At 47.6% G+C, this 241259-nt stretch overlaps 2 protein-coding genes across 5 annotated transcripts; one reads left to right on the top strand and one right to left on the bottom strand.

Moving 5' to 3' along the window:
* Nucleotides 1-25948: 25948 nt before the first annotated feature.
* Nucleotides 25949-45415, top strand: DNASE1L3 (deoxyribonuclease 1L3; the record flags this gene model as incomplete). Of its 2 annotated transcripts, XM_082664302.1 has the most annotated exons (8): nt 25949-26162; nt 28147-28235; nt 31624-31713; nt 32282-32394; nt 34968-35080; nt 37696-37853; nt 42992-43088; nt 43401-45415. In XM_082664302.1, exons 1-8 carry the CDS (start codon nt 26025-26027, stop codon nt 43515-43517), a joined length of 915 nt encoding a protein of 304 aa, XP_082520428.1. In that variant the 5' UTR covers nt 25949-26024. The 2 variants fall into 2 exon arrangements, with proteins under 2 accessions (XP_082520428.1, XP_082520427.1); XM_082664301.1 differs by lacking the exon at nt 43401-45415 and having other exon boundaries at nt 42992-43217.
* Nucleotides 45416-63741: 18326 nt separating this feature from the next.
* Nucleotides 63742-201827, bottom strand: FLNB (filamin B). 3 transcript variants are annotated; one of them, XM_082662603.1, is made up of 46 exons: nt 201407-201827; nt 145105-145353; nt 142756-142853; nt 140199-140346; nt 131306-131424; nt 130397-130474; nt 129329-129491; nt 128582-128779; nt 125663-125800; nt 123904-124030; nt 122817-122953; nt 121191-121384; nt 120066-120179; nt 119325-119468; nt 118948-119071; nt 118451-118611; nt 117373-117463; nt 116935-117104; nt 112185-112302; nt 109559-109821; nt 107704-108301; nt 106615-106788; nt 105443-105605; nt 104721-104881; nt 101525-101692; nt 99242-99365; nt 98058-98214; nt 96798-96987; nt 94552-94799; nt 91582-91653; nt 90752-90854; nt 89901-90041; nt 87438-87566; nt 86532-86705; nt 85663-85821; nt 85137-85340; nt 83946-84098; nt 83720-83842; nt 80962-81228; nt 80188-80325; nt 78721-78836; nt 75109-75241; nt 72141-72317; nt 67645-67863; nt 66303-66506; nt 63742-65366 (listed from the first exon to the last, which is right to left on the bottom strand). In XM_082662603.1, the coding sequence occupies exons 1-46, from the start codon at nt 201696-201698 to the stop codon at nt 65179-65181; spliced, it is 7809 nt and encodes a 2602-aa protein (XP_082518729.1). In that variant the 5' UTR covers nt 201699-201827; the 3' UTR covers nt 63742-65178. The 3 variants fall into 3 exon arrangements, with proteins under 3 accessions (XP_082518729.1, XP_082518730.1, XP_082518731.1); XM_082662604.1 differs by lacking the exon at nt 91582-91653; XM_082662605.1 differs by lacking the exons at nt 63742-65366; nt 66303-66506; nt 67645-67863; ... (3 more) ...; nt 80188-80325; nt 80962-81228 and adding an exon at nt 81296-82059.
* Between the last annotated feature and the right edge of the window lie 39432 nt (nt 201828-241259).

Here is a 241259-nt window from a genome sequence, read left to right as displayed (position 1 = left end):
CTGGGAATTCCAACCCTGGATCGTCTAGCTCCAAAGCTCTTGGGGACAAAAATAGCCATCTTATAAGGCTTTCAGCCACCACTGGTTAAATGCCCGCTATGGCCATTTCTTCATTTTAAGGACAATTAAACCTCACTAGGCCAAAAAAATAGGAAGGGGAGCATAAAGGTTATCACCCATTAAAATTCAAATACTGTTTTCTGTCTAACTTATCCGCCACAAAGCCTAGGTTTTTGAACATCTGGCCTCAGTTTACTACTCCAGCCTCATTTCCTAGCATTCCAAGGGCGCCTGGGCTGAAGTCTACCACCTCGGCCTTTGCCAAGAACTCTCATCCTTTCCTACTTGGCCTGGCTACTCCTTCCTCTCTTTTTTCCATACCTCAATTCAAATGTCACTTCCTCCAGGAAGCCTTCCTTAAGTTCCCTTTGGACCCACACTGTATTGCGGGCTTCTTCCACCAAAGTACTTATTCATTCATTTAACAAATATTTACTGAGCACTTGCTATGTGCTGAGCACCATGTGTGTGTGTGTGTGTTTGTGTGTGTGTGTGTGTGTGTGTGGTGGTGGTGGCTGCAACAGAGATGTCTTCCTCCTGCACTGAGTCCCTGGCTTGTCTGCTTCTCACTCCAGACCTAGGTGGGACCAGTACCCAGCAGGACTCTCTTGTCCATTTAAATCCACCACAAAGGCAGCCTCAGGCCTGCCAAGCCCTCCAGACTGGCAAAGCCTAGCTGAGTTGGGCAGGTCTTGGGTTTTAAGAATGGGATGTGGATGAGAAGCCCCAGAGATGTGGCAAAGGTGAATCTCTGAGGCCACTGGTGACCACCCTGTAAAATCTGCTTCTGTCAGGGCTGCTGGAATCCATCCAGAGTTTGGGACAATCTCCCTGGCTGGAGCTGGAGCATCTTCTTCTAAGATGTTAGCCACCTCATCATTCAGATTTCAAGGGCTTCATCTGACTTGCTTCATGGACTTGTTCTCAGAGCTTTGGGGACAATTTATTCATCAAAGGCCATGTTACCTTCTCTGGCCTTAACTCTCCTCAAACTAGCAGTCCTTCAACACCCCCGAGCAGGCCCAGAGAGGCAGCAGGGACTAAGACTGATCTTTAGTCCTCAGTTACAACTTATTAGCAATCTCAGGCTCAGGGAGCATTCACCAAACAGCGAGGGGGTGAATGAATAAATAAGGGAATGAAATGCATGGATGACTTCCTGGAAGACCCCACATTGGAAGCCATCAATAAGCTTTACCTGGTGTATTGGAACACTGGAAAACACCTGTCTTTTACATTTAATTTTTTTTTCCTCTCCAAAACCTTGAAAATGGGTAATTCATCTTTTCTTCGAATTCATAGTTGTGGCCCCAGAGGCCTCCTAGGGTCTGGAGTTTCTAAATCCAGAGAGGTTTTTTTTTCCCCCCAGAGTTTTTTATTTAGATACACTGAGCTCCAGGTGGGAGTCACCTTCCCTGTGACTCTTCTCCACCTGGTGACTGACAGTAGAGAAGCCTTAATTAGCTTCTGTTTCACGGTGAAGCTCAGAAGGCAGGAGAAGAGGAGGGGACGCACCTGTGGTCCCACCTCAAGTCAGCAATGCCCCATTCACTCTCTCTGAGGAATCAGCGGTGGGTGGGAGGCCAGGGAGCAGTCCCAGGGGCAATCCACATTCCTAATGGCACCTTCAGTCATTTTAAGTATAAACTCCTTATTACCTGACAGGTCTCACCCCAGCATTAGGAAAGAGTTTGGAAACCTCTCCTCTGCCAGCTGGTGCAGCAAAGGGCCCCAGACTTCACCCTGCCACACAGTCTATGGACATCTCCTAGACTCAGCAGCATACCAGTCAGAACTGAGTGGTGCCGATGGTCACCACCGTTTAATGCACACTTATTACTGATCGGGCACTGGACATCACCTCATTTAGTCCTCACAATAACCCTGTGAGATGTGCTAACCCACTTTACAGATGGGAGCACTGAGGGGTTAACTGACTCACTCAAGATCCCATAGCCAGTGGTGGGGCCAGCAGTCAAAGAAGTTCATTCATTCATTCATTCATTCATCGAATATTACCAAGGACCTACTGCATTCCAGGTACACTCTGGTGAACACATCTTGCCTCAAAGGACTTAGAGTCTTTTAATAATAAGAAAATATTAGTAACTATTGAATCAAGGATTATACACAAGCTCTGATGGAATTATGAGTAACAATAAGTACAAAGGCCAAGTACAAACGCAACATGGCTGAGAGTTAAATGCTATAGTATATGGAGGGCTTCCCTGGTGGCACAGTGGTTAAGAATCCGCCTACCAATGCGGGAGACACGGGTTTGAGCCCTGGTCCAGGAAGATCCCACATGCCGCGGAGCAAGTAAGCCCGTGTGCCACAACTACTGAGCCTGTGCTCTAGAGCCCGCGAGCCACAACTACTGAGCCTGCGTGCCACAACTACTGAAGCCTGTGCGCCTAGAGCCCATGCTCTGCAACAAGAGAAGCCACCGCAGTGAGAAGCCTGTGCACCACAACGAAGAGTAGCCCTCGCTCACCGCAACTTGAGAAAAGCCCACGTGCAACAACGAAGACCCAAGGCAGCCAAAATAAATAAATAAATAAAAATTTTAAAAAGTCAATAGTATACGGAAATATACATAGGAGAAAAATGAAAAATACATGATACCACATGTCCACAGATGCCAGCTGGGCAGCATCCCTGGGCCTATGAGCCATCCGCACAATCCATTCTCCAAAAATTTACTGAGTGGCAATTCTGAGCCAACCACTGAGCCCCCTGCCCAACAGGCTATTCAGATGTCACCACCTTGAAGCAGTCTTCCCTGATTACCTATGCAAAATTAACTGTTCTGGGGCTTCCCTGGTGGTGCAGCGGTTAAGAATCCGCCTGCCAACGCAGGGGACACGGGTTCAAGCCCTGGTCCAGGAAGATCCCACATGCCACGGAGCAACTAAGCCCGTGCACCACAACTACTGAGCCTGCGCTCTAAAGCCCACGAGCCTCAACTACTGAGCCTGCGTGCCACAACTACGGAAGCCTGCACACCTAGAGCCCGAGCTCTGCAACAAGAGAAGCCACCGCGATGAGAAGCCCACGCACCACAAGGAAGAGTAGCCCCTGCTCGCTGCGACTAGAGAAAGCCCATGCGCAGCAATGCAGCCAAAAATAAATAAATAAGATAAATTTATTTTAAAAACCACACTATTAAAAAAAAATTAACTGTTCCATCATCCATACCCTTGTAGCACGTTGTACATGAAGCTATATTTACTCATTTCAGTGACTCTTGACTCCACTGAGTTGTGAACTCCTTTTCCACCTCCGTCTCCCCAGGGGCCAACATGATGAGTGGCACAGAGCAGGCAAATATTAGCTACCATGTGTTGAGCTCTTCCTGTGTGTCTCACTTTGTGCTCAGTGCTTTACATATATTATCTGAATGAATCATCCCAACAACTCTATGAAGTGGGTACTATTATTAGCCCCATTTTACAGATGAGGAAACTGAGGCTCAAAGAGGTTAAGCTACCCAAGATCACACAGCTGATACTGCCAGAATCCAAACCAAGCTGTGTATGAACACAAAATCTCTGTTCTAACCACTGAGATGCCTACTGCCATAACTAGTAATGGAATTAATTATGAAAGATATGGCAAAGCTCACCTTGCAGCTTATATCTACAAATCTATGAAATACTAACATTTTTAGGCAAAAAAGCATCTTCTTTACAAAAAATTCAAAATACTGCTTATACATTTATTTGTGAATTAAATAATTGTCAAGCCTCTGTTTATGCGTAGGATCAAGTTGTGGGAGATACATTTTGACTCTAGTCTAAATTACAGGTTGAATTATTACACACCCCCAAAACAGAACATCAAAGCAAGAGTTAAGAAGTAAAAATATATCATGAGACAAGTCAACATATGTCAAAATGCAGCATATGATCATGGAAAGAAGGACTCAATAATCAGGAGGCTCTAAAACGACAGTTCTTCCACTATTGATTCATTTGTTGAAAATGCCGGTTGAGCACAGTCCTAGGTCAGAGAAGATCCTGGATGGGAAGGAAAGGGAAGCCTCTGAGAGAGCAATGTGACTGCTGCAGGGGAGCAAAATTTGCCACCTCAAAATACGTCTCTTTGGCATGAGGATTGATTTAGGCTCCTTACTTTTAAGAAACAGAAGACTCAGGAAATCTTTCTTTTTACCTCCCCCTTAGCTGCCTAAACAATTTAGATAAAGGGGCTGTTCCCAGGATAGAGTTATCATCAGACATATCTGCAAAGAATATGGAGTAGGCATGGTGGGGGAAACCCCAGCAGGGCCTAGAGAGCAGAGTTCACTCTGTGTCCACTGTCTCTGCCTGGCCCAGCAAACACTTATTTACCAAACATTTGCTTTTCCATCTTCATGTGACTTGCCTTCTCCCCTATAAAGTCCCAAACCACTACCTTCAAACATCCTTTTTTGTCTTTAGCCAAAGATGATATTTAAGGTGAGGGTTTGGGCCATGTTGGCAAGTTACTCAGTTCTCCTGGGTCTCTCCCTTATATACACATTATTAAACTTTTGTTTGATTTTCGTCTGTTAATGTGTCTCATGTCAGTTTAATTCTTAGACCAGCCAAAAGAATTTACAAGGGTAGAGGAAATTTTCTTCCTCCCCAACACTGTACAAGTATTTTCCAATCACCTGTGTATAAGTTAGAAGATAATGGAAATTTTCCAAAAGATTAACCTGAACTTTTAACAAGCAGCAAGAGAGACTAATACTCAGAATGGTTGAGACTGGAATGCCAAAGACAGAAAAAGTTTAATTTAAATTCAGATTTGGATCAAGAAGATGAATTTAAAAAAGGAACTGAGCATATGTAATGCTAACAGATGGCAAAGGGAAAGCAAAACCACCAGGTTCCTGTTTACTTCATCTTCATCACACAGAAAGAGCTTCCATTTGGTCAGGTTAGAACATCACGAAGAGGGAAAACAAGTCCAGGATAGGAAGAAAAGACATGGAAAGAACACCCACCAACCTAAAAAATTAGTCCCAGTTACCAGATCAAAAGAAATTATTGCCCAGGGAACCAAAAGGATATTTGGGTATGACCTCAGAGACGTATTCAGTGATCTTCGAGAAGTCATGCCACAAGACTCTAATTAGAGTTAGGGTCCCACTTCAAATAGGGAGAAAGATTGATATAGGAATCTAGAGACCAAGAGGGATGGTGTTGACTTCTAGCAAAGTTCTGCGCATGATTATTAAACCGAAACAAAATAGGTAACTACCAAGGGTTCAGCATGCATAATCACTCCAAAGGAAGGGTTTTTCAACAGTTACTATCATAAGTAGATCTGAAGACTGCTGTAGGAACTGTATACAGACTGTAGTAGGCTTTGGACAAAACATTTTATTACCTGTTTATGGGCAAGATGAAGCAATCTAGACTGTATAACATCACAGCTCAGTGGATTCGTAGAAGGTTAAACAACAGTGGCCCAACTTTCTTTAATCTGACAATATCAGACTGGAAGCCATTTTCTAATGGAAATTCTCCAATTCTATGTCCATGACATTAAAAAAAAAAGAGAATTTAGATAAACAGAAATCTGAACTTGTCATCAAATTTTAAATCAAGCTGGGAAGAAAATCAGGGTTCAAAATTGCTTCAATAATTTGGAATATGCCAAAAACATGGTGAAATTTAACAGTCTCATCTTTAGGCTTTTAAAATTCAAATGGTATCTCAGCATACCATGGACCAGATATTCTGAAACACCCTTCTTCTCAAAACACCTCTGTCTTGGATAAAATAGACTTTGTCGTGGGTTGCTTGGCTGAAATAAAATAAGAGTGTTAAAGTGTTAAAATAAGAGTAGGGGGCAGTGAGCAGTAAATAAATGTGAAATGCATGGTTGTCCCAGGACCAGATATGTATAGCAGACCCATAAGCAATATTGGGAGACCAAGCCTTCAGCTCTAAGTTGAAGAAGCTGCACGGGCGAGCCCCATAGTTATCAGGACCCTCAAATGGCTACAGCAGCCTCAGGTGGGTAGCGTTCCTTCACTCCAAGCACAAATAAGGATGTTCTCCATAAGAGAGCATCCAGTATTCTCGTAGATCATGATTAACCAAATATGGTGATTTGGAAGACATATCTGAGGAAATTACTCAGACATATTAGCACAGAGTGATATGAAAAACAGGAAAAAAGATATGGTATATGCAGGATAGACTGAGAAGATCTAAAAATCCATTTAAACAACATCAAAGAAGAAGGAAGGAGAGGCCAAATTTGAAGGAGTAATGGCTGAGAATTTCCAGAGCAGAAAAGAGACATGACTCCATAGATGTAGGAAATATAACATATAAAGCAGGATAAATAATAGGAAATCCACACCAAGAAACAAGGTAGTGAAACTGCAGAACACTAAAAACAAAAGATCTCAAAAGCAGCTAGTTATTAAAAAAACATTACTCACAAAAGAAGGAATCACATCGTTAGCAGATTTCTCAATGGCAACATTGGAAGCTAAAGGATAGTAGAATAATATCTTCAAAGACTTGGGAATTGGATACTCACCATCTTAAGAGGGACTTCCCTGGTGGTCCAGTGGTTAAGACTCCACATTTCCACTGCAGGGGGTGCGGTTCAATCCCTGGTCAGGGACGATCCCACAGGCTGCCGGGTGCAGAAAAAATGAGTCTGAGAGAAGTTTTTCATCTTGCAAACCTGGAACTCTATACCCCTAAACAATAATTCCCTATTTCCCCCTTACCTCCACCACTGGTAGCCAACATTTTACTTTCTGTCTCTACCTTTAGATACCTCCAATAAGTAAAACATATAATGTTTGTCAAAAAAAAAAGCAGATTCCTGGTTTTAAAAATAATTTAGATATGATCATGGTATTGTGTTTTGATATGTTTGCTATGTTATTATTGTTCTTTTCATTTATGTCTATCTTTGAGAGGTAAATACTGAAGCAAGTAAGGATGAAAAAGAAAAATTAGTCTGAGAATATACTCCAGGATGAGTGTGGGCTTGTAGAGATGATTCTACTGGTTCGAGAACAGTCTCAGTCCCTACGTACCTCTCACAGTGCAGGCATCTTGCCAGACTTTGAGATCTTGCTGTGTAAAGATTCATGTTGTCTTTGTAAGAACAGATTCTAACTACAAGCCAAATATTAAAAGGAAAAAAAAAAAGAATGAGGGTGAAATACGGATTAAAACAAAGTGATTTTACAACTGGAAGACTTGACTAACTGAACTTCTAAGATATACTTCAGAAAGAAGAAGCATGACTCAAGAACTGAAATGAAAACCGGAATAGTGAGTGAAGAAATTGGTAAATATGGTGAATCTAAACAAAACTGTCAGTAGAAAACAATCATGGTGACAATAATAATATAAAATTTATAGGTTTAATACAAGGTCAGAACTAAAATGCTGGGAACAATAAATTAGAAAAGAGGTGACTGGAGTTTAAGTGTCCTAATGCCTTTGCACTTGTGTGAGAAGTGAATTAGTATAATAATTTTGGCCTTTGTTAAATATGTGTGGTAAAAAGTCAATGGTATTCACTAAAATAATACAAATAAGACACATATATATGTACGTACAAACATACATGCATATATATCTTTTGAACCAATAGAAGGAGGGAAATGACATAAGCCAATAAAAAAACAAACACCAATCAACCCAAAAGAAGTATATTAAAAAGTGACACTTTCCCCCCACAAAAAGATAGTAAAAATAAGTCCAGATATACTATCACAATAAATGTAAATTAGCTAAACGCCTCAGTTAAAAATCAGAAGTTGTCAAATTGAATGTTAAAAAATCTGAGGCACTGTTTCAAGAAGTACTCCCAAAACACAGGAATCTGGAAAGGTTGAAAGTAAAAGTATGGAAAATTATACACCTGACAAATACTATCCGAAAGAAAGCTAGTGTAGCTAAATTAATATTAGATAACATAGACTAACAAAAAATATTATGAAGGATGGAGAGGATCGCTGCATAATGATAAAGAGTTCAGTTCATCAGCAAAATGTCAGTTCTAAACTATAGAAAACGTATCTTATAGTTACTAAAGATATTGATGAAATCTTTAATCAAAGGAAAACTTTTAAGTCCAGAAACATTAAGAAAGTTTAGAAGCACATCTAAACTTTCAAGGAATAGAAAATTCTACTCTCTCATAGGTTCCTCTGGAAAATAGAAAGAAAGGACATATTCCCAACTCACTCTACAATGCCAATGTAAATTCTGTACCAAAATCATCAGACCAGTATTACTCATAAATAAATCAAAAACAAAGAAGTAAAAATCCTAAGTAAAATATTAGTAAATCGAGTCCAGCAATAAATAAAAAGGCTGATACTTCGTAACCAAGATAAGAAAAATATTCTTGTAGTTAACCTCATCAATATATTAAAGAAAAACTATAATATCATCTAAATAGTTGCAAAATTTTAAGATAAAATTCAACGGTCCCTTACGGTAATAACTCTTAGGAAACTAAGAGAACTTCCTTAACCAGTTAAAAGGCATTTACCAAAGACCTACAGTTTGAGCAAGTATGATCCTCAATAATGAAAAGTTAGGAATACTTCCTTCAAAATCAGAAGCAATTCTGACCAAAATCTCAACAGGGCTTTTCAAGGAAGATGAACTGATTCTAAGATTCCTTGGAAGAGCAAAGGGTCAAGAAAAGCCAAAATACTTCCAATGAAGAAGGAAAGGTAGCATCAAGCTTATTAAAAATGTATAGTTATTAAGACAGTTATCTATTCATGTAGGGGTAGATAAAAACACTAATGAAACAGAAGTCACAGAAACAGACCCACGCACATAGGGAAACTTGGTTTATGACAAAGCTGACATTTCAGATCAGCAGGGAAAGGAGGACAATTCAGTAAAAAGTGCTAGAACAATTAATTATTTGTATAGAAGAATATGGAATTTAACGATTCTCACCCCCCTCCCCCATTAATTCAAGATAGATGAAAGACTTTAACATAAAAGGCAAAACTAAATTTTTAGAAGACAGTATAAGAGAATATTTTTAGGATCTTTCCAACACTTGGCAAAACAAGGCTTTTTCTTTTATCTAGTGGGTAAAATGGTATCTCATTGCGATCTTAATCTTCATGGCCATGATTAATGGGCTTGAGCAATTTTTCATGTATTTATTTGCCATTCCTGTTTCTGTGTCTGTGAAACACCTGTTCATATCATTTCCTCATTTTTCTGTCCATGCCTTAATGGTTTGTAGTTAACATGTGTTGCAAATATCTTCTCCCAGTTTGTGACTTATCTTTTCCCTTTCTTTAGTACTTTGGGATAAACAAACGTTAATTTTAATTTAGTTAAATTATCCTTTGTATTTGGTGCTTTTTATATCTTGTTTAAGAAATCCTTTCCTACCTCTCCTGAGCTACATGGCTAGATTAGAGGAGATATAGCATCCCAGGGAAACTAGGGATGTAGGTACTAAATTGTGACCAGCGGATGCTGAGCTGGCAAGAACACACAGATGGTGGTGCAGATGTGGAAACACAAGCTCCAGGTGTTTGAGTCACTTGAACGTAACTCAGGTGAAGATGGTGATCTCTGGCTTCATGAAGCCCAGCTCTACCACTCATTGGCTGTCTCTGTAAACCTGAGTTTCTTCACGTAGAGACAGGGGATGACGATGAAGAATTGATAATGGTACCAACCTCATGTGTCTACAGAGATGATCAAGCCAAACCAAGCATTCACGGGGCACATCCAGTCCTTAGAGGGGCCGGAAAACTGTCTTTGAATAGTCAAAGGTTAGTTATGGAAAAGAGAGCATGAAGACCCCAAACGCAGGCCAGGAATCAACGGGTGAAGGTTGCCAGCAGGTGTGTGCATGTGCGTGTGTGAATGTAGGGCAAGAGTTCTTCTTGCTAAGAGAACACATCTCTCCAAGGCTTCTTGCTGGGTGCCTCATAGGCTTCACTTTAGCATCCATTTCACCCAGGTCATTGTACCAAGACCTCTCCCTCTTAGCTGTCTCTGCTGGGGCCTTTAGGCCACTTAAACATGAACATCGTAATGAAACTTTCAAAGATGTGCATCACATTATGCCACCTAAATCAGGATGCTTCCTGATCTAATTTATCAACAGGCTAGTGCACCCTCATTTCTTCCCACGTTGTCTCTTCTCTGAGCTGCTGAGGTCATGCAGGGAGCCAGGTCACACATCTATATGGGTGGATCGTAGTCTGGTCACCCTTCAAGCAGTAGTTCTGGTGCCTGGGTTGGCGGTCTGGTAGTAGGGGGTACCCAACAGGGCCAGGAGCAGGAGGAATGAAGCAGCACGAGTGGCAGGAACAGGCCAAAGAGTCAGAAACGGGACGGACCCCGGGGGTGGGGCAGGCAAAGCCAGGAGGAGAAGGCAGTTGTAGGGGATGGCTTGTCATCCACTCCTTAGTGTTAGTTCTCAAAAGGATTGTTTTCATTTCAATCCATAGGGTGGGCAGATGGCAATTAGTGGCTAGTGGACATGTCTTCACTGCCTACACTCTGTCCTGGACATTGTGCTTTTCATGCATTAGCCCATTGGCTTTCATCTTCACAGCAGCCACGAGTGTGGGTGTTATTACTTCCACCATGTAACAGATGAGGAAACAGGCTTAGATGTTAGGTAACTTGCCCGAGATCACATAGCCAGCAATTGGTGGGGTAGACACTTGTCTCCTGAATCCATGCTCCTAACTGCTGTATCACATGGTGCTCAATGACTACCTCCTAGTACCTTGTTCAAGACTTACATTTTGCAGGCTGCCACGGAGATTCCCCAAAGTTCGGAACAACAGAATGGGCATTGGAGTCTTTTCCTTACGAAACGCACCTCATTTCTCTTCTCATAAGCGGTCTGAGGTGACCTCTGAAAATGGTTCGCTATTTACTTGACCCAGAAAACCCCATAAAATCATGCAAATCAAGAGGTTCAAACCTTTGTGTTCACTTTCAGAACATTCGTGAAACTGCTCAGGCCAATGAGGGTGTGCATATCCCCAAATCCACCAAGTATCTGAAGGATGTTCACTTTACAGAGCCTTAAGGGCCATTCTGTTGGTACAATGGTAGCGTTGGTAGGTGTGCCCGGGCGAAACAGAGGGGCTGGATGCAGGGTCAACGGCTCAAAAACAGTGGTGAATTTTTACTGCACGTGATTAAAAATGCAGAGTGTAACACTGAACTCAAGCGTTTAGATGTAGATTCTCTGGTCATTGAGAACATCAGGTGAACAAAGCCCCCAAGATACAGTACAGGACTTAGCAGTGGGCGGATTAACCTGTGCGTGAGCTCTCCCCAGCACACTGAGATGACCCTCACTGAAAAAGAACAGATTGGTCCTAAACCAGAAGAGGAGGCTGCCCAGAAGGAAAAGACATCCCAGAAGAAACCGAAGAAACAAAAACTCATGGCCTAGGAATTAATTCAGCATGAAATAAATGCAAATTAAAGTTAAAAAAAAAATGCACCTCATCTTAGTGATGGCAGCTCCCCATCATTGTGGCTACATGTGATCACAGCCTGGTTGCATGTGATTGGGTCTCCATGGAAACACAACTTCCACTGACTTCTGCTTCCAGAGAAGTCTGCTCCCAATCTGAGAATTAATTTCAAATATGGTTTCTTTTTTTTAAAAAAAAATTTAATGCCTTTAGGTTTCCCTGGTGGCGCAGTGGTTAAGAATCCGCATGCTAATGCAGGGGACACAGGTTCGAGCCCTGGTCCAGAAAGATCCCACATGCCGCAGAGCAACTAAGCCCGTGCACCACAACTACTGAGTCTGTGCTCAAGGGCCCGCGAGCCACAACTACTGAAGCCCACGTGCCACAACTACTGAAGCCCACGTGCCGCAACTACTGAAGCCCACGTGCCGCAACTACTGAAGCCCACGTGCCTAGAGTCTGTGCTCCACAACAAGAGAAGCCACCGCAATGAGAAGCCCAGGCGCTGCAACGAAGAGTAGCCTCCGCTCACTGCAACTAGAGAAAGCCTGCGTGCAGCAACGAAGACCCAATGCAGCCAAAACTAAATAAATTTTTGAAAAATTAAAAAACAAAATGTAATGCCCTTGGTGGGGACCTGAGCTGGAGCGCACCGACCTCGTCTGCCCAAGGGTTGTCCGCCAAAGCACCCGGAGCGGGTGCCGCACGGTCAAGAGCCAGGACCGAGCGCCTCTGGCTACAGATCTGGGAGCTGTCGGGTCCTGCCACCCACCGCAGGGCGCACAAAACTGGCCGTGAGGATGGCCACCAGGGTCCAGACAGCTGCCGTCTGGGTATTTATGGAGCACCCACTATGTGCCGGGCCCCCTTCAAGGTCCAGGCATGCGGTGGTGAACGAGACTGACAGGATCCATGCTTTGGGGAGTCTGCACTCTGGTGGAGGAAGGCAGATGCCACGTAAATGATGGAGAAACCACTTACAAGTGAACAGGAGACGTCGTTGTCGCGTCGTACATAGGATTAACATTGGTTGATGTGAAAGACTGGGTGTTTGGGGAAGTTCCCACGGAGGAGGTGACGTTTGCAGGTCTGAGTTACCAGAGTAGGCCAGCCGTGGGAAGGGCAGGTGCATGAGCCTGTGGGGGGGGGGCGGGGGAGCCATTGCCAAGGCCACGAGGTGGGGGAGGGTCGGTGCCTTTGTAGCAGGGAAGGAAGGCCTGTGCGGCCTGGCTTGTTGGGGAGGGGAGGGGAGCAGACAGACATGGAGGGGCCAGAGGTCCATCAGGCTGGGAAGCTGTTGTGTTAGGAAAGGGGGTTGGGTTTTTCAGAGACCCTCTGGCTGCTCAGTAGAGAATGGGCGACTGCAGGGGTACAGACGAGAGGCGGAGGAGGTTTTGTCTGGGGTAGTGGAAACGGAGAAACTAGACAGAATTGGGGGTGTTTGAAAGATGAGTCCTCTTCTCTGACAACCAGCTTATGCTTTTCACGTAGTCCACTGTCACTTTTTAGAGTGGTTTATTTTCTGTAAGTAGTCCTGTATTTCTTACCATTCCAACCCACCAAAGTGAATGCTCAGTGCTTACTGTGTGTGTGGAGTTCTGTGCTGCCTCTGGTGTAGGTATTCATCAGTGCCTCATCCTGGGACCAGGTTGCACTGCTGGTTGGTGCAGAGCCAGGATTTGAACCTGGGTGGGATGGCCCTACACCCATTTCCCTGGTCAGTGTACTCTAGTGCCTCAGGGTATAGCCTGAGAATTGCTCAAGAGACAGGGATTCTAGATTTCTGGGCACTAATAGTAGTTATTATTTACTCACAAAGGGTCACTTATCAGCTGCTCCTTGGACTCAGGAACAGTTAAGTCCCTTGCCGTGCCCTCGGTGCAGTGGGTGTGTGTGGCCCAGTCCCTGGGGAATGATTGATAGGATGTGGATGACCCCACTCAGGGATGCGCTGAAAGTGGAAAGGATATAACATGCAAGACATTTTAAAACTGTGCAACAGAGGGGTCCCTTTCCCATGGGTGGTGACATACTCAACCCATATTCTGGGTGTCCCCTCCTGGGTATCCAGGGTGATACCTCGTAATTAGAAGGCTGTAGATGAGTGTGAATTCAGAGCAGAGGGAGGAGGTGATGTTGCACTGAGGCCTGTGAGCTCCTAAGTCTCTGTTTCTTTCCTCGGAGGATGCTGGGCACTTACTGGCAGGTTTTGTTTTTTCAGTTTGGCTACTTTCTGCTGTTGACACTTCCCTCCCTTAAATGTGTCATTACAAATCCACTTCAGGGAGTCTCCATTCCTACCTAGGGGCTTGGACAGATTTTCCGTCTCCTCCTCTCGTTGTAGGAGTTGAGTTATTTTAAACCAGGGAAACTTGTTTCCCTTTTTCTCCAGCGTTGGGCAGGGCCTTTGCTCCCATGGACCACCGCCAAACACCGTCACCACGGTCACCACCACGACATGCTAATAGCATAGTTTGCGGTGCAGTGAGTTGGGGCTTCAAGACTGATGTGAGGGGTGCAGGGGGAGAGAAGGGAATTCTGCCTGGCGGGGCCTTTCTGAGGAAGGTTGGCCAGTGTTCCCGTGCATACCAGGCTGGATGTCTTCAGCTGTGCCCAGACTGACCCTCTTGGCGAATTAAAGGTTAAAATGATAATTTCCTGTTAAAATGTGGCAGTGTTCATGAATTACCCTTTCAAAACTAACAACCCTCACGCACCCTTGTTTATATATACCAGGTACCGGTTAGGCACCGAGGATACACGGGTCAAAGGCAGCCCTGGGAGTTGAGAGAGGGGACAGAGGGCAGGCCCGGCGGCCACGGGATTCGCCTGGGGCAGAGGGAAGCCCAAGAAGAGACCTTGGCAGCTCCTCTCAAAGGACCTGTGGGATTAGCCTTGCGAAGGCGAGGGAGAAGTAGGCTCCGGGCAGAGGGAGCCCCTGTGCGCTGCCAGCAGGGGGCGGGGGCATGGCCGGCCGCCAGCAGGGGGCGGGGGCGTGGCCGGCCGCCAGCAGGGGGCGGGGGCGTGGCCGGCCGCCATCAGGCCTCTGGAGCCTGCACAGTGCTCAGCCGGAGGTGTTGGGGAGGGGGTCAGGTAATGTGGCGGCCTGTCACCTCCCCGGCTGACTTGAGCAGGCTGCTCATCCCTTCCAGACAAGCTGAAAACTACATTTTCCTCGTGACTCGAGCCTTTGATGATTGTGGAGTCACCTTATTTCCAGGAATCCTTTTTTTGTCTTAAAGTCTGTTTTATATTCTTATAGCTGTAGGAGCCTCCTTTTGGTTAATCGCTCGTCATGTATTTTTCTCCAGCTTTTGACTTTTTTGTATCTTCATATTTTAGATGTGTCCTTTTTAAATAGCAGCATTTTTTTAAATCAGTCTGTCAATCTTTGTACTTAAATACTTTGTCCGTTATGATTAATGTAATTACTGTTATACTTGAGTTTAAATCTACCATCTTACTGTGTTTTCTCTGTACTGTGTTTGCTGTACCTGATCTGTTTTTTGTGTTGGTTGTTTTTTCTCCTCTCTTGGCTTTTTTTTTTTTTTGACTGATAATTTTTTATTCTTTTTCTTTCTGTAAAGATGTTTGGGAATTATACACATTATTTTTGCTCTAAAAAAAAAACTAGTGCTCTTTATTCCCCAGTAGGAACTTGTGATTTGAGCAGTAACTTACGGGCATTCAGACCTATATTGTCTTTTCTTGATCTTCACAGAACCTGCCAAGTCTTCAAATATAGTATTGAGACTTTATCTGCATCGTTTTCACATGAGACCTCTGAGGCAGTGCAGAGTAATGGCTGGGAACACAGACTGCTCTCTGGAAAGCCTGACTGCCATTTACTAAATATGCATTTCTGACACGTTACTTACTCTCTCTGGGTCCCAGTTTACACCTCTACAAAACAGGGGTAATAAAGTACTTAATTCATATATTTGTTCTCAGTGTTACTAAATTCTTAACAAAGTAAGTGTTGGCTACCATTATTCCTCTCCCACCTACCCCTTCCCCCCTGCCGCCCCTGTTCCCAACAGCAGGGTGACCAATCATCCTGATTTACTTGGGACTTTCCCTGCCTTTACACTGAACACCCACCCCCCCAAATCTTCGACAAACCAGGACCGTTGACCACCCTCCCTGACTCTGCAGTCAGAGAAGTCATGATAGGCCAGATAAAATGGCGGCCAGTGGGGCTCAAGAAGGTTTGAATCCCAGAGTTCCATTGGTAATTCAAAATCATGACATTCTGTGGCCACAGGATGTAGAATGATAGCTCAGAGGCACAGAAAACTCACTGAAACCAAAGGTAAGTCCAATTAACTCTCTATTTTTGAGTCCCCAAGGGCAGAAGCTGTCTTATTCATCGTTGTACCCTCTGCACACTTAGGCTGATTTCTTAAGATCATGTGTTATGAAGGACACTGGCCTGCATCTAAATCCCGTTTGGGGACGACTTTGGAGCAGGTTCTGTCTGTGGAGGGGAAATTCCATCCTGAAATGGGATTCCTGCCTTGAGACTCATTCATGAATCACAGTTTGGTTAAAGATTGACACCTTCTGCTCATAACTACCCTCCTCACCCTGTCTTTGGGACTGACGTGATTTTCAATGGTTTGTAAATAATTGCCCAATGCATGATGACCCAGAAGGGGTGGCGGCCCCTAGAGAACACCACACAACTTACTGAGGTCCCCTACTCACAGCGTGGGGTGTCTCCCAAGCTCTCATGTGCCTTCTGTGCGGGGTAAGAAGGAGGTTTCGGAATACAGGGAGAAAGCACCCCATTTGCAGGGAGTCTGGGGGATGGGGACATGGATTGTTCTCGGTGTTCTGAGATGGAACACTGATGGGGCCTTGTCGCTGCTACACGCCAGAGAAGACAGGGTACAGAAGACTGAGCAGGGGCTTGAACTCTTGTATCGAACAGTCTTGGTTGTGCCTCTTACTTGCTGGGAGACTTGTGGCAAGTGAATCACCTTCTCTGAGGCTCCATTTCCTCTTCCGTAAAATGAGGACAGTAGTAATACTTGATGGTAGGGAGGCTTTAAAAACCTAGTACATATGAACAGTATATATAATATGGGGCCTAATACAGCTTAATAGCCTCAATACCCTAACAGGGTCTGTAGCTGCTATTATTGTTGTGATCCGACATAAGTATCGCATACAACATTGTTCCAAGGGGAGAATAGCCCCAAATCAACAAATGCAGAGAGGAGTGTCAAACAGCGAGGACTCAATAAATGTTAGCTGTTATTAAGGGCTTTTAAATCAATCTGCTTCCTGTGTCTCAGAATTACCTGGCTGCCCTGTGAACACTCGAAAAAGCTCACTTAAGAAATTCCATGGTGGGACTTCCCTGGTGGCACAGTGGTTAAGAATCTGTCTGCCAATGCAGGGGACACGGGTTCGAGCCGTGGTCGGGGAAGATCCCACATGCTGCAGAGCAACTAAGCCCGTGCACTACAGCTAATAAGCCTGCACTCTAGAGCCCACAAGCCACAACTACTGAGCCCGTGTGCCACAACTACTGAAGTCCACGCGCCTAGAGCCTGTGCTCTGCCACAAGAGAAGCCACCACAATGAGAAGCCCACACACCCCAATGAAGAGCAGCCCCCGCTTGCTGTAAGTAGAGAAAGCCCACACGCAGCAACGAAGATCCAATGCAGCCAAAAATTAATTAATTAATTAATTTTTAAAAAAACAGAAAAAGAAATTCCATGTGACATATAAATTAGTATTCATGCCAAAAATGCATCATGTGAATGTAATCATGTGGAAACCTCAGACAAACTTAAATTGAGATAACTGGCCTGTACACTTCAAAAATGTCGAGGATAAGAAAGACAAAGAGTAGAGGAGACCGGGCTTCCCTGGGCGCAGTGGTTAAGAATCCTCCTGCCACTGCAGGGGACACGGGTTCCATCCCTGGTCCGGGAAGATCCCACGTGCCGCGAAGCAACTAAGCCCGTGCACCACAACTACTGAGCCTGTGCTCTAGGGCCCGCGAGCCACAACTACTGAGCCCACGTGCCACAACTACTGAAGCCCGCACACCTAGAGCCCGTGCTCCGCAACAAGAGAAGCCACTGCAATGAGAAGCCTGCGCACCGCAAGGAAGAGTAGCCCCCGCTCACCGCAACTAGAGAAAGCCCGCATGCAGCAATGAAGACCCAACGCAGCCATAAATAAATAAATAAATAAATAAATAATTAAATGAGTAGAGGAGACAAGACTGCTAAGAACAATGCATAATCTTGGATTGGCTTCTGAATCAGAAAGAAAATATTGCTATAAAGGACATTATTAGAATAACTGGTAAAATTTGAATAAGGTCTGTAGATTAGCTAATATATAATTGCTAAACTTTCTAGTTTTATAATTGCTATAATATTTTATAATTATAATTATCCTGTGCTTCATTGGTGAATCTGGATGAAGGATATGTGAGTTTGGGGGCTATTTTTGCAACTTTCATGCATGTTTGAAATTATTTCAAAATAAATAAAACGTAGCTAAGAGCTACCACACATTTAAAAGAAGAATAAGAGGGGACTTCCCTAGCGGTCCAGTGGTTAAGACTCCTCACTTCCACTGCAGGGGGTGCAGGTTCGATCCCTGGTGGGGGAACTAAGATCCCTCATGGGGCAGCCAAAAAAAAAAAAAAAAAAAGAAACTGTGCAGTTACAGAAGTAGCCAGCTCCCCGCTCGGTAGTCAGCAGCTGTGAGCAGCCTCTTGGCCCTGTTTCTTCACCGTCCCTTTACGTGGTGAGCCTGAAAGGCTTACTTTCTATTAATGGGCAGCTTTAGAATCTTCCCTAGAAATGGAGACAGGTCACTGGGCATGTCTGCACAGGTGGTAACGAGAAAGGCAACCGATCCAGCGCAGGGCAGAGGCCAGTGGGAAGTGGTGGGCCGGGGGGCCAACGGCGTCATTTGACCTGCCTGTAACCTTTTAATCTAGATGCCTCATTAAGGGGTCAGGGCGAAAAGCATTGTGGTACCCGAAGAGACTCTTCTACCATGGGGATGCTGCTTCAAGGGGCAAGAAAGGTGAACTTGGTGCCTCAGAAAAGGAGCAGTGTTCACTGCCAGTCAGAAGAGGGCGCTGTTTTCTCCAATGTCATCCTTCCCGCCAAGTGTGCCCACTGAGTGGTTGCACAGATCTGCAGATCCCAGGGGCAGAATTAGGGTGAGCTGAATGAGGCAGAGTCATGAAAGTGCACAGTTGAATCTTGTCTTTATTTAAGATTTTGTTACTTTGTTCATTATGGATGTTTCTGCATTCATTTGAATAATTATTCAAACTATTCAAAATATTTCATAAAGTATTATTTATCTTGATTACTGAGTTGTTTGGCACCCCTTTAAAGTTCACACCCAAGGCCAGTGTCTCATTTGCCTCACCCTAGTCCCACCCTGGCAGATCTAACCCATTAAATATGACACCACCAGCTCAGAGTTTGCAATTGGTCAGATGAGGTCTAGAGTTAATGGGCCATTTTGTACCCATGAAGATCTGGCAAAGGGAATTAATCCTGAGAACCCGAATTCCTGCCTTTGATGTCACTTCACAGTCAGCAACTGGGGCCTGACTTCTTTATCTCTCTCAATTTTCTCATCTGTAAAATGGGGATGGCAATCCCGTCTTTGCACAGTTTATTCTGAAGACAGAATATCACCCTAACTGAACATCCCTAAGGGCCACTAAATACCCCTAACTCACTAAATCTTCACAGCTCTACCATGTAAGAGCTCTTATTATCCCCATTTTCAAAAGCGAGGAAATGGGCACGGAGAAGTTTAGACACTTGCCCAAGGTTGAAGAGCCGTAAATGGAAGTGCATATACTTTAACCTCCACACCAACATTCTCAACATGGGGTGATCTCCACCCTCTCGGGGGCATTTGGCAATGTCTAGAGACATTTTTGGTGGTCATGACTAGGGGATTGCTACGGGCCTCTAGTGGGTAGAGGCTAAGAATGCTGCTGAACATCCTACAATGCATGGGGCAGTCCCCACAGCAAAGAATTACCTGGCCCCAAATGTCATCAGTGCCAAGAGTGAGAAGCCTGCTCCATGCTCCGCTCCCAAGGTCAGGGAGTTATGTGAGAACTTAGCACCTAGTGCTCCGAGAAAGGCAGATGGTGTGTAGTGGTTTCTGTTATTGTTTCTTTTGTCTCAGTGGCCTGGGGTCTCCCTTGGTTATCCAGGGACTTGCGTTCCCCTGGCTCAGCAACCTCTCAGGTGGTTGAGAAGCTAGGCTCTGGAGTCAGTCAGAGCATCACATCATGCATTCAACAATGATTTATTGAGCACCTGCTACATGCCCAGTCCTGTCCTGGGCAGCACAGACACACATAGATGTCCCTGCTGGTGTGAGCTGTCAGAGGTCGGGGGTGGATGGACATTAGACAGCACACAAGCTCGTAGACAATAATACATTGTCACACACGCCATGAAGCAAAGACCTGGGTTCCATGAATACAGAGTGAGAGGGAAGCCCCTGATGGGCTGAGGGGGGCCAGGGAGAGAGTTGTTTGGCACCCCCTTGAAGCTGAGACTTCATTGAAGTCTTTATTGAAGCTGAGACTTGGAGGTGGGAGGAAGGAAGAGCCCTGCAGGTGGAGGGAACAGCCATGCAAAGGCTCTGAGGCAGGAACTGAAAGCCAAGCAGTGCCAGGGGAGGCCAGCAGGGGAAGAAGAAGAGAATAGAGGATGTGACCTTGAAGGGGTGGGTAGGTAGAGGCCACAATAAGGAGTTTGGTCTTTATGCCAAATAAAGAGCCTTTGAAGGGCTCTAGTCAGAGCAGTGACTGCCTTCAGAGAGCAACCTGCTTGAGGTCCAGACACAGCCCCTTGCGGAAGATGCTGCTTGAGGTCAAACCAGAGCCTGCTTCATCAGTTGGAAACCATCATACAAAGGTGAGATCTGTCACAATTACACAACCTTAAATAATGCGCCTCCCCTGGTCCAAACCCCAAGCTGGTTGTGAAACTTAATGACTAGGGCAATTTGCATTTATTACAAGATTATTATTAGGGCTCACTCCTTATTACACACAGAATGGAATCCGCCACTGGAAACACCTGTTCTGAGTTATGCAGTTCATCCCCTGCCAATAATAGAAACTTCCCTACAGGTCCCTTGTTTCTTTTTCTTTTTTTTTTTTCAGGGAACTTCCCCGACCAGGGATCCAACCTGTGCCCACTGCAGCGGAAGGGCAGAGTCTTAACCACTGGACAGCCAGGGATGCCCCAGGCCCCTTGTTTCTTTTTGTTGCTTTTGGGTAACTCAGCCTGTGATACTTTTGCTCCCGCCAGAATCCCCATCTTGCCTTCCTCAAATTCTGAGGTACCCTTTCTCCCCCAGTGACTCTTGCCCCACCAGTGCCCATGGTGAATGGCTGTGGCTGCCTGTGGTGTCCGGGGCCATGCATCTCAACTGCTGATCCTCATGTCTGCCCACTCGTATGACACACATGGGACTCTTCAGTAGGGACTACTGACAAGGACTAGTGCTTAAGGCTTTAAGGGGATCAGACTGTCCCCGCTCAATCAGGATGGTGTTTCCCAAGGTGGACATAGCTCAAGATACTAAAAGGAATTATGTGAAGAAGAGTGTTCCATGGACAAGAAATTCAGGACATACTGTTCCAACATAGTTAAGCAGCTTTGTTTATGACAGGACTTTTCAGCAGTTAATATTAGCATTAATATGCTAATGTGCATTATAAATCTCCAATATACGTGTATCCTTTTTTTCAAGAGCATCTTACAGACTACTGTTTGGAAGTTCATGCCACAGGAAATGTCACCCATAGCCACTAAATGGCAGAAGGAAGGACACCTCAGAGTGTTCAATGTGGGTCAGGTGAGTGCCTGCCTTTCCTTCCAGGCTCCAGGCTGCTGGACGAGATGGCCTCAAACTCCCAATTCCCAAAGAAGCCCGACAGAAGGAGGAACAGAGGGTTTTTGCTGTCCCTGGGCCACCAGTGCAGCCTTGTCAGTCCAGCCACTCACATTATCAGTCACTCCTGGGGCTGGGTGAGAGCTGCCTGAGGCTAAGTTGGCACAGAAGGACGTGCTGGCATGGGCATTGTTTAATCAGCTTAAAAGAATAAAAAGCTTTTAGCACTTTATTTTTCTAATTACTGAACAAGTACATGTTTTTGTTAAAAAAAAAATTCAAACAACACCCAAGTGTATACAATACAAAGTGCAAGTTCTCTTTTATCTCCTCACTGCCTGGCTGCATTGGGTCTTCATGGCTGCACGCAGGCTTTCTCTAGTATAGTATGCGGGCTTCTCACTGCGGTGGCTTCTCTTGTGGAGCACGGGCTCTAGGCGTGAGGGCTTCAGTAGTTGCGGTGCGTGGGATCAGTAGCTGTGGCTCTCAGGCTCTAGAGCACAGGCGCAGTAGTTGCGGCATGTGGGCTTAGTTGCTCCGTGGCATGTGGGAACTTCCCGGACCAGGGCTCGAACCTGTGTCCCCTGCATTGGCAGGCGGATTCTTAACCACTGCGCCACCAGGGAAGTCCTGCAGATTTCTCATTGAGGTGTGGTGTGCCTGGTTTGGTGGGGGAGAAGGTTGACCCTGAGTCAGAGTGACTGGGATCGAATCCCAGCTCTGCAACATGCTAGCTGTGTATCCTTGGGCACAAGCCTCAGTTTACTCATCTGCAAAATGGAGGGACCAAAATAAGGACCTGGGGGAGTGTTAAGTGAGATGAAACAGAAAGCACAAAGCAAAGCCCCTGCACTTAGCTGGATTCAGTTAAATTTGACTCTTAGGATTTTACTTCCAGAATCCAGGCACTTTTTTAAAAAAAGTTCAAGTCCATGCAGTCAATGTGCTAATTACAGAATGGGGTCAATCTCTTCCGTCTGTTCATGTGATTTTTTTGAAGTCCTCAAGGGCAGTTTCTATATACAGAAACCACTAATCAGAGGTTCCTTTATTTTTCAAATTAATATTCAAATTATCAAATTTAAAAGATGTCCCCGGGGCTTCCCTGGTGGCGCAGTGCTTAAGAATCTGCCTGACAATGCAGGGGACACAGGTTCCAGCCCTGGTCCGGGAAGATCCCACATGCTGTGGAGCAGCTGAGCCTGTGAGCCACAACTACTGAAGCCTGCGCACCTAGAGCCCGCGCTCCACAAGAGAAGCCACCGCAGTGAGAAGCCCACGCACCGCAAGGAAGAGTAGCCCCTGCTCGCCACAACTAGAGAAAACCCGCGCACAGCAACAAAGACCCAACACAGCCAAAAATAAATAAATAAATTTATTTTTTAAAAAAAGTATCAAACTTAAAAATTCAAAACATTAATTGACTCACTCATCCTATAGTTTAGGTTTGTTTTTTTTTTTGTGTTTTTTTTTTGCGGTACGTGGGCCTCTCACTGTTGTGGCCTCTCCCATTGCGGAGCACAGGCTCTGGATGCGCAGGCTCAGCGGCCATGGCTCACGGGCCCAGCCGCTCCGCGGCATGTGGGATATTCCCGGACCGGGGTACGAACCCGTGTCCCCTGCATCAGCAGGCGGACTCTCAACCACTGCGCCACCAGGGAAGCCCTAGTTTAGGTTATTTTTGATGCTGGGAATTAAAACCTTTCCCAGGACACTGGTAGGGTGGTTATTGCCTTAGATACTGTCATGCTTTTAAGTTCAGCTTATAAAAGTTTTTATTCCTGGGACTTCCCTGGTGGTCCAGGGTAAAGAATCTGCTTTACACTGCAGGGGAGGCGCATTTCAACTAGAGAGCCTGCATGTTGCAAACTACAGAGCCCACGTGCTCTGAAACCCGTGCGCCACAACTACGGAGCCCACACGCCCTGGAGCCCATGTACTACAACTAGAGAAGAGAAAACCTGCAAGCCACGCCTAGAGAGAAGCCCGTGTGCCTCAACGAAGAGCCTGCGCGCTGCAACTAAGACCTGATGCAGACAAAAATAAATAAAATAAATAAATAATAAATAAACCTAAGAAAAAAGTGTTTATTCCTTTTTTAAGTCCAGTTGGTATTGCCAGATAAAATATAGGATGCCCAATTAAATTTGAATGATCTAAAATTCTAATTGATCTAGTGTTCTGTACTTTTATTTGCTAAATCTGGCAATTCTACATCCAACAAACTTAAATAATTACCCATAAAGCTTATGCACCCATTTACAAACATTTTAAACTTCTTTTATACACCTATTTCCTTGTAAAGTTCTTCAGTTTTCTGAACTAACAAAAAAGCCACCTTTTTTAATACTAAATAATTCTAAGTCTAAAAAAATTAAACTTATAAAACACTGTTAACCCAAAATTCTTATAAATGTTCCAGAACTGTACAGAAACTCAGTAAGGTTTCAACTTAAAGTTACAAATCTAAAAAGATTCTCTCAAGGGCTTCCCTGGTGGCACAGTGGTTGAGCGTCCGCCTGCCGATGCAGGGGACACGGGCTCGTGCCCTGGTCCGGGAAGATTCCTACATGCCACGGAGTGGCTGGGCCCGTGAGCCATGGTCGCTGAGCCTGCGCATCCGGAGCCTGTGCTCCGCAACGGGAGAGGCCACAGCAGTGAGAGGCCCGCGTACCGCAAAAAAAAAATATATATATATATATATATATATATATATAAAATAAAATAAAATAAAAAGATTCCCTCAATTGCACATTTTATGTTAGGATTACAAGATTGCCAATTTAATAAGTCAAAATCTCTCATATGTTACAAGATCATAAAAACCACATACGTACAAATTCCTTCCTGAAAGGCACAAAAATGTGTACCACACTGACTTCTAAATCTTCCTCTGGTCAGGAGATGCCCACTCGCCAGGGAGGACAGTCACCACCAGCTTTTCACCAGTAATTCAACCAGGCTTAAGGCCTGGGCTGTGGCCAAGAGGGAGATTCACATCTCCATGAGCTCAGGAAGCCATTACTTCCTTTCATGTACTACTTGGGATTATCTCCTGAGAATGCCTGGGTATACTTGGCCACAGACTTCCCCCAGGATGCTGACTGGATGTATGTTGGAGATACCTGCACGCTTTTCCCGGTGGCTGTGACCACATGCCCATCACTTCAGGGGGGGCAGTCCGGAGATACAAACGCTTGGTTTCAAGTTATTCTCATTACCTCCCCTCTTTGCAGAAGAATTTTCCTTGCCAAAGTCTGCAAATCCTACTTGGGTTTATAACTTGATTGGATTTTATCCATATAAAACAAACTTCTTTTGCTTTTCAGAACTTCCTATTTGCCTGCCCAAATCTCTAAAAGCTATTTTACTTGGACTGAAATCCTACAATTCTTGCAAAACCTTCCTTTCTTGGGGCCACACAACTCTCTCTCATAAACATTAAATAATACGGGTTGAATCATGGATCTCTCCAGGGGTTTAAGTGCAAGGGTATTAGACCCATCCCAGCAGACAAGCAACTGCTTTTCCTGGCAACACACTGCGAGTACTTGGTATGTTAAACCGTACACAACAAAACTTGCCTTAAAAATTATGTAATTCAAACCAGACTTGGACTTCCCTGGTGGCACAGTGGTTTAGAATCTGCCTGCCAGGGGCTTCCCTGGTGGAGCAGTGCTTAAGAATCCGCCTGCCAATGCAGGGGACATGGGTTCAAGCCCTGGTCTGGGAAGATCCCACATGCCACGGAGCAACTAAGCCCATGTGCCCCAACTACTGAGCCTGTGCTCTAGAGCCTGCGAGCCACAACTACTGAGCCCACGTGCCACAGCTACTGAAGCCTGTGCACCTAGAGCCTGTGCTCTGCAACAAGAGAAGCCACCACAATGAGAAGCCCATGTAACGCAATGAAGAATAGCCCCCGCTCACAGCAATGAAGATGCAATGCAGTTATAAATAAACAAATTAATTAATTTAATTAAATTAAATTAAATTTAAAAAGAAACAAACCAGACTCTATCTTAATTATGCCCATCAGGGTCATTGGTGAGCTGGAATCTGGGTGTGTCCAGGGATAGCCAGCTGCCAAATCCCAGTGATGGCAGAAAATCTGGCAGAATTTCCCACTGGCTCTGCCCCACCCCTTCCCCCTGCAGAAGGCTCCACACCCCAGGTGCCCTCTGGGGTGGACCATTTCCGAGTTCATCAATTTCCATGAGAAGGTACATGGTATGTGACCACAGTAGAGATGACCAGATGTCACAGCTGGCTTCCAGCAGGGTTAAGAGTGACTTTGCAGAGACTGGTGCCTAGATTCAACTGACCAGTTTCCTTACCCGAGTGACAAAAACAAGAGATCCCAAAAACTAGCTCATTTCCTTCATTTCCCTGCGGAATGAAACCCATGATCTTCAGTTCCTCAGAGAAGTGAAAACAGCAACAAGGAATCCAGTAATTCCTGTTATCTGCAGACTTAACAAGTCAGCCAAACAAGTCAGCCGAGCCTGAGGTGGTGGCCAGGAGCCTGCTCTCCAGACACTGCTGTCCTCTCTTCAAGCCCTGAAGCCAGGGGAGCCCGGGATGTCTCTGCTGCTGGCCACCCTGCTGCTCCTCCTCTCCACCCACAGCGTCCTGGCCCTAAGGATCTGCTCCTTTAATGTCAGGTCCTTTGGGAAATCCAAGAAGGCAAACTGTAATGCCATGGATGTCATTGTGAAGGTGAGCCCCCTTTCCTGTCAGAAGGATCGCTGGACACCCTTCACACTCTCTCTACAGCTTTCAGACTTTAAGAGACTCAGGAGGAATTTAACTGAAGTTAGTCCCTAGGGTGAAGGTAGCGTGTGTGTGTGTGTGTGTGTGTGTGTGTGTGTGCGCGCGTGTGCGTGTGTGCATGCACACGCGCGAGCTTCTTCCTCGTTCTCTCCCCCTCCAGCCATCCACCTTATCCCAACTTCCAATTCTAATCTTTCTCCCCACTTAGATAAGACTTTCCTTGGGTAATCTGACCAATGTCTTGGGACTGTGTTCACTTTCCTCTGGAGGCAGTTGACTCGCTTTATTTAGAGGTTAATCTATTTTTGATGCTGGAGTTAAAACCTTTCCCAGGACTCTGGGAAATCCCAGAGGCACCACATTGTGGTGGGAGCACCAGGAGCCCTGGGTTCAGCTTCCACCTGGCAGCCAGGTGCGCCGGCTCCAGAAGGCCTTTCTCCTCTCTGAGCCCCCCAGCCCCCCCACCCCGTGCCTTTCAGCAAGAAAGGGTTATTGTGAAATGTAAGTGCAGCACAGGGTTATTGTGAAAATGTAAAGAGTCCATGATAAGAGCTAACATTTATAAAGCCTTCGCTAAGCCCACTATATGCCAGGCACTGTAGACGCTTTATATAAGACAACTCATTTAACTTATGTTAAATAAGCTATGATCACACCTGTCATGTCTTCATAAATATCGGCCATCACTTCTTCACCCACAATTCCTTCCTCATAAAGCAACTTTCTTTCTTAATAACAGCTTAATTTTTTAAAATTATAGAGGTATAATTTTTCAATTATAAACTTATAATTTACAAATTAATTTTATTAAATTAAAAATAGTCATTATGGACTATTTTGAAAATACAGAAACATATCAAGAAGTATCTTATCACTTGAAGACAACAGTTGTTGGTACTTGGGTAACTGTCTACCCAAGACGTACAGATGGTCAATAGGCACATGAAAAGATGTTCAACATTGCTAATTATTAGAGAAATGCAAATCAAAACTACAATAAGGTATGACCTCACACCAGTCAGAATGACCGTCATTAAAAAGTTTACAAATAACAAATGCTAGAGAGGGTGTGGAGAAAAGGGAAGCCTCCTACACTGTTGTGGGAATGTAAATTGGTGCCGCCACTGTAGAAAACAGTATGGTAGTTCCTCAGAAAAGTAAAAATAGAATTACCATATGATCCAGCAATCCTACTCCTGGGCATATATCCAGACAAAACTATCATTCAAAAAGATACATGCACCCCTATGTTCATAGCAGCACTATTCACAATAGCCAGGACATGGAAACACCCTAAACATCCATCAACAGATGACTGGATAAAGAAGATGTGGTATTGAATACATATACACAATGGAATACTACTCAGCCATAAAAAAGAATGAAATAATGCCATTTGCTGTAACATGGGTGTAACTAGAGATTATCATATGAAGTGAAGTAAGTCAGAAAGAGAAAGACAAATACCATGTGGTATCACTTATATGTGGAATCTAAAATATGACACAAATGAACCTACCTATGAAGCAGAAACAGACTTACATACATAAAAAACAGACTTGTGGTTGCCAAGGGGGAGAGGGGAGGGGAGAAATGAGTGGGAGTTTGAGGTTAGTAGATGCAGACTATTACATATAGAATGGATGGACAACAAGGTCCTACTGTATAGCACAGGGAACTATAGTCAATGTCCTGGGACAAAGCATAATGGAAAAGAATATTAAAAAGAAAGTCTAAAAAAAAGAACGTATATATATGTATAATTGAGTCACTTTGCTGTACAGCAGAAATTAACACAACATTGTAAATCAACTATACTTCAATTAAAAAAAATAGTAACATAGTATGTTATGTTATAGTAAGTGCCCAATAGAAGATTTCATTATTTGTAGTAAATGGCCTCACAACCCCGGGAATTCTCTCTCTGCAGGTCATCAAACGCTGTGACATCATACTCCTGATGGAAATCAAGGACAGCAACAACACAATCGGTCCCACACTGCTGGAGAGACTGAACGGGTAAAGACAGGGCCCCTGGACACTGTCGGCTCAAAGCCAGGTGCAAGGGCATCTGAAAGTCCCTGGGAACTGAAACTAGCGTGAGAGCCAGCACTGGCCCAGACCACCAGGTCACGTGGCCAACACTGCCCAGGCTTTCAACTTTATTAACCGTGGTCCTGAGAACGTTCAACCAGCTAGTTTTTTTTTTTGCGGTACGCGGGCCTCTCACTGCTGTGGCCTCTCCCGCTGCGGAGCATAGGCTCCGGACGCGCAGGCTCAGCGGCCATGGCTCACGGGCCCAGCCGCCCCGCGGCATGTGGGATCCTCCCGGACCGGGGCACGAACCCGCGTCCCCTGCCTCGGCAGGCGGACTCCCAACCACTGCGCCACCAGGGAAGCCCCAACCAGCTAGTTTTAACATGATAAAGCAAAAGAGGGAAACGGGTGAGGAGTCAGGACCGAGAGAAATGAAAGAAACAGACTAGAGGCTGAGCTGAGAAGTACTGTTACAAAGAAAAGATTGAGCGCAAATATGTAATCATGATATACCCACAGGCTGGAATATTATGTAGCGATTAAACGTCATGGTTACCACAGAATAGGTTAGAGCTAAATATTCTAGCATGGAAAGATGGCTACCATACATGGAAAAAAGCAAGTTCAGAACTGTAGGTAGAAGAGCCCATTTTAGTAGTCACAATACATCATATATGAATGAGGATGTGTTTGAGTTTGCGTCAGCATAAAAGAAAGACAGGAAGGATGTGCTCAAGCTGTTATTAGTGGTTACTTCTGGGGCGGTGGTGGGTATGATCGGAGGACCATTGTGGAAGGGGTGTGAGAAGAAAATGGGGAACATTTGCTTTTTATTTTATATACTTCTGTATGATTTGAATATTTGACAAAAATTCTGAATTGACTCTATAAATTAAAATTTTATAAATGAATGTCCTCGAATAGCTTTCAATGCTATTGGGTTATATTTATGATTTATTTCTCGAAGAATAATCACCCCAGAGTGAGTTAAAAATGCATATTCAAGGGCCCCCGTCTATTACTTCTGAGACACACTAATTTCTTAAAACTTCTAATATAATGTTTCTTTTGTAGCTATAAGATTAAACAATAGAGTATACAATAGGTACCAAGTTCAATTATGTAAAAAAGCAAAACGAAATAAAAAACATATAAAAGATTCAAAGGCAATGAACCAAAATGTGGACAGCGGTACAAATTTACAAGGAATTTAATGTGATTTCTGCTTCTATGTATTTTCTGTATTTTCCGAATTTTCTACAATGAGCATGTTACACTCCCCCTTCCCTTTTCTTATGAAATATTTTAAACATAGTTAAAAGCACAGAGGAGATAACAAACAGCTATGTACCCCCCCATTCAGATTGAAAAAACAGTGATATCTGGCCATTATTATACTATTTTTATAACTAGGAAAACTCACGTTGTGTTTTCGAAATGAATGGTCAATCCAGCCTCATTAGGCTGGGGAGGAAGAGCCTTGGATTCTCTCCTTCACACACAGGGCTCTTTGGGCTGACCGCACCCACCCACTCTGGGCCTCAGTTTCTCATCTGAAACCTCAGCCTTGGAGCAGTGTGTCTCCTTTTTAGCCTCCCAGGCCTTCTGTTTCTCAGTCTGCTCTTGACAATGACAGAGGGAGTGTAGCCCAGGGGTTAGGCACCTACGCTCAGCTCGGACCACCTGGGTTTGGATTCTGGCTTTGCCACGAAGGGCAAGTTACTGAACCTCACTGTACCTCATTTTCCCCATCTGTAAATGGAGATAATAATAGAACCCACCATCTTCCTGGGGTGTGGCGATAATTGAATTTAATCATGCATGTAAGTGGTTGAGCTGTGCCTGGTATGGAGCAGTGGCGACTAAACATTGGGATGTTCATTACTCGTCAAAGTAAGGGAATTGTGATGGCAGGTGATGGTCCAAAGGGCCGTAAGAAACAGCTACCGTTAACACCCTAACCAGGGTATCACAGTTGCCAGGCATCCTGTTAATCAATTTACATGTGCTATTTCATTTCCTCCCCACAGCTGCCTGTAGAGTAGGTACTGTTACTGCTTCCCTTATAGCTGAGGGGCTGAGGCACAGAGAGCAGGGACCTGCCCAAGGTCACCCAGCCAGTAAATGGCCAAACCTACTTTTGAACCTGGGTCGTGTCTGTCTCCAAGGCCAATGCTCTATTCTGAGCCCCCTCAGCCGTCCTTGGAGTGGCTCTGGCCAGTTTTCAGAATTATGAGGGACGGAGGGGATGGGGGCTCCAGGCACCTGCCCGCAGTTGGTCTGGATTAAGTCCTGCCACCTCCAGTGGTCTCGGTTCTCCCCAACCTCCCTAGACTGTGCCATGGACTCCAGGCAGAGCCAGGCCTGTTTGTCTCCTAATTCCCTGTAAGCCAGGAGGGGCCCTTCTCCTCTCACAGCTGAGTCATTGCGAGTAGTTTGCCAACCCAGGACTTGGCAAGGCTAGATTCAGGACAGGGCCAGCCTTCCCAAACTGGAAGCCCAGCAGAATCCACTGTCTGCACTCCTGGGGCTCCCACGACCAGATCTGCCTTAGAATATTCATTCCCAGGAATTTCTGTCGGGTCTAAGTTGACCCCTAAACATTCTGCTTTTTTCCAACGGAACCTGAGAGTACGCCACAGCTTAGACATGCCCCAGATCTTCTCGTGGGAAGATGAAGTAGAACCGTCAGGCTCTGCCCAGGGTGGAGTTATCAGCAAATTTGGCAAACACATCTGAGAGTCAAGTTTCCCTGATAAGGGTGAGAGGTAGGATCAATGGGACTTCAGACAATATCCTCAGCCCCCAGGACAGAAACAATAGCTGATTTGGAATCATAGTTCCAGGACTTGTGAGAAAATGCCTGGGGGTTTTCAGAGCAGAAGAGAATGTCTAAAAAAAATGTTACTGGGAATCCTGCATGTGATAAATGCTCAGGAGTGGTGCATGGACAGGGTGACCTAGTGAGGTATACTCCACCAGGAAGTATGAGGTGCAGCCCAGCCATGGGCCAGAACAGTGTTTCATGGTCTCAGTGGTGTCCCACAGGTACAGGCCAAAGCAGGTGGATTTGGGGGTGAGTAGGATCTGAGTTCAAATCCCAGCTTTGTACTTGCAAATTATAAAAATGGAGTAACAATAGTACCCACCTTATAAGGACAAGAAATAATGGCTGTAAAGATCCTGGTAGATGTTACAGTCCCAGTCAATGGTGGTGGCCATTCTTATGAGACTCAAAGCTTATGATGAACAGAAGCCCTCCTACATGATGTCACAGGAGATACAGAGGCAGACTGGAAGGAGGGGAACCTAGGCAGTAGAGAAATATTTGTTCTTTAAGATGCAATGTAAACTCTTTTTTGTCTTCCAGAAACTCAAGAAGAGGCAAAACATATAACTATGTGATTAGCTCTCGTCTTGGAAGAAACACATACAAAGAACAGTATGCCTTTCTCTATAAGTAAGTATAAATTATGCTTGCTGGAACATGGTTCACTTATCAATTATGACTGTGAATAGAATCAAAATTTTTCCTTTCAAACCAAATTTGGATCTCTAACCAGTTCTCAATATTGATCAAAATAATTGCTGTCAAAATCAGGGCTGATGCAAAGTATTAACTCTTCTAAACTAATCTACTGGTTGACTCAGTGACCTGGTCAGGAGAGTGAAGAGTTCTTTTTTCTTCATGGCTAAGTCCTGGCTGGTGATGGAAACCTGAGTTGCCCAGCATGGCTGCTCTGGGACTTCATATTCTCATCTTCTTCCTACTAATAATTTGTTTTGAATCTGACCTTTAAGTTGTGAGTTCCCTAGATAACTAGTACTGCTCAGGTCTTCAGCTCCCAAAGGGCTCTGGTCCTTGAGAAGACTGGACTGAGCCTTGTTCTCAGGCAAAAGATCCCTTCCAGCGCTCAAGCCTGCAGGGGAGGCCAACAGAGCCGTGAGAACCTACGTCTCTGCTTCTTGAAAGAAGGAAGAAGACAACCAACTCATCTGGAAGGACTTTCTGTTTTTTCTTCTTCTAGGGAAAAGCTAGTGTCTGTGAAAGCAAGCTACCTCTACCATGACTACCAGGCTGGCGATGCAGATGTATTTTCCAGGGAACCCTTTGTGGTCTGGTTCCAGTCACCCCACACTGGTGAGACCCACAGGCCCCTCTCACCCCTGATGTCCCCAGCGATCCCATAAATGGGCAGCAGCCCTGAGTGTGGGCTGTGATCCCAGGGTTTATGCGGCACCTTTAGTGAGGCATCAGGCTTGAGATGACCGTTAAGAACTTCTAACACTTGAATGTAGAGGATGCAGTATAGTTTGATGACACTAGGCTGGGTTCTCAGAATGCCACGACTCAAGACTTCCTCAGCTAAGAAGCCACTTTCTTAAATCAATGATAACCTTACTCTCTTTGGAGCATTTAGGCTGATGGAAGTTATTTACAAAAATCCCTTAGTCCCAGTCAAGTACAGCTATTCCTTCATTTGAAAAATTCGAGCCATGGCCAGCAAAGATGATCTCCCAACCTAGAATCACACTGTCCCTCCAGTACCCACTGAGCAATCTCCCGCACAGACTGGGGATGGAGAGGAAATCCAAAAGATTGCACCCTGATCTCTGACAACAATAGTACTTGTATTAGTCACTAACAATTATTGATCCCTGATTAGCGTCAGCTTCCTGTAATCTTTGCAACACCCTGCAAGGTAGCAACTAGGATTATCTCCACTTTACATTGGAAGAGACTGAGGTTCAAATAGATGGGGTCACTTATTCAAGGTCACCCAGCAGTTATTGAAGTGGACGAGCCAGGGTTGCAACTCAAACTGGCATCTCGGGAGCCCACACTTTTTACCACCATGCAACCCTCAATGGACAGTCAAGAATTAATTTGGTTTATAGACTGGAACTATATAGAATCAAATATTTTTCAACACCCACTACATGTCAGGCTCTGTTCTGGGCACTGGACAAGACAGACGAAAGGTCCCTGCCCTTGTGAAGTTATGTTGCAGGGGGGGAGACAGATAATGACCAAATAAATATATGCAGAGCTGTACATATGAACACCTATATCTATACTACACAAATATTAACATCTTGAACTATGAAGTTCACTATTTTGGCAGAGGGTTAATTAGCTCAGGGGCAGAGTATTTCAGGAAAACAAACATGGGAGAATAGTAGGAAATTCCCAGTAGGAAAACAAAAAACAAAAAAAATGAGGAGATGGGGGCTATTGAGGGCAAGAAATGCCTTTCAGAGAGCATGTTCAATAATTGTCTTTGTCACGCACACAACTCACATTTAGCTCACCTGGCAGTGTTAGGAGAGGCCCTCCCCACCAAATTATTATTTCTTCTCTGAGAGCGTCCTCAGCCTTTGTGAACTGCTGAACAAACCTGTTTGTCTGGAGCTTCCACCCTTCCCTACCCCTCCCTCCCACACACCCATCCCCGGCTGGGATGGCACTACAGCTGTGTCATGTTTGTGTCTATCTTGCCCAAGGAAATGTCTTTATGTCCTGCCTGTTTGGGATTAAAGATGAAGGAGTTGGCCATTCATCTATCTTTTCTTTCCTCCATTTATTCTCTCATTCATTCATTCATGTATTCAATCAACAAACATTTCTGAGCACCTCCAATGTGCCGGGCACGGTGCTAAGTGCTGGGGCCAAGAGGGTGAACAAGACAGATAAGCCTGCTCTCACAGAGCTTAGGTTCCAGTGGGCCAAACTAAGGAGCTAAGCAGGTAATTTCAGAGCATGAAGGCAGTAAGCAGGGTTCACTGAATAGCGGGGTGAGGGGCCACCTTAGACAGGGCAATCAGGGATGGCCCCTTGGAGGTGACAGTGGCTGTGACCCGAAGAAGCCAGTCACAGAGAGGTGGTGGAAAGGCATTCTGGAGGGAGGAGGGCACAGTGAGCACACAAGCTCAGAGGTGGGAAAGGAGCTGGGGTGTTTAGGGGACCAAAAAGAGGTTGGGGAGTGGAGAGGAGGAGTGTGGGGGAGAGTGAGAGACAGGCTGCTGGACCAGGGTGTGGTCCTGGAGACAGGCTGCTGGTCTGAGTCCCGGCTCCCTGCTGTGGGACTTGAGCAGTGATCACTCAACAGCCCCCTGCTCCTGAGTAGGAGTGAGGACCCAGGCGCAGAACAAGGGAAAGCCCGAGGAGGAGGTATTCAGAACGACACAGATGGGCAAGACGCCCACCCCTCTCTCAGGCTCCCTCAGTCCCTCCTGGTGGGGGAGGTTTTCAGACACTCCACAAAGGACCACTTTGTGTTTTAAATAAACTTTTCCAGGCTTTTTTTTTTTTTTCTGATTACAAAAGGAGTATAAACTGACAAGCCTCAATTTTTTAAATTAGAGAAAACATTGTACAAAGCCAAACAGCCTTCGTATTTTAAAAAAATAGAAAATACAGGGTTTTTTAAAATGAGAAAATAAAAACACCCACAATGCCGGTGAGGAACACTGTCTACCAGCTTTCTCTTAGCCACGCAGGGCGAGTCGGAGAAAAGAGGCTTTCGTGTGCTGAGAATAGCTGCCTTATGACCCTAAGATCATTCAAATCTCAACCGCTGGACCCTCTGGAAATGGGGGGCCCCAGACGACACAGTCCGTGCCTTTTGGGGGCACAGCCTGTTTCCCTCAAGCAGTGTTCGTGGAATCTCACCAGAGGAAACGTGTGACCTCTGCCTCTTTCCTCTTCCTCAGCTGTCAAGGACTTCGTGATTGTTCCCCTGCACACCACCCCTGAGACATCCGTTAAAGAGATTGACAAGCTGGCTGATGTCTATACGGATGTGAAACGTCGCTGGAAGGCGGAGGTGATGACCCTCTGTGTCTGCTGAATGCCCATCTAGCAGGGGCAGAATCTGGTCCCTGAGAGGGAGGGCGAGGACGCAGGGCCTGTGCAGACCACCACCACTTTAGAGTCTCATTTTAGGCCTTTCCTCAGCCCTAAATATCTCTCTGCTGAATCTGCCTGGGTACCATCCATGTGGGCCTTGGGAATTCACACACTGCTCCACTGATAATGGCGGCCAACATTCACTGAGCGAATGAGTACCTGGTGCCGGGCACTGTGCCAAGACTGGACACGGACAAGTTTATTTAATCCTCCCAATAGCCTGATGAGATAACTATTTTGATCATTCCCACTTCACGACTGAGAATAGTAAGACAAAGAGAGGTCAGGAGTCTTTCAGCTACAAGGGACAGAATCTCAAAATGGCTCATGAAAAGGAAGAGCAATTTATTGGTTCAGGCATAGCTGGACCCAGGGCTCAGACAAGGTAATCAGGGCTTGTCTTGCCTCTCTCTCCATCTCTTGACCTTCCTTTCCCCTGGGTGGGCTCCATTCTCAGGCTGGCTCCACCCTTGGGATGGTAAGATAGTTGCCAGCAGCTTCCAGAGCAACTGACAAATTTTCTGCCCCACAATGCAACAAATACCCTGGGATTGAGTCTCATTGGCTATAATTGTGTCACATGTCCGTCCCTGAACCAATCACTGTGATCAGGTGGTTGAGATGCCCTGATTGGTTAAGTCTGTTTCAGCTTTACCCCAACCTCATGGACTAAGGTGGAGGAGGGAGATGGTTTCCCAAAGAAATTAGGGGTGCTATTCTCACAGAAGGGGAATACATCCACCATCTCTCTTGGTTTCAATTATTTCCTCATGTGGACAACAGGGATGCCACCTCCTGATCTGCGAGGCCTGTGAAAGCTCTTGGCAAATGTGGAAGTGCTTCAGAGGGCTCTTCCTCATTCCTCTTTTCTCCTTTTGAGATGTGACTCCAGTGACCCCCTTCCTCCTCCTCAGTTTTGCTGCTCTAAGTGCAAAATCAGTCAAATAAAGTGTGGACACAGAGCTGGGGCATGGCGCACACAAGGGGTATATTTCGTTACTTATTTGTAAAAAGCAGGGCAAGAGAAAGACTCATTTGTTCCTAAAATTATCAATTCCACTCATTCATTCAGCAAGAATTTATTGAGCATCTGTTAAGTGCCAGGCAGTGGGGAGCCATCAGTGGCACAAAAATGAACAAGAGGGGAAACTCTTGTGCTCTGAGGGAGGGGCCTTCAGTGAGGCTGATCAGGGTTCAATAGCCTAGAGCGGGTCACTTTACCCCTCTATCCTTTTTCCACAGGGCTGTCAAAGGTTCCTTCTACCTCCTGGTGTTTATTCTAAGATTTAAATTAAACTTTAGAAAATACTTAACGCTGAGCCTGGTACACAGTGAATGCTCAATAAATCATGCCTATATTAATAGAAGCTGGTTGACACTCGGGTTAAGGATGACATCCTGTCCTCAACTGCGCCCACCGACCTCAGAGAAAACCATGATACCCAAGGTCAAAATAAAATGTTTTTGACGAAAACTCTAAAGTTAGCAACAGTGCCAAACAATAGCACAAACAAGGAAATCTGTGTTTCCTCTTGAGGAATATTAAAATTCTGTTTCAAGAGTCCTGCAAGGAAAAACACTTTCAAGATAGAATGCTCTGATGGTGGCCTCGGGGCAGAGGCAGACAGCTCATTCTATCACCCCCCCTCCACCCCCCACTTAAGCCTCTTCTCATTTCCCCAATAGGCAAAATTTCCACAGGAGTAAGTTCCTAGCTTCAAAAGAGGAGAGAAAGAGCAGTGCCAGAGCTGTCAAATATACCACCCGAGTTCATCTTCCCTGCTTGCAAACAAAAGGCATCAAGTCATTCATATGTTTATACCTTACAGTAGTTTAAGCCAGAGACAAAAGAAGTGAGGGAATAACTGAGCTGGATTCTTCCATCCCCACCTACATCTGCACCCCAAATTCCAGAGATTTGGTGACTAAGAACAGGAGGGAGCAGATACAGCAAACAACCTTCTTCCCACTGAGGACACACTTCCTTGTCATACTCGCCTGTCAAATACTCAGCAGAACTGTGGCTCAATTTTAAACTGTGGCCTCTTCTTTTAAAAAGCAAAATGAAATTAAGACCCTTTATTATTTTGCTGGGGCTGCCGTAACAAAGTACCAAAGACTGGGTGGCTTAAACAACAGAAATTTATACCCTCACAGTTCTGGAAGGCTGGATGTCCAAGACCAAAGCGGCAACAGGGTTTGGTTCTTCTGAGGCTTCTCTCCTTGGTCTTCCCTCTGTGTCTATGTCCTAATCTCTTTTTATGAGGACACGAGTCACATCAGATTAGGGTCCACCCATATAACCTCATTTTACCTGAATTAGCTCTTTAAAGGTCATCTACAAATACAGTCACATTCTTAGGTACTGGGGGTTAGAACATATGAATTTTATGAATCTGGGGGGACACAATTCAGCTGATAATAGAACTCGTCGTTTATTGGGTGTGCGAGGTGGAGTCACTGCTACCAGTTCTGCCTGAAAGCATTAGACAACAATGCCTACAGGTGACAGTTTCGCATCTTGTCTTTCAGAATTTCATTTTCATGGGTGACTTCAATGCCGGCTGCAGCTACGTCCCCAGGAAGGCCTGGAAGAACATCCGCCTAAGGACCGACCCCAAGTTCATTTGGCTGATCGGGGACCAAGAGGATACCACGATCAAGAAGAGCACAAACTGTGCCTATGACAGGTAGGAGGCATCTGCCAGACCATCGCTAGCCCACACAGTGCTCGGTGTGCATTGGAAAAGGTGGCCCCCTCTGGGCAGATGAAGCTCTTGGCTTGGAGAGCTGAGCCTAAATAGACTTTAAGCTTCTCCACTGGGTACTTTGTGCAGTACGCAACCTGCGTGACCATCTATGATGGCCTTGGTCACTGTAGCTTAGCAGTGGCAAATGCAGGCTTTGCTGTCAGATGGGCCTGGGTTCAAATCCTGGCTCTACCACCTAATATGTCTGGACCAAGAGACTTAAGCGCTCTGTGTCTTTGTTCCCTTACCCGTAAAATGGAGATTGTAGTAGTGCCTCACTCATACATGAAGACTAAACAAAGTAACATATATAAATTTTCACGTACAATGTCTGGAATATGGTAAATGCTCAATATATTCATTGGCTGTCACTTATTCCATCACAAAGACATACCACAGTTTACTCACTCAGTCCTCTGTCACTGGGCATTAGGTTATTACCAAGGGTTTGCTATTAAAAGCATAGCTGAAATGAACATCCTATATATGATTTTTTTTTCTTTTTCCGGCACGCAGGCCTCTCACTGTTGTGGCCTCTCCCGTTGCGGAGCACAGGCTCCGGACGCGCAGGCTCAGCGGCCATGGCTCACGGGCCCAGCCGCTCTGCGGCATGTGGGATCTTCCTGGACCGGGGCACGAACCCGTGTCCCCTGCATCGGCAGGTGGACTCTCAACCACTGCGCCACCAGGGAATTTTGTGTTTATTTATGATTTCCTCAGGGTAAAAGTCTAAAAATGAGACTAGTTAGTGCAAGGAAATTTACACTTCTAATGCTTTTGCTGTACACTTTTTTTTTTTTTGGCTGTGCCTCATAGCTTGCGGGACTTTAGTTCCCTGACCAGGGACTGAACCCGGGCCATGGCAGTGAAAGCGCCGACTCCTAACCACTGGACTGCCAAGGAATTCCTACACATTTCTAAATGCAAATATATACATTTAAATAATAGCATTCTCTGGTATTTGTAAAGCCTCCCTGGAGATTTTCGATCAGCTTTCAGCTTTGCTCCTTAAGTCAGGAGGGAGGTGAGGGGGGGACCTGAAGCGTGTGAATGTTCATGACCGGCACATCCACAGCGGACATCACAGGCAGGAAAGTCCCTAGGAGCCCTGTTCCCAGGAGTGGTTGCTGTTCCCCAAGCTCAGTCTGCACGAGACAGCCATCTGCAAGCAGACAGTTTCCATTTCTCTAGTTTTGAGTTCTGAGTTTCCTTCCCATCCCGTGACCTCCTCTGCTCCTGTTAGAGCTTTCAGGGCTGGTGCACCCTCTGCAGACATCATCACTTCTGCTGCCCAAGGTGGAAACAGCCCTGGCCCTGGGGGAAGTAGAACCAAGGTGAGAAGTTACAGGAGACTGAGCTTCCTGGGTACCTGCCCCCTGGGTACCACATCCCATTGTGAGGGGCTGCAGCAAAGCTGGTTGGAGAGGGCCAGTCACCCACTCGCCCACTTGCACATGCCAGCTGTGTGTCCTTGGGCAGGTCAAGTCCCTTCTGTGGTCCCATTCTTTTTCCCTGGCAGAGGAGAGGGAGGTGATCGAAAGTAATGGAGCAGAAGAACAGTGAATCCCAGGGAAAGATGGATTAGATGGGGTGGCTGAACAGGTTAAAAAAGGTGTTTACTAAAGGACCCCCAGTATTACGCACTTGTATGCCAAAAGGTGGCAGGATTACAATGTGCCTTTTTAAACATTAATTTCTTGTTTTGCTGCTCTGAATTTTCTATGTTTTCCGTAACAGTATATATCTTTTATGGTTTGTAAAAAGGCATATGAGGGGAGAAGATGAAATGGCCTCAATTCCCGTCTTTGTTCTGTGTGCAAATATTTATTGAACACTTTCCATGTGCTGAGTGCTAGTGGACAGGCCGAGATGCCCAGAGCTGGCTGGGCACTGGAGCAGCCTCAGGGAGCTTAGTGTGATCTGCAGACTCACCGGCACACAGAACTAGCAGAAGTCTGAAATGGGGGAGCCTTAACTATGCTGTTCTTGACCCTCTGGGTCTGAAAGGATGGCTTCAAGAAATCTCCACCCAAGGGACTTCCCTGGCGGTCCAGTTGTTAAGACCTCTCCTTCCGATGCAGGGGGTTTGATCCCTGGTTGGGGAGCTAAGATCCTACATGCCTCGCGGCCAAAAAGCCAAAAGAAACATCAAACAGAAGCAATATTGTTAACAAATTCAATAGACTTTAAAAATGGTCCACATCAAAAGAAAAAAATCTTTTAAAAAAAAAGAAATCTCCACCCAAACGCGAAGAGTTTACTTACGGAGATTAGTTAAAAATTAACCCGGTGGTGCTGGTCGCAAACAAAGGAAACCAGGTCAGCTGGTCCGAATCGCGGAAAGCTCATTGGACAGTCATGGGCTGGCAGTTTAACCCAGCTTGTCATTCTTCAGCCAGTCAGCTGGGGCCATGTAGACCCCAACTGCGTCACCCCACTCGGGATACATTAGATTCCATTTAACCACTGTGTCCCCATTTTCTGTCATCACTGCAAAGCAACTGTACTATGGTTTTTCTCTATATTTGTCTTTAAATCTATTCATTTATTACTGAAATAAATATATTTTAAAAGGAAATTTCATAAAGCTAAGGTAAGAAAACAGCACCACTTGCCATAAATAAAATATAATTGTAAAAGTAAGCCCAGTGAAAACCGAACAATGTTACATTATACCTTAATTCTCTCATCTGCAGAATGCTCTCTCTTGGTCAAAATAGGAGCTTAGGGAGTCATTAAAGATAAACCAGAGGGCTTCCCTGGTGGCGCAGTGGTTGAGAGTCCACCTGCCGATGCAGGGGACACGGGTTCATGCCCCGGTCTGGGAAGATCTCACATGCCGCAGAGCGGCTGGGCCCATGAGGCATAGCCGCTGAGCCTGCGCGTCCGGAGCCTATGCTCCGCAACGGGAGAGGCCACAACAGTGAGAGGCCCGCGTACCGCAAAAAAAAAAAAAAAGATAAACCAGAACCTTTCTCCATAATTGAATCAGAAAATGTGAAAATAATTGCAAAGGGAACATCTTTTCAGGACGCAAGCCATTGCAATGTGCTGCCAGGGCTCCCTGCTCACACGAGAGACACTGCCCTGGTGCCCACAGATCACCACAGAGCTGACCCTGTTTCCCAACCATAGGCACTGTCCTGAGGGTCTCTGTCATGGAGGGGGAAATTTCTGCCTCAACCCCTCTTGAGTTCTTATGGCTGGACTATAATAAAATTGACACAAGACCAATTAATAGGAGAAAAAGAAACAAATCTTAATTTGTGCACATGGAGGTCTCATAGAAATAGGACCTAAGAATTGGTCAAATCGCAGCAATATCTTTTTTGATCCACCTCCTGGAGTAATGAAAATAAAAACAAAAATAAACAAATGGACCTAATTAAACTTAAAAGCTTCTGCACGGCAAAGGCAACCATAAACAAAACAAAAAGACAACCCACAGAATGGGGAGAAAATATTTGCAAATGGAACAACTGACAAGGGATTAATCTCTAAAATATACAAACAGCTCATGCAGCTCTATGTCAAAAAAACAATCAAAAAATGTGCAGGAGATCTAAATAGACATTTCTCCAAAGAAGACATACAGATGGCCAAAAGGCACAGGAAAAGATGCTCAACATCACTAATTATCAGAGAAATGAAAATCAAAACTACAATGAGGTATCACCTCACACCAGTCAGAATGGCCATCATCAAAAAGTCTACAAATAACAAATGCTGGAGAGGGTGTGGAGAAAAGTGAACCCTCCTACACTGTTGGTGGGAAAGTAAATTGGTACAACCACTACGGAGAACAGTATGGATGTTCCCTAAAAAACTAAAACTAGAACTATCATATGATATAGTAATCCCACTCCTGGGCATATATCCAGAGAAAACCATAATCCGAAAGGATACATGCACCCCAGTGTTCACTGCAGCACTATTTACAACAGCCAAGACATGGAAGCAAACTAAACGTCCATTGTTAGAGGAATGCATGAAGAAGATGTGGTACAATGGAATGTGGTACAATGGAATACAATGGAATATTACTCAGCCATAAAAAATAATGGAATAATGCCATTTGCAGCAACACGGGTGGACCTAGAGATTATCATATTAAGTGAAGTAAGCCAGACAGAGAAAGACAAATATCATATGATATCACTCCTATGTGGAATCTAATTTAAAAAAATAAAGATACAAATGAACTTATTTACAAAACAGAAACAGACTTACAGATATTGAGAACAAACTTATGGTTACCAAAGGGGGAATGTGGGATAAATCAGGAGCTTGGGATGAACACACACACACACACACACACACACACACACTACTATATATAAGACAGATAACCAAGAAGGACCTACTGTACAGCACAGGGAACTCTACTCAGTATTCTGTGATAACCTATATGAGAAAAGAATCTTAAAAAGAATGAATATATATATGTGTATAACTGAGTCACTTTGCTGTACACCTGAAACTAACACGACATTGTAAATCAACTATACTCCAATAAAATTAAAATAAAAAAAAGAAGTGGTCAAAGCAGGCAGCTTTTATACTTTTTAGACCAAAAAAAAATACATTTGTGAGGAATTGAGAGGACAAAGAAACTCAGGTTTTGGGTTCTCAATGAGTGAAGAATCTAAAGAGAATTTGGGCTTGGAGTAGTGAATTAAAGAAGTAACAAGGTTTGTTCACACAGGCTTCTTGGCCTGAATTCCCTTTCTCTGGGGATAAGGGTGCTGGTCCTTCCTTCTACCTCCAGATGCAGGGAGTGCATCTTTCACAGGGGAGATTTATTTCCTGCTTTCAGGGAGACTGACAGGAGGGTCAGTGTCCCTACTGCATTAGCCGTTTAAGTAACTTTAATTCAAAATAATCAATATGCCATTGTGGCATATTTTGGGGTGGCCCTCCCTGAGCTTCAACACAAGCTAAAGCCAGGGCTGGACTTTTGAACTCCATGTGAAAGCGCCAAGCGGTTCAGTCATTCTAGATGTCAAGCAGGAAGCCTGGTTTGATCTCAGAAATCAACAGGGTGGATTAACGTGACTATCTTCCCTCTTCTTCTCCAGGATCGTGCTTAGAGGACAAGAGATCGTCACCTCTGTTGTCCCTCAATCAAACAGCATCTTTGACTTCCAGAAAGCTTACGGGTTGACTGAAGAGAAGGTACAGCTGTCGTCTTGTTTTTCTGTGCCACCGTCCTGGGAGGATGGGTTGGTGTCACCCAGTGGTGGTTCAGGTCACCAATGGAGATCTGACATTGAGCCACTGGACCTTGAGTCTCAAAGTCTATGATTCTGTGACTTGAGGACCTGCCTCAATTTCTGACTGAACTGGTGCAGGGACAATGCTCTCAGTGCATGTCCTGTTGGGTGACTTGGGGCATTTCATCCTGGGCCTCCCTCAGCTTGAATTCGTTCATCACTGAAATGAAAGTGTCTCCTAATTCCCAAATTTATCTCTCCTTTCTCTTTACAGGCCCTGGATGTCAGCGACCACTTTCCAGTTGAATTTAAACTTCAGTCTTCAAAGGCCTTCACCAACAGCAAAGAATCTGTCTCTCCAAAGAAGAAAAAAAAGACCAGTCGCGCCTAGATACAAGGGTGCCATTTTATTCACCATTTCTTGCCTCTACATAAAGCAGCTCCAATAGGTATGAACTGTTCCCGGCACTCACGAAACAAGACTGGCCCAACTGCGTTCATTTTTCAACTTGTATCTAATTCATCTTGAGCCAAACTGGGAAGAGTGTCTTCTATTCTCCCTCTAGAGCTCGAGCTCATACCTCCCCTGAATTACTCAAAAGGAAACTAGGGTCTTTTGCAGTCCAAAACGATGGCCTTCATGTCGGGAGCTAGAGCCTCATCAGCTGTCACTGCTCTACCTGCCGAGAGAGGCCGCAGGAAGAGGAACATCAGCTTTCCGTCTTCTTGAGGGCGTCCTGTTCCATGCGAAATGACCAGAAATGCCAAGAACACCAAGGCCCCAACTGTAGCCCATGATTTGGGCAATGAACTGAGTCAGGATCTGGCCCTCCTGTCTGAGGTCAGGCCACAATCATATCTTGCAGGGATGAAGGGTGAAGGCCATTCCCACTGGTCTCCCTGCCTCCAAATAGTCCTCCAACTCAGCCAGCCCAGTAACCACCAGTGTCCTCCTTTGAAATTCCAATCTGACCACAGCACCCCCTCTTTCCCACCCCCTGCTTTAAAAGCCCCTGAAGGAGCTCCCATCACCACCTGGAGAGAGCCCAGGGCATTTGGACACCCATGAAGGTCTCTATTACCTGGCCTATCATGTCAGCCTTACCTTCGTCCCACCTTGCACTTTTGCCCAGCAGGACTGCCCCTTCCCCGCATGCCGCAAGCTCTCCCTCCTTCTGGGCTCTGGCTCAGCCCAGCCCAGAGCCTGGGCAACTAACCCCGGCCACCCCAACATATGCCATACCCCTATTATAACATTCACCACACTGCATGTCACCAAGACCACTATTTGGGCTCTTTGGGGGACGTGGTGGGACGAAGGCCCAGTTGGCTGGGAGGGACTGGAGGATTTTGTTATCTTTCTGCAACTAAAGACTTGCAGAGGAGTCCAGCAGCGAGGCACCATTTTACCTATATCCACGGTGACCATTTTTTTGGTTTGTTTTGCTTTGTTTTCCCTTATATTGTTTCTCTGTCCAAGTAGTACATGAACAGGGCTAAATCTGCAAGCAGTACCAAGGAATAAGCAAAGAGAAGGAACGCTGTGCCTTGGCCCCCCTGGTGTCCTGTCTCAGAAGCAGCCCCTCCTACCAGCTTACGCATCCACCAGAGAGTCTGCATAAATAAGCACCGTGTGTAACTTTGAGAAATACAGAGTATAGCATTCTATACACGTGGTCCCGCTCTGCTGATTTTCCTAAATATATCCAGGACGATGTGACTTTCGATATAAGAAAACGAGACTGTGAGCCTGATTTTTTTTCTATACATTTATTTGTTTGTTTGTTTTTTGGCTGTGTTGGGTCTTCGTTGCTGTGCGCGGGCTTTCTCTAGTTGTGGCGAGTGGAGCTACTCTTCATTGCGGTATGTGGGCTTCTCATTGTGGGGGTTTCTCTTGTCATGGACCATGGGCTCTAGGCATGTGGGCTCAGTAGTTGTGGCTCACGGGCTCTAGAGCACAGGCTCAGTAGTTGTGGCGCACGGGCTTAGTTGCTCCACGGCATGTGGGATCTTCCCGGACCAGGGCTCGAACCCATGTCCCCTGCATTGGCAGGAGGATTCTTAACCACTGTGCCACCAGGGAAGCCCAGAGGCTGTATTTTTATTAACAGAACTTGCTTCATTGAAGGGTAGGCCAGGTAAGCCTTTGGGTACATATGGCTCTCACTTAATTATTTAGAATGAATTTCTGCCATACAAGGAATCAGGAGAAGTTTCCATTTCTTTCTTTTTTTTTTTTGGTCGTGCCAGGTGGCTTGCAGGATCTTAGTTCTCCGACCACAGATTGAACCTGGGCCCTGGGCAGTGTAAGTTTGAAGTCCTAACCACTGAACCGCCAGGGAATTCCCTTTTTTTTTCTTTAATAAATTTATTTATTTATTTTTGTCTGTGCTGGGTCTTTGTTGCTGCGTGCAGGCTTTCTCTAGCTGCAGAGAGCAGGGGCTACTCTTCGTTGTGGTGCGCGGGCTTCACACTGCGGTGGCTTCTCTTGCTGCGGAGCACGGGCTCTAGGTGCACGGGTTTCCGTAGTTGTGGTGCACGGGCTTAGCTGCTTCGTGGCATGTGGGATCTTCCCAGACCAGGGCTCGAACCCGTGTCCCCTGCATTGGCAGGCGGATTCTTAACCACTATGCCACCAGGGAAGTCTTCCATTTCTTTATCATTCAACACAGCAAGTATTTTGGCAAGTCTTGAGAAATGGAGATGCCTCTATTTCCAGTCTTCGCTATTTTCTCGTCTTCATCAACATTCCTTTCCTGCCTCAAACAAACATGCTCCCCAGTGCCTTTCATCCTGTCCCTGTGAGTCAGTGGCGCGGGTGGGAAGGAGAGAAGGGAGCTTCTCCAGGTCAGCGACCCTGGCTCCCATCTCTCCCTCGGACTGAAGAAGGCCAGTGTAAAGGGCAGTTGCCAAACCGGGAGAGGAAAGAGTGACAAACTGGAGGCCACATCCCTCTTCCCTCCCAGAAGGAGAAAACGCACCCAGCCCAGGGATGTGTGGGTGAGAGAGGTTCACACCTGTGTCGGCCACCTAGGACCCCTATCGGGGCTTCCACCCAAATAGTCCTGAAGGCAGAGGCCACGCTGAGGAGCCAGTATTCCACGTCACTAACCCACAGGTCACATCTTGAAGGAGGAGTGGGTAACCGCGGTCCCACAGGACGCTGGCAGCAGTGTGTTCAAGCTTTAGGATTCAGGGAAACTACTGAAATTAAGTAAATCTAAAGGAATTTCAAGGAAACAAGGATGCGCACGCATACACACTCGATCCTTCTGGGAAAATGGGATGGGAAACAGTGAGGGCTCTGCATGAAACACTAGCTGAATGACTGCTTGGTTCCCCAGGCTTCATGGGGCCAAGGGCAAAGGGGGCGGCCCTAGTCCAAGCCACTGCCTCTTGTTTGATGACATCACAGCCTCCTTACTGGTCCCACCACCTCCCCACTACAATCTGTTCTCCTCCCACAAGCAGGGTGTGCACCCTAAAATGCAAATCTCATCCTATCTCTCCCCTGCCTTAAACCCTCAATGGCTCCCCATTTCTCTCCACATAAAGACCCAAGTCCTCACCACGGTCCACAAAGCTCTGTGGTGCTTGGCTTTCACTTACCTTTCCAGCTCCATTTTCAACCAGGTACATTCTGTAGCCACATCGCTTTGTTCCTCTGTTCTTCAGGCTCTCCTCAGCCCCTGGGCCTCTTCACGTACTGTTTCCCTCCTCCTGCATCACTCTTCTCCCCCTTCAGTTAGCAAACTTCTCATTCCTCGAAACTCAACTTAAACCTCACTCAATCAGAGAGGCCTCCCCTGACCAGCTCTCCCCAGTCTACTTTGGGACCCTCATTTACATCTTCCCACAGTGCCCTGTGTGTCCCCTTCCTAACCCTCATCACATGTGTAATCACCTGTCCAATGTCTGTTTCCCATCCCCAACCTACTACCTCTATGGGAGCAGAGCTATGTCTTCTTAGTCACTGCTCAATAAATTTTTGTCAGGTTAATTAAACTCAGGGGGCACAACTGTGCCACCTTGGAGTAAAAAGCAATAGCCTTTACACAGTTATCCTTTAAAAAAAATTATTTTGAGCAAAAGGTAGTAAACATTGGGTAGTAGAATCGTTGTAATTTTTCTTTTAGAAATCCTTCCGGATGGAAATACTTAATTTGCAAAGTCAGGGAATGATTTTTGCTGGTTCAAACTGGGGATTTAAAAAAATAACAGTACCCTCTAGTGTACTGTAGTTTCTCAAAGAACACCTGAAAGATATAAACTAGAATGGCAGGAATTCCCAGGTGGTCCAGTGGTTAGGACTCTGTGCTTCCACTACCATGGCCCTGCCGCTGAACTAAGAACCCACAAGCCTGCGTGGTGTGGCAAAAAAAAAATAATAAAATAAAATAGTGGGACTTCCCTGGTGGTGCAGTGGTTAAGAATCTGCCTGCTAATGCAGGGGACACAGGTTTGAGTCCTAGTCCAGGGAGATCCCACATGCCACGGAGCAACAAAGCCCGTGCACCACAACTACTGAGCCTGTGCTCTAGAGTCCCCGAGCCTCAACTACTGAGCCCGCGTGCCACAACCACTGAAGCCCGTGCACCTAGAGCCCGTGGTCAGCAACAAGAAGCCACTGCAATGAGAAGCCTGCGCACCACAACCAAGAGTAGCCCCCGCTCGCCGCAACTAGAGAAAGCCTGCGTGCAGAAATGAAGACCCAATGCAGTCAAAAAACAAACAAAAAACTAAACTTAAAACAGGAAGGGCTTCCCTGGTGGTGCAGTGGTTAAGAATCCGCCTGCCAGTGCCAGGGACATGGGTTTGAGCCCTGGTCCGGGAAGATCCCACGTGCCGCAGAGCAACTAAGCCCGTGCACCACAACTACTGAGCCTGCATGCCACAACTACTGAGCCTGCATTCTAGAGCCCACGTGCCACAACTACTGAAGCCTGTGCACCTAGAGCCCCATCTCCGCAACAAGAGGAGCCACCGCAATGAGAAGCCCACACACCGCAACAGAGTAGCCCCCGCTTGCCACGACTAGAGAAAGCCCGCACACAGCAACACGCAGCAAAAAATAAACAAACAAACAAATGAATAAAAAATAAAACAGGATGGCACCAGGACACAAGAACTAAAACCTTAAAATCCAGCTAAAGGTAAACCTCACCGTGGCTCCTTGAACTTGCCCTCCACCCTCCTACCTCAGGTATTTGCAGTGCTGTACCTTCTGCCTAAACTGCCCTCCCCTCTTTGCCCCTCTAACCTGCGAACACAATGTCCCTCTCTTTGTGGGTCTAGGGCTATCACAGCGTCCAAAACTCCATGCAAACGTCCCTTCTCTAAGACGAACGCTCCGGTTTCTCTCGCCCACACGCACACGCACACGCACACGCACACGCACGCATGCCCGCCCCTTACCCGAGGGTCAGCCCACCTGGCGTATAGTCCCCAGCTGGCCCAGGTTTCCACTGATTGTTAACAAGCCCGTGTTCTTACCTCCTATGAGTTCCCTGATGGCAGGAGAAAACGTGTTAGTTATTTGCAAAAAGTCCTTCTGCTGACCCTCTCTCCTCTAGGAAACTCTTTTACTTTCCCCATCAAATACCCTGGAAGTTTTATTTTATTTTTCCAACTTACTTATTTTGAGATTCCTGCTTGAGTTACTTTAATAGTTTCATAGAGGTTAAGCTGAAGATGTCTTTAAAGATAGTAGTAATAATAATAATGACAGCAGCTGTCATTTGCTAAAGCTTGTTCTGGGCCAGGCTGTGTTTTAAGAAGGAATGGTATACACTATCTACTAAATACCAACAATAGCACTAAAAAGGTGGGCTCTGTTGTCATCTCCATTTTAGAAATGAGGGAACTCAGGCCCAGAGAAGTTAAACAACTTGCCCATGGTCACACAGCTGGCGAGTAGTGGAGGTGGCACCTCCCTCCATGAGACAGAGTAGGCGCAGGGCCTAGGGCCACAACACTTTTAGGGGCCGCGGAAATGTTTTAATTTCTTTCAGGATAAGAAGGGAAAAAATAAAAATTTAGGTTGAAGACAGTTTTAGTATATAATATTAACATAACTGTCTTTATACCAGTGTTGTTGTAAAATATAATTTTTACTATTTTTTCATGGAAGAAGGGATTCGTGAAGGCAAAAGTGCACTAGGACCCACAAAAGTCATAATGTGGCCCTGGTGGAGTCAAAAGTCAAATCAAGTCAGTATGCCCCCAAAGTTAATGTTTTCACTAGTCTAGTGTAACCCCATATTACAGGTGAGGAAATTGAGATCCAAGGCCACACAACAAATGCATGGCAGAGCCAAGCCGAAAATGCAAGTTTCCAGTGGTCCAACCATGGTACCCTGTGGTCCAACACCACCACCTAGTGGTCTTGCCGGGAACTTCGCTTCAGTCAAAGGATGAACCTAGAGAGAGGGCACAGGTCCAGATACCCCAGGAAGCAGCTACCCGCCTGCCCTTGGACTCCATACTCAGCAGTGGGGAAGCCAGGCCAAGGCACCAACTCCACATGCTCTCTTTAGGTTGTCATCAGAATTCACACATCCCCCCTACACACACACACACACAAAGGCACCCCTCTCCCAGGGCAACAGAGCTATCCCTCCGAGTTAATACTTGTAAAACTCCTAGATTGGCCCTGTGCGATAGGAATAGCATGTGAGCCAATTTGTAATTTGAAATTTTCTAGTAGCCACATTAAAAAAGCAAAACAAGGGAACTTCCTGGCAGTCCAGTGGTTAGGACTTGGCGGTTTCACTGCCGTGGCCCACGTTAAGCAAGCCGTCCGGCACGGCCAAAAAATAAATTAATTAAAAAGCAAAAAGAAACAAGTAAAACTAATTTTAATAATGTATTTTATTTAACATAGGGGGTCAGCAAACTACAGGCAATGGGTCAAATCTAGCCCACCACCTGTGGGTTTGTTTTTTTTTTGCGGTACGCGGGCCTCTCACCGCTGTGGCCTCTCCCATTGCGGAGCACAGGCTCCGGACGCGCAGGCCCAGCGGCCATAGCTCACTGGCCCAGCTGCTGCGCGGCACGTGGGATCCTCCCGGACCGGGGCACGAACCCGTGTCCCCTGCGTCGGCAGGCGGACTCTCAACCACTGTGCCACCAGGGAAGCCCCCACCACCTGTTTTTTTAAATGAAGTTTTATTGGAACATATCCACACCCATTTGTTTATGTACCAGCCACGGCTGCTTTTACACTGCAACAGCAGAGTTGAGTATTTGCTTATTTGAGACTGCATGGCCCACAAAGCTGAAAATACCCACTACCTAGTCCTTTACAGAGAAAGTTTGTCGATCCTTGATTTAACCCAATATATCCAAGTTTGGTCATTTCAACATGTGATTCAATATAAAAATTATTAATGAGCTATTTTACATTTTTTATTATACTAAATTTCTGAAACCCGGTGTGTCTTTTATACTTACAGCACATCTCTATTTGGATGAGACACATTTCAAATGCTCAGTGGATACATGTAGCTCATGACTATGGAACTGGACAGTGTGGGTTTAGAATAAGGCCCTGCATGTAGCAAATATCATAGAGGTGCTCACTAAATATAAATAAATAAATTCCCCAGAAGTATTAAGCCCTAACAACCTGGAACATCCATTGCTTGTTATGAATCAACCCTTTTCCCATGCTTCTAGAATGGTGTTAGCAATGTGGTATCATCCTTCGAGAACTGAAAACATCATCACTCAAATCACGTTCCAAAAGACTTAATTTATTTGCAAAATTCCAGCTGTGAAAAGCTGCCCTGGTAGCAGCCTGTCCTCTTCTAAGCAGCTTTGCAGCCTTGCTGCCGATAGAGATAATCATAATAACAACTAGTATAATTCACATATAGAGAGCCAGCCATTTGCTAGGCATTTTCTGAGCATTGTTTCATTTAATAACAGAAATAATGATGATGTCCCTCAGGAGGCCTACCCTGACACCCCATGCTGGCTTAGGCGTCCCCTCTGCGCTCCAAAGGTGCCCGTCTTCCCCCATCACAGCCCTTCTCACTCTGTGCCATGAGCTCCAAGAAGATTTGCCCCCTCTGCCCCAGGGACCCAGCCTAGACCTGGCCCCTGGGAGCTATCAGATCAAGGTTTGTTGCATTCAAATGACCCCAAAGAACGCAGTGGGCTATCTGGTTGATTACATTCGGCAGGTATTTCTCAAGCACCTGCCCCTAGGGTGCAAGGCTGCGGTGCAAGTTCCCAAGGATCACATGCACACACAGCCTTGTTCACGCTCTCTGCCTCCTGCTCTTTCCCACTCAAGAACTTTCCCAAAGTTGATAAGGGAAAAGCAGGCAACTTAGTTCAATTTGCTGTTTTAAAACTACTAGCTCCTTTGTGGAGTTTCAGGCTAAGGGGAAAACTTGGAGACACCTGGAAAGTTCCTCTGGGGGTGGTCCTCACAGAGCTGTTGGTTTGCCTCGTTCTTTCTTCGGCCAGACTGAGGGGCTGCTCTTTGAACGAGCGGAGTAGAAGGGTACCACAGTGCCCTGATTAAGCAGGGTGGGCCCGTGAGCATTTTGGTTTCACAAAGGGCTGTGCGCAGGGCTGAGATAGGCTGGGACCTGGGGCCCTTTGCTGCAGTGCTGCAGTACTTGCACCTGGACACACCTCTCCTCCAGCAACAAAGTACAAAGAAACTGTATGTGACTAAAATAACTGCATGCATGCACAGTTGGGGCAAATTCTGGGCCCAAAAGATACAAAAGACCAAAAACCCCAACTGCCACTTTTGAAGAGCCTGGAGCAAAAGTAGGGGGTCAGGAGCAAAAGCAGGGTACTGCACATGCCCCCTGCACACAACAGCACCTAAGGGGTGGGCCAACCACCTAAGCCACCCCTCCCGCTCGACCCCCCGGACACACCCCTACCCTCACCCCATATAAGGAACAAGCTCGCCCCTGCCTCAGGGAGTGAGCCAGCAGGCAAGGAACATGTTGTTTGCTCTCACTCCCCCGCTGCAGCAGGTGCCCCAGTAAAGCATGCCTGAATTTCTTGTCTGGACTCTGATCAACTTCTATCGATTAAGGGGGCCAAGAACCCTGGTTGGTAACAGGGTGAATCCTTGGGTTCCCTCCATGCCAGAGGCCTTGTAAGCAATGAGGTGCTGTGTGCACCAATGCTGGGTAGGATGCCAGCCACAAACATTTGACATGTCTGGGATTCTGGGAGGGAATCCAAGGAAAGAGGAAGGTCCTTCAAGATGGCCCCAGTAACCAAGGTTTAGCTACCAGAAGGGAGGGGTTATGAGCTGAACTGTGTCCCCTCAAAAAAAATACGCTGACGTTCTAACCACCAGTTCCTCAGAATGTGACCTTATTTGGAAATAGGGTTATAGTAGATGTAATTAGCTAAAATGAGGACATACTGGAGTAGGGTAAGCCCCTAATCCGATATGACTGGTGTCCTTATAAGAAGATGGCCACATAGGCTTCCCTGGTGGCACAGTGGTTAAGAATCCACCTGCCAATGCAAGGGACACGGGTTCAAGCCCTGGTCCGGGAAGATCCCACATGCTGCAGAGGAACTAAGCCTGAGTGCCACAACTACTGAGCCTGTGCTCTAGAGCCCGCGAGCCACAACTACTGAGCCCACACACCACAACTACTAAAGCCCGCGCACCTAGATCCCGTGCTACACAACAAGAGAAGCCACCACAATAAGAAGCCCATGCACCACAACAAAGAGCAGCCCCTGCTCGCCACAACTAGAGAAAGCCCACGCGCAGCAATGAAGACCCAACGCAGCCAAAAATAAATAAATAAAATAAATAAATTAAAAAAAAAATAGATGGCCACATGAAGACAGAGACACAGGGGCCATGTGATGACCAAGACAGAGACTGAGTTATGCAGCTGCAAACCAGGGAATGCCAAGGACTGCCAGCAAACTCCCAGGAGCCAGGAAGAGGCCAGGAAGGGTTTCCCTGCAGGTTTCAGAGGCAGCATGATTTTTAGGCTTCTAATTTTTGGATCTGTGAGACAACTTTTTGTTATTTTAAGTCACCCAGTGTGTGGTCCTTTGTTATGGGAGTCCTAGCAAACTCATACAGGAAGGGACTTGTGAGTTTAGGGTGGTGGCCAAGCTCACATCCACCCCTAGAGCAGCCGCAGGGCACATCGGGCTCTGTGGCAGAGATGGGCTAGGTGTTTGGGGACCCTCTCCCTTCTTCTTCCTGGCCACCTGGTCACACAGCACTCCCAGCCTTCTCACATCTAGAAGTCGTGTGATTTGCTCTCACCCATAGGATGTGTCAGCTCCAGGCCAAGGTGGTCAAGGGTGGGCATGTTCTCTCCAGGCCCCTGTCTCTCCTCCCTCATCCCGCAGCCGGGTGTAGAGGACTCAGGGAAGGGCTCTGAGGCCCTAGAAGATGGCACAGCCACCAGATGGGAGGAGCCTGCGTCCCCAGATCAGCATGTGGCAGGTGGCCTGCTGAACACCAGATTGCACTGTGCTGTAAAAAATACATTTTTTTTTTAGTACGTTTGAGCAACTGGGATTTAGGGGCTGTTTGTTACAGCAGTGAGGCGACCCTGACCTGTGCAGGTTCTTGGAGGTGTGAGAAGCAGAAAGTAAACTTGGAAACGACTTCCTCCCTAAACTCTGGGAGACCCTGGGACTGAGCAATTCTGCTATGGGTCCCTTCAACAGGATGTAGAGAGTAAGGACAGGGAGATATCCCCCTCCTCTCCCCTTAGTACCTTAAGAACTTAGAGATGCCCCTCCCCTGCCCCAGGTCTGCTGCTGGAGCACTTGGAGGTTCCATTGCTTCCCCCAGGAGAGTGACCTGTGCTGGTGATGGTGATGGCAGGGGCGAGGAGCTCTGCAAGGAGCTGAGGTCCCTGAGGGCAGACAAGAGGCAGCAGGTGGGCCCCCCTGAATCCCAGACATGTGCCCACCTTAGAGTAGGACTCGTGCCTCTCCCCGCTTGGCAGAGCTGAACAGAACACAGGGAGGGTGGGGCTGGCAGTGTCTCTGCTCTTCAGGGTCCAGACAGACCACAGGAAAAGGAAGGAGCAGCTTCTGAACCCCCAGCAAATTCACATCCGCTGGTCTGTTCGCCGTGGGACATGGAAGATGCTCCTTTTGATGTAAAAGCTCTTTGTGATGGGCTGGAACCTGGCGTGAGCTGGAGCCCTGGTGTCCTTCATGGATTCCCCTGAACACAACAAGGGCCCGGTGCTGGGCCCACCACTCCTGCCAGCGCACCCACAGCCCAACAAAACACAGTGCCACAGCTGCTCCAGCTGCTAGAACAGTGAAATGCTTCTGCGCACTTAGCAACAGCGCTGCCCCTTGTGCCCCTTGACCCCTACCCTAGGCCCCCCATTCCTTCTCAGGATCCAGTAACTAAACGGTATGCCTGGCAAAGCATGGGCATCTCGAGACCCTGCTTTGGCTCCATGGCCAGGATCTGCCCTGATTGGGGGCACGCAGGTTATACTAATTGTTAACTATTTCGATCCCATCCCAACCCCAACCTCACTTACCCCTCATCACATTTCTCCCCTTGTCTAGTGATTCCCCAGCCATCCCAATGCTCCACGGTAAACACCTCCAGGGTGGCCCAAGGCTGAACTAGCTTCCCAAATGCCCGTTGGCTGCAAATCCTCCCTGTTGAATTAATAATAATAATAATAGTACCAGTTACCATTTCTTGAGCATTTACTATGTGCCAGGCACCAGACTGGTGCTTTCTATGTGTAAAAGGCACTTGGGGCTGACCTAGCTGGGGCCCAGACAATGCCTTCAACCCCTCTTCTGTGGCTATTTGCACCCACTGAGAAGACACAGCTCCTGTCTGTACCTGTTTGGGGAGGGGAGAAGTGGTCAGCGGAAGGTATGTCATCTGTTCCCCATCTGGCTTCTGAACCGGTTGGGTTAGGGGCATGAGGCCAGATGCTTACAGAATATTCCAGAGATTCTGGGAGCAACTGTGGGTTTAAACAGAACACTATGGGGAAAAACTGAACTTTGCCCTGAACCCAGCACTGCCCTTGTACCCAGGGGGCAGCCAGAATCAGCTCCCCTGACTCCAATGCTTGGGTTGCTGGATAAAACGTAGGATGCCCAATTACATTTGAATTTCAGATAAACCATGAGTAATTTTTTCAGCATACGTATGTCCCATGCCACATTTGGTACATACTTACACTGTTTATCTGAAATGCAAATGCAACTGGGCATTCTGTATTTTAATTTGCTCCATCTGGAGACCCTATGCCTGGCAGTGGTTTCACAGGCAGCAGGTATGGACCTGTGGGCCGAGCAGGAGAGGAGGAACAGGGAAGCCCCATGTGAGGCCTAAACTGAGTCTTGCACTGTGGGCACAGGGAGTCGGGCCCTTCTCAGAAGAATCCGATGGGGGAGATTCGACCTGGGACCCTGCTCAACGTCCCACCCCAGCAGGCCTTCCCTGACTACCCTGTCTACCATAGCAGCCCCTCAGCCTCCATCGCTTTCTCCTGATTTACCTCTTCTTATAGCCTTGATACTCAAGTGTGGTCCATGGACCAGCAGCATCAGCATCGTCAGGGAGCTTGTTAGAAATGCAGAATCTCACCCCACTCACGTCACTGAAGGATCAGAACCTACATTGTAACGCGATCCCCAGGTAATTCCTGTGATGGTAAAGATTGAAAAGTGCAGCTCTGTAGCACGGACCACAGCCTGACACTACTTCATCTATCTGTCATCGGCTCTCTGTGAGGGCCCATGTCTGTCTTGCTCTCTGCTATACACCCCAGGACAAAAAGAGGAGCACATATTAAGTGCTCAATAAACATCTGTTAATGAATGAATGAATGAATGAATGAGTGAATGAACAAACGAACCAGAATTCAAACCCAGCCTGGTAATTTCAACCTGAGTCGCTCTGTGCCTGTTGGTTCACTAACTCATTTTGGGGTAGAGCCGGGATTCAGTGGCTCCAGATCTCCCTCTACTGGCTGTTCTGAACGACAGGATTATATGCTGAATGAATGAATGTGTCCTACCCACCTCATGCAGCTTTCTGAGGATAACTCCTGTTCGGGGTGTTTTCCCGCCTGATTTCACCAAAACCCTGTGACAAAGGAAGGGAGGTACTCATTTGTTCCCAGTTTTCAGGTGTGGAAACTGAGGCCCAGAGAAGTTAAGTTTCTTGCGTGAGCTCACACAACATGAAAGTGGCGGAGCCAGGATTGAACTCACAACCTCTTGATTCCAATTCAAGGCCTCATTCCCTAGTCCATACTCATTTATCCCACAGTGACTGAGTGCCAGCCCCAACCTGGGAGCTGGGAGGGCGTTAATAAAATTAACTAAGAAGCCCTGGAAGCCCAAGGCCTCACCAGGCCAGATGGATCCTCAAGGAGTGGTGATAGTGCTGCGCAGACTCAAAAATTGCAGGAGCACAAAGGTGGGCTCAACTAGTCTCCTGGAGGACTCTTGGAAGACTTCCCAGAGGAGGTGACATCTGAAAGTTAGCCAGCAGAAGATGGGGCAGGAGGAACATTCTAGGTGGAAAGACCAGAACGTGCAAAGGCCTGGAGTCCTGCTCAGAGAATAGTGAGCCAGAGGAATATGATGAGGGACGAGGCTGGGCCTGCCTGCAAAGGCCTGGAATGGCAAGAGGGTGGTGGCCCTTACCCACAGGCCAGCTGTACTCCCAGGACGGAAACTTCTCCTCCGGCTTCTGCCAATGCCGATCCCGGAGGTAGGAGGCCTGGCCTTGGCCGTCGAGGGAGATGCCTTGGAAGAGCAGCTGCAGGGTGCGGGGGGACCTGCTTCATGCCTAAGCCCCCTGGTTTGGTCTGGCCTGCTAGCCCCCGAGTTGCTCTTCGGGTCTGCCTGACTCTGTCTCCCTTGGGTGGAGGGCCCTGGACACCTACTCCCCTGGACAGCTGATCCTGGAGCCCCCTGGTCTCTGGCCATCCAACAGGTAGCTGGTGGCCTGGGATGGCCCCACTCCCAGACTGACCTGAAGGGGGCCTTTTGGAGCCGCTTCCTGGGCAAGGGTCCCTCCTTCAGGTGCTTGTGGCCATAGCTGATGTTCCAGGCGACCTGGGCGGCAGTCTCCTTCCGGATGTGCTCCTGCCAGCAGGCTTGCTTCTGGGAGGTGAATAGATCCCTCGTGGCAGTGAGGGCAAGGGGGCGGGGGAGGGAGGAAACATTCTGCCGCCTATGTTTGCACTGCTGGTGCCTCATCTCCAAGGATACGTGCAGCCAATGAGGGCTGGGTTGCCAAGGCCCTGCCGGAGAGGAGAGGCTGGGCTGCTCAGGGCACTGCGAGCCACACACAGGCAGTGGGTGGGACAGACCAGACTGAAAAAAGGAGCAAAGGCCACACCTACCCAGGGTGCCTGGGAGGGGGCCCTGTTCTGCCCCAGAGGAACCCAGGGCCCAGGCCTTTCCTCCTCATACCCAGAGGATCCCAGGTGGCGCATGGGGTTCCACTGCCTCTAGTCCATTCAGCAAACCCCAGTGTACACCTACTGCATGCCAGGCACCCAAGGGGGTCTAAAGAGAGGTCGTCTCCACTCCAGGAAGCTCTGGTTACTCCTCACACACAGCTCTGCCACTTGACAGTGGTATGGCCTCATCTGTACAGCGAGATGATGGCGAGAACTACCCTTAGTGTTCAGAGAATGACGTTAGAACAGTGTTTAACAACGTGAGACAAACAGCACCTGGCACGGAGGAAGCCCTCTGTAAACGTCAGCTGATGATTAACAAGCACCTGCTAGGTGCCAGCTGCTAGGCTGCACTCCGTGTGCCTTAGGCCACCTGCGTGATTACTGGGGCTCGCAGAGCCTCCTTTTCAGGTGGGGAAATGGAGGCCTGGAGAAATGATGTGCCCCAGGGCACACTACTGGTGTATGGTGGTACCCACTCTGTGCCAGGCCCTGAGCTGGGGCTTCACTGAGTGACTTCACTCAACGACTAATAGGCTCTTTTTAAAAAAATATTTATTTATCTATTTATTTATTTGGCTGTGCCAGGTCTTAGTTGTGCCATGTGGGATCTAGTTCCCTGACCAGGGATTGAACCCCGGACCCACTGGACCACCAGGGAAGTCCCACTAGTAGGCTCTCTTACGTCACTTTTCCAGGTGAGAAAAGTGATGCTCAGCAACATTAAATGGTCGCACTGGGATTGACTCCAAAGCCCACATCTCTGTTAGACTCTCCCACGGAATGTGACAAGCATCGTGAGAGAGGTGCAGGCAGGGCGGGGCAGAGAAGGACCCACCAGTCACCCCAACAGCACCATGAAGTCAGCCTTCTGGATCCTCAGACCCTCTGCCTTCTTGACCAGGACCCTCTGGGTGAGTACCAATGAGAAAGAGGTTACCCACAATGCCCTGGGGCCACTTGCCTTTCCACTCTGCTGGGTATGCTCTTGTTTATTCATTCAACAAACATTCACTTGCTCTTGACCCTGTGTCAGACACACAGCCAGGTACTAAAGGGAGATGAGAAGGGACAGAGCCCACAGGCTTCCTGCCCTCAGGGCTTCTCAGTACAGGAGAGACAGATGCCCAACCAGGTGGATAGAGGGGCAGGCAGGGAATTTGGGGGATGGTCTGGGAAGTCTTTCTGGAGGAGGTGTCCTTTGATTAAGAACTGAACCATAAACACTGGTTCATGGCAACTCTCTTGCTGCAAGGTAGGTTGGGTAAGGACGGAGGGAGGAAAGTCAAGAGTTAGGGGGCTGGGGGTGGCAAGACCCTGGGGTGAAACGGTAGTGGGGTCTGGTGCCAGAACTCAAGAAAGTCTCCCTGGCCCAGACCGCCCCCACCCACAGACTGGTAAGCCCAGGTGTTCAGAGCACAAAGAGGGCAGAGGTGGGTGTCCCCCTCCTTGGGGCTTTGGAGACCCTGTGCCTTCCCCACCACCCGGGCTGCCCACGGTGCTTCAGTTTAAGGATCCAAAGCGGCCCCTGGTGGTCACTGCAGTGACAACAGCCCAGGCGGCTATCCTCCTGCCCAGTGGACAGGCTACCTCCGAAGGGAGGGGTGTGGGAGGGTGCAGAGAGGCAACCCCTGAAATGTTGCCTTCCAGTTGGCACAAGGACAGCCAACCGCCCACAAGGAGAGCCGCCTTCAGATTCTGTTCCCTTGTCTGCGGGCGCCCACCCTGTGCCAGGCCCTTGTGAGCAGCTTCAGGACCCCAGGTTTTAATTCAGGTTTCCCAGGTTTTAACACAACTTGATCATCGCTACCCTCTCTGAGCCCTGGCAAACTCCCCTGTAAAAATTTGGGGATAATCTTAAGAGTCAGTGCCTCATTGTTACTTAGGACATTTCTTACTGTAGATTTAAAAACTCATTTAAAAGCCACCAACAAGCCCTGGGAAGGTGTGGAGGCAGCCCCCAGGTCTGTCTCTGGCCTAGGCCTGCGCTAGGGGAAAAGAGGTCACTGCAGCTCAGAAACAAGGGGAGGCCAGGAGTCGAGCAGGGGCACAGGTGCCTCCCAGCTTTCTGGCCACGCTCCCAGGCCACCAAGGACCCACTCTATCCATTTCCACCGATGAGGCCCAACTCTAATCCCCAGCCTGGGGCTCTGTCCAAGACCAGGGCCTTTCCTAGGACTCAGTACTTGTGTCTTTAAAGTAGCCTCTCATGGAATTAAGCTCTCAGAGCACTTTACACGAGTCATAGTAATTCTGTGAACCCTTACCGTGTGCTGGATACAGTGATATTCTTTCTGTGCGTTTTGTTGGTTAATCCTAAGAGCACTGTATGGGGCAGGTCCCATTACCCTGTTTCACTGAAGAAAAAATGGAGGCAGTGTTTTCTGTGAGGGTAAACGGTCAGCGGAGGTCACAGCAGGACCAGGATTTGAACCAGCTGGCCCGTGCTAATGACCACCACGCTAAACGGCTTCCCTACAAACTACGCCTCCTTTTGTGAGGTATCCCTTCCACTCTGACTTGGGGAGCTGAGTCTCCCCAAAACTCAGGCATCCCCTCCCCCAGCAGCTCTGGGTGAAGGAAGGTTTGCCCAAGTCAGCTGGGAGATGGATGTGTTGTGGGATCTTTCTAGAGGTTAATCTTAGAATGGCTTTTCCCATTATCTTCCCATTTTATGGATGAAGCCACTGAGGCACAGAGACGAGAACTGCGTGAGCTGTCAGCTGAGACTGCAATCCAGACTTGCACCTGCAGCATCTGACCTGCTGCTTTCTGAGCGTTTTGCACACATTAGGTTCTTTTGCTGCTACTGGTGGGGCCTGAAGCAGGCATTTCCGGGGCTCGGTGCCTCTGCCAGGACTTGCCTCTCCTCTGAGATCATCCCACCAGCGTTCAGCGTCAGCTTTGCCTTAAGAATGTCCACACTGACAGGGAGGGGTGTCCTGGTGCCTAGGGAAGGCGGTGGTCACGGCAGAGGGAGTAAAGTGGGCAATAAAAGGCCTGCGGGATTCTTTCATCTTCGAGCTTTGTCCTGGGGAGATAAGCAGGGCCGTTGGATGCGAGCCACAAAATCAGGCTCGTAAACTCCCCATCTCCTGCCAGCCTGCTTTAGCGGAGAACTCTAGCGGAAGAAGGAAGGGGTGTGGGGTAGGCCACGCTAAATTCCTTGCACATGAGCCGGTCCCCTGCGGGCTCAGGGGCCCAGACAAATGCCTTATCACAAAGCAAAAAGGATCCCTTTGTTTAGAAAGATTCCTCCCACCATGTTTTTGGGCAGCATCCTGAGACCAAAGCCAGAGAGAAAAAATCAGATTCAGGCTTGCCTTGAGCGATGTGACATTTTCACTCCCTCTTGGAGTTATGAGTTGCTATTGTGAGGAAAAGAAAAAAATTAGCTAAACAAGCTGTTTCTGGGAGAGTTTTCATTAGTTGAAATACTCTGATTACAAAGCCCCTTCCCCCCACAAGGGAATGGAGACTTGGAAAGATTTCATTGCTTTGGCTGAGCACTAAGGCCAAAGGGCGCTTAAATGAACGATCTTGCTCCCCATTTCAAAATACAAACTGGACTCCCCTGGTGGCACAGTGGTTAAGAATCCACCTGCCAACACAGGGAACGAGGGTTCGAGCCCTGGTCTGGGAAGATCCCACATGCCACGGAGCAACTAAGCCCGTGCGCCACAACTACTAAGCCTGTGCTCTAGAGCCCACGAGCCACAACTACTGAAGCCCACATGCATAGAGCCCGTGCTCCGCAACAAGAGAAGCCACCGCAATGAGAAGCCCGTGCACCGCAACAAAGAGTAGGAGCCCCCACTCGCCGCAACTAGAGGAAGCCCGCGCGGAGCAACAAAGATCCAACGCAGCCAAAAATAATCTAAGAAAAAACAAACTTGGGGGGTTGACAAGGATTGAGCACTCATTTTGCCACTAACCTTTACTCTGCTAACTTTTTAAAATTAATTAATTAATTAATTTTGGGCTGTGTTGGGTCTTCGTTTCTGTGCGAGGGCTTTCTCTAGTTGCGGCAAGCGGGGGTCACTCTTCATCGCGGTACGCGGGCCTATCACTGTCGTGGCCTCTTTTGTTGCGGAGCACAGGCTCCAGACGCGCAGGCTCAGTAGTTGTGGCTCACGGGCCTAGTTGCTCCGCGGCATGTGGGATCTTCCCAGACCAGGGCTCGAACCCGTGTCCCCTGCATCGGCAGGCGGACTCTCAACCACTGCGCCACCAGGGAAGCTGATACTCTGCTAACTTTTAAGGCTGTGCAGTTTTCAAGGCAAATTAAATCCCTATGTGCCCAACTCATTTTGCACCAAACTCATCAAAATGTGGCTTTCAAGGCCCCTTTGAAGTCTTAAGACTAGACACATGGTCAAGGGCCCACGTGTTTACAAACGCACTGGAAACAAAGGGAAACGTTAATAAAATGTTTCCTTCTTGGCAGCACTGCTGATGAGTGCTTCACGGGGTTGCAGAGGGAAACTGGATGAGGAAGAGGAGGGCGTCTGGGCTTGGAAGGGGCCAGGCCTCCTCTGGCTTGGGGATCTCTGCAGGGCAGCTGGCAGCTGCGGTCTGCCTAATCTCCACCAGCCACCAAAAGAGCGATCGTCCAGCCAACCCTTGGTAGGAAAGGGGCAAAGTCAGCCAGTGAAAGTCAGAAAGGGCCTGGCACCGCTGGTGCAGGGTCAAGTTTCAGTTTTCAATGTGTCTGCACAAACAACAGCCGGTTCCCATAGCAGGAAGTCCAGGTGCAGATAACAGTTGCCCTGTGGTTCTAGCCACTGACCAGTAGAGAGATGCACAAATTTCACTCTGAGACGTCTTGGACGTAACTGTCGGGGGACCACCAAGTGCAGCCCCAGGTGCTAACAAGCGGCCCGTGGAGGAGGCGCATTACCTGGCTGGGTTTGATCATAGAGAGCAGTGGCCAACACTCTCACAGCTCCCAGTGGGATTCCATCTGACCCTCACAACCACCTCAAGGGGGGCACATTCTGAGAGGTGAAGCAAACTCCTCAAGGCCACACAGCCAGTGAGCACCCGAGCCAGGACTTAAGCCCTAGACTACCTGATGCCAAAGTCCAGCTGTTAACTTACAAATGCGGTCTCCCCAGAAACCACCTGGCTTCAAGCTGGGCCCCTGTTTTCTTCTTCGGGCAAACTCAGCCGACTGCTGCCTCTCCAGACCCACTGGGCAGAGCCTGCATTCCCCAAAGCCCACGGGCCTCCTGCGGTCCAGGACCAGACACTCACGGTGCAGGCCCACAGATAAGGGTGCTCCCTTCAGAAGGACGGGCAGGAGGAACCTCCTTGTCTCCAACCCTCCTCCCACCTCTCAGAGGGACACAAATTGCCATCCTTGATCAACAGCCAGGTGTCAGGAAGAAACACAGAAAGATCTAGAGTCTTCCTTCCCTGCCCTTCCGTCCACCGCTCACCCCCAATACAAGGCTGGGGGTCCAGAACAGACTTCCCATCATCATGGCAACTGCCAGAGGCTTGCCTGCGGGGGCGGCTCCTGTTCCCACAGTGGGATAAGCAGGGAGGCAGAGCTTCCACTCTGGGGACAAAAAGGCAGGGGGGCCCAGGGTCTGCCCCAAGTCAGCTTTGGGACTGCAAACATGTCAATGCAGCACCTGAGTTAGTGTCGTCACCATAAAATCATGTCACAGCACTGCTGTAGGGCAAGAGGAGGCAAGGGCTGAGTGTGTCCTAAACACACAGCAAGGAGAAGCTTCCCGAACAGAAAGGAGGAACAGAGGCAGAGAGGATGGAGGGAAGGCGGCACCACCAATTCCAAACCCTGCTGTCCAAGGGCGATGGGATGACAGGTGATACTGCTTCCCTATTTCAAGGGTTTCCCAGGTCATCAGGAAAGACTCTCTCTCACCTTTTTTTTTTTTTTTTAAACCATAGCCTTCCCCTCAGTGGGTTTCATATCTGGAACTCTTAACCAGGGCAAGCCCTAGCAAACCTCTCTGGGAGGCTGTGTTGGTGCCAGGACCCCTCACCCTGATAAATTCACACTGAGGCCTGCGGAGAAACAGAACGTCCCCCCGCAAAAAAGAGGCGAGGCTCCCTGTTACGACAAGTTGCTTAGCCTGCGTTCTTTCGGCCGGGGTTTGGGAGAACCGGTCAGAGACGCAAACCATTTACCAAAGGACACCATCCAAGAACACCTGGGGAGCTTATGGAGCAAACGCTGTATTTAATAAGTTATAAGATACAATTTACAGTTGGCATTTGGTTCCAGTTTTGCTTCCACATCCCGGTTTACGAAGCCTGTGGTCCTTTCACATCAGGCTTCGGGCCACTACAGTTCCTAACAGGTGGGCTTTGCCAACACTCACCCTCAGCTGCTACACCTCGGGGAGGGTCACCCACCTCACCCTGTCCCATCCATGGACACACTCGAGATGACAGTGGCCACCTCCTCAGGACGAAACAGCAAATCTGAAAGGGCTGCCGGCCCAGACCACACGACACATCTGGGCCCTGCGGTCAGGCAGTCCCCGAGTGCTTTCACTTTATTCCAAAGCAGGTCTGCAAGAAGGCATGCAAAATGCCCGATACCCCCCATTTTCGGAATTTTGCACCTGCTTACTATTGCTTTCCAAAGAGCCTTGGGTGACATGTGGCCAGGGCCAAATACGCTTTCATTATTTCTGCAAATGGTCAAGGACCACCAATGAGCTGCTGTCCTTCCCTCCCCTGTTATTCCCTGACTTTCAGGCCAACGGTTGGCAGGAGTTTCCTTCTACAATTATCTTCCAGAAAAAGTTCACGCTGGGGCTGCCTTGGGGTGAGTGTGGAGTGTTAGGTCACGTGACAGGCCTCTGCTAACACCTGGACCCACCTGCGGTGTCTCTGGACATGCTGGTGAGACTCATCAAACGGACAAATGGCTGGAGCGTATGTTAAGAACAGGGCTAGTGTTGGTTAAAAAAAAAGGGGGATCTTTGGCAAGTGGGGGGGCTGCTTGCCACTGCAGAGTTTCCTCAGACCCAGCGACTGAAACAGACTTTGAAAACAAAAGCAAAGACATGGCTGTCAAGATGGTCACATGCAATGACTCTGCAGGGAAATAAGTAGCGGGATGAGGGGAGAGGCACCAAGAAGCCACTTCGGCCAGTCTGTCACCTCGGACACTCTGCCCTTTGAGAGATGGGGGCGGGGTGGCAGTAGTGTTAAAACTGGTGTCACCCAGTGGCCTTTTCTTACGTGATAGGGTCATCTTCTTTTATAACGACAACATAAACTAGGCGTCCCCATTTTCCTTGCCCTTCCGTCCAGTCTTGTTTTGCAAACTGACTAGACAACTTCATGTCTTAAAAATATCAGCCTTGTCTGTTCTTGTTCTGTCTGCAGGGGGTGATCTGTGCCAAAAGAGGTCCAGTTTGCCGGGCCTATTGAACAAATTTGCATTTCCTGAGTCCCCAACATGACCCTGAAGAGTCAAGTTTAGGACTTCTTTCTGAAGGTACTTAAAAAAACATGGCAATGTTTTTGGGATGGGGTTTCAGACCCACAAACGGGCTGGAGGACTTTGTATAAAATGAGTTACAAACAAGCAACAAAAGCAACCACCAGAACGCCTCCCAGGACTTGATGAGAACTGTTTTAAGGCACCGTGACATGGAAGGGGCTGCCAGGGATGTGCTCCTCTCCCCACTTCACGGCCAGGACGTAATCCCCCTTCTCCTTGACGATGTATGTCACACTGTATTGTTGGTTGCCCACATGCTTCATGGAGACTTCTTCACAGGGGGTGGTGGGCCCGTGGACCCCGATCAGCAGCATGTTGGAACCTGGGAGGCAGAGGAAGGTGGTTACTCCATGAAGATGCATCCCAGAAGGCAGAGGAAGAGGGGGGGATATGGGAGCCAAGGGAAAGATACCAGTTACTGCCTGTTAAGCTTCTCTGATGATGCTGGGGACCTTTGAGAGGTGGGAGAGTGCAGCAATTACGAGCAGGACTCTTATGGCTTCAAATCTCTGCCCTGCCACTTCCTGGGTGGGTGACCTTGGATATGGTACTTCACCTCTCTCTGTCTTAGCTTCCCCACCTGTAAACAGGGGATGACACTAGCACCTACCTCATGGGCTTCTTGTGAGGTTTAGAGGAGTTATGGCATGTGAAGCCCTTAGCACACAGTAAAGGCTATGTAAGTGTTGGCTATTCTGATCTCATTTATTCTCATGAGAACCTTCAGGAAGGTCCTATGACTATTCCCATTTTAGAGCAGAGGAAACTGACTTTTAGAAAGAGATTTAGTAACTTTCCCAGGGTCACTCGGCTAATAAGCTTTGGAAATTAAGGAAGGAAGGAAGAAAGGGAGGGAGGGAGAGAGGAAGGGAGAAATAAGTAAGTGGTGAAGCCAGGTTTCCAGCCCAGATGTGCTAGATGCCAGAACCCAGGCAACTAACATTGACACCCAAATAAATACCCAAGTTCAAATTGCAATTACAGCAATTAGTGACAGAGGAGAGGCCAGGTTACTGATACAATGCAATGAGGATAACGCGACCTTTCCTATGTACCTTGAGGTCATTTGGAAAAAATCAAGAGGCAAATCATTTAAAAATATTAAGTGCAGAACAGGGCAATGAACACGGTTACTTGCAAATGTCTGGGTTACATGGGCGGGTGGGCACTGCAGACCAGAGCAGGAAAGACCAAAGTACACAGAACAGAGGGTGTCGCCCCATGCCCTCCATTCCCTGAGGAGGGCCAGGCTGCCTACCAGCTTTGCTGCAGTCCACCAGGAAGGAGCTCTTCTGGCCCACAAATGCCTTCGAGAGCCCCGCCCCCTTGGAGGTCACCTTGCTGGCATCTGAGGATGCCTTGGGGATGGCGCTATAGCAGGTCTCCGTGGAGGACCTGGTCACTGACTCCACCAGGATGGATGAGGTCTCGTTGGCCGAGCCGGGGCTGACCAGACGCTGGCCTAGGACATGGAAGGGAGAGAAGCAGGCATGACTGACCAGACAAGGCAAGTACCCCATGCAGAAGCCCCAGAAGAGCCCCGGCTCCCCAGCACCTGGATCCAACAGCCACCATACCCCTACCTCATGCCCCCCAACACCTGGATCTAAATGCCACAACTTTTCCATCTCACCCCCCATAATGTCTTCTGTGGGGTTCTGGAGTCCTGCCCCACACAACTAAGATCTGGCTTTCTGGGTATATGGGAGAGTCTGGCCTCGGCTGACTTGACCTGGAAGTCCTTCCAGGTCATAAGCATGGGCCCCAGGAATATAACCACGTGCCGCCCTACGGAATGGATATCTTTCCATTTATATAAAATACTCTACGTATAAGCAGTGTAAACATGTGGGACGACACCGACAAAATACCAAAAATGATTCGGCATATTTTTTTTTTTTTGGGTGGTGCGGCGGAGCTTGTGGGATCCTAGGTCCTTGACCGGGGACTGAAATTGCGCCCTCGGCTGTGAAAGCGCTGAGTCCTAACCACTGGACTGCCAAGGAGTTCCCCGCTCGGCATATTAGAAGATGATTTTTCTATCTGAATTTTAAATTTACTTAATTTTAATTAAATTTTCTGCAATGAACCTATGCTACTTATATGACAGTGAACCAAGCAGAAAGAGACACGTGGAAGGAATTCACCACGATATTTATGGTGGTTACCTTGGGGGGTGGGCGGTGAAGTGGTTTTTACTGTTTGGTATTTTTTCCAGTGCTCTGAAGGAGGCACATTTTTATAAATTTAATAAAAACTTTTGATTATTTTAAAAGTGAAGGTTAGAAATGAGGGGAATTTTCAGGCCCTGACCTAAACAAATACGTAAGATCTCAAATATGTAAACATTCCTTCTTTTCTGTTTGAGACAGAAAACCACCTAATGTGCTTTCTCAACTTCTACACCCCTACTCTGCCTGCAAGTTTTCGAACATGCAGTCACTCTGACATGTCCTACTATTTCTTTACATTCAAGATTCAAAGCAGATTCAACATCTCTAAAATCATCCAGTTTCTACTATCGAATAGCTCTGCTGATAATCTGACAAGATCACCTCCACAGGGGGAAGAATAACTTTAAAGGTGTCTGTGTTTGTTACCTGTCACCTTGGCCTTGAACGGGCTGCCCACGATGTGGTTGGGCCCGCCATATTTGACGCCAATTAGGTAGCTTCCAGGAGCCATGGGGGTGTACATGACTTTGTACCCTTCGGGGGTTTCCTGGCAATCCATTTTAACCTTGGACGGGCCTTCAATGGTGACGGACAATGTCCCTGGCCCTGCTCGGGTGGTGTTGATGAAAAATTCAGACTGGATACCTGGGAGAAAGGAAGTAGGAATAAAGATCACGTGGAAGGTTTGGAGGGATGGGGAGGGTGTGCTTTGGGGAGTGTTCTGGGGGCCCTGAAGCAGTGGCGGGGCACACGGAGGTTCCCTCTCAGAGGGGTCACCTTGGTGGCACGGGAACCCACCAGTACTAGCTCTGAGCTGCTGGCGCAGAGAACCTCAGGCCCTGGGGATGGTAACCCCTTTCCAAGGCCCAGGCAGGAGTGTGGCCAACATTCTGTCCACAAGCACGCACCGCCTTGTTTTCTCCTCTGGGCACGAGCTGTGGCTGAGGGCGAGAAGCCTGAGTCATCAATGAGAGCCTGAAATGTTGCTTCCGCCCCCAAGGGCCAGCTCTGCCCCCAAGGGTGGGGGAAGCGTGGGCCCCTCTGACCTTTCCTTTCTCCTCTGGTTGGACTTGGAGAAGCCCAGGCAGCCCAGCACTGCCTCCTTCCTCCTCAGGCTCCTAGCCCCAGACACCACGCTGAAGACCGGGGTAGCCGCTAGGATCTGCCAGCCCTGCCACTTTGCCTTGAACACAAGAACAGGACCAGAACAGCAGCTCCTGCTAATACCACTGGCACCACTCATTTTACATGCCCAGTGATTCGTCTTTAACAAACGACAATGTGGCTCAAGGAGGTTCAACCACATGCCAATCAGAGCTACAGGAGAAAGGGGCAGAGCTGGTACTGAAGCAAGTCTGAGGGGGTTCAGACCCCAGGCCCGTCTCCTGGCCTCTGGATGGGCAGCGGGGCTGCCTCAGATGCCCTAACTGCAGCTCCAGGACATCCTACTTCTTGCCTGCCTGGTCCATGAGGGCCTCCTGCACAGACATCCTCCCTCGTGACAGAAGGAAAGCTGGGCCCAAAGACAGTGCCAACCAATGACCACTGTGGCGTTTCTGCCTGAGCCCAAGGCCCTGAAAAAGGCCCCACTCCCCCAGGCCCCTTTCTAGTTCAGAAGGGGAAGAGGCGGTCAGTCACCAGCTGCACACCTGCTACAGTGCCCTCTACGGGGCATCCCCGGCATAGCATTCTGCGGGGCTGGGCTTCTTCTAGAGCCCTGGACGCGCCCCAGCTGGGAACTATTTTGGTTTAATTATAGCTCGGAGGCCGCCGGAGAAAGAATTACTGTTCTGGTTATCAATAAGACAAAGGAGCTGCTATCATGCAACCCGGAATACAACCCAGATGTTTCTGGAAAAGCTCCCGAGGCTCCTGTCCCAGCACCACCCCCTCACCCTGCCTCCACAACTGTCTCAACCTTGTCTCTATACTGTGCAGCCCAGGAGCCCTTCACTCAGCCGCTGCCCTGCTGAAGCAAGGGCGTTGGGGGAAAGGGAGGGGTATTCAAACAAGGGACAGCGTTTCCACGAAGCAGCTGCAAGTGACAGCAAGGAAAGATACTTTTAAAGTGAAGATGAAAAGACCTGGCTGCAGTAGAAAGGACAGGATTGCTCCATTCCTAAGAAACATCAGTTCATCCTGATTGTGAGGGTCCAGAAAGGAAGATGAGGTGAGAAAAGAGAAATAAGGAATTACAGGGCGAGAGCAACCTATCAGGTGGGCTCCTTTATTATTCCCATTTTACAGGAACAAAGTGGAGGCTCAGTGAGGTCAAATAACTCACCCTAAGACACACAGCTGGGGAATGGCTGAACTGGGGTTTACACATAAGGTCTGTCTAACCTGGAGCTAATGCACTCGTCTGAGAGCAGATGGGAGAAAGAAAATCCACATGCAGGAGTCCCTCTCATCACCACCTCCAGCCAGAATCAGTACCCCAGACATCTCTGGGCATGGCGGTGTTCCCCTGTACCCCCGTGTATATACAGATGAGTTCCTGTGAGTTTAATGCATGTTTAATGCAGCCCTACTCCATCTTCAAGGTGGGTGAGGGGTAACGGGAGGAAAGGAGGCTCTCCCCTTACATCTCGTGCACACTGGGGTTCCTGGGGCATTTCATCAGGAAAATGGCTCTTCCAGCCAGAGAGTCTGGAACTCCCTGGTCTAACTCCTGACCTTCTCAGTCCCTCTGCAGCAGACAGTCCCACCCCAAATTCTCCACATTCCCCTGCTCTAAAACCTGCAGAATTGACCATTTAAAGCGTGCACCAAGAGATACCGCCAGCCCACCCCTAAAAACACAGGGAAGCTTGCTTTGTTCCGAAGGTCAGGATGCAGGCCCTCCAGCAGCCGGGCAGAGACACCTTTTCATTCCACACACACTGCAGCTGTGTAATCCTGGGATGGATATTTGGGAAAAGGCCTGGGAGCGGGAGGGCTAGAAAAACAAGACGCCTTCCCCTCGACAAGAGCAATATTTACACAGGATTTGAAACAGGCTTGTTCTGTACCTCTCCCTCCTGGCTGGAAGTCTCCCTGCAAGACCAGCTCCTTCCCTCAGCAGCATCCAGTGCTGGCAAAGCACAGCCTGAAACCTGAGCTCCTGAGAAGGCTTGCGAACAGCCAACAGGAAGCACGAGAGGCCCTGGGCACAGCAGGTGTGACCCAGCAGGGGGGTGGGTGGCTGCTGGCAGCACAGGAGACCTCAGTGGCTGCTGCGGGGCCTGGACCAGGGCCTGCTGGGGCTCCAAGTGCCAGGAGGACCCCACCTGGGCTTCAAGGGTGGATGGCTTGTCAGGAGGCAAATGCCTGCACTACTGCCTGGGGACCTTCCAGGGCAGCTGGGAAGATAGGTGTCGTTGTGTAGGACACCCCACAAAGCAGGCCAGGGATGTAGCCACTGCCTTGGGGCGAGCCAGCCATTTAGGGAGGCAGCAAAACTCGGGGGTTAAGCGAGCAGGCCTTGAGGCTGTGGACTGGTTCTGGCTCTGCCCGCTCCAAGCTAAGTAAGCTCGGGGAGTGACTCGACCTTTCTGAGTTCTCACTTTGCTCATCTGTATAATGGACACTGCCTCGGGTGAAACAATACAGTGCCTTTTACAAAGGGCAAGATGCTGGCCCAGAGTTCAATGTGGAGCCAGACAGGATGGGCCTGGGGAGATGAGAAGTGCTCATGCAGACCCTGTGGGAGGTTCTGCTGAGGCCACTGCTGTGGCCAGAGTCGCAGGGTGGCACACCAGCCGGTCAGTCACTCCTGCACCCGGGCTGGGCCCCTCGTCCCCTTACGACACTCACTCCACAGGGCTGGATGCCGGGAAACCACGGCCACTCATCCCCTTGCCTGTGGGTCTGCTCTGTCCCACTCACCATGTGGGGTAGGGGGGAGACTAACAGCAAAATGTGCACACACAAGGAACTCAAGAATCCTTCCTAAGAGGCCCCAAAGTAACACTCAGACGCAAACTGCGTCCCAGTGAGTCCACGCCTGCAAAGAAACGTAAGTGGACAAGCTCCCCACCCTGGCATCTTCCGTAACAGTGACACACTAGACACCGCTGATGCCCACCTCTACATTCACTGTATGGACACTAACTACAGCCATTACGAGGCAGGTAGATCTGTAGGTTTTGACATGGAAAGTTCCTTAAGAGGTCAAGTGACAAAAGCAAGTTGTACTGAAATACAAATAGCACTAAGACTATTTCTATAAAATAAAACTCCATGTCTACCTTTTTAACAAACCGACTAGCCAAGCAACCAAGTGACCAAGAATGAAGCCCAACAAAGAGACAATTGGAAGGTCCTCCCCTGATCGGTTAAGCCGTGTTTCCTCCTGGACCCAGAGGGAGGGAGGGAGGAGAAGCAAGATGGAACTTTACATACTTCCTCACTGCCAGTATTTTTCACAATCAAACGTGTTCCATCTGTGGCAAAGACTAAAAAAGAATTTGACTGTTTTCGTCTTTTCTCCTCCCCCGTTAGGATTAGAATAAAAAGGAGCCAGGCTGTGACAGGTCTTACTGCCGACTGAATGTGTTTCTAGGAGGCCAGGGTCCACGAAAGGAGCTGGTGGGTAGGGGACCTCCCCAGAGGCCCGTTACCTGCATCATGAACTCTGTGCAGGCAAAGGAACCCTCAAAACAAAAGATGCTGTGCTGTATTCCCTATCAGTGTCCCGGTCCTAAAAGAACCTGGCAAAGGAAGACAGCTGCAGCACCACAAAGAGTAATGAGCTGTGAGAACGCAGCCATCAAGCCCTCACTCTGGATTTACCGCAGGTCAAGCGAGAGCCTCCCAAGGGTGCATTACTGAAGTTTCCCTGGGGAGAGAGGATGGCAGGCTTCCCGGGGGCTTGAAGAGTTCCACCTGCTCTTCCCCGGGGACAACTCCGTTAAAGACAAGAGGCAGAGGCAGTGTGTTACCTGTGGTGCCCCCCTCCAGCCCTGAGCCATAGGCGGACACCAGGGCAGGGTTCCCCGCTTGTCCGGGTTCCCCGACTCGTACTTTGAAGGGACTTCCAACCACGTGGCTCCCGTTGAACTTGACGTCGATCGTGTGGACACCATTCTCGTGGGGGATGAAGCGCACAGCATACTTATCTGGAAGAGTGAACAAAGGCACAGGGTAAAAGCGGGCCCGTGGACCCGACCAAGGTGGGTGGGGACAAAGGACAGGAGCCCAGCCTGAGGGCCGATCTTACATCACTGACAAGAAATGGCCCTGCTGCAAGCCTGGCACCCAATATGTTGGTGATCAAAACCAGATGGGCCTATTTGTCTGCACCTAGACAGCCCTTTGGGAAATGCATCCAAATCTCAAATTCTGTGTTTAATCCTCTGTGGCTTTGGCCTCAGAAAAACACTTCCTTTATGAAAAGCTCACTTCTGGCGCAGTTTCTCTGCTTGGCCAGGGGAAAAAATGGTTCCAATTGAGACTAATGCTCCTTAATTAAGCTCCAAGCTAGCAACGGCCCCACGGGGCAATGGCCAGGTTTCTCACTGTGTGTCTGGCTCACAGCATGTGGCAAGATGATCTATAAACTGAAATGGGCACCTAGAATATCCTTCCACCATGCACCACTTGACCACCCCTTCCTCCTTGAAGTGCTCCCAGCTGGGATGCAGAGTCTGTTCTCCTCCAGTCAGTCTCTCAGCCTCTCCCTGGCTCCTTGTACCCTCCATCCCCTTCAGAACTTTTGTTGCTCAAAGCTCCACCCAAATCCTCTTGTCTTCTCCTCTGGACTCTCTCCATATGGAGCTGCCACCCATATCCTTCAACACTGCACGTCCCCCATCAGTCCCCAGCTGGTACCCACCCCTCCTCTCTGAAAGCCAAAAGTGATCCCACCCCCATGTCCACGTATGGTCCTTGATTGGGTCAAATTAATGTGGGATAGCAAGGGGAGAAATCCCTCTTTCCCCAAGCCTAAGTCAATTAGCACATGGCACTTAGCCACACAGGAAGGGACTCAGGAACAGGCATGTATGTTCAGTGAGATAGGAGGGGAGGTTTGCTGGAGACTTCTGCAAAAGGAGCATCTAAGACTTCTGGAGAAAGAATCTTGAGGAGAGAATGTCTCTCTTGATTGGTGTCATGCGCTGCTGCAGCCACCTTACCACCGAGAGGAAGGCCACTTTCAGAATGAGGTCCACAAATCAGAAGAAAGAGCAGAGATGTTTGGGGCCTTGGAGAATATAGCTGAATGGCTGAATTAAATTGGTGCTGAAACCCATCTTAGATCTTGAACTTTCCACTTACGTGAATTAACAGACCCCCTTGTAATGGACCATGTGTGCAATGGACCCCCTTTATTATGTGAACTGGCTTGAGATGGGTGTTCTGTAATTTGTCACCAACGGCATCCTAACTGCGTCAGGCTGGTGGTCTCAGACACTGCTAGGGCTTCAAATACTGCCTGGGGCTGAGGACACCATATCTCACTTGGTGGTTAAATTCCAATGCAGTAGAGATCTATTAAATGTTCCCACTTGGATATCTCAGGGACACTTAAAAACCTCTCAGAAAATAAAGTATTCAACTCTGTAAGGCAGTGACCAGCCCTTGCTCACCCATGGCTGCTGTCCTGAGCTTTGTTAACTGCACCATCATTTTTCTACCCCATCACCAAGCTACACGTAACCTTTCTGAATTCACTTTCATTCCCTATGGCCAACCGGTCACCGAATGTTATAGTTCTCTGACCTCAAGTCCTTCCTCTGCATTTCTAACACTGCTGATTAATCCTGTTTTCTCAAACGGACCACTCTGCGAGCGTCGGCTTACCACCTTGCCTTTCAGATGTACCAACACATTCACTATAATGTGGTCAGACTTAAACCATTATCTGACCAGATATGGGTTTAGAGCCCACACATTTGTTCCTTCTGAGGCTCCCCACTGCCCTTTCTTTTTCCGCTCAGTGGGAGGAAGATGTCTAAATGCCAACCCAGGTCCCAGGTGTCTACCCTCACTGCACGCAGAGCAGGGTACGCAGTAAACACCCAATAAGGGCAGTGGTCACAGGGCTCTTCCTCATGTATCAGGGCCCATATTCAATGTTACCTCCTCCGAGAAGTCCTTCTGACCTTGTCAAAGCAGAAACCCTTTTCCTCTCATGCTCTGACCATCTTTACCATTTGGTTCTCAATTCTGCTGTGCTGTTGGTGATCAGCTGGGGTCCTCACCTGTGCACTGCACCTTTCTGGCTCACACTCTTTAGGTCCTCACTAGACTCTGTGCTCCTCCCTGAAGGCAGGAATCATGACTTCCTCAGCCTTACCTTCCTGTCAAGTCTCTGATACTTAATAAATGTTCACTAGAAAAATGGTCTCGTTCAAGTTGATTGACATCACAGAATTCCATACACCAAGGCAGCGAGCAAGAGAATCTCATGCTATTAAGTCCTACTGGGGACCCAGATTCTCTCTTTCCTTTTTTTAGCCGCACGGCTAGCAGGATGTTAGTTCCCCAACCAGGGATTGAACCCGGGCACTCAGCAGTGAAAGTGCAGAGTCCCTGGACCGCCAGGGAATTCCCCAGATTCTCTTTTCTTAATTTACAGCAATCAACCTTTTTCTCAGAGTAGAGAGAGATCAGAGTGTACTTATTCATTTCATAAGGTAAACAATAAAGATCTGTGATATTTTATTAAAATATGAGAGAACATCACAATGAATGTCATGTGAAAGAAATCTGAAAAACAACTGAAAATAAAGAAGTTTTTGTTTAAAAAAAAAAAAAAAAGCCTGCCCCTGGCAAATGTTTATACCCTAATTTATAAACAGTGTCTGGCAACAGCAAAGGGAATCCGAAGGCCTTGCAGAGGCTGATGACCCCTCCGTCAGGATACATGTTTGCAGAAACATTCCTGGTGCGGGCGCTGGTGCTTACCTGGCTCCAGCTCAGACACGTGGCATTCCTCCACGGCTCCAGAGGGGCTGTGCACCTTTGCATCGATCTTGCCTTTTGCCCCATTCAACCTTATAGCAAAGGAGGCTGGCTGGTTAACTTTTAATCCTGATTCCTGAGAATTTAATACATGAGATGCGTTACAGCCCTCGGCGTTCTTGCTCGACAGCATACACAGACCCAACCCAGGATTCCAGCGGGGGGACAGTTCTCATGCAAACAGGCCTGGAATATGTTTTTCTATATAACACCTGGCAACAAAAGAGCAGGTTGAGTAATTCCACGTTTCTAGCGTTAAATATAAGAAAGGAGAGACACACATCTGCACGGTCTTGTATCTAAACCATCTTGATTCAGAGATGGTTCCTAGGTGTGGGGACTTAAGACATCCTGGCCAGCAGGATTACAGTTTCAGCATCCCAGACAAGAGCTGTACAGGCCAGAAAATGCAGAATCTTCCAGATCTGCCCCCTCCCTCAAAAAAGAAGAAAGAAAGAAAGAAAAAAAAGACTTCCTCTCCCCACCGCCTTTTTAGGAGGAGGCTGGCAGCCGATAAAACCCTGCACTCACTAACATGAACGAAGGCTTTGTATCTCAAGGGTGGAGATGCAAAGAACTTTTAATAAACTTGTAAAGGGCCACACATGATTTTTCTTTCATGCAGTACTGCACAGTGGCTAAAAACCAGCAGAACCTGGATTTACTGCCATTTCCTAGCTACATAACTAAACTGTTGAACCTGTTTGAGTCTCAGTTTCCTCCTCTGTAAAAACAGGCATAATAACCAAATCTACCTCAGAGAGCTGCTGTGAAGATTAAACGAAGTTATGCATTCAAGGCACTCAGCACAGGGCCTGGTCCATACATAGGAAAGTTTAAAAATGTCAGCTCCTATTAACATGCATTTAGAAGTTGTTAGTCCCCCCCAAAAAAGCCATGGGAGAAGTGTAGCTTTTGCTCTTGAGTAGATCAGTTTCACTCTCCATGCTTTGTCTTGGAAACTACATCCTCTGCTGGGAGAAGGGGATTGGAAGTTCAGATGCTTAAGATATCTTAAGATTGGCCAATCCTGAATAGCAAAATTTTACAAGCCAGCAGTTTTGATGTAAACATGGTTGGACAGCTACTCAGATGATAACTCTAAAGCAGCAGGGCTCACACGTAATGTGCAACCGAGGGTCTTGTTGAAATGCAGATTCTGATTCAGTGGGTCTGAAACGGACCCTGGGACTCCATGTTTCTAAGAAGTTCCCAGGGGATGCTGAGGCTGCTGGTCCAAGGATCATATCTTAGCTTCAAGGTGCTATAAGCACTGCTGCCTCGTTCAGTAGTCACTAGCCACATGTGGTTATATACAGTTAAATTTAAATCCATTAAAATTAAAAACTCAGTTCTGGACTTCCCTGGTGGTCCAGGGGTTAAGAATCCGCCTGCCGACGCAGAGGACATGAGTTTGAGCCCTGGTCCGGGAAGATCCCACATGCTGCGGAGCAACTAAGCCTGTGAGCCACAATTACTGAAGCCCATGTGCCAAAATTAACTGAAGCCCAGGCGCCTAGAGCCCGTGCTCTGCAACAAGAGAAGTCACTGCAACGAGAAGCCCGCGCACCGCAATGAAGAGTAGCCCCCGACTCGCGGCAACTAGCGCAGCAACGAAGACACAACACAGCCATAAATTAAAACAAACAAACAAACAAAAAAACTCAGTCCCTCAGTTACACTAGCCACATTTCAAGGGCTCAAGAGCCACATGTGGCTCATGGCTACCATACTGCTCATTGGAGATGTGGGACATTCCCACTGCTGCAGAACATTCTACTAGACTGAGCTGCCCTAGAGGTTACAGATGACGGAGGACTGAACACAAAATTAAGGAGTCTTTGATGGCCAGACCACCCCCATGCCACACCCTCCCCTACAGAATGCCAGCCAACTCCAATTTTCTAAGAAGTCTCAAAAGCAAGACAAAACAATACATGCCTCTCTTTCCTAACCAGCACCAGATGTTGCCGTGCAGCCTTGCCAATAAATCTCCAGTAAATAATTTACATATCACTTGCCATCAGGTGACGTGGGGAGAACAGGGGACAAAGTTGACACACAGGTCCCTCCTGTTGTAGTAGCTGGTTACACAAGCTTGACGGACATACCAGCCTGAGGCATACTTGTTTAAATATTTTATGACCAAACTGTTATAAGAGGACTCTATGGAAGTTTCTTGGAGCCGATTTCTCCACATCAGCTCCTTTTGGACAGAAGCGTTTACGTTACCTGAATTCACTTGCCACTAAATCCTCAAGAGGGAGATAAACGCCTCACAAGATCCCAAAAAAATCTTCCAGATGCGTGAAGGCAGCTCTTTGCCCTCAGCAAATGCCAGCTTTATCTCCCTCCGTAGGTTTTAGTTAAGTTGGCCACAGAAGGAACTTCTGTTAAGAAGTCTTTAAATGAAACACAAGAAAAACATCTGCACCACAGTGACCAGTCAGTATCCTTGGTACTCTCCAGATGAGGCCGCTTCAATCTGTAGACCGTGACCTTGGTCTGGGTTCTGTTTGGGTTCCCTAATGTTTGAGACAACTAGCAGTACCAGTCCCCCTCAGGGGAAAGTTAGACTCTCAAATGTACACCAAGTACATGGAACCAATCTGAGACATGAGGTTGAGTTTTCATCAATCCAATATGTTCAAGAACTGGGGGGCAGCTGAAGGCTATTTAGAAACCCCTCTACCCAGAAATCACATTCTGGGATTTTGGTGTTATTCCGCAGCCAAACTGCTACATCTGATTCAGTGTCCTAAGACCCAAGGGCGTCCCCAGTACTTCTTAGTTTGGCTGAAGGCTCTAATGCAACCCCGAATTAAGTGCCCTGTTTAAGCCAGGGTGAAAAGTTGCATTTCCTGCCATTCTAAGAGGCTGGGCTATGTAACCACCTGCCACAATGCCAGGGTTGGGATTAAGGTGGCCGCTGTTAAGAGCATGGCTCTGGAACCCCCGAGACCTCACTCTGCCTCATTCTAGCTGGTGCCCATAGCTGGATCCTCTCTGCATCTCAGTTGTTCTATCTTTAAACGGGGGGTGGGGGTCAAGAAAAGCTACTCACCAGACTGTGGCAAGGATTTAGGGAAATAACACTGATACAGTTCTTAACACAGTGTTTTGCACGCTTACTATAAATAAATCAGCATCATAAAATAAATCACAATTGACTTTCTTGAGGAAAAGGAAGCCAATAATAGCAAGCTGGACATCACTGGACTGTTCATTTTGTGTTTGTTTTGTTTTGAAAGCCCTCCTTAACCCCTGACCAATTATTAACAGGCCTTCTTTGTTTCTCTGGAGTGAAGATTTAGAAAACAAACTCGTCTGCAAATGTTGAGGAGTTTTGCTGACCGTGGCTGCTTTCTGCTCGCCCCAACGGTCTCATGTCCTGAATGTGACTCTGCTGCAGGAAAGGTCCCCTACGCCTGGCAGCATCCGTGGTCAAAATGTGCTGGGGTCCCTGGCACAGTCGGAGATTGAAGGAGCCTTGGGAGTCCAGGGCCTCACTGGCTGGGCTGTGGCCAAGGAGACGGATGTTTCCTTGTGTCTCACCTGAAGGCTCAGAACAGTGAGGCGGCGGGCATCGTCAGAGGGCGCGATCACCGGCACCAGGTAGGGACTTTCTGGGATGTGCTCATCATTGAACTTGATAGACACCTCGTAGTTACCTGTGGGGACAGGAAAGACCCATCATGTCAGAGATTCTGGGAAGGTGGTTCCAGAGTGGCCTCTTGTTTCTCCAGCTAGGGCCAAAGTGCCTTCTGAGAGACCCTGGCCCGCTCCATGGCTGTGGCTGACTAGGTCAGAGAGGGTCACCTGGCTCACACCAGGCCAACGCAATTTTCTTAGTTGGAAAGGGCAGGGATTCTTTTTTTTTTTTTTTAATCTTAGATATTCTGTTTAATAATTTCAAAGAGCATTGAAGCACTTAAGTGTTTGTTCTGTGTTTTGCCAGTGTATATGTGAATCCCCACACCAATCACGTATCAACATCTGGTGTGTATCCCCAATTTCTCTCCAAAGGAGAGGCTTATGACAGAGCATTTTATTAAAAATTATAGACTTAAGAATAAGAAGGGCTTTGTGTAACTAGGATCCCATTACGGATCCTGAACTATGAAGTGTAAGACATAAACTTTGAGAACGGGGGTAGAAGCAGAGTGATAACTAGGAAAGAAAATCTAGTCAAGGAAGAAGGTCAGGGATTCTTAGCCTGGGCCCACACAAAGGGTCTGTGTACAGTACTCAGGAGATCCAACTCGAATGGGAAAAACGCACATCTTTATTTTTCCTAACCTCGAACTGAAATTTAGCATTTCCTTCCTTTAGAAAAGTTGACAAGAAATCACAGCACATTAAGACTTATGATTTTGTCAACAAAAACCATCATTTTCCAGCTTTATATATATATCTTGACATACCATTTACACTCACTGCCACTTAGAAATTAAGGTAGGTAATAGACCATCACCAAATCGTATGATTTAACGTATTAATGAAAACGTGTATACGTTGCTATGTTGCATATTTGTTCCTTTAAAAAGATTTTGATAACAATATTTTATTAAAATTGATTTCTTTTATAATCTGAAGTAGTTTATTTCATGTGTTTAAAAATATTTTCTGAGATGGTCCCCATGGGCCTCACCAGATGCCAAAAGGATTCATGGCGCACAAAAGGTTGAGAACCCCTGATCGAGGAGCTCAGATGCTGAGGCCACTCTTCTGGGGCAGCCACACCAGCCACTGGCCACAGGTGGGCAGAGAGAGGCCGGTCAGTGGGAAGAATGACACAGTTGAACAAGAGCATAAAGCAGTGAGGCCAAGAGACAAGGAGAACAAGAATTCCTACCCCTCTGAGGCGTGGCTGGATATCCTGCAACTGGATTTCCAGGACGCATTCCCATGGGCCCATACAAATTCCTCTTCCACTGGAGCTAGCCTGATGAGTTTCTGTTCCTTACAACCCAACCATCCCTACACAAGGAAAACGTCCTCCCTTGGCCCCCGAGTACCTACCAGGCTCTTGGGCAATATAAGACACACCACATGATCCGTTTTTATGGTCATCAAACGTAATCTCGGCCTTACTGGGGCCCTCAACAGCGATGGAGAGGCCCCCGGCACCTGCCTCCCGGGTCCAGATGCTGAATTCAGCTGAGACAAAGAAACACCTCGTCAGTGACTGAGCCCGGTATAGGCCCCTCTTCTGGCTCAAACATGGGGTGCTGGGTTCTGTTTGCTGCCAGCCCTTTCCTCTTTCTCTAACCCCAAGCAGAACCCAAGCAAGGGCATTGGTGATGTTTGCTAAGCCCCATCCATGACTGCACTAAGCTCATGGGTGATCAGACATCTTTGGAATACATGCAAACCAAGTCAGAACAAGATGAGAACATTCAGTTTCATCCCCAGAGACTTTCCCACTCAGCAACCACCACTGCAAGGGACCGTCACAATCAGTTTTATAGAATTCTAGCATGTTTCGAAGAACATTAGCCTGCAAGATGCCCTGGAAACGGTTTTATGACCCTGATGCTCTCTTAGAGACTCACAACACACACCCATAAATTACAGGCTCCGAGAAGTCCTTCAGGAAGACACTTGTTTAGCTTTGGGTAAGCAATTCCCAAATGTCTTTAGCCACGGAAGCCTTGTTTTAAAGAATGCCCCTTCACACCATCCATCAGTAACACACAAAGTCTTCCTTTCAGAACAGGGTGAAGAGTGCAGGATGCTCACTCTGCCAGGCTGAACTCAATCTTCTCAAGTAAAAAGCCTGCCCAGAACGCTCACCTGGGACTCCTGCTTCTCCTCGCTCTAGGCCAGGGCCTCCTGCCCGGACCTTCTGGGCGCCCCCCTCACCCAGAGGCCCCACAGTGAACTGGAAGGGGCTGCCGGTGACGTGCTGGCCGCGGTACTTGACGCTGACGGTGTGAACCCCCATCTCCTGGGGCACAAACCGGACACAGTGCGAGTTCTTTCCCACAGGCACAATCTCTGCCTCGGTCACGCGGCCTGAGGGGCTGGTGACGTGGGCCGACATGTCACTGCTGTCGATTTCTGAAAGGGGGCAGGGAGAAAAAGAGGAGGGTCAGGGCGAGGGCCTGAGGGGGAACAGGACATGCAGGGCAAGCAGCAGACGGCAAAGCGAGTGTAGGCCAGGGGTGCGGGGTGCTCAGGCTTCCTCCCATCCTGGCTGGACGCCTGCCCTCCTGTCTCCCTCAAATCCCTGGGTGGTCGTGGCCAGCATGGAGAGTGCAGGGCCCTTCCAGCCACCCGGTGCAGAGAATATTCTGGGGGCACTGACACATCTTGCCTCGCCGAGCACTTTGCCAGCCTTCCTGGCTGGAGCTGAGTTAATTCCACACAGCAGTGTCAAACCAGAGCTTGGGCTGATAGTTATAGCATGTAAACAGCAACAACAATGATGGCTCAGATGTTTCTAAGCAAATGTGACATGGGGCCATCAGTCATGCTTACAGGGGCTCTTTTCCATAGGTAAGGACAGAAAACACAAGAGCCCTCATCCCTCATTGTCAAGAAGCCTTGGCATTTCTTTCAGGCAACAAGACAAAATGCGTTTAGAGGAAAAGGTGAACCCAGGTTGGTCCCAGTGGCAAAGGGGAAACCATGCGTGAGCAAAGCTTTGAGCAAACCGAAAACAAGAGGCCACACTTCCAGAAACATGACGCCTCGGGTCCCCAACACCAGGAAGCAGACGCGTCTGCTCCACCCAAGGTGCTCTGCCATGCCAGCGACCGTGCCTGCACTGACGAGGTGGAGACAGGCACGCTGCATGCTGGGTGACCAAGTAACGCCATCACCTACAGCAGCACGAGACCGCACCCTCCAGCCCTACAGGATCTGGGCAGCAGCTCATGACTCTGAGCCCTGAGGACAGAGAAAGGAAGGAGGTTGAGGGGAGGGTCACCCCACATGGCCTGGGTCTGGAGGATATCTGGAGGCTGGAGGGCCATCCTCCCCTCTGATTGACAAGAGAGGGTGTTTTAGGTAATGATGGAAAAAGTTAGTCTCAGCCAGAGTCATCTAGTACCACTGAAAAGAGTAAGAAGGAGTCAAGAGCTAGACAAGACTTGAGGGAAAGGGTGACTGACCACATCACACAAAGATAAGAGACAAACAGGCAAAGGGAACAGGAGAGAGAATTCCCCAAATGAGAAATGTGAAGGAAACGAAAGCACAGTCCACTCGTGTAGTGACCAGAGAAATGCAGCTGAAAACTGGATACCGTAGCTTTCCATCAGATTGATCAAAGTGAGAACCAAAGACAGTGGCCAGTGCTGGTGGGGAAACAGAGAAACAGGCATCAGTTCGTTTTCTGGAGGACAGGCTGCCAAGGCACAGCAGCAACTGAAACGTACTGGCCCAGCAATCCCACTCCCGGGCACCCATCCGAAGTGATGACAGATGTCACAGAGCACTGATTAAGGGGTCAAGGGATGGAGATGAGCATACATGAAATGAGAAAACCCAATGAGGACATGCACCTAGACGTGAATTGGAATCTTATACAGTCATGAAAAGGATGACGGGGAAGTATACTTTGGTGTGGAAAGATGCCCACGATACAGTGAGTGAGAAGTGCACCAGAGGGATCTGAGACCGAGCCCGTGTGTCTAGGAGGCTGGAGGCATCCAGGCTCCAGCTCTGGGCCTGAAACGTGAACCACAATCTCCCTGGACGGTGGGATATGAGGTTAGACTTACTTCCCCTGTTTTTGAGCACCTGAACTTTTTATGATCACAATCAACACGGTGCGTTTTAAGTGATCCTTAGTCTGGACGCTACACTAATGAGGTTTTTACCAACGGTGTGTCTAGAAAGGAAGAACCCATCAGGTAATGCTGAGAAGGCAGAGCAAGAGATATACCACAAGTCAGGAAAGACGGGAGATGCAGTGTGGACCTTCCTCTGGAAGCTAGAAGCTCATCACAACATGAGCTTCATCGATGACGATTTAGATTTTCTGTCTCCATAGAACCTGCAACTCCATAGCACATGCCAGAGGAGCCTCAAGCCTTCGCTTACACAGTCACTTCTTAATAGAAAGAACCTGGGCCACATTTCAGACAGACGATGGCTGTGTTGGGCAAAGGGCTAGATGTGGTCCACCCACCCAGCCTTGCTTCGCAGGCCCCACTCCAATTTTAGGAATGAAAGATACGAACGGGAATTAGAAGGATGTCACTGGGCTGACACCTCCTTCCAGATATAAGCATCAGCAGGGTCAGTTCTCTCACTATTAGTCTAGTCGACAGACAGTAAATGAAAGTCTAAAAGCTTATCTATTTGTCCCCCATGTGGTACGATAAAGCTATTTTCATCTGGAAGAAGGAAAAGTGAATAGATTTACTTTTCTTGGATGGGCCTCTGTGAAAATAAGTATTAAAAATATTAATGAATAAATTAAAAAAAATTAAATTCAAAAACAGTCCCCCCCCAGCAGACTCAGATGGTACATTCTGGGCCAAGCCCAGACTTGGTTTCCGGTGGTGCCCACTGCCCTGACCCACGAGCCCCTCGTGCTCACCTGGGATCTTGAGGTTCAGGTCACAGATGCTCCCAACAGTGGCCACAGATGGGGCTCGACTGGTACGGGTAATGCTCTCCTTGACTCTTCCCTCCCCGCTGATCTTCACGGTAAAGGGGCTCCCTGCAAAAACCGAGCAGGCCCTTGAGAGCAGCCCAGAGGCCACGCGTGGCATTTACAGAAAACCCAAGCACGGGACAGGGAGAGCAGATGGGGCCACACATACCAGGCACGTGCTCATCGGCGAATTTGGTGGAGACGATGTAAACGCCAGGCACGGTGGGGAAGTAGGAGACCTTGCAAGTGCCGTCCTCCAGGTCCTCTGTCTGGATGTCCACTTTGCTGGGGCCTTCCACTGCCAAGGAGATGCCGCCATAACCTGCAACACAGTAGCCCATGGCTGCTATGACAGCAGCTCATCAGGAAGGGGGAGCCTGATGAATGCAGAAAGGACCTCCACCCCTGGAAATGCTCCAGAAAGCAGAAAGACAGTAACGGTGGCCCCTGCTGGACAGCGCTGGGCACAGGAGTCAGTTAAACGCTCTGAGAAATCCTGGAGTGAAACATCCTGGCTGAAGGTGGCCTTGACCACACTCTCTTCTCAAGGGTATCCACTAATATCCCACCGACCCTCTGTCTTGCAGAACCCGCTGCGGGGGACACTTGGACCACCTGCTTCCAGGAATGGCATGTGCTGTCTGGGGGTTTACTACCAGCTGCAGGCCTGAGAATTTGACATTTTTAACTGCTCCTAGCTGCCTCGGATGCCCAGCCAGGGAACCACTAAGACAGCAGATCTAAAGCTTTAATAACCTGAGGAATCAACAGAGAACATAAGCCCATCAGGACCACAAATTCTCCAGCTCCTTGCCTTGGGAAGGTCACTTTATCCAGAAATCACCAATGCAAGCCCATCACTCAAAATGGCAGAAGGTGAAGACTCTGGGACGCGGAGTAGCTTGGAGTGGCCCAACCTAATTCGGACCATCTCTAAGAGGAAGCAGGAAGAAACTCCTCATTTGTACGAAAGCAATGCTCAGCTGAACATGACTTTGACCCGCTGGCCCAACATTCTTAGTTTGAGATGAGTCAAGGAGACCCTGGGGAGCTGAGACAATGGTGGGAATATTGATCATGAAACAGATCTGCGAGTTGTTGCGGCTCTGGGCTCAAATGCCAGAAGCAGATGGGGCTGCTAACCCTGCGAGCCTCAATTTTTTCATCTAGAAAACAAAGATAATACCTACTTTGCCACTGCTCTTGGGGTTTAAATGATAATCATGTAAAAGGGTCTGTAGCTTGAAGGATGCTCACAAAGAAAAGAAGGTTGGCAGGATGAAAAGATGGAGTAACGTGAGCAGGAAGAAGCCAGTTCCAAAGCTCCGGGCCTCTTCCCCTGGGACCACCCCCCACAGACCTGCATCCCTCGTGTCCACGATGAAGTCAGACATCTCGAAAGTCCGGCCTTCTGACAGGCCACGGCCATAGACTTTGGCTCTGCGGGCATCCCCGATCTCTGACTGGACCACCATGATGGACACGGGGCTGTTGGCCACGTGGTTGCCGTTCTTCTTGATGCTGACCAGGTGTTCACCCACCTCCCGGGGGATGAAGGAGATGCCTGGACCAGAGCACAGATTGGGGGTTATGAGGTGGGAGGGAGGGGTGAAGGGGAGGAAGCAGGAGGGAGACACACTGGCAAGAACAGAAACAGGACTTCCTTCCTGACTTTCTGGCAACCCAGGGTGTCCAAGAGGCTTGTGAGCATCGTAAGGCAGAGATGCCTGGACTCTGACCACGCATGTGACCCAGCAGGTTTATCACATCACACTCCAAGGTGCTACCAATTTCCCAGGCAAGGACTGGGATCCCGGGCAAGGAGGGAACCCCCATCTCCCACTCAAGACGTCCCGGCTCCTGCCGGGAGGGCAGTCTGAGCTCACCGATGTGATTGTTGGGCAGCCTCTTCAGGAGACAGGGCTCGTCGCGGCCGGACGGGGCCTTGATGCTGGCCGTCAGGGTGCTGAGGTCAGTCTCACTGATGTCGAGCAGGAAGTCGGCGGCAGAGCCCAGCTTCACCTGAGAGCACCGTCTGCTGTCGTCTGGGAAACACCAGCCCCAACACAGCTCCATTACACGTGGTCACCCTGGCTCTCCAGAGCTCTCACACCACATGCCATTTATAGATGAACAGGCAAGAATTAATCACACAAACTTAAGTGACAAAAACACTCCCCAGACAATAAGCAGACCTAACCAACGAAGAATGACTGCTACTTATGTCTGGTTACAGGGAAGACCTGAGTCCACACAGACCACATTTATAACCCACTGAGAGCATGATCTGAACAGAGAGCACAACAGGGGTCAGAAGCAGGGCTTTGAGTCAGATAATCTCCACCTGAATCCCAGAATACCCACATGAACTTGGCTAAGCCAGTCTCTCCAACCCTCAGTTTTCCCATCTGTAAAAGGGACACAAAAATCTATCCAGAAGCGATGCCGACGAGCATCTCTGAGCTCACTCATGCAATAAGTATTATTTGAATGCCTCTATCTGAGGGCCTCCTTATTTGGACGCTGGAGTCAGACTGGCACAAATAAGTGCCCTCCAAGTGATGTGCTTGCTTTTCCCGGGATTACCAGCTGAAGGAGGAATTTAGCCTATCTAATGTTGGCCTTGCACCCCTAGTTTGTTCCCAAGGAGACACTGTGAAACCTAAATCTCAGACGTGCCTAGCCTGCTGCCCCAGGTCTGATGGGAGGGGGGCTTATTGGGGCAGGGAGCCTCCAGCCAGTTGGGCAACTCTACCTGTGATCTTGGCTGTGAAGGGGCTGCCAGGGATGTGTTTGTCATTGTACTTGACCAGAATGCTGTAGTCGCCTGGCAGGGTGGGCAGGTAGGTCACCGTGCATGTCCCATCTTTGTTGTCAATGCAGCTGATTTCCGCCTTTGAGGGTCCCTCAATAGCCAAGTCCAGGCCACCTGTGAATGAGAGGAGGGAAGGAGAGCCATCAGGGAGGGTGTTTCTGTGTTTCAAAAGGGATCACCGCTCATCCGGGACAGCCCTGCTGCCAGGAACGTCAGACTGACACAAGCCACGGACAAGGGGCGTAGGTCAGAACAAAGCTATTTACATGGTGAAAGTGTCACTGGGAAGACACTCCACCATCTGAATTCTTCCTGCAAGTGACCCTGAAGTTCAATTCTTCCATATGTGTGGGATGAGGAAGGGATGGAACCCCGCGCGCCAATCACACGCACGGGAGAGAGTGTCACACACGGACTATCACTGCTGCTTGGGGGCTGGATGCCATCATGAAAATCCCATTAGAATCGCAAATTTAGAAATTCCTGTGATGACAATGCCCATGGGCACAGAGCTAGAATAAGCCACTAAATGATTCATGTGGCCCTGTGGATACATGTACAGGTGCAAAAAGAACAAAACCAAAAATGTTATCTATCAAAACACATGTAAATTTCAGGAAAGTCACATAAAACATTTCATAGTATGAATGTGATTTTAATCAGAACACGAAGGACTTTAAAATTTCTGTTTTGGGTAGAAGACAGAGGAGCTCTACATAAGAGATTTATATGAGAGAAAAGACAAGACAGATACTACCATTCAAGAGCCTTATTTTTAAAGGCTTCCCTGGAATTGCATCCCCTTAACTTTCCAAATGACAGCTGAGACCCACAGAACCACAGTACCTTCTCCTGCGTCCTCGGTGACAATGGTGAAGGTGGCGGTTTTGTTGGCCACTCCATACACCAGGCCCGGGCCATATGCAGAAACACTCCCGCTGTTGGGGTAGTTCACGTAGAACTGGAGCGGGCTCTCTGGGTTTGCAAAGAACACACACAAAGTTGGGACTCAGAGGGGGTTGGGGGGATTCACCTAACAGCAGCGGGTGTGGCATCTCCTGGGCAGAGCAGAATGCAAGAGGAGACTCTGTGGGGCTCCCCATCCTAGGATACCCAAGGGGGTCTACTCACTATCGACCCTTCAGTGATCACATGAGAAAAACAGTCCCCAGGGTGCTCCAGACTGGAGGGGGGCTGAGGCAGGGGAATCTGGCTCAAATGGACAAGTAAGGAGGGAACAGCTACACCGGGGCTGGGTGATGGGGGGAGCAGTGGAGAAGAGAAATGACCCACTATAGATGGAATGTGACTGGAAAGGTCCTTTGGGAAAGCCGTTTGCCCATGACTTTCAAAGTCTGTGAGCCCAGCCAGAGGAATCTATCCCACTGTGGTCCTCTCCACTCAGGCCCACTCCCAGCCCTAGGCAAGTACTTCCATTTCCACAGAATTCAGGTGCAAATTAGGAAAAGAACCCAGGGTCCAACAACAGGGGGGTGGTTAAATCAACATTAGTCTACTTGCAGGTCACTAAAAATAATGAGGGAGATCTATGTATACTAACTTGAGAGATTAGCCATATGTGTTGCATTAAAGAGAAAAAGGCAAATTGCTACATAAATGTCAATATCCCATTATATTAATACCCTATATAATATTAACACCTATTATAATACCTATATAATAATATATACCCATCATAATATATTCCTATGTAATATTAATACCATTATCCCGGTCCAAAATAGAACAAAATTGCATGCATATTTGTAGGTACAGAGAGAGACATTTGAAAAGATACACACACCAGCATTGGAAGCAGAAGGAAAATGGTAGGACATTTTTACTTTTTCTGTATCTGCATCTTTAGAACATTTAAATAGAAACAGATAAATACATGTTTGCTTTAAACACATAGTATCCGTACACATACACATAAACTAAAGCAAATATCAAACTGGGAGAAGTATGTGCAACTCTTATCACAAAGGGCTTATCTCTCCAATATTTAGCCTGCTCTCAGAAACTGATATGACAAAGGCCAATCGTCCAAGAGAAAAACTGAGCCAAGGATACACACGTCCAGTTCAGAGAAAAAGAAATACAAATAACATTGATACTTAGCCATATAGAAAGTTGCTCAATTTCATTCACAGGAGAAATACAAACAAAGCAATACTGGTTTTTAACTATCAGTCTGGCAAAGATCCAAAAAATTGAGAGCCTATTCCACTGGCAAATTGGCGGAAAAGCAGGTGCTCTCCTGCATGGCGGGTGGGTATGTGAACGGGAAGAGATTGCGTGAAGGGCGCTTTGGTGAGATCTGTCAGAATTGCAGGGCTGTTGCCTGTGCCCTGCAATTCCTGCCCCGGGAACCAAATATCTCAGATACACCCTGGCAGGTGTGAGATGATGGGTGTGCAAGGCTATTATTCACTGCAGCATGACTAGTAATCACAAAAGGTGGGGAAGAACCCAATTGTCCTCCAGTGGGAGAAATGGTTCACGTGTAACGTTCACCCAAATGGCCGGACACCATGAACACTCTCTACTATTCAGATGCGCAAAGTTCTCCAAGATATACTATTAGATGAAAAGGGCAAGGTCAGAATAACGTGTAGCGTAGGCTACTGTTTATGTAACAAAGGGAGAGGGATTAAACATCTGTATTCCCATCTGTTGTAGAGTCTTAAAAATATTCTGAAATCTAGCATAAAACATCAACAACAGTCAGGTTCAAGGAGAGGGCAGATGGGGGATATGGGTGGGAAGGAAATCCTTCTCCACATCATTTTTAAACTACGTAGATAGGTTATGTACTCAAAAAAAAAGAAAAAGAGTAACACTGCTGGTTGATGGACATGAAACTTGAGCTGGCTTTCCTTGTTAAGGGCAGTGTGACAATAAGGCAGCTTGTCCTCTTCTCACAACCTCTTCTCCCATCCCACGCTGCTCTGGGCTCTGCAGGCCCGGCTGGAAAGTCCCTTGACGTGCCTCACATTTTTCTCCCAGCTCACCCTTTGGCCATGCTTGGCATAGTGACAAAGACAAACAATCGCGGACCAAAGGGCCTGCACTGTGACCCAGGACACTTAGCTGTGTCATCCCTGATGGAAATTAGCTGGATCTGCTGGGGTCATAGCCTGTTTGGTTTTGCAGGGACGCCTACACTGCATTCCCAAATCTGCCACTGAAAACCACACAGCAGGTGACTCAACGACTGACTACAACCTCCCAGATGTTCACGTCCTGAATCTTGGAGTCCTGCAGGGCCAGGCGCTGCAGTCAGCCAGGGCGCTGAGCCCGACTTACCAGGGATGTGGCTGCCCATGTATTTGATGTGCATCTCGTGGAGCCCGACCTCAGTGGGAGCGTATCTGACAGTGACCGTGCCATCCTTGTTGTCCACAATCTCAGGTGTGGCTGTCTTCCCAGAAGGCATGTGGACCTCTCCTGTTGGAGCACATGGAGACAGGGCAGTGAGCCCACCAAGACTTCTCCCGAGAAGCTGAGCACAGAGGCACACGTGGCCTTCACAATGAAGGTTTTCAGATACAAGAACACTTGACACCATTGCCTAAAACACCACGTTCCACAACCGGAAGCAGAGACGTACCTGCCTTTATTTTGTTCTATTTTATTTCCACAAAATGCAGCAGGCAACTCACAAGTAAAGGGTCTTCTACTTTTGTACTGACAAATGAGAAGCTCAAACAGGACTTGAGAAGACCATGAGACCAATTGGATTGGTAAAGCATCAACTCAAAGAGAAGCAGGCATTGAAAGGAGGCTAGGAGAGGAAGTAACTCTTGTACAACAGACCTCAGTGTCAATGTCACATCTGGAAAAGTGGAAGAATAAGAGAAGGCAAGAAAAGGGGGGAATAGGAACGTGATGGTCGAGAGAGATCTAAACACAGTGGTTCTCCCCTTACAGAGCATCTCTGGCCCTCTCTCCAGGATGCAAGTTATAAATGAACCACCTCTTCTGAGATACACATATACACCCAGGACATTCTGCAATCCCATGGGCTCATGGACTGACTCAGGGATGCCGGGTTCCGGACCCCAGGTCTGGGGGACAGGTGGAACCAGCTCCTGCGCACTGTTTGGAGAGCTAGTGCAAGTGAGTGAGAACAAGACAGCTTTCACGACAGTGCTTACCGGTGATTTCTCCTTTCCTGACTGCAAACGGAATGACCAAGTCGAAAGGCTTAAACCCCAGGCCGTTCATGTCACTCACTGGGACATAGGCCTCTTCAGTTACCTAAAAACAGGAAGCAGTGGTCACTGGGTAAAGTGGACAACAGTGTGAGCTGGGGAAGCTACAGGGGGCAGAGCAACTGGGAATTTTGCAAGCTTGTACAGCCAGGATTTGGGGATGCGGCTGCCCATGCGTTGCGGGCTTTGGCTAACGGGCTCTGGGGCCAGAGCAGAACCTGGAGAATTGGAGGAATCATGCTGACCAATTACTAAAAATCCCTAGGCTGTTTGCTTGTGAAATTCCCAGTAGTGCCCATGGGAAAGCGGAAAAGTGAGAGACAGCAATGTCTGTGAGTCCCAAGAGGTTCCACCTGGAAAGGTTTAGTTGCCTGTGGCCTGGAAAAGAAGGTGCGTTTTAAGTGGCAGAAAGTAGCAGCGGTGGCTTTCCCCCTGAACAGAAACCAAATGTGCAAGTGGTGGCTTTTAGAGTCTGCAGGAGGGCTGAGACAGCTGTCCATCTTTCTCTTTAAACGTGGAGACAAACTGCACCGAGCGTGATCACAGACATGGTGGCGGGCGATTCGTGGAGTGCGAACGATGACACAGGTGGGTCTCATTACAGAGAAAGCCGGAATCATTGTGATGCACTGATCAGTGGGGACAAACCAATGACCAGGACACCCAGAGGGCTTAAGCAATCCCCAAAAGCAGGCTGCAGCTTTTCTGCAATGAAGGCTGAGTAAACAAAGACATGGAAAAGGGAAAAATAAAAACAAAAACAAAAAGTGTACCCAGGGCCTGAATCCGGGGGGACATGCATTTACCGGTGCTTCCTCCACAGCTGCGACTTTCCCATCTGTGGCCTGGTCAGTGGCAAATGGAAATTAGTTGGGAATCACATTGAGGGACATTGCGACTCAGTAGATTCTACAACCCGAGGGCTGCTTCCTCCCCTTCTGTCTTGCCTAGCAGAGAGCTACTCCCTGTAGCGGGAGCCTACCTTCTTCCCACCATTGTGGAGAGCAAGTTGGCATCTCCTCTTCCAATGTCAAATCCATATGCCCTCTGAACCCATGACCCACTTCTAGGAAGCAAGCCTATAGAAATACTGGCAGGAAAGTCTATAGGTAAGTCATGTGTGCAAAGGATTTTACTGGAGCCATTCATTGTTGGGAAAGGCTGAAGTAACCTAAATGTCCATCTGTAAGGGAGTCGGTTAAGTAAATTATGTAAGTCTGTACAGTGGACCCCGGTGCAGCCATTCTGAAGAAGCGATCAAGTCAGATCAATTAATATGGAAGGGTATTTACAGCATATTGAGGGAAGGAAGCAAGTTGCAAAGCAATGTGCATGGTTAATCTCATGCACAAAACTGACATGTTTCTTGTATAAGCAGGAGAAAACCTAATGCTGGTCACCCCTGGAGCATGAAATTGGGAAAGGGGTCTCTTGTTACTTGGTATGTGTCTATAGTTATGTTCTAAAAGTTTTTATAAATTCATTTTTTAAAAACCACAGACTTTGTGTTCCTGATCCAATCACCCTGGTAAGGGATGGGTCCCCTCTCAGTTCCTTCTTCTCCCACAATAAAAGAATTGGAAAGCCTCCCTTCTGGAGGAAAACTTCCGTGCTCATGTTTAGCCCCTTTTGTGTATTCTGGCATCTCAGAAAGGGGGCTTCACTTACAAAGGCAGCTTTGTAAGCTTCAACGTTTGCAACAGCCCTATCCCCCACCCCCTGGACCATCTCAGGTTGGGCGACTCCGGGACACATCAGCCGGGAAGATCTTTCAGTGGCTACGCTATAGCCTTTGATTAGTGACTTCTTTTTTTTTTTTCCCTTGGCGGTACGCGGGCCTCTCACTGCTGTGGTCTCTCCCGTCGCAGAGCACAGGCTCCGGACGTGCAGGCTCAGTGGCCATGGCTCACGGGCCCAGCCGCTCCGCGGCATGTGGGATCTTCCAGGACCGGGGCACGAACCCGTGTCCCCTGCATCGGCAGGCGGACTCTCAACCACTGCGCCACCAGGGAAGCCCTGATCAGTGACTTAACAGTGACAGGCAGAGAAGCTGCTAGACCCGTGACTTGCTGTGCACGTCTGTGAGATGTATTTAACTGAACCAGCCTGCTGGGGCTCCTGCAGACATTTGCTGCAAAGGCAGTACAGGGTGTTCATGTCCTTTTGGCCCCAAGCCTGCAGGGGAAGACAGCGAACCTAGCCCCAAGAGGCCAATGAATAGAAAGTGAGCCCATCTAGGTAAGGCTGGAGGAAGCTAGGAACGGGAGAATGAAGACCTAAAGCATGTGCCCCGAGTGTCATCCCTTCCTGCCTTCAGCAGTTGTTAGGGGGCTAGTGCGTTTTACACAAAGGATCCTTGCTCTGTGTGCATTCCAGGGCTGAATGGACTTTCATTCCTAACGAGTTTGGTGGCCTCCACTGCAGGTTTCTGACTCATCTGCTAAAATGGTCCTTGGTATTTTCTTCCTGATTTCCTCACTCACACCCTGCAAATGTGGTCTCTTATCTCCAGCCCATCCCACCAGCAGGGCTGTGACCTCTGCCCAATTCTAACCAACCAGATAAAAACTCCTGTGGGCTAAAAACAGATTCTTACAACTACAACTGGGACTTCTCTGTAAATAAGAAGGACATACACTTTCTAGCTGCATCTTTTTCTTCCCTGAGGAGAAAAACACTCCCAAATTAACAGCGTCAAAAGTGTTTACATCCTCGAGACATAAAAAGGCTCCAGGTCTCTGGCACAACGTTTATAGATAAACAAACATCTATGGAAAAGAATAAAGGTTCAGCAGATTATAGAGTGGGAGACAGACACGGGCTTCTGTCTGGAATGGAGTCTTCGTGTCCTTCTCTGCTGCTGCATAAAGTGAAATCATTAGATGGAGCTTTGTAGGCTGTGCGTGGGGCCAGGCCACTGAGTTCTGTAAACTTTGTGGTCTGCTGCCCATGGCATCAAAGGACACAGGTGAGGACGGTGCTCAGCAGCTGTCCAGAGCAGGCAGTCTGGGTTCAGTGGACTTGAGTCTGATCCCCGCTCCTACACAGCATTTGTAAAAGGGCCAACAATGCTTAGTTTTAAGGGTTAAATGAAGGACTGCTCCTGAGGTTTCTAACCCCTTTCCTGGTTGAAGAACCTCAATAATCAAAGGAGGATCTAAAAGTCACTCAGATTTGAAAATTAAAGGGCCGAGCCATTCGCTGGCTCAGAGGTTTTGCATAATGGTTTTCTTTTATTCCAGATGTTCCTAGCTTCAAAAAGACAAGTTATTTCCCCCTCATCATCAAAGTCTGAATCTTTCCAAAACACAACTGGAGGTACTTTGAGTCCTGGGATATCAGAGTCAAGTCTCCAGACATAACAGCCTCGGGAACCTCTCTCCTCCAGGGGAGGAGAGAGGAGGAAGAACAAGCAGGATGAAAAATTGTAATGTTTTACTCATAGACGTTTTTGTCAAAGCGTATCTTTCTGAGCTGGGCTTAGGCCAGGACATTGCCTAAGATCCTTAAGAATGATGGACACTCTGGTTGCCAGTGATTTCCTAAAACCCCTTAGAGCCAAAGGGTCCCTGGGTTTCTAGAGATTACACAGGATTCTTCAAGGTCATGACTGCTTAAGACAATTTTTTTTTACAGAAAAGAAAAAAAAAGTGGCCGGGGATGTCTCAGCCAGGGTGTAACCAACAGCAGTCATTACTGTTCCTGCTAACAACAGCATGCTCTAGAGAAGGAATTTTCCTTACCATGACAGTGAAGGGGCTGTTGGGAATATCAACGCCACCAAAGCGCACGTAGATGACATAGGTGCCCGGCTTGGCGGCCGTGTAGAAAATGTCATAGGTGCCATCCTCATTCTCGATGACATCAGCCTCAGCCTCAGTGCCGTCTGGGGTCAGAACCGTGCAGGTCACTTTGCCTTTCCCGGCGGTCTTGGCGTCTACCACAAAGCCCACTTCCTCGCCAGTTTTCACAGTGGAGGCAATTCCAGGACCTGCAGAAAAGTTTAGGAGGAGAGAGTGGAAGCTTCAGCCATGGACAGCAGCCGAAGGCCCAAGAACAAATCACACACGTTCGTGTTGTATCTGTGAATGTTAGACCTTCAACTACCGCCGTGCAGAGGGATGTCCCAGAGATGCCCTGGGGAAGATGCTGCTCCAGGGAGCATTCTATCCATTACTTATTAAATAAGGTGTATCTGCAAGTTCTGAGTGATAACCATGTGTTAAACCGGCTTTGCCAGCATTCAAGTGTATGGGGATGAAGGTCAACTTTCATCAGCAAACACATATTGGGCATTTTCTTAAGTGCCAGATACACACAAAGGTGAGCAAACCACAGCCTCAGCTCTCAATATGCTCAAAATCTAACAGGGCAGATGCATGCAGGCTGGACACTAAGAATGACAGCTCAATCTGTGTTGGAAACACCGAGGGGGGACTAAGTTATCAAAAAAATAATCAATGGTTCTTCAAAGAAGCATCCTGCAGCACATCTGTGGAAAGTTCTATGAATTTATATCCCAGGGTTGCCACATTGACAGAGGGCTTCCTGAGAAAGGGGAAATGGCTGAATTCTGAAGCCTGGGTACCCTTGGCTAGGGAAGACTTACAACCTCTGTCTCCAAATGATGACCCATCTATCTGTCTGTCTCTCTGGCTTGTGGCACCCCTTTACTGAGGATCCACAGATCAGGGAGTGCAAAAAACTATGAATTAAAAGCACCCTGGCAGAAAAAAAAAAGCAAAGTGTGTAGAAGCGACAGGGACTGATAAGAACATGCTGAGACAGTGAGTAGTAAGGGAAGACTGAAGTTTGGCGCTGAATGACAGACTGAGAGGTAGGGCCAAAGAAGCCCCCAGGCTGAGCAGAGTATCCTGCCTGAGCTGCGGGAAGGAGGAGAGCCTGGAAAGCCAGGAGGAAGTTCCCACCCAGTATTCACATGCCCTCAGGTTGGCAAAGACAATCCAGTTGTCTCTGGAACAGCACAGACCTAGGAGGTGGCAGACTGGCCATCGTTACAAAATTGCTCAGTCTTGTGGTGGATGAGCCAAAAAGCGCCAAGCTGAGCAATTTACAGCCTCACCCTGAAAGCCAAAAGATTTTCTCCTTTCAGAACAAGACGAGAGGGCTTCCCTGGTGACGCCTGCCGAGATGCAGGGGACACGGGTTCGTGCCCCGGTCCGGGAAGATCCCACATGCCGCGGAGCGGCTGGGCCCGAGAGCCATGGCCGCTGAGCCTGCGCGTCCGGAGCCTGTGTTCCGCAACGGGAGAGGCCACAACAGTGAGAGGCCCGCGTATCACACACACACACACAAAAGAACAAGACGAGATATGAGAGAAATAGGACACATCCAGGGTGGACCTCTGTTTAGTTTTATTTAAAGAGAAGCAAATCAGTTTCACTTCAGAGATGGGGATTCATGGTTTGAAATCTGCTTGAAGCAACATCAGGGTTGCCCATGATATTCAATTGGTCATGTCTTAGAAATGGAAGGAACTGTTATGCTCTAATATTCCTGGAGAATTCCCGAGAGACTCAGACGTGAGTCCTGAGTGTTGAGGAAAAACCTAGATCCTTTCATGTGCTTCTCTAGCCCTGGCCTGAAATGCTCTTGAATATATCTCAAATAACTAAACCATCTACTCATGAAAGGCATAAATTTGATGCTTTTCATGGGAGCCACAGTTGAAATCGCAACAACTGAAATCTCCACAATCACCCACTTCAAAAGTAGCTGTAATAGTTTCCATGTGCCTGGCCCTGTGCTAAGCACTTTTCATGTCTGACCTCATCTAATCTCTGCAATAACAGTCTCTGATCCTTGGAAGAGCTTCTTGAACTTAAATGTTTTCCAAAAAGATCTTCCAGCTAAGTCTGCCTGAGGCTAAGAGTGGTGGAGCATCTTGCCCTGATCACACAGCTATTAAGTGGCAGACGCTGGCTTTCTGATGCCAAAACACACGCTCCTGTCCTTGAGCTGCACTCACCTGTGGCCAGGCACTTGCTGGCATCGCCCGTCTGTGTGGCCCGGATGCGGTAGGGAGACAACGGGATGTCGTCCCCACCGTAGGTGACACCAATCATATAACGTCCAGTCTTGTCGGGGATGTAGGTAACAGCGTATGTGCCGTCTTTATTGTCATGGACAATGGCTCTTTTGGGTTTTCCCTCTTGGTCCTGTGGATCACAGAGAAATGCTAGTTACGATGTTGTCATCAAGATGTAGAAACCATTCAAAGAAAACCTTGACAGATTTTGCTCATTAATGAATGCCTCTAGCGGGAGGAAAAAAGAATTACTGGCTTAATACATTTGGGGAGGTGGTGGGAGCAGAGGGTCATAGATCCCTTTAACACTGTGATGGACATGGTCAATTTTTAGCGAATTTTCTGTCAAGGGAACGAACAGTTTTAGCTCCAAATCCATCGAAATGTAGGGAGACGAGGGGGCAGAGGCTCCTGCTTCTGCACCAGCACCTTCACTCTCCCTTCCGTCTTTACTAATAGGAACCTAATTCTTAGCTAGGTATGCTGCTTCCAGAATACGAGACGCCACTTCCTAGTATCCTGGGCCACTAGGTACAGCCATGGGACTTATGACAAACGAGCAGAGAGTGGAAGTCTCATGAGGGACTTCTGACAGAGCTGCTTAAGAGAGCTGATTGAGTTGGAAGGTCCCATTGTCCCTTCTGCTCTCTTCCTCTTTCTGGCGTGCCATGTGGATTGGATGGCCAGAGCACCAGCAGGCTCATGGTCCATGAGGAGACCTTAGGGACAGAAGCCACACGTTAGGACACAGGAGCGGAGAGGTGGAATGGAGCCTGCTTCCTTGATAAGCACATAGCACCCAGGCGCCTTGCCCGGCCTCTGGGCCTGTCTAACAAGAGAGAACTATCCCATGTGTTTAAGCCACTCTTATTTGAGGGTTGACTGTGATATGCAGCAGAACTTAGTCTTAACTAATCCAAAGGGTAATTTTAAACATTCAAACAACAAAAGATAGGAATAGATATGACAGAGAGCAAAATATATGAGATTCACCAAAATGTGGTACTTGAAGCTATACTCTCAGACTTCTCAGGCAAGCCTGTCTGTTGTCCTGTACAATTACCGACTCTCTAGTGAGGAAATCAGACAAACATTTGTGTGAGGCTAGAAATTAGTTGTTAAAATCCTGGTTCTTATCCCTGGCTGCGAAATTAGGTCTTATTAATGAAGTTTGGCTCCAGAAAAATCATTCAAGGTTACCGTTATCTGAACAGCAAGCAGGCCTTCCCCGGCATCTCTGGCATCGATGGCAAACTCCACAGGCAGGCTGGCAGGCACACCATAGGTACTGAGGCCAGGGCCACTGGCGGTCACTTTGCTGGCATCGTATGTGGGAAGGACCTTGACCTTAAAGGGACTTGACAGACATACACACCCCAGTTCAGTATGGATACACTTCAACCCAGCTACATCTGACCTCTCTTACACAAGAGACTGGGATTGAGAGGGAGGATTTCTACAGCATATAAGACTTAAGTGCCAAATCCAGCAGAAATTTACAACCGTGTAACCATCATACAACAGACCAGCTTTCCATAAGTGCATTCCATGGGTTACAAACTAATTTCCAAATTAGTTTGGCAAACATGGGGTTAAACACATTTAACCCACTTTTGTTTTACTAACACAATGATCACCAAAATGGAAAGAAAAAATATTAAAACTGATGTTTCAATATTATCTTGTCCTCTTATTTTCTATTTTTAGTATGTTTTAGATGATACAAGACCTATTAGTCAAATACCACATAAATGTAATTTATAAAGTTTACCTTTCCACAGAGCTAGAGCTATATGTATACCTTCATGTAAAAATATGCACATTTGGGGTACAGGTGAAAATTTTAAATTCTAAGTATGATAAAAAAAATCTTTGGAGACTCTTCTGAGAGGTAAAGAACTTTAAGCAACATTTTTTCTATTAATAGGAATGAGGAACAGGTTTTTATTCAACACCTTCTGGGAATGCTATGGCCAACCAAATTCTCAATTAAGAAGTAAAAATTTTTGCCCTAATCAGAAAACAAGTTGCATGGTCACCAGAAAGAAGACCTTGATGAACTAACGCACTCCTTACTGTCAGCTCACCTTTACATTAAAGATGGCTGAAAGGAACAAATGCGGGGGGGGTACGAAGAGAGCAGGAGGCACAAACATCAAGGCTAGTGTATTTTAACACCTGTGCAGAGCACGCCGGTTCTCAGTGATGCTGATCAGATGGATGGCTGGGTAAACGAGTGGACGGATACGTGGATGGATGGATGTGTGGGTGGGTGCACAGATGGATGGATACATGGATAGATGAACGGATGGGTGGGCCACCAGAGCAGTGCTGGTCACCAGAGGGGTGGGCTTGAACCCCTTCCCTAAGTGACAGAAGCTTACCTACGAGGGATCTCTTCATCAGCATATTTAACAGAGACCATGTAAGGCCCCTCCTGGGACGGGGTGTAGGTCACTGTGTGTGTGCCATCCCCATTGTCCACCACGTTCACGGGCTCCACCAGACCTGAGAACAGAGACGAGAGGGCTGAGGAACTGCCTGGCTTCCCCTTCACTCCACCTGGGCTGAGTTCATGAAGGATCACATTCATCCATGAGAGCTATTGGTTTCCACTGATAACACAAAGGCAAGCAGGCCATAATCAGAGGCCTAAGAAATCACAGGAGAAAGATTCCCCAATTCACAGCTGCAGAAATGACCCTGAGAGACACCTTTAGCTTTCTGTTGGCTGAACTACACTCCGTCGGACCTAGAGTAGGATTAAGGAGACTGCCTGCACTTGTTGCTGGAGGGCATATGGTGAAGATGCTTGTTGCAGACATGCTATCCTTTCAAGCTGGTTAGGCATGCTTGGGATGAGGTAATTTTACTCTACAGCCAAGAAAGGGTCAAAGAGTCCAGAACTCTGAACAGCAAAATTTAACCAATGGGCCAGCCAGTTAAAACTTGTATCCAGGGGCTTCCCTGGTGGTGCAGTGGTTGAGAGTCTGCCTGTCGATGCAGGGGACATGGGTTCGTGCCCCAGTCCAGGAAGATCCCACATGCCACGGAGAGGCTGGGCCCGTGAGCCATGGCCGCTGAGCCTGCACGTCCGGAGCCTGTGCTCCACAACGGGATAGGCCACAGCAGTGAGAGGCCCGCGTACCGCAAAAAAAGAAAAAACCAAAAAAAACTTGTATCCACCTCTGAGCAAAGACCATCATGGCAGCAGCATGCTGGGTGTAGGGTGCAGGGCAGGTGAGGTGCTGATCTCATGAGGGTGAGAGGGCTCTCAATGTGACATCTGCAGGGGATGGTTAGAGGTCACTTTAAAGCATAATCAAGGCATGCATTAGGTTGGTAGATTCTAGATCCCAGTTCTGAACCTGAGTGTCAGGATGCATCAGCTGAAGGGTAGGTAGATTAATCAAAGTGTGGCATACTCATTAAGCAACGCACATGAGGCAGGTACGAGGCAATTTCAGAGTTAAGGCCAGCAAGAGACATTCGGGTTACGTAAATCAGAGCAGCAGCTAATAGGAAAATGCAAACCTGTCTCCATAAAGTCACCCTTCAGGTCCCGTTTAAAGAACTCTGACATGGCTTTCAAGGGGCTGAGCCTTGACTGGGAATCCGTCTCATCAGCTAAAATTAAAAGGCTGTTATTTCAGAGTCCTCTGTAATAGACGTAGATATCTCAGCAAAGCTTTTCTCTCTTTCTCCCCTCTGCCCTGCTCTGTCTCTCTCTCTCTCTCTCTCTCTCTGTCCCTCTACCCCGCCCCCACCACACACACACACACAGGTCTTGAAGCTCAGTAACTTTGTGGAATCAGATTCCAGCCCTATGACTTCATTTCCCCCAAAACCATTTCTGCTCTGAGCTTCAAAGGGCATAACCTCCTGCTGAAACCCATTAAGGAGAAAGTTCCTCTTCAAAGAAGGAAGCCCTCATTTGCCACTTCTGTGAAGCCAAGAACACATCACTGAGTAAAAATCCAGATAAGTTAAGATATTAGGCAGAGAATGGCACATTTTAAATGCTGGAAGAGGAAGTGTGATCACCTACTGAAAAAGGTAAATTTCAACACACATCAGGGCTTGTCCCAAAATGGCCTGCTAGCCTCACCCAACCCAAATTCCAGGCTGCAAAAGGGGAGGCCAAGTTGCCAGCAAAGCCCATTCCCTAAGAGACCACCTCTCTCCAGGGAGCTGGGACAATGACAAAGCTACGTGTCACATGGGCTGAGTATTGCTCATTTCCAGAAATCTGGGGTGTGTTCCCACATGAGCACCAAATCCAACACCCACGCAAATCCAGACCCACCCCAGTCACCTCACAAATGCTGAAACACATCATTAAGCAGTTGCGATAATTTTACATGTGAGAGCCCAGATACTACTTGCTTCATCTTTCTACTTTCAAAAAATAAAACAAAATTTTAAAAAGACATTTAGGGTCATATTATTAAATGACAGAAAAGACAGGCCGCCGGAAAAATAACAGGCCTGCCAATTTTTTAAGCATAAACTTCTACAATTTAGCTAGAACATGGAGCAATAAAGTAATTTAAGAAATTTAACCTAAAGTTCATGACTAAACTCAAAAGCAAAGTGCCTGCTCTGGGTCATGGCTGCCCCAGTCCAGGGCAGGTGAGTGTCGGCAGGAAGGCAGGATGTGTACTTACCTCGTGGGCCCATGACCCTCACTTCCAGTGGGGCCAGGCCGGCCTTGCTGCTGTCCACCGTGAAGGACTGCAAGACACGAGCTCGGACACCCGAGCCCACCCCAGGGCCAGCGATCTTGACCTTGCTGGGGTCCACAACATCCTTCACAGGAACCCTGAAGGGGCTGCCTAGAAAAGAGGTCACAGGATTCTAAGTACAGCCCCCCCTAGTGCCTGGAGACCCTCCTTGTGTGCACCCAGAATTGCACCATTGCTCTACCCAGGCCTTCACTTACACCAGCCCCAGTCAGTTTCTCCTGCCTTGCTGTGTTGTGCACCCAAGTGCACCTACTGTGTACAGACATGGCGCCAGGTTCTGGGCCCAGAGTGCTTAACAGCTCTCCAGGAACCCCATGCAGGAGAAGGATGAGGTAAGCAAGTCACTGTAACATCATACACAACCCATGTTGGGGACTTGTATAAGGTGCTGGTGGAGCACTCAGAAGACAATGAATCTGGTCTCTGGGAGACCAGAGGACGCTTTCCAATAACATATGAGACATATGGGTGAGCAGATGTCACTGAGAAGGGTTTCAAGCAGAGAGACTGGCATGTGCAAAGGCCTGGAGGTGAGGGAGAAGACAGGCTGTTGAGGGAACTGAAGGAACTGAGTGGTGGAAGGAAGGCATGGAGAGGACTGCAGGCTGTGCAGTCCACATTCAACATCCTCTCCCATAAAAGGCTCCTCAGGGGCCCCTGGACTCCTGGCCCTGCAACGTAGCTAGCACCGCCCTCCCACCACCACTCATGGCTTTCTTGGTTCCCTGGCCATTTGGGTGAAGCCTTGCTTTCTCCCTGAGTGTAAGCTGTGGTCCCCCTGCATGGCTGACCCCACCGCTGACACTGGGGCCCTCTGACTCTTTGAGGGTATTGATTTTAAAAAAGCACCACGCTCCATGCTGGAGTTTAGTGATACAAAAGGGAGTTTTATTTTAAAGAGAGATCGTTGAGGATTTCCGTATCAAGAAGTGATGGCAATGAACTAACTTTGAAGCCAGTCTCCAAGGTGGCCTCCAATGGAAGTGGTCTGAACTCAGCATGAAGTAGCCAAGAACCAACAAGGTAACTTTAGGTCTAGAGTGGCAGATACCAGGCAATCTATGCCACTCTCCCATTCTGTGCTCCAGGCAGACATGATCAATCAATCACAGCAGCCTTTCTTCCTGACGCAGTCATCCCACTTAATCCAGTGGTCAAAACAGCCATCACCAACAGACCACAGCTGACCCACCAGAGGAAACCTGGATATGCCATCGCGGGTAAGACAGGATACTTGGTTAAAAATAACCCTACTATGGGTTTGTGTCAGGCCAGGAAAAACCAGGCTAATATTTAACCAACCAGAATTTCTATGAAAGCAAATTAGAAGCTACCAGGTTGTTGCATGTTTCACAGCAGAACCTCATGCGCTACCTTTGCTATGAAGCCTGACACTAAGACAATCAACCAACGCTTTACTGAATGACTCTGACTGGGAAAATTCTGGGGTCCAGGAGAAGTTGGCATTTGGCTCTGGAAGGCAAAGAGCCTGAAAAATAAAAAAGAGGCACCATCTACATCTGATGAAAAAAACCCTAAATGGGTCTCTTTCTGTTGTTATGCTCCAAGTTGGCCATTTGCTTCAAGCTTGTGCATCAGCCACAGGGGCCCAACCTCTCACCCCCTTCTGCAAGGGGAATTCCAAAGCTGATGGCATCCACCAGATTTTCTCAATAAAGTCAAAATAGTTTTGTTGCCTCCACTACCAGGAAATGCTCATCCCACTACTGCCTGCCTGGTGGGAGCCACCAGTTCATCTGCCCTGGCAACAGCCTTCTCCAAGCTCTATTCTCCCATCCCATGAAGTGCACAGTTGCAAAACTCCAAAAGGTCCTCTTGGCTCTGTATGGTCCCTGAGCCCCGCTCTCTTTCTTTGTAAACACTTGGCAGGAAACTCACAGACGGCAGGAGCTTTGTCTTGTCTGTGGCTGAATTCTCCCTGACTAGTGATTATAGGAATTTAAAAATCAATATTGGAAGAGCTGCAAGGACAAGTTGGAGGAGAAATGTCATTTTAAATGAATTATGGCTTCAATGAACATCTGAGTAGAATGAGTTTCAGCTGAATTTCAATGCTTTCTGATCAATGTGAAAAAGGAGGAGCGAGCGTGAGTGCGAGTGTGTGTACACATCTGCACATGATACGGGGAAAAAGCAGACAGAGTCAGGAAAGCATGTGGTCAGTGGACACTCCAGCTTCCTGGAAGTCAATCCATAAACCTGAAAGTAGGGCCCTCAGCCTGCCCCTTCCTCTCTCTGTCTCATCCTGGCTTATGGCCTTCAGAACAACACTGCCCCACCCGAGGTTTCTCCTGCTGTCACCACACATGAGACAAGGCATAAGGTGACTCAGGAGCAGCCCTGGAGTCCTTAGACTTCCGTCCACACCTTACCACACACTCACCTACCCTTCTAGACGTGTGTTGGGTGGCAATCATTTCACTATATAAACAGAACTAGAATCTATGGAGAGTCCCCTGCTGGAGCATGAAAGTTGGAGGGCCCTTCACTATTTAAGTCATATTTTTTTAATGTTTGAATAATTTATAGCAGTGGTTCTCAACTACAGGTGATTTTGTCCCCTAGTGGATATCTGACAATATCTGGACACATTTTTGGTTGTCACAAAATGGGCTAAAAAAATACCATACAATGAACAGGAAATTATTATTAGTATTCCTATTTTACAGTAAGTGTACATACTACATCATTAAACAGAAATTAATATGTAAGACCCTGAATTTGTGTGTCATTATCAGCTACCAGGACTGTCAATGGAAAACAGAAAACAAGATGTGTATAGGACGAATAAGAACTAACCACAAAATAAAGTGAAGATTTTCAACTTTGTAAAGAATCAGCTTTCCTTTAAGATCTAGGTCCTTCAACATGCGAACAACCATTTTCAGTTAAAACTCCAAGCCAATGGTTTTTGGCATAATACTGGTCTTCTTAGGAGTTGGGATATACTTGGAGATGCAGCCCTAAGGAAAATTCTCACTTTGCAGCTACTACAAATATCAGACAGTTTTTCCCATTCAGTGAGACAAGCAAAATCAAACCCACTTTCATGCAAAAATCAATAATTCTTTGGGTGCCCTTCAGAAGGATAGCTTACCAGGGATGTGGGCTCCTCCATATGTGATATTCACGTCGTAATCCCCTGGAGCAAAGGGGATGTACTCAGCACTGCAACTGCCATCTTTGTTGTCTCTGCAGTTTATCTTTGACTCCGATGGTCCCTCGACAGTTATGCCAAGACCCCCAATTCCTGCCCCTCTGGAAAGTGTGAGTAAAAAGGCCAAGTTGTACTAGTGGTTCATGCCAGTCTGCTTATTTCCAAAATTCCTTTAAAATCCCTCTATAAACTATCCCATTTCGCCAACCAGAAACAGTGTAATATAAATAAAAACAGCTTCGACCCTTCCTTTCCAATGCTTATCCTTCATTGTTGCATTGGCTGGGTCTGAAAGTACAATTCAGGTATGAGACTTGTGACCAGTTTTAATAGGAATACTTCTAATATTTCACTTAAATATGAAATTGGTTCTATATTTTTGAATTATCACGTTAAGTAGCTTCCATCTAGTCCTGGTTTGTTCAGCAGTTTTATGACTATTATCAAGTGCTTTTTGGTACTTTTAAAAGCATACTTGGTCTTTCTCTGTAATATATGTCTCTATGGAAGAAGACGCCTCACATATGAAATACAAAGCCTCCCAAACGTTGGGAGACCATGATACATATGTAGGATACACCTATAAAACTTCCTGAAAGCAGTTAAACTACTTAGGGCTACTCCTTTTACAGAGTCAACACAGATCCCAGGACCTTGCTTACCTGGTAACCACAGTAAAGACATTGGGTTTGTTGGTAAAGGCCTCTTTCAATCCCGGTCCTTGAGCTTGAACCCGAGATGGCTGGCAGCCTTCGGTTACAGCCACTTTAAAGGGACTGTTTGGGATGGGCACATCATCATATGTCACCTCCACTACATGGAGGCCTGTTCAAAACAACATATAGAAACATATTTGCACAGGAGTCACTTACTTGTGGCAAATAATACTCTAGCAGTCAAGTCTATGTGTTATCCCATGTTATTCGAAAAGAACAGGTTGAACAAACAGCAAAGTTGGTATGATGTGATTTTTTTAAAAAACACAAACTGTTTGCGCTTTCGTTCACTTGGCAGTCACATACCACCCCCCATCCCCAACACACACGCAAGGCCTCTCCTCCCAGCAAATATCACTAAGTCTATTTTGAAGACAGTCATCTTAAACACACCATCCTGATTTGAGAAAACTCCACCTAGCCACTAACCGAAAGACAAAGAGAAACCCATGAAATAGAATAGACAAGCATCCACGAAAAGAAAGTGAGAATATCTATACCATAAAGTTTAGGGATTATATATCCAGATAATGAGGACATATGGTGCTTTTATTTTTTTTATGCTTTATCAAAATTTTAAATTAAAAAATTTAATTTTAAAATTTAAATTCTTAATATTCAAGAAAGAAATGAATTATGTTAAAAAAATCGCACAGGGAATTCCTTGGTGGTCCAGTGGTTAGTACTCCATCCTTCCACTGCTGGGGGTTGGGGTTTTGATCCCTGGTCGGGGAACTAAGATCCCACAAGCCACGGGGCACGGCCAAAAATAAATAAATAAACAAAATAGGAGGTAAAAATTAAGGGAGAATTTTCCCCCTTCAGGAAAAAAAACTGCACAAACGAGCAACATGCCATGACATCACCCCATAACCTGCTCAGATGAGGCTGAGGCTAACCACAGCCCAACTGCTACACAACAGGGCCAGCACGCCCGGCACTGAGCAAGCAGGTGGCTCTGTTCGGGAGAGAGGTTTCCACATTTCCGAGTCACTGTGCACGTGCTTCTGCTGAGACGGTCAAAGCACGTGGGGCCGGAGTTAGCTACCAGCCACCGGGAGGAAGCAGCCCCGCAGAGCTCTGAACGAGGGTCCTGTTCCAAGGAGAAGTCAACTCACCCTTCTCGAAGGGCGTGTATTCCACCTGGTAGGTGCCATCAGCATTGTCTGTGACGAAACACTCGGTGGAGGCCCCTGAGGGGTTGGCAATATGGGCCTTGATGTGGTCGCCTCCGACCTGCGTCAGGGGCCGTGAGTCGACCGTGAAGTCGGTGGTGGCTTCCCGAAACACATCTGCGGAGCAATCACCCAGATAAGAATGTCGCTGTCACCTCAGTGTCAGGAGCAAACCCAAGAGCCAAGGTTCTCGGCACTTCAGAACACACTCGTTTAGGTGATCGCAGACAACTGGTTTCTCCGACTCAGAATCAGGAATATTAATGCCTCCCCACCTTCAATCTCCTTGGCAAAAGAAGCTTCTTCCTAAGCCAAGTAACAACACAACTGCCTGCACACTTCTTAGGACAAAGGTGGGATCTAGGACAGGTTAAAGGCTGAAGACAGCAAGTGTGGTATTAGCCAGCAGTACATTTGAAACCTTTTTCAGATAAGTGCCAAAAATGCAATATGTTGTGTTTCCACCTTTAAAGAGAAAAAAAAACAGGGGCTTCCCTGGTGGCGCAGGGGACACGGGTTCGAGCCCTGGTCTGGGAGGATCCCACATGCCGCGGAGCAACTAAGCCCGTGCGCCACAGCTACTGAGCCTGCGCTCCGCAACAAGAGAGGCCGCGACAGTGAGAGGCCCGCGCACCACAATGAAGAGTGGTCCCAGCTCGCCCCAACTAGAGAAAGCCCTCGCATAGAAATGAAGACCCAACACAGCCAAAAATAAAAATTAATTAATTAATTAATTAAAACAAAAAACACAGACAAGATTTCTGGCTTTGCCAGGAAAAAAAAAAAAAGGGAAAATCTGCTGACAGTGCTGGGAGTGTGAAGAAACAGAAAGCTGGGGTTGGGCAGCAGAAACACCACATGCTCACCCCTTCACTCTGCTCCCCTCTACTGCTCCCTGATGCAGAGACCACAGGTGAGTTATCTTCTACCTGGCCCGACCCCTATAGTCATTTGAGTTTGCAGCCCTGACTCTCTGAGCTTCCAGTGAGCCCCTGTTACTTTGGCAGCCACCCTCTTTTTCATGAAACCCACCTTTTCCTTCTATTCCTGGCCCAAAGACTTTGACCCTGCTGGTGTCCACGGCAGGCTCCACCTTGACCCTGGCGGGGAAGTGCGGTACAAGCTCACCGCCGTACTTCATAGTCAGCGTGTACATGCCGGCGGTCAGGGGCACGTAGGTCACCGCATAGGTGCCGTCTTTGTTGTTCTCGATACAGACTTCAGCTTTCGCCCCCGAGTCCGAGACGGCTTCCAGGCCCAGGGCCCCCGGGCCTGCTTCTGAACAGTCCACGCTAAGCAGCCCTGCCTCGCCCACTTTCCCACGCTCCAGCCCTGGGCCCGATGCCACAACTTTGGAGGGATCAAACGGCATTTCAATGTCAGCTTTGAAGGGAGAACCAGGTATGTGGACTTCTTCAAAGAGGATGTTGACGAAGTACTCCCCGGGCTTTGTTGGGAGGTAGGAGACGGAGCAGGTCCCGTCGCCATTGTCCGAGCATTCAATTTTGGCCTCACAAGGACCTTCCACGGTTAAGCCCAAACCTCCAGTTCCAGCTCCTTTGGTGTCGATGATGAACTCGGCAGGTTTGCCCACAAGACCGCCTTCAAGGCCAGGACCGTGGGCCTTCACCTATTTGGACAAAGAATAAAAATCAGACTCTGCCCGAAACTGGTATCGCTGCTCAGCCAGCACCGCTTTCAACAGCCAAGCCTGCCATCGGCAGTGAACTGCCCCTCGATGAAGTGGTCCTTCTCCCTGGGGCCTAATGTGTCACACACACTCACCCACAGCACTGAGTTACAGCCACAAGCAGTGGATGCTGCAAACGGCTGAGAAAGGGAGACCTGGTGGTGAACTCATTCAACACGGAAGGGCATGTCAGAGGCATGGCTTTCCCTCTCCTGCCAGGCTTGGCTCGAGGGCTGGAGCTGGACACCTAACATCTAGTCCAACAAACACACTCGGGTTTCCTGGGTTGAACACTCACTGAATGGCTTTCATGGACCTCACTGTTGCTTTGGCTGCTATACCTCCCTCAACAAATTCTGAATAATAAAAAACTGAACTATAATGGTGAATACATGTCATTATATGTTTGTCCCAACCCATAGACTGTGTAACACCAAGAGTGAACCCTAATGTAAACTATGAACTTTGGGTGACAACGATGTTGACATAGGTTCATCCATTATAACGGGTGCACACCACTCTGGTGGGTGATGGTGATAATGGAGAGGTTATGCATGAGTGGGGGAGGCGGGATCTGGGAAGTCTCTGTGCCTTCCTCTCAATTTTACTATAAACCTAAAATTGCTCTAAAGAATAAAGTCTAATGAAAAAATTAAAAAACGAACAAACATTAAAAAAAAAACCACTTGCTTTTAAAAGAGGGAGGGGATGAGGCTTTCATCTCTTATTCAACAAATAACACGGTTTTATAGGATTCATGCCATTCAAAACACCGGAAATAGTCTCAAACCCTTGACTCAGGGCTACTAGGAAGAAATGATAATAAGTAGAACATATTTTTATATTTCATTATAATAGCTCACCGTGTGTGCCAGATGCCAGACTGAGGCCTCCACACCCGCCATCTGACCTCACCCTTACAGGCTCACTTTGAAGCAAGTACCGTTACCATGCTGACAAATGAAGGACAGGAGTCCCTCACCAAAGCCTCACAGCCAGAGTGAGAGAGGAATAGGGCTGGGGCCCAGCTGCCGAGGGGACCCTTCATGCTGGATTGTAGGAGAGAGAACTACGGAGAACGGGCTGTCATCACAAAACAATTATCTAAAAGGTCTTTGCTGGGCAGAACCAGAGGACTAACTATATGTTATTATCTGCCAACAGAGGACAAGTTCTGGAACAAAAACGAAAGCTGACCTTGGTGGGATCAGGCGGCAGTGAGGCCTCCACCGTGTAAGGGCTCCCGGGCACGGGGTGTCCATCGTAGGTCACGTCAACAGCATACAGCCCCTCCTCCCGGGGAATGTACTTGGCCGTGCTGCTCTCCCGGCCCGTCACGGGCGCCACCAGGCATGGCACAACCTTCCTCGAGGGGCTCAGGATCGTCACGTCCAGCTTCCCCTGACCTCCCGCTCCCCTGCTGTCAATGGCGAACTCCTGATCCTTCCCAACTTCGACCCCTGGAAAAAAGGAAACAAGCCAAAGGGATGAGCTGACCCTGCAGCAAAAACACAGCTGAGGGCAGAGATGGTTCCTTGGACACAGGACGTCTTCTCAGCCTCTACAACAGACCCTGGCTGATGCAGGACAAGAGGCAAGACCGAGTAAGAATAATCACCATTCTGGCCTCAATAACAACCAGTACGAGAACATTAATTAATTCCTTATGATAATAATAACGCATTTTACATACCAGGCGTGAGGACGGCATATCACCTCCTTTCATTTTCAACACAACGCTACAGGGTACTTATTAGTAACCAAGGAATTTAACAGAAGGGGAAACTGAGGCTCACAGGGGTTAACTGACTTGCCTGGGGTACATACATGTCCACCAGACCACAAAGCTGGGACTCAGATCTAAATTTACTTGACCCCATAATCTGCAGTAAGTTATAACCTGATACTGTTGTCTCTTCTTTAATTACTTTTGGTGTTAACTTTATATCAAAACACTCCCAGAAGCCAATGTTTTATTTACTAATTCTTGGCAGCAAATTCAGTCCTACAGCCAAGAACGCAAAAGTCACAGGGTTGGCCAATGCAGAGGCACTGAAGCAAGCCCTGAGAATTGACTCTCCGTATTGTGCTGATACATGAAAGGTCTTTGCAAAGCAGGGCCACAGAAAACCCATGTGTTACATTTGACAAAAACAAGGAAAGGACTCTGAACCCAAACAAAAGCACTGGGAGCCTAGGGTCCCCACCACAACCCAGGCAAGTCCTGACTTGGGCAATACAGGGCCTGCCAAGATGAACAGTTTCAAGCCACAAGCAAAGAGGTCAAGGAGCTCCACATCCCAAAGACTTTTCCTAATTGGCATCATACTTTTCCTAGTTTGGAGTCAAAACCCTCGGTGTCTTGGAGAAAGGAGTAACAAGGAGACATGTTAACGATTAGACAGTGACTATTCTTATGCTTAGAGCTGGCTGCTGCCAAGGAACAAAAACCAACATCGGGCTCTCGCTTCAGAGCCCCCGGAGCTGGGAGCTGGCCTCACTCACAACTCGTACATTTGGGTCACAGGGCACCGAAGGTGCTCACCGAGGGTCCCGCTGAGACCTGGAGAAACCCACAGAACAAGAGGCCTGCCCTGAGGGTGTGCACAGAGCCCCACGTGACCCTGAAACCAGGAGACCATGTACCACTGAGGTGCAGCCAGGCTGTGGCCGTGCCAACAAGAGGATGGAGGTGTGAACGTTCTCTAACGTAACACTGACGCAAAAAGGCAGGCTGAAGACCTATGGGTATTGCAGGGTAACTTTAGTGCAAAGTAAGCGTTGCCAAACATTTTCTGCTGGCACTAAGTATGTGCAGACGCAGAAAGAAGATGTGCGAGGACAGAAACTAAACTGGTAACTTTGGTTAACCCTATAGGGAGTGGGAAAGGTAATGCTTCAAGTAGAACATATTCTTGTCTGTGATGTCTTTTTTTTTTTTTTTTTGCGGTACGCGGGCCTCTCACTGTTGTGGCCTCTCCCGCTGCGGAGCACAGGCTCCAGACGCGCAGGCTCAGCGGCCATGGCTCACGGGCCCAGCCGCTCCGCGGCACGGGGGATCCTCCCAGACTGGGGCACGAACCTGTGTCCCCTGCATCGGCAGGCGGACCCCCAACCACTGCGCCACCAGGGAAGCCCCTTGTGATGTCTTTTAGATGAAAAATGGATTTTTGTATGACCTGTGTAAAAAATACTTTTATGATCACGTGTTAAACTTGACAAGCTGAGTGACAAGTACATGAGTGTGCATATTGTACTATTCTATTCACTTTTTCATTTATTCATTCAGTTATTTCATCTATTTAAATGAGCTTGTACTAATAAGATACCTGACAAGCTAAAGGAATATCCAGACTGGGGTGGGGAGATGCACTGTAGTTGTGGTTTCTGAGAGCCCGGAAGTTGGCTTTTACGCTTGACCCTAAGGTGGATTCAGTGGCCAAGGAGTGTTGGCACAATAGAAATCTGTCAGAGGGCCACATGCCCCAAATTCTCTGTCATAAAAACTTTCTGCTGTGATGCCAGCAGTTACCGAGGACTGACTATGACCCAGCTCCTGAATTATTAGCTCATTTAATTCTCACAATATTCCCTTGAGTATTCTTCCCCCACCTCCACGGAACAAATGAGAAAACGGAGGCTTGGTGAGGTGAAGGGGCAGGTAGGGTCACAGAGCTACTCCACGGGATAGCCCTAATTCAAACCTGTCTGTCTGACTGCAAAATCTCATATGGCAGAATTTGCTTCCCTGCAAATTGTCTTTGAAGGGGATGTAACTGCTCTTCAATGACCCATCTCCCCCCACCATTCATGACGCACTTACTGTTTTCCAGCCCATTAATTTTTATCCTGCTCAGATCCAGCGGAGCGGCCACGCCCACCGTGAAAGGGCTTTTAGGGATGGGATCGCCACCGTATGTAACCAGAACCTGCATGCTGCCCTGGAATGAGAGAGGAAACCGAGGACACGTTTGGGTACCAACATCCTACCTTGCCGTTTCAACCTGCCTTCCAGGTCTTTCATTCTTCCCAGAGACACAGGGTATAAGACTCCAGCTGATTCAGAAAGCATCTCAGATATATTTCTCTAAGTTTTTGGGCTCCATGGCAAGAATGACAGAGAAATCAGATGAAAAAGAGCAACTAATGACGACAGGGACAGCTTAATGAGCATACCATGCTCATCCTTTTAAGCATTTCCTTAATTCAATCTCAAAACGGTCCTAAGAGGGCGTTCCCGTTGTTCTTACCATTTTTCCAGGAGATGAAACTACAGCTCAGGAAGGTAAAATCACTTGTCCCAGGGCAAGTGCGGGGCCCCATGCCCACGGTACCCAAACCTGTGTCAGTCCTAGACGCTCTGCCATGTCACCTCCCCACCCAGCTAAACAACCAGCCCTGGCCATAGGCAAAGCAGGGAGGCCACGGGGCCTCTAACCGAACAAAATCTTTTGTCTCCACGTCCTGGGACTGCAGGCCACTAGGCTGCGAAATGAATTTGCAAGAGTTTGCCTGGGGCTGTTCTGAGACCACTGCACAGTATCGAAACTCGCGCATCTGTGGCAATGAAAGAAAAGTTGCCAGTGTGAAGGCAGACTGAGCCTGTGGGACTGGCAGTCCCCTCGCCAGCAGCCCCGAGGCCATGGAGGCACAGCGTGGCCAGTCCTGGCCCACTCGCTGCTGGCTTCCTCTCTCCACGGTCGGCTGAGTCCCCTCCCTCCAAACCAAGCCTCCATGAAAGCCCACAGCTGCCTCAGTAGATTAAGGCCCTCCTCACCTCAAATGTCTGGGCATCACGTAAGAGGATGTGGGAAGGGAAGGAGCAAGGGGGAGGGAGGGATGATTCCTTGCAGGAATACAGAGGACTCGCTAACATTCAGTCCCTGCTGAAAGCTGTCACGGACCAAGTGTTAAAAGGGTGCAGCTTTTGGCCTATGAATATTTTCTCACATTCCTTGTGTAATAAAGAAGGAGGGAAAAGACAAGACAAAAATTAGTGGCATCAATGAAGGAGGGAGGACTGACTTTCCAGGATGTATTAGCACTGCACACAAAACCAATGAGCCCACTATCTGAAGAGTATAATATCTCATGGTAAGATGTACGTGGTCACATTCAACAGAGCGGGGGCTGGTTTGTTGCTTCAGCCCTCAAGGCATTGCCAACATGCCAGCTCTTCCCGAGGGTATGCCCCCAAACCCCGAAGTCCTCGAGGGCTAGGCCTCCCAGCTAACCAAGGGTCCCGGAAAAACCTTCTCCACCACCCACTAGAATTCAGGAGACCACTTCTCTGGAGTGCCAAAGGAGTGAGGGGAAAATCCTCTTTCAGTTAAGCCCATCTGTCCCATGAAAGAAAGCATATTCTCATTACCAGTTATACAAAACACAACAAAACCGAGACAGGAAATTAACTGTACCTTAAATAACTTAATGAGGGGGAGAAAGAAAGCTTAAGAGATTTACACCTGCGATGGCCTGTAGCATTTCAAGATTTCCTCTGAGGCCCCAGCCAAGGAACGGCCTATGCATTTTACCCAGGAGGCTAGGAAGTGAGGAAGATCTGAGCAGTGACCACCAGTGCCTTTCAGAGACTTTGCTGATGGCCACACAGTTGTATTTTATTTATTTTGGGGCCACGCCACACGGCACGCGGAACTTCCCCGATCAGGCATTGAACCCGCGCCTCCTGCAGTGAAAGCGCGGAGTCTGAACCACTGGGAAGTCCTGCCAGATGGGTTTATCCTCTCCCTTCCAGGCTTCTGAGACCTTCATCTCATTCTGCACGAGACCCACGAGAAAAGGACCGACAAAGCTACCCACAGCCCCCTCCTCCAGAGACCTCTGTGACAGCTATGGCTACCAACAGTAATAACCTTTCAAGGGAGGGACTGTTCTCCTGTGAGGCCCAGTGAGCTCCGGGGGCTTCCTAAAGGCGCCACAGCAGCATGTGGAGTTCTCAGTTCCCAGTGGCTCCTGACTCGGCATGTCGGGGAGCTGTTGCCACCGGCTCCTCAAACCACTCTGTTCAGGGAAGCTTGGGGTGAGAAACTGAAGTCATTGAGGCCACAGACAACGAAAAGCACAGAAGGCAAAATCCTCCAGGGAAACTGTCATTGTATAATGGCCCTTCTACCTTTGACCTCTGGGCGGGTCTTCAAGCCCCAGCCCAAGAAGTCCACTCCCCGCTAAGGCAAAAACTCTGACCACTGTCTTCCAACACGAACAGGATCAACCAGCAACGTCCATCACTGGTCCACGGCAGGCAGGTGAGCTGTGGACTGGGGCCCTGCAGGGGACAGCAGCCGCCTGCAGGTGTCACGGAGCAAAGAGCCAGCAGTCGGGTGGGGGCCGCAGTGCCTCACACAGCAGCCCAAAATCTGAGGGTTAAGCATTCACCCTAAGCCAGGATCCACCCTTGTCTCTCCACACACACTCAACAGCTGCATTTCTGGAAAGTTCCAGCCTCTTAATCCCTAAAACCACCACAAGAAGGTGCGCCTGTGGGCAGCGACCTGAAAAGTAACCCCGTGCGGCTTTCTGGGCTGACCCAAGTCTCTTAACCACATCCAAGAGCAGAGCTCAAAGGCACGCTTATTTCACCCAATCTTGAGCTGTTAGCTGTCAGCTCTTCAGAAAAGAGAGTTCAAAGTAGAATGAGGATGTGTCAGCTCCACTCTCCTACCAGATTACAAAGTTCTCATGTTGTTTCTGCTTGTGAGTTGAGGCTCCACTTCGTTTATTCACCCATTCGGCCATAAATCATACAAAGCAGTTACAGCACCAGACCCTGTGCTTGGGGCTGAGAATGGAAAGATATATATAACATGATACCCTAACCTTGGAAACTCACAATCTAAGAGTAGAGATTTAATCTGTTTTCTTTGCCATAGAGAAACAGGCAGAATTGCAATCTGCCCAAATAATAAAACAGTAAACCTCACTCTAAACAACAAACGAGAGGGATGGGAGAGGCACCGTGGAGTCATCGCAGTAAAGGCAGGGACTGACAGCATTTGCACAAATAGCCCCAAGAGGCCACCAAGCATGCCAACAGCCCTCAGACCTGCTACGATCAGACATATGGATGAACTTGACCTTGGGGTGACTCTAGAGTAAGGCGCTTCCCACTCTAGCTACATTTCAAATGTGATAAAACAGGACTGGGCTCCCGACCTCCACCTCCACCTTGACTGGCAGCTGGGAGCATCCAGGGCATCAGGTTCTAAAGTCCTTTCTGGGGGTGCAGGTCAAAACCTGAGGCTGTCCTGATGTCTGCAACTTACTTTCTAGCAACTCAGCCGAAACACAAAAAGGTATATAGGATCGAGAGTCTCAAAATGTTTTCACAAGAGTCTTGTGATCTTGACCAGCGATCATGGCCATGCTTTCTTGTACCTTCTTCTAAGGAATGTGGAGAATTGGCAACAAAGATGCTATCAAGCTGGTGTTGCCAGTGGTAAGGCTCCCATCAGCCCTGATAAGCATCCCTAGGAAAATAATTACCTAAATAATTAGCACAGAGCAGCCTGATGAGAAAACCGTATTCATCTACAAAAGATTTCGTTTTACCATTACTCATAATGAACCCTCATTAGGGTAAAGAGAAACCACAGGAAGAAGCACATGTGGAGATAAAGGGCCACGTAGAACCTGCCCTAGAGAACCTCGCACTGCCAGGCAAGTTCTCATAGCAAAGATTCCATCTCCAAGCATGTGTAGCCCCCAGTGCAGGGGGGACACCCACACCACTCCCTCATCCTCACTGTACCCCTCATTCTTTCCCACTACACTCTGGCCAGGTCCTCACTGAGAGGGCCCAGGGCAGAAGTGATGCTTTTCAAACCGTGCTTCTACAGAAAGCATCGCCCTTCCTCTCTTAAAAATGGCATTTCTCACATAGGGGGACTCTTCTTCAAGAATGAAGGAATCTCAGAGGTTTGGAGTGACTGTTTAGAACGCTATGCATAAGTGGGAGAATCCAGGCTTTTCTATAGGAGCTCCCCAGACCCTAGCCGTGTAGCCACGAATCAAAATAAAATTTTAAATAAGTAAACATGAATTCATACAGAGAGGTAGATTTTTAGGCCCTTATTGCCTAAAACAACCGGAGCAAAGCAGCCGGGATGACAAAATCCTGTCTGTATTCCTGTATTTTGTAAAAGGGAATAATTTAGTGCTTGAAGTACCATTTCGGGCTTGAGGGACTAAAGGCTCTTTGAGAAAGACCCCACTGCACCACCTCGTAAAAAGGGTAAACTAAGGCAAAAGGGCCAGCAAGGACAAAGGCACGGCAATTCTTTCCCCGTGAGTAATTAGTAAAACACTAAAACCAAGAACGGAGGTGGGAAATGGGGGTGGGAAAAAACAACTAGCTTCCTGCTTGTTCTTGGGGAATCCTCCAGGCCCTCCTGGTAGAACCCATCAGGCTTTTCGTCAGCATTCCCAGAGGGGCTCGGAAGGAAAGGGGGAATCTCCTCCTGCCACAGAGCAGCACAGCTCAGAGCACAGATTGCCGCCCCGCCTCCCCGTGTCCAGAGTGACCCAGCCCAGCACCGAGTGGGGAGGGGCCCTACCTGCTGGGTGGGCGTGTATTTAACGGTGTGGGAATAGTCATAATTATCAATGACGTCCAAATCCTTCACGGTGTCGCCAGGAAGGGGGCTGCTGAACTGCACGTTGAGGGGGGCTTTTCCGGCCCCTTTGGTGTAGACGGTGAAGTGGGTCGGTTTCCCGTTTTCCACACCTGGGAGGGGACAGTGAAGTGAGGAGACAGGCCCAGCTGGAGGGGTTTCACTTTTAGCACCAGTCTGACAGGTTCATCAGCACAGGCTTCCGCAAGGCAGTAGGTGGAGACAGGGGCTGGCGTTTGGCCAGCGGCTCAGCTGAGCAGGGCCCCTGCTGAACTGGAGCCCCAACAGAGCCCCTGCTCCAGGGGAGGTAAGTCACTCACGGCCCTGGACCAACCATGCCCACTGCCTCCAGGGTGACCTCATGCACACATGCCACCTTACCTGCTTTGCTGAGCCCCGGGCCTTCTGCCTTCACTTTGCTGGCGTCGTGGGAAGGGTCGACTTTGACTCTGAAAGGGCTGGCGGGAATTTCCTGTAGCAGAGACACTGTCTCAGTAGGAAAGTCCCTGAAGCCACTGCCTGAGCTTAGCCTTCTGCCCAAAGCAAAGGAGGAGACCTCAGCATGACTTCCACTCTAGCAGATGGTGAGCAACTTCCGTCACCATTAGTCAAGTCTTCAGGCGCTAGCATCAGGTAAGGACCATCAGTGGTCACTCATGAATACCTGGATCCCTGACATCACAGCTAAAGGATGGGTTTCCACAAACCACTCGGACAACTCTCAGCCTTTGACACCAAATGCTGAGTACTTAGGATACAAAATACTGCCAAAAATAAAACCCCAAACAACAATAATACACGGGGTCGGAGGAAGGAAAGGGGCATTCCTCCAGGGACAACAGAGAGTTAGGGTTTGAGGAATGCAAGGAATTGATTATAAATGCAATGACTGCAATTCTTCAAAAAGAATCTTTCAGAATAAAGGCAGAACAGGTTAAGTGGATGAAGCCAACTCAAGACCAATACCTTTAAGGCACAGACCTTTCTCCTGAGGTCCCTATCTTTACGTAAGATGAATCTGAATCACCAGAATTCCACTATTCCCTGTTTCAGGGTACTGCGCCTTCTTGTCTTCATTATCACATATAAATATGAATTCTATCTGAAATTCAAAACCCCTCTCCCTAGAAAAGTTTAAAGCCTGAGGCCAAGGTCATCATTGCAGAGAAAGTATGGCACACATCTAGAAACGAATTACGTTTCATTCAAAAACCGGATGAAAGTTTGTAATGATCCAATTTCTTTCCAGAGTCTGGCTTTTAACCACTGACTACACGGCCCCACTTTTGTTAGAAAGTGGTACAATTTTAGTTCTGGGTGTTTGTTCCTTCTTGGTTTTAAGGAAGCAGAGAGGAAAACTATTGGGCAGAGTTCTCAAGACACCTTCCCTGTTGCTGAAAAAAGCAAAAAGGAAATATGAACACAGGTGGCCAGAAAGAACCCAAGTCCAAACACACACCTGAGAGGCAAAGAGAACTTTGATAGTGTATCGCCCGGCGGCAGGAGGCACATATTTGACAGTAAACGTGTCATTGGCGTTGTGAATAATGTCAAAATCCACGTCTTCCTCATCGTCACTTAACACCCGGGCATCACATTTAATGCCAACGCTGACATCACCTGGAACAGACCAGCTTATTAGCACCGGTTTACGAGAAACAGCACGTCCCATGCAATCACTTCCAGCTCAGGCTCACACCCCAGAAAAGCAACTGGGAAGTTTCCAGTAAGAAACCTGAGAAAGGGATGGTACTTAAATAATGGTTTTGCAGACAGAACGGAGGATTAGCAAAGATATCACCACAGAACTGACACACAGGCTCATCAGATGAACAATCACCTATTCAGGTGGGTTACTATCTCCTGGTTCAAAGTTCATTACCCATGAAAGGTTACAAAGAGAACTTCCTTCCCCAAGAAACAACGAGCACTGAGTCGGGTGAAGCCCCCTCTCACCTTCGCCAGCCTCGGTACAGTCCACTGTGAAGTGAGTAGGCTCGTGCGCCTTCAGTCCACTTCTCTCCACTCCTGGCCCAAACACTTTGACCTTCTGGGGATGGCTACCCTGCCTGATGTTGACCTAGAGAGGACGGGGAAAAAAGCTGTAATCAAGTTCTTCTCCCCGTGGATCCAGTAAAGACACTCTCAGTTGTTAGAATGTTACACTTCTGGGCAATCTACGGCACTCGGCCCTTTGGGCCACTCCATCTTCCAAGGCCCACCAAGCATGGGTCTTTCCATATGTTTGCCTTGGCCATCAAGCATGGACTCCAGACTGGCCTCAGGGCTGGGCTTTTTCATTACCACGACCAAGGTTTCACCTCACAACCTACCCTGTAAGGGCTGTGCGGGATGTTGACACCTCCCCAGACCACGGCGATGGTGTGCTTGATGGGCTTCACCGGGGTGTACGAGCAAGCGTAGGTGCCATCCATCCGGCTCTGCATCTGGATGTCAATGGGCTGGCCGTCCCCGTCCTGCAGAAGGGCAGAGGCTAAGAACAGAGCTGACCCTCACACTGTCTCCATCCACTGTGGCCTCCCAAGACAACCAAGTCACTGCTCACTCATCCCACAAAATCTCATGGAACACCTATGACAGCACCTATGAACACAAGTGATAAAACACTACATGCATGTACGCACGCATTTTTACTTACTAAGAGAAAACGGTCCCAAAAGAAAGCCATGGCCACTCAGTGCTTCTTAATTTTAATTCCTGCATTTAAATCCTTGGGCCAAATTCAATTAAATTAGATAGATATATTTGATAAACCCTTGTTTACAAACCCTCCCATCACAGTGTGAGTAGCTTCAGCCACACTGAAGGACATTTACAGGGAAATCTGAAACAATCAAGCCTCATTTCCACGGAGCACAAATCATAAAAATTTGCCCCTTGCTTTACATGTTAGAATCTCATTCAGTCCTCACACAAACCCTACAAAATAAACATTGTTATTCGCAGTGTGTGGATGAGGAAACCGAGGATCAGATGGACTGAGCGACTTTCCATTACGTGGATGGATCCTGTTACCTGACAATCACCTGCACAGGTCGTCCCTAGAAACTTACCTGAGCAAATATCTTTAAGGGAGCTTTGCCGGCAGCCTTAGGATCCACGGTGAACTCGGCCAGATTGTTGACGATGCAGCCAGATTTCTCCAAACCTGGCCCGTATGCTTGCACCTGGGGCAAAGGGCCAATAGTGATTCTCTTTCTGTGTAATGCCCTAACTGTGCTCCTATCAGAAGACTGGTAACCAGGAAATGGGAGAAAAGGAAAACAACTGTGTCTGGCTTCACAGTACCTACATAATAGGATGGTTATGGGAAGGAAAATGCTAAAGTAGGCTGGGACTTAAAAATAAAAACATGCAGGAGAAAAAGTCTGTAAAACCAGGCCCCAAACTGGCCTGTGCTCCCTGTCTTAATCTGTGCAGTAACCGGGGCAGGGACCTCCAGCCATGCCCACCTCCAGTTTCAATGCTCCTGCTTTGTGAGGGCTCAGAACCTCTCCCACTGACAACACTCCAAAAGTTTGCAGCCCCAGAGAGTAAAGGACCAGCAGTTGGCCAAAGACGAGCAGCTGCCAGCCTGGACTGATGTCACCCTACGGTCAGCTGTCCAGGTGGGCCAACGGCAGCACACAGGGCGGGGGCAAGGGCTTCCTCCTGTCAGCCAGGCTGGCTCAGACTTGATGCTAATCAGCTTGCTAAATGTTTGAGAGAAGCTCTTGCAAACACTGCTCCAATTTAAGAGAGGGGGAGCTGGGGAGGAAAATTTTAAAACCTTTATCTATGGATCACCGTGAAATAATAACTACAGCAAGTGGCAAGACTGAAATATGATGCTCGGGGTTGCGAGAAAATAGCAGCTTACAGAGCCCCCTCTGCGGGCCAGGCACCGTTCTAAGGGCTGTCTTCATTCACATTACCTCCTTGAATCATGACAGAAACTCTAAGAGGCAGACACTCGTATCATTCCCATTTGATAGAGTCAGAGAGGTAAGTTACGTGCCCCATGTTACAAAGGTACTAAGAGGTACTACCAGGCTTCTAATTCAGGCCTTTTTCCTTCCTAAGCTCTCAAAGGCTCTGCTCTGCGATTTCTCCACATGCTGCTCAAGGAAACTCTGTGGGCACTGGGAGGAGTGCCAGGAGCCAGAGAAGAGAGCACAGAACATGACAAGTTGATTCACCAGATCCGGGTTGTAGTCTCCCGAGGCGGGGTGGATGTAGGCCATGTAGGGACTGTCTTTGATGTCCTCATCGTCACACATGATGTGAACGGCATATTCACCGGGCTCCTTGGGCCAGTACTTGACATCACACGATCCGTCGTTCTGGTCATCATACTCAATCTTTGCCTGGGAGGGGCCTTCAATGGCAAACCCTGGGGGATAGGGTGGGAGGATCCCCCTGGTTACATGGCGGAAGGTATCTAGTCTGGGTTACTACTAACCCACTCCCTCCACCTCCCTGAAAACCAAGTGTTAGCCAGAAGACTGAAATCTGTTTAGGTCCCTTTCTCACAAAACCAAGCCTACTGAGTCTTCACTAGAGACAGAAGGTTGGATTTTATACTTTTTTTTTTTTAAACATCGTCAAAGAGGAAGGTCAACCAGCAAATCTTTCTGTTGGCAATATGGCAACACAAGCCAAAAGCCTTAAAACAATGCCCATCCTTTGTCCCACCAAATCCACTGCTGGGCTTTTATCTGAAGGAAGTAACCAAGGATGTGTGTAAACAGTTAGATACAAGGATATATATACAGCATTGTTTTTATAGCAAAAGTCTGGAAATAACTAGAGAGCCTAACAGTAGCTATATCGATGCACTGTAATTCCACAGAAGCCATGGGAAATCAAGACATATCCTATATTTGCCTGAGGCAGAAAGATATAAAGGCCACCCCCAGGTATTTTTGCAGCAGATCAATATTTGTATGCCTATGTACAGGGAAAAAGTCTGCAAGGATATACCTAAAGGCTTAATATTACCTCTAGTCTACAAGGATATACTGGATTGGCCAAAAAACTTCGTTCGGGTTTTTCCATAACATCTTACGGAAAACCGAAAGAACTTTTTGGCCAGCCCAATATTAAGATGTTTATTATTTCTCTAAAAGGAAAAGTTCCATGTGATTTCCTCTTTTCCCCTCTTTGCTTATTTCTATTAGCTAACAAAGAGGTCCTCAAACTTTGGCCGCTGGGCCAAATCTGACCCACTGCCTGTTTTTGCAGATAAGGAACACAGCCAGTACCCTCACCTACGGATTTTCTATGGCTGCTTTCACACTACAAGGCAGTCATATAGTTGTGACAGAGAGAATATGACCCGCAGTACTGATAGATTTGCTATCTGGTCCTTTACAGAGAGAGAGGTGCTGACCATTGTTCTAAAATGATCATATATACATCAGACGTTTACTTAAAATATACTCAGTTATGCTCCAAAGAGTATTTACTCCCCAAATTTCTAGTTTGAGCAAAATTCATTCACTGATCTAAACTCAGGATCAGTCAGTAATATCTGCCGTGTGCCTACTGTGTTCCTGGCGCTGTTTTAGACACAACGTCCATAAAAGGCCTCTGCCCTCAAGGTGTAGTGGATGAATGAATGCTGGTGCCAGAGGCAGAGGGCAACTGGAAGGTCAGGGGGAGAGGGGAACTGCAATTCCACAGCAGTACCCAGAGGTGGACTCAGATGGTCAGGCGGCCAGGAAGCCCCGGGGAGTGAGGCTGAGAGGAGGCCTCAATACACAGCCTGACACGTAATCCAGGGACCCTGCAATCTCCGCTCACCAAAAGCTGCTTCCACTCACCCAGAGACCCCACCTCAGAACCAACGGACTCCACCACGAAGTCCGCCGACCGCCCAACAACCCCGCCATGGAGGCCAGGGCCCCATGCACGGACTTTCTGCATGCCTGCTTCAGGGCCAACTTGAACTTCAAAGGGGCTAGAAGAAAAGGAACAGAGGAACCATTAAAGAGGAACAAAGAAGGGGCTACGTACAGCTATAAGCTCTTTACACATATTCTTTCCACTGGCCTGATACTTTTCCCTGCAGCCCCAATCTCCAGCCAAGCAGGTTCCCCCACCACTGTTATGTCAACAATATCATGTAATGGGGCTGCTTCAAGCCACACTGCCTTAAACTATCCTGGTCATTTACCTTTTGTGTGCAGGGCTTACCAGACTGTGAGCCCGGGAAGGCTAAGAGAATGCATACTTTTCTATCTGCTGCTTATGCTATAACAAGAAAACTAGGCTGACTAGGCTTTATCTCATACGTGAATGAATGTGCTTTAACTTTGGCACAGGAGATTCTTAAAAGTTTGCTTAGATTCTCAGAAACTTATAATATGCCCAGATATTTCTCAAAGTAAACTGAATTTATTCAGAGTTTAAAGTTGCCCCCAGGAAAGCTGGAAAGTATGTGAATGCAGGGAAGGCAACTGAAGCCCACAGGCAAAGCTGTAGACTGTGTCCCTCGGCTCCTGACCACACTCACGCAGAGGATTTTAATGTAAACCATAGCAGATTTTGACATTTCATCCATGGCATTCCCGAACAGAGGCACACAGTGAAAGGAGAATCGCAGTATATATAAGGGATATAGACACTCAGCCCATTTGCTCTGTATTACTGTTCCTTCTGGCCTTCTGCCTCCCACCAGCCCCAAACCGACAGCATTTGATTTAAAGCAAGGCAGCTGAAACCACAGCGACTTTCTGCTGCTTTTGAGAACAGGCCAAATGTCTGTGTGCTGCTCTGAAAAAAGAAAAAAAAGAAAGCTTTCAACAAAGCAGCTCTCTTTCCCTCCTGCAGCCCAGGAAGCCGCCACCATGAGTCTGCCCTGGGCCAAGCATGCCTCTGGAGAAGACGCAACTCCAGCTGGAGACTCACCTCTTCGGAATGTGGTGTCCCCCCCATGTGATGGCGATGCTATATTTCCCCGGGGTGCTGGGGTAATACTCAAATGCATACACTCCATCCAGAAAGCCTTTCTGCTTCACCAGCTCCTCCAGACCCTCTGTGGGAAGGAAGCACACCATCTTTCCAATGCAATCCTAGGCTCAGAACGAGAATCCACAAGACAAGGACAGAAAGACAGCGATATCCAGGGGGCTTCCCTGGTGGCACAGTGGTTAAGAATCCACCTGCCAGTGCAGGGGGCACAGGTTCGAGCCCCGGTCTGTGAAGATCCCACATGCTGCGGAGCAACTAAGCCCATGCACCATAACTATTGAGCCTGTGCTCTACAGCCTGCAAGCCACAACTACTGAGCCCACACGCCACAAGTACTGAAGCCCACGTGCCACAACTGATCCCACATGCCGCAACTACTGAAGCCCACACACCTAGTGTCTGTGCTCTGCAACGAGAAGCCACTGCAATGAGAAGCCCACGCCCCACAACGAAAAGTAGACCCCACTCGCCGCAACTAGAGAAAGCCCGCACGCAGCTTCACGCAGCCAAAAAAGAAAGAAGCCACCCATTTTAGCCGCCCACAAAAACTGGAGAGGGAGCAAACCCTTACGAGGCTGAGGTTAGTATCCTGGTATATCCTTTTCAACTAAAGCCAGATAATGAAAGCGAGAAAGCTCTTATATGCTGTCTCCAAGAGGACAGGTTTTAGAGGCTACCCCACAAACTCCAGACTGAGCCATTAGGCAGGAACTTGTTTTATGTTGAGCCCTGAGGTTTGGCTGGGAAAGCCATTTAGTAAAGCAAGAATCCAAGGTCAGAAAAAACACGCCTCCTCAGTCCCTGTAACAACAAGCCAAGGGGGGCGGGCAGTCCCAGAGCAGCCTGACACCAGGTCCGGGCAGTCTAGAGCCTCGGCTGCCCTCAGGGCACTGCCTGCCCCAAAGCTCGGTGCTCTGAGATCAAACATTAACTTTCTGGAGCTCAGAACACTCCTGCCCCAGCCTGTTAGGAACACAAAGAGTGAGAGCAGTCCTGGAGCAGGAAGCTGAAGATTCCACGAAGCTTGGAAGTGAAACGGCCAAGGCTGCTGCACCTGCAACTAGAAATGCCGAGCTGCTTCTCTGATCTGGGGAAAAACTAGAGGATGGAGCAGATACCCGTCTTCCTGCTCTCTGTCTCCTTTCCCAAGACAGAGCAATAATGAGCTGTAGGGTGTAAGGCACTCTTCCACAAATGGCATTAATCTACAAAGAAAACTTAATCTTAGGGAATTATCCTCCTTCTATAAGCAATGATCATAGTAATTAAGTACCTGACATCATTTCATCCTTTATAAAATGTAACCTGTAGAGGGAAAATTACTGGCTTTGGAAACTGGGCTTGAATTCCAGCTCAGATGCTTACTTACAAGCTATGTGACCTTGGGCAAGACCCTTCCTCTCTGAGCCTAGGTTTCCTCAAAGAAAAGAAAAGGGGCCACTTCATATTGCTGTTCTAACTCCATTCTATTCCCAGAAGCCTTAAAATAACATGAGGCTGTCAAGCCACCACTGTTCCCATATCCAGGGCAGACATTATTAAATGATCACTGTTTCCTTCTGCATGGAGCCCTGAGAGCTTCAAATCTTTGACATAGCTCTCTGGGATAAACTGATCAGAACTGGCTGTGCAATGATCCATGGCTGCAAAGCTGGCCGAAATCACACCTGAGATGGGGAAACAAAGGAGCACTTACTAGGACCCTTTACGGTTACGCCGAGCTCTCCACTTCCAGCAGCTTTGGTGTCAACCTTGAAGTCTGCAGTTTCTCGGATGCGAATGCCTTTTGGCTGTAGGCCTCGGCCACTGGCCCGGCAGGCATTTGGATTACAGGCTGCAAGCACAGTTTCAACATCAATTCAACCTTTCATTCTTTAGTCCGAGTTGAGCAAGCCAAGGTAACTTTGAGCCACCCGCCAAGAAAATGTTTGCTTTACACAAAGAGTATGCAGCAGCTGTCTGAGACCAGGGGTCCCGTTCAGGGAGCACACCAGGCTAGCAAATAAAGACACAACATAACTTTGTCCGGGCACACTGCACAGGGACTGGGGAAAAATTACTTTGGCAAAGAAAGCAGGAGAGCACAGCGTGGATTTGCTGGGCTCCTGGTAGTGGCTGAATTCTGGCGTTTATCCTCTTGGTGGTGAAAGAGAGTTAAGACCTAGGGCTGGACATTGTTCAAACCTCATTGCCATACTCAAGGGCCCAGTAATTGGGAAGACTGGGTCTACTTGGAAAATGGAGCACTTGAAAACATCTGACCTTGTTCCAAACTTTAGATCAGCCATTTCTAAGTCTAAATGTTGCTGTCTTCCGCAGGAAGAGCCAGAGGATAGCTCAAAAAAAGACCAGGTCAACCCCACCTCTGCCAAGGCAGACAAACATTTCAGTGCTGTCTGTTACAAGGTCCTCAGAATGTGGGCAGCTATAAATGCAACAATTAGGAATAAACACCACTCTCAATTTGAATTCTAGCTCTAGTTAAAAAACCCAAAGTTGTAAGTCTAAAAATTAAGTACAAAGGTAGCTTCTAACATTCCTTACATAAGAGTTCCACAAAACTGTTCCATGGGGTTTGTCAGAAGGTTGACAAAAGACATTCTTGGGGCTTCCCTGGTGGCGCAGTGGTTGAGAGTCCGCCTGCCGATGCAGGGGACATGGGTTCGTGCCCCGGTCTGGGAAGATCCCACATGCCGCGGAGCGGCTGGGCCCGTGAGCCATGGCCACTGAGCCTGCGCGTCCGGAGCCTGTGCTCCGCAACGGGAGAGGCCACAACAGTGAGAGGCCCGCGTACCGCAAAAAAAAAAGAAAAAGACATCCTTGTGCCCTAGGATTTTTTTGACAACATGAGCTACCTTCTCATCGAGTATAGAAACAGGAGATTAATGGGTAAAATGTCACATTGCTCCTTTCCAAACATGACACTGCGTATCTGACAGCTCTCTATACGCTAGGGGGGGTCACAAACTCCAGAAGACAAGACTCTTTACAGAAGGAAGATAGTTCCTCCTCTGGCTCCTCCTCCCTGCAATGTCCTCAGGTGGACATTCCCAAAGAGACATACACACACCCTTGGAGTAGAGATGCTTTTATGTGGTTCATGGATGAGCATAAGGTTATTGGTTTTCCATTGTAAAAGTGACATAAAGCTTCTTTTTTCTTAAAATCATTTAAGTGGAGGAAGGTATAGTACATCAAAAGAAAAACTATTAATTAAATATTAACTAATACAAGTGACAGATGGATATGCCAGAAATGAAAAAGGTCGTCCATGAGTGAGAGGAAGTCAGAAAACACCACTGGAACTAGGAAAGCTGTTCAAAATTCTTTCTTGCATTATGTCAAAGGGAATTCTGCTCCTGAATACATTGGCTTTTTTTTTTTCTTTGTCAAGGGGAGAAAAGTTGGTCATACCAGAAATAAGTCACAACAGGATGACAGGACTTCCCTTGGAGGGTTTAAATGTGTCTTTAAAAACAACAACAACAACTACTCATGGAAATTCTGAACATGGGCAACAGTCTCAACATCAAAAGGATAACCGCTCAGTTCATATAAACACTAAATGGAACTAAAGAGCTTGAAGGCAACCACCTGATTTTCCACTATCTTGAGATGTCTTAGTGATGTTTAAATGTAATTAGAGAGTGGGTTTGGGGTCTGGCTGGACAAGTGGTACTAACACCTGCACTATAATTTCCCGAAGTCACAAACAGCACAGGTCCGGTTGACAACTGCAGGCAGCACAAAGAACTGGCAATGGAAGCCCCACCAACCAGCCCTTACCAAGCGAGATGCCTCTGGCCCAGTGCTTTCAACTAGGAAGCCAACAGCTTCGGGGTCCAGGCTGGCCCAGAGGCAGGATTCAGAAGAGGAAGCCAGGTCTGCAGGTGCAGATGCAGAGGACAGAACAGGGAGAGGCAAGTATTGGTTAGAAAAGGTAGCAGAGTTGGGGAAAAAAAAAAAAAAAGAGTAACAAAGTCAGAAGGAAACAGTCTAACATTAGAGAAAAATGCATGCTTCTGGCTGCAGAGGAAGTTTAACAGCATGGTTAAGGGGTTGACAGAGACCATGGTTCTATTCCTACTGAGGCCTACTCCATAGTCACGGATACCTTATGATACCTAAGCCTTCTGTCTCCGCCTGCAAACTGGGGATAACAATAGCCCCTGCAACACACTGGCTGGTGTCATGATTAGATGCAAGTGTGCTCAGTGCCTAACAGCCAGTAAAGGAGGCTGCAGGGCACCAGCAATGCCACTGCTGTTAACATCAGCCACAAACGCCACCTCCTCAAACAGCTTCAGTCCTGTATCTCTCAGTGAGGATCATGAATCCTAATATGAGTGTTTTGGCACAGATTAAATAAGTTAATACATAAAGCACTTAGGTCACTGCATGGCTCATAGGAAAATATTAGTATTAATATCTTGAGGACAAAGTAGATACTAGTATTAATGTTTTGAGGATACTTCCTGCCAAAGGGACCCTGGCAGCAAAGGGACAGGCCTGAGTTCAGTGCTGGGCCCTGACCATTCTCGTGGCCTCACAGCCCAGTCATGCACAGCTAGCCTGAATGACAGAAGCAGATGTGGTCAGCTCCCCTGGCACTCACCTTCCCCGACCTGTACAACGAAGGGACTCTTGGGAATGGTGTCCCCAGCAAAGGAGACCTTGACCACATGGGGGCCAGGCTGCACTGGTTTGTACACACATCGATACACCTGGTTTCCTCTGTCTTCCACGAGCAACTCCACGGTGTTCTTCCCCTGGGGATCTTCCACCACCACACCAATGTCACCCACGCCAGCACCTAGCAGACAGAGAACATTCCACGAGCCCAAGTCACCCTCTAGAAAGCTCCCTGCTGATGAGGGCAAAAGTAGGTAGAAAATGCAAACTGCAGGAGACAGAGAGGTACGCAGAAGGTTCACACCTGGACCTGTTTCCCGGTGGAGGGGAGGAGGGTCATAGCCAACTTTCCTTTTCTCCCATTCTCTATTTTCTACATTGAAAAGAAAACTGACAATTCAAGAATTGTGGTTTATTCATCCCCTTTCTTACCAGCCCCCACCCAGGACCTTGCGTGGAATTTGGTCCAGTAGATGATTCATAAACCTTAGTTCTTTGGAATATTTATTTAGCCAAGTCAGAAATGTATACAGAAATTATTAATAATAATCAAAGTTAAGCTTGAGTATGAGATTTTAGAGATGAAAAGCTGATTTTGAAAAATCTAAGAATATAACCAACACATTTGAAAAAGCTGTTTTTGTTGTTGGTTCTTCAATTTAAAAGACGAAATGTCAGGCATCCCAATTCCTGAGGATTATCTCAGGCTTTGCAAGAGGAGAGGTGTTACCTGCTGTGTAGATGTCAAAGTAGGTGGGCTTATTGGCGATGTTCCCAGCAGCTTCCAAGCCCGGACCTTTCGCAGTGACTTTACTGGCGTCTCCCTGGGCCTTGTCGACATTTACTTCGAATGGGCTCTTGGAGATGTGCTGTCCTGCAAAGAGGACTGTGACCTACAAGTGACAGGCAGGTGAGACATCATCACTTCTTCCTGCTCAGCGAGAACACTGCATCAAGCCACATACACTGACAGCCTTTTCGTTCATCCTCCCAATCATACACACAAAGGTGAGGGAACCAGGAGCCCTGGGGAAGTGGCCTCAATGGGACTCCCATCTGGCTCCACCAGTCACACAGCTGGGCCTGGGACATCACGCCTTTAGCAAACTAAAACACATCAGACATGCCTAAATTAGCCTCTATAGTAGGATATACACAAATACTTATACTTCAATCTCTAGACAACGGACTCTTAAGGCAGCTGCAAGTGAGACCACTGTCTCCCTAATATAATGCACAGTTCTAGAATATCAAACCTAAGAGTCAAAGTATTTCTCAAGGGACCAAGATCATTTTCAGATACATGGATGTGAGACACAGTACAGATTTCCATCTAAACTTTGAGTCAAAGTTCTCATCTTTTAAATTTTAAGGGTTATCAGGTTGGGTGGGCCACTGGCCTCCACTATAGTCATTTGGCCTTCTGTGCACCCAGGCTTCGATGCTGACAGAGGCTGCAGAGCACCGTGAAGAAGGATACTTAAGCATTAAAGACAAAGAACCCACAGCTTAGCATTTACACTCCAGTCTTGCAGCTACAATTATTAGTTACCTAGGTGAAGTCACAAAAATCTTATGACATTGCAAAGGACTTAGTGAAATTCAACCAATCTGCACTTAGTAACTAACGTGTTAAGTCTGACTCGGAGGGATCCCAAATTTTCTACAATGAACGTGGATACTTTTATAAACAGAAAGGAAAATCAGAAGTGAACTTAAGAAAACCACTCTTCTTCCACATATAACGAAGCAGGCTCAGAAGGGCAGTCCAAGCAAAGGTCATGACGTCTTATCTTACTTTGTGCAGTCCGGTGACCTTGGGCAGATACTCCACAGAGTATGTCTTGTTCTTATCGCTGTCAGGGGTCACTTGTGCCTAGGACGGAAGATGAGCAACAGTTAGAGAAGGTGCCGGCTGTGAGTGAAAGCATGCTATGCCAGCCAAGGTCCTGCAGCAAGGTGCCAGGCCAGGAATCTGCCTTGGCTATTTTCTGCCCCACCACTCCTGCAGGATGCCCCAGGAGGGAAGCAGCCTGAAGTCACAGAAACAAAATCACACAGCACAAAGGAATAACCCGGTCAGGATTCTCCACTGTCTCCTGGCTGTCACTCTCCAGATGAGAGAGACTATGAAGCAATTAATTTAAACCTTTATTGGCCCACTAGTTATTAAGACCTTATGAAATGCCAGGCCCCGTGTCAGGTACCAAAAATAAAACAAATCAGGCACAATTCCTACCCAGTGGGAGAAACAGACAATATGGCAGTAAGCTTAGAACTTCAGATGGTGCTAAGTACTGGGAATAAAATATAGTCTTAAGAAGGTGAGTAGACAAAAGAAACAGTTATGTGCAAAGGCCCTGAGGGAGGAACCAGAGGATGGTCAGCATGGGAAAAGAGTAGAGACTCAGTATTTTTACTGTATTGTATTTTATCAGTAACAATAGCTAAATCCTTTATAAAATAAAGGATACTTTATTTCATTATATTAAAAATTGTGTCCCTAGGTATGAATTTATATGATTTTTCAAGGCACAATCCTTGGGCAAGTTACTCTAACCTCTGTTAAGACTCAGGATCCTTTTGGTAAAAAACAGCTTTTGTGGTGAGCTTTCATGAGGCAAATGGAGGCACAGTCCCTGGGCCTCTTACAAACTCCAAGAGCTCCATGGGATGCTGACAGGGAAGGCAGCATCCTCCAACATACCTCCTCTTTGTTCCCTTCTGGGTCCTCGACAAACACCATCACGTCTCCTTGCCCGGCGCTGATGGTGTCCACAGTGAACTTGGCCGGCTGTTTCACCATGTTTCCAGTGAGCTCGATTCCTGTCACAGGTTTACACAAGCACATTACAAGCTGGGCCAGGCCCCAACACAGGCTATCACCCATCATGTCTCCTTCTGGGATCTGAGAGATGGGATCCAGCTCTGCCACTGTCACATGGGAGACGGCGACAAACTGTGATGAGGATAATCAAACAGGTCAAAACCCCTAATTTTGTCCTGGTTCTTTAAGCAACATCCAATTCTGAAATATTCAGCACACTTAGGTCAAAAGGCTATACAACTGTGAAAATGACGTGGTAACTAGTAGCAGTGGGGCTTGCCTTGAGGGGGAATACGAATGAAGTGCAGAGAATGGCTCTTTTTTTTTTTTCTTTATTTCTGCAGTACGCGGGCCTCTCACTGTGGTGGCCTCTCCCGTTGCGGAGCACAGGCTCCAGACATGCAGGCTCAGCGGCCATGGCTCACCGGCCCAACCGCTCTGCGGCATGTGGGATCTTCCGGGACTGGGGCACGAACCCGTGTCCCCTGCATCGGCAGGCAGACTCTCAATCACTGCACCACCAGGGAAGCCCGCTCATTTCTTATTAAAGAGCATTTTTTGTTTTTTGTCTTGGCCATACCACGCAGCTTTCAGGATCTTAGTTCCCTGACCAGGGACTGAACCCGGGCCACCACAGTGAAAGCACCAGAGTCCTAACCACTGGACCACCAGGGAATTCTATAAAGACTTTTTTATTACTTGAAATGTTTTTAAATTGGTTTATTATTTTTTAATTAAACTTTTAATTAAGATGATTGAGCAAATTAATTTGAGATAGATTCACATACAGGTGTAAGAGATAATAATGCCCATTACCCAGTTCCCCAAATGGATACATCCTACAAAACTCGAGTACAACATCACTACAAGGGAACTAACCTTGACAAAGTCAACATACAGAACATTTCCATCCCATAGGGAACCCTTGTGTTGCCCTTTCATAGCTACCCCCTCAGAGTGCTACTCTGTAACCTCTCAGGGTACCAATCTGTTCTTCATCTCTATAATTTTATCATTTCTAAAATGTCATATAAATGGAATCACACATTACGTAAACTTGGGGGATTAGCTTTTTTCCACGAAGCATAATTCTCTGCAATTTCATCCAGGTTTTTGCGTGTATCAGTAGTTTGTTCTTTTTATCACTGAGTAATATTCCATGATATGAATGCACTACTGTTTAACCATTCACCAAGTGAAGGACATCTGGGTTGTTTCCAGCTGTCTATTACTGATAAAGCTGCTATAAACATTCATGCACAGGGTTGTGTGTGTGGACATAAGTTTTCATCCCTCTGGATAAATGCCAAGGAGTGCAATTGCTAGGTCATATAGTAGTTGCATGTTTAGTTCTTTTTAACACTGTCAAACTGTGCTCTAGAGTGGCTGTAGCATTTTACATTCCCATCAGCAACGTATAAGTATCTTGTCTTTCATCCTCTTAACTGCAAAAAAGTTTCAAATTGTTTAAAAAAAATTTTTTTAAGTAAAATCCAGTCCTCAGGCCCTTTGTCTACGCAACATTTTGAGTTCTGTTTGAGATGGTGTCCAGGTAGCCTGTAGGACGTAAGCTAAGGAAGCTTATCTTGCAACAGAGTGGGGTGATCCAGGAGTGCACCCTTCATTGACAGAAAACCCTCACACAGTCCAATGCTCATGTACCATGCCAAGACCTCAGCAGATCATACTTTTACAAATGTTTTAAGCTTTTTAACTTTGATGGGGTCCAACTGATCATTTTTTTTTCCCTTTATGGATCATGCTTTCGGTGTCAAGTCTAGGAATTCTTTGCCCAGTCCTAGATCCCAAAGATTCTCTTCTATACTTTTTTTCTGAAAGTTTTATAGTTATATGTTTTACATTTAAGTCTGTGATCCACTTTGAGTTAATTTTTATACCAAGTGCGAGACTTAGGCCAAGGTTCATTTTCTCTGCCTCTGGATGTCCAACTGCTATTGAATCCTGTGCGGAAAAGGCTCTCTTCCCTCCACTGAGCTCCCCCTGTGCCTTTGTCAAGAATCAATTGTGCTTATTTGTGTAGGTCTCTTTCTGGGTTCTCGATTCTGTTCCATTGATCAATGTGTCTATCCCTCCACCAATATCACATAATCCTGATTTCTGTAGCTTTATAATAAGTCTTGAGAGCAGGTAGACTGAATCCTCCCACTCATTTTTTCAAAATTGCTTTCCCTACTATAGTTCTTTTGTCTTTCCATATGTTTTAGAATAATAGTCTTTTCTATATTTATAGAAAAAAAATCTCGTTGGGATTTTAATATCAATTGTGTTAAACTTATATGACAATTTGGGGAGAAATGACATCTTTACTTTTTCAACCCATGAAAACAGTGTATCTCCCCATTTATTTAGATTTTTTTGACTTCTTCATCAGTGTTTTTGTAGTTTTCAGCATATAACTCCTATAATGTTTTAGTACATTTCCACCTATTTCTCAGGGTTTTTTTGAGCAACTGTAAATGGCGAGGTACTTTTAATTTCAGTATCCTCATGTTCATTCTGGTAGACAGAAGTACAATGGATTTTTACATGCCGATCTTAACATCCTGTGACCCTGCTGAACTTATTTGTTCAAGGAGATTTTTTTTTTCTGGGGGTAGATTTTTTATGGTTTTCTACATAGACAATCATGTCATCTACAAATAGGGACATTTTATTTATTGCTCTCCAATACGTACATCTTTTATTTCCTTTTCTTGCCTGACTAGACTGGCTAAAATCATTACGTTGAAAAACAGTGGTGAAAATGGACATCCTTGCCTTGTTCCCAATCTTAGGGAACATGTTCAGTCTTTCACTGTTATAATGTTAGCTGTAGGTTTTTTGGGGTGGCTACTCAAATTTCAAACTGAGGAAGTTCTTCTCTATTCCTCTTTTTTCTGAGTTCTTATCATGGATGGCTACTGAATTTTGTCAAATGTTTTTTCTGTCAGTTGATATGATCACGTGATTTTTCTTCTTTAGCCTGTTAATATATGTTGACTGATTCTCTAATAATGAGCCAGCCTTGCACCCCTGGAATAAACCCTACTTGGTCATGATGTATATAATTCTTTCTAAATATTGCTGAATTTTATTTGCTCACATTTTATTGAGGACTTTTACGTCTATACTCATGAGTGATACTGGTCTGCAGTTTCTTTTTTGGCACTGCCATTGTCTGATTTTGTTATTAGAGCAAAACTAGCTTGATAAAATGAATTGGGAAGTCATTCCCTTCTCATATTTTCTGGAAGACATTGTGTAGATTTGGTGTTAATGCTTCTTTACATGTATGGTAGAATTCTCCAGTGAAATCATTTGGGCCGAGATTTCTTTCCAAAGATCTTTCAAATTACAAATTCAGTTTATTTAATGGATATAGGACCATGCAGGTTATCTATCTCATCTTGGCTGAGTTTTGGCAGTTTGTGGTTTTTGAGGAAAGTCTATTATAGTTATCCATATTTTTGCTTATCACGTTCTCTCTTCCTGTTATTCCAAAATTCCTTCTTTCATTGTTTCCTTTCTGTCCAGAGAATTTCCTTTCCCAATCCTTTTAGGGGATGTGCCCATAACAAATGGTATAGGATTCTGGGTTGACAATCCTTTTCCTTCAGCACGTGAAAAATGTTGTGTCACTTCCTTCTGGCCTCTGTGATTTTTGATGAGAAATCTGTCATTCTATGTTTCCACCACACATAAGATGTCATTTCTCTCCTGCTGCTTTCAAGCTTGTCTAGTTTCTTGAAGTCTGTCTAAGATGTGGCTTGGTGTGTGTGTGTGTGTGTGTGTGTGTGTGTGTGTGTGTGTGTGTGTGTGTGTGTGTGTGTGTGTGTGTGTGTGTGTGTATCTTGCTTGGGTTTAGCTCAGCTTCTTGAATCTGTAGGTTTATGTTTTTTGGCAAATTTGGGAAGTTTTCAGCCATTGATCTGTTGAAGACATTGGGTCATTTGTTACTATACCTGGATTTACATTAGGTTTCCAATAAATAGCCTAGTTTAAGAAAAATTGATGATAGATTGTTATATAACAAGATAATGTTCATACCCTGTTAGGTAAGAAATGCAAATTGAAGAAAATATAGAGTCTGAACTCATTTCGGCATATGGCTGGAAAGAAATACCTCCAATATTTTTTTTTAATTTATTTAATTAATTTATTTTTGGTTGTGGTGTACGGGCTTCTCATTGCACTGGCTTCTCTTGTTGCAGAGGACGGGCTCTAGGCGCACGGGCTTCAGTAGTTGTGGCACACGGGCTTAGTTGCTCCGTGGCATGTGGGATCTTCCTGGACCAGGGCTCAAACCCATGTCCCCTGCACTGGCAGGTGGATTCTTAACCACTGCACTCCCAGGAAGTCCCTAAAGAGTTATTTATTATTTATTTAATTTATTTTTGGCTGCATCGGGTCTTAGTTGAGGCACGCGGGATCTTTGTTGCGGCACACAGGTTTCTCTCTAGTTGTGGTGCGTGGGCTTAGTTGCCTTGCGGCATGTGGGATCCTAGTTCCCTGACCAGGGATCGAACCTGCAGCCCCTGCATTGGAAGGAAGGTTCTTTACCAGTGGACCACCAGAGAAGTCTCTCTACATTTTTCTTTTGCTTAAAATTTACATAATGATTGGGTCATTTAACAAAAAGATTTAAATATTTATAAATACCCGCTCCATCTGACTCTGACAGCCTGAGGAACGACCTACTCTGCACACTGTCCAAAGCCGGGGACTGGGCTTGTCTACCCTGGTTAACCATGGTTGGTTAGAGGCTGAACCACGTTCCACACTCTGTAAACTCCTTTGGAGCTAATGCTTACCGTGCAGAGAAAAAACTCTTCCCTAGGATTATTCAGAACGAAGTGTGCTGAGGGCTCACTATACAGCAACTGCTCCATACAGAACACAGGTTTCATTAAAGGTTTCTGCTTAGCTCATGCATTCACGCTTTCAACATACCGAACTCCACAAGGGATCCCACCACAAAGACCTGTTTGTGGCTGTAGATTAACCTCACCCTGGCCCTCTCTCCTTTCAGTTAATGGGTCTCAATGAATGGATCTGCAAATGCTAACCGGCTGGTAATTGCAACCTGATCAACATCCAAAATAAAATAAAACAGGGACTTCCCGGGCTTCCCTGGTGGCGCAGTGGTTGAGAGTCTGCCTGCTGATGCAGGGGACATGGGTTCGTGCCCCGATCCGGGAAGAGCCCACATGCCACGGAGCGGCTGGGCCCGTGAGCCATGGCCGCTGAGCCTGCGCATCCGGAGCCTGTGCTCCACAACAGGAGAGGCCACAACAGTGAGAGGCCCGCGTACCGCAAAAAAAAAAACAAAAAAAATCAGGGACTTCCCTGGTGGTCCAGTGGTTAAGAATCTGCCTGCCAATGCAGGGGACGCAGGTTCGATCCCTGGTCCAGGAAGATCCCACGTGCCATGGAACAACTAAGCCCATGGCCACAACTACTGAGCCTGCGACCCACAACTACTGAGGCCTGTGCACCTAGAGCACGTGTTCTGCAACAAGAGAAGCCACCACAATGCGAAGCCTGCGCACCGCAACAAAGAGTAGCCGCCACTCGCTGCAACTAGAGAAAGCCCGCACGCACCAATGAAGACTCAGCGCAGCCAAAAATAGATAACTAAATTAATTAATTAAGAGTATATACTGTATATAAACAAACAAACAAACAAATAAATAAAACCAAACCTACCAACCGTTTTAGAAACTAGAAGATGAAATGTTCTCTATGCCTTGGTTCTGTTGGCAGAAATAAAACAATGTGGCCACACAGGAGAGAACAAATTGTCCCTCCCCTTGTCTCATCATGGACAACGTAATATCTAAGGTGCTGCCCATGTGGCCTCACATGTGGCCCTGCTGCCTAAAATGACCATTTTGTCTTCCTACTTAAAAAGAAAAAAAATTAAACACAGAATTACCATATGATCCAGCAACCCACTTCTAGGTATATCCCCTCAAAACCGCAAGTACGGACTCAGATACTTATATACCCACGTTCACAGCAGTATTATTCACAATAGCTAAAAGGTAGAAACAACCCAAATGTCCATTGACAGAAAAATGGATAAACAAAATGTGGAATATGTATACAATGGAGTATTACTTAGCTTTAAAAAGGAATGAAATTTTGATACATGTAACAACATGGATGAACCTTGAAAACACCATGCTACATGAAGTAAGCCTAACACAAAAAGACAAATACTGTAGGAGTCCACTTATGACTATCTAGAGTTGGCAAATTCATAGAAACAGAAAGTAGAAAGGTGCCTGCCAGGGCCTGGAGGGAGGTGGGGATGGGGAGTTACTGTTTAATGGATACAGAGTTTCAGTTTGGGAAGATGCAAAAACTCTGGAGATGAAGAGTGGTGATGGTCTCACAACACAGTGAATGTATGAATGTACTTAATGACACTGAATGGTACCTCTAAAAATAGTTAAATTAGTGAATGTTGTGTTATACGTATTTTACCACAACAAAAAAATGCAAAGAATACACACATATGCATACATATGTGTGTGTATATGTTTCCTACCTAAGTGCATACAACTTATAAAGAGGCAGATGAAGGAAATGGCAATGACTAGCCACATTCCTTGACTGCAGCAAGAGGTCATTTTCTAGAAAACAGCACCATGAAAGGAAACCGTTTCATATTAACAATGGGGAAACATGACAGCCAGTGATAAGGTTATTGCAAACAAGCACTTTATGCCTTGATTAGATTCAATCCATTTGACCAATTTTGTTGACAGGAGATTTGGCTGTTTGCAGCTTTTTTGCCTTTAAGGAAGAATAACCTTTCAAATCAGATTCCTTATTCCAGTCACCGTCTTTGGTTATAGCTTAGAGAAGCACTTTTAAAGCAAGTGTGGACATGCCAACCTTCAACTGACTGCACTGCGGGGAGGGCTTCAAACAAAGTCCCCAGTCTCCATATAACACAAATGATTGCACAGACCCCACCTCATTGCCAAAAAGACTTCAAACGGTAAGTGGGTCTCTTCCAGAACTATCTGTCCTCTGGTCTAAATCACGCTAAAAAGACAGATGAGAAGGACTTGGATACTGAGGCTGAGAACAGCACACGGTCAGCACCACTGCCCTGGTCGTGTGTCATCTCAAGACTAAGCTGATGCTGGGACTTCCTTGGCAGTGCAGTGGTTAAGACTCCGTGTTTCCACTGCAGGGGGCATGGGTTCTATCCCTGGTTGGGGAACTAAGATCCTGCATGCCTCATGGCATGCCAAAAAAAAAAAGAAAGAAAGAGAGACTAAGCTGATGCCAAGTAGGGCAAGGCTATCTTCAAAGGGAATGAGTACATAGACAAGAGCTCTGGATGTTTACAAAGTCAATGTCATTTTAAGAAAAACAAGAAAGCGGAAATTATCCTAGATTAAGAGTCTAAGGTAAAATAACAAGCAAATGTAGAAAGTGAATCTTAATCAGATCTTGGTTTGTAAAACGAGAAAAACTATAAAAGACAATCGTAGGACAAGAGAGAAACTTGAATATAAACTGGATATTAGTTGTTATGAAATGATTGTTCATTTTCTTATGTGTGATAATGAATACTGTGGTTACAAAAGAGGATGTCCTATTCTTACGAGAGACTTGGCTGACGCACTGAGGAGTGAATTGTTACCATGCCAGCAAATTATTTTCAAATAATTCAACAATCACACACATGCACACACACATACACACATGGGGCGAGAGACCACATTAGAATGTTAAGAACTGTAGATTCTAGGAGAGGACATACAAAATACTTTGTGTGTGTAAATGTTATCCTAACTGTAATTATGAAAATGAAGAAATAGAATGCACTTTTCCCCCTTGCCACAGAAAAGGGAACAAATTGTATCTTGCTGTACTTATCTTTACCAGAATCCACACTGGGCTGAAATGCAACTGTTCTCTTTAAGTCAGGTGCCAACCAGAAAACCAAATTCCTCAAAATGCCTTTGACCCACTCTAACGGTCTGAGCAGAACACTCCGTGGCAGCTGGCTAGGAGAGCATAAACAGGATGTCTTAGCAAGGAAGTATCTGCCAGGGGTTAACAATAGCTCCCACTGCATCTGGAAACCTGCAGCAGCTTTAGCATAACTGAAGGAGAAATGAATCAGCAGCCAGAAGACACAGGCTCCTGCCCCACCCCACCATGGTAATCTGGGGGACCTCCCCCACCCCCTCTTCCCTCCACCCCAACCTCCCCTTTCCTCTGTGGATTGGGCCTCTGATTCCTCATCTGAAAAATGGGAACAATAGTCCTTTCTTCATCCCAGGGTTACTGCACCCAAGTCACAAAGCAACAAACTCATCAGCCTCCATCACATTAAAGCAGCAGCGTTTCTGAAAGCCTAAATTCACAAGGCAGAAAAAGATGGTCATAAACAAATGGACCTTTAGGTAGAAAACATCTGACACAGGAGGCCTGGGGTGTCTTTAAGTATGAAGCCTATACATTCTTTTTTTTTTTTTGCTGTACGCGGGCCTCTCACTGTTGCGGCCTCTCCCATTGTGGAGCACAGGCTCCGGACGCGCAGGCTCAGCGGCCATGGCTCACGGGCCCAGCCGCTCCGCGGCATGTGGGATCCTCCTGGACCAGGGCACGAACCCGTGTCCCCTGCATCGGCAGGCGGACTCTCAACCACTGTGTCACCAGGGAAGCCCGTGAAGCCTATACATTCTTGATTCTCAATAATCAAGACTAGAGGACAAGCCTCAAATCCAACACGACCGGTGCTTACCTCTGCCATAGGCCCTGGCTTTCTTGGGGTTGAGTTTCGGTTTAAGAGGAGCCCCTGGCTTGAGCTTGGCTTTGGGGAACTGGGACAGGTAAGTCATCACCGAGTGCTCATCCACATCCGGGTGAATAATTTCTTCAGGAGTGATGACCTAGAATAACGACATGGTAGATGAACACCCAGAACATATCACTTTGCAACTATAGAAGTTTTTGCAAAATCTCTTAAAGCAAACACTACTCTCAATAAAGTGAAACTACATCAAACTGGCATGGCAAAATCGGTTGTTTTTTTTTAACCTTTTAGAAGTGTCACCATCCCCTTTGGAAGCTGAGGACCCTCTCCAGACAATTCTATATGTAATTTCCAGAGGTTCATACCTCCCCACCCTGAAAAAAAAAAAAAGGCCACTCACTCCTTTTTCCAGAAAAGATAAGCTATATCAAGTAAGGAAGAAGAAATAAGAACACATGGGATTAAAGCATATTACCAAAAAGTGCATAGATAAACTGGCCTTTTTCTTTGCTCTTTTATCCATTATCTGCATTTCTATTGGCTCAGCTACTAATAAAAAAATAAAACCAAAAAGATAACACAATGACATATTAGATATGTGCTCTTGTAATATACACCGAATGTTTTTGTCCTCCCCAAATTCATATGTTAAAACCCTAATCCCTGGTGTGATGGTATTAAGAAGTAGGGCCTTTGGGGGTAAGTAGGTCTAGATGAGATGAGATCATGAGGGTGGAGCTCCCACGATGGGATTAGTGCCCTTATAAGAAGAGGAAGAAAGACCAGAGCTCACTCTCTCTCCACCTCAATGTAAGAACACAGCCAGAAGGCAGTTTGCAGCTGTCTGCAAGCCAGGAAGAGAGCCCTCACCAAGAAGTGTATTTCCTGGCACCTTGATCTTGGAATTCCCAAGCTCTAGAACTGAGAAATAAATGTCTGTTGTTTAAGCCACCCAGTCAATGGTACTGTTATAGCAGCCTGACTTAAGACAGGTCTCAATACATTAAAAGCCATTTAAAAAATAGGAAAGGGGAAATTTTCTCCTGACATTCAGCTTAGGAGCAAGATTTGACCTGTGCTGGACAGGTGGCCTCCCTGAAGGTGTCACAGTCCCAGTTCCACCAGCTGACCCAGCCCTAAACAGCACAAAAACTTCTCCTGCCACCAAGAGGTAAGCCACACCTCCTCAGAAGACTCTGTCTCATGAACAGGTCAACCAAATGCAGATAAACAACATATGTACCCAGCTTCCCCCACTCCATGGTAAAAAAGAAAAGAGGAAACATTCTGATAATTAGCCTGCAGCAACAAAACAGCTATTTGGGTTGGTACAGTCGCCTCCAATACGTTTTGTAAAATGTAGGATGTACATTGATTTGGCATTTCTCCTAGGCAGCTCCTTCAACAACTTTACACACTGCCAACATCACATGAATGCCAAAAGGAGATGGGTTTTGGTTTAAGGGGAGACGAAAAACATATCATACCACTTCCTGAGGGTGGAAGAGCCAAGGAATGGGCCTTGGAGAAGAGACATGATGCCAAAACCAAACCAAAGAAATATAGGCAAGATTTTCTACCTCCCAAGGGATCCTGTTACAAATACACTGAACTCAGCTCTGAATACCAACTCAAGACCTTAATGGAGCCTGTAATGAGGTCATCCATCCCCTGGCACTGGCTACCCACAACTTTTCTTGATTGAGTCTTTGAACATGGGAGTCACAGTGTCAGGGGGTGCTATTTAAACTCCTTGGAAGGGCTTAGAAGATTGGACCTCAACTAAGCAACGTGGCTACTGTAGACGGTATCCAAGACATATTCAATTTCCAAGTTCTGTTGTTATATTCCTTTGTTAGGATTATGAGCAATATGAATTCTTAAACACTTTCCATTAATGGCGAGTTATCCTGGTTTAAACTTCTTAAAAAGTTCTGAGTGACTTTCTTGAAGATATTGGATTTAAAAAAATGTTTAATAGGTTAAAAATGGTCAAATACTGGCAATTTCTTATGGTTAAGGTCCACATTTGCAGTCTGGCATCCAGACATGGCCTTTGTGATCTTTGGAACAGAAATACTAGAAAATTCAGGACTTCCCTGGTGGCACAGTGGTTAAGACTCTGCACTCCCAATGCAGGGGGCCAGGTTCAATCCCTGGTCAGGGAACTAGATCCCACACGCATGCCGCAACTAAGAGTTCACATGCCACAACTGAGGAGCCAGTGAGCCACAACTAAGGAGCTCGCCTGCTGCAACCAAGACCAGGCACAACCAAATAAATAAATAAATGAATAAAATAAATATTAAAAAAAAATACTAGAAAATCTGTCACATGTGACAGTGAAGATCTTTAGGGGATCTACAAGCACCTAAGTCAATGAGAACCTATTAATATGGGTAAACTGAGGAAGATGGGAGACAGCCACAGACAATGCTCATTGAAAGCTGACCACTAAGGAGGTCAGACTGCCTGCCAGACCCAAAGGCATCCACAGAGCATCAGGGGAAACAGCTTCGTGGGACACGCATGCTTCTACACATACCTGTGGGACACCCAGCCAGTCGTCTGCCTGCTGCATGGCTTCTCGTGCATTATCCACAGGCTTTCGTGGATCCCAGGATTCCCAGTCTGGGCACAGACCTGTTAACATCACACAAAAGATGCTGTTAGTATTAACTGACTGAAGAGGTTAAAGGAAACCAGGTGCCTAAACTAAACTCACTCAGTCTCTTGAGAGAACAGTTTCTTCCAAAAATCTTAATGAACTGCATGCTTTATGGGCCAAAAGTATCACAGATATGAGTGGGCCAAAAGTATCACAGATATGAGTATGCCAAGGTAGAAACTATTCTGCCTGAGCTGAGACTTCTTCTTCAGGCTGTTATCTTCTTGCATTCAGAGAGGAATTTATCCATTCCTTAAGGGTGTGGTGTAAATAAATGAATAAACAAAGCCTGTAAAACCATTTGGGCCTGGTACCTTTTTGCAGCAGAGATTTTTTGTACACATCACACTCACACTTCTGTGCTCTGGTCACCAAATGTGTGGGGTTGACATCAGCTGTGTGTCCTATGATTTAACTTAATTCTGACAGTATCTACCTGGAAACAGCATCAGAACCCACAGGCTAAGGGCTCAGTCCCACAAGACTCCTCCAACCCCAACTTCAGAGCCCAATCACAAGTCCAGATTTGTCACCTGGGCTTCTGACCAACCAGCTACTAATCAGAGGTTCCTACAACCCCCTCCTCAGGTTGGATTGTTTCCTAGAGTGGCTCACAGATCTCAGGAAAACAGTTTACTTACTGGGTCACTGGTTTATTATAAAAGGATTTTACTAAATGGAAGAGATGCATAGGGCAAGGTGGGAGAAGGGGCAAGGAGCTTCCATGTCCTTTCAGGCACACCATCACCCCAGGACCACCACATGTTCACCAGCCGGAAGCTCCCCAACCCCTGTAGCTCAGGGATTTTTATGGAGGCTTCATTACACAGGCTGGAGTGATTAAATCACCTGCCATTAGTGCTTAACTCAACCTCTATCCCCTTTCCCCTTCCTGAAGGTCAGGGGACAGGGGAGAAAGTTCCAACCCTCTAATCACTGGTTGGTTCCCCCAACATCCAGTCCCCATCCTTTGGGGCATTCCAAAAGTCACCTCATTAACAAACTCAGGCATGGCTGAACGACACCACTACCACAGCCCTTTTCGCTTAGTAAATTCCAAGGGTTTTAGGAGCTCTGTGCCAGGAAAGGGGACAAAGACCAAACATATATTTCGTATTATAAGTTACAAGATCACAATCACAATCCTGGATGTACCTAGAAGACTGAACTAACATCCTGTGTACTTACAACATTCACTTGCTCAAAGGCCTACACCTAGAATTATCTCAAAAACCTTTGTAACCACAAGAAGTATAGGGCTGGAGTAAAAATCCCCAGGTTTAAACTGGAAAGAGGCACCCTAAAATGTGTCTTTGCATGGAAGCAAGAAAGAGGGCCCTGGGAAATGAACTAATGCTGAGCTTTGAGTTACTTCTGGATGACACCAGCTTACAGGCTCTCAAGGAAGACTGGGGCCTAGGGCCAGCCCTCCTTCCCCATCCAGTTGACACCAGCTAGTTGAGCGTGTTGAGAACGACTAGCTTACTTAATACCAACGTGCTCAGCATATACAGAGCAATCAGTAAATGGAAAATATGATTATTTGGGCAGATTTTTTATTAAAAACAAGTTTGGACGTGCACATAAACACAGGCTCTGGTTTTTCTATTGAGAGTGTATCAGCAAACTCTACCCATCAATCTAAACCCTCCAGTGAGGATAATTACTACCTTGGTGTACATTCAACCACTCAGAAAGGAGGAGCCCATCAAGGGTGGAAAAGGCTCCAACTGGATCCTTACCAAGCACTATTTCACAGCAATGCAGAAAGAAAAGGTCAGAGAAAGCCATATATAGTCAACCCAGTGGTTGACAAAGACGGGTACTTTCCACTCAATAAAAGTTTTTAGATTTTCATGCCAAACCACCTAATAGGGCACGTGTTAAAGCCAATGGGAAACTAGGCACCAACTGTGGAAAGAGGGAGAAGCAGCAGGACTTGGGGTCTGGAAGCCGAACTCAAGTTCTGCTCCGAGCATGAAGGCAAATTCATTCAGAATTTGCGTAAATAATTCAACAAGTCTATGGATAGACCTATAAGACCTGCCATCAGAAAGGCAAATGGAGCCATTTTTAGTTCCTTTAGTTATCTTACAATGGGCTAAAAACCAGGAGAAATAGACCAATCACAGCAAACCTAGCTTTCCCACCAAAAACCAAGAGGTTTAGGGGTCCACATACCCCACCCCTCCAGAAGGGATGCCTCAGGCAGCCATTGACACTTACCTGGAGCACAGCTGTCTACCAGGGCTCCCAGGGCTTTGCCATCTTGCCAGTTCTGGTTAAAGTTGGTGATGGGCAAGTAGGGGATCTTGTTCTGAATCCACCCCAGCAGCCTCTGCTTTGGCGTCTGCTTCTTGGCATCGTCGTCCCCTTCATCCTCCCACACAGGCATGGAGATGGAGTAGTGGAGGATCAGCGTCCACACCAGGCCCAAGATGAGCTTCAGGTTCCCATCCACGATGGCTTTGCTGTCTGAGCAGAGAGACACAGGCCTGGTCAAGCCTCTGGGTTGCACAGGTATGAATCACATTCTTTGTAAGAAAGTAAATGGAGTCCTCAACTGTTAGAGAACCACACTGAGCTATATGAGAGTGAAGGGATGCAATGCTGGCATTTGCTTCAAAATACTTAAGGATGCGAAGAGATGAAATAAGATTCCAAAACGTTGTTAACCAGTGTCATTGGATTATACGTCCATGAAAACGCATTATTCCACTGTCTCTATTTTTACATGCATTTGAAATTTTCCATAATAAGAGTTTTTTTTTAATTTCAAGAAATCATTTCAGAAATATAGACAATAACAAGAGGTGGCTGCATTCCAGAGATAACCACCTGTTAACCTGGCAGTATACTGTCTACCAGATCGTGTGCACACATGTGTATGTGTTTGCTGCCGGAATTTATATTATACTATAAATTATAGTATATTATACTATAATATAATTTATATTATACTATATGATAGTCTTGAAATCTTTCTTTTCACTAATCACTATGTCCTAGATATCTTTTCCCTATAAAAAGTTGTTTCTGTTTACACCCCCATCTACATGTTTAAGAGGTCATTTTCCCTCAGATCTCACAAATACTGGGTGTTATCAATCATTTTCATCTCATTTCTCTGACAAGTTAGTCATTCATAAAAGAAGACTGTTAGTTAGCTTAACTAACAGTTAAGCTAATCTAATTGGGCAAAGTGTTGCCAGGAGGATAAGTGACTGGCCAAAGGCATGGCCCCTTTTCTAGTCATCCCCCAGCTTAACAGGACATGCCCTGCCACTGGCCAGCCCCTTCTGGAACTCTCACTGCCACTGGTTTCTACTTCCCACTCCCCTTGGCTTCCCTGTGGCTCTCTGTCCTCTTTCCAATCTCCATCTACACCCATCAAAATTCAAACATTATCTCCAAGATATCTGTCTTTCTGCCTGTCTCTCCATTTCCTACATCCTAAACAACCTTTGTTACAACCCCCCATTCTGCCAGGACCCCAAGGTGAAAATGTCCGAATCATCTTAGACTCCTCCTCCAAAGCCCTGGAGCAGTTCCCACAACAATTCTCTCCCTACCTGTTGGCAAATCCTTTTCTACACTCTCCCCCAAAATATGTGGCCCCTCCTCCCCTCTCTGCTTCCTCAACAGCCATGAAGCTCCATCATTGTTCACATAACCTGAGAACCATCCTTCTAGTCAGGTATCCCTGTGCTTCCCCATTCACCAATGGTCCCTGCTGCCCAGGGTTAAACTCTCTAGACATGTAGCACCTTGAGAGACCTACACAACCTCCACCCGGCCTGCTTTTCCACCCTTGTCACTGCCACCCACCACATTTCACATTCCAGACTCCTCACTCCTGGAGCACATCTTGCTGTGAACCCCCTGGACTTCTCCACCTCTTCTGTATTCCCTACGATGACAAGGCCCTTCACCCCATCCTCCTGCAGGACAAACCCCAGATAATCATTCAAGGGCCAGATCTAACAGATGGTGCACTTCACTCCCACCAGCCTCTGTGTAACCACACCAGGGTCCTCTCATGACAACAACCATTCATTCCTCAGCCTCCCCCCCACCCCCACTCCAGGGATGCGAGCTCCTGACGGGGAGTAACTAAGCCTTCTTCATCTTGCAGCTCCCCACGCCCTGTCCCTCCCTCCCACCCACCCACCGCAAGCCACCTGAATGTTGGTTAAACACACGTCAAAACTGCACTTAATGAAACCCAGCTACAACCACATGAAAAATAAACTCACATGCTGTTAAGGAGTAAATGGCATGCCATTCAATACTGAAAGGGTGGGGCTTTTTTTAAATCAACCTGTTTATTGTTATGTCCTCTTATAAGAAAAAAAAACCCTCCTAAAAGCCCACACCCAAACCCACAGAAATCAAAGGTAATTTCACAGTTGCAGGTCAGTCATAACAAAACTTGATCACGTAAAACTGGATAGCATAAAGATTATCATGAACTGGTTGGTCAGACACACTAACTTCGAGAAATCCTCATTCAAAGTTAAGGTGCCCAGGGATTTTCTACATAATGAACTGCATAACTAACTATTAAGCAGGACTGTCTGCATAACTCACGGGGCCCAGTGACAAATGAAAATACAGGATTCCTTGTCCAAAAAGTATTAAGAATTTCAAGATGGCAACAGCAGAGCATTAAACCAAGCACACAGAACCCCCCTGAGCACAGGGCTCTGTATAGCTGCCCGGGTCGTGCAACCATGAAGCCAGCACTGCTCCTGAGGTCCTGTGGTCAAAGGAGTGGTGATGCACACGAAACACTGAACCCCTGCACAGAATACAGGTATCCAAGGAATTCATTCTGCTAGACCAGCTGACAGTCGTTGACTGTGCCTGAAATTTTAGGATTAGATGTCCTGTTACGAGTGTGTCTTTAAAGTGCTATTGATTACTGAGTTACTACCTACCGATGGTAAAAAAAATTCCACGTCAAACCATTTTCCATGCCAGTTTCCTTTATTCAGCCTAAGGGGAGAAGAGCAGTCTTCAGAAGGGTGAGGGGAGATGGGGGAGAAGCAGAGCGTGTGCATGCTTATTGCTAATCCGGGTAAGGGGTGGACCTGGCCACGTCTGGTCTTGCACCAGGCAGAATCTGAACAGGTCAGAGTTTCATCCAGCCACAGGCATCCGTCTGCAAAGCTCAAACTTCCCCGAGTTATGTTTTAAATGCTTTTCGAAGGCAAACTTGGAGATTTCGTCCATAAATCAAAACGTGAAACCAGTTTGCTCTATTTTTACCCAGCTTACACATGTTGGTTTAAAGGAAGGAGACATGAGTCTTTTTCAAAAAGATTTGGGGGAAATATGACCCAGTAAAAGTCTGAGCCAAATTCATGAAACATACAAGGCCCAGAACTTCTGTTTCCAATGAATTCAAGGTGGGCGTCCAAATGGGAAAGCCCCCATTAAGGTCTCATCGGGATAAATGATACTTTCATTCTGCTATTCTCAGAAGCTGTCCTCATTCCAAAAGTGATTTTGACAGGTGAAAGTTCAAATGCTTCACCAAGCTCTTGGGACAATAAAAAGATGGCGACTTGCCCAAAATGCCTCCCCATTCCCACCCATATGAAGTAGGAGGCTCCCCAAGCCTTGAAAATGAAATGCTACACAGCATCACAATGTCCATGTGTAACCATCACAGCAGACTACAGAACTTTCAGCCGTGAGCGTGCTCTGTGATGTTTATGTCAAGTGTAAACATGCAGCAGAGGCGGAAGGAGGAAAAGGCCAGGTCAGCTGGAAGCCTCTCAGGCAGGATTCCACCTTCCTGAGTTACTGAGGGCCTCTTTCAGGAATAAAATAAGCCAACGCCCACCATGCCTGCCCGACCTCCTAGAATCTGCTTAGATTGTCAGTGGGTTGGAATCTGGCCACAAGCTTCTCCTCCCCAAATTCAACCAATCACAATCCCCATGTAACTGGTCCTGGCTCTGGACAACACTGGCCCTCCAACCACACACACCTTCTGGAACTACTTAAAATTAGCCCAAGTTGCATACAAGTGAGGGCAATGGCTTTCCCCCCCGACCCCAATAGCTAGAAAGTTAACTCAAGCTATTACAAGTTCTAGGATGGGGTGTTTTCACATCATTTCAGCACATGAGTTTCCCAGTCCTGTTAAGCAGCATTCTGGAATGGGTGCAAGTATGGGGGTGGAAACCAGCTGCTTTTAGGCAATCTTCAGCAGCATCTTAGAAACATCTCCTTTGTAGACAAGTTCCCCACCAGGTAAGAGAGATGGTGATCTTCTATCTCTCTCTACTTTTACCAGGAGGGCTGGACCCAGGCAATCATCGGCGCTCCTACTCCGTTCACGGGGTCAACCCTCTCTCCTGGCTGTTGCCAGGGTGTCAGGGGTTGGGGGTCTGGGAGAAGGGACCTGGGGGGACACCATCCCTCATTTTTGCTCTCCTGGCTAAGGACAGCAGATCATATTGCAGCTGGCTGCTGGGTCAGAAGCAGCCAACATGTGGCTGTAGGAATCCAGGAGAGGCAGGAGTATCAGGAAACCTCCTTCCAGTGTGCTTGGGGACAAGTCACCAAGGCCATACTCTGCACTATGACTTGGCCGCCTGGGGAACAGGCTGCCAAACACCCTGCTCCCTGTCCTCTCACTCTGTTACCCTCTGAGAGGCAGCGTGGCAGACTGGTCGCAAGAACGGACTCTGAAACCGGCAGCTCAACTAGGCATGCCACTTGACAACCTGCTCATCCTCACTGAGCCTCATTTTTCCTTGTTTCCCAAATGGGAATATTCACAGTCACCACCTTCACAGGGCTGCTGTAAGGAGTAGGTGGGTTAGGAAATTTTAATAGCCAAGCACACTGCCTGGCACACAGCAGGCGCTTAATTACCCCCTTCCCTCCCTTTCTCATTCACCTAATATCTGAGTACCTGCCATGTGCCACTCTTTCCTAGAACCAGAAGCCCAGAGGCTTTATTCCCAGTTTGTACGCAAGCAGGAAACAAAAGGTAAGAAAGTACCTTGTGAATTAATGGGAGGATAAAATGTTCAATATGTCACTTCTCTGAATCAAGCAATTCATCCAGAGGTTAGGCCTGAGACCCCCAGAGAGGAACAAAGAACTGCCCAGGAGCAAAACTACTGATAGGGCTTCCCTGGTGGCGCAGTGGTTGAGAGTCCGCCTGCCGATGCAGGGGACACGGGTTCGTGCCCCGGTCCGGGAAGATCCCACATGCCGCGGAGCGGCTGGGCCTGTGAGCCATGGCTGCTGGAGCCTGTGCTCCACAACGGGAGAGGCCACAACAGTGAGAGGCCCGTGTACTGCATACCGCAAAAAAAAAAAAAAAAAAAAAAACTACTGATAATTTATCAGGACCCTCCTGAAAGAGAATATGGTACAAAGAGCAGCCCACGTGAGCCAAGGGTCTGGCCCTCCTTGACTTCCAAGCTTCACCTTGCCACAGGTTCATCCTTGATCCCTGGCCTCAGCCCACTTGGTCCAGAACTCTCTCCCCAGCTAGCTAATGCCTCTTCTACATCCAACTCTGCAGAACTAGAACAGGTCCCCTATTAAGTGCCCCTTCGAGGCTGTGTGCCCTCCTTTCAGTGTAACTACAGCTGTGCTTAAATAATCACCTATCGGGAATTCCCTGGTGGCCCAGCGGTTAGGACTCGGTGCTTTCACTGCCGTAGCCTGGGTTCAGTCCCCGGTCCAGGAACTAGGATCCCGGATCCCACAAGACAAGTGGCACGTCCAGAAAAAAAAATTTTAATAAGCACCTGTCACGTCTGCCTCCTCTGCTCAAGGTGTCAGCTGCGCAAAGGCAGAAACGGACCATTGAGCTTCCCGCTGATCCCGCAGCCTGGACACCTGGCTGTTTGGGGGACAGGCTGGCACAGGCACACGTCCCTGCCTGCTGAGCTCCAGTGCTCTATGAGGGGCGGTGCTGCCTGTGTAGAGTGTATGCAAAAAGTACACGCACAGCCCTTTCCGGCAGGGTTTAAACTGCTCCAGACTGTGGCCACCTCCGCACCCCCAGCAGGCAACACAGCACGTGGCACAGAGGGCAGGCGGGAGAGGTGAGGTCCTTAAGGTGTAGGCTCTGCAGGTATGGGCTCCGCGCCACCACACTGGTTGTAGGACCCTGGCCAAGCCATCCAACCCCTGGGCACCTATAAGTCGAGGATAATGTTGCAACAGGAGCACAGGGCTGCTGGGAAGACTAAGTACGATAAGACACCTCCAGCACTCAGACCCCCACTCAGTCAGTTTTTGTTAAATGCTGGTATTGTTACTATTATTCTTACCACCAGTGACTTCAACATGCTTCTGTCCACATTGAGACAACAAGGCAAAGGCAGAAGGTAAAAGGAAAGCTTAGCAGTGACAGGTGGTGACCTGCAAGTTTGCGCTGGGGCTTCCTGTCAGCATCGGTTGTTTGCAGCGTCCCTGCAGAGCTGCCCCAAGGTAACCCCGCACTGCAGCGCTCACATCACCTGGCCCAGCACCACACAGCAGCCCGGTGCTCACTGACATCCCAGGTCGGCTTGGCAGTTTCCCTCCGTCCTGCCTCCTTTCCCAAGCTGAACAAACTATGGCTGAATTGTCAGCCAGGAGGGCACCCTGAACTGAAAGGAGACAGTTGACCACTTTCCTCGGTTTCTCAGTCAAAACCAAGCCCAGGGACTTCCCTGGTGGCGTAGTGGTTAAGAATCCACCTGCCAATGCAGGGGACACAGGATTGAGCCCTGATCCGGGAAGATCCCACATGCCGCAGAGCAGCTAAGCCCGTGTACCACAACTACGGAGCCCGCGTGCCACAACTACTGAAGCTCACGTGCCTAGAGCCCGTGCTCTGCAACAAGAGAAGCCACTGCAATGAGAAGCCCGTGCACTGCAACGAAGAGTAGCCCCTGCTCGCAGCACCTAGAGAAAGCCTGTGCACAGCAATGAGGACCCAATGCAGCCCAAAATAAGTAAATAAATAAATAAGTTTTATTTAAACAAAAAACCAAGCCCAGGGGCTTCCCTGGTGGCGCAGTGGTTGAGAATCCGCCTACCAATGAGGGGGACACAGGTTCGAGCCCTGGTCCGGGAAGATCCCACATGCCGCAGAGCAACTAAGCCCATGCACCACAACTACTGAGCCTGCGCTCTAGAGCCCACAAGCTACAACTACTGACCCCGCATGCCGCAACTACTGAAGCCCGCGCGCCTAGAGCCTGTGCTCCACAACGAAGAGAAGCCACCGCAACGAGAAGCCCGTGCACTGCAATGAAGAGTATCCCCCGCTCGCCGCAACTAGAAAGCCCGCACACAGCAGCAAAGACCCAACACAGCCAAAAGTAAATAAATAAATTTATTAAAAAAAAAAAAAAAAGAAACAAGCCCAGATGCCACTTGTTCTCGAGGTCATGCAGAAGACCATCTCAGTCGGCTGCCCAGAACGGGAGTCACATTTCTGGGGGTGCAACAGTCCTTGCATCCACACAACAGAGAATGAACGGTGCACTTTGACCCCCTGGCAGGATGAAGGGGGCCAGGCTGACTTCTCCACACATACCCCTGCCCCTACCCCTCCGGCTCAAGGCTTCTCTCCAGGGCCTGGAACCAACAAAGGGCTAAAGAGGACAAGACAGACTTTTCTAACCAGGTGACGCACACCTCTAATGACTAAAGGATACCATGGCAAAGTCTACTCTCTAGCCACTAAAACCCTCCCTCCCCTTCTCCCAGGCATGTGGCTTCCTGCTACATGGCCCCGCAGTCTCCCCAGTTCGGTGATGCGGTTGCCTCACCAGTGGACAGCAGAAGGAAATGTGCCACCACGTGGCCTTGGGCAGTGGGTGGGCCTCCTCTGAGCACTCTCCCCACAACAGCCAGCCAGAGTACCTGGCACTGCAGTCACTGAGCTGTGACCTGTCCCAAAAGAGGCCAGGCAAGGTGATGGAAGGAACCTGGGTCCCAGAATAGGGTGCCCCGCCAACCTGAAGCCTGAAAAAAGCCACTGTATTTTTCTAAAAATCTCTTCGTTACGCCAGTTTAACCATAATAAGAGGATGTTCTGGGCCTTGAAGACCTTAAATCACATGGGCCTATTCTTATTTCTGTCAGTAAGATAAAATACAGACCACAATAAAATAAGGGTGGATCGGGGCACTGGGGTCAGCTGGATTTCCGATTCTTTTCCTTGCTCATGAACTACTCAAGGATGAAAAAAGAACTGTTTGAATTAACAAATTTTACATATTGCTATGTCAGGGTTCAGTTAAGAGAGTTCATTTGGAAGGCCTTTTCATGTTAGTAATTTTTCAAGAGTTGATACAATAGACCAAGGGTGGCAAGTGGTGTTGGCACATGAGGTGAAACTCTTTCACTGTGTTGAGAAAGATTCTGAGGCCCTGTCTTGTTTCAGTGAGGAAGACTGCTGAAATGGATTACCAATGCCTGCCATAAACAAGGAAGGGGGAATAGAGAGGCTCAAATTACTGTGCAGATTAGCAATGCCTGCCCTGGGCACAGCTTGAGGAATGGTGGCTGGGATTTCTTTGCAAGAGAATGGAGTAAGCATTCCCAAATCCCTGATTTGAGATTTCGTTTATAGGTCCATAACACGTTACTTATGCATAACCCCAGACTTCAAATTTTTTGCTTTGCCAGCTATTGCTTCTGTTCTCTCTCATTTGCCGGACTTCTGCCAAGAATAATTAGAACAAATTACTTCATAAATATCTTATTTTTATTTTGGTACAGAGATTTTGGTGGACTTTCAGACCACAGATACTGTGATGGTGCCCTGTTTCGTAATTTATCCCAAACACCTACTTTCTGGTTAAGAGGTATCCTTTATTTAAAAGTTGCATTTATGGGAATTCCCTGGCAATCCAGTGGTTAAGACTCCACGCTTCCATTGTGTGTGTGTGTTGGGGGGCGGGGGGGCAAGTTCGATCCCTGGTTGGGGAACTAAGATCCCACAAGCTGCACAGTGTGGCCAAAAAGTTGCATTTGCATCACCCAGTAGGCTTTCTTTTCAATGCCACTTTTGAAAAGTTACCACTTTTGAGAATTCCTTTATATTCAGCAACGAAGTCCGCTGAACTAAATGAGACGAGTATAATAAAAGGCCTAGGAAATAGTCTCTTCCCACTTACTATTAGTGGGAAATCCCTGAAAACTTAGAAAAAGGAATCTAACCTTGTTAGATAGGTTAAAGAAAGAAGGAAAAAAGAGGGACTTCCCTGGTGGCGCAGTGGTTGAGAATACGCCTGCCAATGCAGGGGACACGGGTTCTATCTCTGATCTGGGAAGATCCCACATGCCGCGGAGCAACTAAGCCCGTGCGCCACAACTACTGAGCCTGTGCTCTAGAGCCTGCGAGCCACAACTACTGGAGCCTGGACACCTAGAGCCCGTGCTCCGCAACAAAGAGAAGCCACCGCAACGAGAAGCCCCCGCACCGCAATGAAGGGTAGCCCCCGCTCGCCACAACTAGAGAAAGCCCACGCACAGCAACAAAGACCCAGCGCAGCAACGAAGACCCAGTGAAGCCAAAAAGTAATTAATTAATTAGTTAATTAATTAAATAGAAGGAAAAAAGAAAGGTGCACCAAAATGTATCTAAACTAGTTTTTTTGACCCCAAAGCTGCAGGTCCCTGCACTAACTGGTTGCATTGCTGCCTCACGGTTCTCCTGGGCGACCAGCAGGCCAAGGGCCCCAGGGATTCCGGAGCTTGACCTGTGAGTCAAGGAGCCCAGAGTCCAGCCACTGGGAGGTGCGGGTAAACCCCAGCATGAGCTCCCGAGGCCTCAGCATGGAGGCGTCTGTCCCTCACTCACAGCTTCCAGCCACAACGCTCTGAGAACACGTACAGCTGAAATAATAAACGCTAGCTGTGAATGGAGGGCCTCGTCACCTTTTAACTCCAGCTCAGTCTGTCATGTGGCGAGGCCACCCCATCTGAAACACAGCTCACCGTCCATGCTGTGCACACATGCACAGCCCACTGGGAAGCCCACAAGGAAAGGAGTAAGGGCAGGAGGAACCACGACTGGGAAAGACTCCTCAGCACCTCCTCTCCTGACATCAACAGCAGCCAAAATACGACAGCAGCTCTCTCTTCCAGGCCTCTCCTCTGGGTCACATGCATCACCGCATGCAACCCTCACAGCAAGCCTATAAGGATGGCTTTTGTGGTTAGTCCCGTTTTACAGATGAGAAAACAGAGGCTCACAGAGGTGAAGGCATCTGCCAAAAGTGACATAGGGGAGCCTAGATTTAAACCCAGTTCTCGCTGTTGCCAGAGCCCAAACTCTTATCCTCCCTACTTTTCTGAATACTCACTACGTCATGGCAGCTCCACGAGGCAAGTACAGTTACGACTCACATTTTACAGATGAGGAGACTGTGCACAGGGACAGGACCCACCCCCGGGCAACACGGCCAGTAAGCATCTGTGTATGGGATGGGAACCCGACAGGGCTTCTGCACTTCTAACGGCCCCAGTCATTCCCAGGATCCCTAAACGGCCATGGTTCTAGAAGAAAAACACGGTAAATGGACAGCATGGAAAGTGACAGCACAAGACCTGGGAGGTACAAGCGGGAGTCAGAGCTGGATCATTTTAGTCTCCTTTAGTCTCCTTTGTCTCAACCATGACTTGCTCAGCCTCTACTGCACCCTAGGAGCTGGGGATTCTGAAGATCACGGCCCTGGCCCTGCATCTGGGAGGTCCTCCTAGCATGTACCGCTGCTCGGCAGGGGAAACTGAGAAAGATGGGAGAAGACCCAGCTCTGCTCTTATTCACCCAAACCTATTAACATGTGTTTTCCCTGGAAAACAGAAATTAGGACATTCACGTACTTGAAAGCTCACTTTATTCATCTGTTCTTGCATCCAACAAATAACTTCCTAGCTGCCTACTGGGTGCCAGGCCCTGTGCCTAATACAAATTACAGTTTCAAGTAAGAAAATAAGCTAAATTGGCTTTAAAATATTCCACAAAGAGATACAGCATTATTATAATGTAAACCGGCATTATCCCACAAGGCAAGACACTGAAGATCGCTTAAAGAAAGAGAAGGAAAAAAACACACAACTTTATGCCTTTTGTCTCTCATGCTAGGCTATGTCCCTTGAGGGTTCTTTTTTCCTTTTATAATTAAGAATAAAAGTTAAAAAATAATAACGATGATGAATAGGATAGGTATTCATCCTTCTACCGCAAACTTGTAAAAGTTGAGCCTTGTTACAAAAATCACATCAAGGTGACTTCCTCAGTCTGAAAGGGGAGAAATCAGTTTGCATTTTTCCCCCCCGGTACCTCACCTCATGTTACAAGTCATATGAGCCTGTTATAGAAATGGCAGGCTGCCCAAAGATTGTGAAGTCATAAAAGGAACAAAACTCCCAATTTAAAGTCTTGAATGGGAACCAAGCTGAGAGAAATTCCAAATAATTTATAACTGCTGGCTCTCACCATTACCAACAGCAAGAGGAGGAGGTTGGAGAAAAGGAAATTCTCAAGGGATAGATACTGGGGCACGGTCTCCGCTTTACCTATATTGCCATTTTCCCGACAGTTCCTCTCTGTACGAGGTCTTTAGCTCCGTTGAAGGCTCAAATTTGTACCCCTGAATTTGGACCTTCAAACCACGATTCTATGAGGAGGCCTCCGGACACACGTGCTACCCGACCACAACAGAGCCCAAACATCGGGCTCCTTCTTGTAAATTAATTCCACACCACCAACCCCCCCGTGTAAAGAACATGGGCTCGGGGGGCAGGACTGAACCTACTCAAACAAAGGGGAGCTCACTTGCTGAAATAACTGGTAGCCAAGTAACCCAGAGGTCAGGGACACTAAGTCACTCAGTGAGCCTGGTTTCCCTCCCAAGCGCAGCCATGAACTGGCCGTGGGACTGGGGTGGGTCACTGCCCTGCTCTGACACATCTGTAAGCTAAGCATTATAACTAGACTCACCTCACTGAAACATTGCGAGATAATGTAGTCAAGCAGGTAGCATTCTGCCTGACGAGGGTGCCACCACTTCAGCAAGGACTATTGCAACTACCATGATGTCACTGTAATATTACAAACACACACCCATGTGGGGACTTCACGGTGCCCCGTTAGCACTGTGAAAGGTTCAACGCCATTCAACTCTGATTCAAGACTGCTCAGAGCCGAGTACCCCAGAACTCAGCCTTCTAACACAGCATTCCATTTGCTAATGACCACAAGAGCCAGCCCATCAGGGACCCGGGATTAAGCCTGATAGAATCAAGATGTTCTTTTGCTCAGCGAGCTGCTGAATGAACTGGCAGCTTGCTAAAATCTGCAGGCCACCCCGACTCCTCCAGCAGATTCCTGAGAAGTCTGCAGGGGCCAGGCTGGGCCACTGCTGACAGAAAATTAAATGCAAGGTCAAAAAATTCAGTTTGAAGCACAAAGTATTCAAGAAAGTTCCCTAACGTGATTCCTTTTTCTAATGGGGGGAGGAAGAGGGGTTTGGGTATTACAGTGACCTTTAACCGTTAAAGCAGTTCATTACTATAATATAATGGGGGGGGGAGGGGACTGAAGACGATTTAAATGCCTTCCCACAAATAACTGGTTAAATAAACGTTACAGAACATCCATGCTAGAGAATAACAGGCTGCTGTGAAAAGAATGAGAAAGATACGTGGGCTCCAGCAGAGACAGGCCTCCATGATATATTAAGGGAACAGGACGATTTGTAGAAGAGCATTGTTCATGCAATCCTGTTTGTGACAAGGCATGACTCTGCGTCTGAAAAGCAAGATCTGGAAGCACGCACAACAAACTGTGCCCATTGGCTCTCTCTAGAAAAGACTCGGGCTGATAGCAAAGATGGGCTTTCTTTTTGTTGTTGTTGTTACATGCATGCTCCTGTGTTGTTTGAATTTTTTTTAATTTAAACTATACACCTTACTTTTATAATAAATTTTGACAAACATTCCCCAAAAGAAAGAGGGATAGTAATGTATATGTTAAATAACTCTTCATTTGGACAAAATTGCTTGTCGGGATCTATAGGCACTGATGTGAGAAAATTGACAAATTTTATCAAATGATGAAAGGGTGGAATTGGAGTAAAGGGGCGGCCAGGGTAATGACATAATTGGGCTCAAATATGCATGGAAGATCTCTTGAAGAGATAAATTGTTCACCAATAGTGCAATTGCTTCTGGGTAGAGGAGCAGGGAATGGGGGTGGGGGAAGCAGGAGGGAGCCAGTTTCTCATCTTTTTACACCACATGTGATCTTCACAATGGGCCATGATACCCATCAACAAATACGTGAGGCTTTTCAGGCGTGTATGGCTGTCTTTGTGGTGATTTCCTCTGCTCATCTTTCACACCGTGGCCATTCAAACACATTCCCATCCTCAGCGAGATACACCCATCCCAGACAAGCAAGCTCCCTGCCTCCGATGGCCTCTGCCACTTCCAAACAGCTGGCCCTCTAGAGGAGTGGAAGATGTTGACGAAGAGGGAGTCATCTGGTTGCCTTTGGGCATGTCTTTCAAGCCAACCAAAAGAAAAAAAGAAAAAAAAAAAAAATCAACCACCCACCTTCCTGATCCCTTCACGTCCCCTTCCCTGGTACCCTGAGAGTGTTCCTCCCATGATACAGAGGCCCAGCCTCTTATTTATACATGAAGACCTGGGACCGGCCCAGTGCAATCCCCCCGACTGACTTCTCACTACTGCCTATGAGATACCACTGTTAGCCCCATTTTCCAGATGGAAAAACTGATAAGATGATAAGTTAAGCCCAGAGTTACAGAGCTGATAAGTGGTGGAGCTGGGATTTGAATCCAGGCCATCCAACTCCAGAATCTGCATTGACCATTCTGCCTGGAGACCAGACTGGGGCTGCAGAGAAGGAGACCCAGACATGGATGTGATGGTATTGCAAAGGCTTTCAAAACGGGCAAAAGTCAAGGAGGAAATAAATGCTGAGGGTTATTACATCATCCTCCTAAAAGAGATTTATCACTGTGCCCCTGAACTCTGTCCCATAATAAATGGCCCTGGCAGTAAGATAAACAGACCAAGCACACAGCAGGTCAGCTTTGCTGCTAAAATGGGAACACATCCTAACATTCCTGAGGTACAGTGTCCAAGTGCAGGGCCAGCAAGTGACACACACTAAATACCCAACACCTCACCCCAACCACAGCTGCCACCGTTGCTGAAGGCACACAGCCCACAGACAAATGTCTTCCTCACCAGTTCATCTAACGAGTCCTGTGCTTGGTTCAGTAGCTACTTCCTGCCTAAGCAAGAACACCAGCTCTGCCTAAACTTGGCTCTGAGGAGTATCTGTCCCTCAACCCACACTCAGAAACCTGGCCCTATCCTCTGACCACTTGCGCCATTTACTAGGAGTCTTTTTCCTTAAATCAACTCACTTTTCCCTTTTCCCTTAGCCAAATGAATGAATGAATGATGCACTATTTTTTTTAACTACTTGTGAAAACATAACTGTTACAACTTTTAAACATAGGTTATGTAACACCTAATATATCATCTTGAGTACCCACAAGTACCACATCTTAGAAAAGACTGCACTAGATGTTAACTGGTTTTCCAAGACAAAAGGCTTGCTGTGGTCAAATAAGCTGGGGACAAACGGAACTGAACAATTTTAAACTGCTGCAGGACTTCTCAGAGCCTTTAATAGGCAAATGTACATTGACAATCTCCAAGAGAACACTAGGGTGCCACACAGTACTTCCCAGCTTTACTGGACTAGAGACCTTTTTTTTTTCTGAATCACGATATTATCTAATAGTTTTCTTTCTTTTTTTTTTAAATTTATTTTTATTTTATTTATTTATTTTTGGCTGTGTTGGGTCTTCATTGCTGCATACGGGCTTTCTCTAGCTACAGAGAGCGGGGCTACTCTTTGTTGTGGTGTGTGGGCTTCTCATTGCGGTGGCTTCTCTTGTTGAGGAGCGCGGGCTCTAGGCGCGCGGGCTTCAGTAGTTGTGGCTCGCGGGCTCTAGAGCGCAGGCTCAGTAGCTGTGGCGCAAGGGCTTTGTTGCTCCGCGGCATGTGGTATCTTCCCAGACCAGAGCTCGAACCCATGTCCCCTGCATTGGCAGGCAGATTCTTATCCACCGCGCCCCCAGGGAAGCCCCTAGAGGACTTTTTTAATACTATCTCAAAGGGCACTAGTAGTCTCCAGAAGACACTTTGGTAATTCTTCCTTAAATTGCCCTTCAGATCTCTACAAACACTTCTCCTGAACACTCCCATAGGCTGCGAGATTATGTTTTATAAAACCAGTAGGTGTGGAGTGAAGGAGACAGACAAGAGACACAAAAGGACAACAGGAAATAAGTTACTAAGGCTTTCTCTAATCTACAACTGTTTCAGTGGCAGTAATTAAGAAACTAGAACCTTGAGACTTGAAAGCAACCAGTTTTACAGATAAAGGGAGATAAAGCAGGTTCTCAAAGGTCAGTTCTAGTTGAGAGTCTCAAAGGGGTGCACACCCCTTAACCACAGTGTTTATGAAATTCTGGTGCTAACCAACTCACTTAAAAACCACACTAAGAAATATCTTACTGTTCTTGTGAAAACTGTAATTCTTAAACACGGGCAATGATTTAGAGGAATCCAGGCTGAAACTGGCCTCCTCCTTCCTAGGTTTGCTTTATTTTTTATTTATTTTTAAAAATTTATTTATTTTATTTATTTATTTCAGGCTGCGTTGGGTCTTCATTGCTGCGTGTGGGCTTTCTCTAGTTGCAGTGAGCGGGGGCTACTCTTCGTTCCGGTGCGTGGGCTTCTCATTGCAGTGGCTTCTCTTGTTGAGGAACACGGGCTCTCGGCGCAGGGGCTTCAGTAGTTGTGGCACGCGGGATCCGTAATTGTGGCTTGCGGGCTCTAGAGCACAGGCTCAGTAGTTGTGGAGCACGGGCTTAGCTGCTCCGCAGCATGTAGGCTCTTCCAGGGCTCGAACCTGTGTCCCCTGCATTGGCAGGCGGATTCTTAACCACTGCACCACCAGGAAAGCCCCTGGGTTTGCTTTAGAGCTTCTAATGTCAAAATGTTCTTCAAACAACGCATTGCCAAGTAGGAAGAGTCAGAGACAGAACCCAGCAATTTGGACCACTGGTAGAAAGAGGGGGGAATCATCCTGATGTGGGCAAGTGGAATGTCAAATTATGTGAGCTGGGGAAACCTCCAGAACTTCCACCCAATTGCCACTTAGCTCTAAACTGCCTACGCAGGAGAGGGGAGAGCTTAGTAAAAGTTAGCAAAAAATATTTGTGTAGTAACTGAAACAAACCCAAGTAGCATTCCTAGTGCTATTTAGGAATGAAATACTCATAAGCATAACAATAATAGCAATGAACCACACAGCGTGGGTGCTAATTAAATCCACTCTCTGTGTAGTCCTGGATCCAAATCCGAGGTTTACTCAACTGTAATGTAAGTGTCCTAGGGGCAGGGCCCAGGCTCTGTCTGCAGCATCAATGGGATCCTGGTACCTAGTATGATGCTTGTCACATAGGAAAAAGAAGAAAAGGAAAGGGGGGAGGGGGAAGTAAGACACTACTACCATCCACTATCTAACCAACAACCACCCACTCATTAATAAACCAACCGATCAACAACCAACCAGCCAACTTAACCAGACAACCACTGATCAACAAATCTACCAAATAGATGACCAATTACCAAACCCAATTAGACTCCCCTGACCACCCTCCTTCACCAAATCCCACCTCTCCCCAAATCCTGCTGGCCACCTCTGAATGGATCCCCAGCCCAGGAGCCATCAGCTAATGTCAGGCCCACTTGACTGCCTACTCAATCTAAAAGCACACAGATCAAAGCTCTACCCAAATTTTCCCACTAGCCCCAGCAGGGCTGCCTCATACCCCTCAGGCACAGCTCCTTCTCAGGGACCTGCAAAATAATTTGACAGCTGGGTAGGGGCAGATGGGGAAATTGGTCCCCCAAAATAAGAAAATCAAAAGAAACTGAAGCTAATAAATGTTTTATTAAGTTCCTGCATTTAACATTATATCTTCCTTATTAATGGCTAACTTTGATATTCACAGAAATTTCATTCCTTTTTTTTTTTGGCCGTACCACGTGGCATGCGAGATCTTGGTTCTCCGACCAGGGATCAAACTCATGCCCCATGCAGTGGAAATGTAGAGTCTTAACCACTGGACTGCCAGCAAAGTCCTAAATTTCATTACACTTTTAAAATGACTTACGGGTTAGTTTTCTCACATCCCAAGAATTCCCAAATAGGCATCATGACGGCAGAGGAATCAGTCAACAGTAAAATAAAGGAACAGTCACAGCCAAATAATATAACAAAACACAAATATAAACAAAGGCAAAACTATTTTTAAAAAAGTTTCAAATTATTATGTAGCAATACACACAAATACATTCTTTTTGTAAAGTGAGAGATGGGTGTGTTTTACTGTATTTGATATGATAGGCTCGGGGCCAAAAGTCTTAAAATATTCCAGCAATTCCAAAGTCCAAACCCCTTAGCAGGGTCCCAAGGCCCCTCACGGTGGGTCCCTGCCTGTCTCCCCACTTGCCCTCATCCCTCGCCTCCACGCGCCCTCTCCTCTGCTCCAGAGGGAGCACCCACCCACCTGCACATCCTTCCAGGTCTTTGCACAGGCTGCTCCCTCTACTCGGAATGCCCTCCTCTCCCACCTTTCACTCTGTAGCTCTTTCTTAGCCAATGCTGTTCAAGATTCAGCCTCCTGTGACACATTCCTTTCCCCTTTGGCATCATGATTTATGATATCTATAAAGAATATCTCACAAAGTAGAGAAAAGTGGAACTTCTCCTATGACCTACGATGAAGCTAAATGTCCAAGACATTTAGCAAGACAAGCCACCATCCTCAACTGCCCTACAGCTTCCCATGACCGATGGCCTAAGTCAGGGACTCTTGCAGGGGAGGATGGGGCGGCCGGGGTTGGGGGGAGGCTATGAACTGGATAAGGGGAAAAAGTTTAATCTTTGTTTGCAGTAACCTCTGACTAAAATGTAGCAAATCTTTGCATTATGAATGTAGACCACAAAACACAGGTGTATTAGCAACACCTGTGGTTTTGTCACCAACAAAATCTTTTCTCATCATATTACAGTGTCAGCAATATCTCAAAATATCCTCTAAACTCATCACTACGTCAAAATTATGGTAGCTATTAGACTTGCTGCTAGATTTTGTTACTAAACATTTTAATACAGATGTGCATTTATTGCCATTGATATATCCAAAAATTTATTTCTGGTAACTGTATTTCAATATAACTTGTTGCCTTTGTAACCCCATGTATATTATTTTATGCATAAAGAAACAGTGCAGTCTTCAGAGAGCAAAGGGGTCTAAGACACACTAAGTCAAGAACCCTGGCTCCAATTAATAATTTTTAGAACCAAGAAGTTGAAGGACTTCACTGATGGGTGTTTTGTTAAATGGACCACAGATGGGTGGAACCATACCCGCCAGGGCAAGGCCTCAATCATCTCTCATGAGAACCCTTGGAGGTCACTGTGAATGGGTCTCCCCACCAATCTGGCCCACCTACCACCACCCGAGTTATCCTCTTAGGGCCATAAATACAATCATCTACCTTACTTTCAGCCTGGACATCTTCCATTGTTCCCCAGGGTCTATAGCAGGGATCAGCAAACTTTTTCTGTATAGGGCCAGACAGTAAATATTTTAGGTTTTCCTGGCCATAAGGTCTCTGTTGGAACTATTCAAATCTACTGCTGTAGTGAGAAAGTGGCTATAGACAATATGCCAATGAATGGGTGTGGCCTGTGTTCCAATGAAACTTTAGAACAGGCAGAGGGCCGGATCTGGCTCCACAAGCCATAGTTCAAACTACAACACCACTAATAGCATCACTGTTCAACAGAACTTTCTGTGATGATGGAAATGTTTTATGTGTGCACCGTCCAATACAGTAGCCACAAACCACACAGGACTGTTGAGCACTTAAAATGTGGTTAGTGTGACTGAGGTGCTAAACTGTACATTTTACTTAATTCTTTAATTAATTTACATTTAGCCAGCCACAAGTGGCTGGCAGATAGCACAGGTCTAGACAGTCAAGTCCAAGCCCTTTTACACGCCTTTTGAGGCTCTTCACAACCTGGCCAACAGCACAACTGACGGTCCATCCAGCCTCAGCAAGTCCTAAGCCCTGAGGCCAGAAGGTGATTACAGACGCTCTGGAGTTCCACACTTCCCACATTCTTTGCCCAAGCAGTTCTGCAGCCCAGAACATCCTGTCTCGTGACTCTGCCCCTTCCAACGCCACCCTGGCCTTGGGCCTCCCCTGACACCCCAGATGCAACTTACCGCTCTTCACGCCTCTCTGGGAGACACGGTGAGAAGTCCTGTCCTACAAATCCTGCTACAGCAACTTGGGCACACATTCTCTGGCTGTTTTACTTCTAAGATATTTGAAGGTAAGGCCATGTCCCTAGCACAGGGCCTTTAAAATTAGTAAGGAGGCACTAAGTTTGTGAAATGAACAAAATTTAATTATAGCTGAGTACCTAATACAAGCTGCCTTTTTAAAACTTCTTTCTGGGGAATTCCCTGGGAGGCCAGTGCTTAGGACTCCATGCTTTCACTGCTGGGGGCCTGGGTTCGATCCCTGGTTGGAGGACTAAGATCCCACAAGCCGCAGGGTGTGACCAAAAAAACAAACAAACAACAACAAAAACCTCCACTTCTTTCTGAAATTAACAGATTTACCAGACGGATTTCAGATCTACAAGCACAGAGGGATATGACCACTTGGGTTAACATCCCGTTCCACCACCACCACAAGATCTCACCCTCCCCCGTCCTCAATTTTCCTCATCTGTAAAATGGGTTGACAGTTTCTTCACCTGGCAGGAATGGAGAACACTTAGCTCCCATTCATTCTTGGCATCAGTGCCAAGAGACATACATGGCAGCTTCCTGGTAGATACAAATGCCCCCATGAACACAGGGAGTTGAGGAGGCATACAAACTAGACTTGGCAGGAGCAGAAGTGCAAAACCAGCAGGGTGACCATAGGATTCCTGCACCAGCCTTCTGTATGGTCTATCTCAGGGCCGGCAGGGAGGGCATGACCTTTACAAGACAGTTGTGCTTCCTCACATCCTCTGAGCACGCTGGTCACACCAGCAATGAAGTCACTTAGGGTGGGTCATTGCACACAGCAGACATCCACCAGCCCAAGAGCCACAAAGCTGAGTGTTGCTACTCCAACTGCTCAGATGACATCCTGCCATCCCCATAAATGTCATGGCCACTGCCCACAAAACACTCCGGAGGCTGCAGTTTTTGCAGCTTCTGGGGCCCCTCTGAACAGATAAGAAAATCTGATCACTTGTTATCCTGGTTTTTCTGACCCAAGGCCCTGTTTCCCCCTCTTACTCAGCTGTCTTACTCACCAGGCTGGGTGCCAAGTAGCTGGGCCACTGTTAACAATTAAATCCACCCTCAGAGGGAGGAAGAGAGACCAGCCACCTCTGAGGGAATTCAAAAGAGTGGACTGGGGCAGTTTTAAGTCTAGGTACAAAGAAAGGCTTTGAACTCCAGTAGCCCTGTTGGAACAAGTTCTTAATCTGAAGGAATCCGAGTCACCTCATATGTTGGTACCGATATATATGGAGTGTTTTTTCCTAATCATCCTCAGGTTTTCCTAGTTCTAAAATACCCCATTATAGTCAATTCACATTATATTCAAAGCGTGAGAAAAGTAGAATGAGTCTCTCCTGGTGATTCCATCCATCCAGGCGGCCCCCAAACAGATCAGGGCTGCTCTGCTATTAACGCTGGTCATGACCATGATCCCACCTCAGGCTTGCCTTGTCCAACGTCTTAAGCCTCTGTACTTCTGCTGCTCACAGAAATCACTTGAGTCTCAACCCAGAAAGATGATGACGATGATGATAATATAAAAGTACACTGCCCTTCCCCAAAAGAAAATAAAATGAGCATTTCTTGGGGGTGGGGCCAGGGTACCAGTAATTGTTAAAGCTTTCCAGTTGGTTCTAAGGTTGCAGGCAGGGTTCAGAACCACACAGCAACCCCACGGCACATGACTCTGATCGCACCAAAATCCCCACCCAGGAGGTCATCCCTTTCCTTGACAGCGAATGAGCCTGAGACAGACTCACCCAAGAGGGGTGAACAAGGAAAGAGAAAGGAAAACAAGTGTGCCCTAGAGCCCAGTGCAGCCCTAGGGTACTGGGTCAAGCCTCCTTTCTCACAGGCTTGTCTTAAAGCAATGAAACCACATCCTAAACAAAGAGAGAATGATTCTGCCAGTTCCTTGCAATAACGATGCTGCAACAGTGAACAGAGTACCGGAAGGGTCCTCTTAGAACTGTGCTTCAATTTTTCTTTTTGAGAGAATACCCGCTAATAATAAACTCTTACACAGGGGAGTAGAAGGGTGTTGCAGAAATGAGGGGCAAGCCAGTCACTCACTGGAGAGGCCTTGCTCTCATTGGTTCTCTGGGCACCTCATTTTATAGAGGGGTCAGAGAAATGGAGAGGGACCGAAGTGATAAATGGCCAGGCTGTGACAAGGTACATTCAAAGGTAAAAGTGTGACCAGGCCCAACTCTTTCGATGACATCCTCTAAAATACCCAGTCAATATCAGCCACCCACAAAGTACTGAGCATCTTGACTGTAGTACTTCACCCACAATAGGCACAAACATCCTATTTTACAGATGCCAAGACAGAGGCTCCAAGAGGCTGTGCTATTTGCTCAGCACACAGGGACACTGTACCAGCGAGTGGTGGGGCCCCAGGGGGATGATGTGGAAGAAAACAGGGCTTGGGAGGATCTGTCTCAGCCTCCCCATTACGTGAGCCAACCTGGAGACTCAGGGTCAATGCTTCCAAATTCTAATTTGACAAGAAAGCCAGAGGCGATGCAGGCCAGACCTTCAGAAGCCACACTCTGAGCCTCCCATCTGCTCACCAGAGTCTCCACGCCTGCCCTCAGCACTTCCGAGGGCACTGCCGTGGGTAACTGCTTAAGTGGAACCTCCAACAGGACAGAGAGAACTCTGAACTGCAAAACCCAGCCCATGATCAGAAAGAACTCCCACCCGTCTTTTTCCAGAATGTTTTATAGGAGATTTCAGATAACATTAAACGGCTATAGTTACCACATTCAGCACTTGATTTAAATCGGGTTCCCCTTCTAGTCTGACAGCCCACTCATGCACAACAAATCACCCTTTAAAAAAGAAACATTTAAAGCTCGCTCTATTTCAAGGTAAAAGAGGGCTTTGTGAGTGTCTCAATCCAGAGGACTTGCCCCAGCTGCCCAAGGGGCCCCCCATAGTAGAGGGCAAGATGACAGAGATGGTGAGGGCCTAGGTGGTACCAAGTATGCATTTTCTAGAACCACTCTGAGCAGCTTAATGAACAATTTCCACATCGGCCTCCTTTTCTCCCCAATTTATGGGCCTACTCAGAGCTGCAAAACAGTCCCGACACCACCTTTGTAGCTCCTGGAGCGTTCGCCGAGAGCAAGCCAATTTTTCCAGGGCATTGGGCCAACGGTGTAATCGCACGCCGTGTCAGAAGCTTCTGGCTGTTCATCGGAACTCAGAAACCTGGCTGGGGGCTGCACGCAAGCGGGAGACTCCGTCAGCCTTCCTGTCCTAATAAATTCCTCCACACCCCACCTGTGAAACTCCATTTCCATTTATTACCAAAACCGGAGCCCTGGCTTTTCCAGCTGATGACATCACTGACAGGCTTCTGACAATGGCTCTGAGAGCTTAAACCTCGCGCTAATACCTAGCAAGAGCACATTCCTCATGAGTGAGATCAGGGTTAGCTAATTACTAATCTGGCCTCTACCCCAGCGCCCAAAGCCACAGCCTATTGAGATGCCACTGCAGTTCTCTCCTAGGACACTCCTGAAGCTGCAAATACCACCCCGAAACAAACGTGAAAACCCTGGGCATTTCTGAGCAGGCAGTGGTACCTAGGGTTGCCAGATTTTGCAAATAAAATAAAGAACATCCAGTTACATATGAATTTGGACAAATAATAAATAATTGTTTAGTGTAAGTATGTCCCATTCAATAACTTGTAACGTGAGAGAATTGCTGGCTGTATTTGGAACATACTTCTACTAAAAAGTTAGTCATTGTTTATCTGAACTTCAAATTTAATTGTTTTCTCTGGCAATCCTGGGGGACCACCACAGGGGTCTCATAACCCCTTTGTTTGGCTTATGTGATTTCCTAAACTGTCAATTACACATTACAACAAATGTATAAGTTGCTCTACCCCCCAAAATATAAAATATAAATAGTGTGGGGGAAAAAAAAAAAGCCACACATACCAAGTTGCTTTTAGGGGAAAAAAAAAACTGGGGGCGGGATGGGGACTCCTGAATTACGTGTAGGTAAAAATCACTGTAAGAAATTGAGTTGGCAGGGGAGAGGGAACAAAAAGCCAGAAGGGTTCTGCACTCACACTGCTTCACAGGTCCTTACTCCACCTTAAGGAGGCCACCACTAGAAGTTAGATGATGCACTTTGAATGTGGTTTATGCAAGAAAACCCACGGGCCTCCAACCGATGCACTGACTGTGAGAAAATATCCTGGTCCTACACGAAAAGATGGGTGATCTGCCACCACACATAGGTTCCACGGGGCCAGGATCCAGACCCCGGCACTGGAGTAGTGATTAACAGAGTAAGAAGCTCAGGTAATATCTGTGGAATGAATCTCCCTGATTAGGACTTTATTTCTAGAATAATAATGATTCTGAAAGTGGCCCGTGGTAATCCATTTACTTACCACTCCATCACCTTAGGCATACCAGGCATAGAATAGCATAAATATATATAACCTGGAGATCCCGTTTCTTAAATTAGCTCAGTTAACCAAAACTTTATATACAGAATCTCTAATAATATGGGCCAATACTCGTTTGCTGAACAAACAGTGAAATAAAATCAAGAACATGTGTGCTTAAAAACAGTGGGCAAATGAACGTATATGTATAGGTTTTAAATTAAAATATATTTTACTTTTTTTTTAAGGACTAGAAATTCATTCAATCAATATGTACCATGCACCCACTGTGTACCAGGCCCTGTGTTAAGCATTCCACACCGTCATCTCCCTTCATGCTTCCAACAACCCAATGAGGCTAAGACCCATCATTATCCCCATTTCACAGATAAGGAAACTGGGGCTCAGAAACTTGCCCAAGGTCATACTGCTGGTGAGAGGTGGGGCTGGGATGTAGAACCAGGTCTTTCTGACAGTCTGGGGGTTCAAACGCTCTCCAACCCTCTTCTTTCTACCTCCAGACCACACAGTGAAGTAGCTGATCACGGTTCTGGACCGATTTAGAAGACTGTCATGTACCTCAACCCTTAGAGGTAAAGAGCCCTCATGTGGAAATCTCTCCTCTGCAGCTTCTTAGGGGCTGGGGAGTCAGGGAAGGGGGAGCACACCCTCGAACGCCAGATCCACCTGAGGCACTTTTCCAGTGGCTCCTACTCAAACACTCCCTTCTTGGCCACCCAACTCTTTATTTCAATTAAAAAAAAACCCTTGGGTCTTCCCTGGTGGCGCAGTGGTTGAGAGTCCGCCTGCCAATGCAGGGGATGCGGGTTCGTGCCCCGGTCCGGGAAGATCCCACATGCCACGGAGCGGCTAGGCCCGTGAGCCATGGCCGCTGGGCCTGCGCATCCGGAGCCTGTGCTCCGCAACGGGAGAGGCCACAACAGTGAGAGGTCCGCGTACCGCAAAAAAAAAAAAAAAAAAAAAAAAGCCCAGCTTGTAACATGTGTGAATTGCCTGCCCAGTATAGAAAAGTGACTTTCTGAATACTGCGGGATATTTAAGAGTCCCAATTACAGTCCTAGCAAGCAACTGCAGGAGGTGCTAAAAAAAATTTTAGTGATTTTTTTAAATACGCCATACTCCCCCTGGCTGTGGGATATAAATACTTCTCAAGGGAATCATATGAAATAGGACTGTAAAGCTTCCAAATTTGGGAAACTGTAAAAGCCAATGTTTACAGTACAAATGGGAATCAACCTGCCACTAGCTACATTTAAAAAATAAAAATTACACATACACACACATAAATTAATTACTAATTACATAAGAGGCAGTGTCGCCAGCTGAAGATTATAACTCAAGATGTTATTTTTTCCCCAGGAAATTGATTAATGGCTGAAAAACGTTGAGAACCAAGATATTCATGCAGTCTCAAAGATCACTTATTAATTACAACAGGAGAAAGGTACCATTTCAGTGGAGAGTGGCAAACACCATTCTAATCAAGAGATGGCACTTAGCATCACTAATCAAAGGACAAACTGACATGATGTGCCTCTCGGTGTGATGCAATGGGAAGCGTCCAAGACCTTTGGAAACGCACTTGTCAAAAATGTGTTCTAGATTAAAGGAAAGGTTGAAGTAACTTTGAAACCAAATTCAACTATCTTTAATTGGTTCCTGGATTTTTAAAAATGACCATAAAGGACACTTGGGAGCATCTGAGGACATTTTATATGAGATATTATTGTATCAGCGCTAACTTCCTGGGTATGCAGTGACATTGTGGTTAGGAAAATGACCTTTATCTTAGAGAGACCTGCTGAAGCATGCGGAGGTGAAGGGTCATGATCTAGGTACTTTCAAAGAGTTCCATAAAAGATAGCTCTGTGATGTGTATCCTTAGAGAGAGTGACAAAGTTGTCAAATGTGGCAAGACATTAACAAGTGGAGACTAGGGGGAACTTATATGGGAGTGTGCTATACTGTTCTTTCATATTGTCTGCAGGGTTGAAAGTTTCCAGTGAATTTGGGAAGGGCAAGAAAAATTACATTATTGCTAAAATTAAAATTTTTTAAACAAGTCAAGCATTTGGAAAATAACTATAAGGGAAAAATTCGCTACAGCTGTGGCTCTTGAGCATCTGTGTTAATTAACATGTATTAATTTTCTTGGCAATTCAAGAAAGAACACACTTTCTTCCAGAGACCAACTTTTCTCCCAGGTGTCAAAACGTCTAAGAAAAGTAGCAACTGCTTAGATCCAGGGAGGCTCAGAAAGTGTCCCATTTCATCTCCAGATATCGAGACTGGCTTCTTAGGAAAAGCTTACCAGGCAAAGGAAAAGTAAATCAGAAAACTTTCTAGCTTTGTTTTCAAATTCAATCCCTATACATTCCATCATTGGGCCATAGAAGGGAATGAAGTATAGATACAACATGGATGAACCTTGAAAACATTCTGCTCAAAGAAGTCAATCACAACAGACCATATGTTGTATGATTACACTATATGAACGTACAGAATCGGCAAAGCCATAGAGAGAAACAAATTAGTGACTGCCAGGGCCTGGGGCAGGGAAAGGGGGCATGGGGACTGACTGCTAATGGGTACAGGGTTTCTTGCAGGGGGATAAAAATGTTCTAAAATTATATAGTGGTTATGGTAGTACAATTCTGTGAACATACTAAAAAGTATACAGTTTAAAGGGGTGAATTTTATGGTGTGTGAATTATATCTCAGTAAAGCTGTTTTTTTAAAAAAAATCCTACCCATTCCTCCAGGCTATAAGTTCTGCCTTATTCTTCCTAGCAGAAGGCAGTTACAGGCAGGACGAAGACAAGCCAAATCTCAGAGGCCTGGGACCCAGTGGTCTGGTATTTAACCTAGCCACAACTCCCTGTGTGACCTTGAGCACATCCTGTCCCTCTCTGAGCTTTTATTTTCCAGACTGTAAACTCGGGGCCTGACTAGGAAGCATTTCAAGGTTCTCCAAGACATTCTATGAGAACCAACTACAAGTTTTTTACCACTATTTAAAATAGCATAGTTATGAGCTTCCATGGACTTAATAATAAAACTTCATTCAGTTCATCCAAGCTCAAGTTTCAGGTTCACAGAACTGAGTTACTTCCTTTAGATGACCTTGCGATTGGATAACATGGCATCTCTACTCATACTTAGCTTTTGGACTCAGTTCAAAAGACATAAAAACAGGGGAGAAAAGTCATTTTCAACCATGAGCAAGGATTTTATAGACGTTTTCCCCAGCACATTTTCAGGATTTCATTTCAGCAAGCAACATCATGACCCCCACCCCCAAGTGTTAATGCTGGAGGACCAATGACCTATGAATTTGGTAATTAGGGTTTTTCACACCTAGTAAAGGTTGGTTTGGTGAAGAGAGAGCCCTTCACCCAGGATCATCCCTACAAACTCATTTCTCATCTTCTGGGCAGCAGAAGCCAGACACTGCAGCCACAATGGACAAAACTCTCTGCAGAGCCAAAGGCAACACGCTGGAAGTAATCAGTGCTGATTAGTGTTTGGGGAAATCCTTGGCCCAAGTACACACTTTGATTCAGTTTTTCCAGTCGAAGCCATCCCAAGTCATGCTGACTTGGGCCTGGAAGGAGGAAATTCCCATTCATGCCTCTCAGACGGTGCTGTCTCCTCTGCAGGAAGGGCCCACATTGGAGCAGAAAGGAGAGCTCAGAGAGGTCCCAAGGTGCTGATCCTGGGCATGGCTTTCAGGCACGAAGCCGGCGTCCACGTGGCTGGGCTGGAACTTCGTCCAACGTTTTCTAGCTTGGGAGAGAGGCCCTTGACACTATTTATTATCAACAACTTGAACTTAGAGAAGGTTTTTCAACCAGACAAGGAGAAGCACCTATCTGTCCCTTCTGGACCGTCAGCCTACGTCACATCTTCTCCAAGAACAGACTCCACCCACCCGTCTGTCTTAAGGGGCCCAGCCTTAGGCTCCACAGCTGACGGGATTGGGGTGGGGCCTCCAAATGTGAGCTGAATCACATTCTCCCTTGAGCTCTCTGCATGTGACTAAACTGAGTGAAACGGAAACAGCCAGAGGCCATGGGGCAGCCGTGCTGTGTGGGGTGCTAGCAGCGATCATCTATAGACAGATGGAAACAAAACAGACTCCGGGGAAACAAATCAGAGGCAGTCTCTGTGGCTTCCTGATTCTTGGTTCCAAGTCTTCCTGAGCCCCACCACAGGACTGCCCCAGGTTTGTGAACCCACAGTTGTCTGTAGGAGTCATTGGCTGTTTCTGATGCTAGGTATGGGGTGGGGTACATGTGACAGGTGCCCCTAAGTGCAGGAATTGGTTCAGAGCTAGGCATACGACTGAAGGGGTCTAATCATCGAATCCTGGGACTTGGATGGGAGTTATAGGAAACAAATTTTGTGTTTGCCACTCTCGTTCTCTCTCTCTTTTCTGGCTGGGCTTGGATCTGGAAGGTCAAAGGTCCAGAGATGCAGCAGCCATTCTGCCAACACATGGAGCCCAAGTGGACATAGTAGAGATGAGAAGATCAAACCCTGGTGACCCATGTGAGCCTGGGGACACAGCCATGCTTGGTAGGGGCTCTACTATGGGACTTCTCAGTTACCGGGCCAAGTGGCTCCCTCTTTTAAGTACGTTCATATGGGTTTCTACCACATGCCATTAAAAAAAAAAAAAAAACCTTGATAAAACCCTCCTAACAAAAAAACAATTTTTGTCACTTAAAACTTGGCTCAAGTGAGTTTCTCTCACTTGCACTTAAAAGAATGCTGCCTAATAAATCACCAAAATGACTTATCCAGTCTACATAGCTAGAGTGTAAGGCATATTTTCTCAAAATTACTCAACACTGAAGAGAAAATTCCATGAAATTTCCCAATTCCTTCCCAGTCCATCAGAAGAATTGAAAAGAAGTCTAATGACCTTAGTCAACAGTACGACATGGTCCAATCCTGGGCTTCTGGAATGAATTCCCTCCCAGCACCATGCTAACTGCCATAAACACTCCCGGCATAAAATCACCAGTAAGATAAGAATCTGAGAACTGTTTTGTGGCATAAGATGAAAGAGAGGATACATTTATAGACGGGAAAGCTCCTACGAGGTGAAGAAACCACAACAAAAACTAATGAGACCCTCTAATCAAGCAGAGCTAATGCAAATCTGCAGTTCAAGCGGTGGGAATGAGAAGAACAAGTTCTCTCACGGCTGCGTTTCCAGGCCAAGTGTGGAGGCCACGCTGGTATGGATCAGGAATTGTTCGGGAGTCTCAAAGACTTGTTCAACCTCAGTTGCAGAAAACCCACACAAACCAAACACAGGAAGCTTTTGCCAAGAATGCAAAACTGGCCTGCACCTAAGACAGTCCCTTGAAGGGCAAAGGAAAGAATGGGGTCAACTGGGAAACTGAAGAAATGAAATGGTTTACCAAACTGACCACAAAAAGAATCTCAAGAATGCTAAAATCTCTAACCTCTCTAATGAGATTCCCTAGAAAGAAAGCAGTGAGGGCACCCAGGGCAACACAACTGGAGGAGCCCCTTATGGGCTGCCTGACAGTTGTGTGGCTGGGACCACCCAGCCGGTGACACTTAAGACAGGCTGTAAGGCCTCCTAAGGGAAGCCCACAAAGACAGCCATGCCAGGATTTGTGAAGCAGGTTTGTAGCGCATGGCCCAGATGACTCCACACAATCACAGAACTGCTCTAGCCTCAGCTCGCTACGACAACGGTCTGGGGATCCCAAGGCTGCAATCGGGCTGTTTGGCTCAAGGCACAGATTCAAGGCAGGTATGTTTGTTTTCCAGCTGATAAACTGCCTGATATACCAAAGCCATGGGAGTGGAGAAGTTACCCATTATTTGGAAGCTAGTTAGGAATGAAAAGGTTGGCTTAGAGCTCATGAGCTTGCCCCACTGGTGGTGTGAGTTGGGGATGGTGAGGCTTGTTCAGGAAAGGCAAAGAGCCCTCCCAGCCCAGCCACAACTCCCAGAGACCTGCAAGCATCCTAGCCTAAGTATGCTTTGGTTCAGAGACTAACCAGCACACCAGGGGCACTCAGCTGCCCAAGATGGATGCACACACCTGACAGTTCATCTTGGGAGATCTTTGCTCACACGTCTTCTTGTTTTATAAATGAGAGTAATCTGTATGGCTTTTCTTCTGAAAATAAACAACACAAGCTCATTCTAATATAAGTAAAATGATACTGAATCAAGCTAAATCCTTCTGTCTGGAAAGACAACACACACAGCTCTGCTCTCCACAGCTCCACGGACTTGGTGCTACTAGTCCAGGTTCAGCCACTTGCTCACCAGCTGGGTGATCTTAATTGGAGCCTCAGTTTTCCTCACCTGTAAAATGGGGATTAACTCTATTCCTCAGACCTCGTGTAAGGATTAACTAAGATGAGGCATAAAAAGCAACCTAGTACATACTTGGCACTCAACCACTATGGTTAGCACTCAGATGACAACCTAATTCAGTTATGACGCTCAAGCTTTTTTTTTTTAACAAGCATGCATCTATTTTGTGATCTAAAAAACCAATAAAGATTTAGAGAAAAAAAAATCAAATACACTCAACGTTCACATATGAATGTGATGGAGGGGGAATATGTTTTGTGGGTTTTTTTAATATGTATTTATTTGGCTGCGTCAGGTCTTAGTTGCGGCATGCGGGATCTTTCATTGCGGCGCATGGGCTGCAGAGAACGCAGGCTCAGTAGTTGCAGCGCATGGGCTTGCCCCGCGGCATGTGGGATCTTAGTTCCCAGACCAGGGATCGAACCCGTGTCCCCTGCGTTGGAAGGTGGACTCTTAGCCACTGAACCACCAGGGAGGGCCCAAGAGGGAATATGTTTTAAGGAAACTGTCCTCAGATCTAAGCCCCTACCCATCAGGACTTGCATCCATAGGCCAGGAGGCTGCCCACCTCCCCTTAAGGAGAAGGCCAAAGGCTACATAAGAGTGAAATGTAAACAGCCATCAGGTTTCTGGCCAGAGGCCAGATCCATGGGGGTGGAATGTAGCTGTTTACACACACCACCCTGCAGTTTCAGTGACTTCCTATTTGCTTTTGCTCCCTGGGTCGGGGTGTACTATTATTCAACAAACACTAATCCTGCAGGAGAGCTGACGAGGTCAGACACTTCAGCACAGCACTGCGGATTTGCTGTGGCAGCGCCCCAAGGATCTGGCTTGCTTCTGGTGCATCTCTTCACAATGTGAGATTCCACCTCCTTGCTGGGAACATGTACAAGTGTTGAACAACTGAGGCCAAATCCTGAAGCTCCCCACCCACCAATAAAATGTGGTACCATTCTGGGCAAAAAGGAGAATAGTCAGTAAAGTGACTGGGATTCTTCCAAGGGCAAATCAGAGTACTTCTGAATCCTCTGCAAGGAAAAGAAGTCCCACTAAGTTTCCAAGAAGGCTAGTACTGTTCAGTCTGGCCATTGCGGTTCTTGTTTGTCACTCAGCAACTTCAATTACAGTAGAGCAAAGTCTGATAGGAAATACACTAGATGGGAAAGCAAGGTGTGGGGGTGGTAACCTAGTTTCACCCCAGTCAGACAAGCTCCAGGTCATCAGGCCTCTGGGCATCAGTTTTCCCACCTATGAAATGGGGTATCTGCATCAGCAGGCCTTCCCTAGATGTAAACTGCAAAGAACAGAGACCCGAGGGACTTCCCTGGTGGCGCAGTGGTTAAGAATCCGCCTGCCAATGCGGGGGACACGGGTTCGATCCTTGGTCCAAGAAGATCCCACATGCCACGGAGCAACTAAGCCCGTGCGCCACAACTAGTGAGCCTGCGCTCTAGAGCCCGCAAGCCACAACTACTGAGCCCTCGTGCCACAACTACTGAAGCCTGCGTGCCTAGAGCCTGTGTTCTGCAACAAGAGAAGCCACCGCAATGAGAAGCCCACTCACTGCAACTAGAGAAAGCCCGTGTGCAGCAACGAAGACCCAACACAGCCATAAATAAATGAATGAATGAATGAATGAACAGAGACCCAAGACACCATTTTTCCATAAGAATTTGCTCAAAGGTGGATCACTTTTCTATCGATTTTTTTAATCTATCAAATCCTACTCTGGCAAAGAAATGAGTCCTTCCCATCAGTCAGAGGCAGTGAACTACCAAAGCCACATGTATCTAATTTTCCACTCACTGGTTCTGATGATCCTTAAGCAATTCTTACTTTGGACAGTAAACAAAGGCACTACATGGGAGGCTGGGATTAGAATATCAAATCGTTCAGCATCTCCGGAGATCTGCCTCTTCCAGGCGCTGGGCCCCTGCTGAGACTCAGCACAGCCTTTCCCAAGAAGGGGCGGAACAGACAAAGCAGATGATTGAGGTGAAAACTGCTCCAGTTGGGGTGGTTCACGGAGAATCACATCCCAATTCTAGGCAGGCCTCAGGCTCAGAGTATTCAACAAGCTTTTCAAGAATGTAGTAACACTGTTGTTCAGGGATTTTTTTTTTCTAGTGACCTACCCTTTATGGCAAGTGATAGTGGTTTTCTATTTATGATTGTATTCTGTAGTTTCCTTTTGAAACGAAAGAATATAAAAATGAGTAGATGTAGGGAACTCCCCGGAGGTCCAGTGGGTAGGAATCTGCACTTCCACTGCAGGGGGCACGGGTTCAATCCCTGGTCAGGGAACTAAGATCCCACATGCTGCTCGGCGTGGCGTGGCGTGGCGTGGTGCGGCCACAAAAAAAAAAAAAAAGTAGATGTAAACAAAAAATCTGTAGAAAATAATCCTGGCACTCCTAGCAGGCAGAAATCATGATGGTGATATAAGAAGGTCAAAGGGCTTCGAGGCTGGTCTGGTGGAGGGCTATGGTCACAAACAGCATCGTGGCCATTTTATAAGGCTTATAGTCTGTGTGGTCAGTGCGGTGGGAACACATGAAGAAATGATGAACTCTACAGGGGGCATTTAAAGAGGGCTTCTCCAACAGAAGAGGCATCTGAATTGGTTCTTAAACCACAAGAAAAAATAAATGAGTGGTCGAGCAGAGCGAAGAGCAAGGGTCAAGGTTTCCGCTGTGAAGGACAGCAGGACTGTCAGCAGTAACGGGCTCAGTGTAGCTGACGTGAAAACTGAGGCCAGCACCAACAGCCCACTGGGCACAACGTGCTGTGTAGGCTATTCACAGGGTAAAATTCACGCCATTATAGATGAAGTGGAGGTCTAGTTCACGTAGTTTCAAGGAGACAATAAATGGGTTTCAGCAACGACTGAAGGGCTACCTGGAGCACCACACTGAAGAGGACTCAAAAGTCAAGTCTGGGCTCAACAAGAAAGAACATCATGACTGCCCAGCAATGTCTGCCATGGAGAGAAAAGTGCAGCACGGGTGCCAGCTAATTGCTGACCCTGATTCTGGATCAATGCTCAAAGCTTACAGATGAGGAAACAGAGGCCCAAGGGCAGACCTGACAAAGAGCTCAGTCAGAATAAGAACTAGGTGTGCCAACTCCACGTTCTTCTCATTCTGTGCTCTGCAATCCCCTCTCATCTGAGTCAGAGTATGGTAAAGCCACGGGCTCATTATAAAGAAAAGCAAATCTGCTCTTAGGTCTTGAGTCAATTGATTAAGAGGCTTAAATGTATGGGTCCAAAACAATTACGCTTTGTGGAATAAGGGCCCTGGGGAGATCACTCGTGAGAAAAGGATGGTCTCATTCGAAAGTGCATCGCTGTAGAAAGTTAATCCCCATAAAAATCTTTCCCATGTTGCCGCCCCAGGACCCATATGTTGTGCTGGGCCAGACTTCACACGTGATCAACTCTGTCCAGTGAATAAGGTAGTCTCCTCTGGCTGGGGCTTTGATGAGGAACCCACTCTGTCCAACGAAGAATTCTCAAAGCTTCCACTTTCCTCCTAACAGAATCTTCAATCTGGAAGAACATTCGAAATGACTGAGGCTGCTGGTCTGTCAGAAGTCCAAGCCCCATAACTGCAATGTATTTTTAGTTTTTAATTGGGGAGAGTCACTGAGACTGAGCTACATTTTCCTCTCCTTCATTGAGGACTCTGGAAGGCAATCAAACGCCCTATTCCTTACTCACTCCTTTCAACTCTTCCTCCTAGAAAGGGGAGTGGGATGCCTGCTGCTGCCATTTTGTGCCCTCTTGAGATGGGAATCCAACAAATCTGCAAGACTGAGGGTCACAAACAAAGTTACCTGGTATTTTTAAAGGCATGGAAATTATGCCGTTTAAATTTGAAGTCAAATTTTATTTTATATCCAAGACTAACACCTTTTAATTATATTAGACGGTTTAAAAGAAACCTCAAGCATGCTACAACTTACTTTTTTTTTTTTTCTGTTTGATCTGCTTGTGAGGTGAAGAGGTAGTCTTACTTTAAGACAGGACAGAAGTGATTACTCTAAGTCACAGGCCATATAATACCACAGCCAATGACACCAGAGTTTCACGAAGTGAAGGGGGTGTCTAAATAACAAACAGCAACCTAGTGTAGCAGTGATCCACTGTGAGAAGCCCCTCTGAGGTCCTTTCTCCCAGATGTGGGGGAAGACAGGACCTGTGATCTAGGTTAAGCCTATCCCAACAACCGCCTGGCCAGTGATTGGTTGGGGAGAGGGCAGGTGACACAGGCTGATCCAATCACAGTGAACCTCAGGGCTTTCCTGAGACTTCCGGGACCAGGAAGCGTGGGTATGGCTGTGGGGCCTGGAACTGCTACACCAGCCTGTCCATGAGCAGAGAGACCAGAATCTTAGAGAAACGGAGCCAAGGTTCTGACAACCTGGAAACCTCTAGGCCAAAGTGCACCAGTGGCCTGCCCTAGCTGGACTTTCCAGCTGCAGGAGCCAGGGAGCATCCTTTTTGGATGAGCCAGGATTAGTTGAGTTTCCTGTGACATGGAACCACACACATCCTCGTTGATACATTAACTTTCAAAGTCTGTTTCTTCTGCTTCCTAGCTATGTTGCAAGTCACTAAACGGCTCAGTGCCTCAGTTCCCCCAACTGAAGAGTAGAGATAATACCTACTTCATAGGGTTAAAATTAATGAGATACTTGATGTAAAGCACCACTTAGCAGTCTCTAGCACATGATGTTACCTCACCTACCTATCCTTGAATGATGACTGAGAGATTCTATCCTGTCCTCAAGCAGCACCCACCGCTCTACTAGTTAGCAATGGTGTACGGACTGCAGGGACTTTTTCCTTTAAGTAAACTAGTTACAGAATATGTTGACAGTAAGAATGAAACTCTTTGTGGTGGAGGACAGAGAAATAAAAAGTGACTAAAGCCACAGTGGCTTTTACCAACTGGCTTAAAAAATACTTTTTTTTTTTTTGCTGTATCTTTTTTTTTTAACATCTTTATTAGAGCATAATTGCTTTACAGTGTTGTGTTAGTTTCTGCTGTATAACAAAGTGAATCAGCTATATGCATATGTATATCCCCCATCCCCTCCCTCTTGCGTCTCCCTCCCACCCTTCTTATCCCACCCCTCTAGGTCGTCACAGAGCACAGAGCTGATCTCCCTGTGCCATGCAGCTGCTTCCCACTAGCTATCTATTTTACATTTGGTAGTGTATATATGTCAAAGCTACTCTCTCACTTCATCCCAGCTTACCCTTCCCCCTCCCCATGTCCTGAAGTTCATTCTCTGAATCTGCATCTTTATTTCTGTCCTGCCCCACGTTCATCAAAACCATTTTTTTTAAGATTCCATACATGTGTGTTAGCATACAGTATTTGTTTTTCTCTTCTCTTTTTAAAAATAAATTTATTTATCTATATTTTTTATTTTTGGCTGTGTTGGGTCTTCGTTGCTGCACGAGGGCTTTCTCTAGTTGCGGTGAGTGGGGGCTGCTCTTTATCGTGGTGCGCAGGCTTCTCGTTGCAGTTGAGGAGCACGGGCTCTAGGTGCACGGGCTTCAGTAGTTGTGGCTCACAGCCTCTAGAGTGCAGGCTCAGTAGCTGTGGCGCATGGGCTTAGTTGCTCCGTGGCATGTGGGATCTTCCCGGACCAGGGCTCAAACCCATGTTCTCTGCATTGGCAGGCAGATTCTTAACCACTGTGCCACAAGGGAAGTCCTGTTTTTCTCTTTCTGACTTACTTCACTCTGTATGACAGTCTCTAGATCAATCCACGTCTCAACAAATGACTCAATTTCATTCCTTTTTATGGCTGAGTAATATTCCATTGTATATATGTACCACAACTTCTTTATCCATTCGTCTGTCGATGGGCATTTAGGTTGCTTCCATGACCTGGCTATTGTAAATAGTGCTGCAATGAACATTGGGGTGCATGTGTCTTCTTTTTTTTGCGGTACGCGGGCCTCTCACTGTTGTGGCCTCTCCCGTTGTGGAGCACAGGCTCCGGACGCGCAGGCTCAGCGGCCATGGATCACGGGCCCATCCGCTCTGCGGCATGTGGGATCTTCCCAGACTGGGGCATGAACCTGTGTCCCCTGCATCGGCAGGCGGACTCTCAACCACTGCGCCACCAGGGAAGCCCCTCATTGTAGTTTTGATTTGCATTTCTCTAATCATTAGTGATGTTGAGCAGCTTTTCACGTGCTTCTTGGCCATCTTTATGTCTTCTTTGGAGAAATGTCTATTTAGGTCTTCTGCCCATTTTTGGATTGGGCTGTTTGTTTTTTTTGATATTGAGCTGCATGCATGAGCTGCTTGTATATTTTGGAGATTAATCCTTTGTCAGTTGCTTCGTTTATTAAAAAAAAAAAAATTTTTTTTTTTTTTTTTTTTTTTTGCAGTACGCAGGCCTCTCACTGTTGTGGCCTCTCCCGTTGAGGAGCACAGGCTCCGGATGCGCAGGCCCAGCGGCCATGGCTCACGGGCCCAGCCGCTCTGCGACATGTGGGATCCTCCTAGACCGGGGCATGAACCCGCCTCCCCTGCATCAGCAGGCGGACTCTCAACCACTGCGTCACCAGGGAAGCCCAAAAATAATACTCTTTTAAGAAAAAAAAAATCACTCCCTGTGGCTAGGATGTGCAAGAACTGGAACTCTCATACACTGTTGGTAGAAATGGAAAATGGAAAAACTGGAAAACAGTTTGGCAGTTTCTTAAAAAGTTAAACATATCCCTACCATACGATCCAACCATTCACTCAGAATAAAAGGAAATATCTGTCCACACACAGACTTGTACAACAATGTTCATAATAGCTTTATTTGGAAACAACCCAAATATCATCAACAGAATTACGGTATACGCATACAGTGAAATACTGCTCAGGAAAAAAAAAAATGAATTATTGATACATGCAATATCAAGCATCAATCTCAGAATAATTATGCTGGGTGAAATGAGATTTTTTTTTAAGTACATACTGTAAGATTCCATTTATATAGAATCCTAAAAATTGTAAACTGACCTACTGACAGAAGGCAGATCAGTGATCGTTTGGGGATGGGAGGGAGGAATTCCACAAAGGCACAAGAAACTTTGGGGACTGGATAGACATGTTTCCTGCCTTGGTTATGGCGATAGTCTCCCAAGGTTTCTGTGTGTGTGTGTGTATACACACACATATCTCAACACTTATCAAACTGTACACTTTTTTTTAGATAATTCTTTTTTTTTTAAATTTTCAAACTGTACACTTTTTCTTTAAAGTCACTCTGATAGAGACTCAGCAAGATTTCTTTCAGAGCAAAATACAGAAAACATGGCACGTGACTGATTTTTTTTTTTTTTAATTTTTGGCTGCGTTGGGTCTCCGTTGCGGTGTGCGGGCTTCTCATTGCGGTGGCTTCTCTTGTTGCGGAGCACGGGCTCTAGGCACGTAGGCTTCAGTAGTTGTGGCATGTGGGGTCAGTAGTTGTGGCTCGTGGGCTCTAGAGCGCAGGCTCACTAGTTGTGGCGCACAGGCTTAGATGCTCCGTGGCACGTGGGATCTTCCTGGACCAGGGCTCGAACCCATGTCCCCTGCATTGGCAGGCGGATTCTTAACCACTGTGCCACCACGGAAGCCCCATGACTGATGTTTAGAACTTGAGATTTTGCCCTCAGTTCAGTAGATGCAATCAGTTCTATCTCTTTTTTAAAATATTTGTATATACTGCAAAATGATCACCACAATAATTCTAGTTACCATCTAGTTACCATACATAGAGACTCATTTTTTTTCTTATGAAAACTTTAAGATCTACTCTCTTAGCAACTTTCAAATATGCAACACACTATCATTAACCATAGTCACCATGCTATACATTACATCCCCATGACTTTTTTATAACTGGAAGTGTAACTTTTGATCCACTTCACCCATGTTGCCCACCCCCCAACCTCTGCCTCTGGCAACTATCGATCTGTTCTCTGCATCTATGAGTTTGGTTTTTGTGTGTGTGTGTGTGTGTGTGTGTGTGTGTGTGTGTGTGTGTGTGTTTTCTTTTAAGATTCCACATATAAATGAGATCAGATGGTATTTGTCTTTCTCTGACTTATTTCACTTAGCATAATGCCCTCGAGGTTCATCCATGTTGTTGAAAATGGCAAGAATTATTTTTTATCGCTGAATATGTAATACACATACGTTACATTTGCTTTATCTACTTATCCACTAATGGACATCTAGATTGTTTCCTTATCTTAGCTATTGTAAATAATGCTGCAGTGAACATCGGGTGTATATACCTTTTCTGAGTTAGTGTTTTTGTTTTCTTCAGATAAATACCCAGAAGTGGAACTGCTGGATGACAGTTCTATTTTTAATTTTTTGAGGAAACTTCATACTGTTTTCTATAGTGGCTGTACCAATTTACATTTCCAGCAACAGTGCACAAGGGTTCCCTTTTCTCCGCATCCTCACCAATACTTGTTATTTCTTGTTTTTTTGGATAATGGACATTCTAACAGTTGTGAGGTGATAGCTCATTGTGGTTTTGATTTGCATTTCTGATGAGTGATGTCAAGCATGTTTTCATGTACATGTTGGCCATCTGTATGTCTTCTTTGGAAAAATGTCCATTCAAATCCTCTGCCCATTGTATGGGGTTTTTTGCTTTTGAGTTGTATGAGTTCTTTATATATTTTGGATATTAATCCCGTATGAGATATATAATTTGCAAACATTTTCTCCTATTTGGTAGGTTGCCTTTCCATTTTGTTGATAGTTTTCTTTGCTGTGCAGAGACTTATCAGTTTGATGTATTCCCACTTGTTCATTTTTGCTTTTGTTGCCTTTGAATGGTATACTCTTAAATGTGTCATTTGCTATATGTCAGTTATACCCGCAATAAAGTAGTTTTTTCAAAGTTAAACATTTCTGAGCTCATATGTTCAGCTGCCTGGGACACCAAGACCACAGCCCCCCCTAGATAGGAACCACCAAACCACAAAATGGATGAGGTTGATTTTGGCCAAAGGTGTTTTTAGAAAGCAACAATCTCATAACATTCATTCTACTGTCAAACCATCCCTAACTCTGGACTTTCCCCCCAATTTAAAGGACAATGCAAACATTCCAGCAATCCCTTGAGATATCTCCTTGAGAAATATCTCCTTCACTTAGACAAAAAGCCATTGACTAGAAGCTCCCAGAGGCAAATGTTAGAAGTTCTCTTTGCCTTTGAGAAACCTAAGCCTGCAGTGTTCACAAACAATAGAGGGGCCTTACATTCTAAGGTTATTAACTCAGGAGTTTCAACACACACTTGGGGAGTGGGAGGGAGAAATCCTGATAAGTGTAAATATCTTTTGTTTTAATATCATCCTGACATCTTGAGGATGTTTTGTTTTCTTTTTAACAAGCTGGGCCCAAACAAACAAAATAAAACTAGGGTACCTTTTAACTTCCCTTGTCCATTTTCAATAATGCACTGTACTAGCATTAAGAGTATAAAAGGGAAATATTTCACACACACACACACACACACACACACACACACACACACACACACACACACACGGGGAAGCATAATAAAATACAACCACCATGCAACTGACGAAATAAAATGTTACAAAGAGTTAAAAGCCCCTGCACACCCCTTCATGTCTGTACACCCTTCATCCTTACCCTAGGCAACCACTGTCCAAAGCAGTAATGATCATTCCCGTGAACACAGCTGTATTTCTATTACCTATGTAAAACTTCATAGAAACAGTATCACAGAGTATCTGTCTTTCTGCAATTTGCTTTTTCTTCTCGACATTGTAAAACTGATCCAAGGCGATATGCTTGGAGATGCTGCTGCTGATGCCTGCATCTATCCCCTTGGCCCATGTCTGATTTCAGCCACAGATATGGTGCGCAGTTCTGTGCCAGCTCAAATCTCCTCCCCAGGACCACCTACCTATGCAAGCACATGCCTTTTCTTTTCCCTTTCCGCCCCCGCCCCCCCAGAGCTGGCATGCAATGGGCACCCCGCCTGGAAGTTCGAGGGAGTTCATGTCTCCATCATGAATGATGAGATGGAGAGAAGAGGAGCTGGTGGGTCTCCAGCTTCCTGTCCTTCTCCAGGTGGACAATTCTAGAGGCATTCTGTACACTTCTCAGGAGGTTCCAGCAGAACTGAGCCCCTGCCGCCCACAGCAGTGACCTTGATAATTCACCTTAATATTGGTTTCTACTTCTGTCTCACACACCATCCCTCCTTCCTACTTCCTGGGATCACCCCACCCCAAAAAGGCACCTCTACTTGGGTGCAGGTCCTTGTATCCAGACCACTCTCAGGAGAACCCAAACTAAGCAGAGTTCTAGCTTATTTTTATTGCTTTGTAATCCATGTTTATTGACATAATTTATTTTAAAAGGATATGCCCTTTATGATGGAGTGTTATAAGAAATCAAGTTTTTAAGTGATACTTGATGACAAAGAAATTATCATCAAATGATGAAATACAAAACTACATCCAGTTTGGCTCCTAAGCTATTTATAATGTGTTATATACATACTTGTAGAGAAAAACCGGAAGGTAATATTAACAATTCCTTGTTACCTATGGACAGTGAAATTATAAGCTTTTTTTCCTCTTTTACTATTTTTATGCATTTTCCCATTTCTATGCAAAAACATATATTACTCTTAACTAGGAAAAAACAATAAATGCTTCACAAATTATTTCTATTTTACAAATGATACACAATCAGCTGGATTCCTACAATAAATCAGCATGGAGGAGGAGGTCTTGTAGAAGCAGGAAGGCGTACCAAAGGTATCTGGGAGGGAGAAGAGGGTGTGGGCATGGCCCCTGGGTATAAAACAAAGGCGTTGGGAGAGGCAGAGAGATGGAGGAAGAAGCCTATGGAATAAGACACACATCTTCCCCATCACACTCCTCCTTTCCCCCAAGCAAGTCCAACCCCTTTTCTGATACTACCCACTACAACAGGCTCACCCAGCATCCAGCCCCCTTTGCCCTTCCTGGAAGAGTTCTGATAGGAGTCTGGATCTACCCCTGCCAACAGGACCTGTGTACCTTCAAGAAGTGACTCTACCCTCAACTCTAGAAAAGGCCTCATGGTCTGAGGGCAATCTATCCCCCCTGCCAGATACTGGTTCAAAAGTATCCATGTGATCTAATTTGGGCCTATGAGACATAAGTAGGATCTGTTGCCAGCTTCTGGGAACTGTCTCTCAGCCTCACAGGAAGAAGTCTCTGCTAATCTCTGCTATGGGAAACCACAAGGGGAATCAGCCTTAGGATCCTTTTTTTTTTTTTTTTTTAAATGTTTTGACCGTGAGGCATATGGGGATCTTAGTTCCCCGACCAGGGATCAAACCTGCACCCCCTGCATTGGAAGTGTGGAGTCTTAACCACTGGACTGCCAGGGAAGTCCCAGCCTTAGGATCAATGAAACCAAGAGAGCAGAAACCCAAAGAACCTAGGTCCTTGGGACTTCCCTGGCGGTCCAGTGGTTAAGAATCCGCCTTCTAATGCAGAGGACGTGGGTTCGATCCCTGGTCGGGGAACTAAGATCCCATACGCTGCGGGGCAACGAAGCCCACACGCCGCAGCAGCTACTGAGCCCGCGCATAAAACTACTGAGCCTGCGTGCTCTGGAGCCCGCACACGCCACAACTAGAGAGAAGGCCGCGTACCGCAACGAAAAGATTCCGCATGCCACTACTAAGACCCAACGCAGCAAAATGAATAAATATTAAAACAAAAAACAACCTAGGTCCTTGATGACATCACTGAGTCACTGGATCTCACAAACCTATAACCCACACTGTCCAGGCTCAGTGACACGAGTCAATCAATTCTGATGTAAGCGAGCCACTTCGGGGTCCCATTCCTTGCAGCTGAAAGGATTTTTACTGCCCCACTTCCGCCTTGGGGGCTGTTCTTGCTGTCCATTTCATCCGGATTCGACCCATACACAATGTCTTAGGGGTCATGACACCATTTGTCCCAAATCTAAGCCAATCAGCATGAACTAACCAAACCCCAAATCTGACATCTCCCTTCAACCTCACTCATCACCTGCCTGGAGTAGTAAAGCCCTGACCCTTTCAATCAGAAAAGTAAGGGACTTCAGCACTTCCTGAATATTTCCCATGTGGCAAGTACTTTACAAAATTTAGCTCATTAAATCTTCACACCCACTCTTGCAGGTAGAAACTATGCTTATCCCCGCTTTATAGGTGAGAACACTGAGCACTTGTAAACCCAGAGAAATCATGTAACTCAATCCTACATCATGCACTAAATCCCAGATTCAACTCCAGAGCTGCCTGACTCCCAAGTCCTCACTCTTAAATATGACCTCCCTCCTCCCAGAAACCCAAGGGAGGCAGGTGGTGTCCTCGGCTAGCACATGGACAGGAAAATCAGACTCAGTCTCATACCCCACTACTTCAGAGAATCCATCCATTCCTGGAGACTAGCCTGAGGTAATTCAGAGATCCAATCTTGGTGTCTATCTTGCTTTGCAGAAACTACAGGACATGCTAATGGAAGGGTGGGGGGATGGTTTGCAAAGAGTATAACAGGCCATTTTGTTTTATCTTATCTACTTACAATTGACATGGGCTCCAAGGGAGCTCTAACTCAAACCAGGCTTTAGGGAGGTAAAATTGGTTATCATTACATAAAAGGTTAAGATCGATCATTATCTTAATACTATAAGAACAATGATACAATTTCAATATATTTAGTTTCTCTAGAATCATTCTGGACTGAAATAGGTTTACTGCTCATTCAAAAAACTCAAATTATAAAAAAATCGTTTTCTTAACAACTCTTCCAAGTCCCAATTCCCTCTGTGCTCCTAGCCTCCAGCACAGCTCCTGGTGCACGGTAAAGGCTCCACAAGTATTTGTTGAACAAAGCATCTATACATTACTACTCTGAGCTCCCGGTGGTGCTCTGTCAGAGTGCCTCTGCATCACAGAGAAAACTTTATTCCCCTTCCAATTCTGTCTCAACCCTTCAGAGTATGTCAAGGACAAAGGCTCAGTGTGCGGGTAGGTTACTCTGAACGCCTCTCCATCTTTGGCTAATTTTCCTTTTAACCGAAAGAGTAGGCCTCCCACTGAGAACAGGCAACATCACCAGCTGGGATTTAATAACACTGTTTTGGGTTTATTTATGGTTACCTTCGATTTACCTAGTGACACTGCTTTTCCATTATGATAGTGACACCAAGTCTCCTTTTCAAATACATTTGTTTTAAAAATGAGTCAACTGCAGGGTTGGGGAGGCGGGTGGTGATGAGTGAAAATGAAATAGAGATACGGGCCATGGCAAAAATAACAAAGGTGGTTCCTCTACAAATGACTGAATTTGGGGGAACACTGAAATGGGACAGATCTCCCATTTTACAGATGGGGAAACACGCTGAGAGGTAGGGCCTCTCCAAGGCCCCAGCGATGACAGAAGCAGGCCTGGGACTAGGATCCAGTGTCTAGGTCCTGCCATCTGCCTAGGACCCGAAATCCTGCCAAATCCAACTTGCTCTGGGCCGTTTCCAAGACCAGAAACTGGTCTCCAGAAGCACAGCGGGTTAACTAACACTTGCTGATCTTATTGATAACGCCTGATGGTCAACTTCAATAGCTGGTGAAACAAAAGCCATTGCGTAATGGTTTAAATTTTTGCTCTGTCATGTGGAAACAGTACCCAGGTTGACTAATATCTTCCCAGTATTAAAACATGAAAATCTGCATTCGTCACTCACTCAGGTAAAACCCCCGCAAACTCTACCTTTGGGGAAGGTGTTGGGTGCTCCCTTGCCCCCACGAAAGATGACCTAAAACTGACACTCCCCTAAAAGGCCACAGTATCAGAAATATCGCCCAGCCAACGACAGAGCAGACAGCTTGTACTCAAGGGCCAACTGGGGGAAGCACGCGGTTACACAAGACACAGATCCCTTCGGCCTGTCTGGGCAAAGACCAGCGTATCCCTGACAAGAACAGAGAATGATGCCCGCCCCCCAACCTCCCACATCGTCTGGTCTCAGGAGCCACAGAATTTGCTGTTGCCAGCCACCTTCGCTCACCCCGACCCAGCAACCTTGATACAGGCCGGTGTGACCCCAGCAGTACAGTTTCCAAGCACTACTGTAAAATTATTGTCGCCAGCTCCACGACAAGAGGTTAGACAGTGCTAGGTTTAAGACCACACCCAGGGCAGCACAAATCCTGGCAGGTGGTGCAGGCAGCCCCACCATGGTCCCAGATGTCAAAGGGCCAAGACTAGAAGAAAGAGAAGGCGGTGCCCAGGGCCAGGGCAGGAGGCTGGGGGAGTGGGATTGGGGGTGGAGGAGCACCTGGGTTAACCTGCTTGGTTTCAGGTTGAAAGTGCCCAAGGCAGTCAGCACAGCCTCCCCTCCAGCATGGCTGCCCCCTCTTCATCCTCCTCCACTAAGGCCTGAAAAGGGTAAGTGGGAGGGGGTAGGGCTACACAGTAATAATGCAATGCTAACACCACCACAGCAGCAGCTGCCATTGACTAAGGGCTAGAGATGCACATTCTCTTTATACCCGAGAACTCAGTAAAGCAGAGCACTCTATTATCACAGTTTGCACACAAAAGACGGGCTCCTAGAGACAGAACAGGAAGCTGGGGTCAGACGGCTCTCAAGGGGCAGAGCCAAGACTCAGACGCATGAGCAAGCACATCCCCTGGACCCCGGACGGCGTTACAGCCACTTCCGCGAGAGCAACACCAGAAAAGAAAAAAATGGGAGCAAACGACATGCTAAGAGACAAAAAGGAAGGATTAAAGAAAGAAAGGAGGGTAAATGAGCTAGCTAAAAAACAGCTCCATTAGCCAAGTAGGAAGAAAGGGAAAGTGGGGGAAGATGTCAAGAATAGTTGGCACCTGTTTTCTATCCTTAAAGGAAGCTTGGCCGGAAGACCAGACAATGCCACTGGCCCATGGCTCCTGCCCTCAAAATCTGAGGCCACCTCCTCGTCTAAAAACAGCCTATTAGGTATGAGGTATCTTTGACCAATGTATTGGTGTATTCCCACCCACCTACCCTTTACAAAACAGTTAGGCCACGTCTTCTTCCAGTCAGAAGGGGCCACCAGAGGCCCAGGAATTAGGAGGAGAGGGAGGGGGGAGGAAGGCAATGACCACCATTTATGGGGCCCTTACTGTCCGCCAAGGGCTGCATCAAATGCTTTACAGGGAACATATCATTTATCTTCAATAATACCAAGAGTGGGGTACTAATATAGCTTGGGGCTTAGAACCTCAGAGAGGTCAAGCATCTTGCCCCAAGTCTCCCAGCAGGGTCTAATGGACCCATACTCTTAAGCACCCTCAGGAAATGGCTCGATCTGTACTAAAAGGGGTTTACATTCTATCTCCTTTGCCTCAAACGAGACCAAGACAGGATGATTCCCTGGGCCTGGTGTCCTGAGGGCTGTTGAGAAAATGAGGTCTCCAAAAAACCAATGAAGACCTCAGGGCTGCAGATAATCTTCAGACATCTAAAAGTTCCCAGGCAGACAAGGGTGAACCAAGTTGCCCGACTGCATTGTTATGGCGCATAATTGAGACATATCTGAACAGCTAATGGAGCCTAGCAACTAAAAGGTAAAAGACTTTCTGTGCTGGGCTAATCGTGAGACAAGGTCACAATGTATCCAAAGATAATAACTATTATTAAGAGACCCTGGCAGTCCCACTAAAAGTTGGTCCTAAAAGCTTTTAAGAGACAGAAGTGGCTGGCACACCCCCACTCCGTGGTTGACCAAAACATATTTCTAGATGAAGGGAGATTTGCAAACCAGGATGAGCCTCAACCAAGACCTCCAATTTTAATGCTGGCCACAGCTCAGCAATAACTCAAGGATGAATCTTATTACAACCATCCGTGTGACCAAAATGATTTCACAGAACGTTTCCAGTCCACAGCCTCTTTTTTCCTGAGAAAATGCATCTCCCTCTTCCCCATTCTGACCAAAAGGCCGCTGAAAGCAAAACTCCCTAAAAACAGAAAAAGATTGGTTAAGATTTTTCACAAATGATGTTTTTTCTTTATATTTCTCCAAGTTCTTGCAATTTTTTTTTTTTTACAAAGAACTACAAATGCAACTGTTCAATATTAAATAACTTGTTAGAAGTTAATTTCGAAGACATGCTGAGCTGATGGCTTTCCTTTGGGGACTGAAATCTCAGGTGAGGGCTTGAGTCATAGTCTGCCACATACTCACTAGCTGATCTGGGCGTGCCTCAGTTTCCTTGTCTGTATAGTGGGGGTTACCACAATAACTACCGCTCCGGGTTGCGATGAGGTTTCATTTAGCTATTACTGAGAAACATTTATCCCAATGCCTGGTACTATAGGTGCTTGATATATATTCACTTTTTTTTTTTTTTTTTTTTTGCGGTACGTGGGCCTCTCACTGCTGTGGCCTCTCCCGTCACGGAGCACAGGCTCCGGACGCGCAGGCTCAGCGGCCATGGCTCATGGGCCCAGCCGCTCCGCGGCATGTGGGATCTTCCCGGACCGGGGCACGAACCCGTGTCCCCTGCATCGGCAGGCGGACTCTCAACCACTGTGCCACCAGGGAAGCCCTATATTCACTATTATTAACAAAACTATTACTGTGATCATAGTGACTCTCAGTGGCTTCCTTTTATAAATTCATATTTATAAGCCTCACATGTCAACCCGGAAAAGGCCTTGTTCTCTACCAGCTGACGTAAATCATAGATGTTCTAAGTCGAGAATGACTGTGAAGTGCTGAGTTCTTTAAATTCAGCATCACTGTCCCAAAAAACGAGGTGTTCTACTGGGATCCCAGACCCGGTTGTCCACTTCACATAATTCCCATTTCTTTATAAGCTGCGAAGGACTATGATTTTGCATTTTTTGAAAGCAAATATATTGCAAACAAGTCAAAGTACCAGCCTTATTCTTCAAACCATCTATGCTAGAGGCTGTTTATTTATTTGATAAGTTATTTATTATATTCCTACTAAGAGCCAAGCTCAGAGCCCCAGAGGTAAACAAGAGATACAGCGCCTGCTCTTGGAGCAGTCGTGACCCAGTGGGAGAACAACACAGGCAAGTCAGGAGATCAATACAGTTTAGTAAGCCATGAAATGGAATGGCACTGGGGGAGGGGGGAGCTGTGGGTGTCCAGGAGAGGGTCTCACGCCCTCCAACCTCGGGTGTGACTCCCCACACCTGTCAAACAAAAGTGCCAAGAAAAAGGGACAATTATGGCGAGAGATGCGCGCCCCACAGGAAGCGTAACGTGACACCAAGATCATTTCCTGTAAAGGACTCCCCAGCAGGAGAGGCATTCCCCAGGTGCCAGCTTGCCTCTTTTAGTGGAGATGAGGAATGTGACAAGCCATTGCCCAGGTGCTTGCAAGCCAGGATCCACCAAGGCTCCTTCTCCCAGAACACTTTCTGGGTTCTGCCCCCCGGATGGCTTGGGAGCTGCACTGAGGGGCTCCCGGTCCCACAAGCAGCATACCCTCGGCCTTCCAGCCTCTGCCCCTTCTGACAAGGAATCTTATAAACAGAACCCAGACCTCTGTTCAATTAACAGAACTGCCAAGTCACAAAGGCCTTGTAGGGCCTGAGCCCCAAGGCCTCAGCACCTGAGGTTCCCTAGGATGGCAGGGCCTGGTCCGCCACCTCTGGCCTGCTTTACCCCACCAAGGGAACAATAGCTTTGTTCTTGAGCAAGAAGCACCAGGCTGAGCCATGCTCCCAGCAGGCTGCAGAAGGCCAAATAATTCTTGTTTCCCCGGAATATCTGATAAAGCACTTCAGGGAGGTACACACAAGCAGTGCAGTACCAGCATGATAAGAACTTGATTATTTTCTTGGGGGGTGCAGGGGAGATTGGAGGAATCTGATGTTAGCCACTGAGAATCCTTTCATCCCCCAGGCTATGCGGGAGGCCTGCCGCTGCCTGGGTCACAAGCAGCACGAGGCAGAAAGCAACACCACTCCTGTTTGTCAGAGGAAAGCTGACTGCTGCCTGCCTCTTCTAATCTCAAAATCTTAATTTATGGGACGCAGCGAATTTACACTGTCTCTGCCACAATCCCCACCCATTTCCCTGTAGCTCGAAAGCCAAAATTCCACAGTGTTCCAAATAATCCAACCTCTTTGGTTGCCTGTATATCTGAACGGAAATTCCAGAAAAGTTGTCTGGCATGGCAAAAGCTGACCAGCCTTATGAAAATACCCAGAAAGGTGACCCATTTAGTCAAAAGAGCTTTCAGATCTCCATGAGAAAAGGAATTCATGCCAGCATAAAGGGCCTTCAGAGAGGGAGAACAGGAGTGTTGTGTTAACGCCCAGACCTTTCAACAAGCCAGCCCTGCAATTTCTGGGGAGGCTGAGCACCGAGACGGCCGGCCAGACCAGCTTGCTCTCTCAGGAGCTGCGCTGCAGGAGAAGCCCTTGGGGATACAAGTGCAGCCCTAGAGCACACAGCTCGGTGCCGCGGTGCACAGCAACGGACCTGCCCACAAGTCTCCCTGAACGTGAGTGGGAGCCGCTGGCTTGGACTGGAAGCAGGCAGCCATTTGTAACAGGGCTGCCAGACTGATAAAAGTCGAGTGCCAGCCGGGAAAGAAAGCTTCTGCTCAGCGGCAAGCACAACCCAACACACCCTCCTGCCGGTTAATGTTTACAGGTAGCAGAAGGAAACGATGTGGGGTGGGGTCACTGCTGACTGAGCACAGCTGTGCCAATGTCGACTGTCACCAAGGATCTCCCAGCATAGCTGGACCTCAACAAACTCCACCCATCCACACCCATAAGTGGTGGGCACTGCAAACCCCACAGGACTGCAGCCAGGAGGCACCTCCTCACCTCTGGCTTCCAGGCCTCTCAAAGAAAGCCCTGCCTGGCTCCCCAAAGCAGACCTTCAGCTGGTCCCTGCTGTCCAGACCTGCAGTGAAATCACTGCCCCTGGAAACCAAACAAAGGCAGGGAAGGAACAAGAGAGCTGTCTCCAGAACTGGGAAGAAGACCCCCATTAAAGCTCTATGATACCGGAAACAGTGAAGCAAATCGGCCCGCAAAAGTTTTGTTTTGTAGAAGGAAATTTCAGTTTCACATTAATCAAGTTCAAATGATTAGTTTCAAGCAAAATAAAAATGAACAGGACTAAAGCAGTAGAAAATCTCTCACTACAATATATCTATTTTACTTTACAAGTGTGAAACCCAACTTTAACATTAAAAATAAAATTTTTAAAGGCACTGTACCGTTTAATGCAGGCAAGCATCATGCCTGGCACGTGAAGTGAGGCATATTTGAGCCTCAGTTTTCTCACCTATAAAATGGAAATAGAGGGCTTCCCTGGTGGCGCAGTGGTTGCGAGTCCACCTGCCGATGCAGGGGACACGGGTTCGTGGCCCGGGCCAGGAAGATCCCACATGCCGCGGAGCGGCTGGGTCCGTAAGCCATGGCCGCTGAGCCTGCGCATCCGGAGCCTGTGCTCCGCAACAGGAGAGGCCACAACAGTGAGAGGCCCGCATACCGCAGAAAAAAAACAAAAACAAAAACAGTAAAATGGAAGTAGATATAAAGCCACTCATTTTGCAGGGTTCATAATAAGGATTGGAAGTAATAAAGGTATGGCACTCAGGACAATGCTTAGCACACAGTAGGCATGGGGAAACGCTAGATACTATTGAATATGTTAGAGGATGCGTGTGCACACACTGCCATTTGGTACACAAATGGCATCATTGTGTGCATTCTTGGTACCAAGGATAGCCAAGGAATATGCAGAGGAGCACAGGTGTCCTCCTTGCCAAGCTGTCCACCTGTGCCAGGTTTTGATGATGGGGGAAAGGAGGAAGTCAACACTGTCAAAATAAACTCTCTTCCTACAACACAGACTCAATTTCCCAAGAAAAGTAGCTAGGCACCTTATAAAAGTAGCTAGGCCACTTTTCAAGCCCAAAAAGAAGAAAGTACTGCTGTTTACCATCCAATAACCTGAGTCAATCTGGTGATTATCGAACATGTTTAATGAAGAACTAGATTTACAACAGTAATGTAAAATGGCTTCTAGTAGAACACCATGAAAGGCAGTTTTAATCTTTTTTAAGAGCAGGAAATAGCATGCATTTAGATGGAAATGGCTCATTCCACTGGATTTATTCATTTGGTTCAACTTGTTGGGGGAAGGGGTTATAATTTTAGATCTACCTCTTTAACAGAGGACAATTAAAGATGAAACCTAAATGCAGAATAATAACAATGTGGAAAAAAAGAAAATGTAGACATGCAGGCCCTCATAGGGCCTCCACATAGTGTATATGTACCCCAAGGGTGCACAAGATAATCCCTCGGAGCACAGGAAGAACTTCTGTTTGGACTTGTTATCTAAAAAGAAACTAAGCTCTACTGCAGTAACATTTAATATACAGACTGACGGGTGGCATATGTATACAGCTTATAAACGTACATGTATGAGGACAGGGCTCAATTTTTTTTCTTGGCAGGAATGACTTGAGCAACAGTGGAGAGATCCCCAGATTAGATGATCCATTTCAGCTGGGTTCACCTACCTTACCCCCAAGCCCCCTCAAGGAAGATGCTTGATTGGCAGCCTCCAGCCTCAAAAGGCCCTTTGTGAGTCAGCCCCTACCTACCTCTCCACCACCCCTCCAACCTCCACCTGACACACTCTTCTACTCCTGTGCTCGCCTAACTGTCTGCTCACCTGCCTTATTCTAGTAAAGCTTTAAGTCTCAGCTTAACAGCCCCTTCCTCCAGGAAGCCCTCCAGACAGCCCAGTTCAGCCTGAGGGAAGGTGCTCTTCCTCCCCAGAGGGCTTGTCATTTCAATCCTTGCTACTCACAGGGTGGTCCACAAACAGCAACTAGGAGCTCCCTGGAAGAGCAGAATCCAGGCTTCACTCCCCCTAATCTAGTGAATCAGACCTACCAGACCAACATTTTAAAGTTCCCAGATGATTCATGTGTGCCTGAAGGTTTGAGAAGGACACTCCCTGGTGACTTGTCTCTCCTCTGTGTTCAGCAGTGTGTAAGGCAAGCCGGGGACATGACTCGCATTATTCCTGTGGCCCTAGCACTGAGCCTGGCTCAGAGTTTATCTTTCATATTCTTGTTGAATGAGGAAAGAAAGAAAAAAAGGATCTTGGGGGTCACCTTCATTAGAGGTTCCAAGCTGGGGGAAGGGAATAGGTAACACACCATACGACAGTGTCAGGACTGGCCAGAGGATAGATGGAAGACAGAGTCCATTATACTAATAATGACAACACCAGCATTACGCTGTAACTTAAACAAATCAAATATAATGCTCTCAGCAACGCTAAGATAGGAACTATTATTCTCCTCCATTTTACAGATGGGGAAACTGAGGGTCAGAAAGGTTAATGCACTGGATCAGAGTTGCACAGCTGTTAGAGGGCAGAGTGGGGATTAGAATCCTGGCAGTCTAGCTTCAGGCTATACTAGCTTCAGGCATGTGCTGACCCGAAGGCTGCTTATAGAGAAAGCAGGATGACGAGGTACCCTGGCCACACAGCCACTACAAGCAGGGCCCAAAGGTTCCGAACCTGAGCATCCGCTGCCCAAGGAGCAAGGCAGCCATCCTTAACTAACCCATGACACGGCCTCACAGCACAGAACGAGGACCCTCCTCCCCGGGTGGAGGGTGAAGGGGGAGTGCCCAGGAGACATAGTTTGGCTCCAAATCAAAGCTCTCCTTCAGCACAGACTCTCCAAGAATGAAGGCAGCTGCTGACTGGCATGCTGGCCCCACCGGTGCTGGAGGAGCCTGCAGAGGCCCAGCTGCCATCTGGAAATGATTTGGCCCAGAGATTCCTGAACGGGTGGGAGGCTGGAATGACCAGCCGCTCCGAGCTCCCATCCACCTCTCAGAAACAAAGCTGGTGTGAATGGGCCCTGGAGGCAGCCACAACATAACCAGGGGTCACCCCCTTCCAAAGAGGGGACAGCCTCTGGGCAGTCCATAACCCTATTACAGCAACAGGAATCAACATTAGCCAACCAAGCTGGTCTCCCCCGTGTGGTGCCGATTTTAAATGTCCTTTCAGCGTGCAAACCCTCCAGCGTGACTTTTTAGACTATTACTGGACAGCACCTTACTTATTTAACAAACACACAGCACCAACTATGTGCCACGAACTGTTCAGAGCACTTTAAAAAATGTTAGCTTGTTTAGTTTTTATAACAACTTTTAAAGGAGGTAGTTATTATCCCCATTTAAGTTATAAGGAGACCAGTGCACAGAAATTTCTTAATAGCTACTTCGAGGCAAGTAGGATTTGAACCAAGAATCAGAGCTCTTAATTAGCTCACACCAATGTGTTACTTTGTTCCAAATGGCCCAGAACTTGTTAATTCTGACAAAGCATGCTACGTTGCTACCTTTCAAGCATTCTCTGGATATGAACTACATTGCCTGAAAGACACACTGGCATTTGCTAAGTAGTTACAGAAAAGAGCAGAATTTAGGATTATTTGTGCATTATTTTGGTCGGGGTGGGACACAAGGAAGGAAAACAGGGTGAGTGGTTGGGTGACCCACCACCCTGGAAACTCCACCCAGTGACCCGAGGTCTTGGGAACATACACCCCGCCCGCTCTGCGGTGCTGGCCTGGCACAGGTACCTTAAGCAAACATCAGGGTCGGACCACATCCTTTAAAAAGGAAAGAATTCCTTTTCGTAAAGGATCAAGCCAAAACACACCACCCAAACTTCTAGCCTGCCTTGATTGTCATTCTTGGGCTGGGAGACCCCTTCTTCTCCAAGTTGGCTGTGCTGCAGAAAGGCTTTTGGAAAAACAAGTAAATAAACCTGCCAGCTCCTGGCAGACAACTAGAATTAAAATATGCTGAGGCCTCACTATGAACTGCCCAGGATATAAGAAGGAACTTTAACTTGGGGATGGAGCCTAGGATGGGCCCACCTTACAAGGAATCACAAACGTGAACAGCCAGGGCTGTCTTTCAGGGAGTTGTAGGCAGAAAAGCCACAGTGCTCTGGCGACGTTTGACCACCTCATGTCACACAGCTGGCGCCTATAACCCAACTCTAATGATTCCCACAATGAAATACTGCTGGGAGTTATCCAGAGTATACAAAACCCTGTATTAGTTCAAAGATATCTTCCCAGATTATGGAAGTGAAATGCTATCCTGTGAGTAGCAGGAAATCTCAAAAAAAACAGACCAAAAAAACCAGTGAAGACAAGGCGGCCATTCCCCCAGCAAATTCACCTCAACACAAGATGCAATATGCAACCTGAGTCTGCGCACCTCCCGACACAACACTCGTCTCACGGGCCCTCATCACAGTTCAGAGGACCAACCTCATCCCTCACCTAAGGCCTTGCTTTGTTCGAGGCCAGACGCTCAACGTGTGGATGTCCAGCCACAACCCCAACACCCCGGACTTGCAAAACTTGGTGTTAACATGAGCTTTCTGAGGCGGGAAACTGGTTGTATTTTACTCATTTCTGACACTGAAAGGTAGGTCAGTTAAGGCTCAATTTCAACAACTCGGCAGACCTGGTTTACCAGCTGGGTGACCTCCACAAGTGACTTCCCTCCCGTATCCCCAACTTTAAATGGACGTACTAACACTAACAACCAGCGCAGTAATAACAACAAACATTTTCTAAGCACTTGGCCAGGACTGGGGCAAGCCCTTAACCCTCCCAGGGACTTGCTAAAAGCAGATCATCATATAACAAGGAAACCAGAACTCAAGGATTCAAGGTGGTGATCAATGGGGTGGGTGAGGAACAGAACACGCTTAACACCGAGTGGGTGCCCCCAAATTGGAGCACGTGTCACTGTCAGCACAAGGTAACACAGCGTAGGCAGTGAAAGCTTGAACTGAAGTCCACGCTGGATGTGAATTTTTTCTGAAGGGCCTTTACCCAGCATAGCCTCAGGAGCAGAGGGAAGAGGCCTCAGGCATTACCTGCTCAGGAGTCCTGGCACTTGGCAAGTTTCCCTCCAGCCTCCAGAGGCTGGAAAACCTGTTTGTTGTAAGGTCCTTCTGGAGAACACTTAGGCAGCCAATGACGGGAGTCATAAATGTGGTCACAACCTTTGACCCATGAATGCCACCCTGGAGAATATGATCCAAGAAGTTATTTAAAAGGAAAAAATAAAATAAAATGATGTAAATCATGGTGGGAAGAGGTCCATAGGCCACAACCAGGGAAGGGGAGGCGAACCCTGGCACGTCAGGACGATGGAAGACGCTAGGGCCTGGTTGGGTTCAGGAATGAAAAGCATGAGGATCAAGGAGGAAAAGTAAGGGACCAGAAAAAGTCTAGAATGAGACCCCCAGTTTCGGGGCACTGATGGGGAACCATGCTGGAGGCAGCTGCAGCCTCCATAAACAGTTGCTAAATTAGGCAGTCCAGGGTTTTCTGGTGCTGTGGTTTGGGTTTTGTTTGTTTTGTTTTGCTTTTTAAAGAGATTTCATGTCATGTTTGGATACTCCTGCTTTACTTTAAGTTTCTTTGTTCAGTTAATTAAATAAATATACAGTTTTAAAGCAAAGAAGAGATCCGAGTTGAGCCCAGCCAGCCCTTGAGATTCCTCCGAGGGAAAGCTGGTTTCTGCAAAGGAAAGAATTCCAACAGAAATCTGAGGTTCTCCTTCCCTCGTTACACGAGATGGGCCCACAAAATAAGACAGCGTGCCACCCGGCTTCCCTCTGCAGAGAAGCTGCCCTCGTTGGGGAGGCTGACTGGGCCGTGGCAGCTGCCTGGACCCAGGAAGCAGCCCTACCTGCCAGGACAGGTGTGGGGGAGGACGGGAGAGAGGACGGAGGAGGCTCAGCCTAAAGGGAACCCGTCCTAGGCAGGAGAAAGTCCCAGCAGCCACACCCATGGCCCTTTCTTCCTGTCAGGGGGTCACTCTAAGGCCTGGTTTCCTCAGGAACAGACCTGAGACCCAGCCCTTGCTCCTCCCTGGCAAGAGGCTCACCTAGCAGAACACACACACACAACATAGGTGCACACACATTCTCTGCACACTTACATGCTCTGCACACACACTCTACACACTCGCACACTACACACCCCCTGCCCCTCCCATCACGGCCTCCACCCTCAGCAGCCTTGTGACCTTTCCCGAAGCCCTCAACCAGCCCAGGTCATAGTGGGACCTCACTCTCATTCTTCCTCCCCAGTTCCAGGGGGAGAGGAACCCGACACCAACTCCCTCCCTCCTCTCAGGAAGATCTTGGTGCGGGGAGGGCGGGGAGAGGAAGGCAAAGTCTCCTTTAATTGTCACCCACTTCCTTCAATTCTCCGCTAGACCCTCGCTAGCTTGGGCAAGCCCATTAACCCTCTGGACCTCCTTGTCTGTAAAATGGGTCTAATGACGCCCCAGCTCGCAGCATGTGTAAGGACCGAAATAAGGCTGTTGGAAGCCTGTTAGAAGGCTGCGCACTAGCTGGAACTCCCTACAAGGCGGCAGTTACTGTGACCACCACCATCTCTAAATTATACCTTCAGCGGCGGAGCAGCCGCGGCGCAGAGCCAGAGCTGAGCTGGGAGCAGAGGGAGCGGGGAAGACACCCCCCCCCGAGGCTCCCCTTCCCACCTCGGGGCCCCCACGCCTTTCGGCGACGGCGAGGTCCCCATCTCCACCTGGCGGGAGGGCCCCAAGTTCAGAGAACAGTCCCTCCCCAGGCCTCCCTACCTGGCCTCCGAGCCAACGCCCATTCCGCGGCCGCCGAGCGCAGCGGCCTGGGCGCAGCTGGGCGAGCACTCCGGGGAGCGTCTGACTAGGGCCCCAGCCCCAGGGACGGCGGACCAGAGGTCTCCAGTCCCCCAGCTCCCGCAGAGGCACCCCAGGTGCAGAGAAGTGCCACAGCTCCACTTCTCCCCGTGCGGCCCCAGCCCGAACCTTCAACCCACCGCCCCCCAGAGACGCACTGCCGGGGCGCACGGCGCGGAACTCTCACACGACAGCAGCACCCCAGGGGATGGCTCCCAGGAGGGGGCCTAGGGTCCCTTTGTCCTCATCCCTCGGGGACGACGTCCCCCGGCCTCGGAGCCCACACTCAGCCCGCGGCTGCTGGGCGCCGTGGGGTCGCGCGACAGGGAGCTTCAGCCCCCGCGGGGTCGCACGCGCGGGGGCGCGAGGTGTACATCGCCGGCGCCTGGCCCAGCCAGGGCACTCACCGATGGACACGAGCTTGATGTTCTCACGGTCCAGGAACTCGAGCGCCACGGACACGTTCTCGAGCTGCATCTGGCGGAAGGTGGGCCGCTGGTGGTACTTGCGGTACATGTGCTTTTGGCTGAGCACCTCCAGAAGCGCGATGAGCCGCAGCCCGTCGCTCAGGTCGGTCTGCAGGTTCCCTATGCGTTTGTTCACACACTTGAGGTGCTCGTTGCACCAACGCGTGAACGTGTTCTGCTGGATCTTCTTCCACGGCGCGTCCTCCGCCAGGTCCTTCTCAGTCACCGGCATCCTGGCGGCGGAGAGAGCAATATGCACAGCGAGCTGCCGGGGACAGGCGTAGGGAGGCCCAGGGGCCGGGGAAGCGAAAAACCGAAGCGGAGCGGGAGCGGGAGCGGGGCTCGAACTCGGTGCTTCCGAAGCCGCGGCCGGGGCTGCTCTGCGCTCGCCTGCCCGTGGCCGCGCGAGGCGTCTGGCCCCGCGCCTGCGCATTGAGCCGACCCGCCCCTGAAGCCCCGCCCCGTCCCAACCCTCTGGCGGGAGTTCCCGGGCCACGCTCTCCCCCTGCCGCTCAAAGAGGGCACTGCGTCCCGCGAACTGCAAGGCGTCCCGGGACGCCGCGCTCTGTGCTCACAGCCTCCGCTAAAGGAAGCTAGGCGGGAGACCCGCCAGGAGAGGGTCACCCGGACCCAGAGTGAGGGGACGTGCAGAGGTAGGAACCTGGACAGAATGGGCAGGGACGGCCGTCTGGTTCACGCGGGAGGGGTTGGCGGGGAGGGGTATTTCATCCACCTACAGGTTCAGTAAGGTTTAATAAGGGCTTTATTGAGCTCCTGCTGTGTGCCAGCCTCTGTGTTAGGCGCTGGGGACACCGTGAAGGAAATGGACAACTTACATTTCATCTTAACTAAACTCATATGAATTATAATATCATTCATAGCATTTATTGAGTGCCTACTCTATGCCAGCCTTCTTAGCGCCTGCCAACCAATGGTAAATAAGAAAAATTTATAACTTAACCTTGAGGAGCTCATAGACTAATAGGAGAGAAAAGTATAAATCAACTATCACAGACAGCTTAATGGTACTGATAGAAATGAACAACAATTTGCTGTGTATATTAGTTTCCTAATGCTGCTGTAACAAATTACCAAAACTTTGTCTTTGAAAAAACCACACATTGTTGGCACTTCCCTGGTGGCGCAGTGGTTAAGAATCCGCCTGCCAATGCAGGGGACACGGGTTTGAGTCCTGGTCGGGAAGGATCCCACAGGCTGCAGAGCAACTAAGCCCGTGTGCCACACCTACTGAATCCCTTGCACCTAGAGCCCATGCTCTGCAATGGGAGAGGCCCGCAGAGAAAGCCTGCGTGCAGCAACGAAGACCCAACGCAGCCAAAAATAAACAAACTTCAAAAAAAACATACATTATTATCTGTAGTTTAGAGTCCCTCACAGGTCTCACTGAGCTAAAATCAAAGCAGTTGGCAGGATGCATTCCTTTCTGGAGGCTCTAGGGAAGAACCCGTTTCTTTGCCTTTTCCAACTTCTAGAAGCTTCCCAAATTCCTTGTCTGAGGCCTATTCCTCCAACTTCAAAACCAGCAACACCAGGCAGAGTCTTTCTCATGCTGTCATCTCAGGTTATCCACAGACACATCTTCCTCTAATTCTTTTTTTTTTTTTTTTTTTGCAGTACGCAGGCCTCTCACTGCTGTGGCCTCCCCCGCTGCAGAGCACAGGCTCCAGACGCGCAGGCCCAGCGGCCATGGCTCACGGGCCCAGCCGCTCCGCGGCATGTGGGATCCTCCCGGACCGGGGCACGAACCCGCGTCCCTTGCATCAGCAGGTGGACCCCCAACCACCGTGCCACCAGGGAAGCCCCCTCTAATCCTTTTAAGGACCCAGCTGGGAAGAGGGGTTGGGCAGGATGAATACATATCAAGGGCTTCCAGCCCTAGGAGAAGTCAGCAGATTTGTGGTGACATTCTGTAACAGGTCATTTGTATACAAGGTGAAGTGCTTTCTTCAGACAGATTGCCGCACTGGAAATGCTCAAAACCACCTTGGGGGAAAGACAGTATTGCCTGGCCCTGGCCCATTGTTGGGATCAGTAAGTATCTGAAGTCTCATTCCCCTCCTTAGTGGTTAAGTGAAGACACGTGCTGGAGGTCAGCTGATAAGCACTAGACAAAGCTGGACTTGTACCTGGGTTTAACGCCAAAGTCTGTACTATGCCTCAAAGACCCCATGCTGTTCCCAGCCTGGGCCTTGCCTTTGTCCACACAATCTGACCAACAGATTCACTAGAGGCAGTTTAGGTAATCTTACTTACCCCATGCCCAAGGCTTCTGGTTCCTCATGCTTTCCTCCATCCAAAGGCATCCATCAAAACTTATCAGCCAGCGTCTCACTCCGAAGGGGACCTCCTCCCTGCTAGGTGAGACTGGAGCTAATGTGATCAACTCAGCTCACTCAGCAGCTGATAATGTACTAAGGTTCTCCTTTCTTATGAGATATTTCTGTTTTCACCAGGTCTTGACACACATAACTAAATAAGTTCTGCATCTAAATATCCAGTCCACTTCACTCTGAGCTGAGACATCCCTGTCTTAGGATGAAGCTGGTGATTCTCTCCAGTCAATCAGAAGACACTTAAGAGTTCCCTAGGAAGCAGTTTATGGGGAGTGAAGGGGATTCAGCAACCTTGGTGGAGGGGGGTGGTCAGTGGCTTTGGTGACAAGGAGAGGAAGCAGACAAGGTCTTCAAATGGCTCTTTATCAATATGTGATAAAAGATGAGGGCTGAACAACTCAGGGCAGACATTTCTGCAGGGAGCGTTTTAGCCAATGCATTCCACAGTTTTGCTGACAAGGCCTTCACTTCAAACACCCAATCTGTTTTCTAAATTTTTTTCCTAGGCTTCTTTGATCTCTTCTTGGTGGAACCATCCAGAATGGAAGAGTATAGGGAAGCAAAAGGCTCAGGCTTTCGGTGTGAATTCTGGCTATCCTGGCTCGATGACCTCGAACAAATAACCTCAGCAAGCGTGTTTTCTCATCCGGGAAATGGAGCCAACACATCAACTCCTGGGGTTATTAAATAATGCAAGCAAAACTCTTAGCAGAGTGCCTGGAATACCATCAGCGCTCAATAAATGTAACTGAAAACTGGGCAAAATTAACAGAGACTTCTCAACCAGACGCTGAAAAATCTAGAATTAGCTGCATTTTCCCAGACTCCAGTCTGTCTCTGTAAGAAGCCAAGGCTCCTCTCCATGTCTGTTACCCACAGATGTTGACACCAATCTGTTCCAGCCCCGCGAGATCCCAGTCAGAAGGAACTGACAAAGAAAACATAAGTCAAGCAGTAACCCCTACATGTCAGGATGGACCTGACAAGACAACAGCAAATTCACAGACATCCACAAGGAAGAGTCTACCTGTACCTGAAGATGAACATCGGGTGGAAGGTTGGAGCACTGTGAGCCTGCTTCTCAAAGTTGTGCGATTTGCCAGGTCAGCCCATGGGAGTAGGATTGGAGGGAGCTCTTCTACCCAGGCAAGCGTGCAGAAGTTCCTCCAATCCCACCTCCAGGCCTTTGCTCAGGCAGTGCTCTCATCTCTCCCCTCCAACTTGGAAAAAGCATGCCCATCCCCCAGTCCCCTCACCCTCACAGCTTGTGTGGTCCCAATGCTTGTTTTATGCTGAAGTTTACTTGCTGTTTTCACTTGCTGAAGGAGGGCAACTGTCATCTCTGTCCCCTTGCAAGATGCAAGGGTTTTAAGACCTAACAGAGCCTGCACTGTCCAACATAAGTATGATGAGAGCCACACTGTAACTTTAAATGTTCTAATGACACCAAAGAGTTATTAAGTACCCTTTAAAAAGTAAAAGGGAGCTTCCCAGTTTCCATCCCTGGTCTGGGAGCTAGATCCCACGTGCACACCGTACGTAACAAGGAGTTCACGTACCACAACTAAGGAGCCGGTGAGCCACAACTAAGGAGTCTGCCTGCCACAACTAAGACCAAATGCAACCAAATAAATTAAAAAAAAAAAAGAGGTGTAATAATAATAGTGGTAGTATAGTTGTAATAGTAATAATAATAACAGAAGCTTCTGCTTCTTAAGTAGTGTTATTCTCATTTAATCATCACAACAACTCCAGGAGGTGTTGTTATTATCCCCATTTTACAGGTAAGGAAACTGAGGCTGAGAGGAGTAGTCATATGCCTAAGGTCACAGAGTGACAGAGACTGGATACTAAGTAAAGACTAAGAAAGGCAATAGTCATGATTAAGAGCAGAGACCTGCAGCTGCCCCTGACTTTATTTCCTTACCTGTAATCTACATTAACAATGTACCTCCTAGGAGTTTCTGACAAATGGGAAGCTAGATGTATAGCACTTAGCATGTACATGTCAGCTGAGAGAGCTGATACTCCTATTATTGTCATGATTATGTGACAATGTGAGTGGACATCAAAGAGGAAGACTGAAAGTTCCAGGTTTAGAAGCCTGCTTTCCAAAGGGAACAGAGGCGAAGATGAAGAACCAGGACTTGCAAAATAAATTTCTGTTCTCCCCAGATGCATCTTTCCCCCAGGGCAGGGTCCTTCTCAGCTGTAATTTTACACCAATGTCCACACCCTGCCAGAAAGAAAGAGAGCAAAATGTAAACGAGAATATTTGCTCTGTCTCCACCCCCTAGAGAAAGAGGAACTGGTTCTCTTCGCAGCTCCCTGGAGAAGTGGGAGGGTTCACGCTCCACTGCCAGCCCCGACTGCAAAGGTCCTGGGACCATGTGAGTGGGGTGCTGGAAGGAAGCCCACTCTGGTGGGGAGAGCGGGGAGGGCTGCTGGGAGATCTGGCCTTCCCCAAAAAAGGTGGCAAAAGGCAGCTGCAGTGTTCCGGGGCCCCACTAGCCAGCCCTGCCCTGAGATTAGGTGAGGCGGCTGCTGGGAGAAGGCACAGATCTTCACCCCACTCACCCACCTCCTAAGGTGGAAATCAAAATGGGCAGAGCAGTGATCACGACAGCCATTCTTTACTGGATTCACACAATGGGCTACGTGACTGTGGTTTTAGCTCTATTCTCTCCTTTGATCCTACAGCTGTAGTAACTGGCCACTTCCTAGTGCTAGATACTAAGCTAAGCACGTCCGTGAGTTATCTTTTTTAATCGTCTCAAAAACACTGTGAGCTTGGTGCTATTGTTATCAGCCCAATATTACAAGTAGGGAAATTGAGGCTGCAAAAAAAAAAAATCAGTTCACTTTCTCAGAGTCCCTTGGGAATGAGGTGTCAGATTCTGGATTCAAACCCTGGTCTCACCAACTCCAGAGGCCAGCTCTGAGTCTCTAAGCTCATCAGGCTCTCAGAGCCCACAGCCCTGACTTCCAGGAGCACAGTTTGTCCAGCGATGGCAAAGGAATGAAGGCAGTGGCCACTATCCGCTGGACATCTGTGTTGTTCATTCAGCAGGTGCGGGAGTCAGGGTCTGCTGAGGACCTTGGCTTCCTCGCTCGAGGCCTTCCCTTCCCAGCCCAAGGTGGAACTCACTGCCCCATACTGCACCCCAGACTTGCTGGAATCACCAAAAAAAAAGAAAAAAGAAAAATTAGTTTGCAAATGACTGGGCCCTCTTCCCCACACAGTCTGGCTTTGGCTTCTTTGGCAGATTTATGTGTAGGTCTGGTTTGTTTTTTTAAAGTGCAGACAAATGCCACAGGGCACTTTTCAGCTAAAGAAAACCCTGTCTAGCCGCTGCTCACCTGGCAAGCCCAGTCTGTCTTCCAACTGGAACAGAACTGCCCCTTTGTGGATGGCTGGACAGCTGACAAAGCCCTTTTCCATCCTTATCTCATCCACTCCCTCCGCCCCCACTGCTCCGCGGGCCAGGATTAGTAGTATTACTCTCAGAGCACTCAAGGACAGGGACTGTTTATCCCTAGGGTCTAAGAGAGTGGAGGCACTGAATTGCCGGGAAGGAGGCTCCAGGCCACGTGGTTAGCTAGAGGGTCAGAGCTCAACGTTGTGTCTTCTGACTCTAAAGCCTTCTCTAGGGCTCCTTTTGGATATTCAAGGGTGTTTACTGCACTGTCTGTAACAGCTACATGCCCCTTACTGGTGGGTCCCTCATATGCACTGTAGCCTTGCTCCTCCGTGTGGTCCCGCCAGCAGCTCGGGCAGTACCGGGGGGTGTGCAGAACCTCAGGTACCACCCTGAACCTGCTGAATCCAAAGCTGCAGTTTAACAAGATCCCCAAGGCGATTCCTGTGCTCATGAAAGTTGCCAAGTCCCACATTACAGTACATCCATCTGGTGGACCGCCTTGCCACATTTTACAAAAGGATGGGATGGAGCTACATAGGCTGATGTAAAAGGATCTCAGAACTTATTGTTACGTGGGGAAAAAGAAAAGCAAGTTACAGATCAAAATGAATTTGTATGATTCAATTTGTACACACATTAAAAAAAAAAAACACTAGTACACGTTAATATATGCACAGAGTTGATCAGCCAGGCAGCCTATTAGGGTGCTAGTCTAGAAGGGGAACCCCAACAGCACTGAACTAGATCAAAACACAGTGCCAGTTAACTCAGGTTTCCACGCGGGACAGACCTGTGGTAACCAGTGCTCAGAGGGAAATAGCCTCCTCTGGGGGAAACTAGAACATTCCCTTCTTCGGCACTAGGAGCAACTCTAGGCTGTGCCACTGTGCCAGAGTCCAGCTCAGCTAGGCGACGGTCCTCTCAGGTCCGTGGTCTGTCAGCTTAATCCTTGGTCAGAGATGTGTGCCTCCCCAAGACCTAGTGATCTGTTAGTGCGTCACCTGAATCTTAGCCCATAATACAGCCCCCAAGAAACTGACTGCTTAGACTTCCCTGGTGGTCCAGTGGTTAAGACTCCGTGCTTGCAATGCAGGGGACACAGGTTCGATCCCTGGTCAGGGAAGTAAGATCCCACGTGCCACGTGGCGCGGCCAAAAAAAAAAGAAACTGACTGCTTGGACGACTGCAATTCCAGGACAATTCCAAGTAAGTTAAAAGGTCAGATTTCATTCTGTGTACGTAATAAATTCTTTGTTTCAAAAAGAAAGAGGAATGATCTATTTTATTAACAGAAAATCAGTTTCTCCACATCCTGCCTAAGTAAATTTTGAACCACTGTTTTTAAAATATCAAGTTGAGGGGATGCCAAATTATAAGCCTGCCCAGGGCACCTCTGTGTCTCAGTCTGGCTCTGTATGTGCATAAAAAAAACAACAACAAAGAAACCTTGGAAGGATTTATAGGAAACAGTTAAGCAGGCCAATCACTAGGAGGTAGAATTATAAGAAGTTTTACTTTTTACCTTAACGACTTTCTTTCTTCCTTAAATGTTCTGAAACATGCACTGTTGGTGGGAATGTAAAAGAGTAAAGCCATTTTGGAGAGCGGTTTCTTCAAAAGTTAAACGTATGATCCAGCCATTCCACTCCTAGGTAATTTACCCAAAGGAAATAAAAGCATGTGTCTATAAAAGGACTTGTACTTGGATGTTTGTACCAGCTTTATTTGTAATTACCCAAAACTGGAAACATCCAAAGGTCCATTTAACAGGTGAATGGATGAACATACTGTGGTGCATCCGTAAAATGAACTAGTCAGTACTCAGCAACAAAAAGTAAGGACCTACTGCCACACACAGCAACACAGACGAATCTCAAAATTATTATGCTCAGTGAAAGGAGCCAGGCAAAAAAAGAATACATACTGTGTGATTTCATTTGTGTAAAACTCTAAAAAATGCAAGCTATTTATAGTGACTGGACAGCAGATCAGTGAGTGTCTGGGGATGTAGGGGGTAAGTGGGGAGGGATGGGAGGGAGAGATTACAAAAAAGTATGAGGAAACTTTGTGGAGTGATGGATATATTCCTCATTTTGATCATAATAATGGTATCATGAATATATATTTGTGTGTGTGTTTATGTATACGTGTGGGTGGGTGTGTAAAAACATCACATTATGCACTTCAAATATGTGCCGTTTACTGTAAGTATATCATGACAAAGAAGAGAAGAGAGAAAAGAAAAGAGGTAGGGAGAGAGGAAGGGAAGGGAGGGAGGGAGGGAGGGAAGAAGGGAGGAAGGAAGGAAGAAAGGAAAGAAAAAAAACAAGTCTTTTTTAAGTTTATGAGTAGAAAAAAGCAAAGGCACACCCACATTAAAATGTGTGCTTTTTCACTTGTCAATCTCCTGGTCTCCTCTACCTATCATTGCAGAAAATGCATCAAATGTGATCTTTAATTCAGCTCATTTTAAGACTATCTGTTCCTTTCTCTCCCCCATGTCCCCCACCAAGTGAAGCGGAATCCTGCTGAAATGGAATCAGATAAGGTTTCCTCGCTCCACTATGGCCCCCAGCTTCTCCCCATGGAGGTTACAGGCTGCGAGGAATGTGATGGCATGTTTAGTTTGGAGCAGACTTTGGCCAGTAAATACACTCTCAGCTCAGACCAGAATCAGCCCTGATAGAAGATAGGCCCTTCCAAAATAGCTGGAGGTCAGTCCTCTGTCCAAAAGCTCCATGTAGATCTTTAACAGTGAGGAGAGGGGAGGGGAGGGGAAGGCGGTATCCACAGCATTCTCCTCAGTATCACTGGAGCCTAACTGGGAAAGCTCTTGGCTACAGAAACTCACTGAGAAGTAACAAGAGAACAATCAGAACATGGCTGACCAAGCTTAACGAGGTCTCTGAAGGTCCCCCGTTCTCCAAGTGTGAGAGGTTTGCACCTCTGTTGGCCTCAATGGTTGACCAGCCATGTGATCCCAAGTTGGTTAGGACCAGAGGGAGTCCACTGGACCAGATGGCTTTCTAGAATGCAAAACTCTAGTAACAACAATGATAATCATGACATCTGGTGCTGAGCACACATCTATTGCCACGTTTAATCCTTACACAACTCCATGAAGTAGGAACTGAGTCCCAGGGAGGTTAAGCAAGCATCCTGTTAATAGGTCTGACTCCAGGGCGCATGCTCTGGGCCATAGCACCACACTGCCTCCCAGGAAACCATGGGAAGTCCAGGCATGGCAGAGATTCTGGACTCAGACCCAGGTTCAAATTCCCATTCTGCACTGATGAGTTATGCAGGAATAATAATAATACCTACCTCACACTTGCAAAATCACGTGGGTAATGAGGGCGGAGCATAGCAGGTGATCAGGAAGTGGTAGCTGCCATCATTTTCATTATCATCATCATCACCGTCAGTGTCCAGAAGACCATCCAAAGCTGCTTCTCAGTAAAAGAAAAACAAGGACCAGCACTGTAAATAGTAAAGGCTGAGGCTAGGACCGGAACCTAGGCAGTGGCTTGGAACCTGTGATCCAACAACTACAAATTTTAATTGCAGTATTATATTTTCCAGTTCTGGGACTTCCATTTAATTATTTTTTATAGTTTCTAGTTTCCTGCTGAAATTCTTATCTAATTTCTTGAATGCATTAATCACAGTTATTAGAGTCTCACCTCAAGCCTGGGGTTTTATTAAGGAACCGCCACCATGGGTCAGACCTCACTCCAATTTTCGTTCCCCCAGACCTTGAGACACCAAAGCCCTGCCAGCTTCTCAGCCTCTCAGCTGCCCCAGTCAGTACACTCCTTGAGGAGAAAAGCAACTCCCCAGTTACAACTCCCTTGTCTTTCTCAATCATTTCTAGGTGCTCTCGACAGGAGGGGTGACCTGATACTAGCTCGCCTGCCGTGGTCAGAAGCAGGAGGCACCATCCCTCCCCCCAACCCCATCCTCTTGCTACTTCTCTGCCAACATGGATAAAGGCTGCAAAATTAAAAAGCAAAAAGAGAAAAATAGGTGATATTGCAGTTTTCAAAGCTGTGTTATTTACTTATTTGGGCGACATTTTTCTCTATTTTATTTCAAGAAATACTACACAATATAGTTCCTGAAGGAAATGAATGATAAAAGCTGCCATTTATTGAGCACTTCAAAAGGTCTTCATTGTTTTAAGCATTTTACATGTATTAACTCAGTCCTCATTAAAAGGCTGAGAGTAGGTTTTGCCATCTCCACTGCCATGGCTGAAGGAGCCAAGGCCCAGAGAGGTGAAGACATTGGCCCAAAAACACACAGCTTTTTTTTTTTTTTAACATCCTTATTGGAGTATAATTGCTTTACATTGTTGTGTTAGTTGCTGCTGTATAACAAAGTGGATCCGCTATACGTATACATATATCCCCATATCTCCTCCCTCTTGCATCTCCCTCACACCCTCCCTATCCCACCCCTCTAGGTGGTCACAGAGCACCGAGCTGATCTCCCTGTGCCATGCAGCTGCTTCCCACTAGTTATCTATTTTACATTTGGTAGTGTATATATGTCCATGCTACTCTCTCACTTCGTCCCAGCTTACCCTTCCCCCTCCCCGAAGACACACAGCTTGTACAGCATAGAGCAGAGACACAGACCCAGGTATGGCCAAACATTCTTCTTTGTGACCTAAGAGCAAGGCATGAGTAATTATAAGAAATTCGAGTATCCGGACTTGAAAGGGCAAGAAAGCCCGAAAAAATTTGCAGACCACCAGAAAGAAAATGGCTAAGGAGGATGAAGCAATGTCTTGGGGCAAGAAAGAGTTCTGAGCTCTGTTTGGTGAGCCCCAGCTTTGAGGACAGGTAACTTTGCCTCAGTGTCTTCATTTGTAAAATGGAAATGATAAAAGCATTCATCTTACCCCGTGCGCTGTTCATTCCAGGACTTTAGCACTCAACCGCCTTTCCCATTTCCCAGCTCCAAGCAGAACCTGAGACCTTCCCTGTTGAGGGAGGTTTGCTTCAGGTAGAGGAAAACTACGATTCAGCCAGCTGCACACCTGCCCTGAGCCAAGCCTCATCCTCCTTTGGAAGGAACCTAGATTCGGATGCCAGGCCCTGCAGGGGGGCGGAGAATGGAGAGGGTGCTTTCCCAGGCCAAATGCAGAATCCCTCCAAGTCTGGATGGTCCTACAGGGCAGCGAGGCCCTTCCCACTCAGAGGGCTCACTCAGTCACAGTCTGTGCACGTTTTCTGAGCACACACCAGTCAGTCAGGACTCGCCTGGTTGCAGGTGACTGAAACCCAGCTGAAAGTCTGAAAGCAAAAAGAGAAATGATTGTCCCTGTAACCAGACAGTCCAAGGGGGTGGTTCAGACGCGTCTGGATCCAGGGGCCTAGGTGACACCTTCAAGATCCACCTCTCTCCCTCAGGGCTCTGCCTTCCCCTCTGCTGGCTTCCTGCTCAGGCAGGCCTCCCCATGTGGTGATGAAGCCGCCCTCCAGCTGCGCCAGGTTCACCTCCTCGGCAGCCCCAACCCGGAGAGAGCTCCTCTTTCCCAGAACTTCCAGCAGAAGTCCAGGGCTGATGCTAGTTGGCTCCGCTGAGCCTGACCCGCTCTCACAGTCTGAGGGACATGGGCCACCCCATGCGCAGCCCTGGACTGTACGTTCACCCCGCCTGGGGGGTGCAGGCAGCCACCTCACTGTTGATATGGGGAGGCATCGAGGACAGATTTACTGAGCCCCGCCTCTGCCAGACACTGTTCCAAGTCCTGTAGATGTATTTAAATCTCACAGAACTCTGTGAGTTAAATGCCATCAGGTGGGGTGGGAGGGGCCGTATAGGAGTGGGGAAGTGGGAGGTACAAACTATCGGCTGTAAGAGCGGCTCAGAGATGTATCGTACAACACGAGGAATACAGCCAATATTTTGTAGTAACTGTAAATGGAAAGTAGACTTTAAAATTAGTAGAAAGGGCTTCCGTGGTGGCGCCGTGGTTAAGAATCCGCCTTCCAATGCAGGGGACGCGGGTTCAGTCCCTGGTCCAGGAAGATCCCACATGCCGCAAAGCAACTAAGCCTGTACGCCACAACTACTGTGCCTGTGCCCTACAGCCCGCGCACCGCAACTACTGAGCCCACGTGCCACAACTACTGAAGCCCACGTGCCTAGAGCTCATGCTCCGCAACAAGAGAAGCCACCCCAATGAGAAGCCCACGCACCGCAACGAAGAGTAGCCCCCGCTCACCGCAACCAGAGAAAGCCCAAGTGCAGCAACAAAGACCCAACACAGCCAAAAATAAAATAAATAAAATAAATAAATAAAATTAAAAAATAAAATTTGTATAAAAATAGAGACTTCCCTGGTGGTCCAGTGTTAAAGAATCCACCTTCCAATGCAGGGGACGCAGGTTCGATCCCTGGTCAGGGAACTAAGATCCCACATGCTGCGGGGCAACTAAACCCACGTGCCACAACTACAGAGTTTGCAGCCTCAACGAGAGAGCCCATGTGCCACAAACTACAGAGCCCACGTGCCACAACTAAAGAAGAGAAAACCTGCACACCACAACTAGAGAGAAGCCCAAGTGCCACAACTAAAGAAAAAGCCCGAGCGCCACAACGAAGGGACTGCGCACCACAATAAAAGATCCCGCATGCCTCAACGACCCGATGCAGCCAAAAAAAATTGTATAAAAAAATTTTTAATAAAGATAAAGAAAATAGGAACATACACACAAAAAATACCATCAGGCAGGTGGGGAAACTGAGGCACAGAGAGGCCAAGTTACCCCAAATTGCACAGTTGGGAGACAGCAAGGCATGGCCTCACACGCAAGCACCTACGGAGCCCGCCCTCCTAACCATTGCACCACACGGCTTCTACCATTTCTCCCTCAAGCTCTGGCCACACGGAATCATTTCAGTTCCTCAAATGATTAAGCTTTCTCTCACCTCCTGGCCTTTGCACTCGCTCCTCTTCTGTTCAGCACCCGCCCTTTCCCTTTCCTCCCAGCCTAGGCTGAAGCAAGCTGGCACTCAGGAAGTCTTCCCTGACCCTTCAGACCAGACGGGCCCTTCTGTGTGCTCCCAGCCCCAGGCACCCCCTGCGATGGGTTGCAATTGCCCGTTGCTTGATGATGTGCCCACCAGGTGTCAGCTGTTCTCGGGAACCATGCTACATCGGAGCAGTTGGTAGGGGATGGGCTGGCTCAGTAGTTGCATTAGTTTCCTGTGGCTACTGTAAGAAATCACCATAAATGTAATGGCTTAAATCAACACAAGTGTATTCTCTCTCAGTTCTGGAGGCCACAAGTCCAAAGTCAGTTTCACTGGGCTAAGGTCAAAGTGATGACAGGGCTGGTTCCTTCTGTAGGCTCCAGGGAAGAATCTGTTTCCTTGCCTTTTTCAGCTTCCAGAGGCCACCTGCATCTCTTGGCTTCCATCTTCAAAGGGAGCAGTGTAGCATTTTCAAATGTCTTCCTCTCTGTTCCTCTGGTTTGTCATCACATTGTCTTCTGTCTGAAAGACACAGGTGGAGGATACCCTCTTATAAGGACTGTTGTGATTACATCGAGCCCATGTGGATAATCCAGGATCATCTCTCTATCTCAAGATCCTTCACTTAATCACATCTGCAAAATCTCTTTTGCCATAGAAGGTAACAGTCACAGGGTCCGGATGTGGACTTCTTGAGGGGCTACTGTCCGTCTACCACGGGGGTGAAGTGTGAGGACTCCCAGCCTGGAAGCCTGCTCTTGAACCCATGTGGTTCAACCTCTAACTTGCTGTGACCAAGTGATTTAACCTCCCTGTGCCCCAGAGGGCAGAGGGCAGGAGGTGACTGAGTAGAGTCGTTTGAGGAACCGAAAGCAACTCAGCCTGGCTGCAGGACAGGGTCACGGGAGGAGCCTCTTGGCTTCAAGCCCCAGCTCTGAGTCAGTTTCTGCATCTGTGAAATGGAGATGATAACGGTCCCTACCTCATAGCCCTGGCTGTCGGCGGATTAAATGAATCAAGACATGTGAAGTGTTGAGCGCCGTGCTTTGGCACAAAAACACTCGATAAAGGTTGGAAATTAGATGTTGTCTTAGTTTGGGTTTCCTTGCAAGCAAACCCAATTCTAGGATTCAAATGCAAGACATTTATCTGGGAAGTGATCCCACGAAGCACTAGCAGGGGAGGTGAGAGGTGAGACAGGCAAGGAAGGAAGCCCATAAAGGGTGCGTTAATGAGGGGCTGCTCCTGGGACAAGGAAAGGGGAGGAGCTGGGGGCTTTACCATCAGTTATTGGTGGAGGGCTACTGGGGGAGGGGGTGCTGTTCGTCCGAGGCCCTTTTGGACTAAGATGTACAGGCAGAGTGTGGACTTACGATGACTAAATAAGTTAGTTTATGAAAAGCACTCACCCAGTGAGCAGGTGACCAGAAAGTCATCAGGCAGAAGGGCTTGGCTGCCAGCAGCTGGAAGTAACTGGTGTAAGCTGAAGGGGGTCTGGGTGTGTGCTGAGCGTGTGCTATAGTCGTACCAGAGACCACCCCGCCCGGGGGGGCCTGGACTCTGGGGACTACACACACAGTGGCATCCCCCGAAGAGTGTGGCTCCCCCTGTCTTGGAAAGGGGCAGGGCCAGGACTGAGGCCCGCGCCTCTGGGCCCCTCAGAGCAGGTGGGAGAGGCTCTTACGCAATGTCATGTACTTTCTCCAGGACAGGCTGAAGTGGAAATGTTAGCAGATCCCCACAGGTACCTGACAGACCAGCTCGGCAGCCCAGGGCCCCAGAGGCCGAAAGGAAGGTGGTGTCTGTGGTCAAAGTCCTGATGGGGGACGGAATGACAGGCATGTGCCTGTGCAGTGAAACAGTGAGGTGTGAAGGGCCCAGGGGTGAGGGGTCCATCGGTAAAGGCAGGGAGGAAGATGACCTTTTAAAGAACAGAGGCCATGAGGCTGTGTGGATTTGGGTGAAGGGCAGGGCTGTTGTGGCTTTCTGAGATATTTCAGGCATGAATAATGCTCAGATTGCTGGGGTGGACACGGAAAGAAAAGTGGGGAGTAGTCCTGAAAGATGGAGAAAGGCCAGCTACTCTGCAGTCACTGCAACTTGGGGCCTCAAAGGCACTTCCCCGCAGCAGTGAGGGATGAAGGCTGTTCCAATTTCAGGGCCCCGGCAGGTACCTCATGGCAAGGCCTGAAGCCCAAGGAACAAGGCTGGTTTGTACATCAGGCCAGAGCTCTGGGACGCTGCAACCCAACATCTTCCCAGTCCTCTCTCTGCTCTAAACCCTCGAGAAGTCCAGCTGACAGAATGTGGCCCGCTGCTCAGAACGTGGGATTCGGGACAGGCCTTGACCTCATTTGAGGTTCCAAAAATAGACCTTTTTTTTTTTGAGGTACTACTCTAATCCTGGGGCCCCCTGGCTCCATGATCTGTAGATATGAACTTATCTATCTTCTGAGAGACAGAAGAGGAAAATTCAGTGTTACCTGCTAGCCTCCTTGATCCAGGAGAGTCTGTGGTCAAGGACCAGACAGCCTGGGCTCTGATGCCAGCTCTGCCATTCACCAGCTGTGTGACCTTGGGCGAGTTACCTGACCTCTCTGAGCCTCCACTAACTTCCTCTTAGTACATGTGTTGATCATAATCATACCGACCTGGTAGAATTGTAATGACTAAACAAGTTAGTTCATGTAAGACACTCAGCACAGTGCCAAGCACATAGGAAGCCACTAACTTCTCTAGTTAGTGTGTATTATCTCATTAATTCTGATAGCAACTCAAGCTGTGCTCACCCAGTGCCTGTATGTCCCCCTCAGAGCAAATCATCTTGCTGTGGTGGATTATAACTTCCTGCTAACTTTTCAGATCCTTCCACAGAAGTTCCTGGAGCCAGGAACTCTGCGTTGTTTACTGCTTTTCCCAGCACAGCACACAAGTGCTCTAAAGATGTTGATTTTGAAAGTATCCCTGCTTTACAGACCAGGAAGCTATGGGCAGAGGGTTTCAGGGACATATTCATGGTTCCCTAGTAATGGGGTCATCCAATATACAGTCTCCAGCCCATGCCATTCTGCCAGTCTGCAATTCTTGAGCACATTTTGTATGTCAGGCCTTGGACTGGGCACCAGGGAGAGACACAGAAAAGAAGGTAAACCGCAGCCCCGTCCTTCAGCATCCTTATCTTTAAAAGGGAGATCATACACTTTTCCAAAAAAAGATATCCAAATGGCCAATAGGTACATGAAAAGATGCTCACCATCACTAATCATCAGAGAAATGCAAATCAAAACCACAATGAGATATCACCTCACACCTATTAGAATGGCTATCGTCAAAGAGATGACAAGTATTGGCAAAGATGTGGAGAAAAGGGAACTCTGGTGCACTGTTGGTGGGAAGGTAAACTGGTGCAGCCACTCTGGAGAAAAGTATGGAGTCTCGTCAAAAAATTAAAATAAGAACTACCATATGATCCAGCAATCCCACTTCCGGGTATATGTCCTGAAGAAATGCAATCACTCTCTAGGAGAGATATCTGTACCCACATGTTCACTGCAGCATTATTCACAGTAGTCAAGACATGGAAACAATCTAAGTGCCATCAGTGGATGACTGGATTAAGATATTATTCAGCCATAAAACAAAAGGAAATCCTGCCTTTTGCAACAATATGGATGGACCTTGAAGGCATTATAATAAGTGAAATAAGGCAGACAGAGACAAATACTGTATGTTCTCACTTGCATGTGGAATGTAAAAAGCTGAACTCATTGAAATAGAAAGTAGATTGGTGGTTGCTAGGGCTGGAGAGTGAGGGAAATGGGGAGATGTTGGTCAAAGGGGACACGTTTCCAGCCTTATGGTGAGTAAGTTCTGGGGACCTAATGCACAGCATGGTGGCTGTAATTAACAATACTGTATTAGATACTTGAAAGTTAAGAGAGTAGATCTTAAATGTTATAACCACAAGAAAGTGGTAATTATGTGAGAGGATGGGGGTGTTAACTGACCTTCCTGTAGTAATCCTTCATTACACTGGACACCTTAAACTTACATGTTGTATGTCAATAATATCTCAATGAAGCTAGAAAAAATGGAGATCATACTATCTCCATCAAACGGCTCCTGTGGGCTGAAGTGAAGTTCTGACTGCTAAGAGCCTGGCACAGGGTCCAGACTGAGGCAAGGGCTTGGTTACTGGGTGCTAGTACCGGTCTGTGGGCCTTTTCTTGTTCCTTCATCTGAAATTTCCCTTTTCTCCCTTCAGGCCTCCCAAGCCTGACTAGCCCCCACTGAGCCAAGTTGTCACCTCCTCCACGAAGCAGCTCTGCCCCACAGGCCGGCTTAGTTCCTTCTTCTGTGATTTTTTTTTTTTTTTTTTTTGGCTGCACCACGCAGCAGGCAGGATCCTAGTTCTCCGACCAGGGATCGAACCAGTGCCCCCTGCAGCGGAAGTGCGGAGTCCCAACAACTGGAACCCCAGGGAAGTCCCCTGTGATCCTAAAATGCCCAAGATTTTGATGCACTCCCCAAACTGGGTTAGTTCTGGACCAGACTGTACACTCTACGAGAAGGGGCCTGGGTCCATCTCAGGCATAGCTGTATCCCTGTATCTGGCAAACGATCAGCCACATAATAAATGCTGAGTGAATAAAGGAAACAAACGAGTAGGAAGGAGAATGGATGAATGGATGGATGGATGAATGATAGATAGATGGATGGGTGGATGGGTGGATGGATGGGAGAATGGATAAATGATTGAATGGGTAAATGGATGAATGAATGAATGAATGAATGAACAGGCGCCAGGCTGAAAGGCAGCACTTCATCCTGCAGGCTGTGGATATTGCTGGGCTGTGGGGCATCCACACATGTGTGGCCTGGAGCCTGACAGTTCAGGCCTGAGGAATCTACATCCCGTCCCCACCCTGGGTGGGGTGTTTGCTCTACTCTTATTTCCACAAGGCAATTAACTGCAACCACCCTCCATCCAGGCAGACAGATTCTAGAAAGTCAAACAGCCCTTCCCTCCCTGACTAGGAAAAGAGTGACAAGGTCTTGCCATCCACCAGTGGCTGGCTTCGGGATCCTCGAGTTGGCATTCCCCCAAAGCTCACAGCCCCATCTTTTTATTTTCCTTTTATATAGAGCAAAACATTATACTCACTAGCCTTCTGTTTTATCTCAGGCATTTGGTCTCCTGTGACCTCTTCTGAAATTTATCCTCCTGAAAGATAGCGTTCACCAATAGAAATCAGATGTACTCTGCGCTTGATTTTATTTTCATTTGACCTATTACCTTTTCATGAGAACAGACACTATTTACCTGTGTAACTGCTGGTAGCTGTGGCCAGGCCCTTGCTCTGCAGTAACGTAATATATTTAATCATCCATCATGTCAGACAACTTGTGTGCTTTACAAGGTCTCACTATGCTTGGGTGTAGAATAGTGTGGCCAGCGTGCTACCTTTGTGTAAAAAGGGTGGAGCAAAGTACGTATATTTACCTGTCTGCATATAAAATACCTCTGGAATGATTCGTGAGGAAATGGTAACGTTGTTCCTTTCAGGGATAGAGATAGGGAGAAAATTTTTGCCTTGGATCCTTTGGTATCTTTTGCACTTTAAACCAGGATTTTTTAAAAAAAGATAATTAAATTAACATGAAAAATATCAAGGTTTCCTGCCCTGTCCCACTTGAGGGTGGTTTAGATTTACAGACTCACTTCCAAAGAGTAGAGTTTGGAAAGTGAAAAAAATAGTAACTTCACAGTAGAGAAGCCTGACAGACACCACCTTAACCACAAGCTCAAGGTGAATCTCACCAGCGGCGTCATGTCGGTGCCATGGACTCCTGATAGGATGTGATGAGAAGGGCACTTCACTTCTGTGGTGTTCTCTCTAAAAGCTTATAACCCAGGTCTACTGGGGAGAGAACCACACAGACTGGTGGGCATTGGACAGGAGACCTGCCATTCCTCCTCAAGACCATCCATGTCTTTTTTTGGCAGTGCAGCTTGCGGGATCTCAGTTCCCCAACCAGGGATTGAACCCGGGCCCTCAGCAGTGGAAGCGTGGAGTCCTAACCACTGGACCACCAGGGAATTCCCAAGACTGTCCATGTCTTGAAAAACAGGGAGAAACTGTCACAGACTAAAGGGGAGCCATGATAAGTAAATGCCATGTGCTTCCCTGGATTGAGTCTTGGAACAGAAAGAGGACATTAGTGGAAAACTCCAGGTGAAACCCAAATCAAGTCTGGAGTTTAGTTAATAGTTGAGTGCCAGCGTCCGTTTCTTGGCTGTGACAAATTCACACGGTAATAAAACGTTAATAATGGGGAACTGGATGAAGGAACTCTCCACATTATCATTACACCTTTTCTGTAAATCTAAAATGATTCCAAAATTAAAAGTTCACTTAAAAAAATAAAGATTTCTCAAGTTTTAATGAGGAGTAAAACAAAACAAATAGCCCTACTATACCCTTTTGGAATAGGAGCTTGGGTCCCCTTTTTCCTTCTTCGGTCTGTGGTTGCAGGAGCACTGCGTGTTATGAGTCGGAAGGATGGGGCCATTTCCCACATTTCCATCAGCACTTCTGCTGATGGAGGTCTGATTCAGGCCTGGTGTTTGTCTGGGGTTGGCTGAGGCTGTTTCAACACGAGCAATTGCGGTTACCATATAAATAAAATTAATTCCCTTGGTGTTGAGGTTTGCATTTGTTCATTCACCTTAGATGGTGTCCAGATGTTTTCTCCGGGGGAAATGGCTTCAGGCTGAGGGGGTCTGGAGCCTATTGTTTTGGTGCCACATATGCTACTGGCCAGCAAGATGCCAGCTCTCGAGTGCAGAGTTTCTGAATCTCAGTTTGCCTAACCATAAAATGAGATGATAACTTCTCTCTCGTAAAGAACATATGAAAGCACTTTGCAAAAGGTATGATCAGTTCGAATATAAGACCTCAAACTTTTCTACTGGGGGAATAAACGCAGCCTGGAAAGTGAGCAGTTGAGAGTTGAGGGTGGGCTGGGTATAGCCCAGAGCAGCCGTCTTCGAAATATGATTTTCTTTTGGTGGGGGTGGTGGTGGTGGTGGAATCTCAGATTTTAGCTTTATTTTTACTTATTTATTTTTTAAAATAAATTCATTGGTTTAGTTCTGGCTGCATTGGGTCTTTGTTGCTGCGCCTGGGCTTCTCATTGCGGTGTCTTCTCTTGTTGCGGAGCACGGGCTCTAGGCGCGCAGTGTTTGGGAGTTGTGGCTCACTGGCTTCAGTAGTTGTGGCTCGCAGGCTTCAGAGTGCAGGCTCAGTAGTTGTGGTGCATGGGCTTAGTTGCTCTGTGGCATGTGGGATCTTCCCGGACCAGGGCTCGAACCTGTGTCCCCTGCATTGGCAGGCAGATTCTTAACCACAGTGTCACCAGGGAAGCCCCTGATTTTAGCTTTGAAATTCATGAAACTTGACGTTCTAGTCCATGCAGGGCACACACTAAAGGCCAGGGTCAGCTCCATGGGCGTGCTGCCCTTGCAGTCGACAGGGTTGTGTGCTTGGAAGGGCCAGGCACTTAATTTAATACTCTGCTGTCACCATCTTGAAATTCTCCATACTCTCTGAACCCTACATTTTCATTTTACACCAGGCCCTGCCAAACGATGTAGCCTGTCCTGCTAATGGCACTCGGTGTACATGTGCGAAGGCTACAGGCCAACTGGGATTTTGAGGGCAAGGAGAGGAGTGGCTGGAGTTGCAGAGGAGAGGAGATGTGAAGCTGTGGTCTCAGGAAAACAGCTCCTAGAGAAGGAGCTACAATGGGAGGTAGGATTTTCAGGAAGTCTTGCTCTACTAGGAAACTTGCCTTTTAAATTCCTAAGAAACCGCCAATAAATTCTTCGTTGCTGATGGTGGGTTGGATTTGTTTTTGGAGGGAGTCCTGTGTCAGGACTGGGTTCCACTCCATCTCCTGCGCCAGGGAGGAAGGCAGGGAGCATGCGCTGGGTGTGCCCTGGGTGCCAGCTGCCATGTTGGGTGTGTTCACGCCGAGAGAACAAACCCAGAAAGCAGGGCTGAGGCGCCCTGGCCATTCTCCTTGATCCCTGTTCTAGTCTGAGTCTGAGCAGGGCATCTGTTATGTCCTTGCGTCTCCAGTGCTGGGATTTTGAGGGGCAGGGACGGTAGGGCTTTTGAGGCTGCCCTGGGCCTCAGCCTTTTGCTTTGTGCTGGAACTCCACTTGGAGGCTGGCCAGCCCCCTCCCCTGCCTCTGACTTTATCCCCAGCCACGCCTCTTGCTGTGGCCCCACCTGTGCCCTGCCTGGCCCCTCCTCCACACCTTTGCTCCCACCTGAAACCACAGCCCTCCTAATGCTCCACTCCAAGTCCTACCTGGTCCTCGGGGCCAAGGCTACATCTGGACCCTATCTCTAAACACTCACAGCACCCGGACAATAGTACAGTCAGTGTTTGCTGGGCCACTGCCTCAAGGTCTATTTGTTTATGAAGGTTGATGAGTTGGGTGTCCAGCCCCCTGCAGTTCCCATAAAAGTGCAGCTTAGTAAATGGCTAAGTGTGTGGGCTCTGGAGTCAGAGACCTGAGTTCAAATCCTGTCTCTACCAGTGTGATCTTGGGCACCTTACCCAGACTTCCTGAGCCTCACTGTGCCCACCTAGAAGGTGAGAATGGTGTCATGGGTTTGTTGAGAGAATGTATAAACGAGAGGACAATTAATTGTGGCTGTTGAAGTTATTATTATGACTGGGGATGGATGAGGACGACTCTGGACAGACTCAAATAATATAGACAATAATGGCCAGACATAGTGTGTTCCAGGCAGTGTTCTAAGTGCTTTATGTAGGAGTTATTTAATTCTTATGATAACCTGGAAAGCTGGTATTATTTCCCCCATTTTACAGAGGGGGAAACTGAGATCCACAGAAGTGGTTATTAAGTGGTTGGCCCAATATTACAGTAACAGGTGGAGCTGGGATTTGAATCCAGACAGTCTGGCTACAAAGCCTGTACCCTCACCCACTGGCTCTGCTAGCCCTCAGACAGCACCATGCTGCTCCCTGTCTCCAGAGCCTGCGCTGGGCCGCTACCTGCCTCTCCCGACTCTTCTGGTGCTGGGTGCCCCCACTGCCAAAGGAAGGAACCCTTGGTCTTTAAATACTTTAGCTTTCCGGGTAGCTAATATTTACTGAGCAAAAAGAATGCCCCAGGAACCATGCAAAAGATTAAAATATCTCATTTAATCCTCAAGGCAACCCTAGGAATTAGGTATCATTGTTATCTCCATTTCATAGATGGGAACTGAGCTCAGATAGCTTAGATAACAAGGCAGAGTGGGGACTTGAATTGAGGTTTGTGCTACTCTCCTTCCCAAATGGAAGCAGACAGTGGGTCCTTGGGGCCCTTCTCCTGTCTGGAAGCCCACCCACAAGCCACAGCAGCAGACTCTGGGAGGCTGGAAGAGGGATGGCCCACCCCCTCCCTGGCTCCAAGAATGTGATGAGGTCAGGGCGCGCTGGTCCCATGCCAGCTCCTGTTACCACCACCCCTACCCACCACTCCCCTACCCACTCCTCCCACTCCACCCTCAGGCTAGAAGAGGCGAGCTCGGCCCGGGGTTCTGCGTTTCCTGGAAGGCAGGATGAGGAGGGAGCAGCTTAAAAATCCATATAATGGCCACAGATGATTTCAGTGCAAGCTGGGTACTTTAAGTGACAGTAGGAGCAGAATGGAGGGGCTTGGCCCATAGGACAGTCCAGGAGGGCTTCACAGAGGTGGTAACAAACCCATAAACCTCTTCCAGGGCTTCAACCAGGATCTAACGGCGCAGCTGCCTTCCAGAGACAGCAGGAGGCAGATTTCGCAGGGAGGTGGTGCCCTTGCCCACAGTCTGCTTTGCCCCTTCCTGGATGGCCCAGCTGGCACTTCAGGTCAGACCTTGGCCCCAGCCTCTCTCCTGAGCCTGAGTCAGGGGAACACAAAGCCTGGAGCCTCCCGGAGTGCAGACACCCAGCCCAGCTGCTGGGTGTTCTCTGGGCAAGGACAGCCACCAAGTCTCAGATCCTGACAGAGAGGGTGTCTGCTGAGACCACTGGCTCCTCCTTAGCTGGCCTGGATCCAGGACTGGTCCATTCATGCTGCCTGATTACTTGTGTAGCACTGAGTTCAAGCCCTAGATCTGTCATTCACAAGCATGATGTCAGCTCACCCTGCTGAGCCTCAGTTTCCTCTTTTCTAGAATGGGGGTGTTAATAGTACTGACTCTGCAGTATTTCTGGGAGGATTCGGAGACAAGGCCTGCGGACTTGTCTGGGCTGTGAAGCTCCCATCACTCACATGTCTGTACACTGACAGGCTGGGCCAGCCGGGGAGGGACTATCTCTATGCATTGGATGTACACAAATGTTTCAGTCTATGAGACAACTTATGAAAGTTCAGTGACTAGTATTTAATGCTGACCTACTATTATAAAGTATTCTATATTTATATGACTTCAGAGACTCTTCTGCACTAGGACACCCTCCCTCCAGTGTCCAACAACCAGTGCTAGCCCCAGGGCGTGGGGCAGATTTGCGTATTTATTTGTCTGTTCCGTAGGCTTAGATGTCCAGGATCCAGTTTAAAGTTTTAGGATGCCTTCCATACATCACTTTTTTTTTTGAATTTTTATTTATTTATTTTTGGCTGCGTTGGGTCTTTATTGCTGCACGCGGGCTTTCTCTAGTTGCGGTGAGCGGGGCTACTCTTTGTTGCGGTGCGCGGGCTTCTCATTGCAGTGGCTTCTCTTGTTGTGGCGCATGGGCTCTAGGCATGCGGGCTTCAGTAGTTGTGGCGCACAGGCTTAGCTGCTCCACGGCATGTGGGATCTTCCCGGACCAGGGCTCGAACCTGTGTCTCCTGCATTGGCAGGCGGATTCTTAACCACTGCGCCACCAGGGAAGCCAATACATAACTTTTTGAAATGAAAATATTTCATTTTTAAAAAAAAAAGTGCCTGACAGCTAGTGAGCACTCAGGAATGGGAGCTGGTTGATGGGACCAGGTACTGTGCTGGGCGGGGTGGGCGATGCCTCAGGGTACAGAGAGTGGACTCTCAAGTGCCTGGGAGGAGCCGGACAGTGTACCTCTTCTGAGCCTCGGTTGAGGCCTCTGCAGAATGGGGATAAGAGATTCATGATTCAGTCACATAAACATGCATACAGCAGGGACTTAATAAGTGTTAGATTTTGTGATGATCTCATTCAGCTTTGGCCACGTTATCTCCATTTTTCAGAAAGGAAAAAGCACAGAGAGGTGGAGGAGCTGTCCCAGGTCATACAGTGGGAAGCCTGACAAAGGGCCCTCAGGCTGCACCGTCAGCTTCCCCAGGGCTCAGATGAGGAATCAGTGGGTGCGGACCACAACTGCTCAGGCTGGGACAACTGCCTCAGGTGCTGTAATCAGCCAACAGCTATACGCAGGGCTCCTGACTCCCTGTCTAGCATGTCCGCTGAATCAGTCTTCCTCTGAATGGCCACCCTGCCCTGAGCAGTGCTTGCCAGCCCTGCTTTCATTCAGTACCTTTGGGGAAGCTTACACCCAGATTCCTCATGGGAGGAGGGACAGTGATGTTAGCTGCGTGTCTATCACATTATTCTTTTCAGTTTCATAACCCTGAAAGCATGTATCAGATGTCATTAGCCCCATTTTATATGAGTAATCCAAGCCCAGAAAGCTTAAGAAATCTGCCTGAGGTCACACAGCTTGGACATAGCAGGATCAGGATTCTAACTGACCGATGGGGCTGGAGCAGTAGGAAAGACAATACTAAGCATGGGGACCTGGGCGTAAAGAAGCTCCCAGAAGAGGTCTGAAGGCATGGCCGGCCCACAGACCCTCCTCAGAAGCAGATCCTGGCCTGGTTATGTCAGCTAGAAGAGGAAAAACAAGGCAAGAAGGAACAGGAAACTCTGTTCAGGGTTACTGAGTGTGCTCCCATATCCGCTTGTCCCTCACCACTGCCCAACTTTCAACTGGCAGCACCTACTTTCTCTGAGTTGCTAGGGGCCACCCTGTGTCACACAGCAGGCCTGACATGCCCTGGAACTAACACCTGCTCCATCCCAGTGTCCTCAAGGGCACTGACGGCAGATGCCTAAATACTCCAGCTCCCTGGTTCCTGAGTCGCCTGTTCCATACCATTTCCCAGTGTTCCCCTGTAGGGCTGTAACCAGACCACACTCAGGTCTGCTCACCCAACATGCAGCAAACAAAGGACCCGAACTCCCTGATGGCTTTCAGGGAAGGGTTTTTAAAGGCAACGTTAGGGGTGAGGGCTGCAGGGTGTGTGATCAGCTCACAGACTTTCTTCTATTTGGTGGTGAGGTAACAGGTGATGCTTCAGGAATCCCAATCGTCAAGCTTCTGGTTCCAACCTGTCTGGGGTCTGAGTGCTTGTGCTCAGCATGTAGTCACCATCCTCCACCTGCGAGGGGGGGTCTTAGTTTCTGCAGAACAACTCAGATACGTGTCAGATTGCTATGTGTAGCCCCTGAGGAGGAACTAGGACTCTGTTTTATCACTGAGCTATCATTTAAGCTAGCATTACTTTTCTTTCTTTTTTTTTTTTAACATTTATTTGGCTGCATCAGGTTTTTGTTGCGGCACGTGGGCTTCTCTCTAGTTGTGGCGTGTGGGTTTTCACTCTCTAGTTGTGGCATGTGGACTCTGTAGTTTGTGGCGCGTGGGCTCTAGTTGACGTGCCCGAGCTCAGTAGTTGTGGCGCACAGGCTTAGTTGCTCCGTGGCATGTGGGATCTTAGTCCCCCAACCAGGGATCGAACCCGCATCCCCTGCATTGGAAGGTGGATTCTTAACCACTGGACCACCAGGGAAGTCCCTAGCATTACTTTTGTTGATTGACTGTTTTTCCTTTGTTCCTCTATTCCCTCACTTCCCTAATTTTAACTTCTTGTGCCTGCCATTTGGAACTCAGGGAAGGTCTAGAGACTAAAGCTTTCTCTATAAACAAGAAACAGGGGACATGGTGGGGCTTTTGTATCCGGAAGGCCCTGCAGAGTCCTACTTGGTCTCAGTCCCCCCTTTTCTTTGATATGCCTCAATTCTGAGGAGAATGGGGGCAGGACAAAAAAAGAGAATAAAGTTTTGGATAGAGAGGTTCATCATAAACTCGGCAGAGGAACTCCGTTTTAGGGGGACTCAGTTTCAGGACTAAGCCCCACAGTGATAACCTGCTCTTTAACACATTCAGCATCAACGTCTTCTCCCCGTCCACTTCCCAGCTTCCCGAGGTCCTCACCTCAAGATCTCCTTTGGGATCATCTAAGTCAGTAGTTCTCAACCAGGGGCAATTCCCCCAGGGACATTCGGCAAGGTCAGGAGGCGTTTTTGATTGTCCAAGTGACAGATGGGAAAGATGCTACTGATTCTAGCAGGTAGAGATGCTGCTAAACATCCTAGAGTGCACAGAACAGTCTCCAGCAACAAAGAATTATCTGGCCTCAAATCTCAATAGTGGGACTTCCCTGGCCGCCCAGTGGTTAAGACTCCATGCTCCCAACATGCTCCCGATGCAGGAGGCACGGGTTTGATCTGTGGTCGGGGAACTAAGTTCCCGCATGCCACACAGTGAGGCAATAAAAAATAAAAAAGTCAGTGGTACTGAGGTTGAACATCTCTGACTTAACTAAGACACTCAGTGGCCCCTCCCTGTTGATAACCCTCTAGCATCCTTGGCCAGACAGGCATGGCCCGGAAGAGCCCCGGTGTGGAAAGGGTAGATGGGTGGGCAGCTAGCCGCTGGGGTCGCCTGGCTTTTGCCTGCCTCCATCTCCCCTTCTACCTCCCACCCACTCTGTATGGTTCTGCTGCTGTTGTGGCCCCACAGGAAGACCCAGGGTGAGGATGGGCATGGGAGACAAGGCTTGGCCAATCATAAAACCCCAGCCCAGACCACTGGGATGTTGTTCAGGGAGGCACGTGACTCCAGCTAAGCCAGTCAGAATTTGCTCTGGGACTTTTCCGCCAGAGACTCTCCTTCCACCAGGGCCAGAGAGCTGGCAGGACATGAGCCTGAGGCGTCCAGCACGCAAGCAGAGCTCAACGTCAAACCTGACTAAGAAATGCTGAGGGGCAGAGGCCTGACACATAGACAGTGACACAGATCAGAACCTTCCCTTTTTTGGAATTGCTTTTCTGTCTTGACTAATAGGGCCTTGTCTCTCCCACTGGGCTGGGAATTTCCTGTTCTTTTATCTCATCTCCAAGCACCCCGCCTCCTCCCACTTCTAAGAGTCTGGAAGACAGGCCTGCCCCACAGCAGAGTCACCCAACTGCTCATTTATGACCTAGGGCTGCTCACCTCCCCGTCTAGCTTGTGGCAAACACCTGAGCCAGTCTCTCACCACATCACACAGACGAACAGACTGGGCTGGGGAAGAACCCTGTCCACCTTGCTAGGAAGGACCCCCCGGGGCAGATGTCCTCTGTGGCTCCTTTGAGGACTGGATGTAAGCTATGGATGTCTCCCGGGGGTTCACAAAACTCCTGATGCCCATTCCCTGCCCGACCTATTTTGGTTTTTCAAGAGAGCTGTCTCTGAATTTTGGACCCAGCTTGAATCCCGAATCTGCGGCCTCCTGGCTGCATAAATCTGAGCAATTCACTTCCTCTCTCTGAACCTCAGTTTCCTCATCTGCAAAACGTGGAGAGTGGAAACACCAACCGCCCAGGGGTTTTATTGGAGTAAAGATTAAAGGAAACAGTACAGGCAAAGCCCTTAGTCTAGTGTCTGGCACTTAGCAAATAGTCAACACCTTGGGGGAATAATAATATTCTGGAAATATTTTCTGCTTGAAAAATAGAGGAGACGCCCTGGGCCACCCCTCCCATGCTAAGCTAGCAGGGCAAGGACTCCTCCGTCTGTGGCCAGCTGTCAGGAGGTGGGTGTGGAGGCCGGACCCTCTCCCACCAGGGAAGGGCCTGGCGTTGGCACCCACCTCCCACCCCCGTGGACCCGACACACCCAGACCCCCACCCTTGTGAGTCAGCCCCACTCCTTAAGGCGCAGCAAAACCCACAGGTCACTTCCTGGCCACCCCCAACAAAGGCCTAGAACCCGCAGTCCAGGAACTGGCCCCTTATCGCTCCTCAGGCCTGATAAGAAGGGCAGGAGGGTCTGAGTCAGCCAGGAGTAGCCGTTTCACAGCTCTCGCTTGGCCTACGGACTGTTCCCAGCCCCACCTGGGAGCTCAGAGCCCCTCCACTTCCCCTTCTCTTCATGCTGCCCCGAGGGTCTGCCATTCAGCCCTTCAGCATAATTTCCAGAAGGAACCAGCCCAAAACTCTGGTAGGAGCAGCAGGGCACTCAGTGGAGTACTCCCTGGAGTTTATCAGATAAGCATGCACTTCTGGGGCCCAGGGAATGGGACAGGGGACGGGAACAGGGTGAAGAAGGAGGATAAAGGTGAAGGGAGGGGGGCGGGGCCACGCCCTCCCACTGGAGCACGCCTCTGGGAGGGGCTCAGGCTGCAGCCTCCTCAGTGGCCCCCCAGCCTCCCACCTGGCTCCACTCTGATCCAACTATCCTCCACCCAGCAGCTAGAACCACCCTCTTTTAAGCCACATCTGCTTGTCCCACCCCTGCTGTAGCTCCCACTGCCCTTTGGGGAGAGGCCAGGTTTTCTTCCGACTGCCAAGGCCTCGTTCTTGTCATGCTCCAGATGGAGCTACTCACAGTTTCTGGAAAGGAACTTGTCGTGCTTCTGGCTCTTGGCTGCTGGCACTCAGAGGAAGTGGGTATCATAGCTTTCTGGGTGAGTGGGTAGAGGTTTGAGGGAAGGCTTCCTAGAGGAGGTGGCACTTGAGCCATCCTGGCATTCTGACGAGAATGATGGAGGCACAGGAGAGGGACACAGGCAATTACCAAACAAGCTGACAACACCAATTCATTCAGCTTCCACCTGAGCAAGCAGCCTGGACTCCTTCCAGGAAGTGGCTTCTAGTGGAAGGAGCAGGAAACTCAGCACTTAGCAGCTCTGTGACCTTAGGCAAGTGTCTCTCTATCTCTGATCTCATGTGAGGCCACCTGTCAGGACTGCCAGGAGAGAGGAAAGCCTGCAAAGTATATAAATGCCCAGTAGGTGCTTAAGCCATTCGATCTGTGAGGGGGTTTTCTCTGGGTTGCGTCTCTGGTCCAAGTCAAGGGAAAGGGCCAGGCTTAGGGGGAAATGAGGCCAGCCTAACCCAGATTTTCCAATTGTTCCTGACCGCGTGTTTGCTCCTTGGGGCTGGAGGGAGGAAATTCCCTGCACAAAGACAGGAAGGCAGAGGTGCTCTGTGGCAAAGGCAAAGCTTACAGTGGCGCCTGGTACGATGGGAGAGCCCACAGCACCAAGAGAGCCAGGCAAGGGAGTCACAGCAGAGGCTCCAACACCCTGGCACCTCTCACCATCTAAGCACGTCAACTCAGGATGTCACGGGGGGGGACCGAGGCCCGGACAGACTGTGGACCTGCCCTAGGTCACATAAAGACCACGGCCTCCAATTCTGCTCCCCCTCCACTTGTTTTCAAGTTCACAGCCATTGACTGAGGACATTCTGTACAGTTAACGAGAAGGTGGTAATCCCACACCAACTGTGGTTTTAAAAGAATTCATTATACACACACACACACACATATATATGTATATATACTTTTTTTTTTCTTTTTGCGGTACACGGGCCTCTCACTGTCGTGGCCTCTCCCGTTGCGGAGCACAGGCTCCGGACACGCAGGCTCAGCAGCCATGGCTCACAGGCCCAGCCGCTCCGCGGCATGTGGGATCTTCCCAGACCGGGGAACGAACCCGTGTCCCCTGCATCGGCAGGCGGACTCTCAACCACTGCGCCACCAGGGAAGCCCTATACACATTTTAAACAGCTTTAGCAAAGAGTAATTTATATGGCATACAGTTCACCCATAGGAAGAATACTGTTTGATGAGTGAATTTATACAGGGGTTCAACCACCAACACAAGCCAGTTTTCAAACACTTCCATTACCCAATTTGCTCATCTGCAGTCAATTCCACTCCCAGCCCCAGGCAATTACGGGTCTGCTTTCTGTCTCTATAATGTTGCCTTTTCTAGAAATCCCCAACCTCTTTAAAAAAAAAAGTTAGAAGCCCAGGAACGACCCTGCTCTTTCCCAGGCCTAAAAAGGGGAACACTTGCAAAAAGGTATGTCTGTGAGGGGACCTATAGAGTGTGGGGCCTGATTCCTCTTGGTTGAACTCAGAGAACTCCCAGATGAACTTAGGGTCAGAGAGGCCTGGGTGGGGAGGGGCCTCTGTGGTCCTACCAGCCCATGCCTTCATCTCACAGACAATAATCAAAGTAGCAGCAGCGAGGGACTTCCCTGGTGGTCCAGTGGTTAAGAATCTGCCTTCCAGTGCAGGGAATGAAGGTTCGATCCCTGTTCAGGGAACTAAGATCCCACATGCCCCTGGGCAACTAAGCCTACGTGCTCTGGAGCCCACGTGCCACAACTGGAGAGAAGCCCGTGCACCGCAACGAAAGATCCTGCATGCCGCAACTAAGACCCAATGCAGCCAAATAAATTAATTAATTAAAAAAAAAACAGAAACAGAAACAAAAAATCAGGACTTCCCTGGTGGTGCAGTGGTTAAGAGTCTGCCTACCAATGCAGGGGACACGGGTTCGATCACTGGTTGGGGAAGATCCCACCTGCTGTGGAGCAACTAAGCCCGTGCGTCACAACTACTGAGCCTGCACTCTAGAGCCCACCAGCCACAACCACTGAAGCCTGCGTGCCTAGAGCCCGTGCTCCGCAACAAGAGAAGCCACTGCAATGAGAAGCCTGCCCATTGCAACGAAGAGTAGCCCCTGCTCGCCATAACTAGAGAAAGCCTGCACGCAGCAACGAAGACCCAACGCAGACAAAAATAAATAAACTCATAAAAAAACCAAAAAACAACAACGAAAGAAACAAAGTAGCAGCCGCGATGGCTACTACTCAGGGCCTGGAGTGGCCATGTGCTGGCTACCCCTGGGGGCCACCCGAGGAGGGAGTATGGATCTGGGTGCAGAGGGCAGGAGTTCCTCTCTTCCCAGGACCAGTGTGTGAGGTGCTCACTAAATGCAGAGAGGTCTTCCCCCACCCACCGCAGCCTGGATAGCAAGGGCCAGGCCTCTAACCTGCTCTCTCAGGCCCAGCCAGTTCTAGTTCTAGCTGGAAAGGCTCTTGTTTCCAACCTTTTGGAAAGCTTCTGGGCCCCAAACCCCCCTGCTAAACTCACCGTGGTTCACCAGCGTCTGAAAAGGAAATTGCCGCTGCACCAACTTAAAAGTGACCAGGGAAATCAGCTTCCAAACTAGACCCAGAGCAACCACCCAGAGAAGAGCTCAGTCCCAGAAGCAGGGCAAGTTTGGAAGCAAGCCTGGGGGCTGGGCTGGCCTTTGCCTACAAATCACCTGGGCAGGTGAAAAGCAGACAGGCCTCCTTCATTCTAATCAGCAACTTGCTGTGTTTTCTGGAGACTGGAGGCAGACTATAAATTTCTTTTTTCTGCAATGACCAGGCCTAGGAGGGAAGGGGAACTTTCCAGTATATTCAGTAGGACAGCCTTTCTCACCCCAAAAGGAGCAAAGTTGTGTCTGTGAGTGCAAGTGACTAGAATTAATAATAACAATAGTGAACATTTATTCAGAGCTTCATAAGTACCAAATACTATCTTATGAAGCAGGTACCATTATCACCCCCATTTCACAGATGAGAAAACTGATGCCCAGAGAGGTGAGGAATGTTCAGAGCCCCACGCAGTGAGGCGTGGGGCTGGGAGCTGACCTCTGGAAGTTAGCTCCCCTTATGTCCCCTGCAGTACTGACTTCTGCCAAGGAGATGCCTTGCTCTCCCCTGAGGCTTGTTAATAGGCCTACACTCAATCCAGGAACACCTGAGACCAATCAAAGCTGACACCAAAGTTACCCATGCCTCTGTTCTTTCTAGCACCCCAAACTGCCCCAAGAAGCCAGGGGTCTGTGATGCTGAGTAATGGAAAATGAGTTAGGTAACTTTGTTGTTACAAGTTGAACTGTGTCCCCCAAAAGGAGATGTTCAAGTCCTAACATCTGGTACCTATGAATGTGACTTTATTTGGAAATATGTTCTCTGCAGTTGTAATCAAGTTAAAATGAGGTCATACTGGATTAGGATGGCTCTAAATCCAAAGACTGGTGTCCTTATAAGGAGAGGGAGATTTGTAAACTACAGATAAACACAGGCGGAGGCCATGTGATTACAGAGGCAGATATTGGAGTGATGTGTCTACAAGCCAAGGAACCCCAAGGATTGACAGCAACTACCAGCAGCTGGGAGAGAGGCATGGAAGAGAGTCTCCCTCAGAGCCTCCAGAAGAAACCAATCCTGCTAACAACCTTGATTTTGGACTTTTGGCCTCCTGAGCTGTGAGAGAATAAATTTCTATTGTTTTAAACCACACAGCTGGTGGTAATTTGCTATGGCGGCCCCAGCAAACTAATACAGTCACTTTCTCAAATCTCTTCAACCAGCCCTGTCATTTTGCTGGTTCCCACATTAATGACTTAAATAAATCTTTGACATGTGGTCACTACCTAGTTGTATGCAAACCTTTCTGAAAATGACACTTTGCCATGGCATAGACACAGAACTATTACTTCAGTTCACTCTGCCCATGGTCTGCTAAGCCACGGGCCCCCACTGCCCATCCCTCTGTCCCAGGCAACGGGATGCCGGGACACGGGGACCGCCCAGGCCGAGCAGCCCTGTGGATGGCACTCCACCCAGATGGTGGCAGCAGGGAAACAGTCCTCTGTCTTGGTCTTTTTTAGCATCTGGAGGGCAGAGGCAGCCTGGCAACAGAAAGCTGAGAGATGGAGGGCTAGGGGAGAGGGGACCTTTCCAAAATGGCCACATCTGAGGAGCTGGGCAAAGAAAATACTAGTAACCTCGTGCCAGGGGTGATGGGGGCTGGGGCTTCGTGACACGAAGCAGACGGCCAAACAGCCCACTGAGGACAGTGAGGTCATCTGGAGGCTGACTCACTGAGGCTGGCAGTGAAGAGTGTGCATGGCAGAAGTCAGCTCCCCCTGAACCCTGAGCAGGGTGCACAGGGTGGGCCTGGGCGTCGGGCGCCTTGTCCTTCATCCTGGGGCTTGTTACCAAGGCTCATCTCATTTCTCATGACACCTTCAGGGCTGAGGCAGGTGGTGAGATGCGAGTGGGGCAGCGGGCTGGGTTTGAGGTCATGTCCTTCATTTATTCACTGTGTGATCAGGAATAAGAATCTGACCATCAGCTTCCTTATTAGGAAAATTACCACCTTTCCCACTAGTTCCCAGGAAGCCTCGATGGACTCAGGGCCGAGAAAGCACCTCACAAAGGGCCTGGTGTAAAACTGGCACATAAATGCTAAAAAAAAAAAAAAAAAATTAAGTCATCCTCAAATGCAACTCCCTTGGCTTTTTTGAGGAAATCACTCTGAGCAAGGAGGGTGAGAGGTGAAAGCAATTAAGTAATTTTTTTCCCAAAAATGGAAAATATCTTTTAATTTACAAAACTTACTGCATTTCACGAATTCTAAGATGCACATTCCCCCCCACCCACCACCACATATTAACATCTCAAAAACCCAGATATTGGTGATGTAATTTGGTAGTGGTTTTTCTTCATGGTAGTATATAAAATAATGGTGTCTTTCAAGCAATGGCATCTTAGACTTATGGAACTTGGTCTAAAATTGATACATGCTCATTGTATAAAGTTTAGACCACAGAAGTATACATAATAAAGGTTCCCCAAATTCCATTCCCCAGAGACCACCACCACCCTGAAGACAGCCCACTTTGTGTGGAAGTGCACGTTTCTGTTTTTGTTCTCTTTAATCACCCAGCAAATCTCCGCAGACCAGTCACCCACACCTCCTCCAGTGCACCAGAACCAAATTAATGCTTACCTAAAGAGGGCAACACATTACATACTTGGATTTTGTGATCAGACACCTTCCCAAGCCCCACCCCACGGGGCTGGCGCCTCCCCGCTGCCCAGCCCTGTCTGGAGCGCAGTGCCCTGTGCCGACCAGAAGGTGTGGCGCTGAGGGACTCCATGACTTAAGCCTTTTAAAAAATGTACGTGCAGTGCAGTTTGTAGTTTTACCAGTTGCAAGTGACTAAAACAGGGAGGGACGGGGCCTGGTCTGGAAAGAGAGAAAGCGGTGGGAAATCAGAAATGTGTGTCTTATGCAAGGACAGGCTTTTTAACCCATGATATGATTTCGCAGAGCCATCAGGAGCCCTCACGCGCAGCTCTGTGCCAACTTAACCAAACGGGGAAGAAGGAGGCACACGGCGTCAACGTTCATGAACAGGTAGCGGCTGTCAGGAACACTGGACTGTGAAAGAGTCTGAGAATCACGTTTTTCAAAGGAGGAGGGGAAAGTGACTTGTCCAAGGTCATTTCTCTAGTGATCGGCAGAACCTGCCTGGAATCCGCTCTAGTCCATCGGCAAAAGCAAACCTGGGGCTTTTTCTACCATGTCACATGGCCTCCAAGGGGATGATGCCTTCTGCTCCCATCGGGCTACACGCAAAGTCTGCTCGGCCGAGTCTACCTGCATGGTCCTCTGTGGATCACAACTTCAACAGAAGACTGAAATGAGAGGCCAGGGGAAGGAGGCAGGGAACATAGCAGCCTGGGGGCCCGCTGGTTATGAATGAGACTTCTGTTTGCCTGCCCCGTGCGTCTGGAATTTTGTATGAAAACAATGAACTGGAAGGAGGTGAAAGCGTGCTCCCCAAAGCAAGGCCACCACACTCCCCTGCCCCACACTCCCACCTCGCCTTATAAAAGACCTGCTTTGTTTCAAGCAAAGCAAAGGAGAAGCTGGGGAATACGCTGAGATTTGGGGGAGTTCAGGTGTTTGGGGCTGACATTGCCAACGTCTGGGACGAGGCAGCCATCAGAAAAATCGGGAGCCAAACTAGAACCTGGGATTTCAAACAACAATCATCTTCATGACAGCCCTCATGTTTACGTCATGCTTTACACAAACTTGCAAAATGCTTCCTCAGGCCTTTTCTCAACAGAGCAAGAGCTTGGGGAGGGAGCATCAATTCCTTCAGCCTTCTCGCTTGCTGTCCGGGCGGCACTGCTTTGTCCATGACCGTCCCCATCCCTGCAAGTTGGGCAGGCTGGGCTGGGGTTCCGGCTTCCTCGCCTGCTGGTTTCAAGACCTTGTGCGGGTTAATGGGTCGTGATGCCAGCTGCGTGAGGGCATTTGAGAGTGGCTGCCCGGCAGGATGGCTGTGAGGGCTGAACAAGCTCCTAGGTAAGGGCCTGGCTCATGGCAAGACCTCAGTCGATGCTGGCCACTGGTTGTTCCAGCTAGTAAGAGGCTTACAGTAAGGCTGGGGGTATGGCCTAGCCTGGAAGCACCTGGGTAGGTCTCCGGATGTAACTCCTGCCCAGATCTGGGGTGTGTGGGGGTGTCTGGGTGGAGGGGGGAGCGTCATGTGAGGCAGGCTATGGACTGAGTGATGCTGCAGGGAGGGTGGGGTCCACAGGGTTGGGGTCACTAGTTGACAGAGTCCGGCTTTCACTAAAGTGTACAGCTTTTCACTAAAGTGAAAAAAAAAAAGTGACACACCAGTACTGAGATCTAATGAGGGCCAGATTACATCACTCCTCTTCCTCAACCCTCCCCGGGGTCCTCATCTCAGTCAGAGAAATAGTTACAATCCTTTCAGTGGCCCGTAGGGCTTGCGTCCCCACTACCTGTCTGACCTCCCTTCCACACTTGCCTCCTCACTTGCACTCAAACATGACAAGCATGCTCCTGCCTCAGGGCTCTTGCACAAGCTGCTCTGTCTGCCAGATTATGTTCTTTCCCCTAGATATTCACGCAGCTCCCTCATTTCCTTCAGACCTCTGCTCAAACACCACTTTTTCAAAGAGGGCTTCTTTGACAACTTTTTTTTTGGCTGTGCCGCTCGGCTTGTGGGATCTTAGTTCCCCAATGTGCGGAGTCCTAACCACAGGACCACCAGAGAATTCCCTGCAGGTCGTTCATCAGATCATGACACATTTTATCACATAAACAAGTTTGCTCTTTCTCTCTCTCCACTAGAATCTAAGTTTCATGAAGATAAGGATTTTGTTTGGTTAACTTGCTAGTGCTTAGCAGTATGCCTAGCATGCAATTGGTGCTCAAAAAATATTTGTTGAAATGAACAAACCACCGTGGTCTGCCATGAGTCATTTTTCATTGCCTAGAACTGATATTTCTTGGCAATTGCTTTATGCCAGGCATTGGACTAAGCCCTTGCCATTACTATTATTACCCCATTTTATAGATGAGAAAACTGTACCTCAAAGGTTGGTTTCCTTACCCAGTAATAATGGCAGAGCCAGAACTGTATCTAGTTCTGACGACCCCAGAGTGTGGGTTCCTAGCAACACGATACTCATTCCTGATGCACCAGGAGTCTGAAAAGATAAACACCAGAACTATAGTAGGCTCACAGCTGATCTGTATCCCTTCTTCATATTTTTCTAAATTTGTCTTCCCCAGTAAGCAGGTATTAATTTTATAATGAGAGAAAAAAAGAAGTTGATCTGCTTGTCCATCCGTCCACCAGGCCTGACAACAAAGGTGGGACCCTAAAGAGGAAGGTTACCCACTGCTCTTCTGGGAGCCTCTGAATTCCAGAATCTCTGGGAACCTGATTAAGAGCAGGAGGGATCTAAGGACCCCTGCACAGATGATGGTGGCAGAAAGACAACTTTCAGGTCAGCTGTGAGGATTGCAACTATTACCAGAAGCAGCAAGTGCTAAGATGGAAGAGAAATTTCTCTACAAGTGCAACTGTGCAACTTCTTTTCCGATTCTGGCACCACACAGACAGTAAAAATGCTTCAAGGTCTGATACCAGCTTAAATCTATGCCACCTTCCCCAAGTTGTGCTTGGCTGTGAAGCTGTGACAAGGCTTGCATTTTTCACCCAGAACCAGCAGGTCAACTTTTCCAAGAAGACAACCCAGTTCCCCACCTTGGTGTGGGTTTCTATCCCTGCAGGGTCTGGTCAGGAGGAAAAGGATGCTGTGACAACTCTGTGACTAAATCCTCCAATAGTCAGTGAGCACCGCGGTAGGGTCAAGAAACCAGCACTTCCGGTAAAAAAGTTAAAAGCTAAGAGCATGTCCTGTTCTTAGGGAATACAAACTAAGGAAAAGGAACACGATGGAAGAGTTGACATTCTCCGACAGTTTAGGGGAAAAGTGTGTGTTAGTGTACACATACACAGAGAGTGATAAAGCAAATGGGGCAAAGTGTAAACAGTCAGTGAATCTGGGTGAACGGTAAATGTTGAGCTCCTTGTGCTATTCTTATGTCTTTATTATTTTTTTATTTTTTGTGGTACGCGGGCCTCTCACTGTTGTGGCCTCTCCCGTTGCGGAGCATAGGCTCCGGACACGCAGGCTCAGCGGCCATGGCTCACGGGCCCAGCCGCTCCACGGCATGTGGGATCTTCCCGGACTGGGGCATGAACCCGTGTCCCCTGCATCGGCAGGCGGACTCTCAACCACTGCGCCACCAGGGAAGCCCTCCTTGTGCTATTCTTGCAATGTTTCTGAGTTTGAAATCACATCAGAATAAAAAGTTACAAAGAAAAAGAAGGGTATGTGTGCTGAATTAACTAACGCATTCAGCTTAGTGTTTAGAGAAGCTGAACTAAGGGTCTAATTCCTTTTCTTGTGCTGAACTCACCCAGGAAATGGAGAAAACTGTAATCATCTCATTCCTCCTCTTCCCATTGGTCACACTGGACCATCGTAAGCTTCCTGGTATGGGAAACATCCTGCTTGGACAAGAGCTTTGATCATAAAAATGCAGTAAATGCCCCGAGCCTGAGATTGGAATCTTTGGAAGGGACTGTAGGAGGCGGAAGGGGAAACTTGGTACCTCCCCACAGGGAGGTCAAGGCGGGGTCAACATGGAGAAAATCTGAAAACTCACAGGGCAGAGTGTGATGGTGCTGGAGGGCGGCAAAGGCGAGTGAGGCACAGCCCTGCCATTAGGAGCTCACAGTTTAATGGGGGGTTGAAGCTACACACAGGTGACCCCTGGGGTGGAAAGTGCTGGGGGAGGAGAAAGGTCACAGAAAAAGTCCTCCAGGGGCTGAGGGCAGGGAGGCTGCTTCGGGTATTTTTGAAGGACACTGGGAGACGGAGAGAGAAACTCCCTGCATAGAATGCGGCCTCATGATAACTTCCCTTTCTGCTGAAGCCAGTTCTGCACAACCAAAAGTGTGAATCCTCCCCTGCAATGGGGCAGCCTTTGCACACCCAGCTCCCTCTGTCTCAACTATTTCTGCCACCTTAAATCCCCTCTTCCTGGTGTCCCCCCAAACCCGGCTCTTCCTCCAGGCCTAGCTCCAGTGTGTGTGAAACCACTCACACACCTGCCACTTTCCTATCTTCCCCCTGCAATGCCTTCCTGTAATGTCCGCAATAAGTTCAAATCTTTCCTGCCCTTCAAGGCCTGTCTGAGCCTTGCCCCCTGCAAATTTCTCAAGCTGCTCCCTGGAGAAGTCATTTGATTCTGAAAGGAGAGGCATCGGTATGACTCAGTGGTTCAAACATTTAATGCTTCCTCAGGAGGCATGGGGGAAGCTCTTTTGAACTGACCAATCCTACCACACTCTTTGCACTGCTGATCCTTCTGGGAGCCACTTTTGAAAATCCCGACAAAGCACTGCTGCACTCCGCCTTGTCACATGGCACGGACAGCTGGGGGAGTCAACTCACTGGGCCTTAGGCCAGCCTGGGCAGGTGCATTCCTTAGCAGAAGAGAAGTCCTGAAAGGAGGAGGTGAGTTCTGGGTGGCAAAGAGATCAGAACTAGGACGGGTGCAGATAGAGAAACAGGGACTTAGGACTCTGATGGCAAGGGACACTTTCTGTTATGAAATGCTGCCACATGTGGTCGTGTGCTCCCTGTTGCACAAGGGAGCCAAGTGAAAGTGGGGAAGCGTATAAAGATTTGTTTCGGCCCACAGCAGAAACTCCCAAATGTCCAACCCTCAGGGCAGTCTCCAGTGGTCTAGGGGGACCTGAGAAAAATAAGGGCAGCATGCTGAGGGCTTCATAAAGTTAGCCCATTGAAAGGACTGTTTCTTTGCAGGCCTCTCACTGTTGTGGCCTCTCCCGCTGCAGAGCACAGGCTCCGGACGTGCAGGCTCAGTGGCCATGGCTCACGGGCCCAGCCGCTCCGTGGCATGTGGGATCTTCCCGGACCGGGGCACGAACCCGCGTCCCCCGCATCGGCAGGCGCACTCTCAAGCACTGCGCCACCAGGGAAGCCCGGACTGTTCCTTTTTTGATACAGGTCCCAGAGTCCGAAAAGCTCTGAAAACCCAGTCTTTGGTTTGGCACCAAAACTCAACTGGCAGATAATCCTGTCCTGAACCGACACATGGTTATTTATAGCTTTTACTTATTCCACTTAGTTGAATATTCATGTGGTTCACTGCAGAAATTTTACATATTATGAAGTATTGTATGTACCACATTACCTTTTTAAAAAAATTATTTTATTTATTTTATTGCACTGGGTCTTAGCTGTGGCACGTATGTGGGATCTAATTCTCTGACCAGGGATCGAACCCGGGCCCCCTGCACTGGGAGCACAGAGTCTTAACCACTGTGCCACCAGGGAAATCCCCACATTACCTTTCAAAATGTAAAAACTTTCAATTCCAAAACAAATCTGGCTTCCAGGGTTTCATAAGGAACTGTGGAACACTACTATTACGTGCATTCTATTTTTTAGAGTGAAAGTAAATAGTAGCTGTGGCTTGTTACGTTTTTTTTTTTTTTTTTTTTTTGTGGTACGCGGGCCTCTCACTGTCGTGGTCTCTCCATTGCGGAGCACAGGCTCCGGACGCGCAGGCTCAACAGCCATGGCTCACGGGCCCAGCCACTCCGCGGCATG

The sequence above is a fragment of the Grampus griseus genome (genome assembly GCF_964374135.1).
Source record: "Grampus griseus genome assembly, chromosome: 10".
Taxonomy (NCBI): Eukaryota; Metazoa; Chordata; class Mammalia; order Artiodactyla; family Delphinidae; genus Grampus; species Grampus griseus.
This window is presented reverse-complemented; position numbering and strand designations above follow the sequence as displayed.

What these genes read in the sequence shown, in the direction of transcription:
- FLNB (XM_082662603.1), bottom strand. Translation starts at nt 201,698, where the DNA reads ATGCCGGTGACTGAGAAGGACCTGGCGGAGGACGCGCCGTGGAAGAAG. An exon ending in CTTCACAGCCAAGATCACAG is followed by an intron (nt 85,822 to 86,531) that starts GTAGAGTTGCCC and finishes GGTGTTTCCCAG; the next exon opens with ACGACAGCAGACGGTGCTCT. An exon ending in GCTGCCCAACAATCACATCG is followed by an intron (nt 85,341 to 85,662) that starts GTGAGCTCAGAC and finishes GCTCTGGTCCAG; the next exon opens with GCATCTCCTTCATCCCCCGG.